Source organism: Sylvia atricapilla, chromosome 16 (assembly GCF_009819655.1).
Source record: "Sylvia atricapilla isolate bSylAtr1 chromosome 16, bSylAtr1.pri, whole genome shotgun sequence".
In the NCBI taxonomy this organism is placed as follows: Eukaryota; Metazoa; Chordata; class Aves; order Passeriformes; family Sylviidae; genus Sylvia; species Sylvia atricapilla.
In genome coordinates this window covers 9,355,766-9,602,824 of record NC_089155.1, presented here as the reverse complement: position 1 = coordinate 9,602,824, position 247,059 = coordinate 9,355,766, and the positions used below count along the sequence as shown (strand labels likewise).

Here is a 247,059-nt window from a genome sequence, read left to right as displayed (position 1 = left end):
TCCCAATCCTGTGCAGAGCTGCCAGGCTGCTGTTGGAGCACTGCACATCCCAGGAGCAACGCCAGCCTAAAGGCTGGGGAGGGCATCACAGCAAAGCCTCAACAGCACCCAAAGGAAATGACTCCCAAACAAAGATCAGACACAAAATACCAGCTAGGAACCAGAGCTGTGGGATGCCTCTTCTCACAGCCTCCTCCACTCCTGCTGACAGAAATAAACCTGCTCAGCTGTCACTTTGGAGCTGGAGATGGGCCATGGGGAGGCAGGACGTGTGGGGGTGGATGAGGGGGAAGGATTTTTTTTCTCTCTGTGAAAACATCCAGTTTCACCACTGACAAGTCTGACAGGTGGAAACCAATTAAAAAAAAAATCCTATTCACCAGTGCCTGGCTTCTTTGGAGAAGTTCCTCAGTTTTGCCCACTCCTCTGTAGTAAGTGCTGGGTGCTGACACAGGGCAAGCCTTGTACCTCTGGGGACACTGCCCTGCTGCTGAAACAGGGGCTGGGCTGAGGGCTTTGACAGATGAGGGGTAATGTGGTCACAGTCCCACATTTGCACATTTTTGTGGGCTCACACGTGAACCACCCTGTTTGGAACAACGCTGAAGAAATGTTGACTGCAGCCTTTTGCTCCCATTTTCCCATGAGATACTGACAAAGTATCTCAACAATTTCATTTTGATGCTTGGCAAAGCAAGGACAAGGATTAGCCTATCCTCAACATTCCACTTTCTATCACACACTCAAAAGGATCTAAATTAAAGTATCTATAAGGCAGGTCCTGCCAATTCATCATCACTCAGGCTTGACTCAAGTGCAGAAAATTGGTTCTTCCTCTCCTAGGGTCAAGTCTGAATTTAAACACAAACATTCCTGGGAATCTGCATCAGAGGTGCTAAACACCTCATAGAAGAAGCGGGATGGCAAAACAATGTTATCATTCAGCTACATTTTCAAAATTCCCATGCAAAATAAATGTGCATTAGATGACTGCTGCAGCATCTCTGAATCACAGGCACTTCAATGTTTTAAAATTCCCTCATGAGCTTTGCTCTGCCAGCTACTAAACAAGTTTCCCCCTGTACCCTGAAGAAAGTAAGTGTGGAGAGCTGCCAACACTTTGTAGGGTAAAGCTTTTCCCGAGAAAAGCTTTTCCAGAAAATCAACTTGCTTTTTGTCACTTCAGAAAAGCCCCAGGAGATCTGAACCCTGCAGGCCCAGACAGAAGCAGTCTGGGTTTAATGTTCCAAGAACAGATCAGACACCAAGAGTATCAGCTTCTCCTCAGCTCTGGAGGTTTGGGAAACATCACCATGGGCTCCCTGGTTGTGCTGCATTTCCAAGCCAGGCTGTGCAGTGAAACCCAACAACCATCCACCCCTTTCCCAGGGATTCTCCTCACAAACTGGGTAAAACTTCACAATGAACATCTGGGCAACCTCAGCAAACATGGTCAAGTGGCCACAGCAGTGCAAAGGCTTTGGGTTTTTCAGTAATTATCATGATGGGCTTTAATGCCAAGGAGAAATCAAGCCACTGTTTTAATTTCTCCTGACTTTAGGACAGGTAGGACAACAGTGTTTTGTGACAGCAGCAACAACACTGTGAGTGGCTCTTTCTTAAATTAGAGTATTAAAATTTAAAGTATTAAATTAGCTGTGGAGATCCTGCTAAGAGCAACCACTGGCTAAGAGCAAGCAGCCCCTGGCTTTGCCTGGCTGACAGCAGAGATGTCACCTCAGTGCTGCAGTCTCAGCTCAAGCAGGGGAGCCTCTGTCTCTCCCTCCAATGCTCTCATCACAAGCTCTTTTTTCTGTAGTGTTTGTTCACCTCTCAGGATGCTGCCCACTCATGTGAATTCATTACGGATCTCACGCTTTGGAGCCTTTTAAAACGTTTTCATTTCACGAGTGCCACTTCTCTTCAAGGAGCCACTGTGGCCTGGTGAGCAAAGTCAACATCCACCACCAGCCAGAGCTGCACGGTTGCATAACCCAGCTCACTGCAGCGCAAGGATCATTAACACAGCCTGCCTTCACCACCAGTCGTTACATGAGGGCATTTGGGACTGCTTTCAAATCACACAGCAAGGCCCCATAACCCCAGCTAACCCATGCCTGCCCTAAAAAAAGTATCTGTGGGGTGATGAGTGACAGAAGGTCTGATTTGCCAATGTCTCCTACCCTGCACTCATGAATTTTCATCCCGACGCCTTCCTCACAGGACTTCCCGAGAGCCGGGCTGATTTTATTGGATGTGACAGGAGATAACAGCGCCTTGTAATAATTGCGCTTTTTTCCATCGTGAAAACCATAGAATGCAGCAACCTCCAGCCTGCTGATGAGCAAAGGGACACCTGCCTAAGCCACAGGCTGTGGTGTGGGCAGGAGAGCTCTGCCTGCCCTCATTCCATCCCACAGAAAGAGGATGACCCAGGAGGTTGGAGCTGACGTCCAAAGCAGCTCATGACTCACTTAGTCTCCTCATGAGCAGCCAAGAAGAAATTAGAATGGGAGCAGGAACACACTGGAGTGCACCTCCCTTCTGAGGGACATCCTGCTAAGAGAGGGAATTAACAAAATGGTTTGCCCTACCTTGCTATTCTAATTTATTCCTACAGACAGGCAGTTAAGAACTGGGTAATTCCAACATGGGAATCCTCTTCCATGGGCAAGAAAAAACCCCTTGCCTTCATTTGTGAGATTCAAAGGAATTGATGGCTGAAAAGTTTTCCAAAACCAAAGAGAAGACTTCTGCCTACGTCTGTCTCTCTCACATGGGCATCACCATATGTGTTAAAAGGACAGGAGGTGCAGCAGGTTGGACCTGGAAGTCTTGAGAGCACAGGAAAGGGACCCACACGTGTTTGAGGATTTGTTGTCCCATGTGCTGGTCGGGCTCTTGGCTGCACAGTGGCTCCCAGCAGTGGCTGTGATTCAGGCTGCAAACACAGGAAAAAAAAATGGCTGCACATTTTCCAGCAGAAATTCAGGAAGTTTGGTGAAGATTAGAGCCAGAGAAGGAAGCAAAATTGCTCCAACTTCTGCTTTTTGCATAAAACCACCAGTATAGAAATATCAGTGTCCTAAATGAATGCTCACATATTTCATTTCTTCCTTTCAGCCTCATTGTTCTCCAGTGACTTTCAGTTTGCTCCACTTGTAATATTTTTTCTCCAGCAATAATTAAATGTATGCTCTTTTCACGAGCCCTCAATTTCCTGCACATGCTAAGTAACGCTCTTGGAAACTGATACAGGGAGTGTGTTTCTGTCACTTGAAAGCAAGAATTAATTAAGGTGCCTACAGCCATCCCTCAGGTGGAGTCCTTGGCTGAGCACAGCCAAAATGAGACGGTGGAAGGATTACATCTGGAAAAGGGAACGTGGATATCACTCTGGAAAAGGGAACAGGGATATCACTCCTAACCTCCAGCACCCAAAAATTCCAAAAAATCATGCAGCTCTTCTATGCACACAAACTGGAACATGCTCCACAGGTAGAGGCATAGACATGAATTTTGTGAGATCGTGGGAAGAATTACTCAAAAAAAAACCCCAAAACCCATGGATTCTTGCAAAGGCACATGGCAGATTGTTCCTTCTGATTTGTTGCCCAACCCAGAGTTTTGCTCCCTTTGCTTTTCCACTTTCCCATTCTTTGCTTGACATGGTAGAATTTCACCTTGATCTCAGGAAGGGCTGATGAGCTGTGATGCTTTTCCCTCACAGCAGCTCTCTGCACCAGCCTGACAGCAATAAGGCAGAGCACAAGAGATGTAAAAAGTTTCTGACTTTAGGAAGATTTCAGACTCGCAGCTGATTCTCAGTGCACTGATCCAGCAAAACATTTTATGATGCTGCATGTGAAGGACATTGTGTGAAATTATTGTACTACATTTAATTAGCTCTCTGTCTCCTTTTCAGGTCTGCTACACATATATTTCCTTTCTTCCTGTTCAATTAGTCTGCACTGCTCTCTTTCAACTTGTGTTTTCATTTAGCAGTGTAGCTGACTCTGTAGCTGGTTGTTTACTTAGGAAAGTGAACTGAGGCAATTTGTACAGAAAAAAAAAAAAGGCCCTTCTGTCTTACAGTATGCATTTCTAGTGGCAGTCACAGACACAGACTCCTTCTCCTTCACTCTGTAAAGCCCAAATAGCTGAAATTCCCCCTGACTGCACTGTGTAAAGCAGGGCTGCAGCCCAGTTCAGATCTGTGCCATTCCTACCTCCTTGGCAGCATTCTAAAATCTGGAGGAGCCAAACTCCACAGCCTTCTATCAAAATTGTACATCTGTTCACCTTTGGATAGAGAATATGTTCTGGTTCATTTGCAACTCAATACCATATGCAGCAGGGCTGTGTTAATCCAACTGTTTGGACACTGTATCCTGGTTTGGATTAGCAGAAATTCCTATTCCTGTCTTGGAATGATAATATTCTCAATACTTGTTTTTTAGTGGTGTTTTTCACTAAACAGGAAGACACCTTGGCAGAAGCAGAAGCAGACACAAATAAAAGCATTAGCAGAAACATAGCACATCCACAAAGTGATGCAGAAACTGTTGGCAGCAGAAAACTCAGAGGAGCCATAATCCAAAGAGAATCACTGAGGAGGAGTTGGGAGGAGCAGGAAGGTGGCTGGTGAGATTACGTGTACTATGCAATAAAGGACAATCACAAACTAATTAATACTAGTTAGCAAAGCATATCCCAGTGGCTTTTCTTATAACCCTTGAGGCAGCCCAACCTGCAACCATCACCACTGGATGATGGTGACGTTGGAAATAGTAATATATCGTCTCAAAAAGTGATGCCAAGGAAATCTATGCAGATTTGGTTTTCCTCCACAGTGAAGCAGAGATCTGGTCCTCTCGAAGCTCTCAGTCATTGAAAAAATAATGTGATGGACTTTGCTTATTCCACCCTTCTCTGAGTGTTGCTAGGATTTCCTTGAGATGTAGATTCAACAACCAAAGCAGCACTCAGAGTGCTCAGAGGTAAAGCCAGGCTTCCAAAGTTGGAATTTGTACACAAAGGAACAAATATTTATAGTTACTTTTGCCAGAATCTTTGCACAAACCCTGAGTGTATTTGTTGGTGAGGAAGAGAAGTCAGTCAAGGCAGCAGTACATGAAATTGCATTAATGCTCTCTCTCCTTTGCCAACAAGAATTAAAGCTTGGGGCCAAAGGTCTATCCTTCACCTGATTTTATTATCTGGGCTGGATTTAATTGTGAGCATCCATTATCAGCTCTGTTCACTCTCTTCATCAGGCTCCAGACACAGCCACACACAGTCACACACAAAAGCTTTACCCTGCTATTTCAGCTGTCTCCAAAGCACTGAAGCACCAGTTTTCAGGGCAGCATCAGTGGATCCTGGGATGCCAGAGGGCAGCTTCCATGAAGGTGGACAAAATCATCCAGCCAGTTAAAAACATTAGAGTCGGATAAATCAATGTTGATTTGGCTGGAAAGGAGAATGTGTCCTACCATCAAGGGATTAGAAAAACTCGAGGAAAGGATCTGTGACTGAAAACCCAGTCTGGGGAAATGATCACCTTTTCAGTTTACCCAGTTTTTTCTATAAGTCTATTTTTTTCATTCCTTATTTATCACTCAGCTCCATTATGTACATCCTTCCCCATCCCTGGCAGTGTCCAAGGCCAGGTTGGATGTGGCTTGGAGCAACTTGGGATAGTGGAAGGTGTCCCTGCCCATGGCAGATGAATTTTTAGGTCCCTTCCAACCCAAATCATTCTCTGATTCTCTGAGTAGTCCTGCTGCCTACACAATTGTTTTGGGGTTTTCCCTCTCTGTTCCCTCACAACCCACCTTCTGAAGTTCCCATCACAGGCTGGGGACAAATGATGGTGAAAATGCGGTTCTGTAACATGAAATTTCATAATGAGCCCCTCCTCACACACCCTTCCAAACACACAAATTCAGAAGTGGCAGCCTCAAAACAGCAGCACTGCCACAAGCTTGTACTGAAAACTGAGGCCAAAGACTCAAAGAGTCTTTATTTATTATTTCCAGCAACTGTTAGTAAGCACAGCCTAAACTCCACATCCAGACTGTAGGGAAAGCATTTGGAATACATAAATACCCCTGGTCAGTGGCACTGCCTGTGGTACAAATGTGCCTGTAAGAGACCAGCTTGTAAATCTGGGCCAGAGCCAGCTGAATTCAAAGGATGATTTCCTATCATCTCTGATAGGCTTTGGGATCAGGCCCAGCTTGCCTTAAATCAGGCATCTGGCACTTAAATAAACTAAAAGGTTTCTTAGTTTGTGGTTTTCAGTCAGGCTAGCAGCAATATGTTGTGCAAAGAGAAAGCTCTCATGTAATACTCCTCCCTGGCTATAGCTTTGTCCTAAGATGACAAATTGTTTCCAAATAGATTCACATGATATAATTCTATTATGGATGCTCTGTGCACGTTTCATGACAGGTCTTTCTACTTCTATAAATCCCTTCCGGGAGCATATTTTCTATTAAGTATATTGATTTATATGTGTCAGAAGCCATATGCTTAAAAGAAAAGGACAAACTAAGTTCACTTCTTTTTTTTTTTTTTTTTTTTTTTTTAAGAAAAACGAGGCAGAGAAAAACAGAGAATAACTGTAATATGTGAGGCTAGTTATCTGCTGAAAGAAGAGATAAAACATGTTCCAAAACAAGATCAGGTAGATGGGGACAGATCAACCCAGCATGAAATTAGCCCTTGTTTTTTCTATAGAAATGTCCTGTCAGAGATTTGTCTGTTCAGTTGAAATCTGGTTTCTGCTCAACCCTGAGAGATGTGATCAAGTATTTGCATGACCTGATGGGCACAGATGGAGTTTTCATCTTGGCCATGCAAGAGAAAGTTGTCAGCTGTGCCACGACATCCGTGGTCTTGGCTGATTTGATAATCAGAGACTCCTTAGTGTTGCAGGATCTTGTCAAACCCTCCTGACACTGCTCTTCCATCATGCTCTGACAGCCTCTGGAGTTGGTTATTGCAGTTCTTCCAAATGCTGGACCTTCAAACATCCCTCAGCTGCTCCTGTTTCATGAGGAACAAAAGGGGACAGTGTGGTAGAGGAATTACCAAACCCTTTACTGCCACAGGATTCCCAGCTTGGTTTGTGCATCACTGACCTGCACTTTCCCTTTCTCATGCCTAGAAATAAATGTATGCATGAAACCCCTGGCACTCAATACCTAGAGGATCTGGTTTTGGCCAAGAATTTTCTGCAAGGAATCCCATTTGTTAAATTCTCTCAATCCTAATTAGAAAAGGCAGAAAATCCCTAACATTTATTGTTTTTCATGTATATCTTTGGCTTTCACGGCCTCTTCATTCCCAATGGCCCAAATAGTTTTTGTCATGTCTTGCTGATAATCTGACTGTGATAAAACCTCTCTTAGTGTTATTAATCTCTCATGTGGAACCACGTGAGCTTGCCAAAGCCTGTGTCGAGAGCCTTTGAAATCAATTCTCCCACTGCAGATGGTTGGACTCGATGACCTTAGAGGTATTTTCCAACCTTAATGATTCTAAGACCTGTCTTATAGATGAGGCTTTAAATATGAGAGCAAATGTCAAGATTACATTCATCTGCACAGGGACTTACTGCAAATTACAATTATTTACCTTAGCTCTGTGATTGCCAACTCCTATTATATCAAAGGCACCCGTAGCTACTTCAGCTTTTATTATATTGATTATACAACATGGACACGGGGCAAAAATTGATTTCTGAGCACAGTGAAAAGCTCTTCCTTCAGGTCAGCGATACCCCTGAGAAGATGCAGCCTGGCCCAGGCTGTGTTAGGGCAATGGGCTGCCCTTTGCAGTATCTGTCCTCTCCCAGACTTGTCTCCCCATGCTCCTGCCTCTCCCAGATTTGCAGTGACATCCCCAGCAGGAGCTGCTGAAGCCTTGAGCTCTCTGCCAATCATTTGTTGCTTCTGATGAGCATTGGATGCACTGGGCAATCCCAGGGGAGGGTGGAGGGCAGAGAAGCAATTAGCAGTCCACCCACTGCAGGGATGGAACCATTTGCTCCCAGCAGCTGTGGGGACAGCTGGAAGGAGGGTTTTCTTGGATTAGGATGCCTCTTACTGCTCTCTTTTGGAAGAAGGGCTGGAGAAAAAAGATGAATTGGGATATAGCTGCGGTTTCAATGTTTTTCAGTCTCTCCAGCCTCTCTTTTCAACAATGGCAGGATGTAAGATATTCAGCAAGGGCAGAAATGTGGGAAATTATATTAACAAGAGAAAAGCTCGAGCCATTCCTTCTTTGGAAGAAATGAAATTTCTCTGAGTTGTCATATCTTTTCTTGGCATCTTTCTTTGTCTGATCTTTTGACTAATGGCCAGCTCTCCTTCTCCTTCCCTGCTCCTGGGGAAGATGTTTTATTCCAGCAGCGGGCAATTTTCTGGGGTTTGGATTGGTTCTGCTCAGTGCAGAACTGGAGTCTGCCTCTGAGGTTGAAGCTGTACTGGTGCCCTTGAGAGAAGAGACTGAATGCATTCAAGCCATGGACGTGTGATATTTCTGTCCTGTCACATCCCATTAATGAGAAAAGTTGGCAAAATGTTGCTGTTATGGTAGAAGTTCTTTCTGCCAAGTTTTACTTAGTTTACTGTAGCACCTCTAGGCAACAGCGAAGCCAAGGTCTCTCTGGGTGTGGTGTTGCTCTAACTTGGATGCCCCTTGCCTACATTTGGTTTCCACTGGACAAAATCCAGAGATTTGGGAGCATCAGATCAAAAGTTTCATTTTGGGCTCATCACTGTGACAGGCGGGTGAGTTTACTCCTTTCATGCGTTGAAGATAAGCAATTTTTTTTTCTTAAGTATCAGCATAACTTTTATTGAGTCTTCACAAGCAAGATTCTATTGTTTAGTCAGAATCATTGTTGCCAGAAAATGAATGGTTGCGAGGGCTGCTGGGACTGGAACTTCCCCTGGATTTGAATTGAATGATAAATCTAAATTAACTCTGCTATAGAGATGAAGGGAAGGCAGCAGCTGTCATAAATCTGTGTCTTTGTGGAAAGAAAAGTGGAAAGAAAAGCTTCCTGCTGATGCGCAGGTGGTAACTCTGGGTCTCAGTGCATGGTTTGCCAAAGGGAGTTACACCAAGGTCTAATGAATCAAACAGCTGTAACTGCATTGGGAGAGACTAAAACCCCTCTATTACAATTCAAAAACAACCAGCCAAGTTATTTCTACCTTGCTGTTTTCTCTGGCTCAGAGTATGGCCTTATTCTTAGGAGAAATAGCAGGATCAAAGATGAGTGTGTATAACTCTTGGAGCATGACTGGAACAATTTCCAACACTTTGTGCATCACTTTGTATTGCTTTATCTCTCAGCAGACCCAGGGCAGATGTGGGAATTCCCCCTAGATGTGTATAATGATGCCATAGCAGTAATGACTTGCAGTGACCTGCAAGACAGGGAGCAGAAAATTGCCAGAACCTGGAAATATATTCCAGTGAGCACACCAGGGAGTCCAAGGTCATGCAAAATCTGTCCCAACCAGAGATAAGACTGTGCACTGCTGAGCAACACAGACTCTACAGTTCTAAATTCACACGTGAGGATAGAAGATAGAAGTAAAGGCAAACTACTTAGATTTTCCATATAGAGTTGTCTCTCCACCTAAACTTTATCCCTAGAGAAAAGGGGATTAGGGGATTGCAAGAGTCTTGACAGAGCTGGGATCTAGATGAGGCATGTCACGTGTCAGTGGTTTTTACCACAACTACAACATAGGAAGTTCATCGTCCTCTCTTGCCTGCAAAGTGAGTTTGTCATTTCCTCTGCTTACAAGGGGGAAAAAAAAAGACAGAAAGATGGAAATGCTGTTCTGCTCTTGTAGCCCATCTCCTAAAACATCACATCAGATGTGATAGCTATGAGTGAAAGTGGGTCATTCATCTACAGCAAGAGACTTTAATTACACTTCTTAGCAGGATCCAGGAAGGCGCTGTGTTCACACCTCTAATTTAATCTTTTTTGGGTGGTTGCATACAGCCACAGGACCCTCCTTTCCCCCTATCCTCTGCTGGCATCCTCTGCTCCCTCTGACCCCATCAGCCCTTTTCCATAGGGAAGGTGTAAGGAGAACAGCTCATGGAGCTGAGTGCCAGGGGACTGGATTGGTGGGATTTTTGAGATGCCCTTCTGACAGCCTTTCCCTGCTCTCTGCTCTCCTCAGAGACCATGAAGGGAGGCCAGGGTGGCACTGAAACCAGCAACCACCACTGCCTTGTGCATTGGGGTGGGAGATTTTGGTGTAGGATGAGAGCTTTCAAGCCAGTCCTCTGCAAAATTTGGCAAGATGATGCCTCGTGCTCTGAAGCACTGAGCTGTGCCACGGTGCCTCCTCCATCATGTTGGATTAGATTAAGCCCAGCAGCAGGATGGTGCATTACACAGCATCCTGGGGTATTAACCTGAATTTGTACTCAGCCTATGTGCATCAGATGATAATGGCTCCCTGTCAGCAGAGCTTGTTGGGAAAAGGAAGACTATTAATACAGACATAATGAAAACAGAGAGAGTGGGAATAATTACATTTCCTAGTTCTTGTTAGAGGCCTAGTGTGGCTCAGGGAGTGGTGTGCACAGCCTAAACACGGTGAGAAAGGAAGAAAGGAACAATTAAGAGAATTCAGAGGTGGGAGGGGGAAGAAATATTGCCACAGAAATTAAGACCAGACAAACAACTCTTCTTCTCTTTCTTCTTCTTTCCTGAAACTATATGCCACCCAATAACTACTGTCTTGGTTTAGATAGACAGGTATCTGCCAGGGAAGATTGGAACTTCCTTTGGAATGTAAGCCCCCCTCCTCCCCTTTTCCAAATTATTATAAATTCGCAATTAAAAGGCTGTCAGGCAAAGATTTTGGGAATAGGTAAATCAGTCCTTTACTAGGGATATTAAAAATACAAATGTTGTAGTACAGATGAATAAGCAAGCAAACAAACAAGTAAGAAATCCTAGAACTCTGAAAGAGTCAGAAATACAGCCTGACTCTCTGCTGGTCAGGGTGTTGGAAACAGTCCAAGAGTTAAGCCCTCCTGGAGTGGCAGATGTGGTCCTGTTGGAAAGCAGCGATGATCCTGTGGATCTGAGGGTCCAGCGATGGGTCCAGTCTTCCTTTGGGAGTCCCGTGGGAACACTGGATGTCTGGGGACACTTTTCACTCCTTGTTATCTAAGTGAAGATGGTTTGGTTCCTCCTCCCTGGGTAGAGCATCTCACAATGGGATGATGTAATGTGTCATGTGATTTGTGAGCTTTAACGGCCCATTAACAGGAGATATCCCCATGGGAGAAGTGGAAGAATGAACAGAGATAAACAACACTGCCCCATCTGATAAGCAGCACTGCACCACCCGGTTTTTAACAGCTGGCTTCTTATCAGAGAAGGCAGTTACCCCCTCCCTAACAGATAAAGAAAAAACCTCCCCAACTGGGTTTCGGCCACCTCTTTGTTTGAGTTAAGTACTCTAAAGTATTCAACACTTGGTCTCCTTGGTAACTTAGGGGGAAAAAATTCTTTAGAGTGAAAAAGGGACAAACCTAACCCCCAACAACTCCTCATGGGGATGTCTTTGGAAACAGGCTAATTTAGAATTTCAGTCCCTGATAACAGACAAGCATTTGTTGGGTTTATAGGAAGAACAAGGTGTTTCTTGGGAAAGGTCGAAAGTTCCAGGCACCTTATTTCTGTCTTCCAGGCTTCTCATCAGAGGAATCAAACTTGATTTAGCACTGATTACTGTCCATGAGTCACCTGTAATTTAGCCATCACTGATTTAGAGAGCCACCAGGCATAAGTGGACATGGAGCAGAAGCCGATGTGCAACAGGTTTTTCTATCAAAGAAAATAACTTATAATACAGAAAACAGGGCACAGTTGATTTAAAAATGATCACACTCTTGGAGAAGTAGTGAAAAACTCATCAGACTACCTTCTGCAGATTTATTTTTAGCAGGCATATATTATATATTCAGAAGTCTCTGGAGGAATAGATTGCATAGAACAGGTTTTTAGGATGCCACGTGACAAGTCAGTCTTGTAGTTAAGATATTAGACTGATAGTGAGAAGAATATGCTTTAGTTCCTGCTCTGCAAGACCTGTAACATCATGTTTATTCTTCTGATGCCTCCAAAATAAATAAAATAAGAAAAATCTTAGTATTGTTGCCCAGCCAGAGGGTACTACGGTGATAAATACATTTGTGCCTCTAAGGTACCCAAGCAGTGCCATGGCTGCAGCCTTATTAGAACCAAGACAGATGTTTCATGCCCACCACTCACCTCTGGGTCACCAAGTCAATCCAGACCCTCTAAATGGAAGTGACAGTCACAGGATAAATTGCAGGGCTCTGGGAGAAATGGATCTGTCATGCACTTCTGATCCTGTCACCTGCCCTCTGCCCACAAATCCATTTATTCCACCCTTCTTCACCTTTGCAAGCTCCAGTCTGCCAGCATTTGACAGCTGAATCCTGGCTTTGATGAGAAATCTTTAGGAATTCTTTGGAATATCTGCAAGATGAGCATTATTCTAATTCACCAGCTCTCAGGTATCGGGGCACAGGGTGGGAAGTGTCTCCCACTTTCTGTTTAAATTATTGCTTTGCATTTGTTGATTCCTCATCCCTGAAAGTGTTCAAAACCAGATTGGATGGGGCTTGGAGCAACCTGGTTTAGAGCAAAGTACCCCTGCCCATGGCAGGAGGAGGATGGAATGAGGTGAAATCTGAAGTCCTTCTCAACCCAACCCAGTCTGTGATTCTGTGATTTAAAGAATAGTCAAACAAAACCCCTGCAGTCACCAGCAACCAATTTCATTTCCCATGTCAAGCAATAAGTTACCACATATTACCAATAAATAGAGGAAGAATGTAATAATTCTAGAGAGAAATGTTGTTCCAAAGGAGCTCAAGTGGACTCGAATGGAATAATACAGCAGAAAAAAAAAACCCAAACAAACCATGTGTCTACACTCATCACCAGCTACTTGTAGCAAGCACAGCATCAGCCATCCTACCCCAAGGCAATCCTGTCAAGATCAATGACATCTTTAATTAATCCAGCCAAGGCAAAAACAAAGGAAAGAAATCTCCACGTTCAATATTTTCCTTGTATTTGTACACGTCAGAGGGATGAACTCTGGGGAAGGCAGTGTAATTAAAGCATTTTGGTTAAACCCAGACATCCATCAGCACTGCCTGCACTTGCCTTGCACGTTGGATGGGAAACAGTTGTCTGCACCACAGAGGGTCTTTTAAAGGCCTGATTAGTCACAGAGGTTTTATCGACCCTTTAGTAGGGGCTGACCATCAAATTTGTGGTGTCACACACTTCTTGTGAGGGTATTTGCTTGTGTTCATTCAGCACCTGCCCTCTTCTACAGTCTCTCTGGAGAAACCTAAGAAAACATATTAATCTCTCAGTCTCTAGAGCCCAGCTTTTATTACAATTTTTCTCCTTTTCTTTGCACGTGGAATGTTTGGGAGTGAGGCAGCCCAAGGCCACAATTTAATTTGGGTGAATCACACACCTCAGCCTGAGACAGAGAGCTGAGAACCCAGAGTACTGGCAACACCAGCAGCCCAGAGACAGCCCTGCAGATCATAGCATGGTCTGAGGTGGACCAGATTGTTATTAGACATGATCTCAGCATGGGTAATGTTTTAGAAACTAGAAGTTTATTAGGCTCAATATTGACATTCCAATCTCCAGCAGTTGACAGAACAAGCACAGACTCATCTTCTGGCTGACTGGGCAACCCTCTGCTCCTCTCACATTCACAGACTCAGCTGAAGCACATTTGCAGTTTTCTTGGCAGATAAGTCAAGGATTTTCGCCATCTGAGCTACCTCAGGCCAAATTACTTCACTGCCTCGTCCATGCACAGCACCTTGGTGCCAGGGGGCACACAGGGTAAAACAGGACATCTCAGAGCCAGGGCACCCTGTGACACTGCCACAAGGGAGGTGTGGCTCTAGCCCTGTCCAGCTGTGGCACTGAAAACATGCAGATGATGTATTTGTATGTGTGTTGGAATCCACCCCAAACAACCTCCTCAGAAACCAGAGCACTACACTGAAGCTGGTGGGGTTTGAGGAAACGCTGCCCACTGTGTACACTTGAAAGACAAAGGTAAGAGCAGTAGAAAGCATTTTCTCAACAGATTCACCCTCCCCAAATGCCTTTCCTGTTACTCAGGGGAGTTTTTTATACTATATTTGGAGTTGTTGATGATTTTCTGCGTGACCATGAAGGCTGGGGATGGACTCAGTGCTCCTGTACCATGGAGTCCAGGAATGGTGCCATCAAGATCTTTCAGACAGCTCAGATGGTTAAAGGTAACACATCAGTTCCCTGGAGTACACAGAACTTCTGAGTCTGAGGGGCTGAAGGAGCTTCTCTCCTTTTAAACATGATCATGTCTTGCCACAAGTAGTGCCCTGTGCTTGTTACAAAGCAGTTTAACAAACTGTACCGCAAAAAACCTCTTGCTTCTCACCTTGTTTTCATATTGCACCGGGTCACTGGATGAAGCAGGGCTCTCTCAGACTCCCTGGGTTTCTGTGATTCCTCAAGAGCAGGCAGAAAAGCAGATTTCCCTGGAGGGAGCACAGGCAGGAGGTCCAGACAAGGATTTTCTCATCAAGGGAGCTGCCTGCTGTGCTTCTGCAATATTCACTGAAAAATTGTGTATATTCCTCATAAATTCATGCCAAGGAAGATCCAAGGCAGACATCAACCACTTCTCATCCTAATGGAAAAAAAAAAAAAAAAAACAAAAAAAACTCTAAAAAGCTGCGAATACTGGCTGATCACACAAGTGAGAAGGGCAGCAATTCAATTAGCCAAACCATTAATTATTAACATAGTATTTGTTTCTTCACTTTCCTGAGGAAACACATAAAACTCTAACATAAAAGTCAAAATGGATGATAAAAGCAATCTCTAGGCGTGCATTTATCAACACTCACTTTCAAGTTTGCATAGAGCTGCCACCTGTAAGGAAAAAAAAAGCCCTGTTTGAATCTCATTTCAATCAAACCCACGCCATGAGCAGAGGGATCCCCATCCTGCTGAATGTGGGTGTCTGGCAGCCACTTCAGCTGGTTCCGCTTCCCAAACACCTGCTGGTGATTCCAGCAGCTTCATCTGCAGGATTTTTTGCCTGACTGCTTGACTGGGTTTTGACAACTTGTCATCCCTGTGAGGTGGGGACGGTCCAACTTGCCTCCCCCATCTGTCAGAGACTCCAAGGCTTGGCTGTCCATTCCTCTGCTTCTCACGGCACAAATTTGTGTAGTTTGGTCAATTTGCACCTTTCCTGCATTCCCTGTGTAAGTCCCACTGTGACAGACCCTGCACATCTCCTGCTGAGAGGCAGCACCTGATGGAAACAGGCTGAAGGCAGAGGGTAGAATGACTCTTCCTGAAGAGTTACTGCAGTAATTTTGTGACTAGACAAGGTGGGGAAACAGGTTCTGCAGTCTCACTTGAGTTTCACAGAACCACAGAATGGTTTGGGTTGGAAGGGACCATAAAGCTCGTCCAGTGCCACCCCCTGCCATGGGCAGGGACACCTTCCACTATCCCAGGCTGCTCCAAGCCCTGTCCAACCCGGCCTTGGACACTTCTAGAGATGAGGAAGTGTCCAACACCTTCTCTCTTCCAGTTTAAAGCCATTCTCCCTTGTCCCATCACTATTTTATAGTTTAAGACTTAAGGCTGACCCATTTTTTCAATCTCATCTCAGAGTCTTCCTTGAAACCAATTTTCTGAGCTGTGGCTGTGATGGGATAACTTGAAAATTACCCCTTTGTTATCAGCATCACCATTTTGATCCCATTCTGTTACCTCTGCCCAGGTGGGACAACATTCAGCCCTGCACTTCATCTCACTTAAACTCCATGGAACGAGCAAGTCACTCATCAAGCTGAGAGCAGCCAGAATCTGGCCTTTAGAAGGGGCAGGAATGCAAAGGGGAGAGCAGAGGGTCTCCAGGGAGTTTAAAGTGTCTGTCAAACACACCCCAAAGCTCCAGTTAAGTGGGCTGTGGAAAGTTTAATCGGGAGGCATTACCCCAGACTGAATTCATTTGTTGGTGTGTAATGTTAATGAACCTCGGCTGCTCTGGCTGAAAACAGAGCCTGAGTGTGCATTATTTGGAGTGCATGCATTAGCCAACACTAGTGCCTTAATTAGTTTTTCAGAGACTGTGCCTGAACTGAAAGCTTATGGAATAATAAGTGATAATGGCCTCTTATTTCATTTGCTGCTCTTTCCTAATTTATGGGACATTAAAAGAATGGTAAAGAGAAATAACTTCTTTCCATCAGAATTATCCATGTTGTGGGCAACTATAAAGCATGTATGTATTTCACCAATTACCTGAAGCTCTCAGATGCAGAGAAGTTCAGCTTTGATGGAATTCCCTTTTCAAGGGACAATCTGCCTGCTGAAAACCAGACATTTTTCATAAAGCCTTTGGAATCTGCTGGCTTCCTGTAATCCACTTGCTGATGCTCCAGCTCTCTTTAAAGAGCAGATCTGCATGCAAGCTACATGCCAGGACAAAGGAAACAGTGCAATTCCAAGAAGTGAAAGCCATCAAAGCTTTCTGGCAATGCATTGAAGTTCATGAAAAGACACGGACCTGGAGAAACAGGGCAGGATTTCATGAGGAAATGGGGCTGATTGATGGGAACACAAAACAGGCCAGCATGGTAGACAAAGCCAATGTCAGATTCCCTGGAGAGAAGGAGAACAGCTCTTGAAAAACAGGGTGGTTTTTTTCTTAACAAAGGTCTTTGCATTTTGTTAAAGCAGATTATGGAGCAGTGCTCACGAAAGCAGAGACAAGGATCTACCTGGAACAGGAGACCCAAACTCTCACCCCGGGCCAATCTCCTGACAGAGGACTCAAAGCCTCACTTCTTCCCTGTCTCTGAATGGGGAACCTCATTATATCCTTTTTATCCCCATGTCAGGGAGAGATTCCCTGATCCTGATCCCAGGGCAGTAGTGGCCATTTCTATTTGCACAAACCTCTCTTCAGAACCTTGAGGACCTTCTCATGCTGGAAATGTGTGGAATCCAGGCCCATTCCCTGTGGTATGTCACACCTGGTCTGTTCTCATCATTTCCTTCATTCTCAAATACAACCTCTTTTACCTGCACTCCCTTTGCTGTCACTTCTTTGTTATTAATGAAACAAACAGGGCAATTTTGACTTTTCTTTGCAAAAAAAAGGTAGATTTCTGTGTTCCACATAATTGTGTGTCAATTTAATTGTGCAAAGCTTGATTTTGCCTCTGAGGGAACCATTTGCACACACAGACTCCGTCTCTCAGGTATTTTCCTTTGCCTTATTGCCTAGAATGAAATGTAAACACTCCAGTTCCCTGCATGGTTCTGCATTTCATTGTGTCTCATTTCCATACTTTGAGTTTCCTAGCAAGTCACACTCCACGATTTATTGCAAAAAGAAAAATAAGAAACCAATCTGTCAGCTCTGTTATTGAAAACTTGACATAGCAGAATGTCTAGAGAATTGCCCCTAATCAAACAATTAGTGGAATTGCAGTGTATTTAATGATTGGTAAACTTAACATATACTCTAAGCACAGAGCAGTCAAAACCCATTCAGAAATTATTTTCCTTTGGAAAGCTGCTTTCTTGTGTCAGGATAATATTTGCCACGTTTGAACTTCTCACCCTGGATTAGTCGAGTCTTTAATATAGACAAGGATTACTGTATTATTTGAAAACTTTTATATTCAAATGCTGATGCCATGGTGATACAAGCAGTGTTTCTTCAAAGTCTGGGTTATAAATTAAACACTCAGGGAGATTAAAATCATCTAAGGCTGTTCTGAAGATCACAAAAGGGCAGTGAGGGTGACATAGAGGTTTTTTCATTTCAAGAAGAAATTTAATTGTACAGAACTTTAACACCAATCTCTGACAAAAGCTTTAGACAAACTGGTTTTTTTTCTGCTCCTTTAAAGGTTCCAAAGAACCAGCTTTTTCCACCAAGATTGTTTCTGACCAACCTTGGCCCACACCCCTGTCACACACTTCTTTAAAGGAGAGAGGGGATGTACAGTACTGGACTCAAGAGGAAAAGCCATCTGCAGCTGTAGCTGTCAGCAGGATGCAGAGCATCTTGAAAAGTCCTGGCTATCAAGAGCTCAAGGATGAATCACAGGCACCTGGAACTGCAGAGAGGGAGAGTGAAGCTATCACATCTAGGGATGAAGAGCCCTGCTGCAGGCTTACAGCCTTGCTCTCATGGTTAGGAAAGAAGCCTTTTAATCAGCGTAAGGGAGGTGTCCTTATCACTCCAGAGAGCAGCTCCTGAGTCTTCCACTCCTAATTCATGACTTTAATAGAGGAGGGGAGAAGAAGGTTGGAGGCAGGAGATTTAATGAAAACTCCTTCTGAAACTCGAGTGATTCGTAGATAATACTTTATTGAGTTTTTTTTCCGCTTCAAGCCATCAAGTAAATGCCAGTGAGAAGGATCAGATATAAGGACTGAGAGGCACAGATTTAGAGTTTATTCATACTCAGCTACAGAACCTCCTGTCTGCACTTTTTCATCTTCTTTTGCCACACAGTGGGGAATTACTGGCAGAGGAGAAGTGGAATTGCCCAAAGCTCTCCCTGAGGGAGAAGAGGGTGGGCGATCTCTGCCATCTCTGACATATGATGCATACTTGGCTCTGGCTTTATGGCCCAGAGGAACAAAACTCAGCACCCAAAAGTTGAGGTCAGACACTGTAATAGAGTAAATAAAATCCTGTTCTCTTCAGATTAATCCTGGGTACCCTCCTAGTCATGTATCAGTCAGACAAAAATAAGTCAACAGCAAGGTAAATGGGTGATATTTCATGTCTGTGATGCAACTGGTAGTAAAACAAGAGGATTTTATTCCATTCTAGCTTTAAGATCAACAGGGTTGCAATGTGATACTATGACTATGAAGAAGTCCTTGGTCAGAGCTTTTGTATTATTTCATGTAATAACATGGTGGTGCCCAAAGGACATGAAGCATTTCATCCTCAGGATCCTGTCTCTTAGTCCCTTCAGCAACATTTCTTCCTCAGAAAACAAATTCCATTTGCTAAAAGCTGACTGTTGTTCCTTTTTGGTGTGCAGTGCTGAGAAGGAAGGAAACATCTGGAAATTTCATTTAACAAACTTAAGAAGTAAGGCTGGATTTTGGGGCTGCATGCTCTCACTGGAACATCTCCAACTCCTTACTCAAAGCTCTTTTGGTCTCCTCAGGGGAAGCATTATAGCAGTACTGATGTCCTGATGGATTAGACAATTTCTTAATAATTAATGACAATTTCCCTGTGCAGCTTGGTCAGCATCCCACCAAACAGCACAAAACAAATGAGGCAACAACAAAATAGTTAACCAGGAGGGAAAACAGGGCAAGAGCTCTGAGTCTTCTTTCATTTTGCCATGCACCTTTCAAACCCTAGTGAGGGCAGAGTGAAAACCAGGACAGGTGCTCCCAGTTCCCAGAGCTGGGTCACACTGGCCTCTCAGCCCCTTGCACCTTTTGCTCTGTGACCTAGAGCAGGAGGTTTGGCCAATACCTCCTGGCACTCAGTGGATGGGGGATTTACAGTGGGGAGAGCTGACTTGTTTACCTCTTAAAAAATTTCTCAAATTCTCCTGTATCACAGGTGCCTAAGTCGTCATCTCATGAATAAATACAATCACTGATTAGAAATATATAATAATTTCTGTGTAGTGTTTTGGCAAAACCCAGTGCCACCAACTTTCTGAAAGCATTGGGAAGTTTGGAGGAAGGGAAGGGAAGGGAAGGGAAGGGAAGGGAAGGGAAGGGAAGGGAAGGGAAGGGAAGGGAAGGGAAGGGAAGGGAAGGGAAGGGAAGGGAAGGGAAGGGAAGGGAAGGGAAGGGAAGGGAAGGGAAGGGAAGGGAAGGGAAGGGAAGGGAAGGGAAGGGAAGGGAAGGGAAGGGAAGGGAAGGGAAGGGAAGGGAAGGGAAGGGAAGGGAAGGGAAGGGAAGGGAAGGGAAGGGAAGGGAAGGGAAGGGAAGGGAAGGGAAGGGAAGGGAAGGAGCTGCTGCTTTTCCACTGTGGGCAGGTAACATTTGTGCTTGTAAACACTTTTGAATTGGCTTTAAAACACTCCAGCACCATGACCACTGCAGAACCCAGGGGAGGCTGTGAAAACCCTATGAAAATTTGGGACACATTGCAGCTGTCAAGTAAATTGGGGCAATGCCTCCAATTACTCCTGATTTAGCTGGTTAAAAGGTAATCTGGGTAGGACTCTGTGACCTGACAATTTTCAGGGTCAAAATATAATTAGGCATAATTAGGAAAAGACACCATCTGGTAGGAATGATCTAAAGACAGGTATCAGTTAAACCCCTTCTGAGTTAGAAGAGTGCAGTTTGTGTCAGTCAGAGCTCAAATCCCCCCTGGCTCTTTGCTCTGTGCCTTGTGTTCAGCTCTGCACTGCGCTGAGATTTCATACTCCACCCAGCACTCACCTTCTGAGTCTTGCCAGTTCTCCTGTAGCAAACTAAACTCACGGGTTCTGGAGGCTGTCCTTAGCATGTTCCTGTTGTGGAGACCAATCCTGGTTCCCAGGTGCCATCTCAGGACAGCACTGAACTAAACAGCATTGCCCCAACCTCTGCAATTTGCTTTTTCAGCTTCCCATGCACTGTCTGGGGGGAGTTGCCAGTGCTGCTCTTGAGTGACTTGGCTGTGATTGATGGCTCCTGGGCTCTGCTCTCTGAAGCAGAGGAGATTTGGGGGCTTAATGAAGGGCTTAATTCATATCATTCAACAGCCTCCCCCTTGGCTGACCCAGGAGTGATGGGAGAGGTTGTTGGTATCTCCTTGCCCAGCCATCCCAAACCTGACAAATGCCAGTCCTGGGCTGTGGGTTAATGGCTGGAGGGACATTCCAGGTTGGAGAGTCCTGTGGCAGATCCTGGAGAAGCAGGGAGAAAAGGAAGGTTGGAACAAGATGAACTTCAAATTCTCTTCCAACTCAAACCATTCTGGGATTCCATGAAGACCATTAACAAGGCCAGCCCCTTGCCAAGCCACCCTCTGCCAAGAGGAGTGTCAGACACCAGCTCCTTCAGGAACTCTTCCCATGAAATGAAATTAAATTAAATGAAAAACTGATCATTTGGAACACAGAGTTTGTTCACACAAGAATTCCTGTGGAAAATGAGTTAAAAGCTGAAAGATTTGACATATCTCTGACCCAGTGAGTGTCAGCCTTTCTTTGTATTTTTTAGGAGACCTAAGGCTCTCCAGTCCAGCAGGGCAGCTGGGGCTCACTGTGACACCTGGCTTTATCCACCCTTTTTCCTTCACTAGTTACACACAATAAGCCCTTGGGACAGAATCTGTTTCTGTAAGACACATCTACAAATGACTAATACAAAAGGATTCTTATGAGATTTGCCTTATGGGATTTTCTGGCTAGTAGTAATATGGCCATACAAAGAAGAAATACACCGGGACATTGAACAAAGATCTATGTGACAGGAGAAGGCAAAAGATCGTTCTGAGTGTAGCTGGGGCAAAACAGATTTAGTACTTATGACTTTTTTTTGGTTTTTTTTCTAAAGTTAATAAACACTTTCTTTGCTACTCCTCTTTAAAAAACAAAGTCACTTAAGATTTTCAAAAAGTTTCTCTCTTGGTGATTGTTTGAGAGTTGGCTGTTGTTGCCTCAGGTTAGCAGTGATCAGAATAGAACATTCTGCAAACGAGCTCAAGAAACTTTCCCCAGGACATCTCAATCCATCCTCTGGACCAGTGTTTTCAGCTTCCCTGTCTGTGGCTCTGCAGTAACAAGATTTATGTGGTTTTCCCTTGGCTGGGACAGGGGAGCCTCCTCTGCTCATCCATCACTGCTTTTCTCTGAGTACCAGCAGCAGCAGCACTGGGTATCCTGTGCTGTAGGAAATAATGCACTTTCTAGTCCTTCATGGTGTTAATTCACCAGATAAACTCGATGAAATCCCATAAGGACTGAAGTATAGTCAGCAGCAGCCCAGAGAAAGAGCTGTGCTATGGAAAAGGGCATTTCCTGTGTGAATCCATGGCTGCACTCCGTAGATAAGATAAATATTGCTTATTTAGCTGCCTCCGGTAATGAAGATCTTCTTTTCTGCAGGCCAATATTAGTAAGCATTAACACATCACTGCAGCAACTCTGGTTGATTGGGCTTTTTGTTCCCTTGTTGTTTTTTTTTTTTTTCTGGTTTGGCTTGTTTGTTTGGGGGTGTTGTGGGGTTTTGGTTGTTCTTTGTGGGCTTGCTTGTTTGGGCTCTTTCTTGCTGTTGTTTGTAGCTTTTTGTTTGCTTGTGGTGCTTTTTGGGGGTTTTTGATTGTTTGGTTTTTTGGTTTTGGGTTTTTTGGGGTTTTTTTTGGGGTTTTTTTTGATTCATTTGTTTCAGTGGGGTTGCTTTTTTTTTGACGTCTGTAGTTGGCTGAGTTTGTTTCTTGGTCTGAGGTTTTATTTCCAGAAAGACCCAACAGAGTGAGCAGGTGGAAGAAGAAGCCAATATTGAATGGAGATTAGGACAAAGGGAAGGATAAAGGAAAATCCATCCTGAGGAGGACATTCCTGCTCCTGTTTTCATTGATAACAATTTTGGGCACAAACACAACAGATTTTCTAACTACCCCTGTTGGTGTTCAGTTTGCAGGAACTGGATTGTAATATGAGTTAGCCTAATCCCAGGAAAAGCAAGATAAATGTGTAAAAATGTATCTAAAAAGCTAATGAGATATTTACAGCATTAATTCATGGAGAAACTGAACTGCTCTGTGTTCAGATGATTTCACACACACCCCTGGCAGCCACGTGTGCTGTTGGAACAGCCACAGATGTCTTTTTTAGGCTTTTGGAGGAATCCCTTGTGTTCTGTAACAGTTACACCTTAGGTGAACTTCTGAAATCTCTGACAGAACCACAGGAGCTCGTTCTCTGTTCATTTTCTTTCTGGTAGAATTACTCACAGTTTGCACTGATACACGAGAATAAATAAACCAGGCTGTGCTGCACTAACCTTCTCCAAAAGGTTCATTAAGGTAATTGTGCCTTGATTCCAGTCTCACCTCCTGGGCCAGCAGAGCTGGTTTGTACACCCAAAGCCAATACTGAGAAAAGTCCTGTGGAAAAGCAGAGTGTAAGTGAACAGCAGCACGGCAGCATTTCCAGGACCCCCACACTTCCCTCTGCTCCCCATGGATCTGCAGGAACTGTAATGTATGCAAAGCACTCAGTAGGACCCATATTTCCTCTGAAAATGTTTCTCACAGGAAGCCAAATTACATTTCTTCATTCAACCACACCAGTTAAATTGGCATTTGCAGAATGAGTATTAATTTCTTCACTGTTTTCTGCTCCTCAAAGAGAGATTTCTTGTGGTTTGGGCCATTTCCACCACATGTGCAGATTTCCCACCCAGACTTGTGGCTGCTTGTGCACTGAGGTCAGTGCATATCTAATGGAGAAACAGCATTTACAGCACACATATCAAACATCCACATTTAAATATTACTCTGAAATTCCAGATCAGTGTGCCAGCAATTTTACTGTAAATAAACGAAGGTGACCTATTTTAGTGCATCAGCTCCTCCCTGGTATAGAAGGTTCTTCCAAGATTCCATTTTTGCTCTGGATTAGAGTTTAATCCTCACTAAACACGTGTGACTATGGATCTGCTGAAGAGATTTCAGTAGCTCTCACATTGATCCAAATATGAAAATTTGGATTGTACTGACTTTGCCCAATGTGCCACAGTGGATTTGTGACAGAGATGAAATAAAGTCCATGAGTTCTGATGTACTCCCTGCTGTTCTCCTCCTTACACAACACTTTGTTACATAAAACTTTTTCTGGGGGAAAAAAAAATAAAAAAAGGAGAGGGAATGGAAAAAATAGCATCTTTTTGGTTGTAAGCCAGTTTTCTGTATCAACATGGCAGTAGCGTGTGAAGTGAAGCAAGATTTCCTTATAGCACCATGTGACAAAGCTAATCAAAATAAACATCCAAAAAATAAAGAAATTAAGGGTGAGGTAGCAGACTGTGGGGAGAGCAGATGGTTATTTAAAATAACAGCAAATTTTCCATGCTGACTGCAACTATAGCTCTTGTCACAAAACATTGTTGTTAATGGCGAAAGAGAAGGCAGGAACATCATCAGATGATTTTGTGGGGCTGGGGAAAGCAAAAGGATGAAAAATATATGGGGAAGAGGGAATTTTCAGCTCTCTCTAGAAAATCTGCTCCAAATATCAGTGGCAGTAGAGCAGAGATAGCATCAATACAGCAGGTGGAAGAAAGATCACATTGATCAAATTTATCACACACAATAAGAGGTCTCTCACAAGCCCAAGGATCAGACACTGCGCTAAAGGAGAATTTTTTGTCTTCTCAAGAATGTAAAGCCACAAAATTCATAGTTTACAGTAGTCATAAGTACAGAAAAGAGGATCCAGACCCTGAGAAAGGAGTAGGAAAACCAGGATTGGCCTCAGACCATTGCTGAAGTCATGGTGCAGGACCAGCCACTCTCTCCCAGCCTCAGGAACAAATCCACAACTTGGGTTCCAAGTCATGGCTTTGGCCAGTCCTGACGTTTCACAGGTTCTTCCCCCTTTTAAGTGCAGTGTATGCACCAGGATGTGCTTTTTTTACAAATTCAGATTTAAATGTTCTGCTGGAATCTCTGGTGGAAGCAGAGAGATGCCGCTTCCAAGACGGAGAGGACGCTGCCATCCGAGTGCCTCAGCTTCCATGGAGAGGGGCCCTGGGAGCCTCTGCCTGCAGCGCTGCTCTGCCCACTTTGTACTGTGAATCCCCCTCTAAGGCTGAATAAAAGAAGCAAGGATCAGAAATTGCAGACAAATTGCTGCCTCTCCACAGTGGAAGTTTCCAGAAGTGAGTTGTCAGCACGTTGGACAATGGGGAGCAGCCGGCTCCGCTCGGCGCTATTGAAGTGTTTTCAGCACTCCAGACACTCCAGCATCTTGGCACAGTGAGCCATAAATGCACAAGCAGCATCTTTTCTGTCTCCTGCAGAGAAGGGGAAGCAGAGGGACACAATCTAAAGCCCCAGAAGCTGGGATGACGGTGACACAGAGGATGCAGCTGCAGCTTTTGGGATTCCATGGATTTCACAGCACACGCCACGGGCAGTTGTGTTGGTTGTGGTGGTACCACCCTGAGCTGCCTCTGGCAATGCCCTTGAATCTGGGAGACCCATCTTCCTTTACCAGTTGCATTTTTCTATCCTTTCAGCTTGTTCTGCCTGTCTAATATAAATGTTTATGTTTTCTATGACTGTGAGACAGCTTTTCTAGGAGCTATTTCACTCTTTCAGAAAAAAAAAAATTTGGTTTCTGAGTTTTGCACAGAATGGCAGCTTCAGATCTGTTGCATCAGCTTCTTCTCAGGCAGACACACCTCAGTTCTTGTTTTACACAACTTTCTACTTAAAAATATGTTCAGCAGCTCTCTAAGCAACAGAAAGGACAAAGGCAAATGCTTGTCTGCCTAGGAAAACAGAAATGTTCGTCTCTCCATCCTGACGAACTACTGCAGCTGAATAGCAAGGGAAATTAAAGCACTTTTCTAATTCTCTTCCACCTAAGGGATCATCCTTACAAAAATTGGCTGTGTGGATGCTCACAGTATTTAAAATCATGGTCTGCTCAAAGGTGTTTTCTGAAGAGCAAGAAAAGTTTTGCTGAGAGTTCAACTCCTGGTGACTGGACTTCAGTGAAGATTCTTCTGCAGCATTATCCAGATTAATTGCAACTCTCATGTTCCCCAGATTCACAATCTTTGCACTGGCTTTCCACACCCTTTTATTTAAACTCTGATATTATGCAACCATTTTATATCACCCCTCATCAGCACAGTATCTGAACACTTCCCACATACAAACTGGGAGAGAATATAAACTTCAGTTAATTCTTTGCCTTTCTTGCACTTTGGGGGTAAAACCTCAGCTTTCATTGGCAGCTTTATTTTTCATTGTAGACTTTATAGTTTCTTCTTAATGTCCTATTGCTTGGTACAAAGGGATTTAGTGAACAGAAATCTTGTTTTCTAAAGAAAATTCCAGGGTTATGGTACAATGGCGGGGAAAAGGCTCTGGTAATCCAGAGGAGAAGCCCAGAGCCTCAGTTTGTGGGGTAGCTGAGCATGGTTAGAAGGACACAGGACAAAAAGTAATGAGGAAAGCTTTAGGACAGGTGACAGAGTCCTGACTCCAAAAAGAATTCAAGGAAAGAATTCAAGCCCTGTCCCCTGTGTCAGGGGCAGATGTGGTGAATCATCCTTGCTGTTGGGGGAGCAGAGCTGCAGCTACACATGGATGTTTCCTAATACCCAGTTTCCTGCAAAAACATTGGACTAGAGCTTTTCAGTCTGTTTAATCCTGCTTTGTAAATGTATCCTACCCCAGTGGCTGAAGGAAAACAAAGTTTATCACTTTCCTCATTGCTAAGGGCCTTGAAATTCAGCACAGCAGCTCCATCCCAGATTCAATTTGTCAGAATACTTTAGAGCCTCTCAGACTTAAACAAACGGGCACCTGGTGAGTTTCTCTATTACATTCCCAAAACTTCTTGCACTTAGCAGCGTTTTTCAATAAGTTCCTTTGCAAATTAATTGTCAGTGTGATTAGATTCTTATTCAGGTGCTGCACACAACAATTGGAATGTCCACGTGAATATGGAATGAAACACAAGATTAAACTCGCTGGAAAAGCAGAAGGAGATCAGTGACTGGCAGTTTTTTGCTTTTCTTTCCTTGGTTTGTTTTTTTCTTTTGAAATTAAAGTTCTTGCCAAGTTTTTACAACCCCCAAAATCACATGTCTACGCCTCTAATAAACAGCTGCTAAATGCTTCTCTGAACAGTCTGTTCTCCTCCTGCAGAAACCAGGCAGGAGCCCACCTCCAGCTGGACTTGGCCACTTCTTATCTTGCTGTGCCCCTCAGAGAAACACAAAAGCATCCAGACAAAGAATTCTGACAAACTTAGTCACAGACTTGCATTTAAGGATGTGTGGGATTAACTTTGTAGGAAAAATTATACGTTGGGAGTCAGATGTCTGGGGTGGCATGGTGAGAAGAAAAACCAGAAAATTTGTTTTCACGAGAGTGGGGAAGCACAGGATGTACCAGAAATGTTGACAGCAGTACCTCTCTTGCAGTTTCAAGGCATAACCCTGCACATATCACAGGGATGTTGGACAAATTCACCACTGCTACTTAAACTGAAAAAGAAAAAAAAGAAAAAAGAGTCACAAAAGCACCATTACTGCTGCTAAACCTCGAACAAAATTGCTTCTTTTCTGATAAAGGTGCAGTTCTGCTTTATGTGAAGTTTAAGAAAGATCTGTACAGAGACTAAGATTCCCTTTTGAAACTGTTATCTCTCTAGACCCGACACTTTAAATAAATTGTTTGCCACTTAAAACAGTTTTATTGCAAACAGTTCCAGCTCTGTGTTATCTCTGCACCAGAATTTTTCCCAGAGGCAGATTTAAAGCACAAAGATTAGCATCAGACCTTTTCTAATGCTAAGAGAAGTTTGACTCTGGATTAACAGCCCGTGGTACCCAGAGTGGGGAGTGGGAACCTGTGAAAAGATCGGAGAACTAAAACCTTCAGGCCAGAAATTGTTACTGCTCTGCCCTGCAATAATATCGCTGGAGGGACACCAGTGTCATCAGCTGGGCTCCACAAGATGCTTGACCACTCGTAAAACCATTCTGCCTCAGGAAGCCAGAGCTGTGTTAATTACTTGTAAAGTTACATTGGATTTGAAAGGAAGGAGCTGTCAGAGTGCACCAAGGAGCCGAATAATTATCCTACATTCATCTCTGGTTGCCCCCTCCCCTGAGATGACCTGAATCTGTAAGTCCTGTGAGCTCTGGAGTCTATGGAACCACTGCACCAAGCCCTGAGGATTACAGAGAGTTTTCATTCTGAGGCTGAATGCAAAGGCACAAAAAACTAATGATGATTCTGAAGAACATTCAGGTTTCCGGTTGCTAACACTAAAAAGACTTATAAAGCAGGAAAAATACAGCTGCGTCCAGCCAATAACATCCATTTGAGATCTCATGCTTGATCCCACTTATCTTAATTATAACCTTTCATTAACTAGATAAAGAGAAAAACATTTTTAATACACTATCTCTGGGCAGAAGACTGAATTGAACAGAAAATTGAGAAAAAAATTTAGACTCACAATGCAGGTAAAACGAAAAGTCTATGCTCAGCTGTTCTCTTGTTGTAACAGGTCACAAAGTTTTACAATTCCATTATCTTCCATGATTGGTCATTTTTTACAATGTAATTGGCAATTGTTGTTTCAAACTGAAAATTAAAATGCAGGGTTTGATGACAAAAGAAGTTTCTTTTATTAAGACATATTAAATAATTAGGAGTAGCTACAGTGATTGAACTCAGCAGATTCAGCCCAGTGAAATAAAACTCCATCATGTTTAAATTGTTTAAAGTCCTGTTTGCTCATAACTGAAGAGTAAAGGGAGCAGCACAAATGGGGTATTCACTGTTCCAGTAAGTTTGTGATCTTCATTTTCTATAAATATGTTTGTCAAAGTGCTTCCTATTATGAACCTGATTATTCCCTATATTAGGAACAGGAGCCTCACACAGCCGTTGTCAAAATTCATTTCAGAAATTGGTCTGGAAGACAAGTATAAAGGCATTTAATCAACAATCCTGTCTAATAAAACTGATTAGAAGAGCACAATTTTGCATGAGCCCACCTTGATCATAGTGAGAGAAAATAGCAAATGCTCTGAAATTGAATAAATTAGCAACAATCCCATGAGGGCACAGAGATAAGGTAATATACAGATATGAACTGCAGCAATAAAAGGTAAAGTGGGAAAGGAGACAAGATTATTTTTCTTAACAACTCCACTAAGTTGATCCAAGAAGAATAACTAAAAGAATTCAGAGTGAATGCAGCTTATTGTGGTCTTGGATTCCTCTTCCAGAACAGACTATGGATATAGTAAAAAATTTATTAGTTCTCCCTAATTTTATCCCTTGAAGATTAATTACACTTCTGCATATGTGTACACAAACAGCTACACACCTGATCCATGAGGTCGTTTTCTAAGGGTGGAAATATTCCCATTTAATCCCACCTTTGTAACGGAATATATTGAGAAACCAACCAGACTTAGTTGCAATGGAGAAAAACAAAATTAAACTAAATGGATGTAATAGCCAGACTCCTTAAAATAACTTTAGTTACTGCCACACACAAAATGGGAAGAAAGTGCTAAACATAAAATGGGGAGAAAGTGCCCCTTTCCTTGCTGTGCCCAGGGATGAAAGCCACCATGGATTATCCCAGCTGGATACTCAGAAAGGCAATGACAACAAAATGTTGTCCTGAGCAGAACTAGAGCTTCTGAAATGAGAATATAACAAAATTCAGCTCTGAGGATGAGCATTTGGCACCTGTACAAGGACAGCAGTCACAAGGCCCAGGGCTAACTCTACATCTGGGTTTCTATTGCTTTCATGGATGAAAATCTTTAGCATAAAAACCTAAAAAAACAACAAAAAAGGAACATTAAAATGATGAGACCATTTAAAGGGCATTATTTAACAGAGGCAGTGAATGGCCCAGCACAAAAAAAAAAAAGCAACAAACATTATTTTTTCCACCTCTTGTTTTAGGTCTTTTTCCACTTCGGTTACTGAGCATTTGGTCTTCAGATTAAGAAGTAAAAGGGAGAAGAGCAGGCCCAGAAGGTATCAGGGTAAAAAGACATCGTGAGACAGGCCATTATAGAAGGGAATTTTTGAGAAACTCAGCTTTGTCAAAGTAGATTTGGTGGAAGGTTTTTCCACTCAACAGAGCTGGAGCATTTCGCCCCCTGACCAAGGTCAGGTGGTTCCTGCAAAGTCACAGAACCCTTCCTTTAAAAGCATCAAACAAAACATTGGTAGATGCAAGTTCTAAACTTACCCCAGCTGTAAATATTTTCTAGTGGAGACTTAGTCGCTCAAATGAAAGTTTGTAGTGATTATATTTAACTTCACCAAAAGTAGAGAGCACTTCAGGTAATAGCTTCCAGGGAGGGGAAGTGAAACACTGAGGATAAAGCCATCCTTTAAACCTTGCATATTTTTATTATCATTGCAGGAGCAATTCAGAATTCTGGTGTGCAATGTTAATAGGACAGATTATAGTTCACCTGAGCCCCAAATTTCCTACTGCTAAGGCAAAAGAGATTTTTACTTATTGTTTTCTTAAAGTCTATTGAACTCTATTATAGGACAAGAGGTACCTGGATTCCAAGCAAACTTTCATCTGCTTCTAATGAGGGATTAAAAAAGAAAAGCTTTTGAAAGTCAGATATATGTGAATAACTCCTGTTGCAGATCTGCAAGTGAACCTTGAGCCTAATTTAGTCTCTCTGAAGATAGTGCAAAAAAAGAAATTTTTATTTTTAAAGTTTTGGTATCTCAGAGCAGCCAAGAAATCTTGAAAAAGAGCTGCGTTCTGAAAGATTTGGAGTTAGGTCTGAGGCATAGTAAGTTTGGCAAATATAAATTAGACATTGAATTTTCCTTCACATATATTCAGTCCCTAAAATACAAAGTGCACGGACACATGAGAGTTAACAAAATAAAGCCCCCAATGAAGATTGTAGCTAACAAATGTCCTGATTTTGTGTGAATAAAGGGTCAGCTTTCCTCTGCCCCATCCAGCCAGAACAAGACTCCTTGGCAAATGGAAAAAATTATTAGTGAATGAAGATATTAAAAAAAAAAAAAAAAAAAAAGAGGATTTTTGTCCCCGTTATTTTCTTTTGACCATGCAGCAGCATCTCCAGTGTGCTAAAGAACAGGCATGAAAAGGCTGGGGAATCACAGAGCTCTGATATTGCTTGGTTATCCTTAAATTATCTCTGCAAGAGCAAATGCTGCTTCTCTACCCCCATTCCTAAGGGCTGATCAGAAGGTCTTGGGAAGGCAGGAGAAAGACCCCCACAGACACTGGCACCTCCTGTATCAGCATTTCCTTTTCTCTGGAGGATGTAAAAGTGTGAGTAATTCAGATCTCATCAGAGATGGTTTTAAGAATGGGAGAACAGTGAGAGATACTTGGTTTCTCCTGCAGGGACTGGAGGATGAGTCAGGAGCACCAGGACGTGGAGGTGGGAGGCAAAGCCCTGTGAGCATGATCAGCCTCAACCTCACCTCCCTGCTCCAGTCTGTGAAGACAGAGCTTGTGAGTTTTTAAAAGCCTGACCCCCAACACACACGATAAAATCAAACAGGTATTTTCTTTCTACACGCCTCACATAGATAAATGGTGAAATTATCTATTATGAAAGAAATTGGGGTTTTCCTACCTTTCAGAAAATGCCTTACATTTAATACTTTACTTCTGGTACTGTCTCAAAGAGCATAAAACCAGCATGAACGGCTGAGGCAATTGAGAAATCCTGAATAGGAGAAGCTCTGTCTCTTTGCAAAAAGCTTCCAGCCACAACTTGCTGGGAAAAGCTGCTCTCAGGCTCTGTCCCTAACATGATTATGCAAAGCAGATGATAGTAATAGTGTTGCCTTGCTATCACTTACGTTTGTTCTATTCAATTTTATGTAATTTTCATTGAATTCAGGTCCATCAGGTCTACAGGAGTCATGTGAAAATGCGATCCTCATTCAAATCAATTGATGCAGTTGAAGAAATGGAAAGTGTTAAGACTTACATCCATTATGCCAAGGGGGGAAAATTATCCCCAAAGTTCAAAGAGATAAAATCTATTTAAATGTGCAAGTTTTCAGTTACTTCCACTCCAGAAAAAGAAAAAAGAGGTCTGTGAACCACAGCTGTCCTCAGAACACTTGAACATATGTGCTCAGGTGGGATTTATGATGTATCTGTAACATTGCTGACAGACCTGACCCAGCAAAGGCTGCATTCCCGTTGGAATCCCAAACTGGAGTTTGCAGTGAATGCTCCAGACTTCAAATATCAACTTTGGGGTGGAGGCTGCTGAGCAAAATAAACAAGGGATAAAGCAGGATCACTAATTTAAAGGCAGACCTTGATCCTAGCAGAGCACATTGGCCAAGTCAGCCTGTGTAAATCCATATAAATTCCTGCAGCTCCAGAGTGTAAAGAGGTGCTGCTCTGAGTAGGAACCAGTGCAGAAAGTGCTAATTAGAATTCTGGCTGCAGTAGAGAACTACTGATCCAGTGGGCAGGTTTATGCAATTAAGTCTCTCATGAAGAGATCATACATAATTTGCTAAACTTCTTAAGTAATCCCTCATTGGCATCATTGGCTTTTACATCAAATTACAGCACCTCACTACGGTTTATAAAATCCCTGAATTTTGCCACACAAGCTGCAATGCACTGAAATAAAGTTTCTGCTTGCTGAATCAGAAACCAGGAAGTAGCCAAGTGTATCAATCCATAACAAAAACAATTGCACATTCTACCTTGGTGATATTGTTAGCTGTATCTGTGCCTTTTTACAGGAACAGATTGATATATATATATATATTTAATTTTTTAGCATATTTTTATATAGCGATGTCAGTCATGACAGTGTTGTCTACAGCCTTTCTTTAAACCTGTTTATTTACTTGAGGGGTTTTTTATTTTTTTTTTCTGCTCCTGAGCCACCCTAGGCAGGCACATGGTAAAAACTGACATTTTTTTGGCTATGAAGATGCAAACACTTCAGATCTAACCCAAATACTTTAAATTACTGATACAGTTATTTTGGCTTTTTTATTTGTCTGTGTTTTTTTAGAAGGAATAACTGGCTTTGCAATATGTGCTGTAAATTACAGGGAAAAAAAAAAAAAGTAATAGTCCCAGGCCTGAAAAATAATAACTGATTTTCCCTGTCTCCTTTCCTCCCTGTCTCCTCTTATCTCCTAAACAACCAAACAAATAGAAAACAGAATACATCCTATAGGGAATTCTACCTTCACCGACATCAATGGATTTTTCCCTTTTTTATTCACACTTAGGGATAAAACCACTTTCTTTTTCAGTCAGTCTGGTTAAGTGTTATTAAAGATAGTGGTGGAGTCATTGAAAATGGAGAAGGACAAAACTCAGAGATTTTAGGCAACACCAGGAAAAGTTGCTCCTGATCCAGGGCTGGTTAAAGCATTTTAAAAACCATTTGCCTGGTTAAAGGCAAAGTGACCCAGGTTAAGAACATCTCCTACCAATGGAACCACTGCAAATACACTGATGATTTCTGAGAATCCAATTTCTTTTCAAGGTGATGGATAGTGAGGAATCTGGTTCAGCAGATAAAGCTCCAACATGAGATGTATTGGTTTATTAAGCACTCCCTACTGTCAGTAATTATACACTTTGCACCTCGAGGAAAGTCAGAATTACACACCTCTGTTTTGCTCCTGTAAATCAAATGAAAATTTAGAATCAAACCAGAAGTGTTTATAAAACAAAACAGGAGATGGGACAGGACTTATTTCCATGACCATTGAGTAAAAAGATCCAGTTAGTAGAACCCTGTGGACTTTTATTTCAGAGACATACTGACCCTCAAGACTTATTTCTACAAATTCAGACATTTCTTGACAAGTCACCTGGCTTGGGCTGGCTGGTTCTACTGATTTATCATCATTGTAAGCCAAATTTTAAGCAGACTTGTTCCTTCCACAGCTTTCTGTGCTGTTTTCTGTGCCAGCAGCATTGCCTGCCTGGCTGTGGCTGCAGTTTGTCCCTTTTGCCCCTGCTTTGGATCCATCCCAGGAAAAAACTTCAGGCATCACTCACATATCGTAGCCTAAGGGATGATGCTGCTGAAAGGTGCTGGTGAATACACTTAACAAAAACAAAATGCCAAAAATAAAGGGGCCCTAAGAGGACCTCCCAGACCCCTGAGTATCTCTGTATGTGTTTAAAAGAGCACATGTGCTTCATGAAAATCTGCTGCCACCCTCCGCCGCAGCGAACGCTGAGTGTGGCTCAGCTGGGCAGGGTTAGTGCTTCCCTGCTTCCCTTCTGAAAATCCTCTCTGCTCCTGCTGGGTCTTGGTTATTGTATGAACTAGTAGATGTGGTTTGAAAAATATACTTGTTATTTTACAAACTAGTAGCTGTAGTTTGAAAAATATTTTATTTTAAATGTTATTGTACAACTAGTAGCTGTAGTTTGAAAAATATTTTATTTTAAATGTCCCCGAGAAGAAAAGGATGAGCTGAGCAAACCTAATCACAATGCTGAAAATGTCAAGGAAAGGAGTTCCTTCTGGATCTGTCCTGACCAGCTGGACTAACAGGACTTTAGTTTGGCTGATACTTCGGCAGTATCAGTAAAAATCATCTTCAGTAAAAGATGCTCTGATGTTGGCTTGGGCTAGCCAAGGATTCAGGAATTGACCCTTGTGCTCACCTTGAGCTTGCTCATTATAAATCTACTGGTTCATCTTTATGCCTCTCTCTAAGCCTGGGGTATGATGGATTTATTAAACTGAAAAATCACTAAGATGATTTTTCCTTCTCCAATCCCCTCTGCGCTGGGATATTTTAAAACACAACAGCAGCAGCAACAAACGCCTCTGTGCATGCTCAGAGATAATTATTTGCACTGTTTCCATCTCCTTTTCCAAGGTTTGCCATCTGATGCCCACCTAATATGAAGCCTCACTCCGCTGGGAGAAGGAGCACAACTGATCACAAGGGAAAAATTCAGTTTGAGAACATATGTCTGAGCAGAGCAGATCCCCTGTCTGACAGCTGCTGCCCTCAGCCTTTCTGCTTCACCCTTATTTTGATTTAAATTCCCTATTTTGCACCTGTAAGAAGCCATGCTGGGCAGGTCTTTAATACTTGATTATATTAAACAATGTCCTTGTTTAACATAATCAAATATACCTTTAAGCAAAAGAAAAAGGTAATTAACTGGAAGAGGAAGAGGCAATGCTGCTCTAAAGGACTTTGTGATAAGACTCTAACAACAAAAAGCTTTATCTTTGTGGTTCTTCCTCCTTGACAGGTTTAACAGGGAGAAAACCATCTGTGTATCAAACTATCTTCACTGATTTATTAAAACATATGCAAAATAAACAAGCTACAAGTTTTGGACAATTCCCTGGGAAGCTCTGTTAAAGCAAAATTTCCCACAGATTTCACACTGAAAAAAACCTTTTGATTGCATTTTGAAATCGGTTGGATTTTGAAAGTACAGCTAAAGCTTACAAACCACATTAGAACACTTCTCTTCAGGAGGTCCTCGTAGGTCACAAAGGATATTTTATTCAAAAATACTGAAATGTGCCAAGACACTCAGATTACTTATTTTGTAGGAGGATTTATGGATCTGAGAGCAATTTCGTGGAGGAAGAGGCTCCAGAAAAATGTCCTTCTGCGTGTACTTCTTACCTGTGCAAGAAAAATCCTGTTAGATTCTATCTTTAAGAAGTTCTAAACTCCCCACGCAAAGGTTAGAAGACTGGGTTTAATGCAAAAGTAGACAGATGATACTCTTTTACAAATGTTCATGAGGCACACCAAAAATTACAGGATTTGGAATGAAATTTTTTTCTTTGTTAAGGGCACTAGCACATGGTGTTCTAAAATAATGACAGAAATAGTTGTAGCCATATTGCTTATCCCAGAAATCCAACGCTTCTAGGGAGAATGCCAAATGCCAGATTTCTCAGTTGTTGCAAAGTCTTAGGCAATTTCTGGTCATCTTCTGGGGGGGAAACACTGATCCAGCCAAGGGCTCAGCACCCTTAGGTGACACAACAACCAGGTTTTAAGGCTGAAACCAGCCTAAAGAGTAGGAAGAAAAAGAAAGGAATAAAATCATGCACATCTTACACAGCCGGTATCTGCTTAAACCTAAAAGTACGATTTAAAGTTGAATAAGAGAAGTGTAAATTTTTCTGAAAAATCTGTTTGGTGACTGAAAAAAACCCAACAAAACAGTCAAATTTAATGAGGGAAAAATTAAACTCTGGTCAAGATCCAGGTGGAGGCTGTACATGGCATTATTATAGGCTCCCATATGTTTCCTAGAGGCATTGAACGTGACAAGGGAATTTAGACATGGGGAAATGTAATTATTTGTGATTGAAACAAAACAGCAGCCACTTTATGCACATACTGCTCCTATTGCATTAATATCATTCTACTGAATTGAATTGTTTTCAGATGCCATTGCGTTTTCAGAGGTAGACATAGGTTTTTTCATATTCAGTTTCACATGTAACTTTTTTTAGCCATCAGAACTTAGTGACATAAAAATTGCTGTCTGAGTTGACACAGATATTCCCTCTTGATATCTTTAAGTAGGAGCATTAATGTGACAGAGATGAGAGTGCTGAAACTCAGTGTCTCACACAGGCTTAAAAAATAAGTTATTCCTGCAAAACTTTGAAAACTGTTCTACAGGGGAAAACAATTATACTCTGAAATTTATTTGCTTTTCTTGCTCCCCTCATTTTTCCATGCCTTAGAAACACGTATGAAAACAGGGATTTAGTTGTTCAGCAACTCATCTCCTCCTGCTGTGCAGCCATCACAGGAAATCATAACCCTTTCTCTCAGTAGCAGCTGAAAGCTAGGCAGCAGCAGAGATCAAATAAATACTGAGAGATTAAACAGGGCTGAGATTTAGGGCTGGCCTTAACTGCAAAAACATGAGGGCTTGTGTTTGAGATTGGCACAGTCCTGTTGAAAGGTAATTTTGGCTCAAAACGAGGAGATCAGTGTGAAGCCTGAGCTAGTGTGAAGGCAGGTCCAGCAGAGCCAGGACACAAGTACAGAGTGCTGACAGCAGGCAGAAGGAACATTTCTGAGATTCCTGTAGTCTTGATGCAAAAGAAGTCGTACCAGCAAGATCTCTTGTCTCTCTGGAGCTCTCACAGAAAGCTGTTCCTGGAGAACTTCAACAGCTTGTGAGCCAGACTGGAGCCACAGAATCCTTTCCATTCCAAGAGGCCAGACTGAACCACGCTGGAGAACAGGATTTGTACCCAGGCATCCACATCTAGGATTCACACTACCAAACTTCCTAAGGCTTCACACGGGAGGTTTGGGGTTGAACTCATTTCAAATGTTTATTTAATGCTGGATTAACCTCTTTGGGGTATTGATTACATCAAACCCAAAATGATGATACAAGTCAGCTCTTTGGGTATGAACAGGTATGGAAAGTTCAATTTCAGAAAATTGCATCTTTCCCTTCCTGCTTTTTTATTATTTGGGTAATTTTCATTAAAATAATGTCTCCGCTTGTGTTTGCCCCCACTGCTTTATTATTCACTCAGAACACTCATTCCTTGCATATGATGTGATTGTTATTTGCTGTTGAAATACTTTTAATGTCAAAAAATTGATTAAATCTTCAAGCGAGGAGTGAGCAATTGGAAAACCCTATCACCTAAGCAACAGCAGTCCTATCTCATGCCTGTGTGTCTAATTATACCTAACGAGGCAAAACCTCCTTATCTCTGAGGGAATGATACATTCTCTCTCTTCCCAAACGATTTTAACTTTTTTTAGGTCTTAAATGATGGGCAAAGCTCGTAAGTTCTGCATTTTGTAACCAAGCCAGGCACAGTTATTTGTTAATCACCAATGCCAGGTTGGTATTTGATATAAAACAATCTTGTTGTGGCAAGGAGAAGTGGTCAGGGGGGTTGCAGTGCTTGGAACATCCTTCCACTGTGGCAGCTCTTTGGCCAGACGAGGCCACGATGGCAAATGCTGAACTGGCCAAGACTTCACAGACCAACAGGGTAAGTCCTGGGGTGGCCGAGGCTTCCCAGGCAGCAGTGATTTATTAAAAAATAAGGATATCGATCTAATACCGATATCCAACTACGAGGGACAAAGACTCTCTAACAGTTCGAAGTTACAAAGTGTATGTTTATTATGACGCCAGGCAGTGTGCAGGATAGCTCCCAAATAACACCACAATTCACAGATGATCACAGGGTCTTTTTATCTACAGGAGTATTGAACACCCAAAACACAAATGCCTATTCGTAACTCTGGTACATCCCATTCCCCACTTTGTTTGGTAATCAGCCAAAAAGCAATTAAGCATGTGTAGTTTGTTCTTTGAAATGGGTCGGTGGTTCTTCTTATGGAGCAGGGTCTCAAAGTTATGAAGTGAGATGGGCCTTCCTCACTTTGACTTTTTAACCTTTTAGTGTTGTGTGACAACTAGATCCAGTTTTCCCAAAACTATCTGATTTATGATTATATTGTATTCTTGGAGTCTATTGATTAGTCAGAAAACACAAACATAAGTTGACAGGCCTCCTGGTTTATCAGTTCTTTAAATACAGCTTCTGCTAACAAAGGGAAGTTTATCTATCTTACCTCAGCAATATCTACTTTAACTAAAGTCCTTCATTCTTTCAAAACTAATGTCTCAGCAGAGCCTGCCCTCAGCCTGGCTGTGACCTCCCTGGTGCCCACACCGCAGCCCCAGGGAGCTCAAAATGCAGGGCAGAGCCTGCGGAGCCCATTGGGATGGCAGCGTCCTGCTGCCACCACGAGTGGCCCCAGAGCCCCAGGAACATCACCGTGCCCCGTAAGGCCCTCCCCAGAGCCCCAGAACCATCACCGTGCTCCGTAAGGCCCTCCCCAGAGCCCCAGAACCACGACCGTGCCCCATAAGGCCCTCCCCACAACCATCACCGTGCCCCGTAAGGCCCTCCCCACAGCCCCACAACCATCACCGTGCCCCGTAAGGCCCTCCCCACAGCCCCAGAACCATCCCCGTGCCCCCTAAGGCCCTCCCCACAGCCCCAGAATCATCCCCGTGCCCCATAAGGCCCTCCCCACAGCCCCACAACCAGGACTATGCCCCATAAGGCCCTCCCCACAGCCCCAGAACCATCGCCGTGCCCCTCCTCAGAGCCTCAAAAGACACTCCAGAGGCCGGCCATGTCCCCGGAGCTGTTCCCAGAAGGCCACGAGGCTGTTCCCGGGCAGAGCCGGGGCCTCGCCCCGCGCTCGGGGCCGGCTGCCGCCGCTCCGCTGCCGCCTGTGGCGCTGCCGGCGCGGGGAAGCCGCCGTGTCCGGAGGGACGCCCGGAGCCGGCGGGGCCCCGCCGAGGCTCCCCCGCCCCAGGCCCGGCCCCGGCGCGGCAGTGCCCGGCTCCCGGCCGGCAGGAGCCGCTGCGGGCGCGGCGCGGCGGGGATGAGCGAGGCGGAGGGCGGCTCGGCCGCCGCCGTGGAGAAGCCGCCGCTGCCCGCGGCCGGGCCCGGGGCGGCCGCGGCGGTCGCCGCCGCTGTTGCAGCCGCGGCGGCGGCGGCCGGGCCGGAGGCGGGCGCGCCGGCGGAGGAGGCGGCGGTGGTGTGGAGCCCGGAGGTGGAGGTGTGCCTGTTCCACGCCATGCTGGGCCACAAGCCCGTAGGTGAGCGCGGGCCGCGGCCTCCGGGAGCGGGGCCGGGAGCGGGGCCGGGCGGGGGCTCCCGGGAGGCTCCGGGCCCGCTCTGCAGCCGGCCGGGGCCGCGGGGCTGCGGCGGGGCCTGTGGCAGGGACAGAGGCAGCGCCGGGCCCGGCCGGGCCGCTGAGCCGCCGTGTGAGCGCCTGCCACAGCATCACAGAGCGGGTCACGCTGCAGGGAACCCGTCTGCTTAGGCATTAGGGTCATCCCGGAGCGCAGGGCTGTGTCCAGGCCGTTCCGGAATATCTCCAAGGGAGGGAGACTCCACCGCCTCTCTGGGCAGTGCGTTCCAGTGCTCGCACTAAAGAAGTTTTTCCACGTATTCAGGTGGAGCTTCCTGTGCATCACTTTGTGCCCGTTGCTTTGTGTCCTATTGCTCTGCACCACCGAGCAGAGCCTGGATCCGTCCTCTTGGCACCCCTCGTTAGATATACATAAATGCTGACACCTTAGACATCTCTTTTGGAGACTGAACGGGCCCAGCTCCCTCCGCCGTTCGCTGTCAGAAATGCTCCAGTTCCTTCATCTCCGCTGCCCTCCGTGGACCTGCAGCAGGAGCTCTGTGTCCCTTTTGTACTCCAGGAGCCCAGAATTGGACACAGCACTCTGCACTTTCCTCGGGATGTTTCTCACAGAGCCCCTCTAAAAGCTCTGTGTGTCAGAATTACCCACTGGGGCACCCTCAGTTCCCTAGGGAATAGCACCTACAGTGCAGGGTGAAAGAACAGCCTGCCCAGCTGTCCTCCCTGTAATGTATGTGTCTCTCCTTGTAACAACATGGCTTTTTTTAATTCATAAGTGAATAAATAAATTTCTTTATATCTCTAAATATCGTAAATAAAATTGCACTGGCTTCTTCCCCCAGGTGTGAATCGCCATTTCCACATGATTTGCATCCGGGATAAGTTCAGCCAGAATATCGGACGGCAGATCTCATCCAAAGTGATCTGGGACCATCTGAGCACCATGTATGATATGCAGGCTCTTGTGAGTATAAAGGGTTGGTGCTGCCACATGGTTTCATGGAGTTCAGAAGTTTTGACAGGCAAAATCACTGGGCCTGTTGTACCTTTCATGGTACTTACAATTATGTGTCATTCCAGTGAGTTGGTGGGGTTTCCCCTGAATAAAAATAAATTAAATAGGAAACAATAAAACCTGCAGTGGCTTGTGAGGGTTTTGGGGTCGGTTTGTTTTTTTGATACCATGTTCTGACTTTTTTTATTAAGGTGGCTTAAATGCTGATCCAGAAAATGTTTAGATACATACATAAGAGTCAAATGAGAAAGTTATCCATGTGTTTACATAAGAATTTGCTATGTTTGGGTTCTAAAAATGATCTCAAATAATCATGAGTTGTGATCTCAGATATCCTGACCTCAGTAATCAGTTTGATCTCAGAAGCCTCCTGATTCTCTAACATCTGAAGTGCCATGTTAAAAATTATTTAGCTCTTAATTGCATGTAAAATAGAACTTGAGATTGCATGTCAAAATTCAAATTAAAGTCTTTACCAGTCACTCACAGAGATCCTTCTTTTCTTTCTAAGCATGAATCTGAGATTCTTCCATTCCCTAATATAGAGAAGAATTTTGCTCTTCCTGACGAAATGATTCAAGAAGTGAGAGAAGGTGAGATGTGATTGCAGTCTCTGATTCTTGGTTGCTTTAATCTCATCTCAGAATCTTTAACAAAACTCCCCTCAAAAAAGCTTCTATTGTCAAATCTAATAAAAATGTGCAGGAGTTTGACAGAAATCTCAGTTTGAGCAGCGAGAGCTGGATTTTGAAATTTAGCTGATGTGTGTTATCCGAAGTAGGAACCAGGAAGTTCAAGCACCTGCCAAAGGACCTACTTGGGATATTTTAAACTTCAGTGGAATGCTTCTCAATAACTTGGTACACTCAACTTTACATTAAAATTCAGTGTAAAATCCTAATACAGATATTATGTACACTGCAATATGTTTTGCCTGTTTAGCATTTCACTTTCTCATGTTAATAATAATTTCTTGACACCGAATTACTGCTGAATGTTGCATGGAATATTTGCAAACATACAGATATGCAGAGGCTACTAATCTGGAAAAAATCCACGTGGTTCTTTAAAACCATCTAACCATTGCTAACAATCCTTTCTGTAGGAAAAGTAATGATGGAAGAAGAAGTGAAAGAGGAAATTTTAAAAGAAGAGATGGAAACGCATGCAGGTCCTGAAGAAGGTAATTTTGTAACTCTCTACTGTGTAATACGAGATTAAAACCCAACTGTAATTGAGAAATTAATGTTAAAATGTAAATGCCAATGCAGTGTACTTTGGGATTTGTACTCAGACTTAGCCTGTGCTCGTGCTAAGAACTTGACTAATTTGAGAGTGCACAGAGTAAGCAGCTGCTTATTGAAAAGATTTCATCTTTCCTCCTAACTCATCTGTACAAAGTTGTATAGCTTTGGAGATTTTTTGCTTTAATATGTACTTGACAAACCCCTGGGAGTTTGAAGGATCTCTGGAAGAAAGCTGAGTCTGATTTTTTTGAACTTAAATGCTCTGTGTTGGGAACTTTGTAGTCATGGGGGAAATAAAACAAACAGAGACTGTAAAATTGCGTGCTGAAATGGGAAGGTGGGCAGAGTGCTTATTTTATTTTATTCTCATTATCTTGCTGCTTTTAAATAAAAGGCTTGTTTTCTTAACACTTTGCTGTAGAACAAGTCAATGTGAACAGTAGAGATCCTGCTATTTATCTTAACAGACCAAGCCAATGCTAAGTATATAATTTCATCATATTTATATCACTGAGTAAGTGGTGTTTAAAGACTGTAATAAAAGATCTAAAATGTATTTTAAAATATATTAAAATTTTGGGTGTTCAGTTTTAACATTATCTATGGTACCAAATGTAATGACTGCTGCTGATTATAAATTCCATAGATTGGTCCTCTGTTTCTGTAAGTGTTCATTTTAATTATTTTAATATTAAGTGCTGTTTGATTCCACTTAATGAGTTTGATTTTTAGCCTGTCAAAATATATGCCTGTCTTTAAAGCAAATAATAAAAGCAAGATGTGCCTTTCTCAGAGATTTTTCCTTTAGAACTGAAAGTAAGACTTAAATGATGGACAAGTATGCTTGAGAGTCGATTGTTTTGAGAAGTTTTATGGAATATAAAGAAGTTTGATATCACTCTTGTTTGCCTATGTGTATGACTCTGATCTGGAATCATTACTTTGGTCCTATTTCAGTTTTTGCACCCTCTGGAAGTTTAGCAAAAACAGCTGAAAAGCCAAGCAGCAAAGAGAAAGAGAAAACTTCATCAGATCCTGGATCCAAAGAAGGGTCTGATAAGAGGAAGCGCAACAGAGTCACCGAGAAGGTTCTAAATGCCAACAGCAACCCCTCGAGTCCCAGCGCCGCCAAACGACGCAGGACGTAGAGCTGAGGAGCCCTGCCAGACTCTGGGATGGGAGGAGGGAGCAGGAAAAAAACAAGGAGCAGCACAGTGGCTCCACACATAAACTTTTGGAGGAAGTAAAAGACACCTGAGCCAGTATTTGAGGAAGCTGCGCATTGGCTTCGTCTCTCCCGGGGTGTTTCCTGGGCAGCTGGCCCAGGAGGAGCTGCCACCTTCCCGGGGAGCCTGGGGACAAAGCTGGCACTGGGGAGGGTGGGGGTGACAGTGCCAGGGCTGCATTTCAACCCAGCAACACACTCTGTGTCAGCACAGCTCGGGGGAAGGAGTGCCCCATGGGGCACGGGGCCTTGCACCATCGAGAGCAGAGGTGATTTCTGTACACGTGGGATTGCTTTTTCTGCCTTTGCTGTCTGTACTGCAGACCATTGGTGGGTAATGTTTGGCCATTTCCCTTCCATTTGTATCAAATGTCTCAATTTGTTGGTTCAGTAAAACTAAAATTCTTTTGAATGCAGATAACCACTGCATTTGAAGTGTTCTGTTGCTCTCTTTGCTGGAGGAAACCTCATTTCACTCTTTTTGATGGAACGTTTTTCAGCCATAAGTACAGTGAAAATTGTAATGGCCCTAGCCCAAATAATTAATAAGTGTCCTAAATAAAGTACCTGGTGATGAGACATGGTTTTTTAAGGGATCAGCTGAGCTGTGCATAAATGTGGAGGTGTTGCTTCATCCATTTGTAATACGGTAGTGTATGACAGTGGGGTTTGTACTTAATTATTTTTTTAAAGCAGTTTTAGTAGATGTGAATGAAACTGGTTTTCCAAAATGTTCGTTTCGTTCTACAACTGAAGAATCTTGCTGATATTGTAATGCTTATCTTTTATATGCCAGAACATTGAGATTTGATGAAGTTACTATTTTTGTGTTGTCAAAAGATGGATCGCAGTCTACAAACACCTGCTAAATGAAGCAGGTGAATGAAGCAGGATAAAATGGTACTGAATTTGTTTCACTATATTAACTATCAGTTAATAAAAAGAAGAATTACATCTTGATCTCTCAGTATTGCCTTCAAGGTGAGGCACTAGGAGTCTTCATTTTTTTGTTTCATTCTAGGTACATAGCCAAGTTCTTGTCTGCCTAATTTGCTTCTCTTGTTTTATACAAAGAATAAATTAGACTTGTTTTTATTTTACTAAATAGCAGTTGTTGTGTGACTTGATTAAAATCTGGCCCAACTTATTTTGAAAGTAATTTAGCATTAAAATGCTGGTTACTTTGTCATGATCTACATAGATTTTGGCCATAAAGTGCAGATTTTGTAACTCTCAAGTCTGATAGTGCTGTGGACAAATCCCTCTATCCATCGGATTCTAATAAAAAATTTTTGCTCTAGCAATGAAATATTTATATTAAAGCAGAAATATGTTGACAATAGTGTGTACGGGTGCAACCACTGAGCACCAACCACTTGGCGATTTCACGGTCATCCAGCAACGCACATTTTTTAGGAATTGTTTGGATGCGTAATTGGGTATCTACAAATGTAAACGCTTTAACTTCCCCTGGCGCAGCCGTTCGCTGCCCCCTTTGGCTTTCAGAGTGTTGGCTCTGGGAATGTTCTTCTGTTATCCCTTGTGCTGTATGAGGCCGGGAATTCTGTTATTTTATCCCGTTTGCTGTCGGAGGCCGGGAATTCTGTCCCGTTACCCCGATTGCTGTCGGAGGCCGGGAATTCTGTCCCGTTACCCCGGTTGCTGTCGGAGGCCGGGAATTCTGTCCCGTTATCCCGGTTGCTGTCGGAGGCCGGGAATTCTGTCCCGTTATCCCGGTTGCTGTCGGACCCCTCGGGCGCGGTGCGGGCGGGCGCACGGCCCGCGCGGGCGGCGGCCAATGGGACGCGGCGGCGCAGGAAGGGGGCGGGGCGTGCACGCGCTTCCGTCCCTCGGTCCCCCCCACACGTGCCCGGGCTTTGTGCGCTCGGGCGGGCGGTCCCGCCGCCACATCCCGGTCCCTTTCGCTTTCCCTTTCTCTTCGCCCTCCCATGGCGGCCTGGTTCGCCCTCAGGGCGGAGGAGGACGAGGCGGAGGACGAGGCGAACCTCTGGAAGTACGACTCCACCTGGGAGGGGGAGGAGGAGGACGACGAGGAGGAGGAGGAGGATGGCGGCGGAGGCGAGGCGGAGGCAGCGGCGGCGGAGGAGCCGGAGGATGCGGGGGAGCAGCCGGGGCAGGGCCAAACGCGGGGCTGCCGGCACGGCCAGGTGCGTGTGGGGCCACGGCCACAGAGCGGAGCCTGCGGGGCGGGCCGGTGTCAGGGGAGCCCTTCCAGCCCTTCCTGCCGGGGCCCGGCAGCCGGAGCCCCTTTCCTTTCCCTCCCCGGCCATTCCCGGCCGTTCCCCCGTGCGGAGCCGCTGCCGGGCAGCGAACGCCGAGCTCCGTGCCGGCCCGGGCACCGCGGCCTCGGGCCATCATCGGCACGGAATGTGTGCTCGTCCTGAGGAAACAAATCCCCCTGGAGGAGAGGGGCTTACAGCGGTGCTCTCTGTCACTTGGTGACTCCTCAACATCCACTACATTGCCATGAGCTGGGGTTTAATTTGTTTTCCCCCACCATTCCCCATGATGTGGGTACTTTATCCCACAAATACAGGTTCTGTGCTGTGTGTGGCACCTGCCTGTTCACCACCGCTCTTGGCTATGGATTTGACATTATGGCAGTGATGTTCTTTTAAGTTTTTGGGTGGTATCCTCAGCTTTGTATGATGGCCTTCCCTTTCATGCCATCAGTAAAAATCCATTACATAACATCTGCTCAGTTTTAAAAATGAGCTGCAACTCTTTTTTTCTCGTAGACATGTTTTATTTCTTAGGGAGTGTGTGTAGAGTAACTTTAAAAACCAAAAAAAATGGTGTGTTTTAAAAACTAGAGGTACGTGTGCAGTTTTGAGCAAGGTGCTGCAAAAAACGAGCACTTGTTTCTGGTGCCTTAAAATAATGTTTATTTGATAAAGGAAATTTGTTAGTCTTACCTGAGGTTTCTGTTTATAGCATCAGCGTTTTTCAGGTTGACATTGGGTGTCAGTAATTTCTTCTCCAGAACTGCTGTGGTTAATACACCTTTTTGCTTTTCAGTACTTCCTCTGTCAGGTGAAACACTCCAGTCCTTTAACTCCTCCTCTTTCGGGGAAAGGGAAACCACTCCTTCCCTTCGAGTTTCATTTCAGCCCCTTGTCCTTTAGAGTATAAATAGGCAGGTAATGAATAGACTTTTAAAATAGCTTAATATTAAGCTTTCTTTTTTTTGCTTAACAAGCGTTCAAGTATGGAAATAACCACTTTTGAGAGAAAAATAAATTCTCTGTGCACATAGATCTGGGAAAGGCCAAAGGTCCTTAGGGTGGAATAGCTGTAATTGTGCAGGGAAGAGGCAGAGATTTCCTTACAAGTTTGTTGCACTGTTTGAGTGCGCCCTATCAGCTTTTCTTTTGTACATGGCTGGAGTTCACAAGTTCTAATAACTCCAGAGAATCCTCATTATTCTGTCTGAATGTGTTTGTTCTTCAGGTTCTTTTTTATTTCCTTAGAGCAACTCTGGATGGTGACAACTGTAAAAGCAGGACTGTTTTTTCACTCCAGTGAGTGGACTTTTCCAGCTTTGCCTTACAAAGGAGGATGTTGTTGTCCCTGAGAGTTACAGCCCCTGGAATATTATTCTACATTTTTGAATAGGAGCTCTTCCTTCGGTGGTGAATGTGTAGTCACCTCTGTCTGGCAGTGCCCCAAAAATTGTGAGGGCACTGAGAGTGAATGCACAAAGAAGCAGCAGTGAATCTTCTGCTAGCCATTTATGCCTTTGCAGCCTGTCAAAGGCATAAATCAATTTCCCAAACTTGTTCCTACTTTTCCTTATTTTACACTAATTCTCATTCTTTTCCCCTCAGCCTAGATGGTATTCTTTCTGCCTGAAGCAGCTAATGTCTTTCTTTGATACTGAGGTTAGATTTTTTTTTTATTGTTATTTTCATTGCACCCTTTCAAAACAAACTTAAAATTCTGCTTCTATCTTTGCATTTCGCTTGTGTCTCTGTGGGTGTTCATGGCCTGAAGTTCCTGCAGGTGTGTCTTTCCAGCTGTTTTGCATTTCAGTGCCTTCAGCTTCTACCAGCAAGCTCTGAAAACTTTGGAGGTTGTGTTCCTTTTAAGAAGTTCCCTCTGAGGCTGCTGTAACACCTGGAGCTCATGATCAGCTGTTTTAATAACAAACCCCATGGTCCTGCCTTCTCCTAAATCTCCATCAACAAAAGGTTTCCACCACTCTTCTGGACTCTTATCTTCCTTGTTTCTGTGCCATGTTCACAATCCACATCCCTTTTGGTTGCAGCAGCTCTCCAGCTGATTTCTCAGCCAGATCCTCCTTCTGTCACCTTCTCCTGGCTGTGTTCTCTGCTTCCTTTGCTCTTCCTACAGCAGTGCACGTTCTGCCTGGTGTGATGCAGGTTTGGAGTGTGAAACCCACTTAGTTTTGCTGTGAGACAAAAAAGGTGTTTGATTTCTACAGGGAAGTTTCAGCCTTGCTGTTTGGTTTGTGTTTCTTACCTGGAAAGAAAGGCCTTAAGTTGGAAGTTTGTAGAGACCCAGGAACAACACCTGCTTGGAGGAGCAAAGCTGAGTTTTGCTTTCTTTGCTTCTCCATCTTGTTCTCTGGGTTAATGTGCACCAGATTTTTTTTCTGTGGATCTGGCTTCCTTCTGAAAAGTCTTTTACAGTCCCTTACACTGTGGCATTGCATCTGTCTCTGTATCTGCACTGATTCCTCAGCAAACCAGTTCTCTTTCTAAGTTGGACCCAGTCTGCTGTTCTCCTGTCCCACCTGACTGTGTTCAGGGATGTTACTGTAGAACCTTAAATGTCAAGGATTTCTGGGGTTATTTGGTAATTGGAAACAAAATTGTTATTAGTCCCACATAAGTGTCATCAGAGCAGCTGAATGGGTGACTTCATGACAGCAAGGTGTTACAAATGTAAAGCAATTCCCGCCTTAATAATTAATGAATTAGTGATCAGTGTTTGTTAGAAAGTGGTTTTATTTTTCTCTGTGCGTGTGATGTTAAGAAATACCAAATGAGATTATGAAGTAACTTGGGGGAGTTTTTGCTGCTTCTTTCTTCTAAATTTCTTTTAATGCTTGTTTTGCAAGACTCTGCACATCTTACCCCCATTTCCCAACTTCCCTGTTCTCTCTGTGGCCTGGCATTGAACCCTCTGGCTGTGCTGTGCTTTGAGTGCCCTTTATTCATGAGCAGTCTTGTTCCTTTTGGTGGTTCTCAATTCACAGAACACTGTAAAATGCTGTCATGGTTTGGGATAAGATGGTTTGGCACTCAGCAAGATTAAACCTGTCTGTGTTGCCTGTGAAGTGTAACAAAATCCCTTATCATTGAGGTAATCAAATGTAGAAATGAATATGTATATATTTCAATTAAAATGCACTTTAAACTAAGTCATAGTTGCAACTTTTATTTCCATGAACTTCAGAGGAGAAAATGAAGCTGTTCTTTGTGAATTCTGTCTAAATGTGACACTTGGAATGAATTTAGCACATCTGTGATGAGAACCTGGTGCCTGTTCATGTGGCACCACAGGTTTTTCTCTGTAGCAATTTGAATTATGCATAAAATACAGTGAATTCAGCTGTAACTAGGTAAATCTGTCACTTGGCAACTAATAGGCATCCTATGAGTCACTGCTGTGGGTATTCTCATTTTGTATCTATTTTTTATTTTCTTAGTGAAGTTTGGTTTTAGAATGTTTCAGCTAAATGCTTTTTCTTTTCAGGATCAAAGCTCAAATTCCTCACTGCTGTCTTGGAGGGGTTTTCAGGTAGGCTTGACAGAATTTTTTTTTTTTTTTTACATGGAAAGATGGCTAATAATGAAGATTATGATTGGAAGAGAAGTCCAGTAAAATAAATATCTAATGTGACCATGTGGCATTGTTGCTGTCCACTGTTTAAATCAGCAAGGCTGATCTTGAGCATAAAGCAAAGATGAAGAAAAACTGTATTTCAGCTAGGTCTACAGGGAATGAGAATCTTGAATTCAAGGGATATTTCTGCATCCTAAATTTGACAATTTGAAAGTCTAGCCTCTGTCTTCATTACAGTTTATAGCAACTCAGAGGCATGTCTTGTTTTCAGACCTTTGAGTTAAGGAAAAACAATGACATTTTCATATTTGGGATCTCCAGATTCTTCTAGTCTTTTCCACTGGCAAACCCAAGTGGGATAAAGATTCACATAAAACTTAAAAACCTTGATTAATAAGATGAGAAGGAAAAAGAAGCATTTTGGTTACAGGAGATGGTGTTGCCTTCTCTTGGTTCAAATTTGTCTTCAGGAATGCAGAGAAATAACTTCAGCTCCAGACTGGTTGGTTTTGGGAGTGCAGAGTGTAGGGCACACGCAGGGGAACTTGTGGGAGGTGCTGAATTCAGTCAGGGCATTATTTTATTTTATTTCATTTTGGAGAAGGTGATTTTATTGTGAATCTCTGCTCTGTCTCTTCTCTCCAGTGCAGCGGGAGGCGCAACTGGACTGCGGCGAGAGACCTGCAGAGATACAGAAACCATTACCCAGTACGTGCTCCTGGGGCTGCTCCTCACCACTCCTGCCTTCAGGAACACTGCCTGCATTTGGGAGCACCCTTCTGCCTTTGCATTTACAGGCTCAGCACCTTCCAGGGATTCATTTGTGAGGGGGAAGGGATGATGTGTGTGTGGGTGCATCAGAAACAAGCTGCTCCTTCCAAAGCACGTTTTGAGGATTTAGCTTGAAATGTGTAGGGAATATGAAGGAAAGCAAGGAGAAGTGTTGGAGTGATTACTGCCTTATAAAAGGTTGCTGCTTGTTCATTTCTTGTTCTCATCTCCAGGATTTGAAAGAACCAGAGAATGAGGAGGAAGAAGAGATGTGGAACTTGAGCTTTTATAAAAATGAGATTGCTTTTGTGCCCCATGGTGAGTAGCTTGTGTGTTGGCTGTTTGATGCCATCTACTGCAGGTGGTTGATGAAAGAGTCATTTCCTCCATGTGAGACAATAAAAAACTAAACCAAGCAACCAACCAAAACCACCACCCAAACCAAACAAAAACCCACCAACAATGTCAATTTTAAAATGTTCTTGCTGTATTTTCCTTAATAATCTGGTGGTAGAAAACTAAGGTATTCTTCTGGCTGGTTGTCTTGTTGAAGAAGCTAATGCCTGCATGCAAATATCTGGGTCTGGGTAGTGACTTGTGTGGAGTGACTGATGGGCTAAATTTAATTTTTATTTAGTATCACTTCTTGCCTGATCTTTTCCTTTTCCTTGCAGGTGTGTTTATTGAAACTCTGCTTTCATCTTGGGGAGACAAGTATGAAACTCTGGAAGAAAACCATTCCTACATACAGTGGTAAATTATCTACATGAACACAATGCTTCTCTAGCTGTGCCTCTTTTAAGTGTCAGGTGGATCTGTGTTCCTGATTTCAGCTTCACACAAGGCCCAGAATTACTTTAGTTAATTGAGTTGCATCCCTCAGGAAGAAAAGCACTGGAAGTCCTTTAAACACACATTTCCAGTGCAACTGTGGCAATAGATCTTAGTCATTTGTGGTCTTGGAGCACAGAGTTAAGGCAAGGAGAGAGATGTACATCAGCAAAGGTTTTTTTGTTATTGGTGCAGACAATGCTTTTTTATGGGAGGGATTTACTAGAAAACTACTTCTGTGTCTATAAGAATGGGAGCTCTCCAAAAGATGCCTGTGATACCACAAATTTTGGAATCTTTTTTGGTTTTAGAAAGTTGAGTACCCTGGGCTGGATGTCATCTTTGCTTATCTGACCTGAAAATTTATTTCCCTTCAGGCTGTTCCCTTTACGTGAACATGGGATGAACTGGCGTGCCAGGCCTCTCACCTGTCAAGAAATCCAGGTATTTATTTTAAGCTTTTGTCTTTTTTTCATTTAAGATCTGAAGGGTGTTAGGATTTGCCCTGAATACCTTACATTTGAAGTCTAGAGGTTTTTTTCCCCACTGTTTCCTTGGGTTTTTAGTGTGCACAGAACCCACAATGAGGCATTTACCTGTCTTCTGTCACCAAATGAAATGTTTAGTGATACAATCAACCCTTGTTTATAATTCAGGTTCCACATAATTTGGTAATTAGGGGGTTGCACCTTTTAATAATTGCTGTGTCTTGTTATCAGGCCTTTAGGAAGTCCAAGGAAGTCATGGACAGGTTTATCCGTGCTTACAAGCTCATGCTGGGATTTTATGGGATCAACCTGGTCAACGAAGAAACTGGAGATCTTGAGAGGGCAGAGAACTGGCGTGAACGATTTGAAAACTTGAACAGGTGAGTGTGTTGATGCTGCTGAGCATTGACTGCAGCCAGGCACTTCTTTGAAGGGGGAGAAAAAAGCCAAAGCCTAGAAAATCCTCAGCCATTGAGGAACGGAGACTTTTGTTGATAAATGCTACCTAGTGAAAGTATTTTTAACTTTTATTCTGTTAAGCTACAAAATAGAAGACTTTCCATGTGGTTCCCTGATTGTTTATGAAGCACCCTCAATGTGTGTAAAAGCCCTTGTTTGAAAAGTGCTCTGCAAATGGTCTCTTGTTATATTAATGCAGGTTTTGTGGAGTAAGTAACAACCCTTCCTGGTGATATTAACCTCTTGAAAGGAGTGGGCATAATCACAAAAGAAAAGGCAATTCGAAGTCTGTCAGCTATAAAAAAGGAAAAACCAGCTGTGTCTAGCTTAAGTGCTGAGGTTTTGCCTGCATCCTTTCATGCCTGTATTCTCAACACTGCAGGCTTACCCTGTAGGCTCTCTGTCAGGGGCAGGACTTGTGTGTCTGCCCCAGCATGGTGGCTCTTACCTACTTGTGGCTGATTCAGAAAGCCAAAACCTTTCTAAGCAGCTGAGATGATGAATCCCATCAGCCCAGAGAGGGTTAGGAAGGAGCTGCTGAAGGCAAACAGCAGCAATGGGTGCTTTAAAAGCAAGCCCACCTGTGCTCCCATTTGCATTGTCAGGTAGTCTTTAATGGCTCACAGTCAGTAAATGCTAAAACATTTTGCAGATACCCCAGAGGTTCACAGTGACTTGTAAGACTTTCCCTTGACAGCTTTGTTTATGTCTTTCCTTCAGGTTCAGCCACAACAATTTGAGGATTACTCGCATCCTGAAGTGCCTGGGGGAGATGGGATATGAAGACTATCAAGTGCACTTGGTGAAGTTTTTCCTCACAGAAACTCTTGTTGAGGAGACATTACCAAATGTCAAGAGAAGTGCCTTGGATTACTTCCTGTTCACTGTCAGAAGCAAAGAGAAGAGGAGAGGACTCGTCCACTACGCTTGGCAACACTTCAAACCTCAGAGCAGCTTCGTGTGGGGGCCCCGTGACAAACTCCAGAAGTACAGACCCCGCTCTGCCAAGGCACAGCTGCACCAAAGGCCTGAGGACAAACTGGACACTCTGTGTGGTGACTGTGTGGGAAAGGATCAGAACCAATCTCCAGAGGTGGAACAGAAAGCTGGAGATGCTGCAGAGTTGCAGCCTGAACAGAGCAGCAGCCGGTTGCAGGGTGATGAACATGGAAAGGAAAAGATAAGCCAATGTGTTTTGAAGGTAGGAGATGATGAAGAGGAGAAAGAAGCTTCATTTGCCCAGCTAGAGGAAAAGGATTTAAAAAGTGAAGCTGAAGAAGTGCAAGGTACAGCAGAGAATGACTGCACGAAGGAGAGCAAGAAGAGAAAACTGAATGCAAATTTGGCAGATGCTAAAGGGGATGGATCGTTGAAAAACTCTGCTGATATTGAAAATATTTCCCATAATCTGGGAGAGTGTGCAATTGATGCAGAGGTCCCCTCCTCAGACCCAGTCTCCCAGGCAGAGGAGAATCAGGAAGCACTGAAGGAAGATGAGTCAAGCACCAAAGAGCCAGTGGCACCAGAGGCCACAGATGCAGCTGTGAAACGCAGGAAAGTTGATAAAAGAACATTGAGAAGCAAACCAGTCAACTTGGCCATAAACCTGAGCATGGGGCCCTCAGCCTCTGCTGCCAAGGCAAATCCTGCTGCTGCTAATGGTGAGGCTGGAAAAGAAAATGCCAGTGAGAAAAATGCAGCTGTGGAAGTGCCAAGCGAGAAGGGAAATGGTGGTGGTGATGCAGGTGATGGGGCTGTGGGACCCCCAGCTGCTTCCAGGCTCCCCAGGACTGACTGCACTGCTCCAGTCAAGGATGGCTGGAAGTCCAATGGAGATGGAGATTCAGCACAGGGTGATCAGCATCACTGCAACAGCAAACTCCTGGGGGGTAAAAGTGAACTAGGTGGGGTAGGACAGCAGGAAAAGGCAGGTGAAAAAGGGCAGACAGAAGACACAGACAAGAATGAAGCTCCAGACAGTCATGAGCAGAACATGACACCCTCTTGTCCTGAAGAAAAGAGTGGTGAGGTTCCACCAGAAGATGGTGAAGGCTCTGAGAATGGTGGAGAGCAGGGAGCAGCAGAGTGAGAACAGCAAGCCTGAGCAAGTGGAGAAGGCATTGCCCTGTCTGCTGGGAGCCAGCTTTGGTGGCTTGGAGAACTGAATAAACTTCCTTTGGGATGATCCAGCTGGCCCCTATCTCACTTTCACTTTTCCATGGTTTTTTAATCATCTCTAGTAAACTCCCTGAGATCCTGCTCTTGGTTACCCTGAAGAGGAAAACTTCATTTACTGATCTTCATGGACAGGCCATGTCCTGTTCTTGGGTTTTATCTGATGTTCAGGGCTGTCTTGGAGCTACGGGGATTTTTGCACTTTGCTTTGATTCTGGTTATGTCCTTACTGAAAGAGAAGAGGAAATCTGATCTGTCTCCTTGTTTGAATTACTTAACTATTTATTAAAGACACGGTTTTTAATATAAGACAGCATGACCTAATTTGCCAGGCCTTTCTACTACTGTGTAACTTCTGTTTATTATTGTGAAAGGCTGTACCTTACCAGGAGATTTTCCTGGCAAAATGCTGTTTCTCTAAAAGAGATGAGTATATGGGTTTCACATGATGTCAATGTAGATGCCTCTCCTCCTGTAAGGAAAGTAGGTTTGGCTTTAGACTGGGATAAAAACTAACCAAAATGTGTCTCTGGCCAGTATGAACCTTTTTGTAGAAATTCTGTTCTCTGAGGTGCAAAGTGCTGAGTAATTATTTCTCTTTATCCCCACAGATGTTGCTTTGTAGTTCTTGCTGGAGTTAAGACTACAAATTGCCTACTAGTTTCTAAGAGAAAAAGCTCCAGGTTTTGCATAAAACTGTTTAGAACTGCTCTTCCCCAGGTTTTCCCACCACTTTGAGACCCTTTATAGTCTTCCACGGATTTTTGTGTCCATGACTGTTTCAGAGGCCCTCATCTCTCAGTTGCCAAAACAGCACAAATATTTCCCAGTGCGTTTTTTTCAGCCTTTGCTGATAATTTGCAGTGGCCTGTGGGGAGCTTTTCCCTGCAGGCCCATGGCGTGAGGTTTGATGTGTCAGATCATTCCCATTCCCTACTTAGGGCAGGGTTGCCTTGCCTTTAATGTCAGACAGCCAGGGCATGTTCCAGTGCAGCATGTCTGGAAACCACTGGGCTTTGTGGGGCAGTTAATTGAAACGTTAATTGGTGAGGCTATGCTTGTCTGGTTCGTTTATTTCCAGCCCTCGAGAATTTACTTTCAGACCTTGCCAGCTCTTTGCCTGCCTCAGTGTTCCTGACCTCCCTCTCAGCTGTTCTGCCACACCATATTCCACCAAGTCTGAAGGAGCATTAAAACAGTTTAGCACCTTCACTCCTAAAAATTTACAGCAGAGGATCTGTTTCATGAAGCAGAGGAAATTGTTTCCAGCAGCCTGAAGGTCTGGACTTGTTGTTTACTCAGGTTGTTTGCTCGGTTTTGAGGTTTTTGGTGCTGTTTGATTTGTGTAGGAGATGGCCAGAGAGCAGATGCAGCAGCTTGTGCAATGTCAATGTTTTTCCTTTCTGCTACAGCTCTTAAGAAGCTTTATCTTTCAAGGATTTTGAGGGGTGATTTGCCTTCCCAGACTGCAGGTTCTGATCCAGCATGCCACATATGTGTGTGGGAATCAAAGTCTGCAAGCTTAACATCTGATGTTCATGGTCCCACACGTGCTGAAAAAAGGCTTTAATGTTTTAAAAATACTTCTTTATTCTTAAAAACAGATGGAGTTAAATAGCCAATAAGAATACACTTAACTACAGATATAAATACTTGAAGATGTTGAGTGAGAATTCTTTCCTAACAGATTCCTAAGAATTGTTAATTGTGGCTTTTGTACAGATTTATAGTAATTTTCTTATTTAATGAAGTTTTCATTGTGAATATGTGCTCAGTTGGGGCATAGATCCTATACTTGTTATGGTGAGGTTTGGTTTTGTGTTTTAATGGGATTTCACTGTGAGCCCCAGCCTGGAGTGAGTGCTCAAACCAACCCCTTCCCTCTCCTACCAGGTTTAGTTTTGGCTGTAGGTGTGTGTGGTGAGTTCACAAGGTGTTTCCCAGCACTCAGAGCTGTATCACAGAGTCTGTTATCTTAATTCCCCTATTAAAGCATGACTTTAAGGCATATCAGTTTCCACTTACATTTTTTCATCTTTGAGGGTAGGATATGACCACGTATTTATCCACCCCCTGGAGATCAACAAGTGGGTGCTCTGCTGAGCTCCCCATGGCACACACCTGCTGCTGCTTCCCCGTGGAGGTGATGCCCAGTCTTCCTCCACCTCTAGAATGTGCCCAGTGAATGTTTTTGGGGAAAAGACACTCCCCAAGCTGCTTGTTTAATGATGTGCTTGGAAATCCTAGAATCACAGAATGGTTTGGGTTGGAAGGGACCTCAGAGTTTATCTTGGCCCAACCTCCCTGCCAGGGCCAGGGACACCTTCCACTGGACCAGGCTGCTCAAAGTCCCATCCAGCCTGGCTCTGAACACTTCCAGGGATGGGGTGTCTGGATGTTTCTGAATGTTTTGTGTTGCTTTTGCAGCTCTTCTCCCACAGGTGTTGTGGTGCTCTCTGCAGAGCAAAGCAGGACTCTTGTTTTGAGCATCCCCTGGGGCTCCAGGCAGGAGGGCAGTGCCCAGCCTGGCTTTGGGAGCTTCAGTTCAGGGTTTTTTTCCTTCAGAACACAAGAGCAGGGGTGTCATTGCGGTAACAATTCCTGTAAGTCACTGTGTCCCCTCAGCTGTGCTGCCAGTGGGTGTGGGATGGGAGGGTTACTGGGAATCCTTTTGGTCTGTGGGATGGGTTTGGAGGTGAACACTCCCAGGGCTTTTCCCGTGCTGCTCATGGGCAAGCTCTACCTGCTGCAGCCCTCCAAGCCCTGGCTTTCTCTGAACAAAGTGTGGCTGAGGGATTTGGGTCTGCTTTGCCTTCCCTCCTGCCATCAGTTGGCTGCAGTGTGCAGGAAGAGGTACAAGCTGTGCAAAGCTGCTCTCCCTCTTTGGGGTGTCTAATAAAGAATTCCAGTTACTCTGAAGGCATCAGAAGATTTAAAGACACACATTTCCTTTGTGTCCCCAACTGCCTGTTCCACAGAATCTTGTGGGAACTTGGTAAATCTGAATCTTTTATCCTTCTGCCAAAGCTCTAGGAATGCTGGCTGCTGGGGAGCTGGACAGACAGACACTGCTCCTACCAGCCTCCTGGAGTAGATACCAAGCTAAAATCAGGTATTTCAGTTTCTAAGCTTTGATTTTCCACTTGTCCTCTTGTGTTCCTAATCAGATGAGCTGTGTCATTTCAGCCCTGAGGAATCTGGCCACTGTTCCTCTCCACTTCCAAGCCCTGCTTTGGATGGAATTGTCTTTAATCGATTAAGGGAATCGTGAAGCTCATTACAGGAGACGCATCTTCATGAATCCATTGCCATTTGGGATCACCAGGCAGGGAACTGTCCTCTTCCTTCCTCTCAGTATTTCAAATATTTCTTTGTGGCTTTTTGAGAATGTTCTTCCTTTTTCCTTCTTGTATCTATCTGTGGTTGCCTGTTTTCTGACCAGCATTGTTACTTCTCCAGGAATCGGTGCTTTTCAAATCGCCCTAAAAAATACCCCAAACCAGGTGTGAACAACCTCCAGAGCTAACAAAGCCCCTCACCAAGCAGTAAGTGCATTTCTCTGTAATGATTGTGCACTGTTACAGGTTTCTTAATGTCCCTGCTGGAGTTAGGTGGCCTCAGGCACTGAAAAACTCACCCTGTGTTGCTTTTTACCTGTCCAGCACCAGGGTGGTGATGGGCTTTGGGAAATATCCTGGGAGGGACTTAAGGAACAGCTTTGTAGTTGCAGCTGGAGTATCCCAATTTCATTCCTATGTCCCATCTCCCAGTCCAGCCCTTCCATCGGCTCCTGGAGCAGAGGCTGAGGCTGCCCAGCAGGGCATGAATGAAAGCTGCTCTGCCTGCCTGCTGCTCCCCCTCCTTCTCCCACCTCCTCTCCTCCAAGCTCGGCCCCTCTCGCCTGGCTCCAGCTGGAGCCACAGGTTTATCTGGAGGCGAGGACTCTCTCCTCTGTAAGCTGAGACCCGGGAGGAGGAGGAGGGATCTGCTGGACCCCGGAGGAGAAAGGGTTTGGCCGCTCCGGAGGAAAGGGAGAGAGGCAGAGCCTGGGCACCATGGCTGCATTCTCTGCTCTTGGGCTCCTCTCCTTGTGTCAGCTCTTGGCCACAGCATCGGCTCAGGTGAGAAACCTCATTTCTCTCTCATGCTCAGGGAAAAACCTGTAAGGGTAAAAAAGTGTGCTCCATGTGTCTAGTACCTGCGGGGTGAAACATGGCAATGGGCAGTTTCTTATTTTTCTAAAGTTTATTACAAATGTGTGTCTGGGTTTGTACCTGTGTGGGTAGGTGTAAAAACTGCTTTATGTTTCTGCAGAAGTGTTTTCCCGTTCAGGACTGCAATTATGAGAGGGAAAGCCTTGGAAAGGGAAGATCTGTTGATGCAAGAGAAACAGTTTTCTTTTACAATGGAATAACAGATTTCCAGTGAAACTGATCCGATCTTATCTGATCTGGTTCTTTATCTGAATCAGCATTTCTTACTCGTTCCCTCAATCAGTTTTCAAATTTTACACTTACGGCATGTTTAACCCTTGCTCACTTGAGACATGAAGCTGAATTAAACTTCCCTGTCTGATATTAATATTACTGTCTGGGGAAGTGACTCCTCAGTGAGTTTTTCATTGTTAGTGAGGAATTTTTTCAGCCTGGCTTGGGAATTCAGAACTCTGCTGTGAGCAGAGCTGCTTCTACAATGAAACCTTTGTTCCCTGAAGCTACAGTAAGTTGCTCTCTGGAGCCCTCTCCATACAGAAGTCATCTATTGGACCTTTCTTTCCTTCCCCCTACCTCAGACCTTTCCAAAATCCTAGATTTTCAAGTGGCATCTTGCTCAGAGAGGAGACTTTCCCCTTCTCCTCCTGTCTTGGAGTCTGCTGGCTTTGCCGTTACCACATCAGACTGGGGCTATAAATTAATTATTTCTACCAAGCACTTGGCACCTTTTCCACGGGCTTTGCATTTCCTCCTCTGCCCAACCCAAAATGTGCCTGTAGTCAGAACAATTTCCTGTGCAATGAAACCCCTTGGCTGCCCAGTGACCAGTTTGCATTCCCAGTATAAGCTACCAGTAAAAGGAGCTGGGGATGTGCTCAGTCTGAAGGGTTTTCCAAAGAGCCTTGCACTGCTCTGGAGCAACTCTGAGCCCAGCCAGGCTGCCAGGGGGTGCAGATTTAGGGTTAAGCTGTAGGACTTGGCCATTGATTTCTGATCTAGCCCATGTGTCCCTTCTGATGGAAAAATAAGCTCTTGTCTCTCCCTTTCCCCCAGTCCCTGCCGAGAATTGGACCACAAGGCCCTCCTGGACCACCAGGACCCCCTGGACCATCTGGCAAGGACGGCATTGATGTGAGTGACACAGGGCAGGGGTGGGGCAGGGGCAGAGCCAACGGGGTAGAGAAGCTGCTCTTGTTCTCCAGATCCTCAGCCTCTGGACATCCTTCGGGGGGATGGACCTGGAAAATCACTGTCCTCACCAGAGAGCTCCTTCTGCAGGAGTCTGAGCAGGCAGGGCAGGTGCTGAGCAGGTTCTTTGCAGGATCAATCCCCTGTCCCCAGGGAGAGCTCAGGGGTTTGTGACCCTGCTTGCAGAGTAGAATATTTCACTTTTGGTGCAAGGTTGAGTGCAGGGGTGTGATGTGTGTGGGGTCAGTGCACGTTCAGCAGTTCAAAGAGAGGATTTATGTGATGCTTCAAAGCATCTACATTTCTAGAGAGGTTACAGGGGACTCAAATATGGAGCACTGCTTTTGTCTTACTAGTTTTATTTCAATATTGTCATCATGATAATCCCTCACTTTGGCACGTGGTGTGTCAGGATCTGGCTCTTGTGTTGCCAGACATGAGTTTGTAATGGCCCAAAAGGCAAATGAAATGAAGAGCCTTCGTTTCAGCAGGCAGCTCCTTACACCTCCTGCAGAGGGAGAAGGCTACATAACCCAGGATTTAATGGAGGAGAAAAATCTTGTTCTGTTACTTTTAATTTATGTTTCCATAGAAATTAAAAATATTGCTTCCATGCATCTGTTGGATAAGGACTGAATTGTGCCCTGTAATTGGCAGTGGATAAAATGAGCATCTGATGGACCTTCAGCAAGATCACATCAAATGCAAAATTCTGGGTTCCTGCTTCGATTTCCAGTTTGAGCAGCCCTTGTCTCTCTGAGCTGCTTATGGAATAGTGCAGGGGTTTTTAAGGCTCGTCTGAAGTACATTTATTGGAACTGGGCCCTTAAACAAGCTTGAAAAAATCTATTCATTCCATGCAGGTAATTTTCTTTTGGATAAGGAGGTTAAAAAAAAAAATAAATGTCTGAGTTCCCTGGTAGGTGGTGAACAAGGAGGGTTTGTGCCTGCAGTGGGGAGCTTTCCCTGCGGCTCCCTGAGCCAGGCTGGGCTGAAGAGAGAACCTCATTGATTTCCAGCTGCTCCCTCCCAGTGTCCTTTTGGCTGAAGGAGTTTTGTATCCCTGGGAATCTCCCTCTGGTTTTGTAGGGTGGGTTGTTCAGAGCTGGCGCCTCGGCAGCTTCCACTGGTGTCACAAAAAGCTCCAGGGGACACCTCAGAAGAGGGCAAAGGACACTGGTTCCCATTTGCAGCAGGACATGGCTGTGGCCAGCACGCTTTGGGGAAGGCTGGCTGTGATTCTCTGTGGAAGCCAAAAGAAGAGTTTGGGAAGGATGAAGCCCTCTTGACTTCAAGTTTCAACTTCTGCAGAGAGGAAACGGGAAAGAAACCTTGTAGTTGTTCAGTTCCTGCTTTCTACAGGATACTTAAATCTGGAACAGCACTGGCATCGCTTCTGGATGCTCTTGGAAACAGGAGCCTGGGGATGTGTCAGTCATGTGGACCTACACCCCTTTATCCACAACTAAAAGTTTTGGAAGGCTCCCTGTGGGACAGGATCAACAAAATAACATCTAATTAATGTGAAGAACTTAATCCTTACAAATCAAATGGCTGTGTAAAGTGTTTAAGGTGCAAAGTCCTGCAGTCCCAGCCTCGGTCTGGAGTTTTGGCTACACAGAAATAGTCTTTTATTTGAGCAGACTTGAAGCCCATCCCTCCCATGGATAGAGGATGTCAGTGCCCTGTTCAGGTGAGGTGGTCTGGCTGTCCAGGGCCAGGCTCCAGGATGGTTCCTGCTCTTCAGCAGGACATTGAGTCCTTCCAGGAATTGCACACGAGGAGATGCTGTGGCTGGTGTTGAGCAGGGTCACACAGCTTTCCTGCTCATGAGCTGCCTTTTTATGTCAGTGCACTCCAAAAAATGATGGCATATAAAATTCAGCACTGTTCTACATTTTTCTAGTGCTGCATGGGGAGTGTCATGTGGATCCTGAGTGGCAGTGTCAATTATGCCACTGCAGAATGAAACCATTATTTTATTTTTCTTTTGGTGCTGAGACTTCTTTTCTTTTTTTAATTCCAATTGAAAAATTTTCTGCACTGTATTCCTGAACTCTGTAAGCCACTCCAGCCAGGTCATTGTGACAGGTGACTTTGGGTGAAAGTGGTGTGGAAGTGTTGCTGGATGTCTTTGAGCTGGGTGAGTGCTGCTGAGGTGTTCAGCAGTCTCTTACCATCAGCTGTGAGCAGTGAGAGGTGCAGAGCATGCAGCTGAATTATTCAGGATATCTGCTTGGATGAACTCCATCAGCACAATTTCTTGAAGGCCCTGCTTTTATCCCTGCCTTTCAGGGGGAGCTGCAGCATTAAGTCCCTCTGAAATATTTTATAATTAAAGCCTTTAACAAGCTCCTTGTTTCATACTCAGTAACAAGCAAAATCTCTCCCAAGACTAGAAACAGCATGTTTTGATGGAAAGAATTAGTGACAAGTTGCTGTGAATTATTTCTGGGGATGTAATTCCCTAAATTGCTAATAAGCAATTGTCACTTTTCAAAAATCAAGCTTTTTTTTTTTTTCCCCCCCCTGCTGCTTTCTGTCTCCTGACTTGACTTGCTAAGAGTAAACTTCCTTCCCTCTCACACAGCACCAGGAGAGCATTTCCTTTTGCTGACAGCCCTTGCCTCTAATTCCCAGTGCTGTGGCTTTGGGGGTACAAGCACTGATTGGGCTTTTGGTTCTCTGGAGTTCTGGTGCTCCTGCAGAGTCCTGCAGGGCTCCACCACAACAGGACCAAGGTTTAGGATGGTGCCCAGCAGCTTTTGCTGGTGCTGTCACCTCCCTGTGCAGATTCCCAGCATAGAGGCAAGGAAAAATGCAAGGGGCTGGCACTCCCAGGTGTAGGAGGAGGCAGCAAACCACCCCTGCTGCCATTTCCAGCTGCCTTTTCATTCCAAAAGAGCTGCTCCTTTCATTTCCTTGGCAGAGAACCTTCCCCAGCCATGACAGTGATAACTATTTATGGAAAAGCTGTGGGCAAAGGGTACTGAAGGAGTTGCTTCAGCAAGTCAGAGCATAAAGATGCCTCTGTTCAGGGACCCTCTGGTCACTCAGTGGTGCAGGACATAAATCCTGAGCAGAGATTTGCCCACAGCCTTCCCAGTAAATATAGAAAGGTGCTGTAAATTCCACAGCTCTGCAAACGCCTCCTGGCTCCTCATCACCAGGCCTGTGGTGGGATGGTGTCATTTCCAGCCCTGCTGTTAATATCCATCCTTCTTCCACAGAGATTTGCTTCTTCCAGGGTCCCAACTTGTCCCTTCCCCTTTGCTCAACCACAATACCTCTCCCAATATTCAGTGCACTTATCCTAAAGCCAGGAGGGCAGGATACCCTCTGGACTGGGACACAAAGTGGGTTTTTTCAAGGGGAAGAGTTGAAAATGAGGCTCCCATCAAGCTCCTGCTGTTCACAGATGTTTACTTCTTTTGGGACCTAACAAAATACAAATTATGTAAAATACAAATTATTATCTGGAGTCTACACACACACACTTATGAATGGCTTTACAACTGGCTGAGCTGGAAGAAGTGATTAAAGACTTATGAAATATTGACTCACAAACACCTTCAATTCTGTTCTTTAAAGTTTGGGGTTTTTAATTAGAATAGAAAAAAAAATAGAGTGCTTTTGAAATATTGTATGAAAATTGTGTTTAACCCAGATTGTGCAATTGGATTAGGTGGAAATCAGTTGGGGGCTGTGCTTGTTTGCTTTTTCTGTCCAAGTTTAGTCATATGAAGAAAATCATTGTAGACAGTTTGTTCATTCTTCACTTTGTGGTAATCCCCAGCTCCTGGCAGTACCACAGCTTCATACAGTGCCTTGGAAAGCTGGAGTTTATCCCTGTATCCCTCTGTTCCACCAAAAGGATGTTTGGAAGCCATGACATCTATCCAGCTTCCCCTCTGCCCCACTTGCAGCCAATCCCAAGTGCAAATAAATTCTATAAAATTTAAAATTACATTTAAACATTTATTATAAAATATAAAAACCATATCTGGAAGAAGTTGAAAGTTCTGGGGGCACTGTTCAGGAGCATTGGTTCTCTCTGGGAGGCTGGGGATGTGGATTTCCCCAAATCTGCTACTGTAGGTGTTGGAAAAGGCTATCCAGGCTCATCCTGCCAAGGAGGGATTAGAGCATCAGCTCATGAGACTGAGGGAGGTAAATCTTGGAGTGGCCACGAGGAGAGGTTTGAGTGCAGCTGGAAATTGAACAAAGAGAAGTTCAGCACTAACACTTTTTTCTCTTTCCTCCAGGGAGAGCCAGGCCCTCCTGGTTTGCCAGGCCCACCAGTAAGTATTTCTTGGCATTGACTTTTCCATCCTTTTGAGAGGGCACAGGGCACGAGCTGCACTTACAGCCTCACTTTCCTCTTCATCTGCCACAGAATTCCCAGGAGTGAGGGATGCTCAGCACCAGCCCAGGGGACAAACACATTCTCCTGCTTCATTGCTGTCAGTGAAATAGAATGAAAGTGAAATTAATGAATGAAATAAGTGAGATGAAGCTTGTGCATCACCTGGGCAATGACAGGTGACCTGGCACCAAGCCTCATCAGTTATTTTTGGCACTGCTCTGAGTCTGCTTCAGCCCCTCAGTCTGCCAAGGGGTGCTCAGAACTGTACCAGGTGGCAGAGCCCTTGGCTTTGGCCATTTACTTCCTACCTCCTGCTAAGAACAGCTTGTGAGCAGGTGGGAATGAGCCAAAGCACTGAAATTTAGGATTTGGAAATGGATTCACACAAGATTCACCTTTCTTCATGAGATTCTCCCATGTTGCATGGTGTAAGGTTAACACATCAACAAATGAGCTTCCATCCTTGCATCCTTGCCACGTTGCTCTTGTTATTTTGTTATAATAATGGACTGCTTACCTCATGTAGGGGCCAAAAGGTGCACCAGGGAAGCCTGGAGCTGCAGGTGAAGCTGGATTGCCTGGCCTTCCTGGAGTGGATGTGAGTATTTTGTCATCTTCTCTTAAGCCTTTTAAGTCTTCCACATGGGCAGGAGTGTTTTCCTGATGTGTCTCATCACTCTTCTCTGTGCCTGCTGGAGAAGGAATGTGAGTCCTGGACCTGTATCTGTGGCTTGCATGTCAGGGAAAATTGAAGGAAAAGCAACTCTAGGCTGAATTAAGGAATATGAGAACAATTTTGAGCTGTGTTGCTGACAGGATGGCACTCTCTTGATCTTTTGGGGTTTTTTTACAGGGTTTAACAGGAACTGATGGCCCACCTGGCCCAAATGGGCCTCCAGGAGACCGTGTGAGTACCTCATTAGATCCTAAATCCCTTTCAATGGTCTTTGTCACTGATTGTGGGGATGATTGTCACATTCTGCTGTAAATTGGTGATATTCAAGTGTTGCTTCTGCTGCAAACCCTTGCAGAATACTTGAATCCTTGAAATGCATCCCTGGGTGGCTTTTCATTAGGCAGGGCATGAAATCCACCTTTCTTTCACATGGCTCTGAACCTGCTTGGGTTGCCTCTGTGGTGGCTGTACTGGGGATATTTCAAGTATCCAAAAAAGTTTCTTGAAGCAATTGATAGACTCAGCTGTGAAGTTTATAAAAGTAAAGTTGTTTTGGCCTTTATTTGCAGTCTGAGTTGGCAGATCCGTGTTATTTATAATTAATACTACTGAGTATTAATTGTTTGAACTTTTGCCTTTTATTATTTCTGGAACTGTCCATATGGTTGCCTTATTAGTTGCCATAGTGTTCCCCCGCCAGCCTAGCAAGAAATAAGGGTTTTTTTCTGCTTCCTGCATATCCCAGCTCTGCTGAGGGGCACCACAGGGACAAAGAAACAACTGCCAGAGATGATACAGATGTCCTTCACATCATCCACAGTTATCTCCCACTCTTAGGCCTCCCTGTGACATTAAGAAATAATCATTAATGAGCCACTCAGCACAGATTGTGATCTAGCATGGCTGTTATCCTGTCTCCCAGATGGGAATGCAAGGCTTGTTTCCACAGCTGGCTTGCTGGCCTCTTGGACTCAGGGCTGCAGAGATGGGCTGGATTTTTGTAACCTGTTCAGTAAATCCCAATAATACACTCGCTGCCCCAAGGACTTACTCAAATCTAAGAAATCTGTGAGTTATTCAAGGGGATCAGTGGTACAGCTGTGTGTTTGTGCTGTGCTCTTCTTCTTTTCCCACGTGACACCAAAGTTTGTGTGGCCATTGGGGAGGCTGAGTGGCAGGACCCAAACACAGTTCACCACTCCAGACATCCTGGTCACAGCTCCAAGCCTCTGTCCATCACCACCACCCCAAACCCCACTCCTTTTTTGTCCCTTGTGCCCATTTTCCTCCCCAGAGATCCAGGCCTGCAAAATCCTGCCTACTCTCAGACATTCTGTGGCAAGGGTCCAGCAGCATCTGGGAACAGATCTGTGATTTTTACTGCAGGAAAGCTCAGTGGAAGGCTGTGAGCACTTCTGTGCCCTGTTTTGGGCTGGGTGGCAGTTCTTGCCCGTGCCCAGGTTAGCACACAGCTCCTGCCTTCAGGGTAATTGAGCAGATAATTTCTGGGCACCAGAACTTCCTCTGTGGCTGCTGGGCAGGAGCCCCCAGGCAGAGCTGCCCTGGCTGCAGGCTCGGGTTTGCTGGGCTTGCCCTTTTCCTGTAACTCAGGCTGGCAGCACGGGGCAGACCTGGGACCCCTCGTCGTTTATGGGAGCTTTTCAAGGTCAGTGGTCCATCTGGGAAATTGTTTTAATTGGTCTCATAAAAACCTGGGAAAAGGGAAGATCTCTAAAAGCTTTAGCACTCTAAATGGGCAGCACTGTTAGCCTGACTTGCTTTTTTTCCCCCTTTTAGGACATATTTCAGTCTTGCAGGACTCACTGAAATAAGCTGTTTACTTATTGCTGTGGCTTGGAATTCATGCTTAACACTCTGATTTCTCCTAAATAAGTTTCATTTTTTTGAACTGGAGTGTCTGAGAGCAAAGCTGTGTAGCACAGGGAAGTGGGCTCATGGAAGGCAGTTTTCAGTAATATTTTATTGCCTAACATTTCCAAAAGGATTTTTTTTTATCTTAGACATCTCTTGCTGCTCTCAGCATCCGTTAACTTTTCTCCTGCTTCTGCTTAAAAGCTGATTAGATCAAGTCTACTTGTTTTTTCAGTTTTAAAGCCCCTTTATTTTTAGCTGGGGTTGAACTCCATTCCAGATACTGGTGTCCTTCATTGGAAAGTTCTCAAAGGCCATTCTGAAGTTTGTTGCTTTCCAATGAAAGCAATAAGGAAAACATAATTATTCATGTCTATTTATGAATGTTGTAATTATCAAGTATTTTCTACGCTCCATAGTTGTCTATTCACAGAGTAAATTACTACAAAGTGAAAAATTGTGGTGATAATGTTTTCTAATCAGAAGAGAAAGAACATTGTTACCAGGAGAATGAGTCGAGTCAGACAATGTTATTAAAATTAAGATGTAAATTAGAGTCTCTCCTTTGCCTTAATGCAGTAGCATCAGCTCATTCAGGGACTTCACAATCCCTTACCTTACCAGCAATGTTCATTGCTGCATTCTGCACCTTACACCCTCCAGGGTATCAAAATTAGGGAGTGTTAGGGGCCAATGTTTGGCATTTTGGGTGCTCCACCAACTTCCTGTTGGACCAAGCAGAAAGGGGCAATGGAGCTGCTTTCAGAATTAGGATACAAGTCAGGAGGTGCCAGGAATTCAACATTTTCCTTTCAGGTGGAGATCCCAGCTTGTGCCTTTCAGCCATCAGCAGTTGTAGGGACTTTTAGCCTGAAGATAAAAGTGACTGGAGGCAGAGCAGAGTAACCTGCAGCAGGAGAAATGAGTGAGCTGACATCCAGAGCATGGCTGATTTTTGTTGATTGCAGTCCTCTGCTCACAAGACCACTCTTAACAAGGCCTTGGGTCCTCTGTGTCTTTCTCAAGCTTAACAAGGGAAAGCATTTCTAACCTCCTTTGGCCCACAGAACATGAGGAGAGGGCAGGTATCATCCTTGGGGTCACTGTGGGAGCTGTGTGTGCTGGGATATTCTCCAGGTCTGCCCATCCACATTGTTCTCCTTGTCCCAGGGGCTGACACCGTTTAATTCCAGCTCAGGACATCACCCTTGAGATGTTTCTGTGCAGCACTTTGGGGATGTTTGCAGCATAGGGGGAGAGGCCATGGAAGCTTTGTCCCTGTGCAAGGACATGTCCCCTGGAAGGTGTCCCTGTCCATGGCAGAGGGGTGGATTGAGATGGTCTTTCAGGTCCCTTCCAACCCAACCCATGCTGGAATTCTCTTTCAGGATTATCACCCATAAATTAATTTTCCAGCCTGCTGGCAGCTTTGCAATGCAGCAAAGGGGTGAAGGAGATCTCTCTGTGTTCTTATCTTCAGTCAAGCAGGAACTTCACAGCTTCAAGAGTGACTTAGTTCTAGTCTGAGCCAGGAGCTCACCAAGCTCCAGTCAAGCCTGAGAGTAGGAATGCAAACAGGGAAAAGGAGACACGGGGGATTTGCCAATGAAGCAAATGAAGAAGCACAAACTGCCAAATCTCTGGCTTTGCTTGAAAGGAAAATGGATGAATTAATAAAATTCACTAGAACAAATCCAAATTTTGTTAATAGTTTTAGAAAACTTAGTCATTGGATCTGTAATATGAATGTATTATGAATGAGAATATTTTAAGTAGATAGAATTCAAGTTATGAACGTTTAGATATTCATGGAGGGTATTTAGATATTCATCTAAGGCCAGCAGGGACTTTCAGAATAATTATCCATAAGTTTTTGTCCTTGTTTGTGAATATAAGGACAAAATTCAGGGTGAATTCAGCTGAGCATCTCCAGTTGTTTCTGCAAGACACTCCTGGAGTTTCCAAGCAAAGATTGCTATCAAGGAGAGCAGGCCTTGGTGAGTCCCCATATGGAGGTTTCTCTTTTATCTCTGCTAATTCTGATCCTGTTTATTCCCATAGGGTGCCCTGGGACCTGCTGGGCCACCTGGACCAGCTGTAAGTACCTCCCAGAACAGCACATGTGATGGAAGTGTGGAATATTAAAACCATCACCAAGAGAGGATGGGAAGCTTTGTATCCCAAACAAAAGGATCAAAGCCTGAATGAGTGATTATATTGTTTGAAATGTTTAAATATGTATGTGTGACCTGTTCTGGTAACACAGACCTGTTTTTTTTTTTTCCCCTGAGGTGCTCTAAAAGCAAATCAGCTTGGGGCACAGACTGACATATCAAATGCTACCACAATTATTAGACATTATCTAATGTCTAATCAAAAGTAAAAGGAGAAATAGATAAACTGGAGTGTTGTCTTCCTCTCCATGTCCCACTCTTGTGTCACTACACATCTCTTTTCTTACAGACATCTCACAGGTAATGGAGAGGGAAAGGGAATACAAATTATTAGAAGCAACCAAAGGATTCATCAAGACTCTGCTCTGATTGCAAATTATAATCATTGGGGATGAGGGAGTGATAAGGAAACTTAGAACAAACAAACAAAAAAAAAAATTAGCACCATTTCCAAGGCTTTCTTTTCTTCCTGTATTTTGAGTCTCTGAGTGATCTTTTACTGTTTCAAATGTTGTTTCCAGGGCAAAGGACTACCAGGACCTCCAGTAAGTAACAAGAACTTTTTTTTTCCAAAAAAAGTTGTAAATTAAGGTTCTGATTTTATGGAATACTCTGAGTGTGGCAAACCCACCCCAGGCCTCAGGTCCTTCTACTGTTCCAGGCAGAGGGATGTGGAGTCCTGCAGATCATTGACCTTGTGGGCTTTTTATCCTTGTCCCTACCCTGGGGAAGCTCTGGAGTAAATCCAAGGCACAGCAGCCTTGTAAACAGTGGAAGTGACAATTCTGGGGCAGCTTTTGTTGGGTGGGTCCCTGGGAGCTGCCCTGAGGGATGCAGACTGGCAGTGAATTCCAGGGGAATGTGGAGTGAAAAATGTGCCTTGGGGAGCTGGTCTGGTGCAGGATGGAGCTCCTCAGGGGTTTGGGCAAATGGGGCCAGCCCAGATGTTGGCTGCCCCTGGGCTTTGGGGTGTCAGGGTCATCAGAGATGTAAAAGTTCTTCTCTCTGTTCAACAGGGGCCTCCAGGACCCAGTGGGCTCCCAGGAGGACAGGGATTTCGGGGCCCTTCTGTGAGTTTCTCCTGCTATTTAATCCTCAGTTACTGAGTGTGTCACAGCCACAGAAGAACGAGTTTAATTTTTGTCTCTTACTTCTCTCTGAAGTGATATTTTAGTAGCCATTCCTTTGCATTTACATTAAAAGGGAATTCTTATTATTTTTCTCTCCTTTCAGGGACCTTTTGGTCTGCCAGGATTCCCAGGGCCTCCTGGACCACCTGGGCCTCCAGTAAGTTGAGACTTGAAAATAAATGTGAGAAAATTCCTGGAGGGAGTCTGGAATTTTCTTCTTGCTGCACTTCTTTATTTGCTGCCACTGCCATGAGCATTCAGCAGGGCATAAACACCGTGCCCTGAGGAGAACAGGGACTTTTCCCTGGCTGCTCTTGGATATTTTAATGATCTCCTGTTTGTTATTTGTGCTCTGTGTGAGGAGAGGCCCCAGGAACCCCACCTTTATGGCACAGAGGGCATGGGGTGGGCTTGTTGTTCTCTCAAGGGAGGGTTTTGTGCTTGCTTGGATCAGGATCTGTTCTTTTAAGGCCAGCAAGGGGGGTTTGAAATCCCTACTGTGGATTTGCTGTGGCCTCTGTGGAGTGTTGAATAGTGGGATGGGGAGGTCTTTCCCAAGGCCAGGAGGAAGCCAGGCACAGCTGCTCTGCCTTCATCTCCCCAGGCCCAGCTGGGCATCTCCAGGGGATGGTCACAGCCCTGATGTGTCTGGTTTTGAGGACTGCACCTCATGACACTCCAGGCGCAGGGGCAGCACTTTAGACTGGGGATGAGTTTGTGCCTCATGCTGATCCAGCTGAGCTGTGTCTACAAAAATTGTCCTAGAAATTTTGTTTCCTCCTGGTGTTTGTCTTGTGTTTAAAAGTCACCATTCTCTGAATTGCAGGGTCTTCCAGGAGCCCTTCCTGATGGTGGGGACCTTCAGGTAGGTTTTCCTTTATGTAGCATGAAAATATGCTTTGGGTTGATCCCTGATGTGACTTTTGGCTGGCACAGCTGGGGGCCACTTAACACTCACTGTTCAGACCTGCAGGTGTGGGTTTAAACCTCCTTATCAGGATGTACAAGAGTGGGGTGTGTGTCTCCTGGACTGAAATGTTTTTCCAAGGAGGCAGATGTGCTCTGGCACAGGTTTCCCACTGAAGCTGTGGCTGCCCCATCCCTGGAAGTGTCCGAGGACAGGTTGGATGGAGCTTGGAGCACCCTGGGACAGTGGAAGGTGTCACTGCCCATGGCAGGGGTGGAATGAGATGATCTTTAAGGTCCCTTCCAACCCAAACCAGTCTTTGATTTTGTCCTTGCTTTTTGCTTCCCAAAATGCACATTTTGAATGCGTTCTTCACATGTTAAACAACTTCAGCATTTGGCAAAAGCTTTTCATGCTTCCAGGCCTGCTTTGCAGCAGGAAAGGCAGTGTGTGCAGCGCTGTTTATTTCCAGGGATGGAGGCACTGGGTTCCTATGGACATATGCTTTGTTTAGGTTTCCTTCCTTAGGAGAAAGCTTTGATCCCTTTCTTTCAGGGGAACGAAAGGAGTGTTAAGTCCGTGAAGGATGGAAGTGACATTTGCAGATTTCACAGCTGTTGTTGTGACAGCTTCTCTGGTTTTCTAATTGGCGTGCCCCAAAAAAAGCTCCGAGTCAGTTTTGGCTGCCTTATGGCACATCACATGGGAGTTAATAGAAAATTATGCTATTTCTGCATGTTTAATTTAAGTTACCCTGTGGAATATCCTAGAAAATTAAAATTTTGGGGGCTACAGAGGTGTTGCCTGAAGTTGTATTAAAAGAAAAAAAACATCCCAACTAAACAAATTAAGAGCTATTTGTAAAGTTTCAAGAGAATGGCCTTTTCCTCATTAAATTTCCATGGATGTTCTGATCTGTTCCCAGTCAAGCTGGAGTTCCCAGCAGGGGCTCTCCCACCTCTGGACGTCTGCAGATATCAGCTTCTAGGTATTGATTTTTTATTGGTGCCCCTCAATTGACTCTGATGCCTGTCCTTGTTTCACTTAAGAAGTTGGCTAAAGGAAATCAATAGTGGTCAGTTAATGCAGAGGATTAAATACGGTCCTAATGATTTAAACAAACTGATCCAAGTTCATTGAGAAATGGGTTCTTCAGCATTTTGGACTGTGGACGCTGTCAGCCTTCAGAAAGTCCCACAGTCTGTGTTCAAAGTGGAACAGGCCATTCACAAACCATTATTTTGTGGGTTACCAGCACCTCTAGGACCCCATTCCATAGAGAAATGTTGGTCATTCCATGATGCTCTGATTCCATTTGGATTTAGTGAATTTAGAGCCAAAACCCACATGACTTTTTCACCTAATGGATGAAGCCAGCCTCCCTGGATGTGCTGTGTGCCTGTTGAACCAAAGTGTTTCTGTTCCTTGCAGTGCCCAGCTCTGTGCCCACCGGGTCCCCCAGGCCCCCCAGGAATGCCAGGCTTCAAGGTAAGGAACCATCACCTGCAACACCAGGATTTGTCTCCCAAAATAAACACCTCTGTTAAAAATAAACCCTGGCATTAAATTGTATATACAGTTTCTATATATAGGCTTCACACCTCCCAAACCTGCCATGTATCTGCATTTATTCCTACTGATGAAATTAACCCTTGGCACAGATTAAAAAGGCCCTGCACGCCCAGTGGGGCAGGGCTGATGGACAGGAACAAACAGGGGCAGAAATTCAGGGCTGTCTCATGAACCAGGTGCTGCCTTTCCAGGCCTGAGAGCTGGAAAAACCTCACCAGTTCTTAAACTAACTTACATAATTAATGTAATACAATTCGATTGTTGTTTTTTATAGCCAGTGTAGCACCAGGCAGATTTCTCTTTAGTTGCTGGGCTCTGGTATGTAAATTCAAGGTTTCAACCCTCAGGAGTTGAACATCTCCTCCTGTGTCCCCTCTATGGGTCACATGAAGCCTTTGCAGTTATGGATTCCAGCAGTGAGACAAAGTAAAAAGTGACTCAAGTTCTTTTAGCAGGATTTGGAAGTTGGCAGTGAGTGGGAGAATTCCTGGGAAATGCTCTCAGCTCCTCCTGAAGTGACCTTTCCCAGGTCTCTTTGGTCTCTGCACTGAGTCATAAATGTCATCACAAATACAAAATGTTTAGGGCATAACTGCTTAAAATTCATAGCTCATGGAATGGAAAACCATGTGAAACTCTCCAATTATGATGCAAATGGTGCACAGGACCTTTGTTGTGGTGAGGAATAACATCTGCCATGGCTGAAATTAGCTTGGGTCTCTCCCACAATCACAGGAAAAGAGCCAAGACACAAATTGAATCAGAGCATATATAAAAGCTTTCGGTGGGACATGGATTTCTTTGCAAGCTTGATGATGAAGACATTAAAAACGACTTGAAAAGGGATGTTAAAAATGCAGAATGAGGCTCTCAGGAGTGACTCATCCCCATTTTTAGGGGTGATGGAAACTGAATTCTGGTCCCTGATCTGTATTTGAGAGCTGCATCCAGACCATGAGCTTAGTCCAGTGCAAGTCACTCTGGAAAACGAAATCTGTGTATTTCCTGGAAATACATCAATTCTGACACTGGTACCTGGATAACCTCCCCCAGGAGGGCTCTCCATTCACAGCACACCTACAGACTGTTTTCCCTGGGACTCATTGGGGATGTGGGGGTTTATGTTCCACAGCTGTCTCACCAAATTTAATTTTAAAATGAGACTCTACTGGGACATGAATAATTCTAACTCTTATTTCTAGGGACACACTGGTCACAAAGGGGAGCCTGGTGAAGTAGGAAAACAAGGAGAGAAGGTAAACTTCAACTTAAAAGTAACAGGGGAGGAATTTTCTCTTTAAAAACACTTTTAAAAAGAAATAAGTGATTTTTTTCAAGGATACAGGGAGGAATGAGGCTGTTGGCTGAACAAGGAGCAGGTACTTTGGCTGAAGTGCATTGGGTTCTACTGCCCTCCCAGTAGGACCAAGAAAATTCATCTTTCCAAGGATCATCATGTAAAGATCAGCTTGAGTTGACAGCTGTCCTTTCCCATGCAGGGATGTCAGCTCAGGAAAAGCCCTACATCAACCACTTGGATAAATTCCTGACTGATCTGGATGTTCTTGCACGTAGAAGAAATTGTCTATAACGTAGTGAAGAGAAATGTGGGAGGGAGAGAGGGAGCTCAAGGAGAAATCAGACAGGGATGTTCCTGGCTGTGTGTTTGCAGGCTCCTGCTGTCCCTCCTGCTCTCTGATTGATTTTTCTCTCCCAGGGTAACCCTGGCCCTCCTGGCCCCCCAGGAGCTCCTGGAGGTGTCGGTCTGCAGGTAACCCCAGCTCTTCCCTTCCCGCCCTTCCCATGGCCTGTGCCCTGTGGGGCTCAGTGGAGCCATCAGTCACCTCAGCTACACAAACTGTGATTGAGCTTGAGCTGATTTGTTTCCTTAATTAGGGCCCAAGAGGACTAAGAGGCCTCCCTGGTCCAATGGGTCCAGCTGGCGACAGAGTAAGAAAAACTTCTGATTTTTTGTTTTCCTCTCCACCAGCAGTTTGTCTTTTGAGAGGTGCCAGAGGCACTTGTCCTTACTGAATTCCACTGGGAAACTTGTAAAGGCACAAAGTGTGGGCTGTTCCCTGCAGCCCCTCCATCAGAGCAAGCTCCCCAAGGCAGGAGAATCCACACACCCAAGGGACTGGCAGGGTCAGAGTGCAAGGCTGACAATGTTATAAAATCTTCCAAAAAAAAAAAGAGAAAAACTTTTCATGAACATTTCACTTTCTGTTCTGCCTCTTTACAGTAAAAGCCAAAAAATCACCGATGGGCAGAGATTTTCAGGACACAAAAAGGCTCCTCAGTGAGAGCAGGGTTAATCTCCAGCTCATTGAGGCTTTGGACTCTTGTCACAGTCCCTTGACCAGCAGCCCAGAGGCTGAATGGTTTTGAATTGGATGAAGTCATGCATTTATTTAGGAGTAAGAGCATTATCAAGATAGCAAAGGCCATGAATGATATCAGTGGATCAGAGGTACAAAGGTGGGGAGATCCACAGTAAAAACCCCCTGTTCAGAGTGGGATTTTTTCAATGTCTGTCCTGCAAACCAGCAGGGGATACAGGGTGTCTTTCCAGGGCTTTTGTGTTTTCTCAGGCTGTGGTACAAGGTGGGGATTCTGTTACTTCACCCTCTGCCAAGCCCAGCATCACAATGCTGTCTGTTCTCTGCAGGGTGACATTGGATTCAGAGGCCCACCTGGAATCCCAGGACCTCCAGGGAAAGCTGTATGTATCCCAGTCTCTCTGTGGCCTTGCCTGCCACAGCCTGGTTTATTCCTCCTCCCTGAGCTCTGCTGCCAGTGAGCAGGAGGCTGTGCTGACCACCTCCATCAGATTATTCCCTTTGCAATTTCCCTCCACTTAGAGCAACGTTATTTTACCTGACCCGGGCTTCATGGTGTCTCTTCTCCCTTTGCCTCACACCAGGATAAGTTCACCACATTTCCATTTCTCTCTGTGCTTCACTGCCCTTCCTTGAGCACCAGCAGCTGTGGGCAAGCACTGGAGAAGGGAATATCCATTGCTTTTGGAGGGAGAATCAGCCCTGTTGTGCGCTTACATCCCTTGAGCCTGGTCTGTTCACAGGTGCCCACGGCTCTCAAAGAATTTTGCTCCAAGCAGAAATGGCTGTGTATTGAGGTTGTATTGAGGATGCAATCCCAGCTTCTGCAGAGCTCCTTTCTGCAGCACCATCCTCTGGGGACCCCTCCCAAGCCTTGCAATTATAGAAGAAACTCACCCAGACTGAAATAAAATGAGGTGCTTTCTCACCAAACCTTTCATTACACCCAGCAGGATCCAGACAGTAAATATGAAAGCTTTTCTCCCACTCTGTTTCTGCTTAAAGAAATTGCTTCATTAAATGAAGGGGAAGATAGTCTCTGCCCTGAGGGATTGTTGGCAAAATCCCTGCTGCAGAAAAGGTGTCAGGAATTAGAGTGTAACTGGGAAAGTGCAGCCAGGCTCTGGGGGAACTTGTGTGTGACACACCTCTGCTGACACCAGCAAACAGCACAAAACCTTCCTCATTTCACCCTTGGAGCAGCCTGTGTGATTGAGATGCTTAATGGCTTTTCCTCCTCTGTCACAGGGAGACCAAGGCAGCAAAGGACCTCAGGGATTCCGGGGGCCCAAAGGTGACACTGTAAGTGCAATCAAACACCCTCTGCTCCAGTCAGGGATGTGACAGCCCAGAGACTGTTCCCTGGGTTTATTATGGTTTGTGCCCCCTTCATTTGCTTGAAAGAGATGGAAGCATCATCTCAAAAATGAGATGTTCAACTCTTACTAAAGATGCCTGAGCAATAAGGTGTCCAAATGCTGCTACAGCCTGGAGCACAGGGAGCAGATCCCTTAAAATGATCAAGAATATTCCCAGATATGGTATCCAGCACTGGGCTGGTTTCCTGGTGTGTCTCCATACTTATGTGGACAGAGGGGACCCAGCTGAAATGGAATAAAATGTCCCTGAAGAATCTGAGTTTTGCCTTTGTTGACTGTTCTTCAGGTTTACAATGGTTAACACAGGATTTTTTGTTATTTTCTAGGGTAAACCTGGACCAAAGGGAAACCCAGGGGCTCGTGGACTCATAGGAGAACCTGTAAGTCAACTGAGAAGGATGCAGGTCCTGCTGTTTGTCTTGCTTGCAGATGAGATAAAACACAACAGGAAAAAACCTGCTTCTTGCCATCTTTGCTGTCAGGCTTCTGCTCCGTGGGTCTCTGGTAAACCCGGCTGGACTAAGCCATGGTTGTACAGCTCTTAATGAAAATCTCCCAGTACAACTGGAGCTGCACTTGTTGCCAAAAGCTTCTTTGATGGGGATGTATTTTGCAAACCACAGAGCCTCCTCCTGAGCTCAAGGTGTTCTGTCCATGATTGCAGGGGATGCCTGGCAAGGATGGGCGGGATGGAGCTCCTGGACTCGATGGTGAGAAGGTTTGTAAAGTCCTACTTAAACACTGCAGGGAAGGTTCCTGAGACTGGGCTGGGAGTGCTGCAAAGCTACTGATGCTCCTCAAGAAGCTTGGCTGGAAAACTTCTTCTAAAAAGTTTTCTAATGTTGTCACTAGTGAAAGAGAGGGAGATTCTCCTGTTGGTTAATCCCAAGGGAATTCCCTAAAGGAGGACGGTGCACATATGCTGTAAGCTCAGCTGTGTCCCTGGATTTAGTGGCTCCTGCTGGCTGGCTCCAGGCCTTCAGAGATGCCTTCTCAGAGCTGTTGGCAGAGTTGATTTTAACAGCCTGGAGACAAAGGGCTGTCAGGTGCTGGTTGCCTGGTTCTTGAGCAGTGCTCCTGCAGGAAGACTGAACATGTGCTGCCAGGGAAGGCTGGGAAACACCTGGGAGCTCCTGTCCAGTGGAGCTCACTCCTCCAGACACAGCAGCTCTTGGGAGGGAGGAAAGTACAAATGCCTGTTTGGGAATGTGTCCCCTACCTGTGCCAGGCCATTTCCCAGTGCTGGAGGATCCCTCCTGACCTGTCCCTATCCACAGGGTGACGCAGCTCCCATGGGTGCTCCTGGAGAGAAGGGGCCAAATGGACTTCCCGTGAGTATGGAGCAGGACCTGCCACCTCTGGGGCTTCCAGCAGCTCAGGGGGCCTGCAGAGATCCTTCCTGGGACAGGGGAGGGTCATCCTGGGGGTTGTTGCACAAGGAGCTCTAGTTAAAGCAAGAGGAAATGCACTTTTCCCACCATGCAGACAGGGAAGGAGTGTGCCAGACAGGACTGGAGAACTCCTGGAGCAGCACCACACAGTAATTCCCTGGCTGTTGGCTTCCCTGACTCTTTAAAATCTAAACTTGACAGGGATTTTCTCTTTCACATCCCACTGATCCCTTATGGAGGGAGGTAAGATCTGGGGTATAATATCCTGAGCTCTGTCCCTGCCTTACTCCAGTGCTTATTGGCAAAATGTTTCATGTCTCCAGACTTCCAACTATTTAAAAGAGACAAAGTATTCCTTTCTTCCTGCATTTACAGAATATTTTGAACACCCCTGGAGAGAGGTTTTTGTTGTGAAAAATGTTGCTGCTGGTGGTCTATTTGTATATTCCTGCTCTTTGCTCCCATGACAAGGATTAGTGTTCATGGAGCTGCAAGGGCAGCAAGAGAGACATTGAAGTCATAATTTTCACAGTGGAACCTGCATAAGTTTAAACCCTCCATTGCTTCAAGCAAAGGTCACGCCTTATGTGTCAAATCAGACCAGAATAACAAATTTAATAACTTCACTTCTTCTGACATTGCTTTAATATCATTTTTTTAGGGTCTGCCTGGAAGAGCAGGTATTAAAGGCTCAAAGGGTGAACCAGTAAGTGAATCTCTCTGATGATGGGGTCTGGTGGGAAAACTGGTCACAGCAAGACTTTTTAGCTTTGGGGGCTTGGGAGGACTCACCCCAAAGTGATGGTTTCTGTATTTCAGCCAGGGCTGTGGAGCAGGAATTGGGTAAAATAACCGGGCTGGCACCTGGCTCAGTGAAGAGACAGCAGATACACAGGAGAGTCATTAGTGGCTTAGTAAACCTCATCCTTTTGTCAGAGTCCCAGGAGGAGGCTTGATCTTTGTGTATCAAAAAGCTGAGTACCAGCAGGAGCAGAATGATCTCTTCTTGCCTTCTGCAGATTTTCCCTCACCTCAGGAGAAAAACTTCCATGGAGCTTTAGATTGACACCTACCTGTGAGATTAAAGAAAACCTCAGGCAGACCAAAGCAGTCCAGCACAAAGCTGTTCTGAGAGGTGTCTTTTTATTTCTCCCTGTCCCTGTCCTTTATGAATTTTTCCCTCTGCATCATTATTGCTGCTAATCCTCAGGGAGGAGAGCACACTGCAGGAAGGTGTTGCAGGAGTGAATGTGATGGGATGTCCTGGCATCCCTGTCTCACACAGGACATGGGGACACTGCCCTGGGGCTGGCAGCTCCTCCTGGTCACTGGTGCCAGGAGAGTGTGTGCAGGTCACCCCTGGTGCTGTGAGTTTTGCCTTCAAACTGTGAAAGTTTTATTTTATTTTATTTTAATATTTTATATTTATTTATTATTTTATGTTATGTTTTTTATTTTATATTTATTTATTATGGGGTTTTTATTTTTTATTTCTATTTTTTTTAATTTATTTTTATTTTATTTTATTTTCCTGATCCACATTTTAACTCCTTCCTCCTTTTGTTGCTTCAGGCATGACAGAAATGACTCCCTGAAGTGATGCTCTAAATGAGTGTTTGCTTTGTGCTCTGCAGGGCAGCCCTGGAGAGATGGGAGAGGCAGGTCCCTCTGGAGAGCCAGGCATCCCTGTAAGTGTCCCACATTTCCTTAGCATGGAAACTCACTCCTGGTGAGTTTTAAACCCAACTGGGGAGCTGGAGCTCACCTGCTGCTTCCTTGCATAAACAAAGCCTCCAGTGATGCAGCACCTGCAATCCCATGGCACTGAGCACTGCAGGATTCCTCACTGCTGTGGAGCTCCCCAGGGAGCACTGAGCTGGCTGGGCAAAACCCACCAGCTGTGGGCTGGCACTTGGGGCAGGAGTTTGGGAATGGACAGCCTGGGATCCAGGAATGTGTCCCAGTGGGGTGGGAAGGGTGAATTGGTGGCTCCTAAATATCACAGCTGACTTTGGTGTCCCTGCCAGGGCGATGTTGGCATTCCTGGTGAGAGAGGTCTGCCAGGACCCAGAGGAGCAACTGTAAGTACAGAGCTGTAAACCAGAGAGGTGCCAAACCAGGGGCTGTGTGGGGGGGTCACTCTCTGGCTGCAGTAAAAGGCCACTTTCTCTCTCTCAGTGGTGCCTCTGGGGAGCTTTGGCAGCAGAGAAATTCCTGCCCCGAGCTGGGTCAGATCCTGTTCTCACTGACAGCTCTGTGCAAATGCCAAGGGAGCTCTCCCATTTTGCTTGGAGAGCAAACTGCAGCTGTCCAGGAGGTTTGTGGAGCTGCCACAGTCTGGCAGGAGAGGCTGGACAGTCAGCAGGCCCCTCATTACACAGGAATGAGAAGGTTCTGCCCGTGCTGAAGTGAGGCATTGGTGATGCAGAACTCCTGAGAAGCTGTTGCAGTGTTTGCCAGCAGCACATAACACCTGAAAACCTCCCCAGTGCTGAATCCCTTTCCTTGGAGCAGTGGAGAGGGATCCAACAAAACTGGGAATAACTGCACAGTTCCCTGCTGTGTCCCTGCTCAATAGCAGAGATGATAACAAATCTTATCAGGAGGGTAAAACCCTGATTTTGATCCCACTACTAAAAATGCTTGGGTACCTTTTGCATCTTGTCACTCCCCAGCTAGTGCTGCTGTTGGGGCTGGATCTGATCTTCTGGTGGCTTTGTTGGTTTTTTTTTTTTCTTTTTCTTTTCTTTTTTTCCCACCCCCATCTTAAGCTCATTTTGAAATCCAGGAGCCTACAGCAAGTCTAATATGATTTCTGGTACGTGCCACTTGGAAGAAATTGAACTGCGTGATTTATTGTTTGTGAGCAGCTGCTGCTTAAACTTCCAAGGAGAGGGAAATCAGCTTTAGAAATAAACTATATTAATAATGTTTGCTTTTATGTCTGCAATTTTTCATCAAAGTGGCTGGCCTCACAAAAGGTACCAGATTATTACAGCCAAAAAGCAAAAGCAGTTGAACTAATTGTGTTGGAGCAGAGTTTTGACAGGGGTGCAGTTGCAGCTGAACCCATGGTTATGTCTAACCTGGGCTTCTCATTTCTGATTTGTTTTATTAGAATCATTATTTATCAGTTAAGACTGGCCTGTTCCAAGAGAGGTGCAGGTTTTTACAGTGTTAAGGCTGTTTGGCTCAAAACAATTTGGGATTTTTTTTTTAGCCCAGAGTACCAAGGGTTTCTCAGAACCTATCAGGTCCCTCCAGCTCCCACCAGCAGCTCAGCAGAGTCATTTTTGATACAATTTAACTCACCTTTCCTAAAGCTTTGTATTTATAACTTTCGAAGTTCTTTACTGAATTACAAGCAGAAAACAAAGTGGAAACCAGTGACCACAAAAATACCTGAGCAGTTGTTCAGCTTTTTGAGGATGCTGCTGCTTTATGTCAGTGGCCAGTCTGAGGTTTATTTGTGTCACTGAATGCTCCTCCCAGCAGGGATGGCAATGAAAGGAGCCAAAGCTGCAGCCCTGCCTCGTGACAGAAGCTTGCTGAAGGCATCTATTTCAAGAAGACAGTTTACAAAATGAGATTTAAATGCCTAAATTACTTAGGGTTGGGTTGTTTTTTTTTCATCCAAGATCTTTATTGAATATGTGATTTTTCTCAGGAGAAAGCAATAGAGACTCCTAATGGTAATGTTCCTCCTCTGTCTGGTGAGCTCTTAAAAGCCTCTGCTCTGACAGCATAAACTGCTGCCTTTTTGTACATTGCTGGAACCAAGGATGTCCAAGCAAATGGATGCAATTGCCATTTATCATTTCCAAGGGCCTGCAGCACATGTTTGGCAGTAGTTCCTTGCAATCAATTAAAAGCCCGATATTGGGATAGCAGATCCCTCTAATGGATGTTTGTCTGTGCTCTCTCATGCTGCCACTTTTTGCTGCCCCTGATCTCTACTACTCGTGAGTGTGGTATGTTCTCAAGCATTGATTATCCAAATAAGCCTTTCTGTTAATAACAGTGTAATTAACAAAGCTCAGCAAACACCAAACACCAAGGGGCAAAGTGCTGCAGCACAGAACTGCACACTCTGCCAGTTTAATGACACCACTGCCTTGCCTGGCCCTAGGTTTCCTCCTCACCAAAGCTGATCTCTCTCTTTGCAGGGACCACTGGGTCTCCAAGGCCCCACAGGAGCCCGTGGTGTCCGAGGTTTCCAGGTCAGTGTGATCAGAGGGGGGATGATGGGTGTTGGGGCAGGTCAGTGTCACTGCAAAGCTCTGGCCACACAGCTGGGTGATGGCAGTGAGGGAAAGGAAGAAATGTCTTTCCATCTGCCAGCGCCAGTGTGACACCTTCACTGCCACGGCAGGAAGAGCACGAGGCCAGAGAAGCTGCCTGCAGGAGCAATTCTTGACTGAATTTAAGGGCCCTTCCAACTCAAATTGTTTTATGATTTTTTGAGGTTTCGTAAAGAAACCTCAATTTCTCCTTGGTCTGATCCACCCTCTGTCTGTATTTCTCCAGTGAGCTCCTCCTCCCTTTTGCTGCACTGGGGTCTCCAATATTTCTCCCTCCCTTCTCCAGGGCTGTGGGACCTCCTCTGTCCACTCTCCACTGGCACTGGCTGAGAGGAGCATCACTTGGTGGGATCCCAGATACTGAAGGTTTATTAATTTTAAGAGGTTTTATTAATGAAAGACCCAAGCCAAAGGTTGGAGCACCTTGGCATGTGCCTGACCTTGGCTGTGGACCAGGAGAGAAGCTGGAATGAGCTGTACCAACCCCACCAGTGGTGCCCAGGTCCTGGGGGAAAAGGGAGAGAGACCATCCAAAAATAACCTTTCTGAACATGTTATGGAGACTGGTGAACTTCCAGGGTGCTGAAGGGTGCAGGGTTCCTGGCTTTGTAAGCTGTAGCTTGGATTTTGTTTTTCCCTAACAGGGGCCCAAAGGAGCCAGTGGTGAGCCTGGCCTTCCTGGCCCGACTGGGATCCGTGGAGAGACAGGAGACAGGGTAAGGACAAGGCACCTGTGGCTAATTCCTGTTTGGGATGGGATTTTAAAGCAGCATGGGGGCCCAAACCTGGTGTTGCTGATGTGTGTTGGGTGTCCCAGGCCATCCCCTGAGGCTGCCCAAGTCACACTCGTGCATCCTTCCCCTCTGTTCCTGGTTTCTGTTTCACTTCAGAAATTCCCACTCTTTTCAGACAGGGGGGATTGTTTAAAAGCAACTTCCAGGCCCTATCCTAGCCAGAGTAGGGAGTGTTTGGGATTTTTGTCTGTTCTTCACACTGATTCCACCAAAGCCGAACTCCCCAGGAGCACAAGAGAGCTGATCCATGGATTTTTGTTACTCAGATACTTGATTAGACTCTCTGTTTTTGTTTTTTTTTTTTTAATTACAGTTTTATCAGTGACTTTTCCTTCTGAACAGCAAAACACCTGGGCTTCCCACCTCACAATAAATGTGACTTTTTATTTAAATGAGTCCATCCTCATTAGAGAAAAGCCATCAGGGCAAAGTGAACAGCATTTGTTGGGAGCTTGCAGGAGAACAGGAGCCATGTGTTCACCAGCTCCCTCCTCCCCAGCTTTAAGGTGAAAGGTTTTTTTTTAAAAAAAAGCTTTAAGTTGCTTTCTGTGTAAGCAACTGCAGCAGCACCACAAGGGTTCCACAATGGCCCTTCTGTGCTGGCTCCAGGCAGGTTTAAAAAAGCCTTTTGGAGTGGCTGTGAGCTGGAAGTGTGAAACAGGAGTGTTATTGTGGAGCTGTGGGGCTCTTGACTGCATCCAGGGCTCTGCTGTGGTGAAAAATGTACATTCAGAGGGGAAGAGGCCCCTGCATGAAGAGCCCAGGGAGCTGCTCCAAGCAGAGGGAGGGAAAACGTTGTGCTTAAAGCAATAAAAAATAATCTAGGTTTTATTTCTGGCTCTGAAGTTCAGCGTAGTTACTCTGAGATGTGATTGTTGGTTGCCCAGAATGAGAGGAAACGGCCTCAAGCTGCACCAGGGGAGGTTTAGATTAGATATTAGGATTTTTTTTTTTTCTCAGAAAGGGTTGTAAAGCATTGGAACAGGCTGCCCATGGAAGTGATGGAATCACCATCCCTGCAAGTGCTCAGACAAGGTGTGGATGTGGCCCTCGAGGACATGGTTTAGTGGTGACCATGGTGGTGGTGCTGGGTTGACCCCAAACCCTCAGGTTGTGTTTTTATGGCCCAAACAAACAGCCTGTGCTGTGGGGACACACAAAGAGCCCAGAGATCTGCCCTGGGCTGGCTTTACTGCTGGTCCTGATGTGGATAAAGAGAACTGCACACACAGCATCGGTGCAATTATTTCATCCCAGCTGCAGCCAACTCATCAAACTCTCCTGAAATCAACTGAGACTTCGCTGTGAAAAAAGAAAAATCTCCTCATGCCCGAGCTAACTGAGTACTCACAGGCTTTTTCACAGTCCTTGGGCTGACTGTGGTCAGGAATATTAACCAGCATTTCAGTAAATGTGTTTGCTGGCATGAAAAATACGAGTGGTTGAGTGCATTTGACTGTAAGATACAAAATAGCATTGAGATAAAATACATCAGCCATCTTCTGGAGCGGGATATGGGGAGGGGAAAGGTTTGGCTGTTGTTGCTGAGGCAGCAGCAGGCAAATATTTTTCCTAAGGATTTTTATTATGATCAAATTCCTGAGGATTCTGGATGCCAGCAGCCACCTGGGGCATTGCCTCCCTCCCTACTGGAGCACTAAATGCTTGGCCAAAACCATCAGCTTGGTTTAACTGGTCAGATGAAACATGTGAAGATGTGGGGCTGGCAGTCCTGAGCTCCTTGTTCCTGCTGCTAGGAATTACCACTGCAGGGAATTCGAGTTTTGAATGCAAATCCTCTGGGCTAAGCTTGTCTTTAAGGGAATGTTCCTTGCAGGGTTTGGTCTTTGGTAACTGAACTGTGGTTTATTGCCATAAACTTTCCTGGAGCCTTGAAACCCTGTGAAGTCAGAGATATAAAATTTAGATGAAAATGTTCAGAAAGGAATATATTGCTTTTGCCATCAGCAAACATAAAACGAGTGTTATAAACAGTTTTAGCCACTCTTTCATTTCTACATTCCATTGTCTGGTTTTCTGAGTTATTTTTATTAATAGAAATCCCCCCTCTTTTTAACTTAGTGCTTGAATTGAGCAAAATGAAAGGTCCTTGTTGTGTGTGTTTGTCCTCCTCCAAGATTCTGTTCTGCTGAGCCATCTCTAGATCTAGTTAATAAAAAAAAGATCAGTTTGCAGATGCCAGATTGATGAGTGTGCTGTAGAAATCCTGCTTGAAGGGTAAAATGGCTGAATTTCACGTGTAGATTTTGCAGTAGAGAAAAAAATCTGAGGTTCTCCTGAGCTCCTTGTTTGCTCTGCTCTATGGAGCAGAAAAATCATAAACAGGGCTGAAAATGTCTCATGTCCTCTCTGTGAATGTCAGGTAGATAAAGATGGAAGGATTTTCCAAATTGCCAGGATTATTCCTGGGGTGATAATCAGTTCATCATCTAAATGTATTTTACTCCCATGGCCATGTTGTTCCATGAATCTTTAAATCAGGAGCACCTAATTCTAAATCCTGGGAAAACTGGCAGCCTAATAAGGTCTTGAAAAAAACATCTTGGCTTTTTGCCCTTGTGGCATAAAAATATTCTTGTCTGTTTTATACCAGGAGTAAATCCAAGCTCCTCCTGACATCACAGGCTGAGAAAGTGTCCCACAACACAAACCAGGGACTGTGGAGAGTGTCACAGAGCTAGCAGGGGTGCTTAAATCCCCTCCTCTTTCTAGGAAGTGTCAATGAGATTTGTACCCTCTTGCTTGGCAGCTGGGAGTCTGATTCTGAGTGAGTGTCTGACCACACCAGGAATTCACAGGGAAGGAACTGTTTGAGCTCATTTGCCTTCCTTCTCTTACTTATTTTCAGGGTCCTGTTGGTGCTCCTGGTCCCAAGGGGAACCAGGTAAGTGATAACTTTGATGCCATTGTCAGCAGAGGCATTTAACCCAAACCTCAGGCACAGCCTTTGACAGCACAGATTTCTCTTCCACCAATGAAAATATTCTGCAGCAGAAACCAAAACCCTCTTTGGTGCCATTTTCCCTGCACTGGCACAGATGTTCTCTGTCCTAATGGAGACTCATGACAATGCTGTGATAGAAACACCAGGCCCTCGCTGTGTGTTTTGTGGCCACGGGGATCTGTACAGGGGCTCCTCACATCAAATTCCTCCCGAGTTAAGTTTAGAAATGCAGCTTTTCCTCAACTTCATGTGCCTGATGAAGGATATTTCACCCTAACCTCCAGGCTTGGCACACTGATGAACTAGTTTAATCTTATACTTTTTGCTGCTCAACTTCCACGCTTGGTTTAATCTCAGCACTGAGCTTTTGGGCCAGTTTTCATCAAATATATGGCTTTCATTAATGCATGACTGTGTCCTGGCAGAGAGTGAGGCTTTCCTAGCAAGTCTTGGTTTGGTTTACCAGTACCAATGTGGTCTCTGTTTTGCTGCTGAGGGGAAAGACCAACCTGATGATCTCTGTTTGCCTTGGGATAACTTCCTCTGGAAAGCTGTGGAGTCACCACAACAATGCTCATTATCTGCTCTGGTAACAGAGCTCTGTGCTGAGCCAGCTGTGCCTTGGGCAGGGCAGGGATGGCAGGAGTTTGTGTCACCCCAGCCACCCTCAGATTGCTCAGGCTGCTGTTGGCTGGAGGTGAGCAGCAAAGGGATGTTCCCTGGCCTGGCTGGGACAGTGGATGTCGCCAGAGCTTCAGCATTGCTGTCCCCAGGAGTGGAGAGGGATGTTCCTCACCAAGAGATCACTGCAGTTTGAGGGTGGGATGAAGCTGTTCTGCTCAGGAGGCCATGAGAACAGGGATACTCAACATTTGCCTGTGGCTGCAAACCCACATTTTCTGTGAGACAGAGCAGGGGGAGCTGAAATTTATGTTCCCTGCTTGAGGAATGCCAGTGCCAGCCTGTGGATGTCTCTCATGGCCAACCCATCGTGGTTCTCACCTGTGAGAATTCAGCCTTTCACCCAGCTCCCAGCTGGTTGCAAAGGGCCCCCAGTCCTCTTGGCAGCTGCCTTGTGCCCTCATCAGCAGGGGAACAGCCGCTGTGGAGCTCAGCTTTGGGAAGAGAGGACTTCCTCCTGCTGGGGCAGCTGTGGCTGCTGAGAGTCCCCATCTCCCTGGGGTTATCCAGCCTCAGGGTGATCCTTGCTGGCAGCAATGCTAACTCTGGTCTCTTTCTCAGGGCTTTGCTGGAGCAGATGGCCTCCCAGGTGACAAAGGAGAGCTGGTAGGTGTCCTTAAATTCAGTAGAGCTGACTTCTCATAGAACAGATGGGTCCAGAAAGCCATGGACCACTATGGCCATTCAGGATAAATCACCCAAGATCTCCAACCCTGCTGTGAAATAAGGCAACCCAAGCCTTACACATCACAGCAGCTTGGGAGATTGGGCTTCAGATATGCATTTTCTAATGAATCATTCTTTCCTATTTCCCTTTTCTTTCTGACAGGGTCCCTTTGGACCCCCTGGCCAAAAGGGAGAGGTGAGTGTCACACACTGGGGGCTCATGCCCCAAAGGATTTAGGAGTAAGTATGACCATTGCATCTTTATAACTAGAATAATCTCTGCTCTGGTGTCATTCCCTGGAATCAGGCTTTCCTCACAATCATACAATAAAATTTGTGAGAAAAATGAGGGGTTGTGGCATTTAAACTACTGAAATCCATTTAGACTCTTCTTATCATGACCTATATTTGCAAAAACACCTCTAGGATGTAAGAAATGTATCTGATTATCCAGATGAGTTCAGGACACCTGAAAAAGGTCTTAACTAACCCCAGGAGAAAAGAATGGACCGTGCCTTCCATTTTAAGTGGTTTTGGTCTTTTTTTATTCTTCACTGCAGCCAGGAAAAAGAGGAGAACTTGGTCCAAAAGGTGTCCAAGGACCTAATGGGACAGCTGGAGCACCAGGGATCCCAGGACACCCAGGACCCATGGGGCACCAGGGGGAGAGGGGTGTCCCTGGCATCACAGGAAAACCTGGACCCCCTGTAAGTATCTGCTGCTTCTGCAGCACGGTCAGGGAGCCTGTGAAATGAATAAATGGATCATGGGGTTTGGATCTATCCAGAAAATAAGGCCTTGCGTTTCAGCAAGGCAAAAATAAGGCCAAATAAATCCTAGATTAAATATCTGACCTAAGATTAATCTCTGCCATTTTGTAGAGCAGAGTTCTGAAGGGAAGCTGTCAGCTTTTGAAGAGGGGAAAGAACCCCCTGCTCTCCATGCAGGATCCAGGATGCTGCTTCCTGAGCGCCTGGAAATGTGTTTTGTGTCCTGCAGCTTCTGCCAGGGCTGGGTATTGATAAGGAGGTTTCTACAAGGATAAATTCTTCTCTTCACTGCAGGGCAAAGAGGCCAGTGAACAACATATCAGAGAACTCTGTGGGGAATTGATAAATGGTGAGTAATACTGAGAGAAAACTCACTTTAATTACCAGCTGAGTAGATCCTGAACATAAAATGGCTTGTGACATTTGTTAATTTTCTGTCTTCATATGAAAAAAAGTACATTGACCTTTAGTGTAAGGAAATTATTCAGGAGGTCACCTTGTTGGGGATATCATCTGGTGTTCTAAAATTAGTATTTTTAAATGATTCATTGTGGCAAAGGTCAAAATGCACTGAAAGCAGCTTTGGCCCTTCTTTGTGTGTTGTGTGAGACCTCCTGCCCTAACCTGTGTCCTTCTGAACTTCACTCTCCTCAGTGCCCCTCTTTTCCTTGGAGCAGGTCCTCAGGGAGTGTCCTTTCTCCAAAGTGACTGTTTTGCTTTTGGAGGTCACATTCCCTGCTTGGGATGAGGTTAAACTCTGAAAGTCTGCTTCAGGAAGCTTGTTTTAATTATTTAAGTGTCGTTTGTTAGAATACTTGACATTCTTTAAAGAGATTTTAGAAAGGGGAATAAATCAACCCTGCAGATTTATGATTGAAATCTCCATCTGAGGAGATGTAAAAAAAACAAAACAAAACAAAAAAAACCAACAACAACAACAAAAAAAAACACCAAAAAGCTACAGGTAAGCTGAAAGGACAGATTCAACGTTTCCTTGTGGCAAGAAGTTCTGCCCAAAGGAAGAGTGGAAATGTTGGAGACGCAGTGTTGAATTGTGTTTTTCAGAGCAAATTGCACAGCTGGCTGCCAACCTGAGGAAGCCCTTGGCTCCTGGGATGACAGGACGGCCTGGCCCAGCCGGGCCCCCGGGTCCCCCTGGCACCACGGGAAGTGTTGGGCACCCTGGTCCTCGTGGTCCCCCTGGCTACAGAGGGCCAACAGGAGAGCTCGGTGATCCCGGACCCAGAGGCAAGTTAAGACTTCTTCTTAAGTAAGACTTCTTGCTTCTCTTTTATTCCCGCTGAATAAATGGTGAATTTGCTCAGGATTCAGCACTGGGGAGAAGAGATCAGAACTCCTTGGTGGAGTGCTGCATCTTGAGGGGGGCCATGAGAGCAGAGATCTTGCAGCACCCAGAGGAGTTGTAGCTTCTCTTGTTCTCTCCCCTCCCTGTTGGTGGCTCCAGCTGCAGAGCTCAGCTCACTGTGGAAATTGTGTTTGTGATTCAAGGTGAGGCTGGTGAGAAGGGAGATAAAGGACCTGTTGGCCAAGGGATCGATGGGCCTGATGGTGACCAAGGGCTGCAGGGTAAGTGTGGGGACAGGATTTAATGCTCATCACTGAAGGGACAGCTCTGCACGGTGATGGCAATACATGATCATCACTAATTTAAAGGTGTGGGACAACCCTGAGGCTCTCCAGATCAAGGGAAAGGATGGTGCCTGCTTCCTGATGATTCCTTTATTAAAAGATTCAAGCTTAATTGATGCAAATTAATTAATATCTCTTAGAAACTTGGAAGAATATTCTTTATTTTGCTCACCTGTTAAAGCAGCTTTTCTAATTGGGATTACACCTGTACAATGAATAAACTGCAGGCACCAAAAGCAGGCTCTCCATTCTATGAATTTCATAAAGCAAAAATATTTACAACCATGTTATCTTAAATTCTTCCACAAAAGAATTATACCATAAAATTTTAAAATCTCTATACCCTGTTGTCTCAGAATCTTCCATAAAATAATTGCATTAATCCATGTCAATAAACTGTGAGCTCACACAACCAAAACATCCTTTGACCAAATTAGGGATAAAAAAAAAATCCAAAGCACATCCTCCAGATTCAGGGTAAATTTATTGAAAACACCTTGTACTCAACAGGCCATAACAAGTGCGATGTACAGACACTCAAAGTATATTAAGATCTCTAAAAGCAACACATATATACAGATATTAAAAAAGAAGAGATGGAAACATTTCATGTATCTTTTCCCCCTCTCTTGTTTAGGACCACCTGGTGTGCCTGGAATTACTAAAAACGGCCGTGATGGTGCTCAGGGTGAACCCGGGCTGCCAGGGGATCCTGGGACTCCTGGGACTGTTGGGGCTCAGGGAACTCCAGGAATATGTGACACGTCGGCTTGCATGGGAGCTGTTGCAGCATCAACTTCCAAAAAATCATAAACCAACAGTACAAGAAGTGAAGAAGTGACTGAATATTTAAATAAACAGTGCATTGTAAAAAAACAGAATCCTTCTAGTGCTAAAAGGACAGATGCTCCTTCTGTCCTATTAAGTGGAGACTTTGACACAGTTCTATGAAAAAGAAAGCATCAGATGAAAACTTTTAATTAAAAGATGCTTTATGACTATCTTTTCCTCCCCCCAATTATTTTCCAGAATTTTTACTGCTAAACAACCTCACCTTTCCTTCCTCCCTTTGCTCAAGAGACCTGCAAGAGGAAGCATTGCTCCTTTTTACCATCACCCCCCATGTACTAAAGATCACGACTTTCTGCTAAGAAAGTTTGAGCCTTGTCCAATGAATTCCTTGGTGCTGCTCCCACTGACTTCAGTCCTGCAGGTTTGTGCACTCAGACACGTTGTTAAGGCACTCAGGCACCGAGCTGCCTCTTCCATCAGTGGAAATCAGGCATTTCTGTTTCCTGCATTTTAACATCTGAACCTTCTGGCCTAAGGAATGACCATTGCTTAAGTCTGTGCTGCCAGTTAGAAATTTTCAGATTGCACCTCAAATATTTGCCAAGACTAGTAAACAGTAAACCTCTTGCAAGCAAATTCTGCAACAGGAGTAATGTAAATATTTTAATTTCCAGGGAAGAATTTCTGTATATTTCCATATGATAACGAAGGAAATGAAGTAACAGAATTTTCGTGACCTCTACTTCAGCTATTTGCACAGTAATTGTGATGGAACCCCACCTAAGAAAGGATGCTTTTTAAAGTCCAGCCAAAACCACCTGTATGAACTGTTGTAAAAATAAAAGGAGATTTTTTTTAACCTTTTCTTTGTGATGTTGTAAGTGTCATTATACAAATCAAATTAACTTGGCTAAACTCCCTTTTCCAGAACTGGTTTTACTAGGATCGTTTGGACATAAACTGCTGCACAATTGTTCTTATCAGTGATTTAAACCAGTGATAATTTTGGTAGAACTTTTTATACTTTAAAACTTGCTAGCATCATCTATTTAAAAAAAATTAATAAAACTACACTCAGCTCAGACACAGTTCTATTTCTGTCCTACATGCCAAAGCCTATGAACAAAGCATCATATTTCTCTTTAAATATAAAAATAGTTTGTGCATTTAAATATCTACTGTTTAAAATATGCCACTTTTGGTCTAAAGTAACAGCACAAGAACCTGTTGGACAGTTGTATGGCAGATATTAAAAATAGTACTGAATTTAAAAATTCCAACACCATTGCAGTACTCTTTGGAGCTAATTATGTTAAATATGTACACAAATGCAAAATTCATAATACACACAGTTTAGAAACTATGCACTTGTCCAAGTAACCAATACAATATTTACATTTGGAATGGGAAAATGGGCATTATATGGTAACTTAAGTTTCTTTTTACACTGGAAGACTGAGTTTGCATCTAGGCATTAAAATGACAGGCAGATAGATGTTCTACAACCCTTCCAATCTGTACTGCAATGTCTTTTAAAAAGAAAGTAAAAGCAAACAATTAAATAGACCCCAAAGCAGGATGACAAATGGATTTTGTATAACTAAAGGGTTAAAATAGTCATGACATTTTCTTGTAGCTTCTGGTCCCAAAGCCCCTTGAACTGATTTCCATTGCTGGTAGTTAACTTCCATTTCCATTTGCAATAAAGAATGTTTCCTTTAAATTTCTATTTATATATATATTTACAAGTTACACTTTCAAATTCCTATTCAGCATGTAAATGCAAAGAATAAAGCACAGTTTGGACTACTGTCACACAATTCAGGGTGGGCAGCTCAGGCTATTTGGTCTCCATAGCTGTGCGGTTTTCCTGTGCTGGACACATGACACATGAGTCTGGCCTTCCAATTTTTAATCTCCTGCCTGTTTTACCACAGAACACAGTCTCAAATTCCTAAAAAAAAAAAAAAATCAAAATACAAAAGATGAACGTTATATTTCATGCAGATGTCTACTTGAGATGGATGCTTTTGTTTCATTAGTGCCATCATTAGGAAGGAAGAAGGGCCATACCCATATTCAGACCAGCAGGTTTTCCAATACACACCCTCCTAAAATTCTTGGCAGAGCCAGAATTACTCTGGAGCTGCAACTACTGCTGAGGAGAATGGGAGCTGCTTTTAAGGCATGTAACCCTTTAACTCTGCCCACCCATTCAATACAGTGTGGGCATGTAGCTGTGATCCCTCCCTGAATTAACTAGAAACCTGTGAAAGAGGGAGAAAATAGAGAAAATGCAGGATGGAGGAATGATTGAAGATAATGTTAATTTTATATTGTTGTCCAAATAGGATCATGCAATCAGGAATTGGGTAACTAAAAAAATTAATTTTAAAATCTGATTTGGAAACACTGACTGAAGACAGCCTGTCAGTTCTCACTAGTGAACTCAAACAGCTGAAAGAAACAAAATATAAAGTTCAAGGATATGGTGGGTCCTTCACAAACAGCATCAAGCAGAAGCTTTGCACCTCAGTTACACGTTATGACAGCTTTAAAACATTTCCCATTTTTACCAAGACCAAAAATGAAACGAGATTTCAAACCTGCTTCAGGGAGTCGCCGTGCCTTTCCTGAATGTACTTGAGGAATGCAGTTGTCCACTGTAAAGTTGTCGCCTTGTCAGTGTCAATTGTGCAGAAGGGAACGAGGAGATTGAGCTCGTCACAACAAACCCGGATCCTGCGCCTGCAGGCAAACACCCAAAACCATCAGCCACGAGCCAGAGGGAAGGGAAAAATACACAAAACAGGAGGACCACTCACATGTGCTACCAGCCATGGACTTTGGGGACTGCTTTGTGTTTGCTACAAGCTTTGTGTATTAGTTTTGTTACACACAAGTCACCTTATCTTCACAGAATGGGTGAAATCTTTTGAAATCTTTTTGTTTGTTTACAGAGTAAAAACACAAAGACAACAACAACGAAAGAGATTTTTTTTCCCTCTAACAAACACCAAACCCTCACCCCTCCTGCACTGCTTGTTCTTGGAGCTAACACAAAATACATCAAGTTTACATTTCCTCTGGATAATCAGAGAATTGCAGTACCACTCTTTTAGGCTTCGAGAGGTGTTTCATGGGCCCTGCTCCCAGAATTACCTCCTGTCTCTCTCCAGGCGGTTGTGCCTTTCCCTTCTCTGGGCGCTTCCATCCTGGGAACCACTTTGTACCTGCACACTGGAGCTGGGCTGTGCTGACTGCCAGGGGCCCTGGGCAGCTGCAGTGCTCTGGGTGTTGTCCCGGGCGTTCCGAATCTCACCGAGAGGTTTGCGATCCATGTTCGGATCCAACAGATTTATTCGGCTGCAACTTCTGTTTATGGCTTGCTTGCATAAGGTGTCTTGTTGGAAAAATAAAAGATGGAAAGAATTACCTGTTTATTACTGTGCCACTGAACTGAAAATAGTGATCATGGAAAGGTTTTTTGGGTGCTTTATTTATGCAGAATAATCTTTGAAGCTTTACTGCCAGCCTACATTGATTCTTACAGCAAGACCTGCAGAAGACCTAAGGCACTGCTTGCTATTTCAAAATCCACCCAGCTTCTGTTTTCTCAGAGATGCCACTGAGATTTTGCCTGCCTGTGGTGAGCACTTGAGGCAGCCCTTAAAATGTTCTGCAGTTTGATACTGACTGGGTCTGCTGGATCAGCTTTGGGGTCAAAATGTACCCCTCTGCCACGGGGTTTGGTGGTGTTTGGTCAAAGGCTGCACTCAATGATCTTGGAGGTCTTTCCCAACCTTCATGGTTCTATGATTCCAAAGAAACCAGCTGCTGACCCAAGGCCCAGATTTTCAAAGGTACTTTGTAACCTCAAGTCTCCTCATTTCATGAGATGCTTAAACTCATAGGTGTTGAACCTCCTTGGAAAAATCTAGCCCCATGCTGCCTATTGAGCATCTCTGCCATAAAACCTCACCTCCCACATTCATTAAAATCATATTAATTCCAGAAAAGACACATATTCAGAAAAAAAAAATTAGATTTGAAGACCAAGAGAAAACTAAGTGAAAAGAAGATAAATGGTTTACCTCCAACTTTAATCCAAACTTCCTCAGGCAAAGCTTTATTTATAGCACCTACTGTCTGTTTTGTGGATTCAACTTCCTGATAGAGAAAAGGGAATGTCTTGGGTATCCCAAGGTCTTGATGTTTGGCAGCTTCCAAAATAGTGCAAGATGTTCCACAGGTCTGTGAAAACAAAAAGGAAATACTTACAGGACTATATACATTAAACCAAAATAGACTTGATATCTTTCTGCTAGCTTTTAAAATTACTTCTTCAGGCAGAATAAATCCCAAATACACACAACCATGGCGTTTTGACAGAGTGATGAATTTTAGGGACATCTCTGACATTTCTCAGTGCCATGCTGTCACTTTTGCTTCAGAGGTTACTGCAAGTTGTGGAGGGGTAAATATCTTTATCACCAAAATGAATTGGAAAGAAAGGAACTATAGAAAATGGTCTCCTTCTTGTCTTGCACAGATGAAACTAATGATAAACTGATAAATTCCAGAAAAAAAGAAATCGGGTGGCCCACCTCATGACTGGGACACACAGAATTACAAATGCCACAAAAGTGACTTGACTGCCCTAAAGATTATTAAATAAATTGCATTACAGATCATCCCTATTCAAACCCAGCCACGGTCTACCACAAACCTTCAGAATTCTACCACACCCAGGGAGTAAATACTATCAGCACTGGAACTTGGCAGAGGAGTTACCTGTGCTTGGGAAGGATTAGCACTTCCAGCAGCAGAACATGCATTCATGGTAAAGAACGGGTAAGTAAATGGTAAGGAATGTGTGGCAGGTGCAGCCTTATTTTTCCCTAGTGCAGCACACCTGTTCCCTTGCTGGTGAAGAGGAACACCCACCACTTCTGAGGGCTGGCGGATCAATGTCACTAAACTTCAAACAAAAACAAACACAGAAAACATACCAGGCTGACTGCTTGGAAATGAGTGCAGAAATAAAGTACAGCTACAAATATTCTAGAAACTATCACCAAGAAACCACTTCCGTTTATTGTAAACAGAAATCACAGTTATTGCCCACTTCAGAGGCCAAATAAAAGAAAAGAAAAATCGGTCAAGGAGGTATTTTATTCTGCGCAGTAACAAGGTGCTTCACACCTCAATAAAACATTTTGTCAGCACATTAAGATAGGTACAGGGTTAGGTTGCAAAACAATATTTTTGATCAAAGCTTTCCCCATAGTCAGGACTCCACATTATAAACCAAATCTATTATTATTATTATTATTATTATTATTATTATTATAAAAAATTCTGCTTTGCTTTTAGTAAGCTGCGCATTAAAACTAGGTAATGCTCTCTCGCCTTTATTTACAGTACATGTTATCAAGAATAAAATTGTAAAGTAATTAATTTTGGAACTCCATGCTGTACCATTTATGCAATAAACAGAGGGGCCTAAGCTGAGCTCCCTGGAGTCGCAGCCACGTTTGATGGCACAGTTTAACAAAGCCCAACCCATCCTTCTCATACATTAAAACAAGCACTATTCTTAGGCTTCACTTAGCAAATCACTTTTGAACTACACGATACATAGTTTAACAACATAAACTAAAAGTAATTGCAACACACTTGTTAAGAGTTACTCCAGATTCTTGGGGTTCTTGACATCTGGGGTTTTCTGTCGGGCTGCTGTTGAATCTGTCTTCCAACCGAGCTCTGACTGCAGGTTTAGATCTAACCTCTGGTGCCAGTGCCGAATTTTCAACAAATATGTTTTCCTTATTCTCCCCCAAGAAATTTTCACCCTGTTTAGCTTTTGCTACACTGCATCCCGAGACTTCTACAGAGCTACTACTGCTGGGCGCTTTCTCTCTTTGGCTCCCCGGGAGGTTGGACTCGCTAAGTAACATCATCCTGAGCTCCTGCAAGTCAGCATAGCCCAGGTGCGGGTTAGAACTCGGCCAGTAGCTGTCACAAGGCAAGCCTGACTGACAGGTAACTGGGCAGACCGACTGGTTCCCAGAGCTGCTGGATGAGCCCCCGTCCTGACTGGTGCTGGGGGAGGGCTGCTGCAGAGGCGGCTCTGCAGAGGGGCCAGGCGAGGAGAAAGCGCTGAGCCTGGCTTCCACTTCACCTTCGCTACTCTGCGCCTCCGTGTGTGAGCAAAGTATGTGCTGCAGCTGGGTGTACTCAATGTCCATCATCTCCACCAGGCTGGCCTCGGGGGTGGCGAAGCCAAGGTTTTGCTCACCAAAGGAACTGTCACTTGAGCCTCCAGGTCCGACAGCAACGGGAGCGGGGTCAGGAACACTAGCTGGGCTCTGAGGAATGGTCTGAGGCTCCTCGGGGGCTGATCCTGACATGGCTACAGCAAACCTAATCAGTTACCACTGTCCCTTTCAACAGAAAACCATAAAACCTTCAACAATTGTCAGTACTATCCATTAAAAAAACAAACAAACAAAAACAACCCAAAGGCAGGAAAAAAAAAAATATTGCACTTAACACTGATTGGCGAGGTAAGAGAGCGGGGACCAAGCTGCCGCTGGCGGGGTACCTGACACCCTGACCATGTCTCCCCCCCGGGTGAGACCCGCCCTCCCCCTCCAGCACAGCTGCTCACGACAAACGGCCTTCACCTGTCCCCGCCCCGGCCTCGGCGGGGAGCCTGCGGGCACTCTGCGGCCTGGCAGCCCCTGAGCCAGCGGCCGGACGGCGGCGGGGCAGGCGGGGCGGGCGGGAGCGGGGCCCCGCGGCCGGGGGCAGCCGTGGGGAGCGGGGCGGGCCGGGCCGGGCCGGGCGGGGGCGGGAGGGGACGCGCGGGCCCTCAGCCCGGCCGAGCGCTGCCCGAGCGCGCCGCGCGCCGCCGCCAACGGCTGCGCGTAACCGCCGCCCGCGCGTGGGGCCGCGCGCCCCGCCCCGCCCCCTGAGGCCGGCCCCGCCCCAGCCACGCCCCCTCAGCGCTAACATTGACTCGGAGCCCGGGCAGGCCACGCCCCCTCAGCGCTAACATTGACTCGGAGCCCGGGCAGGCCCCGCCCCCTCAGCGCTAACATTGACTCGGAGCCCGGGCAGGCCACGCCCCTCAGCGCTAACATTGACTCGGAGCCCGGGCAGGCCACGCCCCTCAGCGCTGAAATCGACTCGGAGGCCGTGTAGGCCCCGCCCTCGCCCCGCCCCTCAGCGCTGAAGTTGACGCGGGGCCCGCGCCGCTCGCACACGGCGGTAAACGGGGCCGCCGGTGCTGTGAGGCGACGAGAGAAAAGAACGTGTGACTGCAATGTGTGTTTACAGATGTATTGCAGGTTCTGGAAGCACAGTTCACTGTTTTTAGTTGATTTGAGGTGTTATGCCAGGTTTTAATTAATTTAAACCTCTTGGCTGCTTAGTCTATAAACTGTTAGTTGGCTCTGTCGCTAACGGAAAGCTCCCAGAGAACAGCGGCCAGGGCTCAGCCGCGCTGAGGGGACTGCCCCCACTGCACCAACAGCATCGAAAGCGGCACGGGGCAGGCAAACCAGGGCCGCTTGTGCGGGAAGGAAAAGGCAACAAAACCGGCTGGATTAACGGGAAAAGTCAGCTGGAATGACGGGGATCGCTTGTCATTCCCCACGAGGGGCCCTGGGGCCGCCTCAGCCCCGCGCCCCGCGGGGACAGCCCGACCGGGGCAGCGATGGGCCCCGGCCGGATAACAGAAGGGAAAACTGAAGGGAAAAGGGTCCCAAGGCAGGCAGTGTGCACTGACATGTCCATGAAATGCAGCCACAGTCCGACAGTCTCACTCGTGACTTTGCTCCAGACAAAACCCCAGAAATTTTAAAAGCAGTTTTGTGCACACTGAACTCAACACACAGTTTCCGACTTCTTTAACCCTCCTCCACAATCCCCTTTACAATGCTCAAGTTGGAATAGTACAGCCTTTTATAGGCATAGTAATATTTCTGCTTATATTGTTCTAGACTTTACAGGGGTTTTTACAGAAAAAAAATTATCAAAATATTCTTTGGAATGTTAACTTAGTACAAATATAGACAAAAGCTCAAAATAGTGAATTCTTTCATGTTAATCCAAAGTTTGGACAAAGCCAGAGAACTGTTTTTCTCTTTCTTGCAATGCAGGATAATCATTTATTACCATTTTTAGTCTCTGTAAATTGAGTTAAATTGTTACATTGGTTTCAGCCTGGCTTTTACCTCCTGCTGCTGTGGAGAATACGGGAACCCTGCTGCAAATTCCAACTCCAGCTGATTGTTAACTACATAAAGCTGGGCTTTAACACAATCACTGGGGCCTGTGCTGTCGATTTTTTTGCCACTTGATCTCTGGGAGGATGGATTTAGCGATCCTAAAGCATAAACAGATTTCCCCAAACTACTAAAGGAGAATTTCCTAGAAGATGAAAAGCCACGCATCTATTTCATAAAAATGTAAAGCCAAGAAATTCATAAATGGTGTAACCTGAATTAATGCTTTTTCTTTACTTCAGATTTTTTTTAATGTAAAAATCTTCTAATTCCAAGCACTCTGATTCAAATGTAGAAAAACCCCTTCAAAATAAATTAGGAGATGCCTTAGAACTGAGAAAAGAACCATTAGCAGAGATTTTTGCTGTTCTTTAGAGGACCCACATTCAAACATTGGCCGGCTGTGACATCCTGCAAAACGTCTGTCATTAAACTGTGAGGAAACAAAACCATGTGCCATCAGTCTCTCATGGTTTGTTGAGAAAAAGTAAAATGTAAAAAAATAATACACACATACACATTTAAGAAATGGACAACAGCTCTCTGTAGGTGTTTATTCTACTTACAGTAACAAAAACCTGTGAAGTCCCATATTTTAATGTACAGTGATATATTTTGCCATATAAAATACAATTTACAGAAATTTCTATCAAGTAAACCTAAACAAAGACACATTTTGCATACTTTTATGTATGTCTTTAAATTAGAAACATCTCATTAAGAAAAAAAATCTTACACCGTATTTGATGTTCGCATTTAATACGATTTCTTTGCATGTTACCGTTTCCCCTCAGGTTCAGGACACAGACGATCATTTCAGCCAGCAAATCCTGGATGTACAAGGACCTCAAGGATGTACCAGTGTGACTGTGGTGACACACACCCTACCTGTCATATAGTCCTCAAGATGCAAAACGTTTACAGGAATCTGATTTTAAATTTCCAAATCTATTTTAGCAAAATACCAAAATATTTACCCAGCGGTTAATGTACACATTCAAATAAACTAGTGGGGGTTTATTTCACACTTTAGAATTATATGCTTGAGGACTACATGGGAAGTAGCAATGTGATGTATTTCACCATGGAAAATGTCCCTCTTCAATCACAACATGATGTACCACCATAATTTAAACTTTAATGCAGCTGTATCTTTTTCAGTGGAGAGTTTTATATACACTGCCAGCCTAAGTAGGGCTTAACAAAAGAACAGTATCATTTATTTTTCAAGAACCCTTTTAGAATGAAAGAGCACTTCTATAATGAAAAGTTCAATCAAATTGGGACATTTCCTAAATCTGTGGAAAAATTCTGCAAAACCTAAACAAAACCAAAAAATGTTCCACTAAATCAGTTCAACTGAAGTAACAGATTTAGTGGCCTATTTAACCAAATTCTCTTCCTTCCTTTGGTTTACCACTTTTTGAAATAAATGTCTGATGCTTTTTTAAGTTTCGCTGGTTATAAAGGTGCTATTCTTATATTATCTTTAATGACAGGTTTGTAAACATGGGATATTTAAAACCTCATGAAAAATAACTATGTATGACATGTTTCTTTGCTGTACACTTAACAGATGGATTCCAGACCCAAAATGTATATATAAAAGGACTATAGTGCACTTTAAGCTTATAATATTCCATTTTCAAATCCTCCATCAGTCACAAGTAATTATTAACACTGTTCTTTTGCAGCTTTTTCCTAAACACATGACCCTTCCATTGTAAAAGAAACATGACACCAACATTTTTAGTGTGTGCTGTATGAACAATTTTGACACCAAAATATCACATAAATGAGATGTAAAGGTATGGCTCCTCAGGTCTGGATTAAATTCTCCTATAAAATTACAATTCAAGTTACTGAAAAACATAACTTTATAATCTCAAAAAGCAATATGCTCTTCTTAGACTTTTTCCATTTCTGTACTGTAAATGGAAACTTTAAGATAAAGATGCAAGTAGAAAAAACAAAATTTCAGTACAGGTAACATAGTGAATCTTTATAAGAAAAACATTATGCACAAAATGCAGCAAGTGAAAGTCCAATATCTTCTTGCTTTTCACCTATCTGATTATTTTCATTCACAGTTGTTCAAAAATTGCTAATTTGTCAGTACACCGGGTAAGGCTAGTTTTACAACAGAATTTTTTAAAAGGTGAGAATATGTACAGTATTTACAGATGTGCAGTCCTTGCTGTGTTGCAAAAGTGTATTATTTGTGGGAAGTATCAGTCACAGTTCTATGACTGATTGTTGGAAGATGAAGCTTCAGTTTCTACTGGTTTCTGAGTTTCCTTCGGTGTTTCTGGCTTTGTCTCTTTACCAGTTTCCTTACTCTTACTCCTATCTTTGCGATCTTTCCCTCTGTCCCTGTCACGATCTCGATCTCTGTCTCGATCCCTTTCTTTTTCCCGGCTTCGATCCCGGTCCCTGTCTTTCTCTCTGTCACGATCCCTGTCTCTGCTTCTCGATCGCTCTCTATCACGTCTTCTGTAAGAGTCCCTCTCTCTGTTTCTTGTCCTATCTCGGTCTCTGCTTCTTTCCCAGTCCTTACCCCGCTCCGAATCCTTGTCTCTATCTTTGTTTTGGCTCCTATCTCTATTTTTATCCCATTCCTTGTCTCTGTGTCTCTCCCAGTCCCTGTCTCTGTTCCAGTTTCTACCACGGTCTCTTTCCCAAGGTCTGCCATGTTCTCGATCCCTTCGTCTTTCCTCAAAGCCTCGACCTTGGCGATTATCTGCTTGTTGAGGCTCTGGCTGATCCAAACCCTTATCTTTATTTCCTCCCTCATATCTCTCTCTCTGTCTCCCTTCAAATCCCTGGCCTCTATAGTCAGGATTTTTGCCTTCTCGGAAGTCAGATGTGGGCCACTGTCCTTCAGAGTCATGTCCTTGTCCAGACATATTGGAAAAAGATGGAGGTGGTCCACCTTCCTCCCACATATCTTTTCTGTGAGTTGGTGGATGGCTTGGAAGGTCCAGGAGTGGTCTTGGCGGCGGTTTCATACCTTGTGGTGACTGACCCTGGTAATGAAATCTAGGAGGCTCATCTTCTTCCGGAAACATTGGAGGTGTGCCTCCTCTTGGTCCTCCAAACTGATGTGGTCCTGGACCTCTCTGGTTGGAAAATCGGGGTGGTGGGCTCCCTCTCCGTTCTTCATATGGCTGTGGCAAAAGTCCCCTTGGACCAGGCATGTGATTTGGAGCTGGACCTCTCTGCCCTTCAAATTGATTTGGGTGAGGCCCTCTTGGTCCCCCAAAATGACCTGGGGCTGGACCTCTTGGCCCTCCAAACTGAGGGCCTCCTCTCTGCCCTTTAAATTGACCTGGTGGAGGTCGTCTTTGACCTCCAAAAGGAAAAGCTGAAGGTCCTCTGTTTCCCATAAACTGAGGGGAATCTGGTCCTTCGAACTGTCCTGGAGGCCCCATCATTTCATCATATTGGGAATCTGGGAATTCCATTTGTTCCATGTGAGGTTCCCTATGATCTTCAAAATGAGATGGTGACATTCCTCTTGGACCACCATGATAAGAAGGGGCAGGGCCCCTATTATCACCAAAAAGAGGTGGTCCATGCTGTGCAGAAAATAAGGAAGGAATGGGACCCTTTTGACCTCCAAATCTTCCAGACTGAGGCCCTCTTTGCCCATCATTATTTGGAAAACCATGCTCTTCAGAGAACTGTGGAGCTGGCCCTCTAAAATTAGGTCCATGAGGTGCTCCAGGTGCATTGAGCATCATTGGAGGTCCCCCTTTCTGCCCAGACATAGGAAACCCTCGGTTTTCCTCAAAGTGCTGTGGGGGAGGTCCACCTTCACCCTGAATTGGTGCGGATTCAGTTTGTTCCACAAACTGATGAGAGTGAGGATTTCTTTGTTCATCATATTGCACTGATGAAAGACCCATCTCTGGTTCAAAGTGTCCAGCTGCCTTTTCCTGCTGAGGAAACATTGTATTTGAAAAGGAATCCCTTCCCATTGCTTCCTTTGACTCATTTGACCATGACAGTTGATGCATATCTTGCAAAGACGGGCTGTCATTTGATGTAGACAAATTAGGCTGAAAAGATGTACTTGGAGGTGTTGGAAGCAGTACTTTACGTATAGGTTTGGAAGCAGCAGGATCTCCAGAAGTTGCTTGACTCAAGTTTTCCAAAGTAACTTGAATTGTGTGTTCAAATTTGCTGTTAGATGTCTCTTTCTGGGGCACCGTAGATGTCTGCTCACTTGAAACCCAATTATCAGCAGTAAAACCAGGCTGAGTAGTGGAAATTAAAGCATTATCTTCCTTACCAAGTGAAGTCTGCAAAGCATTTGGAAAACTTGCTGGAGCAACTTCTCTTGTGGATATCTCATTCTGTACTATCTGTGGCTTTACTCGAGAATCAGCACTGTCATTCTCTGTTGCCATCCTTCGAGCCTGTCGAGGATCTCTGTTCTGCCTTGGGTCACAGCCCTGGTTTAAAACTTGTGCTTGCTGATTTAAAGAAGGTAAATCTACTTTTTGAGTAGCTTGCTGGTCCTGATGGAATAATTCAGGCTTAATTAGGGAAGCTTTTGCTGGTGGAGGTGACATTAAAGCATCAGACACTGAGAAGTGAGCCATTGAAACACCAACAGCTGCTCTTTGTTGTCTGAGGGCTTCTTCTTGTTCCTCAAGCTGCCTTTTCTGTTCTTCTATTTGTTTGTTTAGTTCTTCCAACATTTTTTGCTGTTCTACCAAGGAAGAGGAAGCAGATAAATCAGACACAAATGAAGCAGGTGTTTCTGAAGAACTGCTTTTACTGTCTGTATACATTTTGTTGGGTAAATCATCAACAGCAACTTTTGCTTCTTCCAAGATGGTTTCATCCTCTGGATCATAGGCCTCATCCTCTAGTTCTGCTGTAGTAGATGGCTTTTCCACATTGTACCGTTTGTCACTTTCACCAGTCTGCATTTCAAAGGCTTTCTCTGGACCATATTCTTCCTCGGGATCATAAGGTCTGTCATCCTCCTCCTCTTCTATGGCTTTGTCCTTGGACATCTGCCCAAACTGCTGCACAATGGGGTCTAACAGAGGAACTGCTGACATCCCGCTATCTGCTGCAGCTTGGCTTTCCTGACTGGAAGACTGAACAGTTCCAGAATCCTTGGCAAGAGGCTCAAAAGTTTTCTTTTTCCCAAAGAGGGTCTGCAGGATGTGCTCAAGGGGTGTGGCAGATTTGGAGGACGCTGAGTGCGTGGCAGTGCTGCTTGCAGGAGCGGCTGTTGAAATTGGTGGTGTCACAGTAGTTGTGGGGCCACTTTTAATGGACGACAGTATTTTTAATACTGAAGGTGTCACTGCTGAGGTGTCTGGAATGGGAAGTGGGGGTGGAGGTGGAGGTGGAGGTGGTGGAGGAGATCCAGGTGGTGTTGTACTCACAGTGGAGTCTCCTGAATAAAGTGTGTATTTTGGTGTTTTCTTCTCTTGTGAAGCTGGAGGCCCTTTAGAGAACAGCGATGGTTCGGCTTCCTCATGTGCTTGAATTCTGCTTCGCTTCTCCTCCACTTTTTCTGTCTCAGTGGCAGGACGTTTCCCTTTCTGACAAATAACTAACCCAAGGATTAAGTTTGGCCGAGATGACTCAAGACCTGAAAGAGAACACAAAGACTGTATATGTAAAAATCTGATTTATAATGATGCTTTCGGTAAAAAACTATTATTTAACAAAGTGGCAGGTACAAAAGTCATAAAGGTAACACTTTTCTAAATTCCACAGACCTATTAGCAATTTTCATTAGTCTATAGGCATATGCATTTGTATTTTTTACTTTTTATGTATATTTATATGTAAGTTTAAAAGTTTAAATTTCTTCCTCAATATTTTTAATAAAAGATTACAGCACCAGGCATCTTTGTAAAAGTCTTTCTGCAAAAGTTCAAACCGAAGCAAGCTGTTATTTTTGTATCTTTACGTTGTTTCTACTGTTCAACTACCCCCACCTCTCCTCCTGAAAAATCAAATATTTACATTCAGTTTGCAAATATGCACTGAGACACTGAAAAGTGGGAAAACCTGGGCTAAACATTGCCATGTGTCATATAATCTGTGCTAAAAGTCCACATTGACACCGATCTATAAATATTTTGTCTGTCTCCAAGTTAAACAAACACCAATAATGGCAAAAAACAAACACATCAAACAGTGTTTGGAAACAGTGTTAAAGCTAGTAATTACTGCCAGTTTGTTGTGGTTTTTTTCCAGCCAGACATTATTTTAAGAGGCGAGAGAAGCAGGGAAACTTCGGATGTCCTAAACAAGCCCAGGAGAGGTGTTTGGCTGGGCCAGCACCTGGTGAGGGGGCGAGATGCTTGGAGGGACACAGGGTGGGTATCAGGCCTTGATAGGTCAGTAAAAAACACAGACTAGGAGCAGAACTGCTCCTTTGTGAAGAGCTTCAGACTTGAAGGTGAAGTATATCCAGAAATGATAAGAAAGTTTCAGATAAAGAGGAAAAATGCAAAGGTCTGTAGGCCTGTCTCCTGCTACTGTATTTTTGCTTCTTACATGCACAGTTCCACTGGCAGATAAACATGCCCAGAATGAAGGGCAGAGACTAAACCCTCTAACATACAGTAGAGGTAAATGTAGAAGATCTTTTAACTTCTGGAATAAATGTACTTTAAAAGTCCCTCCTTTAAGGGCCACTGCCCTTCCCTATATGTGCCATTAGTTATGATTTCCATTCAGTAAGGGAGCAGTAGCATAGAAGCATAAAATAGCCTGTGAAATAAAAGATAATATTGCAAAATAAAAGATAATATTCATTGTGGATAAATAGTAATGTAAAAGATCTGACCTACTATGTTGACCCTTCTATTCAAGATCCCATAAGTAGTAGATTTTTCATATATGTTCCTTGTTCTTATTAAACCAACTCCTCAATAAGCAACAATTTTAAATATCTAATTGTTAGCACCAAAAACCTTTTGATACCAACACAGCCCCCAAGCCCCACAGCAGCAGATACATCCCATTAGCAAACCACATCCCATACATTAATCTGGTGAAACAACTCAGAAGTTTTACTGGGACTCCTAAATTTACCATCTAGAGAGGAAAACACATCAGCTGTTTTCCTAAATTTATGTTAATGAATAACAACTCCCCAGTTGGTGGGTGTTGACCAGTGAGTGCAGAGCATCTCACAAACAGGAGTTCACACAGAAACTGCCAGTAGGCATTTGCTATTCTGCTGTTTTAAAATGTTTTGGTTACCAAATTTCATGCAGACTTGTGATTTATGCAATTAGTCGCAATGAATTTCAAACACTGAATAACTGTAATAAACAGGTGTCAAAAATTCACCAGACAGAATATCTAATAAACAGCAATTACTGAGAAATCAAGTTTGAATCCCTGTAAGAAACAGAGATCAAGTCACTAATTAAAACAGGGTGAAAATTTAATACACTTTCAAGGCAAAAAATTCCAGCAGCAAGTTAATAGCATTAGTTATAAATTATTGTGTTTAGAATTTAGTCATCATAGCATAAATCCATGAAAATGTTATATTTTGATACTAAAATTTTACACCAATATTAGAGCTTTTACCTAAGCTGACTTCTAGACTCAGTTCAGAGAGATCAAGTACTACATGATTCTTTCAATGAACACACATGGCCAGAGCAGCTTTCAAAGGCCACAGCCCTGTTCTATCTCAATATCCATAAATAGGTTAAGTGCCTAATTTTAGGAACAACAACATGTTGGCTGCAGTCTGCCACTACTGCTCAATGACTGCCTTTCACAAACACACGTTTTGAAAGTGCTGCAAGCTGTGCTGGCAGTTAGTAGTTTTCAGTGCTAAATTATTTATAACAGTTATTATCCTATTATGCATTTGAAATCTCCAGTCTGGTTTTATTGAGTTACTTCCTGTAACTAAAGCCATTAAAACAGGATATACTAAATACCACTATTGAATTAATACTTGTTTTCCTTAGCTTTAAGTATTTTTTTCATTAGATCAAGTTTACCATGTTTATGTGTATACGGGCTCCATATTTCCCTGTCAGCAGCAGCTGGTAAAAGCTGACCTGCACTGTTCCTGCACTGTTCAAGACACATCTGCCCATCCCTGAGAGACCCATGGGATTAGACTAAGCACACCTGTGGTGAATTTTAAACTGCAGAGACCAACACAATATTTTATCTGTATCTTATCAATGCCATTTAAATATTTGTCCTGATTATTCATGAGAGCAATTGTCAATTGTCATCAGATTTGTGCCCCCTTCATTAAGGGTTACAGAGCACTTTCAGCACTGTGACACTGCTCCACGTTCAGGTTCCTTTGCTGAGTGGAACTGACTGGCACAGAAACTTGGGTTTGTAATGCCACCTTCCTCTACTGCTGCTGCTGCTTTTCCTAATGCAATCTGCTCAGCTGAACACATCAAACTCCATTCACAGTTCAGGTAAAATTTTGGTGCATTTGCTTTTCAAAGAGCATTCCAAACAGCATGAGGAGATTTCATGCCTTGTTCTTTTATAAAAATTCAGAGTCCCTATCAAGAACTACCAAAAGATCTATCAGCATTTGTAGAACCTTTGCTGATATATGTCTGTTTTATTAGAATTCGGCTATGTAAGATAGTTGCTACATTCCCATCACCACTAAATCCCTCAATAAATCACTTTCTATTAGTAATTAAGTCTGACTACAGTACTTTTTACAGCTGGAAGTGGTGTGTATGTGAAACAGAGAAATGAATTCACATACCGTAAACCACTGCAAAAGGACAGTGCAGAAGAGCCCATGACACATAAAATCTGGTAATAAATATCTGAATGAATTAAATATAAATCAGGATAATCCTCCATTTTCCTTTGTTTTTAAGCTGCCCACGTCAAAGTTTTCTGCAGATCTTCTAGGTACTAGCGCAGTCCTCAGTTGTGTTCCAAATTCAATCCATCAGAAAACAGGAGAAATTCCTAATCCATACGTGCCTGATGGAAGTGGTTGATACAGCTGGAATATCTTCTAACTAGGATTTCTGGAGTGGCAGGGCTTGATTGTCCTCTCCCTCCTCCCCCCTCAGCTCATATTTATCTAAATATGGTAGACCATCTAAAGGCAACGCTTTTCCAGGCCTTGCTAGACTCTACTGGAAGGCACACGATTAAATTTAAGGAGACAATGACCACGTTCCACAAAATATTTTTATTGATCGTGAAATTAAGAAAACACAGTAAATTCCATCAGATGTCATTAAAAAGGTGTGGATTACATGCTGTGGTTTTCAGACACACACAAAACAAGAGGAACAGCTTACCTGATTCTTTTCACCCGTTTCTAAAACACAACACAACTTAGCACGGCTGTTATAAAGGCTGCCACTGGAGTTTCCAGCAAGTGTTAACTGATGGCAGAACGTTTAGTGAATCTTCCAGGGAAACTGCCCTTGGAACCCTGTTTCTGCTAACCTTTAATCTACTTGGCCTATAACCATTTATGTCAATTTGAAAACCTGACTTACAAAATTTGCCTCCATGAACACCTGCAGATGAGATCTGAACTTGTTCTGAGCAACTCCTTCCAGTTTTGAAATACTTTTGCACTTGAAACTCAGCAAAACCAGTCTGACACTAAAGATATCTCTTACTAATAATAAAGTTTGGCTTCATTTGCCAACCTTCAATCCAAGGAAAAGAGTTTCATTTGAAATGAAACCCATAATGGAGAAGTAAAAGAAGTGTAAAACAGAAAGCTTGTATTTCCACAGGAATGCAAGAGGCAACAATTAGGTAAACTGAGTTATTTATCAGACCAGCAGACATTTACAGCAGATTCAATGGCCAATCCCATCCTTGTGCTACTGCTAAAAAAGGATGGTATTACTTTACTTCTGCCTGGGAAAGCCAGTCCACAAGTTAAGATTCTTTGCCTACATCCCTGTGCCAAGGTGTTCTGTATTTGGTGTTTTCACTTCTTGGCTACGAAATGAGATTACGGTTTTGCTTAGCTTTCAAAAATTCATGAAATTACAGACTGTGAAGTGCTGAGATCCAACAATTCTAGTTATACAGTAATTCAGACAGTAATAATCCTGCCTTTTTAGCTATTGCCTAAAAACAGTCACCTAGCCTGTTCACTGTTCGAGGACAGATAAAAGAGATTTGAAGTGTACGAGAAAAATCTTGTCTGGGGATGCAGAGCAAGTGCCCTTGGCCACCTCATGGAGGAAGGGACAGCACTTAACTCATGATGTTCCATTTGTTGAAAACCTGTCCCAGCCACTGCTGCTCCTGCATTAAAGCTCTGAGAATGCTTTATTGAGTTTTGTGCTACATATGTATCTGAGGGGTAGAGCTCAGTCAGCCTCCCAGAAAGGTGAGCTCCTTGTTGGTTGTCCCATACCTACCGTGCAGTGCCAGCCACGGCCACGACAACGGAGTTCTGCCTTCACTGCAGCCTGCAGCTCTTCAGCTTCTCAACCTGGGGTTTGCTATAAAACCTACATCCTTCTTTGGAAACTAAGCATATGCATCTCCTCTTGCTTAGATGAAGATGACTCCAAATTTTGTAGAAGGGTGTTCCACAGCTGAATTCATTCTCAGCTCTTCTGTTACCACGTCCAACATGGGGCAAACTCACCAAACACTATTACAGGTAATTCTATCTAGAGATAGAAGATGCTAACCCTAAGGAATGTGTCCCTTTCTCCCTAAAGGACTGATTTTCTGAAATCAGTGATTTGACTAGTTTGATCCAAGTAGAACAAAACATTTCAAACACCACACTGCATGTACAGATTAATTCAGCATGGACAGTGACAATGCAGTGGAAGCACCAGAAATGTTACCTTTGTCTTCACTCTGACTTCTTGACTCCTGTGTGGGATAAGTTTCCTGCTTGAGTTAAGCGATGGTGAATGGCTTGCAAAGGTCTAGGGTTTGTGAATTTAGGAGCTGCTGATAATAGGGTGGGAGTTTTTTGTGGTTTTGTTTGGTCTTTTTTAATATAGTGGCTGTTCCACATGCTTGATTTTACATGTAAACTCCTTCTCCTAAGACATATGAGCGTCTTGCTGGAAAGATTAAAGCCTGGATGATTTTATCTTAGTGGAGTTTGATTTCCAGTTTTTCCCTAATTAAGTACTTTAAAATTTGTTTTATATAAAAAAATTTAACTAATGATTACATTAAATATTCAACAACTTGTCTCAGATTGCTTTTGTCTTGTGATTTTTCCTAGCATTGAACCTCCCCTGTTTTGTGCTTACCTGGTCCCTCAAAGGGCAAGAGTTTGGAAGGAATTGGGTCCTTAGAACTCAGGGGGATCAGGTAGAGATCCTTGACATGTCTGTTGTTATTAGCTACAACACCAAAACGACCACGACTGCTAAAATAGGAGTAGAGAGAGATATAGGCAACTTCTTCTTCTTCCGTTGCAGGATGGAAACGAATCAAACACAATTCCTGGAATACAAAAGCAAAGTGGAAAAATTCAACCTGCAACATACCAGCAAATGAAATGGTAAAGGGCAAATTCCAGAGGTAAAAATAAACTGCACATTTATCACTCCAACTATGCCTTCAGAGCAACACTCTAGATTTAAGAGACTAATGCGGTTCAATTTGCAATGTTAAAATAGAATTAAGTTTCTCATTTTCAGAAACACAATTTACTTGTGTATCTGACATCAAACTGAACAGCTTGAGGCTCCAACAACAAAGAAATGTTGTTGAAAACAAAGGAAAATCCTTAGTTTCATGTTTTCCTCTGCAACGTCTATCATTTTTTCACCTTGGAAGTGGTTTTAATACAAAAGTATATTAAATACATGAAATGATAAGTTCCTTTTCTTTAAAATTTGAATTTCAATCTTCAATATTTCAGTTACTAAATAGTATGAAGATTTAATTACTGTGCAGGAAAGAGAGATTGAGATTTACAGCTCAATAAACATATTACTAAAATAAATCAAAAATTTCAAATAAGTGGTTTAGGTAGTTTTCCATGTGTGATCTATGTCAGTATTTGCTGTTTACTACTCTGTATTATAAAAACTCGTCATTTTACATTGCTCTCTATTTCTCCTGGGTTTTGCAAAGGATTTTAAGTGAATACCTTAGAAAGCGAAGATTTGAGTTTGCCAACATAATCCCAGACTGTCTTCGGTGAGATCCTCCCACCAATATGAATTGTGTCAGGTAAATCCTAAACAAGAAGTATTACATGGTAGTGTGAGAAAAAACAAAAACAAAAACCCAAAAAAGGCAGTGCAGGTTGCCCCATCCCAGCAGCCCAGAGGATAGTTAAATTTTAGTAGATTTTGTATATGTTTTTAAATTCAGTCAGGCTATTCCTAAATTTGGAGGTGTTTAATTATGGCATGTGACCCAAAGGCCAACAGGATACATGGAACAGATACACACCCCAAACATGGACAGCAGCAACACATCAAATAGTTCTGTATGCCCATTACTGGCATTTCTAGGGAAAATTTAATATACATATATGTTGGCTTTTATAGGAAAACTGCTATCTGACATACAGCTTTTCTCCGCATTTGCAGTGACCCCAAGTCACTTGAATTCTGGTGAATTTCCTGTCAGGGAGACACTGAAACTCACTTCAGCAAAAGCAACACTCAGAAGAACAAGCAATCCTACTAAGCCCTAAATCATACACTTGTGTTTGAAAATTCCTAAGTCACCAAAAATGCCCTTGAGAGAAAAAAAGAGAAAGAAAAACCCTACTTTGGTCTCATTATTTGAATGTACACCCTTCTCAGGACAGTATCATCCAACTGGTTTTACTTGAAAATTGGAAAATTTTGTTCCACTGTTCATGAAAAGTATCATCCTTGTTACTAAGAGATCACATGAGTGACCCATCTATTTTGAGAACAGAACAAGGCAAACACTTTAAAACACTGGCTTCTAAACAAGGAAGCTGATGCAAAGCCGTTATTCCATGTTAGATCCTAACATATGTATAAACATGTTGAAAGACATTAGCATTCTTCACAGATTTGTGAGGAATTTTTAAAAGGCTGAGGTTTTTTTCTGGAGCTACTTTTCCTATTACTACAAAGATGTCATTCACTACAGCTACACTTCTAATAGAACTCTATAAACACACAGTGCCCTCAGCAGGTCCCTTTCTGGCACCAGGAACTGCAGCACAGACCCATTCCAAACACACACACACACACCTCACTAAGATAATCAAAGCACCCGGAGACTGGATACGCTTTAGTGACAAATTTGGCCACACTTTGCATGTTAATAAATCCTTTCCAAATGGTGTTGAGACGAGAGAGAAAGAGGGAAGTGTCGCTGTCCTGAGGTGAGCGAGGCTCTGAAGCACTGCAAAACAAATCCAAACAGAAAGGTTACAGAATGCCAATGAGGAAGAGCCCTTTATTTTAAATCTTCTGCCCGCCTCTTATTGACCTGATACTTTCTTCTGAATAAGTAACAAAATTTTTACTAGATGCTTTTTTAACGTTTTCTATTAACTTAGTATTAGTTAAAAAAGCAAGGAGTAACAGAAAATAAACTTGTAGCCGCAGACATGCAAAGAGATGCCAAAAGGTATGACTTTTATAGAACCAATTATAGGCTTCTCACTAATTAAATAAACAATATCCTTCTGAAAGATTCTGAAATAAAAAAAACTTGCTATAAATAAAACTATTTTAACTGCAATTGCAAAAGGATATACTCAGCAATATGTATTTTTACTACTGTGTATACCCAGAATGTGAAAGAAATCCACTTCCTTTCAAGCTGACCAATTGGTTAATTTTAATTTGTATTTAGATGCAACAGTATTTTAATACAGGATGAAAATCTGGATATGCCTCTAAGCAATCTCTCCCATGCACTGTCTTTCTAGATATTAATGCATATTCAGACTTCTAAGTCTGCATGACACCTTCAAGTTTTATTTCTCTGCTGGAACACTGTAGAACCTTTGTTGTCAACACACAATGATGGTCCGAAACTTTACCAAGCTAGAGAAAGCACGTGAGGAGAGATGACATTTTAAAAATGCGGATGAGGCTCCCTGAACTTTAAACCTCAACAAGCCTTTTGGTTGAGGGAAAGGGAACAGGATATAGGACACACGGGAATCTGAAGAGAGCCACAGGAGGGATGTGGCAGCTGCTGAGGATACGCACTTGGTGTTGGGTGACTGATGAACTGCCAGGTATCTGGGATCTGGAGATGAAGAGGGTTTGGTTAATATTGATTTGGGGACAGCCATAACTGGTTTGGAAGTTTCCTGTTTGGTTTCCCCCGTGGAGACTTTGTCAGCTGCAGGCCCAGGACGCAGGGCTGGTGTCACGGTCCCAGAGGTGCTGCTCATGGCTGTCCTGGGGTCTCTGCCAGAAACTGTTACAGTTGTGACAACAGGGCCAGCACAGGAGGCAGGGAGAGCAGAGACCTCTTCAGATACAGCAGAGTCTGTGCTGTTCTGGCTCTGGCTTGTAGGAATAAAAGTTCTTTCTGTGGCTGGCTGGGAAACTGTTTCTGCTGCCGGTTCAACATCGATCTCCATTGCATCATCGGCCACAGGCTCTTTGTCAGGCTCTGCTGCTGGGGCTGCAGCAGGGCTTTCATACTTGGCCTGTACTTCTGGCTTTGATTTCGACTCCACCTTCTTAGCAGAAGCCCCTGACTTCATCTTCTTAGCTGGTATTTCATCTTCTGATGCCGAAATCTGACCTATAGATTTATATCAAGCATTTTTGATTAGTATTTAACAGTAGTTTGGAGAAACTGCTTCTAAAAACCACAAATAATTAAACAACACTCTTAAGTAACAGTTCTTTTACTTTGCCCAAGGTCAGCATTGTCAATAAATACCTGTACAGATTTTACAGTTCAGGTCAAAAAGATGGGCTCGATGCTGACTTGTTGTATCCTTCAACATGCTGCTAAAAACGTCTAGAGAAGGAGCACTGTTCAAATTGGGGGCAGTTCGAGTTGACTCCTGCTGTTCCTAGAAGTGAATAAACACAAAGAATATTACAGTTGATCAATAACAAAATACTTTGAAAACTTTAAATTCAGTTCTTTAAAAGAATACATAGAAGTTCTTGCTTAAAGAATATCATGTTAGATGGAGTTATCACATGATACACATCCTTATTTCAAGCCACAGTGCTTTTAAGTAGAGCTCATGTTCAGAAAGAAAAGATTTTTCTCCGAATTGAAATCAAGGGCTGAAAATTATACACCATTTTTGAAGAGCCTGCAAACACCTATCACTGGCTGCTGCAGTCCTTCACACTTGAGGAATGCTCATAATACACCCAGTGGGCAATGGTATCCACACAGTTGAGTGAAACCACCTGTATTTCTGATGACAAATTTGAAGCCCTAACTGCCATTTCTCCTCCTCCACATCCTCATGCTGAAGGAACAGCCCAGTACTCACATCAGAGTCAGATACTGGTGGAGAATCCTCCATATTGACAGCAGGCACATGTTCCCGTTTTACAGCTGTTTTCTTGATCTCGTGAGATTTGCTTCTTGACTCCATCTGAAAGAAACAAAAGTGTTGGTAAAATATATTTATTTTACTCAGTACTTTGCTATTGTTTGGTATGTGGTAGGGAGAAAATGTATTGAAACTGAGTGTTATTAGTATTTCATTAGGAAGAAAATGGCGCATTAATGCATAATGGATTGTAAAGGTTGGCAAACTTGCTCTTAATTTGTACTTAAGGACAGGGAAAAAATATATTACTTACTGCCTTAGCTGGTTTCTCTTTCCACACAGACAGTTCTTTAGATAGAAGTTCTTCTGGCTTCATTCTCACCAGTTTTGACAGGGAGATTTCCTCACGAAGGACACGATGGAAAAGTCCCTGAAAACAGAGGAGATTTTTGCCATGCTGCAGGGAACCTCTCAGGTAACTGACATCATCAGTGCTGGGCAGGCAAAACCTGCTCCAGTTCCTTAATTCTCTATTAAAAATATCACCTTTACTTATAAGCAAACTTGGAAAGGTGCAGCAACCAGAAATCAGGGATGAAATAAACCCCAATTACAAATATATCACACCAAATGCTCAAACTGTATAAATACCAATCACCAACAAAAGTAGGCTTTGAACTCCTACTTAGATAAAAACACTGTTAAAAATGCTTGAATGACTTTATAATAACATTTTATAATTTAATTCATAAGTCTCCATTTTGAAACTCCTAATGTTGAGCATAGAGTCTGATATACCATTCAAGCCCAAAAGCATATTTCTATACAAGTTCACTGTTTAAAGAAATTGCAAACCTGGTTTTTGGGGTCCTTGAGATTGAACATGATGCTACGGTATTTGCTCTTGTATCTGTTGTCTGTCACTTGGAACAAATTAAACATCTCCTTCTCAATGTTGAGTGCCACTTTCCCTACTTCACTCTCTGTCATGACCAGGTCATCACTGTCATTGACTCTGTTGCAAACAAGAACAGGAATGTGTGATTAGGTCAGGGATGAATGGTGATCAGGTACAGTCACAAAAAATAAATTTTTCAGAGGTGACCTTGGCTGCTCTTCACCCAGGAAGAGCTCAAGACTCCTTTAAATGGAACCTCAAAGCCAAAATCTATCTCAGGACCTTGAACTCTGGCAAACTAATTACTGCCTACAGATGGCCATGGATGACATGGCTTTGGGAGACCAAGTCAGGCTTTACTCCTGCTCGTGGCACTGCCACCAGGACCTTCTTTGCCAGGAGTGACACAGGGAGCCCAAGTGCTTGAGTTTCAGTCCTTGATTCCCCACTGTGACCAGGATTTCCTTTTCAGAGACAATACCAGAGGACAATGCTCTATGGCAAGTCTATATGGTTGGCAATATCTTTAATAATTATTGTGGGAAAACCTGCATTTTGTGTGCGTGTTATTTTTTTCCTGTCCTAAGTGATAGTTGCCTGTTAACAAGAACTTCTTGTTGTTGATTTTCATGTTGGGACAGGAGGGAATCTCTCCTTCAGTGAGACCTTTCATTGTGGTGTTTCCTGTACTATGTTCCCTACAACTTTACATCTCCAATGCTGCCATCTCTAGACTTTAAAACTCAGAGCACCTACATTATAAAAGCTTCTATGCTGTGATTTAATCCTTCAACTGTAACTGTCTCAACATAAATGGAATAGCAGGGTTTCTTTATATAAAGCCTTTATCACATGCACGTTTATTTTCTATCAGGAATTTTTATTTCAAATATAAACCTGAGATGCTGACTGCACTTGCAATTATTTGTTGCATAAATTCAATCCCTCAAAATTCCTTATCAAGACAAACTAGACTCCGCATGCTACTTCTAGATGTAGCTTCCTATATAAAGTGTTTTTAATTCCCACCTCTTCCACAAAATTTCTTTCAGGGATCGCCGAATATTCTGGCGAATCTGAGAGTTGGGCTGTGACTGGGCAGGAGTGGCTGAGGCTTTTGCTTGACTACTTCCAGCTGCAGCTGACATGGAAGACAGTGAAGGCTTCTTGAGTCCTCCACTCAGACTGGAAGACGGAGGTGCTTTCTTGGAAACTGATGAGCCATGAGAGAGAGGTGATTGTTTGGAAGGAACACTGCCTGATGAAGGCCAAGGTTTCTTGGGAATGACACCTTTGAAACTTCCAGCAGGTTTCAGTGGTGGTTTAGTCAGTGATGTGTTGGAGTAGGATGGGGACTTCTTTGAAGGCAGATTTTTGGGGAGAGAAGAGGACTGTTTCTCTGGGATAGATACCACAGCCTTCTTCGGTGCTGATGTAGACTCTGCTCGATCTTCGTTCTTTTTCTCTTCCCTTTGAGCTGTTAAAGAGGAAAATACAGCATTAAAGGCTTAACTTTATAACTTCGTATTCATGAACACCAAATACCAATCTATAAAGAAAACTCTATGAAATACCATCTCCAGTGAATAACTACCAGGCAAGCAGTTTAAGCTATTCTCACTTGCCTTGTTAAAAGTGATTTTTAAAATCATGCCATGGTTGACTTGTTTGTTTGTTGAAAATTTTGTGCATAAGAAAAATTGGGGGGAAAAAGGCACCACCTTCAAAGATTCGTGAGTGGGATTTCATGGTTAAGCTTCAAAATCAACCCAAATTCTTACACATACAAAAAATAAAAATAATGCAATACAATCCACACTCTACATTTAAACAGGAAAAAGTCTCATAGCACTTAACAGAACTAATTGATTACAGAGGTTGACCTGACAACAAAGTCCATGAATTTGAAATTCTACTAGTATTACCCTAAGCTGTGTATTACTGAAGTTTAATAAACCTATTCAGTTCCCAGATAAAGTCTAGATTTAAATAATATTTAAACATTAACACTGCTGCTCAGGTTATAGCCATCTAATTCTCACCATTCTCAAACTATTCCATTCAAAATATTCAGTTTTCCATTTAAAATTCTAATCTTACAATAATTGACACACATCATATACAAGACAATTTACAAAGTCTAAGTAAAAGCTCCAGTTTTCACACCTGTAAAAGATATACTTGCACAAGATTTTCAAAGCAAATATGTTTTTAAAATGCATTTCATCTGTACCACCTTCTGGCACTGACAGGAACAGTTCAAACCAGCAAAAAAAGCCAAACCCCAACCACACACATGCCCCTCCAACATCCTTTACCTCAAAGTTACAGTGGGGAAACACCAGCATGTGGATCCTGAGAGCTCTAATGAGGATGGGTTCTGAGGGAAACTACCAAAAAACAACTCCTAAAACAGAGTTATTTCAAACCTTGTTGAAGGTTTGTAGATATATCAGCCCATATGCCTCAGGTGCAATGACCAGGACACCTCCTAGGAAACATCCAGGAGTTCCAGTAACTCTACCAAGGACCAGCTGGTCCCTCTTCACTTTCTAGGTCTGCTGTGATACGAGCAGAAACCACTGGAAAAGGCCTAAACTGTCCTGAGATGGACTTGATAAGGACCAAGCCCTCCTGAGGCAGTCTGGTTCAGAACACCCCACACATCGACATAAATTCCCAGTGTAATCATCCCTCAAACTGCGGAAGATTTGGAATTCTTAAGGGACAAATGATACTCCTTTATTTCGTAAAGGAATAGCCTTGCAAGTTTCTGTATGCCAAGTGGAGGCCAGCACTTCCCTGGAAGCAGCATGCACGTCCAGAAATGCCCCTCCCCACCCTCTCCCTGGAACTGGCCCTCAGTGCTGGCAGCTTCCATGGCCCTGGAGGGAGATGAGCCAAGAAACAGCACGGGGATTGACCTTTTGTAAGGTGAAGTACAAGGGTGTATGCCCAACTTCTGCTGGAACACAAGAAGCCAGAAGTTCGAAAAATTCTGTGTCTTTGTCCCCAGTTTTCTCCCTAAAAGTATTTTACAGCTAAAGATTTTTTCTGAGCCAGATTTAACTACTTGAAGTGTAAAACAAAACTCGCTATCAAAGTCCATTAAATCATTTCACAGGCTGGGACGATTGTGCTATAAATATAATGCAATTACCCTCACACTACTCCCAGAGTTTTCCCAGGACTGGCCTTGACTCTGGCCTGACTGAGAGACACTTTCTGTGTGACCCACACTGTCTCTGCCTATGTCTCCTCTAACGCTACTCCAGTTGTCAAGAGGACTCTGGCAATTCCAGGAGGGAGGAAGGGCATGAGGAACTACTTCTGATATGGTTGACTTGGTCAAGCAGGATCCCCAGAACCCGAAAGGTAACCAGCCAACCTATTTCGAGGTCAGTCTTGAACACAGAGATGGCAAATATCCAAAACATGTGCACTGATAACACTGCAGGAATTACTCCCACTCTCTTTCTCCTGGTTTATTTGATCTTCTGCACAGGACAGTACCTTTTCAGGCAGATAGAACAGCAGCACACTCTGGGACCTGCCACTGCAAGGCAGGACAGAACAGCTTGGCTTGCGAAGTGGTGACAGCAAAATTCAATCCCCAGTACCAAGACATTTAGTTCTTTGTGGTTACAGCAGAAGTATGACTGTAAATTTATTCTTAATCCTCTAACCTCTATCTATTTGATGATTAGTTCAAAGTAGTTAACAAAGCCAGAACCAAAAATAGCAGAACCAAGGTATTTTAGGTCTGTCAAATGTTGTGTATATGTAAGAAATATACTGACACCAAGCACCTTTCTGTTGTATCACAGTAAGAACATAGATTTGTAAATTAAAAAATGTTATTAGTACACAGATTGACATTCCTGGGGTGAAGGTCAGCAGTCTGTAAGGTCCAAGGACACACAGAAGCAACCTTTCACCTGCCAGCTGACACCATGACTATTTTAAAGGTGTGTAATTTTATGTTTCTTTGGCCAATGGAAAACACACAAACAGCTCCCAAGTATCACACACACCTGACAGTTTCAAGCTACAATGCTATTTCATACCAATTTCAAGTGTCTCCCAAGCAAGACTTGTTGATCAGACATGGATGGTACAGATTCTCTATGTGCTAACTCAGCCATAAGTGACTCTTTCAGTACTCCAGAACTACCAAGGTCCTGTTCAAACTGACACTGTTCAATCAAGCATGTGCAGGTTTTGATAAAGAATCCAGAATATTTAGATCCTCTGTATAAACAAATAACCCGTGATGGCTGTACATGAAGCTGATCTAAAAAAGCCTCTCTTATCCTCTTTTGACAATGAGAAATCAGAACTTTTGCCCAATCAGGTTTTGGGTTTCAGTGTCAATGTGCTGCCCCATAATTCACCTGAAGCAAATTGCTGTACACTACACGAGTCTTAGATCCAATGCCCAGGAGCACTCAGTGGAGGGTAGGGAAGGAGCAGTGCTCTCTTCAGGTAGCAGCTCACTCTCCTGTTCATCTGTCCACAACATGAGCACACCCCAAAGCTGACAGCACCTCCTGACAGGTACAGGAACGTGGCAGGTGTACGTTTGGAACCACTAACAGCAATATGTACTCTTTCCTGAGAGCAGTATGCCAACATATACAGTTTTACTTCTGAACAAACACCAAAGCTACTCAGCAAATAGATGAGACAGATCATGGACCAGGTATTCCCTCAGCCCGTGATGTCCAAGTGCTTGGCCATGCAGTCTATAAAGCAGCATAACAAAAAGGCAGAGCCAATGCTACTGCACACACTGGCCACTGTTTTATACCAGAGTGGGTTCAGTCCTTTACATCAGTAGCTTCGGTGGACCTGTAATAAATGCCCTAAACCAAAGTTAAAATAAAAGGATGAGAAAAGCACTGAACATCAGCCTATCCCACTTGAGAGATTAACACGGAGTTCCACCACCAGCAGTTTAGAATAAAGCATAGGGTGGTTCTCCTATGCAGCACTTTTAACACCCAGGTGAACCTGCCTGGCTTGATGGCAGGAACACAATTTAAAATAACAGTAATTCCTAATTGCCCCATTCTGTCCCATGGGCCACTTGTTAGGACATGAACAGGATCCTTACTGACTGCAGTGAGGCATGGGCTAAAGAGACCGAGGTGCAGCTGCAGTTAATGAGCCAACCCATTCCCAGGGCAAAACCCCACAAACCCTCTGGCAGAAAACCATTCATTCCTCGCGGGCTTAACAGCCAGCAGCACTAGGTGCTCACTACAGACAGAACTAGAATGTCTCCCACCAGGTGTTAAAAGACACAGAATCCCTCCCCTGAGGAAAGTCCCCGTGCAGTTACACTTGACATTACAACGTGCAGCCATCAATGAGGCTTCTGCACGCAGAGCAGGAAAAACTGCCACAGCATCTGCTGGGACAGACAAGCCCGACGGTTCCAGGTACTTGTCACCCTCTCAACACGGTGTCTCAGCACTGCCAGGCCGTTGTGGAGGCCCAATTAAAACAGCATTTCCATAGTGTAGGGCTGTTAACTTTACAGGAAGGATTTGCAGGCTGTACTTGTATCCCAGTCCCTCACCAACACCCAGAGGTTGATTTTACATCACCAGCATGTACATTATCCAAAACAAATTTTGTTTCTTCTTCAGTCTTCAAAGAATATTTCTGTATAGCATTTAAGTCTATTCTGGTTCTTTCCCCTTCTCCACTCCATCCGATTCTTCTTTGGAGTAATAGCTTTTAAAAGCCACTTCAAAAACTAATCCCCATTTCTATATAAATTATCTCATTTCTGATGAGCTGTTTTGCTGAAACTATTACCTGCTTTTTACAATTTTTAAATACCAGAATAAATGTGCTATTCCTTTTCTCTGTAGTTTTAAAATTATTCAAATCACAGCTCTTCGAAAGAAATTTAATTTCTGGCTCTAATTGATGTCAAAAGTTTTAAATGCTGTGGAGATAAACCACAGGCTGTTATACCTGAAGAGCCCATTTCCCAATGACTCCAGTAAAGCCCTTTTTAAAGTGGTTTTCTAAATTAGAAGAAGCATCACAGCTCCTCTCAGAGGACATTAAAACACTTGTGTGCAATACATCTTGCAGCCATATACAGTACTGTAATTTTCTATACAGAATTAAGATTTTGGCATAAAGCTGTTCATACACCGGCACTATTGTCTCCGGTGTCTAATAACATCATAACATTTCCCCCGTGTTCCCTTCTATCTACACTTCTCCACTTTCTTTCCCCAGGGTGAAATTCCTCCAGGCAGTGTGAGAGGAGCCAACAGCTGTGCGGTGTCCAGCTTGCACAGAACTTTCTGCAGTGGGAGTGCAGGCCCAAAGGAGCAGGATGTCAGGAACCCAGCACTTGAGGGGAGACACTACCCAGCACAGAGGCAGCCCAAGCCTGTCTGGGTTTTACTGCTCCTTTCCGGACTTCTCTCTCACTACAATAGAGAGCTTTAGGCAAAAAACCAAAACCCCGTCACTTACAGTCTTATGCACGGTATATGAACTTCTGTGGCACCAACAGCAAGAGAGCTGGTAATTAACATTTTCCTTTAACAATAAATCTGTAAAATCCCACAAAATTAATAATGCAACCTAAGCTGAAAACAGCCACTTTTGTGTGAACAGCCACCTGTTCAAAACTGGATCACTTTTACTACTCTTCAAAGCAGATTTTTATGCCTTTAGAGGGAAGAAAATCCAGAGTGCTGCAGCACTGCAGTTGTGATAAACCCAATACCTGTTAAAAAGTATTTACAGAGCCAGTGTGTAAAGGCTGGGCAGAGCTGAGCAATTCCATAGTGTAACAAGAGCTGAGCTCTAGAGGCACCAGCACTGACAGGAACACAGGTGTGCACAGCCCAGCAGAGCCAGCCACCTGTGCAGGACCTGCCCTGCCAGCGTGCTGGGTGTCACACAGGACTCAGGCAGTGACCTCGCAGTCGCGCTCAGTCCCGTGGCTCCTCGGGCTCAGCCGCAGGTGGCTCGGTGGCCGTCCCTGCGCCGTCGTCCCAGCACGCCGCAGCTTCTCCGCTTCCAGCAGGGCAAGGTGAGGGCAGCCTGCTCTGGCACACAGGGCAGCATGGGCTTCTGGCCTCCGAGGGAAACACCTCACCCCTCTTTGCCAGTAGCTGAGGATTTAACGACTTCATTTCCCCTCTGGAAAATTGTTGAAGCAGAAGACAGGTAGGATTTCCCGACCTCAGAACTGGCGTGGTTCAGCAGTTTCCCACTGACACTCAGCCCGTGTCCCAAGAGGAGCTGTCTGACACAGCTGTGCCATGATCCCCTCCTGTGTGACTTGTGACAATAACCTGAACAGAGCAGAATTTAACTAACCCCTGCCCCAACGCAGTGGCCACTACCAAATCTAACCCGCAAGTTCTTCCGAGGTGAAACCTTTTGGAACTGAAAAAGCTGAGTAACAGACAGGGGTGAGCAGGTGCTTTAGCTGTCAGTCCTAAAGCACTCCACAACGGGAAGCTACTTACCAGTTCTGAGCCAGCTGTGCCCAGTGCCGTGCTGGGGCCGCCTGACATCTGTGCCTCGGGCACTGCTCAGCGCCGCCGGGTGCCCCGAAGCCCCCTCTGGTGGCACCGAGCACCGGTGCCCGCGGCTGTGCAGATGCAGAGCTCTGGGACCGCTGCAGCTCCGAGCCTGTTGGACTGCTCCTTCCTCACACCTGCTTCTGCAGCGCTTTTTGTCATTTCCCTCAAAGCTAGCTCAGTGCTACCTCCAATTCAGATGTGTTGAGCTGCTCTTAAATCGGTTTCAATGTTAGTTTATACTGTTACCTGCCCCATCTCCTTCCACTTCCAAGACCAAATCAAACTTTATTGAATACTAGTGTCTGCAATGTGCTGCCTGCCCCACTGCTGCTCTTTGGAAGCCTCCATCAGTCCTGATCAGCACTGCAGTTAAGCTGCCTGTGTGCCAAGCCTCTGCATTCAGGCATACAAAGTAAACCTGTCTATAAATCCAGGAGACTCAGTGACAAGGGCCTCTTTCCTGCAGTGATTTGTGTTCAAGCCAACCTGTAGCTCTGTGCTGATGCACATCTGTAGCTTTGACACACAAACTTTATTTTAATCTAAATGATACTGTAGTGATCTATCTGATCTACATTAGAAAACTGCATCTTTACTTCTACCCCCCTCCTGAGGGAGAGGCACTATCTCATGCACAAAAACAAACAAAAAAAAAGGCTTCTTATTTTCCAGACTGTTCATGGATTGGCATCACCACTCCTTGCAGGGACAGGCCATCTTCGGGTTCCAAGTTCAGCACAGATCAGACACAGTGAATCAGCAGCAAACTTAAGTGCAAGTGATCACCTCAAAAAAAAATCCCTTTTATTTGGGGACTAGCAAAGAACTTTTTCACTGGCTTTGGCTTTGCGGTCAAGTGAGCAAGTTCAAACAACTGAAGTAAAATTAGTAAAAGAAAGCAAAACAGCAAGAGGGTGGTCAGTGTTTTTAATCAAACTTTCATCTCTTTCCGTGTTGATGAGATAAACCACCCTCGTAAGCACAGTGGCTCTGGAAGCTGTATCAGGTTTCTGCCCCCCAACCCTTCCCCCTGAGCAATGGTTCTCACACTGAATCCAAGCACCCTGATGGCAGGAGTGCTGGCCTGCTGTCTCCAAGTGCCTCAGGCCTGCTGGGTGTTTGAGGCACATTCCAGGAGCAGGGACCAGCCTTCCTAACTTAAGAGATGGCAAAAATCTTCACGTGGCTGCCCAGCCACAGGGCACGTGTGACATACCTTGCAGAGAAGGGGAGCTCCAGCAGTTCACAGGCAGAGATGAAAATGGCTCCCCAAGGATCCCACTGCTCCTTTTAAATGGCTGGGGATGTTGGCTTCAGCACCACTATGGTCTGCCTCCCTCCACAGGCAGGGCTCAGGTCTTGTGCAAGCCCCAGGCCAGCACAGCCCCTGGCAGTCTCACGACAGAAGTTCAGCACTGGAGCTGCCAGGTTATACTCCTGTACAACCCTTCCAAAGCCAGGTGTCCAAGGTGAATTTCTCAGTTGTTCTGGCAGACTCATCTTGAGTATGCTGATCATTTCATTACTGGTCTATCAGCAGCTTTCCTGAAAACTATTCTAGTTCAAATATTTAGGCCAGACCTACATGCACGGCAGCCAGGTGTCCCAGAAAGTGGCCAGTACCAGAACCTGTAATTCCTTTCATTTCCCTGGTACTACTTGATACTTACTGCCTCTAGGATGGGCCTACATTGCAGAATACAGCATTAAGCAAGATACCTTGGCTTTCTAGCAGTCAATTCATATGCCAGCAGTAGCTCAGTTCTAACAGTACAGAACCTGGCACAGCCTAGTTTTTCCTGTGGGAAAGAACTCACACCCAAAGGCCTCTAGTTTACCTACAACCAGTCTTTGTAGGGAAATACACCTATGGCTTAAGATTAAGTAAAATATATTGAAAGTTAGGCTAAACCAATAGCAGTATATCTACATCCACTGCACTCAACAGTCACAACTTCAGCTGGTACAATACTGCCTGAAAAGCAGCATTAAATGGACACCAGCCTGTGGGTAGACAAGACCTTATCTTTTACTCTTTATATCAGAACTTACAGCTCCCTACACCACTATAACTTCCTGAGCCATAAATCCAGTCTTTAGTGCACTCTGTATTCCCCCTGCTCTCTGCAGAGCAGTTTGTTTTCTTTCTTTCCTCTCTTCATGCTGTTATTACATCAAGAAAAAAAAAATCAAGACATAAAGAAATGCACACATAAATTATGCATGCTATAATCCTGCCATTTTGATACACGCAGCAGTTTCTGCTGGTGGGGCATCCCACTATCCCTGTGTTCCATTCTCAAAGTCTCCTCATTTTGTTAGAGGTGTACAGGAACAAACAGCCCAAGATCTGTAACTACACAAGCACATCCATTCCCTTCGTGAATTGCTCTTGAGTGTGGAAAAGTTCAGCTGTAGAAGAGATGAAAAAAGCTGAAAAGGAACAGCAAAGAAATTCGTATCACCAGAGCCAAGGCTCCCACTTCCAGGAGATGGCAGCGTTGTCTCTTTGTAATTCCCTACTGGGAAGCAGGAGCAGGACCAAAACACTGATATTTTCTCTGAAGGAAACACCCTCCCTTCCAAACCCCACTCATTAAGAATTTCAGTGAAATACTGGTATCATAATACTGAATAAGATATGACCATAATTTGCTATACATTCACACTGTATGGGTCTGCAGTTAATGTAAACACAAGTTTAGTGATTTGGTGTGACAAGTGCTTTCTACTCTGAAGTTACCCCACAAGAACAATAATTTCATGGTTCCTTTTGAGCTTTTATCTAATAAACCCTCCTCACTCTCCTGTATGCTTAGTTGCTCTTTTCAGTAAAAGCAGGCAAGATTTTAAAGCCGTTTGAACGCCTGAATTGAGTAAATCATTGCTTCATGTATTTAAATCAAATAAATCAGGAGAACTTCAAAGCTTTGAAGCACTAATGAGTACTTAGCACACTTATAGGACTGGGTAGTTTAAAACCGGGGATACTGCAAATGCTAACCCTCTTCCCCTCCCTTGGGATTCACTTCCTATTTTAAAACTGCATTTGCTGCTGACTTCTGCTTGACAATAGCAAAAATATAGAATAAGTCTCTTTCAAGTGTTGCTGTTGTAACATGGATCTCTGAACAATGTCCATAAATTTCAACAATCCACATACTTAGATGAATTTGGAAGCCAGGATGACTTCTGAAATGCAATATAAAAGCTGAGCACTGCATATTAAGTTAATACCCATTTTCCTAACAAAAGTAAAAGCAAGTCTTCTGAAAGGGAACGTGACTAATTTCCTTTTATAGGTGCACTTCAAATGCTGTCTGAAACTTTAGAAGTACGTGTACTTAATATTCATTTATCAAATCAAGGTATTTCCCACTCTAGTTTTAAAATAAATCTCAAGGATTATCTTCACTGGACACAGAGAGATGGAAGACTGTCATTTTTCAGGCACCAGATGCTGGTGTACAAAGTCACTTCCAAGTACGGCCCGAACTCATATCCCCAAAAGACAAAGCAGAAGTTATGAAGTGAAGAAACATGAAATAATGGGGTAACAGAAGGAAAAAATATCACTGTTCTGTGTGACTGCACAGTAGCAGCACAAAATACCCCTTTTTTTAACAAACGCAGAACAGGTTGGGAGAGGGCCCTGATGGTAGGCTTAGATACAAACACATTATATACTCCTACCACGCAGTACATCTTTAAAAGTGACTTGATTTTCTTGGTACTACTTAACAAAACAACTATCTCATGTAATAACAACAAAATCTTGTAACTCACAAGTACAGAGTAAATATATAAAATAAATCTACATTTGAATTGATAAATTGTCTGATGTAGAGAATATCAGAATGATTCTGTTAAGCAGGCTAGGTTCTCTTAATTCCTAAAAGGCCTCCTGTGCTGAAGCTGGAAACATGTATTTGGAGAACATGGCTGGAAAGTTCTGGAAGAACACAGGCAGCATTCTGAAATACTGCATTTGGAAGTCCTTTGCCTCTTCTGGACTACAAGTCCTTCATAATCAGTGTTCAGAAATGCACACTTCTAAACTGGGAGTTGCTTAGTTTTAAGATTTGCATCTAAACCAGATTATGTTTGGTCCAAAAAACATGTTTTCCTTCACAGACTAGCTCAGACTTAGAGACTTCTCACTCTTAGGTATCTGAAGTGAAGTCAGACGACTCATGAATTTCCCTAATGCTGCAACTTTCAGGTTTTAAACAGCATATAAGGATTTCTTCAATAAAATCTGGTAGAGTATTTTTGCAGATGGTGCATTGGCAGCTTCTCAGGAAGACTGCAGCTCAGACCTATCCACTGAAAAGCAGGATGCATTTTTTTCACAAATACACAAAAAATTTATCTAGGCATTCAGGAAATGGCAGGGTTCCCACATATCAGTGCAACTTACCTTAAAAAACCCATCTGAAGTTCTTCCTTGCATTTGATATGGGAGTTCTTCATCACACGAACTAGGTTGTTATCTCTTTGTGGCTAAATTCTGCTCTTTACAATATTTTGGAATCAATTCCACTATCTGGAAGCCAGTTTTCTACAGAAAGTGGTTAAATTTGTAAAACCTACAGTGTGGTAAAATCTTAAGAGCAAACTCCCTAAAAAAAAAATCCTCTAACTTTCTGCCTCAAAACTGATATTCCTGTCTCCTGGGAAAAAAACGACTCCGACAGGAGTAAGGCTATTTTAAGGGAAATGGTACTATGGACACCTCTCTCACAGTCAGAAAAATCTGACATAAAATAAGCTCTTATAGTTTCGTTTATGCCTTTCCAATAATTTTAGTTATGTTTAAAACACTACCGTTCCTGACAAAAAAGCTGAAATTTCTTTAAAGAATATTAATAGAAGGTAATTAAGTGAGTTTACTGTACAAAAGGTAAAGGGCCTAATATGAAGCAAACATAGAAAAAAATTACAACCATTTAACTTGATGTGGGCAAAGACCATTAAAATATATCCAGTATGTGCTATGTTCATCAACAGCAATTTAGGGCAGCTGGTGTTCCTTCCCTCAGTGTTTAAAAATTCTAACTAGAAAATCTCAAATATTATTTATAAAATTATCAATTACTTTATATATAAGTGTTCAATAATTAGGTTTACTCATCAATATGAAATGCAAACTGGCTGAAGTGTGGTTACAAAAGCTGTGAGAAGTGAATTTCTGAAATCATTACTCTTCAAAGGAGTAAACAAGAGGTCGCATGGTTCGTAACTGAAACGTCATCTTTCATCTCAAGTTGCATAACTGCATTATAGAATTACTTAGATGGAGTCAATCAAAAATGTCATAAGCAGAAAGACTTGTCCAGGCTTCAAAGCAGTATTTACTTACCTTTACATGAGTTACAAGGATGCTACTCAAAACCTGCAAAAATAGGCAAGGCAGTATCTCTGCCCAACATCCAGTTGAAATGTGCTCTTGTGTGTGTGGATAATGTGTGGAGTATGAACAGAGAAAGGGGGAAAAAAAGAAAATAAAGATAAAAGAGTTCTGCTTCCCCACCCCCCCCCCACCCCAACATAAAAATAAAGGATGGTCCTTAAGCTATTTCATGTAAGGAAGAAAAGCAGCAGGAATATACTTGACAGCTAAAAGCCGTTTGCAGAGGTGTCAAGTATCATTGGATACCACGTTGAAGATTTCACTCTCGGCACCAGGCACTGAAAATGCAAGACCTGAGAGACAGGTGCCAAATCTAAATTACAAAAATACAATTGAAATTAGTACAGGCAATTGGTGATTCACAGTGCACACTTGCACACCCTTTTTGTAAAGCTTATCACAAATGTATCAATACTTACCTTCTAGATTAGAAACAGACACTGTCTTTATGGGAAAGATTTCAAGCTTAACCATGTAGTTTTCATCCAGAAATCAGCTGGGTAGATCAAAAGACTCTTAATCACACAACTGTCATATGATACAAATGAAACCCCTAAAAGTGTCTCTCATTTGTGTGTATCTGTGTGTGAATCTTTGAAGGTGAAGAAAAGTAGCTTGGTGCCATAGTAAGAAAAAACCCTTGAATCCTAAACTCCCTAGTTTCGCAGAGCCAAGAATGGATGGGCATTCAAAGAAAATATGATTATTCAGGAATATCCCTAAGCCATACATACATTTGAACAACAGTGCAGGTGAAATGGCAGCAGTCCTTTCAGGCTTTACAGCATTGTAATTATGATCGCTGGCCCAGGACGGTGTGACAGGTTCTGGCGCTGGCTCTCGAGCAGGAGCTTGGCTGTTTGCCTCAGTCTTGGCTGTGCTCACAACAGTCTTCTTCACATTCACCTCTCTTTTCTCAGGGAACTGTCTCTTTTGGTTTGAAACTGGTTTGATGCTCACCTGGATCATTAAAAGTAGCTTGATTACTAATAATCGTCAAACACATTGCATTTTACAAACAAGCGGAGAGTTACACACATGTACACCAGCTTCTTCTATAGTAACCTCCTTATTTTTATAGTTTACCATTTGAAATTATTTAATTACTGCAAAACCCAGTAATATGGAGTTTAGTTTAAGGCAAAATTAATTTGACTTAACGTAAAATTAAAAAAGAAATAATTACTTAAAATACAACTTTAATGAAAGTCACCACCTAGACGACTCTTGCAAGGAACTATCTCCATCTAGAGGTTATTATTAAGACTGTTTAAAAACTACAGGAAAGCATTTTGTTGTCCTTACCACAGAAAAAGTCAAGAGAATAACAACAAAAAAAAAAGTAACAGAAATCTCTTCAATGCAAGACTTGGCAGTTTTGAGTGAAAAAGGAGAGCACAGAAATAATGCACAGTGCTCCAGAGGAACTGCTCTGGAACATGAACACAAGCTTACCTGCTGCTGAGGTTTTGGTATGCCAGGCTTTTCAGATTTTGGTTTGATCTTGTCTTTAGGTTTTGGTTTTGCATCTTTGCCAGAACTCAAGATCTTCATGGTGGCTGCAGCGTGTTTGAGGATGCAGTCACTGCTGCAGTACACAGAGTCGGGCTGGGCCACGTTGAAACAGCCGGGGCCGATGCACTTGGAAGCACCAGGAGCTTCAATTACCTTCAAATACAGAGAGAAATGGAGTGAGATCAGGCTTCAAAGAGGAAACAGCAGGAACAGCCTCTGTAACGTGGAGAAATGCTTACACATGTGCAGATGGCAGCTCTGACCTGCACAACTGCCAGCCTGAGAACAACTCTTCATGATACAACAGAAACAACCCCCACAAGGGTAGGAATTTCACTTCTTTAATGCACTTTTTTTTCAAGATGGGCTGCATTTTCAAGTGGTTGGTCTGCTAGCCCTGAGATAAAGGAGGCTGGTTTCCTAAATTTTCAAATCCCTTAAGTATGCAAATGCTCTTTACGCTACATTCTGTGAGATCCTCTACATTGTGTGAGAAATGTCTTTATTAATGCCCACCTGAGTTCTCAACAGCAAGGGCTCTAAACCATCCCCATCAGCTGCTGTCCTCAGCCATGCACATGTGTAAGAGGAGGCACTCAGATATTCAGCTGTACAGGTTATTCTTGCTCTAGAGGTTTTACCCGTTTTAATTTTAGAAGTCTCCAACTTACATAAAAACACATTCTTATATACAACTTTCACATAGCCTCCTACTCCTTACTCATTTATAGGTTTGCCTCTGCAATTTGAATTTTCCTCTAATTAAAAATCACTCTCCATTTTTATCAAGGTGTTACATATGAAGCACTTCCTCTTCCAATGTTATGATTCAGAAAACAGCACATTCCTTGAAAACAGAGTGCATTAAGCTGAAGTCTAGAAATACTTGAAAGCTCTTCAGGCTCCAACATATCACCTCTGGGTATTATGCTTTTAGTCTCTCTTCTGAATTACTCCTAAAAATGATACAAACCACTCACAACTACTGTAGTTCTAAACAACCTCTTGCCATTTTTAATAACCAAAAGTAAGTTTTTCAGGAATATTTCCAGTTAAATAAATATTTGCATAGTGCAACTGAATTCTCTGTAATCAGAAGTCAGTACACAGCTTTATCTGCAGCAGCCTGATAAAACCTGGATTTGGGAATTTTCTCATCATCTACACACTTCACTGAGAAGTAAAGATAAAGAGCACTTGGTGATACTCAGTAGCAGAGCCAACACCAATAGCACTGGACTCTCAAAAAATTTTCTGTGTACAAAGAAGTACAAATGCATTTGAAAATATTTTTGAGAATACTGTTTTCCACACATTTATCTTAAAATAGTAACTATTGACATATTCAGCTCAAACTCTTCTATCTATACATTAATTCCACTGTGTTGCCATGGACAGCTCTGAAATGTAAAGGGAAATGTCCAGGACACTGGCACTACTGCAGTACCTTGGGCAGAACAAAGTCAACTGTAGCACTTGGTTTTTTTAAATACATGAACATTAAGCTGAAGCAGTTTCTATTCCATTCCAATTGGGCACAGAACTTTATATTACAAAACTTAAACTTCTTTCAGATTTTTATATAGTCCAAAAATATACATTTTAGATTTACAAATGCAGTATAAAGAAATTCTTTATTTCCTGATAACCTAAAGCAGCATCAGGACAAAAATCCATATTTCAAAGGCTAACTGGAAGTTGGAATTAACTCCAACAGAGACTTGTCAATGTTAAAGGAAGTTTCACTACCATTGAAAATGTCCAAAATGTTTGCGATTATTTCAAAGACCATATAAACCAGTCCAGAATGATAATATTTTTATTAAAAGAATGCCTCACTGTTTGACTTCCAAAACATTATTTAGAAAGGGCAGAATAGCACAAACTATTTCCTACACCTATATAAAACTTTTAAATCCCTCACTTGAAACTAAGTTTTAATTCCTGTACTGACACAGCAATGGATAAGCTTCTGCTAACCAGCAGTGTTCAGTGCTGTTCAGTTTATGTGCAGCTTTAGAATCAAGTCAGATTTATAGCCATACAAATAATTGTCTCCATGTACTCAGTAAAATATAAAAAATAAGAAAATGAAAATACTTACAGGTTGAAATATCTTCAGTTTTTTCTTTCCACTTGGATTTGCAGCTTTTTCAATCCTACCCTTGATTCCTTGGTCCTCAACTGATTTTTGTTCAATTGTTCCTATGCTTGTGAATTCTGTGCCATCCGCATTTCCTTGCTCCACTTTAGCTTCCTGCTGGTCTAGTTCTGAAACAGGCTCATCCTGTCCCTGGAGAATGGTGCAGTTTGGACAGATATAGTCCTCACCATTCCTCTCCAACAATCGCCCTCGAGCCTCAGAAATACCCACGCAGTCACCATGAAACCATTCCTCACATCTATCACAACAAATCATAAACCTGAAAAAACAAACAAACAAAAAACCCACCAAGGAACAATAAAACACTGTGAAATGAAAAGACAAGTAACCTTCAATGAATATTTAAAAAAAACACAACTTAAGCACCCCAATAAAACACCAGTGCACAGTTCTACCTCACTGGTTATTTCTGTATTTCTTTATCCTCTTTTAAGTATTTGTTATAAACTCACTGCCAAAATGCAACAAACTTAAAAGCTCAATCAAAAAGAAAGCACTATCAACTGGCCTAATTTTTCATCACAGAAAAAATCCAAGTCTTTACACTGTCAGCAGCTGAGCCCTTTGCCTACCTGTTGTTATGAGGCTGACGACAAATACAGTACAGGGCATTTGGGTCGTAGATCTCCGACTCGGGTTTGCTTTTGGGCTGCTCTTCAGGTTCCTCATCTGAGGCCCCCTTTGCACCAAGGGCAGGTTTTTCTTCCTTCTGAGCCTCAAGATCTTCAGTGTCGTCCTCAGACACAACCACCTGACTGGCGATCTCAGTGCTGTCTGCAGTCTCAGGCTCCTGTTTGACAGGCAGCTCCGACTCATCCTGTTTTTCAGCTTTGACTTCACCTGTTTTGGCAGGATCTTGTTCTGAATTCCTTTTCCTCAGGTGGTTCTGCACATCCCTCAACACCACCTGAGGTTTCTGCTCAACACGTTTCTTTCTTAGCCGATTCTGCAGTTCCTTTAGTGTTAACCCATCACTGTCACTATCAGAAGTAGCATCTTCTTCTTCCTCGTCCTCCTCCTCTTCTTCTTCTTCCTCTTTTGCGGGTCTGCTTTTAGGGCTTTTCTGCTCTTTACAACTCCTGGTGCAAATCCTCCGAGTGACAGGTTTTGTATCTGGAGTGCTCTCCACACTGTCTTCAGAAGCAGTTTCAGCATCCGTGGCCGGCCCTGAGGCCGCTTCACTGGAGTCCTCCAGGGTGGTGGGAACACTCCTCCTCCCCCGGCGCCTCACCGTGGTCAGGAACTCCTCCACCCTCTCCGTGCGCTTCGGCTGCCGCCCGCTCCTCCTCAGGTTGATGCCTTGCTGCTGCTGCTGAGGCTGCTGCTCACCAGAGTCCACATCAGCATCTCCTGCACCCTCTCTCTTGGCAATCGTGGTCCTCCGAAACCCCCAGGTTTTCCTGAACTCTTTACTTGTTGGCTTGACAGACTTTTGTTCCTCCTCATTGCTTTGCTCATCCAACACTGATGCTAAAAACAAGGCAAGAGTTAAAAAGTGCTAGTGATGGATGATGTGCTTTCTTAAAACCTTTTTTCAACATGTTACTTTCTTTGTGACATCTACGCATCTCTACTTCATATGATGAGCCTCAAAACAGATAAAATATTTTCTTGTGAATGTAACACAACAGTAGCAATTAAATACATCACTGATCACTGTGACAACATAATCCAGCTGCTCGTGTTACAAACTCTTGAGTTATTTAAAATAATTTCCACACATACGTACATGAAGAACAAATAAGCAGAGTTTCAATTGCAAAAGGAAGAACTCTTACCAGGAGAACTGTTTTCCATGTTGTCAGTATTAGGTTCAGACTCTAATGGCACTGTGTTTCCAGCTTGTTCCATAGCAAAGACAACACTGTCCTCACTCTGAAATGCTGAAGAGAAACAAAATGTCCAAAACTCTCATTCGAAAACATATATAACCCAAGTAATTAGTAAACACTCTGATCTTGGTATTAACTGTAACAAGCACTCGAATTTCAAGCCACAAATGTTCCTTCACAGTATTAAGTTAAACATGTGGGTTTGGATACTGTACTGACATTTTATTGAGCAGCCTTAGGATTTCTGGTATTTTCTGCTGTTTCTCAAAAAAAAATAACCAAACAGAAATTCCTTCATGGTATAAATGTAAATCCCTGGGCTTTCTCTGGGGAAAAACTCTAGAGCAATTGCATTCACTCCTGTGTGGAATGAAACGTAAGAAAGGCTGGTCCTTAACATGATTACAAAAATATTTTCAGCCTACATGATCTGAAAGAACGGCTGAATCGGGTTTGGGTTTTTTTTTTGGTCAAGAACCTCCAACTGTCACAGACTCAGCCACAAAAAAATCCAAAATCTATGCTGACAACCAGACCTCTGTTTTCTCAAAAGTGTTTTCCAGCTAACTAGAAGACTCTGTTATTTGAGAAGACAGAAGCAAATGACAGAAATGAATGTAGCATCTGTATTTTGATAAACTCAGGAATAACCAGGTCTGAAGTATTAAGTTAATAAGTTTCCAATGAGCTGCACGCCCTGGAACTGCTCCAAAGGGCACAGACACTGCTCTGCAGCCAGTGCAGTGACACTCCTCTCAGGGAACTGACGGTGCAGCAGTAACTGCACCCAAAAGAACAGGCTAAACAGAAAGTTAGTTGAAAACAAAGAACACACCCCAATTCTCCCCAAGGATGTTTCTGGATATGTGTATCCCTGGCTGAGGAATTGCAAAGGTAAGCCAAAAGGGAACATGAGCAGAATTCCTAAGTAACACCACTGAAGAATGAGATGTTTTTAATTGCTGCAAGTTTTCAAAGACATCCTTCAGCAAGCTTTTCCCAGTTTTCCAGTGCTCCCTGGGAATAAATGCCTCCTTATTTCATCTACTGCCTCACTTCCATTACTGTTCTGTCTTAACACAATCCCTCCTCTGCAAATCTTCTGCTTTCAGTGTTACATTTAACACTGCTGGAACAGAAATGTTAAGGGGCAATGCTATGGAAACATAAAAATCTACGCAGATATGTTGAAAAAATTAGCACTTCTGTTATAACTGTGAATACTATAAATGTCACTGGAGAAGCAGCAGACGTCAGAACATCAAACAGTAATTGATTACTTTTAACATTACAGACAGAATAAAAAGTGAAATTGAAGCCTGCAGTAGACAGGTGAAAAGCTCAAGTTGTCTCAATCCAATATGGAATTCCTTTAAAAAAACACTAATGATAAACTTTTAACTCTTTTTTTAACAGCACTAAAATTATACTTGTAGCAAAAAGGTCACAATATAATTAAGGGAGCAAGTCAAAACAATTAGAAGTTTCATCTTTGTTTACTTTGTAACATGAAGAAACGTTCACATCTACAAGCAAAGTCTACCCAAATTCTGAGATAGAAATTTCAGCTAAAACATAAATAATTAAGACAGCTCTCCCATGTCCTCTGTACCTGACACAGCATCAGAGGCTCGAAGGGTTTCTGTTTGAAGAGCTGAGCCAGAGGAGGGCAGCACAGGATCAGAGTCATTCAGCATCCTCCAGCCAGCACATGCTGAATTTCCTGACTCACAAGTGCCACGCTGAATCTCTGAGTTGTCAGCAGGTTCAAATGCTATGAATCCTCTTTTTCCTGCTGGCTCCTGGAAAAAAAATAAAAAGGACAAAATAAGGCATTGATATATTTATTAACTTATCTTACTGTTGTTTACCTGAATTTGGAATTGTTTTGCTTCTATTACATTATAAAGCAAATTCCGTTAGTTTTGCATTTTCAGAAAAACACTGGAACTGGAAAAAAAAGGTCAAAATTAAGCAAAACCACCTCCCCAGTTACCAACACCCGAGACCATTGAAAGAAATACAGAAGACAATTGCAGTCTCATTAATTCACTTAGATTCAATTAAGATGTCCAGAATTTAGTCCATGTGCAGTGTTTAAAAGCATTCTGAGAGTGGTATTTACTAAGTGCAGACTGTCAACGAAAACACAGAAATGCTTTAACTCCATTAGCATGGCTCAGCTTACAATGGGGCAGATTTACTGATTTAGACAAAATTGCAATCCAGGAGACACTGCAGCTTTGAGCATCTGAGTTTGATCATCTGTAGGCAATGCCTGCATTAACCCAACGTAGTTATCAAACAAGAACACCGGAAAAGAATTTGGGAGGTAAAGGAGGACCAGCTGGACTGGGCAAACTGGACTATTACATAAATTAGTGAAGACAGAAGAACAAAACTGAACATGACCCTGTGTGTCAGCATCCTGCAATTAAAGATGCAGGGGAGCTGCCACAGCAGGTGTAGGATGTAACTAAAACAATCATTCTCTGAAAGGAATAAAAATTTGTTATTAATACTTTATACAAACTTTAATAGGTTAGATAATCCCTCAGACACACCAATACATAGTCTAACACTGATTTTTAAGCAATACCTTTTTTGTTTTTTAAAAATCTCTGAAGCCCCAACTCCTATAGCATCTGTGTTCTTCAAAAACCACTTTTTACTCCCTAAGCAATCATCATCTCCAGGCGCTCTCCAATGTCACCATCCCAAAAGATAAGGAATGGGGAAAAGACAAAACCCTCCCCAAACGCAATTTTCATCAGTGGATCACTTTACTTCATGAATTCTGAATCTCATGTTTTGCATGGCTGTGGCAGAGCTGAATTAGTAAAAACAATACTAATTGTTTAAACAATTAGTATTGTTTTTACTAATTGGAGTGCAGAGCTAGACTCACATCAGTATTTCTTCTTCCCCCTCCGCCTTTTCTTTGCCTCAGCCAACCACTATCACTCCAACAGGAGGAAAAACTAAACAGCAAAAAAGAACAGAACACACTAATCATAAAGACCCTGGTGCTGCATCTCATGGCACTGAATACCTGCTCTAATAGATAATTTGCTCCACTGTCTGAATCAGGGATTATATTCTGGCAGTCTGCCACTGAGCGTAAAGTGCCTCCTTCCACTGTGTAATTCTGTAAGAACCTTTCAATCTCCCTGTTCAGAATCTGCAACCGATCACACATTATGCAATTTTTAATTGTATGCCTAAAGGCAGAGGAAAGTCAGCTCATCACTTCTTGTTTAACAGTACTGAACTACAAAACACACTAAGCCTTTAGCACACAGAAAGTCCCTCCTGTTGAGGTACTGACCCTGGAGAAGGGCTGCGGTCACAGTGCTGCACCTGGCCCTGTGTGCAACCTGCTCTTCAAATTACCTTTGAGTCACCAAGTATCACCACAACACTCCAAACCCAGCACCAGCATCATCTCTTAGGAGACACAGCTGGTTGAACACAAAATGCATTTTCCAGAGTCACTAACAGCCCACCCAGTGGCTCAGCTGCACAGGGCACAGGCTGCAGCTCTGACTGAACAGAGAATAGCATTAACACCTCTAATACCTGAAAACAAAGATTCTATGCCAGAACCATTCTTCTTTTTGCTCTAATAGATATTTGTAATTGTTATTACCTAATTGCTATTACCTATTTTATCTCCATTACCTACAGGAAAAAAAAAATTACGGAACTCCAATTTAAAAATAATTCCAAATTTGCGAGGTATAAATATACAGTGCACATAAAACACTAAAGTTACAGACCCATTATGTTTGCTGTAAAATGCTGGTTGTTTCTTCTTATTATTTAGTATCTCCACTTTTTCCTTTCCCATGTGGTTCAAAATATTTTTCATGAAAAACAGAGGAAGCTTCAAACTTATTTTACATGAACCTGCATCTTAATAGAGGCTAAACCTAATTGCCTAAAAAGAAGCTGAAAAATCAAGTATTATCAAAACACAAAAGAATGAAGCCTTAACTCACAATTATACTTTGTACTTCTAAGCAAATGTTCTACAAACTGCCTGCAAAAATATTTACTACAACATATGGCAACGTTGGAATCTTCAAACACCCCTTTCTCTTCCAGATTCAGTGGGACTTTTTGTTCATTTTGTTCTGTTTGTTCTCAAGTTCAGTGTTCAATTGCAGCTGAGATACTGACAGAAATGTCAACAGAAGCAGCAAACTGGCAATCTTGTTTTAAACGAGCTGAACATCCATGATAACTTTACTTATTTCTCCTAACACAATATATTAATCACATTTCTGAAATTGGAAGCTCCAGCTGGAAACTGAAAATTATTGTATTTCCCCTAGGAGACAATTCCCACCAGCACCACCCTGTCTTTCTATCTATGTCAGGTAACTATATATAATATTCTGAAGAATATTAGAAAGGATATTTTGTTCCTCTGAAAAAAATGAGGCAAGAACCTCTATAAATGATGGAATAAAAAGGCAAACTAATATATATTCAAAAGGCCGGGTTCCTGCTGAGGTTTACAGCTTCTCTGAGAAGCAGTCCCCAGTGGGAAAATGTCTAAGGTTTTTAGACCAACTATAAATTAATTTAGAAATACAAATCAGGAGTTGCTGCAGTAGTATGAGCATTCCAATGAAACAGAACAGACACTTAACTGGAAGTGGAACATAAAGCTGATGCACGGTATCTCATGAAAAAGATCCAATCAAATCAGCATTTATTTAGCCTCTTCCTCTCCCTTTAGTTCTCACATAAAATGTTTCAGTTTTTCCAAAACAAGTTAGGCACTTAATTTCATTCTGGACTTTAATTCCAGAAGCAAAGGAAGCACAGAGGTATTGTACCCTAGAAAAATCACGCAACTGTCACAAGCTTTTAATTTCAATTTGGTCAACAATTCCCAAGTTGTAACAAACCCGAAATCCCAGGGCTGCCATACTGCGAGAGCAGAGAGCCCAGGACTCACTCACATCCTGGATGTGAGCCCTGTGGATCCTCCAGCTACTGCAAACCCTTGGGTTTTCAATAAAGAGCCTGAAGACATTCCAGAGCAGACTCAGCAGACAATTTAAACGGAGACTGGAAAAAGAGCTGCAAATTTCAAATTCTGCTACTGCAATACCTCATGACACACATTAAAAATCTTATCTCCAACACACCTTCGCTAATCAAACAAGAAACCCACTTGTAATCTCCTTTTCACATTCAAACAACCTCACTGGAAGCACACTCTTATCTACTGCCTTCCATTGTGAGCCAGCATCCAGAAATCACCGGTGAGAAAGGAGAGATTATCTCTGCCAGTAACACAGAGCTGAGATATTCATGGCAGGGTGGGCTGTGGAGACACCTGGATCTTCTGGTGGTGACTTCATCAAGCCCTTTTCAGTATGCCCAACATAACACCTTTATCTAAGCTTCTCAAGAACACCAACATTTGCCCACTTTTTTGTGTCTGAATTTTCAGATAAAGGACGATTCCGTAAATTACGACTAATATTCATGCAGATCGGGATTTCCACTTTTATTTTTTCACGTTTCTCTGAAGAAGAAATAAAAGCTCAGTGGGTCCTCTGACTGCATCAAGGTTTTGTTTTAACCCGAGCAGGTTGTTTTAATGGCGTCAAGAAGTCCCTGCTTTAGGTAACTGGGAATACTTCACTCTAAAGGAAGCCTAATAATAAAAACTTTAACATGAAATAAACCCATCCCCAAAAAAAGTAATTTCGTTTCTTCTTTATCTGAGGACTTGAGTACAAAAAAGTCTGTCAGTATTCAGGATAAACTCTTAAGGCTTAGCTTAATGGGAATTTTATTCAGTGTTTGAGGACTATATATGAAAGACCAGCGATCTTTATTCCTTCATTCTCACATCTAGATAGCAAAATATGCTGCATCTTATTCCCTGATCTTGGATGTCAGCACTCCTCAACACTCAGCCATTTCGGTGTAATCCCCACCAAAGCTAGTGCCTCATTAGGGATTACACCAGCCCTTGCACTTAGGTCCAAATGATTAACGCCTGACACCCAGTCATTCTCTTATCTGCTGCTGGCACTGAACTCTACAGGAATGTCTGTGATTCTGAAAGATCACACATGTACTCGCCCCTACACAAACACCCAAGGAAGGAAGATTCCCTCTTCTTTAACACTGGTGATAGTCAACTTTAAATCTTTTAGATTTTTAAAGTCTTTATACTGAAACTCCAGTTATTGTTTTAGATACATTAGGGAAATGCAATGGGCATACCCCAAGGACAGGATGGAAGCCAGGATAAGGTTATGAATGTGAGGGCTGGTGAGAAGACAGACCTGTTGCATGTGCAAAGAAATTCAAAGCATGATTTTACACCAGGTAGGTTTTCAAAGCAGGTATCACTCGTAAGTGACTAATTTCATGCCCACGTCATAATACAAATCCAGTTTGCCTCAGTATATAAGATATAAGCTTCAGTTAGAATTACTTGTACCTGGGTTTTAGATATTTTTCTTTGAGTTTCTTCAGAATTAGCTTGATATTTAAAGTACTTGGCTGAAACAATGATATCCCAGTCAGGTTTCTTAAATACCAAAGAAACTGCAGAATGTTACAAACAGGATAGAAAACATCCTTTCCAGAATTATCTAACAGTGATTTCCATCCAAGTTTACAACATCTTCTCATTTTATTCCCTGTAGAAGAGTTACTGGGCTTGGCCTGTGATAGCCTCCTTAAAGTGTTAAAAATTCCTGATCAGCAAATATAATCACATGAGGAAAAACAAAATAGTATCAGAACTCCTACAAGTATTTCATCTCTGATGCAAATAAATGCTGGCATGGCTTAGTTGATGCACTCCTACTCAGAAGATTGATCCCATTGAAAATTATCCCGCATTCCTTTTTGGAGAAGATGACAGCTGGGAAACCTGCACTTTCTGCTAAGAAGCAGCAAAATTAATCCCTTGCATCAACAAGCACTACTAAAGCAGCCCTACGGATGCCAGTAGGGCATCACTACTTTGTACAGAACAAGCAGTTCCAGTGAGAGCAGGGACAAAAGTGCAGCTCAGTGACCCCCAAGAACAGCAGGAACAGGTTCTGTCTGGCTCTGGAGATGTTCCCTCCACCTGCTCAACCATGAAAGATGCAAGGACAGATACTCTACTGGCATGGAAAACAACAGAAAAATCAGATTCCACAGCAAAGCCAGTCTTTTATTTCCATGTAAAACATATCACTGCTTGCTAATTTAAATATATTATAAAAGAAGAGAAACTTCTTCCAAACAGTTGTGAAATGGACCTTTTGACAAAGAGAGGCAATGAAAGCTGAAGAACGAGATGTCACAGTCCTAAAACTTAAGTCTGGATATTGTGAGACAAGAAAACTGTGGTCCTAATTCTCCCCCTGCACTATAGTAACTATAGTAAGTTACTATATCACTGCTTGACTGCTATAGCCAAGCTGCAGCTCAAGGTCAAAAGCCCAGACATTCCTGGTAAATACAAAAATTTTATGCCAGAAGTTTACATTTGAAACAGCATGTTAAAAATCAAGTTTGCATAACGTCGTGGTATCTCAATGCTTATAGTTAGACTTAAAAGAATAAAACCAAAGAGAACTAACACTACAAAACCTGTAACACTTATCTCTAAGTGCTTTGCCAGCTATCATTAAACACACTAAATTAATTCCAAGATCACAAACAAAGCCACCACCTCCTTTACCCATAATACTAACAACTTAAAAGTGGAAGTTCATTTCTTCTTATTCTAGAGTCAATGTATGATTCCCATTTAAAAAAATTTAACAAGCTTCTACACTTGCAAGATGCAGACTGAGCAGTAACACAGCCATGCTCCTCAGGAACAACCCAGACTAATTTAAGAAACCTGCACTCTTCTAAAACACCACAGGAAGCAGTAACTATTCCAGGCCAGTAGGAACAGGTTTTTTTTACAGCCAAATTAAGACCAAATATCATCAAGATCTTTTTTAAGGTAGCTTTTAGAATCAGGACAGTTTTTCACTCTGTGATACACAGAGCAGAGTGTTCATCTGTCAGGGAAGGCACCAAAGACACTCATGGTCCAGTCTCACACCACACCTCAGTCCACTCAGACCTGCTGCTTCTCCATCCCTCATCACTGAGAGGTTCTATTCCTTATAAAGCCTCGTTTTTCAGTTCCTGCCAAAAGTCATGGAAAAGAACTGACTGGTCTGGGAGATCAGGCTGTGCCAAGACAGAAATGGTTGAACCAGAGGATGAAGATCTGCACCTTCTGAAGGTGGTGGAAAGAAAGGGTGTTTACGGTTCACACACCACAGGAGCACAAAGCTCCCCAAGGACACCTGAGCACCCAATGCATTGAGACGACCAGAGGGAGCAGGTGAGGAAAAAAATTAATCCAGAGGTTTCTACACATATGTTGGGACCCCCTTTTTCAATCTCGCTGATGTTTTCACAAGAAAGCCTTGAATGTACTGTAGGAGCCTGAGGTGTAATGATGTGGTGCCATGAATTATTCAGTAGGGCCCATTGCCACCACCTCTCTTTGCCCGGAACATTTCAGTGTAGCTTTGTGGCCTGCAGACTTTCCACCTTTTTACGTTTGGCACTGAAAAATTGTTTCAGATGTTCACGTATGAACGCTCATCCTGCCTTGATACAGGAGAGCCCATTAAGTGCACATTCACATGACAGCACATACCAACACACAATGCTGACACCCATCAACTAATGAGATTTAAAATGGAAACAAACATTAACTACCTTTTTGAAATTTTCAAAGACGCAGCAAAAAGATTTTCAAATATTGCAGTTTTTAATCTCCTCCTAGATTTGTCCTTCATTAAAAGTGAGACTTAATACACTTACAAATTTCACAAGATCAATACTTTCCAAAAGTATTTAACGTTTCCAAAAGAGTTTAACGTTTAGAGCAAACCAATTAAAGAGTTTAATTTTTAAAATACAAGGAAATGGATTAATTCCAAGAAGAAATAGCTTCTCTTAATAACAAGATACACACACTCGGTCTCTGTACTTGCAATAATAAAGACATTAACCTTTCCAAATTAAAATGTCTTTAGTCACACATTATAAACCCTCTCTGCTGTGTCTGAAACTAAAACACCAGCAGGTTTTCCATGGTTCCTGTCAGGCTGCTCACTTACCTTACATAAGCCTCACAGGACGGAAACCTGTGCTCACACAGGACAGCAGTCCTGCGTGTTTGCAGGGAATGTGGGACCTCCTGGAAGTGAGGAATTTAATGTGTGCACAGCGGCAGATTACCAGATTAGCAGCACACATGGACCAGGCCCAGCAGCAGTTAGAGAGCACAATGAGTGACTCCACAGTGCAACAGAACTGCACCAAGCAAAAACACAGAGCAGCTCCCTGGTTTATGCAAAGCAAAACACAAACACGCTGAAGTTTATTTTGATGTCTTTCAGCTTAAAACCCTCTTAGTTGAGATGGCAGCACACAGAACCCAGCAGTCAAGGGAAGAAGGGATGGACTGCTGGGTAGGTCATGCACAGGATGAGAAGAGCACCAGGCATTATAGGCATTTTATTCTGGGCAAGTAGCAGAAGAGCTTCTTTGAGGCAGATTGAAGTTTTTAGTTAAATTCAGCTAAATAGCTATTTCTCATAGAAATCCTCAAGGCACATTAGCAGCAGGCCCATCAGATATCTGGCAAACACAAAGATTTAATTTAGTAGCAGATCCTATCTGTACTACAGATGTTGCCTGTCACAATTGCACAAGTCAGGAACGTTAAGGGCTACCAGCCCTAATCAACAGAGCTGTGCTGGCACTAGTGCCTCATATTGGTGTAATGAGATCTGCAAAACTGTACTTTTAGCTGTCTGTGCTGTTTGCAGGGTGGGGCAGCTGAGCACCACCCCGTGCAGTGGGCTCCCACTGCGGCTGCACTCATGACCTTCATCTCAGGGGGGAAAAAACTTGGAAAGTTCAATCAAATTCCTTAGAAGAAGTTACATTGGCAAAGACATTCCAAGGGAGGTGTGTAGGCAGGAGAGGCTTTGCCAGCACAGCTCTGTGTCAGCAGCTGGGGACAGAACCGTGACAACAGCACTGACAAACTTCAGTAACCCCTAACACAAGGCACCTACACTGTGCACATCCTCCAAGCTGCAAACCCGTAACTGTGCTTGGGAAACAAAATTCATATTGACTGCAGTGCTTTCTGCATTTATGAAAGCATTCTAGAGGGAAGAAAAGCATTACATACATGTCATTTTTATTTTCTAGTCAGAACTCCATGGGCAGCCTAGGCAGATACTGACTTAGTAACAGACTGACATTTGGCATTTCACTACTCCTACAACATATTCTGAAGCTTTTACTCACATTCTTCTGAGTAAGATAATCCCACACTTGCCCTAACAATGAAAATTTAGCCCCCAAAAAACTGAGGGTTTGGGTTAGGTTTACTTCTGCTTTTAGGGTCTGAACAGCATGAGCAAAGATCAGGTCAAAACAGATTTTGCCCATTAAGGAAAGCCATGAGCAGAACCAAAACAGTGTAAAAGGCTCTGCTGATTTCTTTTTCCCTTTTACACAGATTAAGAAACAATAAATACAACTTTAGGTGGTCAAATGCTTAGATTAAAAGCTCAAGCATAACCATCTCTTTGCAAGAAACCTTCTAGAGGCGGCAGCAAAAGCCAATTTTAGTCAAGTCTCGGCTGAAAGTTTAGTCAACAGATGTATCAATTACAAACGCTGTCGGGGTATCACTCAATACACAGGATCTTCAGCACTCCTTTTCCATATCTTGAGCAAAAATATTTTGCAAACACATACTATTTATTTGCATAATGTTCCATTTCTGCTACTGAACTTGATCTTTTTAGCAACTGCCCAGGAAACATTACTTTGGGAAGGCAATTCACACCCTCTGGCATTCCTCCATTGGGACATCAGGGAAATTAGTTCTTTATCAGGGCCATTAAGAACATTCAGCTGTAAAGCCAACAGCTAAATCAGATAATCTTAAAGTTTAACTTTTCACAATCCCACAGCGTGTTTATTTTTAAATAATCTCTCATTTCTGACCCTAACAGTACTGTTGTTGAAAAAAACCAAAATCACATAGTCATACAATTTTCCCCCTTATTTCGTTTTGAAAAAATAATCTAAAATGTAACCTCTGAAACTAGCTATCATTTTTATTCTTATTTCATCCAAACAGCTTCATTAAATGAAGTAAACAGAAATGAACTTCTCCCAAATTTGGTGAAACACAGTAATTAAAGAACACTGATTATGTTATTAATGATACAGTAAACACAGCTGAATTTCCAGTTTTGATTAGATTTACTTGGAGAACATACATAATGCTCATTTACTACGTGTGTTTGAGCTGCCTAACTGGAAATTTAAACTTCTTAACCTCAGAATCTATCAGTGCCCTTGAGACCACCATCAATAAACATCAGTCGAATATCTGCTTATTTCAGAAGCTGCTTTAGATAAAAACTTCCCAGTACTGAATCCTCCAAGCATTGAGAGCTGAGACTGCACCGACAAATAGGAACCAGCTCTTGCATAAACTGGGGAAATCTGACTTATATTAAAATTATATAAAACTCATATTAAAATTATATAAAACATATATTAAAATCCTCTCCTTATATCTCCTACCACTGCTCTACTGCTTGTGGCACAAGTGACACAAAGCAGAAGGTTCACCAGAAAATAAAACTGGTGCAGAGACACCAGTTCTGTCAGCTAAAGCCACCCAATGTCACTCCTGCTCAGCCCAGGCCCTGCTCCTACTTCTGTCAGTTATGTTTTATAACTCTCAGCCCAACCCCTTTAATCCTTGCTCTTCCTCTTCCCACTAATAGCTTCAGCTTAAAGTTTCAGGCTGGACAGAATTAAAATCCCACAGCCATTAAGTTATAACTATGAAGACAATTACTATCTGAAAAAAGAAACAAATAATGTGATCAACGGCCAGTAAAATCTTAGCAGTGAAGGTGGATTAAGCAGAACAAACACTGGCTTTTGGGAGTCCACTAGATACTGAAAAAATATTTATTCAATTTTATCTAGATTTAACCTAGATTTTATTCTATTTGCACTGCTTTAAGGAGTTTCAGGGTTTTGGTGTTATTTGCTTTTTTAATTCAAAATCCATCATTTAATTATGCAAAAACACTCTCTGAAGCACTGTGTGAATAGACATTAGCTTATAATTTTATATTTCAACGGTTTCAAAAACTGCAGGTATTTTTGCACTGTACATACATTTGCAACACAGAAAAACCTTCATTTGCATACCAACAGAAAATATCCCTTTAAAGAAACAAAACCACAAAAACTTTGTAAAAAAAATTATTTAAACGCTGGTCTTGAAAACACCAATTATTAGATTTTCTAGTCACTGGAGTCAAGCAGTCTTAATGGAGGCCGAAGGCCAACATGAGCCTTTAGTCTTTCACCCCAGTGCATTAAAACACCTTTATGTGTGGCATGTTTCTGGACTTGTCAAGCAAAAAAAATTTAAGGCCTAACTGAACAGCTATTTTGAGCTTACTTCTATATTTATTCCTATAGAAAGTTCTAAATGTCAAGGAATGATAACAAGCAGCTGGCACACATAGAAGTGGAGCACAACCCAGAATAGCTGCTACAATTAACACAGTACATGGTACACTTGGACAGTAACTACACATCATTTTTCATTGACCAGCAATCACATCGCTTAACAGGTGGCAAATTTTGTTTGTAGAAGTAGCATCAAGACTGTTAAAGCTAAACTGATCCAAATTACCCCTTAAAAGAAAATTAAGAAAAATACACAAAAAAGCTGACCGTGGAAAAAGTTATCATAAAATAAGAAAAAAAAATAGTTTAGTATCACCTGTTGAAAAATTTAGTTAAACACGACTGTGATTACTAAATATTCAAAAGAGCTACTTCGGAAAAAAATCTGAACTCTATCATCCAGGGAAAAAACAACCAAACAAAAACCCCAGAGAATTTAGGAATCCTGTATTATATTCTTCTGAGTTAAATAAAAGGAATCAGCAGATCTTTTTCCTCCCTGAAGCTCCTGGAAGGAAAACCCATGGAAGCCCATGCAAGAAAAAGAGCACGTTACACTGTCTCAAATTACTGGAGATAAAAAACTGCGGGGCTAGCACAATACACATTCATTTTATAACACATTGCGAGATCGTAACGTTCTTTCCGAGCTGAAAACGACAAGCTAAGATAGTAAGCTTTTCATTACCATAACTAAAACATAAGCTGTTGCTTGGAGGTAAAAACTCTTTAACTGCATGAAACAAAATTTGGTCGCCACCAAATAATGGTTTTTGCAAGCCAAACGAACAGCTCCAGATTCCCACCACCTCCAAGAGACAGCATTTAAGTACATTAGGACCATTTAAGTACATCAGTGCCAGGGATAGGGCATTAGCAAGGAATGTATTTAATATTTTAAACCGGCCAACAATTCCTACTGTCTAAATATTCGGGTTTTTTCTCCCTACAACACAGTCAGCAGAACATGATGAAGTCCAACTGCTCGTGTTTAACTCACCAACAGGGAGATCCCCTCCTTTGCCCAGAGAAAACCAACATCTCTCCAAGGCAGGGAAGTTGAGTCCCCCCCGCCGGAGGCCCGGAACGCTTTCGGTTGGGTTCGGTTGGGTTCTGTGTCCCCAAGGACGCTGCCCCGGCGCAGCCACCCCCGGCGCGGGCCCGGGCCCGGTGGCTGCAGTCGGTGGCGCCGGTCACGAAGCAGCTCCCGGCGTCAGCTTGGCCATGACGGGCTCCGAGCGCACCCGGCCTGTCCTCGCCTCTCCTTCCCCCAAGATGGAGGAGCCGCCTGCAGCCCGCTCCGCCCGGGGAGCGGCCGTTCCGCTCCGGTGTGAGCCAGAGGCTTCCTCCGGGGCCCCCGCACGGAGCCGCCGCCGCCTTCTCCAGACCAGACCGGACCGGACCGGACCGAGCCAGTCCGTGCCCGCGCCCCGCTGCGCCCAGGGAACCCCCCCCCCCCGCTCCCGAGCCGCTCCGGCCGCCTGCCCGCCTCCATTTTATAGCGAGCCCAAAGGCGGCCAGGCCGCCTTTCCCGCGACCTCCCTGCCGCAGCGGCGGCCCCGCTCCCCCTCTCCCCTCGCCCCGGCGCTCCCCCAGCCGCCTCCCGCACTCACCGCGAGCAGGGAAGGGGGGCTCTCGCCGCGGCCGCCAAGGCTCTCAGCCGCGCCGCGCCGCCATTTCCTCCTCGCTCCGCGGCAGCGCTGGGCGGGGTCGCCCCGCCCCCGCCACCATCGACACCGAGATGGCGGCGGCGAGGCCAGAGCGCCGCCCTTGGCGCGCGGCTCCCGGAGGACCCGGCGGCTCTGGGCGGGAGAGCGGCGGCCCCGCCCCTCGGCGCCATGGCGGCCGCCGGTGGCACGGCTCCCTCAGCCCCGTGGCGGCCGCCCGTGGCACGGCTCCCTCAGCACCACGGCGGCCGCCCCTCGCAGCGCGGCTCCCTCAGCCCCATGGCGGCCGCCCGTGGCACGGCTCCCTCAGCGCCACGGCGGTTCCACCTCCCACAGCGCGGTGCCTGTGCCCGTTCTGCGCTCACTCCCCGCGGCCCTCGGGGCTCCCTCAGGCTCGTTGCCGTTTCTCCGCTCGCAACCCCGGGAACAGCAGCTTTGGCCATGATTTGTGAGGGTGGACGGAGGAACATGGCAGAGGAGCCAGGCTGCTGCTGCACAGCCACCTGCTCACAGCAGCTGTGCTCCCCACCTGTGCGCACTCCACAGGGACTTGGTTGGTTTTTCTGTTGTACTTGCACTGTTTGGCAATTGCTGCTGTAATGCCTTGCTCTGACTCTTAAGTTACTGAGTGCTGAGAGCGGAATGTTCTCTGAATCTGCCCATCCAACACATGGAGCCTCCACAGGAAACGTGCTCAATGGTTAAGCTACTCAAAAACCACTGCAGGATCCAAGCTGCTACAAATAGCTAGAGACAGTTAACTTGCATTTAGGTGTTGGATTCCTTCTGTCGCTTTTTTGGGACACTGGCACCCAGAAACATCCACACCTGACAGTCATTGAGGGATGCCAAGGGGTACAGAATACCCCCAGCAACCATCCAGAGACTCCTGAGCTGGGCACCTGAAGAGCCTTAAGACAGCAGGACGTGTGAGGTTTGGCTCTTTGCTTACCCTGATCCTGCACGTTTTTCCTCATGGGTTGATAACACAGGTTTCAGGAGGATTCCAGATAGATGCAGTGTTTACTGAGATTAAGGAATGAAAACATGAGGGGGGGAGGAAAACCCTACCTAGGAATAATTCTACAGAATTAAAGGATTCTGTCAAGTAATTTGATTACATCTTTTACGAGTCTATTCATGAGACTTCTGGTGGCAAAAGCTTGGGATAATGTTGGAAAACCTACTGTTAAGCATAGTCTGGCTTTCTCCAGCTGTAAAACTTGGCAGTTTTAATACTTCACCCAGGAACACCAAGAGGTAAAAAACCCCAAACAGATTCCTGTGAGAAAGTACAAAACACCACAATTACAGGCAAGCAGGAATTCAGATTTTGTTCTGCAGCTACAGAGCTTCAATAAATGAAATCACATGGAGGGGAAATACCTTAGGGTTTGGTAGATCAAGCTGCACTGTGATTTATGCTCTGGGAAAAGCTAATAACATGCTTTTCATGGATACATTTAGCATCTAGGAAGTGCTCAAACCCAGGAATTACACACCAACAGAGAGGGAACATGCAAAACAAGGAATTGCACAGCAGCAGTGAATGGGGGATGCCTGCCATAAGGAATCCTGCAGTGAAACACAGTGAAACTTTCCCCCTGTGTTATTGCACAGCTTTGCATCTTCCTAGAGTAAAAAATATGTATCATGTAATTACTCATGATACTGCTCATTTCCCCAAACAGGCAGAATTTTCATTGCACTCAGAGCATTAGTGGGGGAGAAAAAAGGCATGGATCAAGATTTCTGTCCCTGGCAGTGTTCCGGGCCAGGCTGGACTGGGCTTGGAGCAACCTTGTCCAGTGGAATGTGTCCCTGCCCTCTGTCAGTTTGAAGCTATTCTTCCTTTTGCTACCACTATGGCTCCTGATGAAATGCAGCTGGCCATGATATTCTGCATAGAATCAGGACTTAAGACTTGTTTTTTGTGTTACTCTTCCAACTCAGAATAGTCTACGGTTCTAATAAATTATTTATTACATTGTGGGCTTTCTCGGTTTCAACCTAAGCAGAATTGTAATGGAAGTGAGTTTTGGAGCCTGGGCTTTATTGCAGTTACAAAATCAAGAGTGAGAAGTGTGCAACTGTACCAACATTCCCCATCTGTGTGAGTGAAATGACATTTCTCTGAGGAGTATCATTTGCACCATTTCACACAGAAAAGTGTACATTTTAAGCCTGTTCTTCCCTTAAATGTACAAATCGAAGTTTTGTTGAAAAATGTGTAATATGTAAAATTTTCTGAAGGGAGGATTCTCTTTGAAGTTTTGGGGAAGTTAATAAAGCTTGGAAAGAAGGATGTACCAGCGATAAAGGACACAAAGAATGTAGAATTCATGGGCCACAAGGCCATCTGACAGAACTCCGAGATAAGGCAGACACTAAAAAAGCCAATTCAGCAATTGCTCTGAACTCAGCTCCAACTGGGTTAAAGGTAATTAGGTCAGGGGCAGATCGTGACCACTGATGGATGCAAAAAAAACCCCTGAGCCTGCGGACTAATCAACTTGTAGCCAATGAACACTAATTCATTTGCTAAAACGTATAAATAGTAAGAAATTTTGATAGTTGATGAACTGGCTCTTAGGATTTGCCACCCCAGCACCCGTTTCTACGCAGAACTGTAAATAAATCAAATACCTCGACTCACTGTGTGGATTGGCTTCTTGTTCACTGGGTGCAAGAACCTATTTTGGCAACACTGTGTTCCTGCTTTTTCTGCAGTGACCCACAAACCCCGGAGTGGGTTCATCAACGCCTCAGCAGCCACTGCGTGATTTGACAGAGAGCATCAACCCTCACAGCCCGGGCAGTTCCCAGCGCAGCCGATCGACACAAGTGGGAACTGCCGGGGTGCACAAGGATATCGGAGGCTGTGTGTGCCCTGCCCGTTTCCTTGGCAGATGGAGGGGCCGCAGCTCCCACGGCCGCTCCCTACAACCGCTGCTCGCACCGACCCGCTGTGTCCGAGCTCGAGGGGCCGCCGCCGCCTCACGCGGCCGTTCCTGCGCTCCTCGCGGCGAGCACGGCCCGGATCAGCCTCTGCCTCAGCTGCTGGCGGCGGGGCCGGCGCTCAGTGCCGTGAGCCGAGCGCGGAGCGCGCACGCAGGACAGGAGGAGGAGGAGGAGGAGGAGGAGGCGGGCGCGACCCTCAGCGCCCAGCAGCCGCCATGGCCGCCCCCGCCGCCTCCGCGCTGCCTCGGCTCTGCTCCGCCGTCGCGTGTTCTCGCCCGCTTCCCGCGCGCTGATTGGCCGCGAGCGCCGCTCTCGCGAGACCCGCGCGCCTGCGGCCCGGCGGAGGCGGCGGAGGCCCCGCGTTCGTGCGTCGGAGCGGCCCCGGGCGCGCGCGGTAAGATGGCGGCGGGGGGGCCGCGCCAGCCTCGGGGCACGGCGGGAGCGGGGCCTCACCCTGACCCGGAGCCACCGGCCCGGCCGGCTCTCGCCCGCCGCGGCTGCTGCGGAGGCGCCGGGCCTGTGGCGAGCGGGGCCCAGCGCTCCCGTGGCCCAGCGCCCCTGTGGCCCGCGCAGGGCCGGGCCGGGCCGGGCTGGGCTGGGCCGGTGCGGCGGGGGAAGCCGGGTCCGCAGCGAGCCGGGCCGCAGCATCGGCGCGGGGCGGCGGGAGCCCCGTTCCCCCAGCGCCCTTGCGGGCGGCGGAACGCGGGACGGGGAGCGATCGGGGCCCGGGCGGGTCGTGCTCCCGCTGTCGGAGTTGGCGGATGCGGGGCGGCTTCGGGCGCGGGTTACAGAAGGGAGAACCAGTTGGAAGCGGCTCGCTGTGAGGAGTCGTGCTGCCGCTCGTTGTCTGACAGGGATGGCGGTGCCTGTTGCTGTTGTTGCGGCAGCCTGTCCTCCCCTTTCGTTGCCCCCGTGGTCGTGACTTGGAGGTAGAAATCATTAAACGCGGCTTTGCGAAAATGCTTTGCCTGCCAATCCCAACAGAAATATTGTCTAGAAGAATAGTGGAGATAACGTTTTAGTAACGCTGACAGGAGAACTTTTGGGGACAGCAAAGCTGAGCTGTTGTAAAGCTTTGAGTTGTACACTGGGTAATATATCGTGGTCAGTTTTGTAGCTGTGCTATCTAGGGAGCTGTCCGAAGTTTTGGTGCAGACTTAAAGCAGATATTGTTTACATAGGCATTGCTGTAAGTGTTTGTCACAGTCTTTCTGGCTGGCTGTCAAACTCTCATTGGCTGGTTTCACACTGTGATGCTGCACGTCCTGTGTAAATTCTATGCAAGATTTATGTGGAGTGGATTTAAGAGTAAGTACAACAGGATGGTATTTGAATTTTTTATTCTGAGATTTCTGAAAGCAGCTTTAGAGCCTGGCAAGTAGATATGGAAGAGTGCAGGAATGAGGAGGAAAAAAATGCAAAACTCTGCTTTAAAGATAAAAGGGTCAGTTTTGGATTATTAATTTAAAAGAGCTCATAGAAAGCTCTAAAGATGGCAGTAACACAAGTCTTACACACATTAGACTTCTTTCTTCTTGAATCATGTTGAATGAGATGCTTTTCTTTTGTAGTTGGAGTCCAGGATGAGTTATGCAGAAAAACCTGATGAAATCACGAAAGATGAATGGATGGAAAAGCTTAATAACTTACATATCCAGAGAGCAGACATGAACCGCCTTATCATGAACTACCTTGTCACAGGTAAAAACGGGTGGTAATGCCTGGAGGCTCTTATTGTGTGTCACATACTTTATCAGTTTGGGGTAGGATATGGAACTGGATGGAGTGGAATTCAGGGCTGTGAGAATTTTGTGATTGCTGTTGGCTTCTCTTAGCAAAGCCCAACTGCTCTGGTGTTCTCTTAGCTGCAGACCGACAAAGAATCAAGAGACTGAGCGGTTCTCATGGAATACAGATGACATTTATGAGCCTGAACTCTTCTGCTAAATGATAGAGAAAACAAAGTGTTTTCTGCAATGCTGTAAACATGACCTGCTTCTCCATGGTGTCCTTTTTTGTGCCATTGAAACAGCTCAAGATAAGTTGCTGTTGTTAAATAACAGTCTGAAAGCTGCAAGAACAACTATCAGAAGCAAGTTTTTAACTGGGCAGAAAGATAAGCTCTGAAAGGGCACTATAGTCAAAATAATTTGAGACCACAATATTAACCCCTTCAGCACATGGCCTGGATTTATACTTGGAACAACCCGAAGCCCTCGGGAGTTGTTGCTGGTAATTAGGTGCATGCCATGCCAGGAAGCTGTGCTAGGGTGGAGGTGTTTGTATCCATCTACACCCCTGTTTACACCGAGTGTAGGTGAGGCCTCTGGGTTGAAGCAAGAGCCCCTAAGTGGGTGGTAAATGAGTTTTGTGTCTATGAATGCAAGACCTGGGATTTAAAAGAGCTGTTATAGCATTAAATACTACCCAAGAAAGCAAAATTATTTCTTCTTATCTGTTTTCTTACCAGAAAAGCTGCTTGATCTGTGTAAACAGATCTGGGGCTGGAGGGTGAAGCAAAACCACCCACTTGAAAAGCTGACTTTCACAATCTCATTTTGCAATAAGCACAGTGCTTTATTTAAGTATAAAACAGGCTTCCATGTTAAGAGGTATTGGACTGCAAGTTGCTTCCCTAGAGAGTGAGTGGACACGAGTTCAGAATGAATGAAGCTTTTACTCCTGGGTGCCTATTGGATAAATGACTTCTTATGTAGAGAAGAATTTTTCGCAATTTTGGGTTAATTTTTAAACCCCCAAATTGCACAAGCAACACTCAAATATTTTCACTTAAGCTGATAGGTTTTCTTCTAAAGTGTTTTATACAATACATTCTATGGGTAAAATGTTCCTATTTCAGAGGGCTTTAAAGAAGCAGCAGAGAAATTTCGGATGGAGTCTGGAATTGAACCCAGTGTGGATTTAGAGACTCTGGATGAAAGAATAAAAATCCGTGAGATGATCTTGAAAGGACAGATCCAGGAAGCCATTGCATTGATAAACAGCCTCCATCCAGAGCTCCTGGATACCAACAGATATCTCTACTTTCATTTGCAGGTGAGGACAGGTGGCAAACTTTTATCTTTGTCTTAGAGTTTGCTGAGAGAATGGGAAAAGTAGTGAAGAAATTAGGTTATGTTAGGAGATTTTTGACTGAACATGGGTGCAAGTGGGTGTTATTGGCATTTTTTGTAGCAATGGGAAACTTTGTTGCATGGTACAGGAGCCACCGTATACAGTTATTAACGTGAAAACTTGTGACAGCAGCAGTGGCCTGTGAGTTACCAGCTTCCAGTTGCTGTTGGTCTGAATTCCTTTAGTAACCCATCTTCTCAAACCCTAGTACTCAAAAGCACTAAGTTCCCTTCTTCAGTAGACTTTGCGGCCAAGTTGCTGCTCCTTGTCTCACACATTGAGAAGAACTGACCTCAAACTGTCAAATTACTGATTAATGTTTGTCTCAAATTGCAAACCAGTGCCTGAATCTTCCAGGCTTGAAATAGTGGGGATCTGTTAATTTGTGGGGCTAATATTGCCGTGTCTTTCGTGTGTGTAGCAACAGCACTTGATTGAACTGATTCGGCAGCGTGAGACAGAGGCAGCTCTGGAATTTGCTCAGACCCAATTAGCAGAACAAGGGGAGGAGAGCAGGGAATGCCTGACAGAAATGGAGCGCACGCTGGCTCTGCTTGCCTTTGATAATCCCGAAGAATCACCATTTGGAGACTTGCTGAACATGATGCAGCGACAGAAGGTAGTCCTTCCTCAAAGGAAACTGATGTCTTTTATATGTATGTTATGAAAATAAAATCTAAATATTTTTGAAATGCTTCGAAAGAAAACTTCATATAGTGATACACAAAAGAACAGAAGTGTTTCTTGAGCAAGGTTTAAAAAAAAATGGTGTTAATATATTCCAAATGTATTCAACTACTTGGCTCTCTTCCTTGCTTTCTCAGGCTTGTAATCTTTGGAGCTTTGTCCTGGCCATTTCTGAGGAATTAGCACACTAGGTGTGATCTTCCCAGTGTCTGTGTGACTTTAGCAGTGTTAATCACATGAAAACTGTCACTGAACTCCAGTTTTTTCTTTTCCAGGTGTGGAGTGAGGTTAATCAAGCTGTTCTAGACTATGAAAATCGTGAATCAACACCTAAGTTGGCAAAATTACTGAAACTACTACTGTGGGCTCAGAATGAGCTGGACCAGAAGAAAGTGAAATACCCCAAAATGACAGACCTCAGCAAGGGGACGATTGAAGAGCCCAAGTAAAATGTGTGCAGATGGACATCAAAAAATCTTAGTACTGCACAGTATACATTTATATCAGTCTGTGACTGAAATATTTTTACTACAGTACAGCACTCAATTCAGATTTTTCAATGAACATCTAATTTGAAGGGAGAAAAGTCCCTTTTAAATGCTGCAAAAACTGCATTGAAAGGCGCTGTATCTCTTTGGAAGTCTGACTTAGGCTATGCACTATAATACATTTTTAAAAAAAAACAATTAAACAGGACAGGAAAAATAGCATTTTTAAAAGTACAGAACTCAAGCTTTCTAATTGGCTGCTGATGCCTAGTTTAGTGGCCAGTGAGTTAATATGGAGCTATATTGGCAACTGTTCAGTTTAACTGTCTCCTGTTTGAAATGTGTATATAGAACAGTGAATATTTTCTACCTTTAAGTTATAGCCAGATATACATTCCCCTTAAAAGTAACTGGTCAAGTTTTCATCTATAAACTTTGCAGTAAGGTCAAACTTTTGCTTAGGAAATAGTGTACAAACTTGTAAATCATAATTTAAGGACTTTTGTTTTGGTTTGGTTTTTTTCTTCCTTGTTTCTGACTTCTTGGTGCTTTATATGGTGAGAGCTATGTTCATAATGGATCAGTGACCCATCTTTTCAGGAGGAGTATTGATGGAAATAGGTTTTTTCCTTAATATTCACAAATGACCAAAATGGCCCGAGGCATTTGAGGTTTTTTTTAACAGGGGCCTTTCCCCCCCCATGTTAAATTTGCAGCAATTCCAGGTGGCTGCTACAGCTTGGGAGGCCACTGCATGTTTATAAGCTGAAAGACTTGTGTTAGGAAATCAAGTGGTGGGGAGAGATGCTTTTTGAAGCCTCTGATGCATCAGCTTGTGTAGGATCTGCCTTCATGCTTGCTGAATAAGAATTGTAGTTTTAGACCTACTTGGGCTGTTTTTATGCCTTGAGCTAAGCAAAGCAGGGCTGTCTAAAAACAGAAATTTGCATTTTCTCACTTCTTCCACACCTTTCTGAAGAGATGCAGTTCATCCTCGTCTGTATTTGTTTACTGACTGTCTTCACTCCAGTTAGATTTATAGTTTTAATGTGAAGTCCAGACTTTCAAGTCAACAAATTGTGATCTTCTGGGTATGGGATATTCTGGTTGAGTGATTGCAGTGCTGCACACTGGTTTATACCCAGTGGTTGGAAGCATTAATTTTGCCAAATCTATCTAGATTTTTAGGTCTATAGATCAAGTTTTGCCAAGCACAGAGCAAGCTGATGAGTGAAACAGTTTAACATCATGAGACACTGGCAGTTGTCACACCAGTCCCATACTGTACATAACCTAGTCTTGTATGGTAGGTATTACCCTGTAGAATGAAACTTAGTTTTCACTTAATTTTACTGGAATACTTAAAGCATTAAACTGTATAAAGCTTTGCAGACACACCTGGCTAAGAGGAACTAACAAAACCTGTTACTGATTGCATTACTGTGAACACTGTTTACTTGTGTAGCTATTTTTGGGGGGAAGCCATTGTTTGTTCAGCAGCTGTGAGAGGTGCAGAGCGCCAGGGTTAAGCGAGATGATGATGGATGTGACAAAATCATTTGTTCCCATTTCTTACTGATCGTTCTGTTCTCCACTTTGAGGCATTTGTGGTAGTGAGGTCTTCAAGTTTATACATAACAAACAAGCTGTCAGTAGCCCCCCAGCTACAGCAGCAGTCTGGCTTTCCTTCACCCAGGCTGGTTGTTCTAACACCAGACTTTTAACAGTTGTAGATTTGGTTGTTTTGGGGTTTTTTTTTTAATTATTTTTTTTTTCTTTTCGAAGTCGGTTGATGTCTGAAAACCATGTATAACTTTTTAGTTTGTGAGAAACTGTATGGTTAATGTAACTTTGTTTAATAACAAACTGCAGAAACAAAACTGGAATAGCTCTAATTTCTTCATGTAGAACTGATCAGCTTTTCCTCTGTGTTCTAACACTTGTGTTGTTGAATCTCCTGTAAAGCTTCTCCCAGGTGAAGTGGAAAGTGGTGCGTTTTTTGTGGCATGATGAGCATTTTTCTCCATGAGAAATGCAGTATTACAGCCCTGGGTGAGAAGTTCACTGTCCTCCTAGAACGCTACCTTAATTCCATAGAGTATTTGGGCAATGATTGAGCATAGATTACTTGAATTTCCACTAGCTTGTTGGTTTTTTTCCATTAAAAAATAAACACGTTTTTTAAGGGGTTTAATATAAAATTAGTCTAGAACTATTTCACTTTGTTTTTATGAACATGCCACATTGATAAGCAGCTTTAATCTGTAAAGTTTTTGGTAACTGCAAGAAGATACTCGAAAGCTATGCATTTTAGAGAAAGCATAAAGGTAGTGATATTGGTACTTCTAAGGATCTTTATATTAGTGTATATAAAATAGTTTGCATATACAAATATAATATATAATCTGTTTGAAATATTCTTGAATTGTAGGGGCTGTGAAACATATTATAATTTATGGAAATATTGTACACAGTAAACAGATGTCTCAGTACACAAATGAATTTTTGTCATATGCATGAGAAGTGTCTTATTTGGTGACTACTAATGAATGGGCTTTTGTTAACCCATTTTTGTTAGATAACCACTTTAACAAATACTATTAAATGCCACTTTGATCAGTTTGCTTTAGTGTAAAAATACATATTTTGTTCCACGGAATTTAGAACAGTATGAAAATAACTTTTGTAAGAAGATTTATTCCAAACCCAACGTTGGCAGACAGATCTGGTCATTAGAGGTGGTGCACTCATCCTCCCCCAGCCTTGCCTTTGGTGAAAGCAAATAAGATTTTTTTCATTCATGCTATGGATGTGGAGAAGCTGGATTGTAAAATATCCTGTCTTATAGTTCTGCAGAAAGGCTGCATAGCAAGTGTGTTTTGATTAGGCTACAAATCTCCCTCCTCTTCCCAAAACCATCACCTCCCTGTAACTGTCTTTGCTGTTCCCGTGTTTTGTTTCTGCCTGTCAAATCTAAGCTGAGCTGTGGCTGCTTCTGTTGTACAAAGGGATTTTGGAAGGGTGGGGGTTCACAGACTTCCCTGAAGATGAAGTTGGGGTGGTACTTTGAGAAGTACTTTCTGAACTGTTGAGTTTTATATTGCTGGAAAAGCAGAGGCTGCTGCACAGAAACTTAACAGCAGAATTTTGAGTAAAGCATTTCCTCTCAAGACATTTGAAGAGGCAAACGTACACCTTTAAGCCAGGTCAAGTGCTTCTCTCTCTTCAAGATGATTTCACTGAAACACTTTCAGTTTCTTCCACCCACATTAAAAGAAAAGTTGAAAAGAATTCTGCCTCCTTTCCGCTCTTTGTAAATACAGGAAAAGCCACAACATTATTCCAGGGTGATTTTATTGTTTTTAATTTGTAAAATTTATGCTTTGTATGCTTGAGTATAAGCTTAAAGGCATTACTTAAAAAAATCCTTGACTAGCTGAGTGTTGTTCGACTTATTTCAAACCACCTTGTGTCCAAGTGGGTTACAAAGCTCATTAAATGGAGTTGGATCCCTGTGTGTTGTGTCTTCACGGGAAATGGGGCTGCTGCTGTCAGCCACGGCTGAGAGCATCCTTGAGAGCCAGAATAGAACAGGATATGGAGTCCTATTTGCCCTAAATCTGCCTTGAGGCTACAAGTTCTGACCTCTCTTTTCCCTCCAGAAGCGACATCATGTCAGGAATTGTTTGTGCTCTGCTGGCCTTAACGAAAAGGGACGAGAAGGGTTTGTAGCTTTTGTGTGAGATGGTGTCCCCAGCCCTGCTGAGCACAGACACAACACAAAACTCATGCACAGCCCCCTGAAAAGGATTTGCATTTCTCCATGGGGACCTCGAGGTGCTGCTACAAAGTATTTTTATTCCTTTCTGCTCCCCTCCTGCCTTCACCTCATGAAGTTAAGCACAAAGTTGGTCAAAGCGTCGGTGGGCTGCGTGTTGATGCTTTCAGGCACCTCAGACCAGAAAGCCCTGTGTGTTCTGTCACAGTCTTGGTGAGGGTTACAGCATGATTCCAACAATATCCTGCTACCTTATCTCACCTGGATGAATTGCTGCGTGGAAGTTGCTGTTCATTTCCAAGCAGACTCAATTTGCCAACTTCTCTGATAATTTGCTTTTTTTTCAGTGTATTGCTGCCTAGTAATTTTGCCAAGTTGGATTATTTTGCAGTATAAACCCACGTATGTTTTCTTTACTGTGTGGAGAAACTGCTCTGGGTTAGGGAGCTCTCAAGCTGCACTCACTCTCCTTCCAGGAAACAACAATTGTTCTTCATGGAATGTAGGAGCCTATTCCTCCTTTCACACCCTTTCAGGATTTGATCTTAATCTGTGCTTAACTTCATAAAATCTTCAAATAATTCAACCATTGTATGGATAAACTACAGGGATTGTAAATGTCAGGTCAAATATTAACCCAATAATCTTTTGACAGATTAAGCTGAACACAGGAAAAATGAGAGGAGGTTGTGTTCTAGTGTAAGATTATTTTCTTTAGTCAGCACCTGTCCTCTGAGCTGATTCCATTTGTCATTTAATCGGCTTGGTGGGAGGTTTGCTTATAAAAAATCAAACAGCAGTAAAAGGAACGATGTCTGTGTATTTACTCTTTAAACTTATTTATGTGAATGTGATGGATGTTGCACTCAAACACTTCCCACTCCAATTGCATTGGACAGTGAAAGTAACTTCTTATCTGAGTGGCAGATTAGTCAAGCTCCTAATTGAAGAGGTGACACTGAGCAAGACAAGGAGAGGAGCCAAAGAGTACAAAAATAACGAAAACTTGTGCTTGATTTCCAAATCGACTACTAACTCATTGAAAATATGATTCGTTGTTGCAGTGTCAATGTTGAAAGTGTTTGCACTCCTCTGGGGTGAGAGTGAACATGGGATCCCTCATACCTGGCTATGAGATCATACATTTTCTGGATCTGTGGTGACTCTACCATGCACAAGGCCTCCTCAGTTCTTTTCTGGGCTTATTCATGGATTTCACTTCTGTAGTTACATCAGAGCTCATCTCCTCTCCTGCTTCGAGTTAACTGAACTCCAAACATACACACAATTTTTAAAACCCAAAATACACTGAACAATGGTTTAAATATTTGGCTGCAATTTGCCATGACTTGGCTCCCTCTTCTGGAAAAGGGGACAGTAGCAGAGTGAATAAAAATACTTCAGTTTCATTTCCTGCCCGAAAAAAGGGAGGAGAGCCTACGACTAAATGCAGGCTAACGTGGTTATTACTCGTGGTTCCCTTCAGTCTCTACTTGCAGCAAAGCTCGTTGTGTTTCTCTATGCAGCAGGTCTGTGTGACTGTGCCTGACTATGCCATGGGCCTTTTGGGGAAGATCTCTTTTTTCTGAGAAAGAAATACCCAAGCAAAGGATAAAGTATGACTTGATGGTTTTTGCTTTTTCAGTAACCTCCTTCTCCCGGAGCTGCCTTTGGTGTGTAAGGAACCTTTTTGCTATTTCACTCTAAATGTTCAGCTCCATAGTAGTGTTATCCCTCTTAATTTATGCAGCAAACTGTCCACCAGAGACCTGCCAAGGGATTCACGTTGGGAGAAGGATATTTGAATTACCTAAATATTAGTCTGCTAAAGGCTTAATTCCACCAAGGATTTAGAGGTTTTTGGCTGTAGGAATAGCAGGTGTCTGCCCTACAACTGCGCATTTTGGTGCAGCCCAGCAGCTCTGGTACCTTTCCCAGGGGCCATGCACGACCTTGCTTAGACTGTGCGGGAGCTCCTCCATCCTTTGCTCAGCTGAAGTTTTGCCGTTCCTGCTTCCAGGCTGCAATCGGCCACAGCATCACCTGAACGATGTCTCAACAAGGCTCTTCCGCCTGCTCGTTCATGTTCTTTAAAGTGAGTCACGAGTTCCTTTTGTTGTGGACTGAGATAACCATCATTTAAGTTATTTATTTCCATAAAGGAGTTTGATTATCTCTTTCAGATACAGCAAGGCAGCACCTCTATCCAACAGACATAAATCAAGCTGTAACAACACTTATCCCTATTTATTTTTACCTTCGGAAGCGAATGTCATGCTCGCTTCTAATCCTTAAAAAGCAGAAGCACAGACTTTTCTGCCGGGAGAGCCGCGGGAGCAGGGAGCGATTCCCTACGCGGGTATGGGAGCGGGAGGACAGACCCTGCTCCGTCCCCTCTTTCCCCGGCTGAGGTGTCGGTAATTACCCGAGCGGAGCGAACGGAACCCCGCGGTCCGCCGGCGCCGGAGGGGGCGATCCGGCACCTGCCCCTCGGGAGCTCCGCGGGTTCGAGGCCGCCCGGAGCGGACACGGACCGGGACCGGCACCGGGCCGGGCGGGACTTCCCGGCACGGCGGGCGGGGGCGGCGGGAGGCGCTGACACGTGGCCGCGGCCCGGCGGGGGAGGGAGCCCGGCGGCCGCCGCGATGTGAGCCGGGGAGGAGGAAGGCGCTGCCCTCGCCCGCATGGCCGCGGGGGGCGGCGGCAGGAATGTGCCCCCGGGCAGCGGCCCCCGCGACGGCATGAGGCGGGATGGCGGCGCCGAGCCCTACTGGTCCAGGTAAGGCTGGACCCGCTCCCGGGAAAGCCGCTCCGCTGCTTGCGGTGCTCTGCGGGGACTCCCCGCATCTCCCCCGGCCGCTGCCCTCCCGGCCCCGGCAGCTCCGCATCCTCGGTGCCGCCGCCCGCAGCTCCTGGGGAAGGTGCGGCTCCGGGATGGAGCGGGTCGGGCGACCCGCTCCGCTCCAGAGAGGCGATTTCGGAGGTGCTTGGTGCTCCCCGTCGGGCCGGGACCCTCCTGTCCCTTCCCTGTCCCTTCCCTGTCCCCGCTGCTGCCCTGCGGGAGGGACACGGTCCCACCGCCCCGGGCGGTTCCCGCTGTTCCACTCCTCCGGACTCCGGCAGAGACGGTAGAAGGAGGGGGAAGATAGGGAATTACTGTTGAAAACAGTATGGAAAAAACCCCAACGATTGAGCTCATTTCTGGCCTGTAATCAGTGAATTAAACACAAAACCGCTATGAGGTTCTTATCGAAGTGTTCCAGTGGGGATGTTTGTACTGGCGATAGTCATTCATTAAGATAAAGTCTGGAATAGGAGCTGGGCAGCAGCTAGACAGCATGAGCTGCTCTTGGTGTAGAGTCATTAAAGTACTTAAAATACAGTTAAACTCCCAGTGACCACTTTTCACAGCAGGGGCAAAGGCAGGGTGATCCAATGTTTGGAGCAGACTGGGGCACCTGGGGCGGTGCTGCTCCTCTGCCACTCTGGGAAAGTCATCCAGCACCAAGACCTCGGGACCAGCCCCTTCTCCCAGCTCGGGTGGGGTGAGATGATGATTCCAAAGTACCCGTGGAGCAGCTGGAATTCATGATCCGAGGCTTTTCCAAACTGGGAGCCCCTGGACTCCCCGTGCTTTAGAAATGTGGCTCGGTTTCAGATGACTGACGTGCGGCTGCCTGTGGCCGAGCCTGGGGTTCCCCTCTAACCCTCGCCCTGAGGACACACTGCGGGGACCTCGTCCTGGCAGGAGAGCAGCGGGACAGGCGACACCCGTGCCGGTGAACAGGAACACGAGGCCGAGGGGAGGGATTGCCCATTCCAGCAGCTGGATAAGCCGCTGGATATGTTGGTGGATAGGTCCAGCCGCTGATAAGTTCTCATCCATTGCCCTCTGCGCTGGCAGCGGGCTGATAGCCGCCTTTAAACTGCCGCCACGAGGGAGGCTTTTCCTGCGTTCAGAGATTGGGAAATCTCATCAAACCCACGCTCATTTTAAGAATAAAGGGGTGGGTCTTAAAGAAGACCTTTGGCACAGAGGCTCTTAACGTTTGAAGGTTCTTCCTCCCTAAAGCACTTCAGAAAATTCCTTCTCTCTGTCTCCCCGTTGCTAACTTTTCCCTAAGTCTTTGCGAAGTGGGACTGGTGGCACCCCACAACAGATTTTTCATGAGGCAAAACTTTAGTTTATAGGTTTCTCCTCTAGGAAAAAAAATCCCAAAAGCTTTTGACCAGAACAAGCCCTCCTGTTTCTCAAATCTCTCGGAAAAATGCAAAACATAGATAACACTTTCCAAAACAAAAGGCATGAAGACAGCCTGTTGATCGAGAGAGACATTCTAAGTGATTCTGACCATGCTAAGTACTGCTGATAATGGAGAGAATCCTGTTAATGGGAAGGAGCAGCAGGAAAACCCCAAGGCACTCCAGATCATTATCTAGATTGCTGTAGTTCACAGAAGCCGAGATCATGTCCCCATTGTTTCGTGTAGACACACACGCGGTCACAGCCCTTTTCTGGGGAGGTTTTATGGCGGTTTTATGGCCTAAAGTAAACGGGGCAGGTGAAGGGTGAGTAAGGGGGAATGAGCCATCAGGTCATTCGAGCAGGTTTGTCAAGTTGTGTAAAGTACCTCCTTGGGTGAAATGAATTTGGTAGACAAATTGTGAACAGTGTATGCAAATAAATAACTTTCATAGTTTCCAAGCAGTGAGTTATTGCCATGGAGGCAAGGTGTTATCAAGTGAGAGAAGTGACATGGGTTCTCCTTTCATGCTCCAACAAAAGACATGCCAGGCAGCCTTCCCAGATCTGTCAGTGCAAGGAGGGATGCACAGCTATCTTGGCAGGTTTATTCTGTCTTTGTTCATGCTGCTTCTTCTTTTGTCCTCCCTTTTTTCATCTGGTTTTTCCTTCCTCTTCCACCCTACTTGCCTTGTGTTTTCTCCTGCCTGCCTTTCCGAAACTTTTCTGCAGGTTTCCAGTGGCTCCATTATCACACATCTCTTCCAAGAACAGCACTTGGGGATTCCTGTTTGGGGCTTGAAAAAGCCCTCGTGCTTATGTAGCACATCTGGACAGTTAGAGAGCATTTCTTAATGTTGATTCTAACATGCCAAAGCAGGACCACTCGGGCAGTGGATGTGTTTAAGCGTGTCTGGTTTAACTGAGGGAAGACCAAAGCAGTGAAAAGAGAAATCAGTTGCTGAAGGCTGCACACAAATCCATCAGCAGATGCAGCAGTGGACGTGGGGCTCACATTTTTGAAAGTGCCTCCAGGAGAGAAATGCAGCATGAAAAAGTCGCTGTGTCTTGGGAAGCAAATGACTCCTGAAGCCACTCTGCATCTCCCAGCCTCTGGCTACACCTGAAGACAAGAGGTGATTACAGCGGTTTCTTTAAACTCCAGAGATAAAAGGAGTCCTGTCCCGGCCACAGGCTGGTCTCCAGTCACCTGATCTTTGCCCAGAGACAACAGTCGGTTGTTTTTTTCTGTGCGCTCATCTTTTGGTTGAGTTTTTTTTAGTGGTTGGGATTTTTGTTTTACAAGTTCCTCACCCCGTGTTTTATAGTGACCTTGCTGAGAACTTTTTTCACGTGGAAAACGTAAGCAGGGCCCACATTTCATTCCTGGCTGATCCATGTATGTCCTCAGATCAGTGTGCAAAGCACGCCTCTGCTTTATTATTATGTTTTCTCACCACCTCCACCTGGACTCAACAACTACTTCCAGCTTATATGAGCTGCTGAAATCTAATTTCATCTTTGCTTTCGCCGAAAGCAAGAGATGAAGAGAGGGAATAAACCCAGAGCTCGTTTGCTGAACACCACTTTGTTGCCATCTGTGGCTCTGTGGAGGGAGCTTGAGCACAGGAGGCAGACAGGAAGCCAGCAGCTTTCCCAGGAAAAAAAGCCCTGTGTCCTCTGTGCTGCTCTTGTTGGCTGCTAGCTGGATTGGGAAAAAAAAATCCAACAACTCTCCTCTAAACCCCAAAGCTGCTTTTGACAGTGACAAATCACTAGCTTGGAGCTGGTCTACAGCATGACAAAATATGCTTGAGGAGGGGGGGAAATTACTCCAAGCCTCTCTCTTGGCAAGCATGTTAGATTTTGAAGGAGAAATTGTTGAGAAAAACAAAGAGTGAGAGGTGAAAGGACTGTCAAACAGGGCTAAAAATAACAGCCTGGGTATTATCTCCTGGCCCAGGAGTGTCTGCATGGCTGCTGTGTTGGTGCCACGTCAACCAGTCCTTCTTGTGGAGGTTACTGTAAATCAAAACTGTAGATGATCCCATGGGCCTGGGAGTGAGTGATGAGGAGGGAAGTGTTGACACACCCTGGTTGACAGGTGACCAAGCACAAGGGGACCACAGGCACCAGCTGCCCGTGCTGGGGACATTCCCCTGGGAGGTGGCCTCATGCTTGGCTGCTGGGTGTCCTGGCTTTGGAGCTGGTGGTGTGGCTGGGAGTTGGGAACCACTGTGTGGGCTCATCCCCATCCTGCCCTGGGCTTCTGGCAGGGTCTGGGGAGTGTCCACTGCTGGGGGCACTGGGGGTGACATGCTCTCCAGGCATCTCCCACAGAGCTGTTCCTAATCTCTTTTCAGAGAGGGGAACCGAGGTAGAGGTGCTCTCCCTGGGAGGTGGGCGTTGTGCTCTGCTGATGTGCCCATCCTGTGCAGATCAGGAGCTGCAGCTCCCAGTCCTTCTTCCAGTTACAGAAAACACCCACAGATATTGCAGATGGCTTCTGGCCAAGAGCTGTTGCTGGGACAGGCTGTTTGTAGTCTTGCTGTCTAACACAGCTCTCTTACCACCTGAAAATACCTGGGGGTGCAGACTCGTGCCTTGGAAGGGGCTGAACTGGGATGTAATTGACAGTCTGAACTCCAGAGAGTCCATCTCAACAGTGACCTGCAGTGTCTGCCAAAGCCCTGCAGACTGGGGGAAAGGAGGGAGGCAAGTCAAGAGAAATAAAAGTTGAATAAATATTTGCTCTGTGGCATCTACTGGAGAAATTCCTCCAGCAGGAAAACACACTGCAAATAAAGATACCCTGTGCTGCTGGCTCTGCTTCCACTGCCAGACAGCTCAGCTTGCTTTTGCCCCTTTGGGGATCTCAGGCATCCTTGAAAATCCATCCTAACCACTGTGCCCTGAGTGGGGGATCCATTTGGTTGGTGGCAGATGGGTCTCAGGGAAATCAGTGGATGCTTCCAAGCAAAGCCATTTCCACCCAGTGCCCAAGGCTGCATTTGGAGGAGGAGAACCGAGGGTCATCAGACAGGGCTGCTCAAAAAGCCACCCAGGAAGAGTCATTAGGGCTTGGGCTAATTATAGTCTGGGTGGTGGTTGGAGGTTTGTGAAATAGGAAGTGTTTCTAGCTGCATGGCTGCTTTGCTCAATGAAGAAGGTGTGCAGGAGGGGACACACCTGCAGAGCCTGTCTCTTGTGGGGAGAAGAGGATTGCAGATCAGGAGGGCACAGGCTGGGCACTGAGGAGCCACTGCCACCACACAGCACCAAATTACATCAGTTAGGTGGCTCCAGACAAGCTCCAGTGATTCCCTGCCAATGATGTGGAGGCCTGGCCCTTCTCACAGAAGAGTCTGTCACACGTGGCCAGGACTGGCCCAGCCATGCCTGGTGAGGGATGCTTGGTCTGGCATGTGAATCAGACGTGGTGGCACCAGTGACAGCAGTGGCTGTGATTTCCTGTGCTCTGATTTAGGCTGGTTATCTGCTTCACATTCTGTCTCCCTCACTCATCATGGGATTCATTAGATTTGAGCTGTTAATACTGGGGTAGTTTCACTTCTCCCGTGGCTGATGTCACCCACAAAAACTTCTGTTTGATTTGTCACTATTGCTTAGTTTTGAAAGGAGGGGTTTAATTCCTGTCTTTGTGCTAGTCCAGGTTCCTCCTGTGTAACCTCTGGTGTTGTTGTTTTGCACTGAGCAGAACGTTGAGTCATCTGCAGCCTCTGTGATAACTATAATTAGGAGAAAATGCATTTGCAAAGCTCTTTCCTGTGATGCAGGCACGTCATTGTCCTTGCAGGGAAATCATTCCTGCCGTGCTTCCAGGTGGGTGTGAGCAGCTACTGATTACATTTGACATTCATACTCTTTGGCTGGATTTTCCTAGCTGGATGTGCTGCTTGTGGAGGAAGTGGTAGTCTGAGGCCATGGTTATATTCTCCACTTGTTGTGAGCATAATCCCTACTGATGTAATTAAGCATTAAGGAAGAGAATATAGAATGGAGTAGTAGTCAAAGAGAACACTGAGAGTGTGTCATACACCCAGAGATTTATTTAGTGCTTTGGAGTAAAAGTCAAAAGAAAAAAAAAATATCCTTGGAGTTTAGTCAGAACATCAACTGGAGAGGAGGCTTTTCAAGAGAGAAACTGAGTAAAGACTCCTTGAGAAGCTCAGGTCTTTTTCTCTCCCTCTTACACCTTGCAGAGCCATACCGGGTTTAGGATAAAGGAAGAACTGTTGATCTGGCATTAAAATGCTGCTGTGTTTATCAGGATAACTGCAGGTTATTCTGAACACACCAGAATGACTGGAGAGACAGAGCTCAGCCCCACTCCGGTGAAAACTCATAAAGGTCTCCCTTTGCTCCAGAGGAGGAGTACAGTTTAGGAAACTATCTTGGTGGCCAAACAGTAGAAAATGCCTCCACACATCACTGGCTGCTGTGCTTTACTCTGTCACCTCGATTGTTGCAGGTTCAGTAGCTCAAATTTATCAGTGCTGTGCTGTTGGAAATAACAGAGATTAGGGACCCGGACTGGCAGCAGCCCATTTGGGCAGGGCAGGCAGGAGTTGTACCTGCAAACATCCCTGAGGGCTCTCTGGAAGGTTTTTCGTGGCTGGTTATCCCCACCTGTCCTCTGCCTTTGGTGGGGGATTTGTACCCAAAAACTCCTCCCCATTTCATCCTGCTGGGGTTTCATGAGCCGGACACGCAGTGTCCTGGAGCCTTGGATTTCCCTGTGCTTTTCTCTAGCAAGCTGGGGTCAGTGGAGCCTCTGTTCCTGAAACTGGCTGGGGCTGGTGATGAAAAACCTGCCCACCTTTGGTTTGGCAGCAAATGGAGATACGATTGAAGGTAACTTCCTCTCAGGGTAAGCCCATGAGGGGCTCTGAGAGCATTTCCCAGCTGGTTGAAATGACTGAGGCAGGTCAACCCCTGCTTACTTACTCATTCCTCCAGCAAAGTGAGCTTTGCCAATTGCTGTGTTACTTTGTGCACAGTAACAACGTTTCCAACCTTCCAAACACCGACTGAAACACTTCCAGCTCCTCCTGCCAGAGGTTAGCACGGAGCTGCTTATCTGCCTTGTCAGGAAACAGCAATAAATCCACCTCCAGCAGGTTCACCTGCCCGCAGAGTTCTGCTTTTCATTGTTCCTTCACCTCTCCCCCTCTGTGACAGCCCATTTGCACCTTTATAAATGGGTTTGTGCTGTGTGGGATTAACCCACATTTGTCATAATTCCAGTACAGAGAAATCAACTCTCTGTTTGATATAAAAGGTGACCCGGGTTGTTTCCCACATGGGTGTGTTTAGCAGGGTGGAAAGCCCAGAGGTTGTTGCCCTGGTACAGTGAATTCCTCTGGAGCAGAGAGAGTCTGTTAGCTCAGTGCTTTGTGCTCTGGGCATAGAAATAATCAAATACAAATAGTACCAATGGTGGGTGTCCTTACTCAGAAATAATCAAATACAAACAGTACCAATGGTGGGTGTCCTTACTCAGCTTTTAATTCTGTAATTCACTGGCAAAGGAGGGGACCCAGCGTGGCTTGGCAGAGGGAAGGCAGAGGGATTTACCTACATCTGGCCCTGATATTTGCAGCAAAATATGTTTGTTTGCTCCAGAAGGCATCACTGACTTGCTTCTCACTTACTTCCAGCCTATAGGACCTTTTTCTTGAGGCTGAAAATTCACACACCAGAAATATATGTTCTGTTAACATATTTTGGCTCTTATTATCTAAAATTTCAGCCTATGGACAGACTTTGGCTGCTGGGGTCAAACTGGTGCCTTGGGAAGGCTGACCTGGAACAGAGACTGGACAGAGCTGGAGAATAAAGTAGATATTTACTGAAAGGCTTCTAGGATACACCTTGGGCAGGACAGGGCCTGCCCAGGGCTACACCCAAAGTGGACTAAGAATGGTCACAAAATTGCTAACCAGTCAGGAGGCCTCACCCTTTTATAAGTTTTGGTCCATTTGCATATTGGGGTTTAATTGTCCAGTTACAGCTTCAGGTCATGAGGTCCCATCCTTCTTATTCTTCCCTTCAATCCACCCTTGTTTGTGCTTTTGGGCATGAAAGCTGTCCTTGGACTTCAGCAGGAAAAGGATTTGTTTTGTCTCCCTGTTCTGTGCAGGGCTGACTGACACTGAATGTGAGGCTCAGAACTACACCCCTGGGCAGCACAGAATCTGAAAAACATGAAAGCTCAAACTTAAGGCATCAAAATAGTGTTTGGGATGAAGCTGGCATTGTTCCTAAAAGCCAGCAGCTGGGATACGCTGTGTCAGAACCTCTCTTCATTTTATCCAGACACAATCAGCTTGTAAAACCACCCCAACCCCTGACTCCTCACTGTGCACAGACCCACTGTGCCCAGCACCCTCCTCTGCCCTTTCCCCACCTTCCTCTCCATCCCTGCAGGCCCGAGTCCCGTGTGTGGACAGTGATGCTGCTGCTGGGGACGTGTCTGCTGTACTGTGCCCGTGTCACCGTGCCCATCTGCGCCGTGGCGCTCAGCTCCGACTTCCACTGGGACAAGCAGCAGTTTGGTGTCGTGCTCAGCAGCTTCTTCTGGGGATACTGCTTGACACAGATCGTTGGAGGACACATCAGTGATCAGTACTGGAATTTATCCTCTCATGTTTTCTCCTTCTAATGACACTTAGCTGGGTTTTGACCCCCTCAGTTCCAGTCTGAGCAGTGGCAGTGGCAAGTTTCACGGCGATGGGGTGTGAAACTGTCCAAGGGAAAAGCTCTGGCTGAGAAGGGATGTGAGTAGTTTAGACTGTCCAAATAGAAGCTGTGGATGTCTCATCCCTAGAAGTGATTCTAGGATTCTGTGAATACAGCTTTTTTGATTTGATCTGCACAGATGATCTTTGTTTTCAGTTCAGCACTTCCAGTGTTCCTGCCCTATATTCTCTTGCAGTCTTTTCTCAATCAAATCCCCATACACAGTTTCCATCATGTTTAGAAAAACTGTCTCCATTGTGTCATATGAATTAAAAACCAAACAGTTTCCCCAGCTGGCTGTAAGGGAGGATCTGAATCATTACCTGCCTGAGTCCCTTTCCCCAGCCAATCTATTCTTAGTGAGAGAGCTTTGCTATGAAATCTTTTGTGAGGAGCACTTGCTGGAAGGGATGTATTATCCATGAAGTGCACTGTGCTATTTAATTAGGGCCCTTAAAAGTTTGCAAGAAAACACTCAGAGAAACCTGAATGGTAAAAGGCAGAGCCGATGATGTAAGAGAGCAAATGGAAAACACCATCACTGGTTAGGAAAAGCAGGATGGTGGCAGCAGTTGGGTTTCCCCTCCACTACCGTCAGAGATTTGAGTGGCTCGGTGAATGCTGCAGTTGTATGGGCAGTGCTGGCAGGAGGTGGGAAGGGAAAAGGTCAGAGCTGCTCCCCAAGGGCAAAGAGAAGAACAGGTTTGACTGAAAGGTTGCTCTTAAAAACAGGCTAAACTGGGAAGGGCACTTGAGTCTGGACTGGAGGACTTTGCCCTTTTGCCCTGCTATCTTTGATAATGGGTTTTCTGTTTTCCAGAATAGGAGGCGAGAAAGTTCTCCTCCTTTCAGCATCAGCCTGGGGGTTCCTCACAGTCCTCACCCCACTGCTCACCCGCATCACTTCAGCCCATCTGGTTTTTATGACCTCCTCCAGGTTCCTCATGGGGCTGCTGCAAGGTGAGACCCTTGTCCTGAGTGTGTCCATGTGTCTGTCTGTTCAGGGACTTCCTTGTACAGAGGCTCACGTGTAGGACATTGAGATGCAAGTCCCGTGATTTGCAGTGCATGAACCCTTCCTGTGAATGTCTGAGCATTTCTCTGCCTCAAAACTGCCTCCACATCCAGAACTTCCATGGGAAAAACCAGTGGCTTTTCTAGAGAAACTCACTGACAGGTCAATCCCCTGCAGCAATCTCTCTGCCAGGCAGGGGCTGCTGGCTTCGGAAATCATCTCTGATGGTGTTTGCTTTTCCACATTTTAAAACTCCTTCAAAACACTCAGAGAAAATTGGCCCTTGCCAAAACTTTTGGATAACTTGGAGTGATTTTCCTTCCCTTTTGCCAAGCTGCAGCACTGGGAAGTGCATTGGCACTGATGGATTTACAGTAGCAGTGGTGATGATGAAACGGGATTACAGAGAAGGCACAAACAAACCTGCGATGGATCCACTCAGTTTATTTTATATCCCTGTTTTGAATTCACCAAAGGCTTTGTTGCTTTTCTCAGTGTTTAACTCGCTCTGGATCTTTTAAATTTGCTTTTGTTTTGCCTTACTGCTCCCTGCCTTGCTCCTCTTTCCCTCAGGGGTGTACTTCCCATCCCTGGCCAGCCTGCTGTCGCAGCGGGTCCGGGAGAGCGAGCGAGCCTTCACCTACAGCACAGTGGGGACTGGATCACAGTTTGGGTGAGTTCAAAGGCCTCTGAGCAGTGAGTGACAGCCTCTGGACATCTATGTGATGAAATGCCATTAAATAGTTGGAGGCAATACTCACAGCCCAAAGTACATGTGGATTCATGGGTCCTCAAGGACTCCTGCTGCAGCTGAGGAAGCCTCAGGCAGTTGCTGTCCTGCCTGCCAAGGATTTATGTATTGTTTTTCTTTTCAAACCAGACTTTGAAGACTGTTTGCAGTATTTAATTACTATGGGAAACAGCCCAATTTAGTAGGAAGAGCAAGGGTCAGCCCAACACTGGTCACCTGTCCTCTCTGATAGAGCAGAATAGAACTTCTCCATCTCTGCTGATCCCCCTTAGAATTTCCTGTCTAAATGGAAAGGTTGCTTAAAAGCTGAATGGAAATATCACGGTATTGAATCACTTAGTTTTCCAGTGTTCTTATTTCTTTTGCTGCTTTCCCCATTCTCTGGGATACTGCACACCAGCAACCTCCTCTTCTTTCCTCAATGACCATTTTTCAGTGTAGGGCAGGTGAGGGTGAGCTCTTTGGGATTTCTCCTGCCAGTGAGGATCTGGGATGCCGTCCAGGGAACGGGACAGGTTGCAGAGCCATGGTGGGACTGGTGGCAACACCCACACATGCAGAGACTGAGAAATTCTTCCCTGTGAGGCTGGTGAGGCCCTGACACAGGGTGCCCAGAGAAGCTGTGACTGCCCCATCCCTGGAAGTGCCCAAGGCCAGGCTGGAGCAACCTAGGGCAGTGGAAGGTGTCCCTGCCCATGGCAGGGGGTGGAACAAGATGAGCTTTAAGGTCTCTTCCAATCCAAATAATTTTAGGATTCTGTCATTCAGTGACAGCAGCACTGACCCCAGGGAGAGTGTCCCATCAGTGTGCTCAGTCTGAGCTCTCAGCCAGGCCAGTAAAGGAGTGGTTTCTCTTGCAGAACGCTGCTGATTGGTGGTGCAGGATCTCTCCTCCTGGACTGGTACGGCTGGGAAAGTGTTTTCTACTTCTCTGGTTTGCTCACTTTGCTCTGGGTTTATTGCACCTGCAAATACCTCCTGAGTGAGAAAGGTGAGTCCAGCTGTGTCCCTGGGGCTGGCAGTGCTCTCAAGGATCTGGGAACTGATTCCTCTCCATTATTTTCTGCAAATCCTGTGTGTTTCTAAGATCATGCCTGGTTTTACACAAAGGCCTTTTGCTCAGATATGTTCCATAATGTACACCGTGTCTCACCCAAGATCCCCAACCCAAAAACGAGGATTTGAGCTCTTGCAAGGCTGATTTCCTGTTTCAAGTCCCATGATGGATTATATCATTGCTGAGAGCCTGATCTGGCTCCTCACTACTCTTTAAGCACCAGTGAAAACACAAAACAGAGCATGATCTTCAAAGTGGATTATGCTAAAGCAGGGCAAGATACTTACTCCAAACTAAGAGCATCTACACATAGAGCTTTTAAAAACCAGTTAATCCACAATATCTCTTCCCAAATAACTGCCTAGGAGTAATTCCACATATGGACAAACCATTACACCTGGCTACAGCATTATTAGGGTGAGTGTGGTATGTAGGGTCCCAGCTCACTGGGAGCTGGGTGTGTGCCTGGTGCTGCACAGAATCCAAACCTGGTCCCTGCCAAGGGACTTCTGTTTAATTATAAAAGAGATATAACACATGGCTGAAGGTGGCTGAGTGGGGAGGGCTGTGAAAAAATTTTGGTCAGTGTAGCAAAGTGTTTTCATGAGCGTTCAGTGCTGGTAGAGCCAAAAAAACAAGGGTTAGAAGGAGATTAAAAGTGGTTGTACAGCAGTGTCCCAGGGCTGCCTCCAGCTGCACAGGTAATTACTGACCACAGCTTTCCTTTGGATGTTTTTTTTTTCCCTGCAGAACTCACCATCCCCATAAACTATTTAACGAGAGGCCTCTCGATACCCAAGCAGACCAAACTTCCCTGGAAGCAGCTCTTTAGGAAGGCACCAATCTGGTAGGCAGCTGCATGCACTGGCCAGGCTGGGAGCATCCTCCATTTTCTCCTCTCTGGGCTTATTTCTTCTGCCTCTGTGGCTTTTGTCCACTTATTTATATATTTGAGAAGCAGAACCAGTTTTCTAATTCCTTCTGTATAGACAAAGAACTGAAAAGGTAAGCTTGGCAAAGGTGGTTTATGTTGTGTCCACAGGACTGTCAGGCTCCAATGTCACTGGCAAATCTTTGCTGTTCCCCCTGGATGAATCCTCTGCTCCTCTGGAGTGATATTTTTCACGGCTCTTGTTAGAAATGCTGATTGTAATGGGCTCCTAAGAAGCGCTGCTCAGGGGTGGCACGGGCTGTGTTCTCATTGCTGGCAAACATCCTTTTAATGGCCATTTTTCCTTTGGGATGCTGTCGTGGGTACTGGAGCTCATCCAAGCCTCTTCCCAGGGGCTGTTTTAAGGCGGGCAGGAGGAGGAGGATGGGGCTGCAGGGCAGCAAACCCACTCCTGCCTTGAATAACAATGGAGCTGATACCAAATCCCTAGAAAACCCTAAAGAACACCTCTAGGAGCAGGAGAGCTCTTGCAGGGCTGGAAGGGACCGGTGGGAAATGCAGAGGCATAATTAGCACTTCAATTAACCTCTCCTGGCCCCGGGACTCTGCGGTGGGGCAGCCAAGGAACCGGCTGCAAGGAGGAAGCTGAAAGGAGTGGTTATCTGTGACAAAAATCTCAGGAAGCCAAAAGTGTGACGGAAATCTCAGTGCCCAGTTTCCCGCCCAGCATGACCTGTCACTGCTGATTGTTTCCTCTCAGCTGTGTATTTTCAGGGCTGTCATCATCGCTCAGCTCTCCACGGCCAGCACGTTCTTCACTCTCCTCTCCTGGCTGCCAACTTTCTTTAAGGAAACTTTTCCCGACTCAAAGGTGGGTTGGCTCTGAAGCAGAGGCATTGCCTTTCAAAGGAGGCCAAGGGGGGTTGGAGAGGGAGGAAGATGATGGAGAGGGGTTTGGTGAGAGCAGGCTGGGAGGCAGGAGGAGGTGGGAGGTTTCCCTGTGGATCAGGAGCTGTGGCACCACTGCACATACTTTTGGAGATCTCTCCAGGTTGCAGAAGCTGGTTTCTAATCGCTTGTTTAGGGATGCTGAAGGGTGCAGGGAAGAGCACGTTGTATTGAGTTTTGGACTGCTTTTCTTCTGAGGGAGAGATAATTTTCAACTAGCTCAAAGCTCATGACATTATGCTGTTGCAAATAACCACCATTCACTCCTAGTTTTTTTACAGGGTTTTTAACTGGACTAGCATTGTACAGCCTGTGGAAATGATGATTGCCATTAATAACGTGCACTTCAAAAATACTACAAAAGCTTCTCCCTCCTCAGCACAAATGATACTCCCATTTTTCAGAAATCCAGGCAATACTCATCTGGGCTGAGAGCTGGTATATTCATCTTGTTCTCAGAAACTCAGACAGTCTTGTTCACAATGGCTCTGTTAGATTTTTACAATTTCCAGAGCTGCTTACAAATGCCTTTTCATATTACACATGTAAAGCTCTTTATGGCATACTTGATATTTATATTAAAATCATGTGTTAAACCAGCAAACATATTGTTGTGACAAGATCTGTGCACCTCGAGTAATGTGCTTGTGCAGCAGTAATTTACCATCTGTTAGGCATTATATCACGGTGCCCTTATGTAAGATGCTCTGTAGAGTGCTCCTGCAGCTGATAATCGCTTTGTGCAGTTTAAAACAGAGGCTGAGGCTGCTTCATTTTAAAGGATGGATGATAATCCCTGGTGTGGGGATCCCATGTCACCTGCTGGCCAAAATCCCCTGCTGCAGGTGAGCAGCACCTGAGTGAAGGTGATGGAGGTTTTGGCTCAGGGCTGTGGTATTGAATTCCTCAAAGAGCCAGGTAGAACTAGCTCTGGGAGAGTTCAATACCTCTGAGGGAGTCCAGCACCTCAGAGAAAAGGGCTTAAAGAATTTAGCGAGATGGCATGGTCTAGGATGTCTTGAAAAAGCAAAAAGATTTTAGTAAAAGAAGAAAATAATAAAAAAAAACCAAAGAACAAAGCTGAGCACAGTCTAGGGAGAGGTCCCACACACCTACTACAGCACCTTGAGAATGCACTGAGAAGCTTCGTGCCCTCCCTTAAGTATTGGAAGATTTAGGTGGGGTTTTTTTTGGCAAACAGCCAAATAGAGAATAGCTACTTTTTTGAGGAAGGGGGTAAATTGACTTATCAGTGTTTGTGTCTTGGCACTGAGCCCATTACTGTCAGGAGAGCAAAGAAACTTCCAGTGTTCTTTCCTTAAAAGGTTTTGGGGTGAGTCTTAAACCTTCCCCTATGGAAACATCTGCTGGGGTGTGGAAAGGCATTCCTACACTGTGGGGTGAGACAAGGCTGGGATTGTGCTGAGCAGCCCAGCTCTTGTCAACAGACGGCAGGAGCACCACCCCACAGAGCCCTAACATTATAAAAATCACCAATACCCGAATTTCAAAGGCATGGAAAGATACAGATGGACCCTGGTGTGATTTCCAGGAGCAGCTTTAACAGGATTATTGAAAAACAAGATTATTCAGCCCTCCCACTCATCCCTAGGCCAGACAGGAAGGGGAGATGCCTTCACAGGGTGGTGGGCTCTGAGCAAAGGGCACATGCTGGGGGCGATGGATGCATGGATGGATGAGGAGGTTCAACCAGCTGAGATGAAATCCAGCCCAGCCCACGCTGATTTCAGCTCCTGTGGGATCTGGGCACCAAAGTGCCCCTGAGCAGCTGTAATCCAGCTGACCACTAATGGTCTGTGATTACAGCTGCAGCTCACTTCATTGAAAATAGGCCGAAGGATGTTGCTGCCCATAATGTTACCTAATCCTGCCATTAGAAAATCCAGCTCTGCTCCCTCAGCCTCACACAGTAACGCTGCTAATGAGCCGGAAGCTGCTGGAAATTTTGCCAGCAGCTTTGCTGGGGACCCACAGGAAACCCACACTGAGCTTCCCAGAGCTCTGTGGCTCCCCACCACATCATCTTGCTGAGCAGTAAACTTTGCCATGTTTAATCCCTCTTTCCCAGAGTTTTCTGCCTCTCCCTTGGATGCAGTGTTGCTGGGGAAGAAGGAAAGACAACAAATTGACAAATGTTACAGCCCTGTGATGCTCCTGCTCCCTGATGGAGCTTGGAGTGGGGCATGGTGCAGCTGTGAGCTGACTCTGCAAAGGATGCAAAGGTGCTGCAGCAAGTCCTGAGTGCTTCATTTATTTCTCCTTTTGGCAGGTACCACAGACTGTCAAAATGTTTGCAAACAATCTCAGCTCTGACAACAAATCTCTCTTGATTTTCACTTCTTTTCAGGGTTGGGTGTTTAATGTAGTCCCCTGGCTGGTTGCAATTCCAACGAGCTTGTTCAGTGGATTTCTGTCTGACCATTTAATTAGTCAAGGTGAGAGCTCTTTATGGCTTTTCCTCAGCTCTTATGAGATGTGGGAAGAGGACCTGGGTGGCAGGACATGGGTTTGTTGGCTGGGACAACACCCAGCAAATAGACAATGTGAGCTTCTAATACAAAAGCAGAATAAATTCTGTGTCCAAATCCCACTGTGTTTGGGGCTCCCTTTGACATCATTCATAATATCCACCTGGAGATGAGATCTGGGCATCTGAAATCTACTTATGTTGTATTTTCCTGGCTGGACAACAAGGTGAGCTGTCCTTAACTCCAAGTGTCCCTTTTTTCTCCAGGGTACAGAACCATCACCATTCGTAAGTTCATGCAGGTAAGAGAGCTGAAGCTGTGGGAGGGACACCTGAGTTACCAGTTAAACTCTGATTATGTGGCACACTAGACTTTATATGGAGCTGGGTTGGGGGTTATAGATGGAAACAGGAAAGGTTTTTCTGGCTTTGCACATTAACTGGATGTGTGAAAGGAAATCCAGAGGAAAAACCCTGGCTGAGGAGCAGAGCCTGGATTAATGGTAGCATTGAGCACAGTGAGTGCTGTGAAGGGGTTTTCTTTCACAACCTGTCCCTGATCATTCCAAATGACCCCTTAGGTACTGAGGAAGTAGCAAGACAAGTATGAACAGAAATAGAAATGCTAGGTGAGAACACAGTGTGTCCTTTGATCTGCAGCATCACATTCCTCTGGACAGACCCCTGACACAGAAGAACATTGAGGGGAGGAAAAAAGGAGCACAGGGTGCACACAGACTCATGCCATTGGAAAAGGGAACAGTTTGTTCATGGCAGGAGTTGCTTTCTTCCTTACAGAAAACGTGCTGTGGTGTTTAATTTTCCCTTTTTTTCCAGGTCATTGGCTCTGGCGTCTCAAGCATTTTTGCTTTGTGCCTGGGCCAGACCTCCAGTTTCTGCAAAGCAATAGTGTTTGCTTCAGCCTCTGTTGGACTGCAGACCTTCAACCACAGGTGAGGAGTGCCATGGGGACAGTGGCCTCAGCTCCCCTGCACATTGGGCACTTTGGGGTCTCAGAGGAGGCTGCCTCTGTCCTGACTGTGAGAATGAGAACTGGCACTTGCCTGAGCGTTGTGTTTGGGAGCCTGTGAGGCTGGTGGAGTTTAGTGCCCTGTGGGTTGGAAGTAATCCAGCAAACCTCTAGCATAGAAGGGCTTGGAGAGAGATGGGGCAGGAGGGGAATTGCATTGTGGCCTCTCTGAACACTTTGAGTAGAATTGTTTTCCTTTTGATATTCACCTGCTTTGCTCTCAGCATCTCCCTTCTCCTGTCAGTGCCATTTCTGGTCCAGGACCTTTCCTTGTGTTTGACAAAGCCAACTGCGTAAATGATGGAAAAGCAGTCATGTTCCACTCAAACAGCCATTTATTTTCCCCCCTCTGTTTCTCCCCAGTGGCATTTCAGTAAACGTGCAGGACCTGGCCCCCTCGTGTGCTGGCTTGCTCTTTGGTAAGGATTCTGTGGGGTTTCTGTGCTGGAGAGGTGACATTCTTGGGGAGACATAGTCACCAGCATCAAGGTTTGAGCAGGAGCAGCTCTGTGCAGACCTTCTGCAATAAACCTCTCAGTGCTGGGGGCAGGTAACAGCACCAAGGTGCCTTTTTGATATGTGTGAGGTGCTCTGCTGCACCCAAGGGTGGGCTGGGGCTGGGTCAGAGGTCTCTGTCAGTTGTCCAGAGAAGCTGTGGCTGCCCCATCCCTGGAAATGTCCAAGTCAGGTTGGGTGGGGCTTGGAGCAGGGCTAGTGAAAGGTGTCCCTGCCCATGGCAGGAGGATGGAATGAGATGGACTCTAAGGTCCATCCCTGCTCAAACCAGTCAGTGATTCCATGATCAGAAAGGCATTTTGCCCAGCATGCAGACCGGGGGTTGGTGGGAGCTGTGGTGAAACCTCTCATGCCTGTGGGTTTTCACAATTTCTTTTCACACCTTTTCTTTCCAGGGGTTGCAAATACAGGTGGAGCCCTCCTAGGTAAAGTACTGCCCTGCAGCTCACCCTTTCCTGGGGAGCTCTCTCCCTGTGAGGGCAGGGTCCAGCCCAGAGCCTTTGCATGTGTCTCTCTTCTCTGCAGGTGTTGTCTGTGTGTACCTGGCTGGATACCTGATCGAGACCACTGGCTCCTGGATTTCTGTTTTCAACCTGGTGGCTGCTGTGAACAGCATTGGGCTCTGCACATTCCTCCTGTTTGGAGAGGCCCAGAGGGTGGACACAGACTCTGTGTATGTGGATCTTTAGAGATGAGCCCAGGAAACAGCCAAAGCACAGGAGACTGTCACATCTATGAGTCATTCTTGCACAAGTGCCAAAGAACATTTTACCATTTTTTAGGTGTTTTAACAGGAAGAAATATGCTGAAACCAAGTACATAATGGGTCTGGATGAAACCCATGGGAGAAGAGAAATTTAGGGTTCATTTTTTGTTTTTGCTCAGGGCTGTAGCTGGTGGCTTGCAGAGCCATCCAGCTCAACACCTCCAGTGAGGATATGGTCAGTGGGACCAGTTTGTCCCAGTCTGTGTCTCGTGGACAAATCTCCTTGTGGCCAAAGCAGCTGACCTGGCCTGTCTCCCAAGGCTGCTGTGGTTCCATGCCCTCTTGAGGGGAGCTGCTGCTCCATGTGGCAGTGAGGCTGCCATGCTCTGCTGTCCTGGGGCCACCTGGCTCTGGGGCTGCTTTGCCACCAGGTGTCCTGTGAGGTGTGACAGGAACATCTCGATGAGTACCTCTGTCCTTAACCCCCATGTGTGCCTTTGTCCTGCAGCAGGTCCCAGCCAGGTTTCCAGGGTTGTGGGGTGAATTCCAGGCTTCCCTTCAGGGGATGTGTGGCTGGATGTGTGCCCTGGGCTCAGGAGCTGTGTCAGTACTGCTGTCACAGAGCGGGGAGAGGGCTCCAAGCCAAGCCTGGCTTTGCTCAAGGTCTCCCTTCTCTCCCTGGTGGCTTCACCCCAGCCCTGAGCCCAGGTGGAGCAGCTCCACCACGAGAGCAGAGCTGAGCTGCCCCCGGGGTCAGGTTTAGCTGGGCTGACCTCACAGTGCAGCAGCAGCTGAGGAATCCCTCTGGAGCTGTTCAGTCAAATGCTGTGAATGTATGGGAAGAACAAGTCACACTCTGTGCTGTGGATCTACAACTCCCAAATGCTTTCTGCATGATTAAATATGTCCTCCACGTGCTCTCTAAGGGCTGAGGGAGACTTTCCAAAGAGCTTGGCATGGGCAGGTTTTGTTTCTATGTTAAGCATAAATCAAATTTCTGCATCAGCATCAATAGGGGTGTGGATCCCTGTGGTTCCCTGAGAGTCAGAGGGAAATACTTGGCTGTAGACACCTCTGAGCCTGAATGTCTTAAAGTTATTTATAAATATTTTAAATTTTAAGGACCAAATCCTATATTTTATGTACTTGAGGCCTGATTCTGCATGCTTGTTTTGAGTGGTACTCCCACCAAGTCCAACAGTATTTCTCGAAGGGGAGGATCTTACAGCCTCCAGTGTTTGGGTCTGTAGGATCAATTTTAAAGGTGAATTTCATATTTAAGCAATTCACTGTTTCTCCTCCAATCCCTTGATTGCAGCCTGAAAGGATCTCTTGGGTTTCTCCAGTGCTTACCAGAAAACTCAGGCTGAGGAGTAGGTTTCCCACGGACCTTGCCGTGCAGGAAAGCCATAGGTTCAGGTGAAAATAATATCCTATTCTCCTCCTCCTCACTTTTTTTTTGGGCCAAATTTCTTCTTGGAAGACCTGTTGGAGCCATGTAAGGTTTCTAAATAGCCTGGTTTGTAGTGAAGATGCTGACAGCCCTTTAATTGCAGAGACACTAATGAGCATCACTAAGCTGAGCTGAGCTACTTACTGGACAGAGTTAGAGATAAGGATGCAACTGCCTGATGTCTTCCCAAGAGAATAAAGAATCACTGAGGCCTGACTGGGGACAGGGATAAGAAAGTATTTTATTTTACTCCTTCTGTGCTCTTTTCTTCTCTAAAAGGCTGTTTGCTGCCATAGGTACCACTCTCTAGTGGGGTGCTGCAGAGCCAGGAGCCAGGAAGGGTACTGGGAACTCTTAAATCAGTGAGTAAATTGGGAAGAAAACCCTGTAACAACAAACACAAACACAGCCAGGCATGCCAATGAGGCCAGAGGCTGTTCAGCCATCTCTGTCAGCTCGTCCTTTGTCCAGTCTGAGCAGATTGCTTACATGGCCCTTTTTCTATAGTGATAGAAAAAACCCCTTTGGGTTTTGTAGGATTTTGGAATATCTTCCCTGGCCATTCAGTGCTGCAGGCCAGGAGCACAGGGAGCCAATTCTGGGTCTCTTTGCTGGTTGCACCATTTCTTGTGGAGGAGCTGATGAGTTTAAATCACTCACTGAGTTTGAATCAGGCTGTTTGGGCACCCCTCGGGTCTGCCAGCTGGGAAATTGAAACTGATCTTCAAAGGAAAGTGTTGGGCTGTGCCTTTTCTGTGAGTCCAGCTAACTTTCCAGTGAGCTGTCCGAGTTTTCTGTCTCTGTAACTGGCTGATAAGTTAAATATTTGACCTACACTTGAGGCTTGTGTTTCATTATCATCACACCTCTTCGGTGAAGTTTTGAAACCTTTTTGCATATCTGTACTGTTATTTGTTTAAGCCAAACCTTGTGGCCTGTGAGTTTTTGCTATGGAAGGATCTAAAAAAAAAAAAAATAAAGGCAGCGAATCATTTGCAAACTGTGATTTTTCCTTTGACTGCAGAGGTGTTAATTTGTGTGCTCAGTGAGGGACAGAGGAGCATATCTGATGTGATTAACTGTGCAGGGAGAGAATCTGGGCTGGCAGATTTTTCACAACATCCTCACGTGTACTTGTGCATCAGACTCGGAGCTCATCCAGCTCCATCTTCTCACTGATCCGGGAAAAATGAATGAAAAGCTCCTTCAGCAAAGGTGTGGACAGTAAAACATCAGCAGACATGGTCCAATGTCACTTGTTATGAGCAATGACACAAACATTGGCTGGGACAGGCAGATGTCTTGGCTGGGACACACGCCGCAGGCGGATCACCTTCCACGGAGATCGTGCTAAAACCAGAAATAAATAAAAATACATTTCCACCTTTATAGATCCTCGTTGATAGGTTCGAGCAGATGCCAACAGAGGGAGCTGTGAGATCTGGGATGTGGCAGATCTTTCCTGGCCGGGAGAGCTGAGCCCAGCCCTGACACAGCTGGCACAGGTACCGTGGTTGGTGCGGATGGTTCGGCTGGCACAGCTGGCACAGCTGGCAGAGCCTGGCCCTGCCCACCAGCAGCCCTGGCTGGTGGCTCTTGTGGCTGGAACTGCCTTAGGAGCCCTGGATTTGCTGTCCGAGGGCAATTTCACAGTTATTGTAGGGAGAGAAAGTTTTGGATACTTTTTGAAAGGAGAAATAACCATTAAACGAATTTTAACACCTCATCCGTAGGGTCGTGTTATCGAGAGAATATCTCTTAAGTACTGTAGACTCCTCTGATTTTCTCATAGATGTCTTCAGAAAAAAAGCCAAAGTAATACTTGGTGGCATGAAATTTATGCTGAGAATAATTTAGCAGAGTCCAAGTTATCTTCAACTTTCCCTGTATTTTTGCTCCCCTTAGAGAGCTATCAACCTCTGACACGCACATTTGAGCTTTTTTGACCTTTTAGGTCATTTAGGTGATTTAAAGCTTTTCAGCCCCAAGAAGCCACAGACCCACCTTAAAGCTTGTCTTGTCCTTCCCCAACTGTGCAGAGCCTGAGAGAAAAGAAGGGTTTGGGGTTTTTTTCTCTCTTTTTTTTTTTTTTCCCTTTCCTTCTTTTTAGTATTTTTTTTCTGCCACATTCCTTAAATTGTCAGTGTTTCAGATTGGATTTCAGCTTTCCAGCCTGCCCAGAGCAAGCAGGGACAGGCACAGTGCAAAAGGGCCTTAAAAGCTGATCAGTGACAGGTACCTTGTATTGCTGCTGGGGGGGTTGGTTTGTATTTAAATTGTTCGGGAGAAATTCCATGGCTGGCTGGAGATCCTTAGAAGGATCCTGTTTTATTGCAGTTTGCATAACACTAAATCAATAAACACATTCGAGCAGATGGAAAGCGGAACACAGGAGGAAAGAAGCACTACTTGGAGGAGAAAAGGGATAGAAAAGAGCACTCCTCGCTGATGGTTTTGCCTGGAAAACACAAGCAGATGCTCTCACAGCAGAGACCTGATCTAACATCCACCTGGCAGCTCCCCCAGGGCTGGGACATGCCCCAAAGACAGCAGCTCTCAAAGGGCACCCAGCCCTGTAACAGGCAAAATATCACCGTTTATTGCAGCCGTGACCTACTGCAAGGCAGGTAATGAGGAATTTTCCATTTCAAACTTTAATGCAATAATTAAGACGTCCATTAAGGTCTTTACAGTTTGGCTGCTTGTAATTAAAAATAGGGTGATGGGGGGGCAATGGAAGGGAGTTGCAGTCCAGAGCATCAAGCTCCCACCAGCAGCTTCAAGTGCTCTCCCCTTTCTTCTCTGTTTGGTTTCTCTCTTCAAAACCATTTTTCTGGTTTGGTTTGTAACTGTTACTAGAGCAGGAAAAAGTAATGAAGAAGAGTTTTAGTTCCCACAAGTACAACTTGGGTTTTAAAAAAGAGCTTTTGCCTTCTACCAACACCTCCAAAATACTGATCCTCCTGCAGTGCAGTTCCTGGGGGTGTCTCAGGGCAGTGCCAGGGGTTTTATGCTCCACTTGGTTTCCAGACTGGTGCAGTTCCTGCTTACACAGTTCCTGGTGCAGGATTAAGGGTGGGGTAGGTTTTAATCCAATAATGGAATGAGATGAAGCCCCCATATAAACCCACATCTTCCAAAGTGTCTCTTGCTCCTGGGAGGCCAAAGTCCCATTATCCAGTAATTGGATTTGGCCTTCTAAAGCAGGACTGTACTGTAAAATTTTGTTCCCAAATCACCAGATTTTTTGCAAAGGATTAAGAAAAAATAATGATTTGACTGAGGAAGTAGCTGCCAGAAAAGCTTTGGCTGATCCCTTGAATCCCTTCCCCAATTGCTTTCCCCTGCTCCCTACAGCTCCCAAAATGTGGGTGACTTGCTCTTGCATCTCCAAACACAATCCTGGGCACTGCCTTCTGCAACTTTGACATTCTCTATTCTCTAAAAAATTGTTTTTCATTTCAGCTCCAATGGAAAAAAAGATTGCAATCCCACTTCCCTAGAAGACAATGGAAATGTACACGTGTAGCAGTTACCAGGAGGATTTTACACAAAGAATTAGCAACCTACTCGTGCATGTCCTGCATTCTCATTAAAGGCAAACTGTTTGTGGGTGACAGGGGATTTTCCTGTGCAACCATCTAGGCTCATTGCAGCTGTTAAATTCTTTTCATGTCATGTTTTTTTGCCCCTCTCCTACCAAGTTTCAGACAAACCCACTCATTTACAGCTTCTCCCGTGTGTGAGCTACAGGTGGGGTGGATGTTTCATGCGTCTCATCCTTCAGGTGCTCAGAGCTGCTATGGACCCTGGCTGGGAACAGGAGCCTTTCTATATTTTGTTTTAATTTTGCCCCAAACACGCCCACAGACCTGATGACACAAATTTCCTGGTTTCAGTCACCTTTGTGTGGTTTTGCTGCTGAGCCAACCTACTCCTCAGAGCCTGCAGATCACCTCTGCCTCCTCCAGCATCCTCCCTCCAGCTCCTCCATTCCCCTGCCCCATTCCACAAAAACACTTGGCAGGTTTTGGGAAGCAGACAAGGCCCTCACGTGTCCCATCAAAGCTCATGGAAGGGAGGATGTGTCCTCTTATTGTGCATCCCTGACCCTGGTCAGTCACTGGTTATTTAGCAAAATAAACCCCTTGAACAAGAAGTATTATCAACAGGAGCATAATCAGATCTCAGAGAGGAGGTCTTCAGATGAGTAATTTACTGAGATCTCTTATTTCATTTTATTTCAGCCCATCTGGGTCACAATTGTGCTTTGGGAAGGGCTGGAGGCTGCAGTTCCCACTGCAGGAGCCACCTGGACCAGCGAGAGCTCAGCATAAACTCCCGTCCTTGCAATCTCATTTTGCAGGAGCCTCTAAGTAGGACACACACTGCAACAAAGTGGTGACCTGAGAAATGTTTGCACAGCCCTGGGCTGTCCTTTCAGGGGAGTCAGGGCTGGTGGAACACGGGCTGCTCTGCACCTGGGCACAGGGCTTGGATCCAGGACCACAACCAACCCTTTCAGAGTGGTGCCTGGAGTCAGCTGCAGGGACTACAACATTTAAATCTTGCTTTGGCACCCACCTTTTTCTGACAGGCTTAATGCAGAGCTAAAAACTAGAGCATGAGTAAGAAATCACGTATTTTGGCATTTCCCAGGGCTTCAGTGCAGTGTTTGCAGGTGAATCTTTACTCCTTACCTTTAAGAATGTGTCACTGCTCTCACCAAAGGCACGGTTTTCTCTCTTTTCCTTAAGTGCAGTACCAATTTTTTATCCTCTTCTGTTCATCCTCTCCCTCCTCCTCCTCCTTGGAGATTTCTGGATTAAAGAATAAAGCAGTGAATTGATTTCCTGAACGTGCATTAGAGAGGATTATTCCAGGAGATTCATCCGTGTTTGGTGGATTAATATTTCCAGGGAAGCAGCTCCCATCTCAGCCAATACTTTTCTCAACATTGCCCAAAATATTTTTTTTTCTTTTTCAGGCAAGAAGGAGCATTGAGAATAGCAGGAGACAGAGAGGAGTTCTTGGCATTGGTGTTTGAGCTTTGGTATCTTTTGAAACAACAGGATTTCTCTTGTAAATATATGAAAGGTAATTGGTGTGAATTTTGCCTTTTCTTTACCCTGCTAATAATAAAGAATGAAACCAGACACATGCCAGGCAGGCATAGAAGTCACTGCAGCACCAGGGAAACAGGGAGAAATCTCTGTGTAGCATCACTTGCCACCAGCAGCACCCTCTGAGAGAGGGCACAGCACCCAAACAAAACGGGGTTCTGTCCAATTAATGAATTTGGCCTCTGTGCTCTGCACAAACATATCAGATCAAGGGCCTGTTACATTATAAGAGTGATCTCTGAAGTCTTATAGCAATGCATATCTCTGAATTATGCTTCAGAAGTAACAACCAAAGCAGAGCCAAAGCTCCCTCCTGGTTTCTCTTGCACGTGGAAGAGACACTGTTTATAATTGAGCAGAAGAGGCAAAACCCCTTCCCAGGAGAGGTGGAGGCCAGTCAGCCCCAAACCCTAATTGAGACCTCTGAGACCAGCCTTTAGATGTCAGGCAGCTGGACAAACAATGGTGGCTGCTCAGAGGTGCTCGGGTGGATCAGCTGGGCTGCCCTTGCTGGTCTGCTGATGGTCAAAAGAGGAGAAGAATGGAATAAAAAAAGTCAGATGTTGTGAGGGAGAGTAAAGGAAAACAGTGATGGGAAGAGTCCTCATTTTCATGCTGCCCTCCAAGCCAAGGAAGCACGGGGTGTCATAGCCACACTCTTCTGACCCTGAAATTCTTGCATTCAAGAGCTGGTTTGATTTTTGCTTCCAGTCTCAGCCTAGGAGGACCAGAGCAGGAAACCATGAAGTGTCAAAGACAATCATCTGCATGTCTGTGAGCTGGGGGAGAGAAACAGGGCCACTGCCTGGCTCAGTACAACGGGAGGGAAAAACTGTGTGCACCTGCAGGGTTGGCATGGGAGGAAGGACAGAGCTCCACCTGCCTGAGGTGGACAACAGCACTCAGAGCAGGAGATGAGAACGGGGGATTTTAACTCCTGAAGAAGCAAAGATCTGGCCAGGAGGCTGGGACAGTGGTGTGGGTGGGAAAATCCCAGTGGAGAGTACATCTTACCCTCCTTGTCTCCCTGCTGTAGTCTGGCTCCCAGGGATGATGTTTGTCTACCCAGGAGCTCCAGGCACATTTGGACAGGAGACACCACCCCTGGTAGATAACCCAGAGAGAGCAAAGCAAGAATTTGAAACAAGCAGCAAACAGAACAAATGGATTTGCATTTTTTCAGAGCCACCAGGAATAATTTTTCCAGCTGCTGCTCAGCACTCAGCAGTGAGGACATTGCCCGGTTTGCCACTGCTCTATTTGGGACACTGAAATGCAGAAACATGATCTGACACAAAGAATAAGTGCAAACCACATGATTTATTTATTAGCCCCCTCACATGATGAGTGCTAGTTCGTGCCTCAGCAGTGCAGTGCCAACAGGCAATGCAAGGAGAGTTATCTTGCTCAGCTTCAGACAGAAACTTCAAGTTGGAGACACAGATTGAAACATCTTTTTGAGGTTCTTCATGTTTTCTTCCTTTTTTTCCTGCAGGAATCACAGCAATCTCCCTTCCCTGTCCCCATGGTAGAAGTCTCCTAGACCAAGTCATCGTCTTTTTTTCCTTTCTGCAACAAAAGCAGAATATGAGACTTCTCTGTACCCCTGCATACCTAAACAGGGACAGCTGGACATTATCTTCATTTTCTCCCAATTGCTTTCTGCAAATAATGTTATCTCTCTGAAAGATTCCTCCCCCTCCACATGATCTGCCTGAAAAAAACCAGCTCTTCAAACAAAACATTTGGGGTTCAATCTGGAAACAGTCCTCGGGAATTTCTCTTGGATTCATTTTCCGAGTGTTTTGAGTGGAAAACTTCAACCAGATGGCGCCCAAGAGAGCTCTGCTCCGCTCTGCAGTTTTCAGGTCTGATATAACTTAGCACCAACTGCAAATATAGCTTTTTTTTTTTTTTCCTCCAGGTTTCTCCTTGCAACAGCCCTGACCAGCAGCTCCCTTGGAGACACAGCTCTGTAATCAAACTGCACTCGGGGAGTGATTCCTTTACGCACAGTGAAACCCCTTTTTCCTCTGCTCCCAAAGATTTGTGCAGAGCTGGGGAGGCACCTGGGGCCTGTCCCCGCTGCCCACTGCAGTTTTGCTGTAGGGAAGGGAGAGGAAACAGGAGTGCAATGCAAAGCTCAGCCCTGGGAGAGGAAAGAGCTGCCTGTGAGCCCCAGTGCTCATCCAGGCTCGCTGTAAATCCTCTCCTGAGCAGCAGCATCACTTGCTTGATAAATGATGCTCCAGCCTGAAGTGTCGAGAGGAAAGAAAAAAAAAAAAAACAACAAAAAACCACTTTTTTTTCCCCTCCTACTTCTCTCTAGTTATTTTTGACAAGCTGGAAGAGCAGAGGGGGAGAGGGAAAGGCTGAGGCATGTTTGATATACACTTTTGACGGAGCTTTTACTTTATTATGTTTAATTGAAAAGTGTTAACGTCGTCCGACATGAATATTCAGCTGATGCCTTTTGGTGCTGTTCCAGGAGTTACGATCGCCTGTGATTCCACTACAGCTTCTCAGCACGGAGCCCTGTCAAAGCCAGAGTGACAGTGGGGAAGCTATTAATTGAAATAGCTTCATTAATTAGTAATTAACAGCAGGGTAATGACTATGTCACACATCGTATTTCAATGAATGCCCTTCATGTGTTATGGGGCTTTTAATTAAAGAATATGCATTTTAATTAAAGGCAAGTTTGGCCCTTTGGCCTCTGGAATACAAAAGATGTTTCTAACTTTCCAGGCTGGGAGGAGGAAAGGTTAGAGTGGGGAAAACCAAGTCGTTTCAAAGTTAAATCCCTGGCGCTGCTGTGCCCGTGGGTCCTGGCTCCAGGATGGGCCAGGAGAAGCTGCTGTGTTTGTAGGGTTAGTGAGGAAAGCTGGATCCAAAAAAACCCAGCCTGGCACCCCAGGTGTCACTGGAAGCTGCTCTGCACCGTGTCTGAGCCAGCAGCTGCATTTGTGTCCAGCTGTGGGGAAGTTCAGGGATGGGAGATTTTGGGACAGGACAGCACAGCTCCTGTCCTTCGTGGTGCTTCCTCAGGGAGAAAGATCCTGCCACTCCTGAGACGTGCACAGGAGTTGGAGAGGATCATCCCCATGAGCTGAATGGAATAAATTACCAGATTTTAGTCTTTACACATTCCACTGATTAGGATTTCCTCCCTGGGACTGGAGTGGGCACAGTGTTGGTTTCTGTTCTCTCTAAGCACAGCTCTCTCTGGAATGATCCCACACATATGGTGGGAAAGGCAATGGGGAGATTTGAAAGACGTGGACTATACAATGAGCATCAGGGGAAAGTTTAGGAAAACAAATCCAAAGTGCCTGAGAGCTATTTACAGTCCCAAGCAAAAAACCTTGAAACCTCACAAAACGATAAAACCTCAACCCAACCAGGCTCACCCAACAAAAGGGTTACTTTACACTCTGATCAAAAAATGCATTTATGTTTTTGAAACAAAAAAATCTTCAAACTGGCCCCCTTCAAAAATAAACTCTACTCCCCTGACATCCTGCTCTGAAAGACTGAAGAGAAGCTTCCCAAATGTGATGAGGATTAGATGAGCGAGACATTGCATTTCAAAGAGAAAATGGCACATCAAAGGCAGCTCCAGCCCATATTGAAGTCCCCACCCAGGAGGGCTCCTGCCTGGGGGGATCAGGCAAGGTGGAGGCAGTCACTGCTGCTGGGAGAGAGGCTGGGGAGGGCAAGAGACAGCCCCACGTCTTCATGAAGGCACCTGGCACCTGGATCAGGCCAACAGAGATTTTGGGAAGCACATTTACCTCTCCCAGTTAATGATGCTGGTTGTAAAGTCCCTGCTTTGTCCTGTGCTGCTGTCAGCAGTGTCACTGTGACTTGAACCTGTCCCAGAAATTAATTTAATAATGAACTGAGAGCATCTTCTGCCTCCCTACCTGGCCATTGGCAGAAGGTGTTGAGTGAGGGTATCCTTCACATTGCTGTTGCATTTTCAGTGTGCCTGGGGGTGGCCAATCCCTCCAGGAGCTGATCTCCCTGTCCCTCACACCATTTCCAACGAGCAGACCAAACCTTGTCTCAATTTATGGGCTGCAGAAGAAATTGTGATAAAACCGAGTCATAAAAGCCAGTAGTTTCACCAGGTGAAGATAATTTATGCTCCTCTTCACACTAAAATACATCCCTCTGCTTGCACTACAGCACTGAACTCCTCCAGCATCTCTTTAGTCTCATCAGAGAGGGATGCAGAGAGATCTGAGAGTTTCTGGGACCCACCAGCACTAATTGAGCCCACCCTGGGTCTTGGCATGGAGCAAACTCTTCCAGTGCCCCCGTGGATGTCATAGCTGGAAATGGGGACACACAGGGAGGCACCAAGCTGAGCCCTGGTGGCTGTGGAGCAAAACAAGGAGATGCAGAGGAAATACAGTTTGGAGCACAGTGGACTGGGGTGGTGAGATGCCATCTGCCAAATCCCTTCTGCTGCTCGAAGGAAATCCGTGGAGAAAACAAGAGGACGTCGAAATTCAGAGTTCGGCTTGGGAGGAGAGGGCTGGGGGGAGGGAGAATGTGTGAATCACTCAGGGTATCCAAGTATGGTAATTAATGTTAATAACATTAATAATTTAAATGGACAAGCTGTATTTTATATTATATTTCTTTGGCACTTTTACTGGTGTCACGCTGGGTTTGTCCTTGTGTCTTGGATCAGTAAGATCCCACTCAGTGTGAGGAAAAATGAGAGGGACTTCAGGGTGAGAGATTGTTACAAAAAACCATCCAATTTTCTTTTAATATTTCCCAAAGTTCCAGGTTTGAAATTCCTGTCTAGAGAGGAATGTAAATTGTACAGACAGAAATTATTTATTTCCTGTGCAACAGGAGGGATTTGGGGCAATTTTGGGAAGATGGCCCATGGTTCTGTTCTCCACTCTGTGTGTACATTTTGCTGTTACACTTGCTCAGACACTAAGAACAGCACGCTTTAGACATATTTTCACCTTTTAGGCTCTACATCCCCTGGATTTGGTCTTACAGCCTGTACTAAAGTTGTGAGCAAGCTTGAAGGGAAGGTGCCATCACATTTTGTGTTAAAAAGGCCTTTGGTTTTAGCAGGATTGCTGTTAAAGTGCTGCTGCTGTGCTCAGCTATGCATAAAATATGGAGAACGGGTTTGCCTCCTGAATATATCTGCTTGGAAAATCATATATGAACTTTTAGAAGGAAAATTACTCCTGTGTAAACAAACTGAAGCTCTTTGCAAATTCTGCCCATGGAAAAGTCATCAAAATCCAGTCAAACCCCTGTTCAGATGGACTGAAGGTGGAGGATAGGAGTCTGGCTGAGCTCTGTGAGAAATCTCGGCCACAACTTTCCCTTTTATTTGCAGACACAGCAAGAAAGCTCAGCCTGGATCTGACCCTCCCTGTGCAGAGCAGAGCTTGGTCTTAGTTTGTGGCAATTTGGGGCTGATGATCAGAGAACCACAGAAGGGTTTGCTTGGGAGGGACCTTAAAGATCATCCAGTGCTACCCCCTGCCATGGACAGGGACACTTCCACTATCCCAGGTGGCTTCAAGCCCCATCCAACCTGGTCTTGGACCCTTCCAGGGGTCCAGGGGCAGCCACAAGTTCTCTGGGTACTCTGTGCCAGGGCCTCCCCACCATCACAGAGAAGAATTTCCTCCCAATATCCCATTAACCCTGTTCTCTGTCAGTGTGAAGTTCTGGGAGCAATCTGGTCTAGTTGTGTGAGTTTCCCATTGTAAGAAAGACCTCCCCTATTTACAGGTTGAAGTGAAATCCAAACAGCCCCAAAATGAGCTGAAAGCCCCTGTACACCCCTGACCTTGCTCTGCTCTCCCTCTGCTGCCCCACAGCTCCAGGAGGGACTCAACCTGGCCCTTTCTTCTTTTTTTTTTTTTTTTTTTTTTTTTTTCATGCCTTGTTTGTTGTGTACCACAGGTTGCCTCATCACTTTCAAATCAAACATCTTCTTCCTTTCTGCTCCCAGAAATTAAAATGTGGCAAGGTCTTTTCTTTTTTTTTTTTTCTTTCTTTTTTTTTTTTTTGGCCTTTTTTTGTTTTTTTGAACAGCAAGATTAAAAGTCTTTTGAAGAATAATGTTTTCCTAAGTTTTAGCTGACATTCAATTTTAATGACTTTTTAAACAAAGTAACTATTAACTGAGCATCATTTTATAGTTTCCTGATGTCTGACAGGTGTTTTTGCCCATGTGGGAAACAGATGCTAATAACATTTTCCCTAATAGCTCATAAATAATAAGCATTTAGCATTTTCCTTTGTATACTGCTCTGTCAATAGACAATTTACTTTTCAGAAGCCACAACATTTTCCTGTCAATCAGTTTTAGCCTCGGGCACTTTTTGGTGATTAGAAACCCCTTAGAGAGCGAGAACTCCAAATTAGTTTTAAATAAAAAATAAGAATATTCATGCTGTTGAACATCTAAAGGTAAAAAAAAAAAAAAAAAAAAAAAAAAAAAAAAGAGAGAGAGAGAGAGAGAGAGATCTGGGTACATAAATATCACTGGTGGGGTATTAATTCTTCATAGAACTAGAGTGACCAACTGCTCTCAGGAGGAATGCAGCAAAGACAAACACATGACACAAAGAAAGTAATGTATGCTGGAGAAGAAGAACTTTTTATTAAATGAAAAAAAAGAAGTAATTTAGGGGTTTGCTAAAAAGCCATAGCTCTAGGAGAATGATATCACCTTCTCATTTGGAAAATAAGCAGCAAATCTATCACAGTGCTTGGTGCCTACCACGGTGTCTCACTCTTTTGATATGCCTTGGATCTCACCATGACATTTTGTCTCTTTCCAGAAGAGGGATGGGGTGAAGCCAAAATCTCTCCCTCTGAGGGAAGAGCAGATGCAGAACTGGGGAGCCCTCAGTGGTGGGCACGAAAGCCAGGAGGTGGCTGGAGGACCACAGGGACCCCATGGAGCAGGAGCAGCTCTCCAGACAATTGTCACCTGCTGGTTCATCCCTGCAGGGAAATCCTCATTTCCCACCATCACAACAAGGGCCAGAGAAGGGCACAGGTATCTTCTGTCAAACCTTTCAGGCCCTGCTATAACATCTGTGCAACTCCCAGGTAAAAACATTTTTAATAAACTCCATGTAAATCAGCCTTTTCCTCCTGTAAATCACAATAAACAGCACTTTGGAAAAAGTAGACATTTTCTTCTTTGGTAAAATGACAGCCTTGTGCTCCAGGATTCAAACTTATTTCTGGTGGTGCTGTGTTCAGATTTCACACTGGCTTTCCATCACCAGACTCGGTAACATCAGCATTTTGGGGGCTGTGGGACCTTTGGCAGAGTTCTGGCCACAGCTGGAGACAGGACACCAATATGGATGGAGTTTGGCTCCTACACAGTGTGGCTTTTTCTGCACAAATGAGGTGAAATTCACGGATTTCACTGTTCATTACCTTTCCGTCACGACACTGCATTGTAATCTGCAGCTCTTCCGCCAAATTCCTCCTCTCATTCACTTTCCCAGAGAAATGGACTGATGCAACCTTTGCCAGCCAGTACGAAAGCCAGATTTCTTTCTTTTTTGTTGTTGTTGTTGTGAAGAGAAAGTAGCCTCATTTATTCAAACATATTGACCTGAAACTGTGCACACTGACATACCTGCAGCTGCACTGAGCGCCGTTCAACCCAGGGGGTCTTAGTTAATCAAATGTAAACATGAATATTGCAGTGACATAAAATGCAGGTATCACAGAGATACAAGACAAAGGGTCAGACACTGCCTTGGTTCTTCTGGTTGATTTTTCTTCCTGAATGAAGGGAAAGGAAACTTTTGCCCTCCAATGAAGCAGTTCCTCAATACGCAAATGTGACAGCAGTGATGTGAGCCACGTGACTCTTCCTTCACGAGCAGCAGTGTCACACCAAACCCTTGTGAAATGACAGCTACAGAATGGTTAAATGACCTTCCTTGGATTTAGCATCAGCACTGAGGTGAGGAAGCCTGGGTTTCTCTAAGCAATTCAGGCTGCCTGGTTGCCCATGCAGAAGGCAAACATGCCTGGTGTTTCAATTGACATGTGGTGACTTTCTAATAATAGGGGTGTTAATTGAGAGCAGAATAGCTTGGGCAGGTGAGTTACAATTAGCTGAGGCTCCTGCTTTTAATAAACTCACCATGGCACATCTGTAGGCTGGGAATCACCTTTGTATATCTAATTTTTAAAGATAAAAGGTGGCTGTTCTAGAAGCAAAAGGGCTTCTGGCACCAGGCTGGGGTGTTGTGTTATCCCTCACCACTCCAAGAGGAGTTCCAGCAAACAGCCCTGGCACCACCAAGTGCCCGGGGCTGCTTTTGTTCAACACCTTCTGGTCCCTTCCCAGCTTGAAAAAGTCCTTCAAGAAGTGCTTGCTAGGAATAGTTGGGAGGAGAGCAAGGCTGATGGTTGGTACTGCTGGGATCACAACTCTTTTTCATGGTCTGGGTGCTGATGGAGCACCAAAACCTGTCAGAACTTTGTGGACTTGCTCTCCAGATGGTGTTGGGTGGGAATTGTCACTGCTGAGTGCTACGTGGGAAAGGGTGGAAAGAAACCTGAGGGACTCATGACACCTTTCTGACTGTTATTTTTCATTCATCTACTCCTTGGTAATCATCTCCCACCCATTCCCACCAGTTCCAAACCCTTTATCAGCTGCTCAGGTTCCCTCATGGGAATAGTTTAAGCCAATCTCTTTGGCCCACCTCAACTTCCAAAAGGAGGAAGAAGCTCTTAAAACTCACACACACCTTAGGAAAATTTTCCTTGTGCATCAAAGTGATGCACGGGAATCAGAATTATCCCAAGGAGCTATTTCAGTACATTAAACTCCAATTCTTTACACTCTGATTCTGGTCTTCTCCCTTCCCGTGTTTTTTTTTTTTGGCTTACTATACACTAAAAGGTAAGCTGCCCTGAAAGCTACCTTGATAATCTCTCCTCTCTGAGCAGTTGGGTTGAAACATATGCCATTAGACCTGATGTCCCCAGCTAAAACCCCTGTCACATCACTAAATATTTTAGCAAATAAAAAATTTTTTAAACACGCGGCCAGATGTCCACATTGACATAGTGCTTAAGGCGTTTGACTGATAAAAAGCCAGGCCCCTTGGTAAGTGGGGATTTAAAAACATGTCCTGAGGCAAGTGTGCGATATTAAAAACATCCTGGGCTCTTTTGTATGGAGATTTGCATACGTTGAGGTTTTAAAGAGAGTGTCCATCTGTCACTGAGCATTCTCCCAATACAACAAAGCATCGATAAATATTTTGAACCACAGTCACTTTTCAGCAGGCACCAGCAAGGAGGCAGAGTGGTTTCAGCTGGGATATCCATCGCTTTGTGCAATAAAAGGAGCTGCAGTTTCACTTGGAAGTGGTGTTTAATATTTATGAGGATGACAGCCCTGTACAATTACAGAACTACAACCTGGCCCTTGGGTGATTCCATAAAAAGTATCAGCCAGACAGAGAAAAAAAAAAAAACAACAAACCCTCAAGCTTTTGTTCTGGAAAGTCTGGATGCAGTGATGTACCATGGTCGTGCTTCAGCGTGAGTGGCACCCACTTGCAACACACATGGCAGCAGGCTGGCTCCAGGTCTGCTGGAGTGATGGGAAGAGTTCTGCCAGATTTAATGAGCTCTGGACCAACCTGGATGCAGCTGAATTGCCACCAGTGTGGAGGAAATTCATTGTTCTTGGTGTATGTGTTGAGAAGAATGGGTCAAAAATTCACCTGGCTTCAGTCCTGTTCAGACCCGTGGGATCAGAGCTGGGTTTGGCTCCTTGGATTTGAGACAATGTTGTCTTTTAAGGCTCGGTCTGGAATGTGAGGAAACAGAATGTCAGTGAGGAGGGGATCAGGATGTTCTCACTAGACTAGAAGGTCTATCATGTGGGAGGCATCTTAGAGAAGCAAGAAGAAAGCACACAGGCAGCACTTGGTGCCTTGAGGAGCTTCAGTCTCATCTCAGACAGGGCAGAGCGAGTGACCAGATCTCTGAATTCCACATTTTTATATAGTTTTGCTTTTCTGGATTTATATATTTTAAGAAGGTGCTATATTCTTCTTATTCTCCAACCATCTAGAAGATCTGAGGTGTTTACTTGAGATGAAACAAAGTCACAGCACAAAATACATTTGCAGCAGCTATTTTAGTCAACTAGATCATTTCAGTCCAAGCATGTGTGTGTCTCAACAGGTTGATTATGGCAGGATATTTCCAGCCTGCTCTCCTTATATTCTTTCCTCCCTTGAATCAGAATCTATTTCTGAGCCCATCCTGCCTGACCATTGACTTTCCTAAAGAACCACTCATAAAATAGATGATTTCTGTTCATTGGTTTCTGTGTCTCTCTTGCAAGGCTGGTTCTAAGTGGGCAGTGGCTATTGCAGTGTTGGTGGTGGGAGATGCCAGGTGTCACATGGCTCCATTTTGCAGGTGCAGCACCAAGGTCTTGCCCAGTGTGTGGCTGGGTGACTGCACATCCATCCTGACTGAGAAGGAGGAATCTCTGCTGGGGTTATCTCTGTAAGCTTTGTGTTAAAGCCGTTAAACACCTGAAGAAAGGAGAAGTTCAAGAATGCAAGATGCAGACAATAATAAAACCCCCTCTCTGATTCACTTGCAGAATACACATATTTATTGGAAAACACTGATTTCTCCCCCAGCAGACAATACATGCTTGCTGCTGCGTGAAGGCAGCAACACTTTGCTTTCAAACACAAGCTGCCAAAGGAGACTGACTTTTCTGTCTACAGCTGTAGGACAGCTTCTACCCATGCAGGGGACATTTGACAGGTCCTGGGACAAATACTCTGTGTCTCGATGGTTAAAGGGCTGCATCAGTTGTGTCAGTGGTTGTGGTGTTAAATGCATGATTGCTTGGGAGAGCAGGAGGATGTGACAGCAGGAAAATGACTCTTGACCAGATTAATTTCAGGCTGGAGACAGGGAATGACATGGATAAGCATATCAGCTGAAAACACCACAGTCCTAAGGTCAGAGTTTGGAGAAAGTGAATACTGACCTGCTTGATTAATCTCTGATTGAAGTTTAAACTCCCTGAGATGCAAAGTGGGAAGTCAATGTGAAATTACGGCTCCTGGGCTTTCTGTGTGCTGGTAGACACATGATCAGGTGGCTTCTCTTCAACCATGTACTCTAATCATTGCTTGTATTTTGGGCTCTAATTTATATTAAAAGGCCAGTTTTAATATAAAATATATAGATATAAGAGTGCAGCTGTCATTTAATATAAGGCCTTAGATTTTTTTTTTTGAGAACAAGGCTATGGCCAAGCACAGTGTTCATCCACCTCTGGGGTGTGGTACCTCACAGGGGCTGCCAACACTCAAATCTTAGGTTGTTGATCTTCCCTGGTGAAATCTGCCTACAAAGCATCTAAGGTTTTGGCTTTCAGGAGGGATATTTCCAGATCCCTCTCAAACCCCTCTGTTGAGCCAACTTCTGCTTCCAAGCAGGCAGAACTCCCTTCTAGCATTAAATTAATTAATTTCGGCATGTCTACCTTGATGACTGCTGGAAATGGGTGCAAAAATTCTTGAATTTCAGGTTTGCCATATCAAGAATGTGCATTGAGGGAGTGTTAATGCTGCCAGCATTGGTGAGAGCCAGGAGAACAAATGGTGAGTTTAAAGCCTTTGTGGACAGTCCCAGTCCTTTGGCAGAGGGGATGGATATTAAACCACTTTGTTGGGCCTTATTTGACTGCCAGAGCTGGCTTGGGCACTCCAACCCTGGAGTTCTTGCAGCTGAGGAAGGGCTGGAAAACTTGTAATACCTTGAGGTTTAGCTTTCATGTTTTTCAGATTCTGTGCTGCCCGGGGGTGCAGTTCTGAGCCTCACATTCAGTGCTAGTAAACTCTCTTCACAGAACAGGGAGACAAAACAAATCCTTTTCGTGCTAAAGGCCAAGGACAACTTTCACGCCCAAAAGCACAAACAAGGGTGGACTGAAGGGAGGAATAAGAAGGACGAGGCGTCACAACTTGAAGCTGTAATTGGACAATTAAACCCCAATATACAAGTGGACCAAAACTTATAAAAGTGTGAGACCTCGTGACCAGTCATCCATTTTGTGACCATTCTTACTCCACCTTGGGTGTAGCCCTGACCAGGCTCTTGTCCTGCCCAAGGTGTATCCTGGAGGCCTTTCAATAAATATCTGCTTTATTCTCTAACTCTGTCCCGTCTCTGTTTCAAGGTCAGCCTTCCCAAGGCATCACTTGCATTGATCATATCACAACAACCTGTTGTTGGCAGATCCTGGACCCAGCCTGGGGGTCACCACACTGTGCTCGTGTCAGCAGAGCCTCCCCTGGGTGAGGCAGCACAGCCAGGCCAGACTGCACTGGCTCTGACTCCTGCCAGAGGGGGATGGCACAGAAATTAAATGCCAAATCCTTTTCTTTTTCTATAGCCAATTAAAGTCAATTAGACCAGTGGGGTGAGCTGGGCACACTGGCACTGGGGTGAGGATAAAACTGTTCTGTGTGCCTTCCACAAGCAGAGCTGAATTACTCTGCTTTTCTCCCAGAAAGATTCAAGCTAAGGGAGGAGACACTACATCGCGAGGAGAAGCAATTTTTTTTTCAGAGAGAAAAAAAATCAGTCCTCACTAAATCCATATCCCATCTCCTCAAAGCTTGCTTACTGCCAGCTCCCTAATTTATGTAAACTGGTCGTCAGAGCTGAATTAAAACCTACAATTAGCAATCCAGGAGGGCACGGTGGTAATTCAGACAGATGTGCCACTTAAAAATATTTACATAAAGCTTGCAGGATAACCAGCACTCCCAGAGGGAGCCATCAGGAGAGGCTCTGGCATGTCCCCCAACACAGCTCCACTGCCCCAGGCTGCAGAGCCCCACCACGGCTTAGATTTGCCAAAGACTGCAACCACAGCTGCAGCTCCTGGCATCACAAAGTACAAAAATCTAAAGAAGTTATCAGGAGCCTGAATGTTGACTGATCTTTTTCTCAAGGAAGATGCTCTGAGGTTCACTTGAAGCTGCTCAGAAACCTCAAACCCATCATAACCAGCCAAGAAATCCTCATTCCTTGCTGCACCATGAGCTCATTGGAAAGGAGTTTCCCCACACATAATGAGAAAGACTTGCTGAGCTTAAATTCCACGAGGAAGTCCCTGACACAGAGAGAGCTCAGTGGTGGGAGCAGGAGGAATGGGATTTGATTTTTGGTGGCCATGCAAAGAGTTGGGAGCTGCTTCTTAATTCACTTCGCTGCTTTTAAGGGCCCTTACAATCCAGCAATTTTTTTCTTGGAGAATTTACAGATCAATTTGCACTTTTTAGAATCTGGGATTAAGAACCAGGAGGGAAAGCTTTCACTGTGCCCTGGATGAGGGCTTGGCTTCCACTTCTGTTTTAACCAGCTTGCACCAGAAATGAGATTTTATTAGAAACTATCAAGAGTTCAGGGAGAAATTTTTAATTTGCAAAGATCCATTGTTGTTAGAGTGCAAATCCAACCCTGTTATATACACAGCTGTCCTCCAGTGCAACTCAAACATGAAGCAAGTCCTTGTGGATGGATATTGGGTTCCTTTTGTGGACTTCTCCCTCTGGTGCACCTCTTTACCTCCCAAATGGAATGCAAGAGATGAACCATCTTTGGAAAGCAGCACTTTCTGTGTGTTCAGAAGGTTTTTAGAGGTTTATCTATTTAGAGGATTACAGCTGCAGGTAAAGGATGGCTTGAAAGGACTTGTGCAGGTGGTGTTGGGATGTCAGGAGGGGTCATGGGATTTCTCAGAGGGTTAGGAGCTGTGAACAAACACATCTGCCCAAGCATTTTTAGAGCTGGGAAAAACTCTGGTAGCAGTGAGTTATAAAATGGGGCCAGTTCACACAGATGGTGAAGGCAGCAGTGCTGGTTTAAATCCACAGAAAACCACTGACTAAATTGGCTCAGACACAGTCCTGGTAGAACCAGGAAAAACTGTTCACAGATGTCAATTTATGGAGATAAGCTTTTTTTTTTGTCCTGCACCACTGCCCTGGCTGCAGATAATCACCATTTTCCACCTTTCCAGTTGCATGAGTTCACATATAATGTAAAGAAATTTCAGGCTGGAGAATGCAAAGGAAGTTTTGTAGACATTTCTCTGATATTCTCTTGCTGCTCTCACCACACACAGTATTTTCTGCTCCCTTACTGGTAGCCAACACCTCCTTTGGCTTTGGCTCTGGCACTGACACGTATTTCAAAATGATTGCAAAATCAAGGAATTTTTCTCAAATATTTATGGGAATACACAGAATGTTCACAGCAACAGATGAAAGGCTGAGTACCAGATTCACTTGTTTATTAGCAAAATACAGAAAAACAAAAGGGAAAAGTGAATTCCATGTTTTTGTATTGTATCTATGGCTTGCTCAAAAATCTTCTGGATTTGAATATACTTCCATTTAAAAATGGATATAATTTTTATGTCCCAAGGTTGATTCATCTGCTGGCCTTGGTGGCTGGAATATTCCAGCAATGGGTTTGCTTTTTTTCAGCACAATAGAAGTTGAAAAAAAAAATACTGTAGATGAGTTTTAATATTGCAGCTTTTATGTGGAACATGAAAGCTCACTAGTTTAATACAAAGTCATTACTGCAGTTAAAACCATTAAGTTAATTAATATGGACATTTATTACTACCGATAAAAGCTAATATCAGGGGATTTATAGAAACAATATATCTGTATATTCTTCCTCCTAAAGTCTCCACGAAGACAGGACTTTCAGTGGGGCGGAATATTTTCTAATAGCACCTGTTCCTGGGGCTGCCACTGAAGGTAGGTCAAGGGGAACACTTGCAGCAGAGTCATTAAGATAACCCCGGCCCCGAGAGCACCAGGGCTCGCAAAATAAATCCTTCAACCTTGATAATTACTACACGTTGAAGGCAGCAGCAAGTCCCTTGGTCCTGCCAGGCTTTAAGTGGTAGAATAACCTGTTTCTTTTATCAGCAGCAACCCTCCCACTGCTCAGCGTGGGGACAGTGTCAGCTCCCGTCCTTATGCATTAAGGTAACCCTGTCCTCAGCTTTTTTAGAGAAAAAGTCAGCAAACCCTCTGCTTTTCACCCCTTTCACCTCCCCAGCTCTTCAGAGCTGAAAAACCTCAACTTGTCCCTGACTGCTCTTGGTCATTCCCTCCTCCGATGCCGGATAACAGTTGGGAGACGCCGCAATTTAATAAAGCTTTGGGAATGCAGACAACTGCAGAGTGTGATAGAGGGGCTGTATCAATCACCATAATGACAGACATTAGCAGGGTGCCAAGTGTTTTGGTCTCAACAGATCTGTCACCGGTTTGTACGCACAGGTCTGGGCACCGGCCGCTCTCGCTCGCTGCTGTCTGCAAAGCTGTCACTTGGAGAGGAGATTTATTGGGCTGGGACATGTGATTTATGTCAGACGGCTTCAGCTCTGCTAACTCGTGTGCCACAATAGTAGTTAACAAGCAATTAAAATCTTTGGTCTGTTGTAGCTGGGAGCTACATCACAGTTTTCCCCAGAAATCGGCGTTCAGCGTTATCCCCTCTTAAAAACCCTCGTTTTTGGAGGCTGGGAGAATTTGAGTGCCTTCACTGGCACAGATAGTTTCTTGATCTGCTTAAAATGGTCTGGATCAGTTCTTAGGGAGGATATTTTTAATTCTGGCTTTCTCTAGGTCCACTTGTTCCACAGTTGGGCTGTGGAAATCTCTTGCTGGTTACCTACCACTCTGTGTGTCTGCTCCTGTGGGCTGTAAGCACCAGCAAATAGAGCCAGATCATAGAATCATGGAATGGCTTAGGCTGGAAGTGAACCTCAGAGTTCAAATGGTTCCAGACATGGGCAGGAACATCTTCCACTAGACTGACCCAAACAAACAGCACTTGCTGTAATCCTCTCTGCCAGAGGAGCTCCTCCAGGGCGCCTTTCCTTGGCCTCTTCCCACTCCCCAGACTGCTGAGCTGGTGGCTCCTGGTGGTGCCCACACCCCCAAACTTCTGCTGCCCTTTCATCCTGAGACCAACCCAACAAAAACCTGGTGCAACGACACCTGGATAGAAAAAGCACAATTTATGGAGCAGGAATGGCTTTGTGCTGATCATCTGGGGCAGCATCTCCTCACTCTGCCACTCACTGCTGTCATCCCAACACCAGCAGCTGCTGGTGAGTGGCACCAACATTTTGGCCACCTCTGAACCCACCGTCAGGGTGGGAGGCCCAGGTCAAACTGGACTGAAATGCTCGGGCTGAAATGGATCCAGCCTCTCTGGTGAGTCCCTCTGCTGAGCTGCCTGCACCGAACTCCCCAAGTCAGACAGCGCTGTGATGCTAATTAGCCTCATTGCACACACAGAGCGCTCTGCCCTGAGTGATGCAGCCATAATTACTAATGACAGGCATGGGGGGTTTTTTTGTCCTACTGTTACAAGCACTGGTGGTAGGGAATACACACCTTGGCGGGTATTTTCATCCACTGGACACTGCAGTTCTTTCCCCCCCACCCCGTTCTGTTCTGAGGTCTTTGAGCCAGTATTTCAGAGACCAGATTTTTTTTTTTTTTCCCCATTACAAAATGGGTACATGAGGCCATGCCAGTTTTCTGTGTGGAGATGATGCACTCTCTAATACAGAGTAGATACTTAAATCCCCTTTTCCCTTATGTACAAACGTCAGTCCATATTGAGGACTTCGTGTTTCAGCACTTTTCAGCCTGTTAAAATCACAGAGAAATTTTACAGACAAGTGACTGCCCAGTGCAGCCATCAGGAAATGCTGCCTCTCACTTCTCAACCAATAACCACAGCTTTGGTACTTTTTCCAACACTTTGTCCTTCAGGGATGATGTTCCTATACAACAGGTGAACATCTAATACTTAAAATCCCCCAAAGCCCTCCCCTAAGGTTTTTTTCCTGTTTTGGCCACTCACAGTCTGTGTGGTGCTGCAGGAGGGCAAACCCCAGCGAGGACTTAACTCAGATTTTTGGCTCCAGCCCAGCTTTACTAGAATTCAGACAGACTTTCCTGGTACTTGCAGTTTTCTTGGCTGTTTTTCCCTCTCCCACCACCCCAGAGGATGGATTCCTCCTGCCCTAACAAGCCAGGAAAACCCCAGGGTATAAACTAATGAGGTGTTGGGAGGGGTTTGTGCCTTTTGGTACAAGATTGGTACAACAAATCGATTTCTTCTCTTTCAAAGTAATCACTGTTTTTCTCCTTCTCAAGGCAAAAACTATATCCACCCTTCTGACTAATCTTTATATCATGGGGCTGAATTGTCTGATCCTTTAGGTGGATCTAGGTGTGAAGTGCCAGGTAAATTTGAGATTACAGACAGGATCCCAACCCAGCCCTGAGCTGTGCAGCCTGTCTCACACATCAGCCTGGGAAGAGGGCATATTTCCTGAAATTAAAGAAAAAAAAAAAAAAAAGTATATCCAAGGAACTACACAAACCTCCTGAAGAAACTTCTGCTGAGCAAAGGTGATCCGTGCTGACATTGAGAATTGTTTGATTTACAATAACAGGGAGATAATATTTTGCTAAGCCTCCCTGTAATACAATGTGTGTCATTTTAAATTTCCCATTACACTGAGCAATCTAATAAGTAAATGCCCCAGCTGCAATAAACATGAATCATGCAGTGTGGAGAAGCTCTCAGCAGCCCTGGAACACATATCTTCTTCCTAATGGTCTTTGGAAGTCACCGATTAATTTGACTTTGAGCTGAGTGTTTCTGGAGCAGAGGAGCCTGGCTACTGCCAGGCAAGTGCCTGCAAGATGCCGGGTGAAACTCTGACGAGATTTAGTGACAAATCAGATTTGCAAATTAGGGCTGTGCTGCTCTGTAAAGGATACAGATCAAGCCCAGTGATTAGCAAGAACATGGTCAAATAGAATGGACTGCTGGGGTTTTACAGTTTGGTTTTTTTTTTCAGTGCTGGAAGACAAAAGCAGTTGTTTTACATCCTGCAGCAGTGAAAGCCACCTTCTGATAGCAAAAAGTTTGTGTCATTTGTCCCCTAATTTCTGCTGTTCATCTTTCGCTGGATTATGTGCACGTGAAGGTATTTTAGTTATCTCCTGCCTTCATGCCAATATATGTTAGAATTTGGGATGGAATTTAATATGAGTAATGTTAGGGGAAACAGGTCAGGGTTTCAGATTAACACCAATAACCATAATGAGAACAGATGCTTATATCCATCTGGAATGTAGATTTAATATGTTAAATTCATAGCTGAGTCCATGAAATGCAATCATCAGATGTTTACTGGTCCCAATTTAATGAGCGATTTTGGATTAAACAGGGGCCAAACAACAGGCCACCAATCTATATTAAATCTCTGCAAAATGAAAATTGCAAAGATTTACTTAGGGTCATTACACAAGAAAATTTAATCACAACCTCATCCATAATGTCACATCGTCATCAGACTGATAATTGAAATGCCATGTGAGGGATTATGAATAACCCTCTGTTTATGAAGATAGCTTTCTGATTATCTCTGTGTCCTGTGAGTAACATAAAACATGATTTGTATTAATGTACATGGGCCTTGCCTAAAAGAAACCCACTGGGGATCTGCAGAAAAAAGTCTGATTTTTTTTTTACCTTCACCCTTCCTGACAGGAGATGTTGTTAAATAACATTATTACCACAATTTTAAAGCTGCATGGTGAGGTGAAGCCTTGAATACAGACTCAGGCTGTGTTTATAGCATCAGAGGGAGACAGAGCTTGCAACAACACTGCAGCTGGGTAGGTGCTTATAAAGTATTCAGCACGTGATTTTAGTAAGCAAACATTGATTTGTCTAGAATCAATATTAATTTTTCAGACTGTATATTCTCTAGGGCAAGAAATGTATCTTCCAGTATTTACTAAACACTTAAGCACATTTGGGATGTTAATAAGAGCACACTTCTGATTTTGGCATGCTGCAAAATACTAAACTCTTGGATAACTGACAATTACATAATTGTGCGTTGTAATGGATTATACGGCAGACTACAAAGAGCCAAATTTCTGATGGCACTTTAGTTTCAAAATTTCATCTGAATATTTATGTATACAGTGTGTGCTGAAGGACTCCCTGCTCCAGCCCCGAAGGTGAATGTTCAGCTGAGATAGTCCAGGAATCACACAGGAGAGCAAAAAGCTCCTCTTGAGACGCAGTGCATGCACTGCTGACACACCTGGGATTTTATCACCCTTTGCTGCCAATTTTCCCTACCTACATGATCCAGCCATTAGCAGTGATGCCCTACGGATGCCTTAAGTTTTAACTTGCATGTTTTTCAGATTCTGTGCTGCCCAGGGGTGCAGTTCTGAGCCTCACATTCAGTGTTAGTCAGCTCTCCTCACAGAGCAGGGAGACAAAACAAATCCTTTTCCTGCTGAAGATGAAAGACAATGGTTACAAGTTTTCAGGCCCAAAAGCAGAAACAAGGGTGGGCTGAAAGGAGGAATAAGAAGGATGAGACCTCAAAATCAGAAGCTGTAATTGGATAATTAAACCCCAATATGCAAATGGACCAAAACTTTAAAAAATGCAAGACCTCATGACTGTTTGTCCATTTTGTGACCATTTTGAGTCCACCCTGGGTGTAGCCCTGGCCAAGCTCTTGTCCTGCCCAAGGTGTACCCTAAAGGCCTTTCAATAAATATCTACTTTATTCTCTAGCTCTATCCAGTCTCTGTTCCAGGTCAACCTTCCCAAGACATCACTACCCTGCCACTGATCTCCCCCACACTCCTCCCTGTGTGATGGGACAGTGACACCAGCCCACCAGGGTGCTGGGGATGTCCCAGACACTGTGAGCAGGACAGTAATTACCCAGCAGAGCAGTTGGGATTTCTCAATCTCTGCCCCACAGCTGAGCTCTCTATTTCAGTAACTAAACCAAGTTCCCTCCTGCCAAACCCAGGGTAGGAGAAGGGATGAACTGAGAAGCTCATCCCCAAAAATGTGGCTGCCTCCTCCTCCAGTTGCCTGAGCTCAGTCTGAACCTGCCCCACACCCTGGGGATGCAGCTCCATTTGCAGCAAGATCAGAAGGCAAACAGAAATGTGTCTTTTCTCTGTCCAGGGCTGCATCCTGCGTCACCTCATTGTCAGTGATACAAACCTGATCACATCCGATATGTTTTAATTGCCCTGCGTAGGAATTAATTAGCCCTCTTGGCCAGGGAACAATGAAGCACCGAGCTCAGGAAGTAGAAAAGCCAAACAGAATAAAATCCTGAGATTCCTCCCTGTCAGACAGAAGCCAAGAGTCCCTGACATGGGAATCTTACATCTAAACTTGATCGTGGTGCCCACTGTGGAGCATCCAGACAGTTGGGTCTTCCTGTCCCAAGCAAAAGTTTCAATCAATTCCCACATCACACTTATTCATCCCAATTTTCAACAGCTTTAGCCTCATCCATGCCCACATGGCTAAGGTTTCTAGTGGATCTCAACCCACGCTGAGCTTAACAGGCTCTGAAAAACTTCTGCAATACTTCTTAGCTGTGCCAGTCTGGGAATGGCATGCCCTGCTGTAAATAATATGTTTCCAAGAAAATCTGTGCTTCTTTCTGACTGCAGCAGGCATCAGGCAGCCAGAAGTGGAAGGAGGCAGATTTTTTGCTCTAATAGATAACAAATGCAATTAAATGCAGATAAACAGGTAAGGCATATCCCTCCATGGACTGAGGTAAGGAAAGATATTACTTTAAATTAAGTCCTTGTGATATTTCTGGCTGCCCAACCACTGAAAAAACAAGGAAAAAAGTCCCACGTGAGTGGAATTTTACTCAGGATGCCACATATCCAACCAAATGCACATTTAACAGGCTCAGCCAGTGTTCCATCCCCCAGGCAGCTTCTCTCCCACGGGCTGTCTCAGAGCATCGTGGCAGAGCTTTGCTCCACTGGCAGATGTCCCCCAGTGATATTTAAACCCCGAGGTTCTAATCCTGCAATTGCCCATTAGGGAGGCCATTATGCAGGTACCAACAGAGGCATCCCGGGGGGAGGATGGTGGCTTTGGTTGGTCCTCTCCTCTTTTCCAGCCCCAGGAGGTGTCACTGAGTGTCTGCAGGCAGAAGGTGCTGGAGCAGGTTCAGCTCTGCGGTGATGACAGGACGCCGTCAGCTCTCCTTTCATGGAACAGTTGGACTGAGTGTTGCCTTTCTATTAACGAGGGTAAGAAAATAATGAGTCGTTATTCATGGGTGCTGGCACGTGGACAGAGCTCTGAGGTGCTGGGGAAGGGCCCAGTGGCACCCCTGGCACAAGGACACAGAAATGCTCCGGAGCACGAGTGTCCCACAGCGATGGCAAGATCCTGGGATGGGGACAAAGCTCCTGGTGTGTAACACGGCTGACATGGCAGAATGCTTTCCTGAGTCCCACCCTGCAAAAGCCCTCATGTGAAGGTGACAGCAGCCACCAAATGGAGGTGTTAAAGGGAGCTGACGGATCTGATAAAGTCCAGCTGTCGCCTGCAGTCAGCGTCTCTTCTCCTTACCCTGCCTGGGCCTCTTCTCTTGGCTAATAGCCCTAATGATTAAGATTGAAAACAGTTTTTCCTTCTTTTGCTTTCAGCCTCAAAGGTTGATCTTTGGTTATTTTTCCCTTCTCTTCTTTAACAGTCTTATTTCTCAAAGAAGAGGCAATTGAAACCCAGGAAAAGTCAGTGGTTAGCTGCTGGACCTGTTTTTCACTAGGAAGATTGTAACAGACCTTTAGGATGCTTTTCTGTAACCCCCAGCTAAAGACTGCTCCAGACCCTGTGCTCAGGGCTTTCCTTTTTATCTCCCAACTCCTGTTTCAGAGATCACACTTGAAGCCTTTTTTTCCTTGCTGCAAAAAAGTTTTATAAACCAGATCGCGGGACCCCAACCCAAAGTCCCTGAGGTCACACTCAGGTCACATAATTTAAAATGAAACAGATTATTTTTGCTTTCTTTTCTGGCTGAAAATTCAGTGAGATGTCGAAGGGTGGTCTGCAAACTACTGTGAACTACTACAGTGGCCGAAATATAATTGAATTAATTGAGTGTCTTTTTTATTTTAATTGTTTCATAGAGTGATTTTCTCACAGCTTAACCTTAGCCAAGGGAAAGATGACTTTTTTCTTTCTGCAAAGAAAATCAACAAAGAGTTAAAGGATGCTGCAGAAGCATTGGCTGCCAGTTCAGGATACAAATACACTATCCACTAATCAGAGCTCAAAGTGGTGTTCCTTGGTGGGGAATAAGGATTGTTGTGCAGCCATTCTGAGTTGAGGTGAAAAGCTTCATTTGAGATCCCACCCTAGTACCCAATTTATGTATATATAGGCACTGATCGATCCATCACTATACCTCAGGATGCTGTTTTGTGCAGAGAAATAAAAATCTTCTAAATTAATTTCTACTCCTGTCTCAGGGGCGCTGTGGAAAATTACCCAATGGTGAAGAATGTCACTTACTAACATTATATTCTGCCCAAGCAAAATGGTTGATGAATTAATGTAAATAACCCACAGTATTTTGCTTTACGTCTCCACCACCAGTTAGAAATCTCATAAAGGGAATGCAGCAATGAGAAAACGCAGATCTGATCCCTTGATTGTTTTTTTCTTTCAATAGTGGCTATTTTGAAAGAAATCCTCTGCTTACTCACATGAACAACACAGAGAAAAGAGTTAAAAGTGGCACATTATCTTTCCAGTGACATATTTAGCCAGTTATTCAGGCTATAATGAAGCTGTGTAATGAAGTCAATGTCCTTGAAAGTTCTTCATCAATTTTTTTCTCATCTGTCAGCATATCCACTTGCCGACACAATATTAATTAAACACAACATTTCCTGGAGTGTTGAAGTGAAGTCCCATCACTGATAATGAACAGGTTTAGGAGAGTCACATCCCAACAAAATTACTTTTTAAACCAGCCTTATTAAGCAGAAAATTAGACCTAAATCACCCTACAACATCCTCATTAAAAGCCACTGATCCTTGGCTGCTTCTATGTTCTAACATCTTTAATTAGCAAACTGCTAGTCTATCTGCCATGATAAATGCTATTAATCTTACCTTTCATTTGCTTTCTCTTAACCTATCGTTTGCCCACTTCAGGGAGGCACAGGCCTCCACCAGGACTCGTTTCAGTGTGTTTAATGTCCTTGTAAGGATGAAAAATGGAGTAGTCACGGGTTAAATGCGATGACTCTCTCCGCCCTCGCTCCATCACTGAATTTCAGAATTTGTAGATGTCTCAGATGGCAAACTTGCTGCGTTTGAGGGAAAATTAAGAGCATTTTCCAGTGGATATGTATGGAATACTGTTGTCAAGCCTTGGTAGTAAATCACAGTGCAACTGCAGTTCAGTGCCCTCTCTGCTGCCCTGCTCTAACCATGGAAGAGTTATGGACATCAATTAAAAAAACCTTCTGGGTGTCTGTGAAGGCTCCACCCAGGGAAAAGAAAAGCTTTAAAAACACGATTGCATTTTAGAACTGTAACTACTAAATCTGCAACCTTTGAGGAGCCTTTACAAAGCGTGACAGCTCCACAGCCTCCTTAACATTTGTTCACAGAAGCTCCAGAATACATCAGGACAAATAACACACTGCATCAGGCCACTTTCACATGGCATTAGTCAGAGGGAAGTGCACAGTGCAGTGCCATACTATGCATTTCAGAAATGCATTGCTGTTTGCTGTGTTCTCAGGTGCAAAATGCCATCTTGGATGTGCACTGCTTTTTTCCCAGTTTATAGCTGCGGAATTGGGACTTTTCACTCGGTTCATTCTGGTTGATTTTTGCAGTGTGTCTGAGCATCATCTTCCTACAGCAAATAACATCAACCCTGTTCAGCTCACAGCTCCTGGGCAACAGAAAAATACAAATTTAACCTCCCTCAAATATCTTGTGATAAATTCAGTTTGCCTGGGGAAGCAGTCTCTTCTCCCAATTAATGAGTGATAGGACAAGAGAAAACGGCCTCAAGTTTTGCCAGGGGAGGTTTAGGTTGGGTATGAGGAAAAACTTCCTCACAGAAAGGGTTGTCAAGCCCTGGCAGGGGCTGCCCAGGGCGGTGGTGGAGTCACCACCCCTGGAGGGGTTTAAAAACGTGGTACTTGTGCACAGGGCTTAGTGGTGGGCTTGGCAGTGCTGGGTTAATGGTTGGATGATGGTCTTAGAGGACTTTTCCAACCTAAACTATTCTAGGAGTCTATGACTCAATAGATCTTTCTGCTGGGCCTCTGGGAGAGGCTCTGGCCTGGCTGCACACTCCAAGTCCCAGAGGCAAACACTGTCCACAACCTTCAACTTTCAGAGCTTAACTCTGAGATTTGTCAGCGTAATTCACTCCACGTGCTCCTATTCATTTATCTCTTTCATTGTTATCATCCCATATTATTTAGTGACCAGACTTGCCTCCCACAGATACAAATGCTTTTCCTTGGCAGCCTTAATGAAAACTGCTTTTAATTTCACATTGCCCTGGGTTATTCTGGCTGCTGATGGGCTGCTCCTTATTGGGGACAGATTATTCTAACTGCTAGGAAACCACAACCTTTTAAGCTTTCATTTCAAGTCCTAATTCTAGCACTAGGCTGTAAGGCAGGGGCTCCTCTCACTCTGTCCCTGCCCCTGAAAACCAGGCATCTATTCTGAGCTATCTGTGCAGCTTCTGCAGTCAATGCCAAGAGATAAGCATCCCCAGAAGGCGGCTTGTCCACCTATTCTACAGTGACATGAATTACCCTTGGGAAGCTGTTATCTATTATTCCTCAGGATGGAGACAGCCCAGGCTTAATTAGTTGTCTGACTTTTAGATGTTGAGTTAGGTACAATAATCTGACTCCCAGTGATTTTTTTTTCTCTCTTTTTTTTTTTTTTTTTTTTTTTTTTTTTTTTTTTTCATTCTGGAGCAGATGAGTCATGATTCATATGCAAGGATCGTACTTGTGAAGCTGTGCTTTTCTAATGAAACCCTTCTCTCACCCCCAATATGTTTCCATTATCTTGCCATCAGGAAATAATTTTTTTTCCTGCACACGAAGACACATGACATGCTCATTTACCCACACACGTGCGAAACCAGATTAACTACTCCATAAATTAGTTAAAAGATTTTCCCAGAGAAAATGAAGAGGAAAGACACGTAATTTCCACTTCTCAGCTCCTGAATGAATGAAGACACTATGTCTGCTCTGTACATGACTGTTTAGACGGACACTAGAAATCAAGATTTCTGAATGGTGATGACCAAGTTTACATGAAAAGAGCTTCTCCAATCCACCCCAAATTATTAATGGCTTTACCTCAAAATTAATGGCCACTGTGTTGGAGGTTTTTTCATATTTGGCTTAAACTTTACCACCCCTGTCTCCAAATTTGAGGTATGCTGCTCCTGAATTTTAACAGCAGGACCAGATTAAACCCCAGACTCGGGGTAAAGCCACATCTCAATGGAAACTGAGATCAGAATAAACTTCAGTTCTAACTCAAAGAGAGTGTTTCAGGCCAGCAGCTGGGATAATGTGAATGAATCATAGGTCAGTGCAGCAAACCAGCTGAAAGTCATTAGAGAGTCATCAGAATATTTGTGACGAAATAATTATCAGCCTTGGCCATGATGGGACTGGTTCTGGGGCATTCCTGCCTGAGCAGATACCCCTCACACCACTGCCTGGATGAGCCACTTTGTGCTGGCCAAGTCCCAACAAAACCCCAGCTCACAGCCCCTTAGAGCTTTCAGAGGTTTTTAGATTTCTATTGAAGTGAAAAATTGAGTGCTTCTCAGGACCTGATGGGAATGACACTCCAGTGCAAATGAGCAGAAACACACCTTTTTGTCTGGGCTGGATAATTTTTTTTCCATGCCTTGGCTTGGTCACCTGGGTTGTCTCCTTTTAGCTGGAGAACTCCTTCTGTCAGTTCCATAAATGCCATTGGTTAGATGAAAATTGTTCTTTTTTTCCAGACAACTAGACCCAGCCATTAAGAATGTTTCAGCAGCAGAACTCTCTGTGTGTTGAGGTGTTACACATGAAATCACAGCAAGGGCCAGGGAATAGAAAGCATCAGAATCTGCCCAAATAATGCTGATCACAAAAAGTGAGTTTCATGACGCTGACACTTGTCTCATTTGAGAATGAGACGATTCTCTGAAGCTGGGAGAGTGATATTGGTGCAAAAAGAAGTGCTAGAAATGGATTAACTCCATGGCACGAGGACCAAAATCTGGGTGTCAGGCTGGGAGGCGAATTACAGGTGTGCATCGGGGCTGGTTCAGAACCAGAGGCTAAGCAGGGACGTGACTACACGAATAAAAAATCCCTCTCAGAAGTGCCCGTTTTCCTTGCAAAAACAAAACCAAAGAGGTGCTCAGCCAGTGACAGCACCTCCTCCTCTGCTGTGTACCAGCCCTGCTTCCTTCTGGGGATACCAGCTTTGTGCAGGGCTCTCTCTGGGGCTGAGCCCGTGCCTCCACCCGCGACAGAGACACAGGGAAAGCAGCAAAGGGTGATGACACTTCACGTTACAGAGCGGTGCTTTCACAGAGCCGGGACCTGGCTGGAATCTTTGCAGGGCAGGAAGAGAAGGGCAGCGCACCGGAGCTCAGAGAGCCGCAAAGATGCTTTTGGCAGCCAGGGCAAGTTTCTGTAGCAAAGCATTTCGTAAACTCTGGCCCAGATTCTCCCCTCTGACTTGCCCGGGCTCAGCACAAGGCGAGGATTGGAGAACAAAGATGGCTTGAAGCCACCTTTCTGCTTCTCCACTCCGGAGCAGCTGGGGACTGGCTGGTCCCCGGGGTAGGTTCAAGTCGCCTCGGGCTACTGTAGCAGCAGGAGACTGCTAGAAAATAGCCAAGATGTAGCTACACCTCCTTTCCAATTGGCTGTCACTGCTCCAGAAGGAACCAGGAGGGTGACACCGCTGCCACAACACAGGGCTGATCTTCCCAAGGACCCCGAGCGTGAGGAGGGAGAGAGGGAAAATGTCAGCGCGGATGCTGCCGGGGAGGCAGAGCAATGTGTGGCTTATCCAGGGAAGCAGGAAGCTCAGATCATCTAAATTCAAATCTGGTGAGCCACTCACTCCAGTCACTGTGTGTCCACGGGCACATGCCTTGATCTTTTCTGTGCCTCAGGGCAAGGCAACTGGAGAAGGAAGTCGAAAGCAACAGAATTTCACTGAAATGATCCAATCCAAATTGGATTTAACTCTAAAAATCAAAACAAAGTCAATATCTACAGGCACGCACACTCAATGTGGTAAAAAATTAATTTATCGTGTATTTATATAGGAACAAGTCTGTCTGCAGGCTGGATCAGAAACCCACTGAGGCCAGAAGCATTTACAGGGGAGAGAATTTGCAAGGACGAGAACTTCAACAAGCAGTTGAAAACAAACAAAATGAAAAGCTCTTGCCTGACAGGGAATTTTGGGTTTGCTTTTGGTGAAATAAAATACAAGACCAACCCCAAGAACCCACACAGGAGAGAAACAGCAGAGAGAAGGTGCTCTTTGTGTGTTGCTTACCCCCCAAAAATGGTTTTTGTGGACTGCTACAAGTAAGCACCTGAAAGAGGAGTTTAGTCAGACAGGAATTTAGTCTCCTGTGTTGTGCAATCTCCGAGTACCAAGATTATTCTATACAGTGCCACATCCAATTGCAACAGGGACCGTTAGGAGTAATAGAGCTCCTGTAAGTAAAATGTTTTCTGTCCTCAAATCTTCCAGGAAACCGACTGAGGCACGAGAAGGAAAATGCCGAGGGGACAAAACTTGTTAGAAGTAAAATTGTATTTTCTTGGACACTGGAAAGGATGTAAAACTGAGCCAGAGGCCTCCAAGTCAGCAGCCATTTTAACATTTTGCCAGAGATTTTCATCTTTTTCCCCTACAGCCTCAGTTCTGCTGTAAACACTGAGTGCACCCACTATGGCTGTCAGCTGGGGAGTTTGCTTTACACTGAAGCTGCCAGGAGATAAAAAATACTTAAGGTAATGCAATTCTCAAATGGAAGGCGTAGGGATTTCTTCACGACATCTGTGTGAAGAGCGCAAGACGTGAGATTTACTTTCAGCAGATCAATAAAAACAGGATGGATGCATTTGGAACCCAGGGAAAGCAAAGGTATGCTGGTTCTCTGTCATTCTCACTGCAAAGCTGCTGGTGGCACAACGGGAAACCGACATCCCGTTCTGTCCCAAAACATCACTTCTTTTTATTAAGGATAAAAAAAAAAGGATGAAAAATATTATTCATGAGTTTGTTGGCTTGAACAGGCCAAAAGCAATTTTTCAGGAGACCAGTGGTTTTCATGCAATGGCACTTCCTGTGCTATAGCCAAAAGATGTTGTACGAAGTTTTATGAAAACATAATAAAACCATGCCGGTAAAGCAACCAAAAAATGACAGAAAAAAGATGCAGAAAGTAAATAAATTATAGGAACACTCATTCATGCATGCACATATGAAGACACTACACATATGAATCAACATATGCATTTTACACTGACAAACATGCCCACACACACCCAGCACAACCTAATTTTGAAAGTGTTTTCTTCAACAATTGAATGGGTGCCCTTTGCTTGGAGGCAAACACAAGCACAATAAATCCCTTACTGGTAGCACCGAGGAAGAAGCATTACTCCAGACTCTGGAAAAGTTCAGCACTGGTAAATTCTGATGAACACCATTACTGTGATTACTGCTGGGGCATGGATATGCCCGCCTCATTGTCATTTCTTATACTACATCAAGCAGAGGCTGGTGGGGACCTAGTGCTGCTGTCGCCCAACTGAATGTGACCTTTTTTGGGTGACCGCGCTGCAGTGGGGGTTTTTCCTCCTCCTCCTCCTCTGGGAAAGCGTGAATTAAAAAAAAAAAAAAAAAAAAAAAAAAAGAAGTGTAGACCAGAGGATGCAACGTAAGGTTGTTAATAAGCCCAGAAATTAAATAGATGAGCTTTTCACTTTTAAATGTCAGTGTTGTGGCTTCCTTGTCATCTGCGGGAAGAAAAGGGAAAGAGCTAAATATCCTGGGATGTGGGGAGTTTTAAAGTGCATAATGATGGCGATAAAAATCCATAATGTCAGTTGCCTTGTGGCAATCAACAACCATTTCACATTATGCTTGCATCTTAAGGTTTGCGGCCAAAAAACAGATTTGCCCGTGTCTCATTAAAATAACGAATGCAGTCCGAATGGATCTGCAATGATTCACTGTACGTCACACTAAATCACAACCCTCCTCGGAGCCAACTGACTATGGCCTCATTACTTTAGACAAAAGTGGGCTTGGAGGAAAAACTGGGGTGATGTTTTTTTGCTCAGCCATGTTTTTCCCTTTGAAATACTTAAGGCAAAAGAGCAGATAGGTTGTTTGTTTTTTTCTTTTCCCATTGGTAGCCAAGGAAGGTTGGGTTATATTCATAGTACAATTCCTTATCGATACACACAAACACATCAATGTTAGCGCGAGGGGAAGAGGAATTGAGCAAATACAAATGGCATGAACAGAGCAGATTTTAATGAACAGGAATCACAGATGAATTGGAAAACTTAAAGATTAAGATAAGCTGTTAAATAATTTAAATATAGCTATATTTGAGCTGCTTCACCAGGGCAAGGAATTTGAAAAGCAGCATGCTCCCCTCCTCTGTGTTGTAAGACCTTAAGTACTTGTGGTTTATCTTCTGCAAGTCTTTGTTCTGCAAATTTCACTGCCTTAAGCATAGCAGAAAAAATAAACCCCTTTATTTTCACCCTGAATTAACTTGATTTAATATCTCTATACATTAGTTTATTGTAATGCTAATACTTAGAATTAATCTATTTGGCTTTAAAGAAATATGAGCGTTATTATACTCAAAACTGCTCAGTGTTTCAGGAATAAACATTAACTCAAATTTTACTACTGTGAAGTGAAGCTAAGACTACTTAAAAAATTAAATGGATAATTTAAAACTTGTACGTATTCATAAATACCAATAGAAATAAGAATTTGGGGTAATGGCTAGAAGAATTATTGTGAATTTTGATTATGAAAAGATTATATAAAGTCCTTGGTGAAAATCCCACCTCAAAAATCTGAAAAAATGGCAAAGATCTCAAATATATTATTGGTTTTGATAATTGGTTCCATTTTCTCTTATTCTTCTTACATATATTTTATTGTAAAGAGAAAATGCTGCTCGATATTAAGCTATTTTCCCACAAAACCTGCATGTAAATGTATTTTTAATCTGATTACAAAATATGTTACATACCCATTTAGGTATCTTTTTTATTCAGGTAGGAGAAAAACCTTCTGAGAAACATTCATGGAATGACTGATTTAAATGTTATAAATCCCTGAAATTTTCATCTCCCTTTGAATGGAATGCCAAAGGGGATTAAAGACTAAAGACATATCACAAACAATTTTACATTATTAAAATTACTGTAATCAAGAGTCTTTTCTAGCCTTAATCAGGATTATTGAAAACAACTCCCCCCCAACTTTTCTACTGTGCAATACTAATCAAAATTCTATCAAATGACAGAGAACAATATAAAAGCAGTTTTGAAAATATTGATTGGCGTATTTTAGCATTCTTGAGAAGCATTTTCACTGATTCAGATCAAAGCAATGATTTCTCTGCTGATAACTCACATGGCAAGGAACAAGAGCAGGTAAAACAAATTTCGGGAATGCTGCAATGTCCAACCCCTTGTTTTCAGGAGTCCACCCAAGGAGCACGCTTGATGAACACAATGCTGTGGAAGTGAAACATGGAATGGCTGGTTTTGTTCTCCTAAATTGTAAACTAAATAATTCCAGCTGTGGCAAACTGGGCTGAAAACTTGCTGCCTTTGAGGACTCAGCCTGGCGGGACGTGTCGTGACTCTCGCTGCCGATGAGCAGGTTCAGGCTGAAAAGCCACAGAAGTTTTAAATTGAGAGGTTTATCCACCATGCCCTACACTGTACACATGCTACAAGGCTGATATAATAAAGGTATAAAGCTTGTACATGTTTTTCTGGGCATCTGAAGCCTCTTAGAAGGGGTTTGTTGGGTCAGAAACCACCACTGTGCCCCAGAGCGCCAAGCCCCGTCTTGCTGTCACCAACATCACCAATGCTGCCAATTTGCAAAACAGCACCAGGGTTGGGCCCTGTATTTATTTCACCCTGAAAAATGTCAAATGCTCTTATAAAATGGAAATGATAGAAATGCATATATAAAGAATGATACCAGAAAGTGATTAGAGAACAGCAATCACTTGCTGAAGTCTTGGAAACAAGCTCAGCGTGCAGCAATACTCAGGTACTGAGAGAAAATGCCACAAAAATCAGTGACGTGGATCAAAGGACAAGGAAAGCTTCATGATTCTCACACTTCTTTCCAGGAGCTCCAACTCATTTAACTTTTTTGCTGGTATCTGAGGTAGACAGCTGCCTTCTGGGCCCTCCATCTTCAAACCTGTTGCTTCCCTGTATTTGGTTAAAGAACATTTTACCTTGCGGGCTCAAGACCTCTGATGTTAAACCTGGGCTGTTGCAGTGCCAGCTGACAGCAGTTTCCAATCCCTGTTAGTGACATTATATATTGGTTAGTAAAACCTTCATTTTGTTTAGTGACAAGAATTATGCAAATTAAAACCCGCAACCGACAGTGAAGCAGCATTTCCTCTTTCTGATACTTCTTGCTGCTCAGTCTTGGAGTTCAAAGAAAAACTAAGTGAGGTTAGAAAACAATATATTATATTTAATTAAAAGTTGGCATTATGTTTTCTTCCAAGTATGAACTAATCAGGATAATAAGTACATTAAAACACATGATCTGTATTTCAGTTCCATCTGAACATACACAAGAAATCCTTCTTGGGAAAAAAAAATAAAAGAGCAGGCATCATAACAAGAACATTTGAGCAGGAAAAAAAAAAGACCTTCAATTTTTCTCAAGTCTTCCCCTCATATTCTCTGAAACACCAAATGGAAACAGACACTTAAAACCTTACATGGTACACAAAATATGCCAGAGAAGAGGAAAAACAAATGACAAGAACAGGACTTCATCCTCAGGATAACCACGCACATCTGCAAGGTTAGCACTGATGCTGCACATGCACAAATGCAATGGTCAGCTGCTTGTTCATCCCCTCCCAACAAAATAATCTTTGAGGAGTATTAGGCATTCACTTGGCAGCAATTTTAGCAGCAGCTCAGCACAGTGTAAACCACCTTGGAGCAGATGCCTGCCTGTCGTGGGGAATGCAAAGGGCTTGGAACGGGCTCCACCTCAGCGTCAGCTAAAATCCTGCAGGTCCAGAGTGGACACAACCAGCTCACAGGACTGAACTTCCAGATTAACTGAGAAGTTGGTCAACTTTGTTTGAGTTTAATATTGTTTGTTGCAGGAAAAGTTACGATTCATCTTCTATTTCCTTTTGAATTGAAACAGTTGTACTGTAAGGTTAATTGCCTTTAGTACTGCTCTGATAAATTCTGCACTTGTTTTTAATACCTGGCCTTTTAACAGCACTTAAATAGTCAAACTTGCTATTCTTCCTTTTAATTTTTTTAATGCAGGTTTTTCTTCCGTATTTGAAATACCTTACTTAGCCTCCTGAGATCATGTAATTCCAAGTGGGCTCTTGAAGACTCATCTGAATATTTCAAGGATTCTCAGAAGACAGAATTTTAGGATTCTAGGTAGGTATGACAGTATGAACAAACTTTTTTACTGATGTAAATGAAAAGAAGAGATTTAAAACAATCACTGTACGAATACTCATCATTCCAAAAATAGCTTGTCTCAGACTGTAAAGAGCTTTTAGGCTCTGAAATTAGTAAGATTTCTTTTTTGGGCCATAATTATTTGACAAAGAAGCAATTACAAATTCCATTATTTTTAGCCTTAAGTCTTTAACTAAACCAAACTCAGATTAAATATTGAGCTGTTAAATATTTTATTCTCCAACTATTTTAGTTTTGGTGAAAAATGAACAGTTAAGCTAATCTCCATTTACATATTCTTAATCTTCTCTAATTTCCACCAGAAGTAACATACATCTACTTAAAAATAATGATTCTCTGTTAAACTGCCCTTTTCTACCCCCCCCCCCCCAAATATTTCCTAGCAACAACTCAGTCTGCAAAATTTTAAGTGACCTTTGCTGATCTGCAGTTTCCAGTAATTTTTGCTTCAGTAGGGGTTTTGGTTGGTGTTCGCTTCATCAGACATGCTTTAAGAGCATTTTCAAAATTTTCTTTTATGGAAAAAGAGATAAACTGTTCTGTAAAACTACTTTTTTTTTTTCTTTCTTTTTTTTTTTTTTTTTTTTTTAATTACAGGATAGAAATGAAGATATAAAAATGGAAATGAGCAGGAACCAGTTTTAAACATATGTCTTTATGAATAAGGCTTAATCACACACTTCGTTTTCCAAACACAAAAAGTCTTTTGGAAATGTATTAATTAAAATTAAGTGCCATGGACAAGCGCTTCAGAGGGATGGCAGTCCTTTTCAAATTAGCATAACACTAGCGACAGGCATGGAAATTGGTTTAATAACCCTAAATAGTTACACCCCACTCCTAACACAAATGGCCACGGACAGCTCGAGCCCCTGAGGCTGCGACTGTACCAGTTTACGTGGTTGCTCTGACATTGGGAGGGTACTTCCAACCCAAACAGAAAGCACTGAATGCACCTCAATTATCATTATTATTATTATTATTATTATTATATAATGACTAGTGAAGCATACAAGGCACCAAAGCGTTTGAACAACATAAACCAGAAAACCAAAGTAAACCAACACAAGCCACACCGAAAGCTCAGCCAGCGAGAGACACACTTGGTAACTTGAACAAACACAGTCAGTTTTGGCAGGGGAGCCTTAGTTCAGTCACGATATTAAGTGGCCCAAACACCAGATGTAGATCTAGGGTCGGGCTGTTGGTAGAACAGAAAACCAAGCCAAAGGGATAAGCAGAGTCTTTAAGAGATTTCCTTCCCTGCCATGTTTGCCACGGGTGTGCTCGGAGCTAAGCTCGCTGCTACAATAACCCCAGCCAAACACCACTTTCAGGGCACAGCATTCCCCAGCAAATGTCAGGATACACAACCTAAACCCCTGCCTGCTTAACTCAGAGTCAGACATAAACAACGGGGGTTTTTTTGTGTGCTCATGATTCAGGAGGAACTGGAGAAAAAGTGCAAATCCCTGCTGATATGGAGCTGAATATCCACAAGCTTTTTCCAAGTGTTCTGATCATTCCCCTAAGTTCACACAGCTGCTCCTGCTGCATCCATTTCTGCTTTACCTGACTCCACCAGGGGTTTTCAGGGGCTGCCAGCTGGTTTTAGAGACATGTAGGACAGAGAAAGTGGTGATTAATGTCTTTTATTTATTATAAATACATATAAATATGTTAAGTCACCTTTTGCTTCGTTTATCATGATGAGCAACGACTTTGGAAAATCATCTGGAAAACTTAACTAAGCTGAGAAACAGGCAAACAGCAAGCATTAGCATACAATCACAGGTTCCTCTCAGTCCAAGAACGAGATAATTTTTTTTAAGAGAGAGAAAAAAAAAAATCCTTACTTTGAAGCATCAATTGTTTTAGCAAGAGTACTGGACTTCCCCCCTCCCGTGAGCTCTGACTAAATGATTTCCATTTGGATTTGTGGGTACAGTCCAACCCCAGCTGGCTACACAGAACCCCTTCCGCCCATGACTCTGAAACATTGCATAGTTTGCAGCTGGATTTTGCTTCCCCTCCCTCCTTTTAATCTATTTTTAACACAGGTCGATCATGCCAAAGCAAATTCACTGAGGTTTCCATCTCCAGATCTCTCTCTCTCTCTGTTTTTCTACTGTTCTGTTTCAAAACCGCTCAAAAACTTTGTAGCTCAGAGCAAGCGAAAAGCAACATTACGCTCACGGTCCACTGACAGGCTGGGAAGGAAATAACTCTACAGATGAAGTTGCATGTGAGGGGGGAACTAAATAAAGTAGAAAGTGGGTGTTTTGGAGGGTCCACGTGAACTGCCAAACATTTCCAAATGGGGAGGGGGGGAGGTATTTAAGAGAAGAACAAAAAAGAAAACCCAGACTTAACTGATGGAAGGAAGCCAGGGCTGATGGCAGTGGAAAGAAAAGTGCACAGGAAGAAAAAAAAAAAAATCAAACCAACCAACAAAAAAAGAAAAAAAAAAAAAAAAAAAAAAAAAAAAAAAAAAAAAAAAGGAAGAGCGCGAAGAAGGCAGAAGTCAAGGCTTGTCGTTACAGTGTTTGCAGAGGGCGGAGGCGGCTCCTGTGAAGGCAGTGCATTTCTCGGGGCAGCCGGGCACGGCCGCGCCGCCGAAGGGGTACACGGGCGACTGTCCGAAGGGGTTGAGGGTGGCGGGCAGCGGGGCGCTCAGCGCCTGGCCCTGGTTCAGGTAGGCCACCAGCCGCCGCATCTCCTCCAGGGCCTGCGCCTGCATGAGGATGTAGTTCTTGGCCAGGAGCAGCGTGGCGATTTTGGAGAGTTTCCGCACCGAGGGGCTGTGGGCGTAGGGGATGACGGAGCGCAGCCCGTCCAGCGCGTCGTTCAGGTCGTGCATCCGCCGCCGCTCCCGCGCGTTGATGCTGAGGCGCAGCGAGCGCTGCTCTTTGGGCTTCTTGCCCAGGGCTCCCCCCTTCAGCTTCGCCTCTCGCTCGAAGCCCGAGCCGCCCTTCACGCCCGCCTCGAAGCCGTCCTCCTCGTCGCCGCTCTGCTCTCCGCTGCTCTCCGCCGACTTGCCCATCGCCCCGCCGTGGAAGTCCGCCCCGCCGCTCCCCGCGTACGAGCCCCGCGGGCCCTCGGCGCCCCCGCGCACGGCCCCGTAGGCGAAAGCCGAGGCTCCGTAGCCCGGGGCCAGCGCCAGGTACGCCTCGCTGCCCAGCGACTTGAGCTCAGCCATGGCCGGGAATCCCGCTCGGCCGCCGCTGCCTGGGCGCTGAGGAGGAGGAGGAGGCGGCCCCGCCGCTCCGCTCCGCTCGGCGCTGCGCCCGGGCTGGGGGCGGGCAGTGAGCGCAGAACGGCCCCGCCGCACTTATATCGCCGACAGGGGCCGCGGGGACAGCCGCCGCCAATCGCAGGGCAGCGTCCTTCCCTTCCCTTCCCTTCCCTTCCCTTCCCTTCCCTTCCCTTCCCTTCCCTTCCCTTCCCTTCCCTTCCCTTCCCTTCCCTTCCCTTCCCTTCCCTTCCCTTCCCTTCCCTTCCCTTCCCTTCCCTTCCCTTCCCTTCCCTTCCCTTCCCTTCCCTTCCCTTCCCTTCCCTTCCCTTCCCTTCCCTTCCCTTCCCTTCCCTTCCCTTCCCACAGACAGGGGCAGACCTGGAGCAGCTCCTCTGTTTAACTGCCCCTGGATGCTGGAAGGAAGCACCAGGGCACACACAGTAGTTGAGATCCAGTTGTGGTGGTTCAGGTTGGGTTGGCAGAGGAGGCACCTGTTGTGCAGGGAGGTTTCCAAGGCACAGGCGCCATCTATTCCCGTTTTCTTCAGGGGCTCACAGTGCTCCTGCATTCCATGTGCCAGGAAAAGGTTAGATCCGTGGTGGCCCAGCCCTTCTCCTTCCCAGCTGTGGATACCAGCAGCAAAGCATGACACTGGGACAGGAAACAAACCACACCATGGCCTGCAGGGTGGGAGGAATCATCGCTGACTGGGGGTGTCTGATCCATGGAGGAACCTCAAGGAGACTCTAAGGCAACCACTGGCCAAGGTAGAGCTGCATGGAGAAGGACAATCAGGATGTTTAGCCCCATATTCTGCATCAAGATGAAAACAAGGGCCTAAACTTTAATTGTAACAGAAAGAGGTCCCAATTTCTTTCCTTTCTAGAGTTTGGAGACTGCTTCATAATACTGAGGTTTGTTTTACAGGTATCATAAGGGCATTCCAGGCTTTCTCCATAGACGTGTGCCTGATCCATTCCCTCCAACCTGGACATGTGCCTGGTTCAGGCCCCTCAGCCAATGCTTGGAAAGGATGGGATGAATCCTGAATCCTGTGCAGTGACACATAGATGTGAGCAGGTGGATATTGCCTGCAGGCAGATGCAACCTGTTGCTGCAGATGCACCTGGCAGATTATCTGCCGTAGTAAATAGCCTGGGTGTTACAGTGACAGGAGGCTTTTTCCAGAATGTGCTTTGTTTTTCTCAGACCCTCTCCGAAGTGTAGTTGGCTTGTCCTCTCCCCATCACCTCCCTGTGTGCCGTGTGCTAACGTGAAATGACGAGCTTGTCTCCCTTCCTTCTCCACATCAGAGCCAGGAGAGCTGGGATGAGCAGTGACACATTCACCTCAGCTGTGCTTGCAGAGCTGCTGCCTGAACGAGGCTGTTCCCCTGCTCTGTGGCTGCACATCTGGGAAGTTGTGTTTCTGCTTTTTGGAGGAGTGGAGCACTTAAAACTGTTCGAGCCAGGCATCAGAGTGTGCAGCAGGTTTGTCCATCATACTTTTCATTGATGTTCTCTTACCTCACCTCCAGTGTCTGAATATCTGTAATAGTGTTACAATATGGTCACATCTCCCTTTTTCTCCCCTTATCAGGCTTATCCAACCATGAAGACCAATTACTGATTTTAGTAACTTAATTGTTTTATGAGAATTGAACCACTTAGCTGCTCCAGGGACAGATCACTCTATATATTCATGATGACACTCTATATATCCACTGTGACTTTCAAATGCAGGTGAGTACAGCATGACTTTTTCTCATCTCTGGAGCCAGTCCCACACTCTGAGTCATGACAAACAAATGGAAGGAGGTACCAGAATATCATCACAGGCATAGGTAATTCCCATTAGAAAGATGTAGAGGAAATGTTAAAAGCAGGATTGTTCCCTGCTAGAAATTATCTACCTTTTTGGTAATAATATGTTAAGATCCTGCAATGAGAAGGACCAGTGGTGTTATAAACTTTCAGAATTCTGGTTGTAAGGACATGCTGCAAGTACTGCCAGCTTTCTAAAAATGTCATGTGCACCAAAGTGGGCTGAAAATTAGAAGCAAATAGTTCTCACACAGGCTCTCCTATGGTTTATTAAACAGATTAGTTCTTCAAGGGTTATTTCAACACTGAAGGGTAGCTTGGGAGGTGCATCAGCTACAGGAGAACAGAGAGGGAGGATTTGATGCTTTATATGTAATTCTAAAACACACAGTGGAGAGAAATCATTTGGAGCCTGTATGAATCTGAAATCCATTCAGGTTTAATGTGCTACCAAAAAGTGCTCATGGAAGAATATGCTTTGGACTTCTGCCTCAAATTATCGCTGTTAATCGGCATCTGAAAATACTCAACCTGGTTTCTCACTGAAAACTGAGAAACGGAATTTAGAATTTGACATGTTAGACTAGAGCAAAACAAAAAACAAAACAAAACAAAACAAACACCCCACAAAAAACCAAACTAAAGCAACAAACAAAACAAAACAAAACACAAACAAATAAACAAAAAGCAGAAAGGAGTGACTCATGTGGAAAACTACGGCAGAAAAAAAAAAAAAAACCAAAACTCTGCCTGCTCCTGCCGGGAGCGATGCGGATTTGTTGGGATGGTTATGGGGTCTGTCCCTGCCAGGACCAGTGAGGGTTTATCGGTATGGGGATGGGGTCTGTCCCTCTCGGGAGCTGTGAGGGTTTATCGGGATGAGGATGGGCTCTGTCCCTGCCGGGAGCGGTGAGGGTTTATCGGGATGGGGATGGGCTCTGTCCCTGCCAGGAGCTGTGAGGGTTTATCGGGATGGGGATGGGCTCTGTCCCTGCCAGGAGCTGTGAGGGTTTATCGGGATGGGGATGGGCTCTGTCCCTGCCAGGACCAGTGAGGGTTTATCGGAATGGGGATGGGCTCTGTCCCTGCCGGGAGCGGTGAGGGTTTATTGGGATGGGGATGGGCTCTGTCCCTGCCAGGAGCTGTGAGGGTTTATCGGGATGGGGATGGGCTCTGTCCCTGCCAGGAGCTGTGAGGGTTTATCAGGATGGGGATGGGCTCTGTCCGTGCCGGGAGCGATGGGTTTCTCGGGCCGGGGTCTGTCGCGTCCCCGGGGCCGGGCTGCGGTCCCGTGCTGACATCTAGCGACCAGCGGAGGGGAGCGGGCGCCCACCGCCGCCGGCACCCACCCGGCTCCTGGGCACCGAGCCAGAGGTGGGCAAAGCGCTACAAACTCCCAAGCGACCCCCGAGGGGCACAATCAGAGCCGTGAGCGCGTTCTCTGGTTGCAGTCCCACACCCGTGCTGTGGATACAGTTCAATACAGCCCTGCTCACCGCAGCGAGCCCGTCAGGGTACGGATCTCACATCCAGGCAAACGCAAGGAGGGTGGAAGGTGATGTTCAGGCACCAAAATGTGTGATGGGATCATTTTCTGCTGAGTACAAAAGGTGGTGGGATGAGGGGAGTTAGTCTGCTGGAAGGGCCCCGGAGCTGCTGGAAGTGGTGGGTGAATACTCCATCCCCTGTGTGTGACAGCAGGAAACCAGCAGGAACAGCTGTGTAGAAAAAGAACAGGCAGTGGCAATGCTGTGTTGGGTCTGGCTGTTTGGAAATGGTTGGTGCGTAAAGATAAAAGCTCAAGGTGGAGAAAGCAGGCAGAACTCACTCTGGCAGGTGTGTGCCAAAACCTCAGGTCTGGAATAGCCAGAGGTGCTGGAAGCACGACAGGAGTGCAACAGGAACGGGAGCTGCTGTGTTTGTTTCTGCTGACTCCTTGTTTATCACTTGTCTGTCACACAGCTGAGGCTTTCCTCCCAAAAATTCCCGAGGCGAGTCATTTTTATGTAGGGGAAGGAAGATCTTATGGCTAAGGCACAGGACCCTGGATATAAGACTCCTGCACTCAGGTCCTAACAAGGAGTTTGATTCTGCTTATAAAACCTTGCTTGAGAAATTAGGTGGGTGTGCAGAGCCTGTGCTTGTGATCCTCCTACAGTAATTGTGTACTCATGGTAATACAAAAGGCAGTGAAAACTTCTATTACTGCCTGATCCTGCAAAGACCACCACAATTCCTACAGCTTTAAAGAGCAGCATGAAGAGTTTCAGCACAACAAAATGGTCACTCTTGGATTGTTCTTCAGACAAAGTGATGACAAAGTCAGGCTTTCACCAGCAGTCGTCCATTCGAGCACCAAGGAGGGCATTTTATGAAGGAGAGTTCCAAAAGGGAAATCCTCATACAACTTTAAAGGTTGTTTTGAAGCAGTTTATTCAAACTTAGAGTTTGTTTAACAAGTACAAGCCTCTGGGATAGGTTTTGTTCTGCTTATGTCACTCAAGTCATACTTTTCCCCCTTCACTAGATGGCAGCAAGAAGATAGCTATAGGGATTTACAGGATTAGCATTATTATTTTTTTTAAAAATACAATAAACAGAGAGTTTTCAGTTGGTTTCTTGTTTGAATGGATTTCTTTAGCAGTCCCCTTAGACAGAAAGCTCTCAAGAACCAACCCAACCAGCAGCAAGCCGGCCAAGAGCAGCGGCAGAGGAGTGTGAAAGAAACATCTCTTTTCCAGGGAGGAGAGGAGAGACTCGGCGTAGCTGCGGGTTTTGGTGAGTGTTTCAGCGGGGAAGGAGCGATTACCCGGTCTGCAGTTCCCTCTGCTGGCAAAGTCTCCTCTTGCATGGGGCGGGCTCGGAGGAGGGTCGGCGGAGCGCAGGGCTCGGCAGCGGGGACAGGCACATCCCACCAGCCTCCCATGTGCCAGCCCTGCCCCCGAGGAGAACAAGGCGACATCATCCTCTCTTTCCCATCTGGTTCTGCTTCGATCTTGCAGATGGGATACAGGATTTAAGCTGGAGGTTCTTGCTGCTCCTAAGTTCCAGTCTCTTTCTCCCGTTCCTCCTACCCTGTCTCCTGAGGCTACCGGCCCTTTAGCTCTAGGACAAAGTTCTTTATGGCAGCTAGAAATGCACGGACGATCCTTAGCTCTGACTATACCCTCTAAAACCTGAACAGCCTTTATTATTACTTCTGCTGAGGGAAAGGATGTACAGATACTGAGCCCTGCACAGAGAGGGGTAAGCAGGTGTTTTCAGGGAAAACTTGAATTCTCTTATGCAGAACTTCATCCCAGAACTTGCAACTACTGGAGACAAGGCAGTGACAGGGACCCCAGCTACCCCCTTGGAGTCCAAGCAAAGGTGTTGCCTTCCTTCAATGAAATAAAACTGAGTGCCAGGGGGAAGCACAGGGGCTGCATCATCGCAGTGGTGCTCGGTTTGCTAAGAAGAGAGTGTTGATGGAAGCAGCAGGAGGCAGAAAGAAGGGCTGGGCTGGTTGTTCAGAGCTGAATTACTCTGTATAGTGATATATTACTCTGTATAGTGATGGGAGCTTGGCCAGACTGGCAGTCATGGGTTTTGGTGTCTGTGCTCAAGCCCATGTAACAAGCCCATGTTGTCATATTCTTAAACCTTAGAGGCACTAAGGAAGGTGAAGGGGATTCTCCTGCTCACTGACCTTCTGGCTTCTCCCACTGAGTGTGCTTGTTTGTCTCTTACACTTCTGCAGAACTGACCCGTAAGAAGAGGAGGTGATGCTTGAGGTGCTTGAGAGAGCTGGGTGTGACAGATGGCCCTGAAGGAAAAGTAAAAGGGAAAGAAGTTCCAGTGGGTCAGGGCTGGCAGGGGATGCAGGATGTGCCACGATCCAGGGAAATGGGGACAGGTTTCAATCAGGGTTTTTAAAGTGGGATTTTGGGTACAGGATGATGTCCAGGCTTCTGCCTCAAACAAAATTGCTTTGTTCTCTTTTCTGCTTTTCCAGAGGTTTGTGCTTCTCTGGGAGATTTCTGTTCCCTCCTGCAACGTGAATATCCCAACCTAACGAGTGAGGGAAAACTTGGCTGTTCTAATAAGACAAGGGAGCAGTTGAAAATGGATTAAGAAGGGATTGAATGTGTCTTGTGAGAGCTTGGCTATTGATTTCTAACCCTCCCATTCTGATGTTATTGCAGAAATGATTTTCTTCTGCACTGTGCAGATATTAAATATTAATAAATAGAAAATTTAGAAAAAGGGGAAGGGGGGGGGGAGAAAAGGACCAGATCCCAAGACATCTTGCTGCACAATTAAAAACCAATTGAAGGACTTCAAGAATGAAAAACTTTATTTCCTGAAGTTTTCTGGAGCTCAGAGTAGAAACATAAGGTGGTTTGATGAGATAATTTGTAATGTTTCTATTTAGTGTTTTTAGCAGAGGTGTGTGATTTTGAGCCATATCTCATTGCAGTAGGATGAGGATTAACACAGAACAAAAAGGGATGAAGATTTACTTAGATCCCATTCACCAGTGACCCATTTACTCACTGATGATGAAGTAAGGGGAACACACAGGTCTGCTCTGCCTTCACTGCCTCCTGCAGTCATGCTCAGTTCCATTAGGCTTCTATTTATTATTTAGCAGAGGAGATGGAAGACAAGGCACACCAAGGTGATTTTTATGTCCTAGACCTTTCATTTGCTCATGAAGAGTGCACAAACTGCTACTTCCCAGGAACTCTGTGGTTTCCAAGGGGAACCCACGTTCCCTGGGTGTCTGCAGGAGGAGGTGAATGGACGGGCAGGCTCTGCAGGCAGGTCAGGGCTCCCAGTGCACACAGGCTTTGCAAGGAAATCTGCTTCTCTCTTGGAGCTCCACTAGGAGACATTCTGCCCCAGCTTCCTCCTCATTCCATCAAACTGGGCACCAACTGAGGCAAAAAAAAAAAAAAAAAGTCACAACGAGAATCTCATGTCCAATTTCTTCCAAGATCAGTATTTTTTTTTTCTGTAGCAAGATATGGGATAATGGAAAATGCAAATTAAATTTGGAGGCATGGAATGTGGAAGACTGTTCCTTTTCAAGGGAGTTGTAACCATGAGAAGGGGAATTGTTAGGGTCTTACCCAGGTCATAAATGTGCTCTTCTAGCACTCTAAAACATTACTTATGTTGGTACATTGTCCAGCAAATTCAGAGCAAAATTAGAGAATGCAGACAGAAGGGGAAGGAAGAGGAAATAGCTCTATGGTCTCATGAGCACAACCAAAGGTAGGATTTTCAACAGTCAGTGCTGTTGCTGGCTGATTTCCGTCCTAATTCAATAGTTTTCAAGCTGCACAAGATGTTTGATCAGTGTTTTACATCCCAAAGAGATCCTTCTTTGACAGACTCATAGCTGGATATACCTTGTCTGCTCCTGTCTCTATTAATCTTTTTTAATGATCTCTCTTGAATTTCGTGGCTGTGGCTGGTTGTGGCTTTGCTGCTGCCAGTTCTCCATGGCCTTGATGCTCAGCTATTTCAAGTCAGCTCCTTGACTTTGGATCTTGTCCCCACATCACTCATTTCATGATGGTCCTGCAGCCTGTTCTTTGTTTGCTCAGCTCAGATGGAACTTTCAAGCCTGTGGAGAGAGACCCAGCACATGGCTGCCAGGGATACTGAGCTATTTCTCTGGATTTAAGGGAATTTGGTTGGTAAATTTGTGTCAAGCACATTGACAAATGGAAACCTGGCCCTGGGCTTCAGATTCTGCTGTAGGGCTGAGCAGATGGGGCTCCAGTCTTTAGTCTTTTCCCAGTTCACTGTGTGCCTGTGGTGGCCCAGGTCTGTGGATCAGTGGGAATCAAGAAGCTAAAAGCTTGTGAAATAAAATAAATTATAAATTGCTGGAGCTTCTGTAGCTTAAATAGTGGCTCCTATCAGCAGAGCTGGAGAACCTCACCATGCACACCCTCAGTCTGTCCTGAAAACAAACCACCCTAAACTGAGCAGTGGTCCAAGAATGCTGAGAGAGGCTGTTGTGAGGGATCAACTGATGGCTTCAAACCCTGGAAGCCTGGAAATCCTTACTTTCTGCCATTCCTCATGCTCTCAGCTGCTTTCTGTGCTTCAGTCCCTTGCCTCTCACAGAGCAGTGTTTGCAGTCCCAGGCCCAGAGAGGACCAGCCAGAAAAGATTGCAGAGCACTGATCTGGTGGGCAGTGCTCCATCCATCCCCTGCTGGCTCTCCAGCACAGTGCCAGGAGGAAGGGAGGCAATGTCCTTCCTGGGTGTCTAAAAAGAGCGTCTGCAGATTACCCAGCATGTCACACCCAGCTTTAGAAGCACCATAAGGCATCATTTGGCAGACACCAGGCAATATTTAGTGACTATGGGAGCTATATATAATGGAATTACGGAGGGTGTGAGAAAGCAGCACCTCCTCCCATCTGCCCCCTTAAGGGACGCAAATGCTTTGCTATAATACCGTTCCCCGAGAGCTGGAACTTTTGCAAATAAGGGACTTTATTAAGTTGTTAATAAGATTTCATTTTCTCACTAATGCTGTGGTGCTACATTATTAATTTAAAACTGTATTTAGCCTGACATGCTAAAGTGCTAGGCCTCATTATTAATGCATAAACCCATGCCTCTGTTGTTTAATTAAACACCATGATTATGAAGTTCTGATGTGGTTTAATGATAGCAGGCTGGAGTGGCAGTACATTCCTGTGCTCAGATCTCCCCCATTCCCCCTCCTGCTTCTTTCCCCTTTCATTTCCCTTCAAAAGCACAAATGCAGTTGTTGTTCTGCTGAATAAACACCACATGACAAATGGTGTTGATCTTTCCAAGGTGACAGAGAACTGCATTTCTATTTTCCTAGGCTTAGCTTATTATTGACCAGAGATTTCTCTCCTCCTTCTGTTAATGGCTCTGAAGGTAACTGTTTGTATTTCCCCAGAAGACAATATAATCCTTGCTCCCAGTAAAGTCAACAGCAGTTTCCAACTGACATCAATGGGGCAGAGTTTCACCCAAAGACAAGAAGAGACCTAGAAAAAAAAGCCCAGGTTTTTATATATCTGTTTATACTTGGTAATTCCTGAACACACTACAACTTTGTTATCTTGGAGATGGAGCTTGGTCCAGGGAAGAGGGTGTTGTACTGAATCACACAAGAATTAATGGACATAGACCAGGGTAATAAACACAGTGGAGATTTTTCCCCACCAGCATCCTTCTGAATTAAACCCAAGTGTTTTGGAGTCCTTGTTTCATGCAGCCCATAGCTGGTATCCTCACTGATGTCCTTTGCAGGACCAGGGTTGTCTGGGCATTTCTGATAGACTTTCTGCTATGCTTTCCTCTCCTTTCTCCCCTCAATATTTGGCTTCATCATCTTATTCCTCCCTGTTTCTCGTGGTGATTCTTTCTGAACAGCAGCTTACCCAATCTGGCTTGCAGAGCCTCTTACATTATTGACTAGGAGGAAAATTAAACATATTCTTATGTACTCTCCTGCTTAATAAGGATTTGCACAGATCAGCCCTCTGTGCCTTTGTTTCTCTCCACACCCCTTGCCTGTTTGTCTGTTCAAACAGGAAGTTCTTGGCTTAGAGCCTCCCATCTCCCAAACTTTGGGGTGTCCTCTCTCCTTTCAAGGCTGTAGGAGTTAGCTGTGTCCTTTGCTGCAACCAAAATTTTACCCCAAACGTTTTTTCAGCCAAAGAGGAGAGGGGACAAGGAAAAAGTTGCATGACAACACCAGGGGTGCAGGAGCACTCATCATTCTGGCCATTTCTAGCAGGGTAGGTGAAGTCCCTCTTTACTGCAAACCAGGTGAATTCACAGCTGACCACCAATGCTTTGCTCAGCAGAGACCAAATTTTCTTTTTAAGTCGCCATTTGAAACATATCTCAGATTCTTTTCCTTGCACCTCTCAAAGAAGAAAATTGTTCATTATAATCAACCGTCCTTCACTTTCCTGCCCTGAAAGGGAGTGCACAGATCTGTTCTCTCCATGTGCAAATACAACAGAAATGTTACCAAGCTTAACTTCCTTTAGTAGATTATTTTTTTAAAGTATGTGTTCGGCAAAGTAACCTTTCTCTAACAAAGAGATGACCTTTTTGCATTTATGTAGTGCTTGTTGCTAGGATTTAGATCTTTGCTGAAAGCTGTTATTTCTTTTGAGTACGGGAGAAAGTGCATTTTCACCTCCATTTGGGTAAACTGTCATTTTCTACTGTTCATTGCTTTTCTCACCATGGAATAATAATTCGAGGTGCAGTGGGCTTTTTGAGAGAATGCATTCCAGGAGTGTGGTGGGGCCTGGGAAGTCCTCCACGTTTTCTGGTAGGGGAGAAAAGGAAGAGGAGGGAGAAGGCTTCTGAAATATTTCAAGCTCCTCAGTGGTACAGTTGCTCAGCTTCTGCCATCAAATGATATTCAGCTTAGGAGGGTCATGCAGGTATTTTATAATCACACACAAAAAGCAGCCTGTGGGTAGCAGGGAAGCTGTACCTGTATGCACAATATGTTATTTTTTGGTGGTAGCACCAGCATCCATAGGAAGCCACTTTAGGCAGATTTAAGAGGTTTCTGTCCAACCGTGATGCTGATGAATAACAGAAATAATCTAATATTACTCTTTGTGTGGCTCTGTTCCTGGTGCCATTGCAAGTCATCCCATTAATATGGGATGCAGGAGGTACCAGGTGAGTGCACAGGCAGTGGGCTGTGACTGAGGGGAGGGGGAGTTACACACACCTGTGCAGATCCCTTATTGAGACACAGAAATGAGCCTCATCTCTCTTAAACCATTTCCTGTACTACTTTCTTTAGTGAGAGACTAAAAGAGACCACTAAGAGCAACCTGACTTGTGAGATCTCTTTTCTCTGCAAATCGAGCATGGAAAAATCCCTCAGTTCCTTGGAAACCAGTGAAGACCCTGCCTAGAGGGGAGAAAGACCCAAATACTTCCAGCATGTGCAGCTGCAGTTGTCTCCAAATAGAAACAGGCAAAGTCAAAATGTTCCCTAGGAACATTCACACTTTTCTTGGTCAAAACTGCTCTTCAAACAGATGACTTCAGAAGCTGGATGTGCTGTTTGCCAGCACATTCTCACAGAATTTCAGGAGGTGGAAGGCAGTATCATAAGCATTTAGGAATTGTGTGCAATAATTGAATTGAATTTATTGCTCTGTGGTTGAGTGCAGTGGGTGCTGTGGTGACCCAAAGCCCAGCCAGGCCAGCTGGGATGGCAGGAACAGTCCCTCTTACACCCTATTTCTTCTTCTCTGTCTCTCTTGAACGTAGAAAAGAGCAATTGCCAGTTTCTGTCTTATTGAAACAACTAAAATTAATCAGGTCCAAATCCATCCTGCCCAAGAGACCATGAATTCAGCAGGATCAGAAGCCCTTGGTTAAGCAGCCCCTGAAAGTCTATCAGAAGTTTATTAGTATGGTAATTTATCTGGGTAAGCACATAAAGATGCTAATTGAAATGCTTTTTTGGCATTATTATTTAAAGGCAGAAAGGTTGGAGATTTTCTAGGAAGAAAAGTAGAGTTGTCACTTATGTTTCATCATTTCTTAATGTTATAATTTCATTGATTTCTTCTGCTTCATTTTAAATGTTATTATTTTTTTTTTTAATTTTATTTTAAGCATGAAGAACAAAGACCTTGATACTCCAAAGATTTGGGGCTCGTGCCACGTCTGATTCTGGCCTTGATGCATGGAGATAGATTGAATTAATCAAACTTCTTCACACTGCTATTTAATCGGGTTTACAATTAGCTGAGGGCTGCAGGTCTCCCGGGCCTATCAGCTGTAATACAGCAGCTCTGCAGCCACACACTGGGAGTGCCTCACAGACCAGATTGTCATAATGTGGCATGAAATTAAAGCGTGATGTTACTTGACAACAGAATTTATCTCTCTCCCTCCCTCCCGCTTTTCTTCTCCTTAACAAAGTCCCTACCTAGAGACAGGCGTCCCTGTCGAGCTGCACCCACCTGCTCTAAGCTACACACAGCTGCCTTCAAAAGAGTTTCTGATATTATTAAACCAACCTGTGTTCCTCTGCAGCGATTTGGCTGTGAGGAGCCAACAGGCACAGAGCTCTTGTTTCAGTTCTCACTCTGACGCATTGATCTCCTCGCTCCCTCTCTCCTTTCTCCCCTCGCTGCTCTCCCCAGGTCTGTCTGCACCCAGGTCTGTCTGGGTGGTGTCCTGCCCCAGCCCACTGCCATTCGGACTGAGAAATACAAAGGGGACTGAGGAACAGGGTTTTTTTTTTTCATCCCTCACACCTCACCTTGATGTCTTAAGTTTTAACTTTCATGTTTTTCAGATTCTGTGCTGCCCAGGAGTGTAGTTCTGAGCCTCACATTCAGTGTCAGTCAGCTCTCCTCACAGAGTAGGGAGACAAAACAAATCCTTTTCCTGCTGAAGACCAAGGACACCTTTCAGGCCCAAAAGCACAAACAACATTGGGCTGAAGGGAGGAACAAGAAGGATGAGACCTCACAACCCGAAGCTGTAATTGGACAATTAAACCCCAATATGCAAATGGACCAAAACTTATCAAAGTGGGAGACCTCGTGACCAGTTGTCCATTTTTTGTGACCATTTTAATTCCTCCTTGGGTATAGCCCTGGGTCAGGCTCTTCTCCTGCCCAAGGGGTTCCATAAGGGCCTTTCAATAAATACCTACTTTATTCTCTAGCTCTGTCCAGTCTCTGTTCCAGGTCAGCCTTCCCAAGGCATCAATCTCTTAGGAAGCAACATGGATGCATGGTTAGGGAATGGGATTTATAATTCCTCCCCACACAAACAAGTCAAAATTTGGTGAACAACACTACTAACAACAACTAATGAACTGGCTGTTGATGATTTTGTGTCATTCAGCAAACCTGTCATAGGAAGAGCTGGAAAGAAGAACCTAATGAACCCAGGAGGAAGATGGAAAGAGGTGAGGATCAGGCTGAGTGGGTCATGGAGGACATTCTTCCCTCCTTGAACTGACCCGGGATCCAATCTAATTCAATGTACACCTCAGAAATCCATGGGCAGATGATGAAGTACCCGCCGCAGTTGAGAGGAAAGGTTGGGGAAATGTTCCTGCTGTTGAGGTTTGACTGTGGAATATTCTCCCCAGCTGCAGCCCTGGAAGGTGCTGGAATTACACTGGACATGGAGAATCCCACACCAGGACAGGAAGCCTGGCCAAGGGGTACAGGGGGATGCAGCTCTGGTCCTACTGAAGGGAATGAGTGAGGGAAAGGCAGAAACAAGGACTGGCCTTCGATGACTTTGATGACACAGTTTGGTTTCTGCTCCTGGGTTCTTGTGACTTCTCTGGGTCTGGGAGGTGACCAGACCCACCAGTGGTTTGTCCCTTCCGTTTGTAATGATGGATTCTGTCCATTGGGGCTGAGCATTTTCTACCTCTGCTATGAATTGAAAACCAAATCATATCCACAGAACAGCACCTGGAGAGAGGTGCCAGAGGAGAGATTCATATAAAACAGGCAGAATTAGAACTCCTACATTCACTTCGGCTGTATCTGCTGCTTGAAATGGCACAGATCTACAATTCTGAGCATTATCTGGACATAATTAATCAGAGTGATGATGTAACCTCCACTTAGTTATCAAACACGGGAAAAAAATGAATTTTGCTTATAAACACCCCCCTGCCTCCCCCCAAACTCTTTAAACCTCTGTCACCCGTTGCTCTCCAGTCTTTTTCCCTTCCTTCATGGTTCTGAGCATCTTTCAAGAAGGAAGTGATTATTCAGAAAATTGATTCAGCTCCCATTGAAGGTGATTACTTCCCCCATGCTGAACTCCACAAAAGCACAATCAGGTGCACAGCCAAGGTAGTTGGAAGCATTTGCATCTTACACAGGTTGGCCTGCAAACACCTGTAGTTTTCCTGGCTGATAGCAGCCATTGATGGGCATAGGGGGTAAGGAAGAAATCAAGGAACTTTAAAAAGCAAAATAAAAAAAAAGCATGTTTTTCTGATTGAGAAAAATCAAGCTTAATGAACTGAGGTGAAATTATTTCCTCAATTTACTTGGACATTTTAAATTAAAAGCAGAGTGTAACCTCTGTTTGCAAATTGCTGTAAACATTTCAATCACTCTCTAATTCATGGTAAAAGGGAAGGAAGGTTGGACTACGAAATACTAATCAAGGATCACTCCTGGGAAAGCAGGACTCTTTGTTTCCCGGTGCTTTTTTTGGGAACAGAGTTTCTAGGTCTGTCACTTTACAAAAATACATATAATACGTATGTATATATGTGTGTGTGTATATATATATATATATATATATACACACACATATAGATATAAAAATATGAATATTTATGAAGAGTTTGCTAGTGACAGACCAGGCTGGCCCTGCAGACCCAAAGGAATTAATGTAAATTCCAGTCAACCATGAAAACCCACTAGAATTGAAGTATATTTCAGCATGGTGGATAAAGCACATCAAAGAGCAGAATTTCTATAAGATAATTACACACAATGCAACTCTAATCACAGAAAGACTGTGGATATTGCTGATAAAGCGTAATAAATCTTTTATGACTATGCCTTGTTCTGCTGAATCAGCTTTCTATTTCTATTGTACTAAACTCCAGATTCTTGCTCTTATTTATATATTTACAATTTAAAAAACCCACATCAGCTAACAATTTACTGTAGATTCCATGAAAGGTTTGAGCTTATTTGGATTTTTGTTGTTGCACTTGTTGAAGTGCAGCGAGGTAAACAACAGCAGATACTCATTTCTTCTGTCTGGCAAATCTGCAGAAATAAATTTTCTTTAAGATGAGAACTCCCCTTTCTCCGGTATTTTAAGAAATTGGAATAATTTCAGTCTTGGCAGCTCGAAGAGCAGAAAATTCAGCCTCCTTCCTCCATACTCTGTAGCATATTCATGGAATGGCTGAGGTGCCAGAGGCTTCTGGGCATCTTCTAGTCCAGCCTCCCTTGGGCCATCTCAGGACCATGACCACACCCATTTGGAACTTCTGAGCAACTGGTTCCTGTTCTTCACCCCCACAGGAAAGTGTTTTTCCATGCATTTAAACAGAATTCCCAGCACTTCAGTTTGTGCCCACTGCCTCTCGTCCTCCCAGTGGGCACCTCTGAGAAGAGTGTGGCTGCCTCCAGCTTCCCTCAGCTGCTCTGCCCTTACTCAGAGGTGTAAACCTGGGGTCAGAGCCAGCCCTAGCAGCAGTGATCTGTGCCAGGGTTAGGGCCTGATGCTGGTAAAACCCCAATCCTACATCTGTAGGGCAGCTGGAAACACAGAGCCTGTGGTCCCCAGCTATTTCTTGCCTGTTCCTGGAGACCCCTCCTGTCTCACTGTGGATCTTGCTCGTTTTTCTTATCTGGGCACCAGCAGACATGTTTATAGAAGGGTCTTTACTGTTCTTTAATCAAGGAGCAAAAAGTTTGCCTTCTTCAGGGGAGTTTTGCCCTTCATTTATCTTTCTGGCATATGGGCAGCAGAAGGTCTCTGCTTCTGACAGAGTGAAAGAGTCTTACATATGGCTTAATTAAGGTAAATTATCAGCAAAGGGAAGAGTTTGCAGAGGGACAGCTGAATCACCACTCATGGGTTCAGTGAGTGTGTGCCCAGGATCTCAGTGCTGTGCCACATTTCACAGGGACACTCTGCTCCACCCCAGAGGACACACTGTGCTGAGAAAAGTCCGTGCCCTGGTGCCTCTCTGGGCTGGGAACCTTCCTGTGGATGACAGCATGGCAATTGTCTGGCTTCTCAGCACTTTGGAGCACCATGACCTCAGAGCCTTATTTATATTATCAGCATCACCCTGGGTGTCACCTAAAGGGAAGCGCCTCAACTCCCCGAGATGACACAAGAGAACATGTCAGGACAATGGAGGTTTGCAGAAAATGTTCTTCCTTCGCCTGGTTTGCATCACATCTTTGAAAGCGTATCCCTCCTGTGAGAGCCTGAAGAGAATAAACAAAGTTCTGGGGGAATGGTAGGCAGCGTTCAAACACTGTGCTGAACTTTAATGTTCTCTAAGTTGTAAGGAAATGACTACAAAAGCCTTGGAAGAGCAAAGGAAGAGAGTTAGCTCAAGGCAAGGTGATATTCCCTCATTAAAATCTATTTGTGCAAAGTTAAGACGTCAAAGAAATTTCACTTGTTCCAGGAGGGTATGAAAGCCCATGTTATTAGTGATCAGAAGGGACTTGAGAGTCCTATTTGCCAAAGAGGAGAGTGCAGGGAAAGAAATGAAAAGAAAAAAAAAATGCTCTTGAGCATTTAATGTTATCTGAGAAGAATAATGAATTCAACTGCCTTAAAACAACAACTCTTTGGATCATGGAAAGTAGTTCTAAGGAAAAAAAAGTCTTCTAAGTGTGGGCTGAGATTCAGTTTTTCAAGGCAAACTGCTGCACAGGGACACTGACAGTCCAGTCCCAAGGGCAGCCAACCTTGTGTCCCCTCACCCATTTTACAGAGGGTGAATGAGGCTGTAAAAGACTCGACTATTAATTCTTAGATTATCTGGATGTGTGCTTGTGTGGGTGCTGCAGAACCCCGGGATCACACACAGGGTTACAATGAGATATTGAGCATTAAACCTGACACCTTTTATATTTTTATATTTTAACTGCTCAGGGATGACATGTGGGGTTTTTTACAATACAAGAACCAAACTTTCCTCAGACAGAAGCTGTTTCATTGTTGATGGTTGTTTGAACCTTCAGATGCAGGGTTTTGGAAGAATCAGCATCTGCACCTGCATTCAGAGTTGTCTGAGCAGAGGCTGGAAAAGCTTGTCCAGAGAAGTTGTGGAGGTGTTCAAAGCCAGGTTGGACAGGACTTGGAGCAGCCTGGGACAGAGGAAGGTGTCCCTGCCCACGGCAGGGGCTGAATCAAGATGATGTTTAAGATTCCTTCCAGCCCAGGCCAATCTATAATTCTATGATTCTTTGTGACAAGGAGCAGTTTGACAAGGAACAATTCTTTTTTACCTTGTTACTCCATGGCTGGTAACTCCTGAGGATTTGTGCAGTGTTTACTGTGTGCTTCCCTTTCTCTTTCCCTGAGAAGCCACTGGAATCCTCCCATCTCTGCCCGGGCTGGGCTGTGGGCTTTGACAGCTCCTTTTATCACTGGCAGCCATGTGAGGAATGACCATATTAAAAGGTGAGGCTCTCTTTCTGTGCTGATAGTGGCCGAGGCCGTCCTCCCGTTTTGCATTAATGCAGAGTGGTGATGTGGCCACGGGCTGATTGCCTTTGCTAATGCTAATCACCGCGGGGCCAGGCGAGGTGAGCAAGTGAACTACATTTTATTCAGTTTGACAGAAGGAGGAGTCCAATGGAAATGATTTTTATCTCTGGTTGTGGCTGAGCTAAATTAATGCTACCTCTGGTGCTGAAAGGCTCAGCAGAGCAGATGTCTGTGCTTTATGTGTCTTTGGTTGGGGCACCAAACTGCACATCCCTTAACTTAGGGACAAAGCTGCTCCCCGTCCTCAGCTGCATGGGCTGAGCAGCCTGGGGGATGAAGATGTACCAAGTGAAGCCACAGTTTATTTTCCCTGCTTGAAACAAAGACAGGTCACCAGAGCTGAATTCCAGGTGCTGTCAGGTCCTTTCCCACGATGACGTGTATAGAGGGAAAACAGGGAGGGAAAATACTTAGCAACTCTTCAGCACAGCACTAATTAATTGCTGAGCACCAATGATGATTAGTACCCTGCCAGGAGTGTAGACCTCTGCCTGTATTAGTTTTATCTGAGGAGCTCTGCACTCGCAGACCAGGTAAGTGCAGCAGTGTGTTGTTAGGCTCTTCCCCAGTCACCCAAACCTTGCCTTCCCAGGACTCCTGGAAGCTTTCAAGGTTTAAATGGGGAGTAAGATGCTACAAGGGATAGACAGAGTTGCTGCTGTGCCCAGGTGAGAGTGTGTATCAGGTGTGACCAGGTGGGTAACAGAAGCCTGGTGAGCATCCCTGTCCCTCACCTCCCTTCTGGAGAGCTCTGGGCTCCCTGCCATGGGATCCAGGGTACTCTGTGCCCGAGGGCTCTCCAGAGGACTGGCAGGAGAATAATCAAAGCCTGCCATTACCCAGGCACCAGGAAACCTTTCAGAAAGCCTCACATCTTGCATTCTTTTTCTCAGAAAAGCATCTTGCATTTACTCCTTGGGAACAGAAACACTGGGCTAATGACAGCTAGGTGAAAGCAGAGCAGTCGCTGGGAAGAGAGAGGATGGAAGAGGCGCAGTGAAATCTGCCCAGCAAATGAGGGAGAGATGGGAAGAGAGCAAGCAGGGAAGCAAATGTGATAATTGGCAGAGCGTGGTGAGCAGTGCCACCCACACAGCGACAGGTGGGAGCTGAGGCAGGAGCCACTGCAAGCACATTTCCATGTCTTTATTCTCCATATCATGCTCCTCTTCTCACTGCAAGGTCTGATCAAGCCTGACTATTGTCACCCCTTTTTGCTGTAAAGACACCTATTAATGTTGACAGTTGAGGTGGCTGGGGGATGTGATATTAGTACTGACAAATGCTGGTAATTTGCAAGCAATGTTTTCCCTCCAGCACCAGTGGGAAATCACCTAACCTTTGCCAATAATTCCCAACATAACTCACCAAATCTCATCTTCCATCATTATGAGGAGCAGCATTTCTGAAAATTATCGGCTTCTGCTTGGATCTCTCCATGCTAGACTGTACAGAGGAGGTGATATTAATCAGTGTGTGAGGCCCGCTGTAGTATTAAGGATTCTCTTACAAGATCTTTTTGCCATATGCTCTCTGATATTAAGCATGCTTGATTATGCTTTCAGATAGTTTTTCCATCCTGTCATGTTGGCTTAAACTATTTTTTAGCTGTTGTTATCAGATCAATTTTTTTTTAAACCACGATTTACTTAACATGTCTGGGGAGAGCACTTGTGTGTGTTTATGCTTTAAACCAACACTGCTTAATCAATAGCTGGTGGACTGGTGTCAGTGTATCTGGCACAGATTTGAAGGTTGCAATGGGGACAGTGAGCTGAGCATCTGACCTGCCACACTGAGCATAAGTAACAGATTCTCAGAAGTGCTGAGTTTAGGGCAGCTTCTTCCGAGTATACACTGAGCTGTTGGCCAGTTAAGTCTTTGGCAAATCTTGCCCTAATTTTTCAATGGAGGATATACAAAGAAGCCACACTGAGAGAAAATACCCCGACACCTGTGCCGAGCCAAGGAGGCTCCCGAGTTCACACACAGCCCGAGCTTGTTTTACAGAAGCTGTAGCCAAACAATGCTGATAGCAACTGTCTTTAAAGTGAAATTAAAATGTAATGAGGGTGGGAGGCAGGGACGAGCTCGCATGGACCATCTGAGCTGTTGCAATTCTGGAATTCATCAGTGCTGCTGAAAGCGGCGAGCGGCTGTTGTGTTATTGATGCAGGCGGGGAGCAGGTTATTGCATTATTGACATGCAGGAGGTGGAGAGAGATTACCACGTTAGCAGTGGGACAAGGAGAGAGATTATCCAAATGCAATAAGTCATTGTTACAGCAAAGATATTTTTCCACACCTCCCTGCCCCCCCTTCCTTATCCCGTCCTTTCCACCTCCTGCCTGCATAATATGAAAGGTCAGGAATATCCAGACAGATGGTTGGGAGGGTTTATGGAGAGGGGATGCTTTCTTTGGTCATTTTTCTGAAATGGTGATTGTGCTCAGGAAAAAGGAGCAAGCATTTGGGTTTTCTGATTGGGATTAAGTCACCCAAATGCCACACTAGGCAAGAGAGAATGTGGGTGAGGAGATGGGCCCTTTTACTGACGTCTGTGCTGCTCTGTGTGACAGCTCTGAGAGGCACAGCTGCATCCTTGGCACTGGAATAACCAGGGGATAAATGCCACTGGATTCTGGCTTTTTATTTAATAGATAATTTAACTAATTTTTTTTTTTAGTGTTTAAAAAGGGTAGTAAACTTTTTGAAGAGGCAACACGTTGATCCTCAAAGGACTCTGATCCCTCATTGAGAGATTATTTATCTCTCAAGTTCACTTATTTGCTTGCAGATAACACCTGTCTTCTCTTATATTTCAGTACCCTGGATTTAGTTCTGTCTTCATCTGGAGTTGCCTGCTCCTAGGGCAGGCTTCTTAATACCAAACCCTAACTGAGTAAAATTCTTGCCCACTGCAGAGAAAGTGACTCAGTATGTAAAACATCCCCCCTGGAGAATGCATTGAGCTGTGTTCATGGGTCAGAGCTGCTGCTCAGAGAGGATCATGCCAAGATGTCCCATGGATTGCTGTGAGTTTTGGAGCTGGCTTGATGTGATCAGCTCATATCCTCTCAGATTTAATTGGGTTATGGGGTGACTTCTGATCCCTGATCCCCAGGGAAGGAGCCACAAAGATTGCGGCGTCTGCAGCAATCTCAGCTGTCCAGGGCCGCAGTCAGGGAGAGAAGAATGGCTGCTTAATCAGACACACAATCTAAAAATGTCACATTATTATTTATGAAGTGTTTAATAATCACACCACAATCATTGGACGCAGTGAGGTGGAAAAAGAAAATGTAATTTTTCAAATAATATATTCGAATTCTGTTATTTGGGGAGGAAAAAAAAACCCTAAGTAAATTATTTCTTTTAATTTGAAAAATACAGTTTGTGCTCGTCTTGCAACAATGCCTCATTTATGTGTGGATGAGAAGTCACAGGCAGCTGGGGCAGTCTGGAATTTAGCAGTTTGTATCAGCCTGATGTGCCCTTCTTCTGCCCACGTGCACCTTTCATATGCTGTTGTGAAACCCTGCAAACTTTGTTCAGCAACACACCTTGGCCCTGAGAAGCAGCACATTGGGGAGTCCAAACCTGGCTGTGCTGTGAATATAAACACAGATCTATAGGTTTTAGATAAAGCTATAGGACAATGGCATTTTCAGCTGGGATAAAGAACCAGCTCCACAGAAAACCACTTATTTATCTGTCCCAGGGGTGGCTGGAGAACAAAGTCCATGGGGAGAGAAGTGGGTCTGGAACCTGGATGGGTGCAGAGAGGATTTCTTCTGTGGGCATGGATTTCTGTGGTGCTGGAGAACGGGACTTGTCTCACAAGAAAGGCAAGCATACCCTTGTGCTTGTTGAGGGAGAAGAGGGAATGCAGAGTGTTTCTTTTCAGAAATTAATCTGAAAAAAATGAATTGGTGCCATTTGTAATTATTAGACAGGCATATCTGGTTTTGTCTGTATATTTCATCTGATATCTCTTTCACCTACAATCTTTCCCTTTTTTGAGCAGGGAAGTATTTTGTAGGAGAGTGCTAAGCTCAGAAATGTAAACCCTTATCCTCTCCTGCTATTTCACATCCTTCCTTCCAGACTGGCCTTGTCTTTACTGGTGCCTCACTGCATTTTCCTATTTTCAGATGTTTGGAGTAGGGTGCTCTGAGGAGCTGAGCTGTTCCATGTCCTGTTGCAGGAGAAGGGAGTTCAGAGCACGTTATTCCTCCAAGGCTGGCACCTTTTGCTGCCTTCTGGTTTGTGTGCCAGCACCATCAGCAGTCACACAGACAAGGGGATGGCAGAGCCCAGGAGCATTGTGCTGCTCAGGAATTGCTGCTCCCTCTGTTGGCTGCCTGGCACTGGAGCCTTGGAGGGAAAAAGAAAAGTTATTAGGTTATGTCAGGCAGAAACAATTTCTCTGCTTCTAATTGCTGGGTGACCAATTCTGCAGGTGACTATAAAAACAAATTCTTTGCCTCAAGAGGACCCCCCAACTGCTTCTGAATTTGGTGTGTTGTGGATAACCCTGGGAATTAGACCTTGGTTCATTGAAATGCTTCAATCTGAGCCCATGTCTCTGTGGGGGGAACAGTGAGGCTGAGTCAGGTCTGCGCAAAACTGAACAGCTTCAGGGCACCTCCAGCACATCCCTGGGGAAAAGAGCCTTCACAGTCTGCTGTGTCCCCAGATCTGTGAGTTGTGCCTTGGTCCTGGCTGTGGAGAGGGAGCAGGGTGCTCAGCCTGTGTGGTGATGCCACCAGCTCATCTCCACTGCCTGCACGGAGCCTTGCAGCAGGGATGGACCTGCCTGTGTCCTCCCTTTCAAAATCCAAAATTCCCTCCAACCAGCACCTCCCAGCCCATGGATGTGCAAAGAAGACAGCCCAGTCCCACACAGGCCTGTGCTCCATGCAGCTCCCATGGATCATATCATCTCTGCTGATTAATGCAGTGCAATCAACAGTTTAATATGTTACTACTAAATACGTTAATTATATTATTCCTTTCTGACACTGCAATCACTAGATTTTTATGCTTTGATGCTAAATCTAGTAAAATTTTAAATTGGAGTAATTAAATAATTAGCTGTAATATGTGGCAAGCCAACAAAACGATTGCTGGTTTATTATTTTTGTGGTGACAACGTTGCTTCTGTTTGTGTTCAGGCAGCCAGGCCTTGAGAGGAGTTTACAGTCAGAAATACCATCCTACTTCAGACCACAGATCTCTGCCAGAGTCACTTCTGACGGGGGGAAGTACTTTGTATTGTCTTGAGCTCCAACAATAGCTCTCCATGTTTTTATGACTTCTCTGTCTTTCAGATATTTCACCACCCTTCTCTCCTTAAGAATTATTTCTACCCTTTTCCAAAGCTCTCCTGTCCCTAATGGCTTTTCCTTCTCCATTTAACCTCACACTTCAGTGCACTTGTTTAGGCTTTTATCTTTGGTTCAGGGCTCTGTCTGCTTTCTTTTTTTAAAGATGTATATATATTAGGTGCCCAACACATCCCTGTGACAACCAGAAAAAGAAATATCCTCATTTCTGCCTGAGGAGCTCCTCCTGGGGAAAATGGGTTGGGAGAGGTTTCACAGCGCAGCACTGGCAACTTGAAATGTATAAAACTGGACAGCCCTGCAAGAGAAATAGATCTATCAGTGCTGTGTTATGATATGCTCAGAAATCAAATATCAGTTTAGATGAGCTGAAAGACTGGCAGCACAGGCTTGGGTTCTTCTCTTTCATTTGGCCTCTTTATCCCTTCTTCCAGTCCCTCTGGTTCTTCCTTTCACTCTCCTGCTTATTCCCGTGACCACGTGTTCTTTGGGCAGCAGACAAAGAGCTTGGGATGTCACTGGTTGCAGCAATTATAATTACACTATTTTCATAATACACAATAATTACAATAAATGACAGTAATCACAATAAATCTTTTGGAGATCACGGAGATTTTTAAGCTGATGACAGAGCAAGGTCCTTTTATTGAGATTGTGAGGTTTCAATGGAGCCTTTCTTTGCTTGTTTGGTAATTTTAATCACAGCCTGTGTTTCTGACAGGTTACCAGGAGGAAATCCTACTCTTGTCCATTATTTAGGACCCTTGAGGTGGGTAGGGTCCTCCTGGAGCACAGGCTTTGCTCCCTGTGCACAGATCCACCTGTTTCCAGCAGCTTCTTGCAGAACCCGAGAGCAGCAATGATGTGTTTTACAGCCCTGCAGAGTGTGAGGAGAAGTGACAAGATTTTCCCATAAATATGACTCTAATCACACAAATGTGCAAACCTCTTAGGAGGGATCCAGGTGAATTTCACACTCTGTGATAGGTTTTGGTTGTTGTTTCATTTTCTTGTCCTTTTTTTTTTCTAACTCCCCTAAATTTTTACACTGCTGCGATTTCTGAGCTGCACCACCTCACCTTTTTTTCTTGTAGACAGCTCCGGCAATGTCCCCAGAAACACAAAAAGGATCTAAATTAAATACTTCACAGCAATGCAGCACTTTACAGCCTTGAATTGCCTATCAGTCCTCACACTCTCTCTCATGGCCAGCAGCATAAAAATAGGCTGTCTCCACTAAAGTAAGTGGAAAACAAAGAAAAAGAGCCAGGTTATCTCTGGTTGCCCAGTAGCACCATCAGATTTCCTGGGTGTACATCAGGGGTTAATTTGGCTTGGAGAGATTCTGGTTTTATAAAAAATAAGCCTCCAATTTTCCTCTCATCCTATCTCTGCTTTTATTTGTTGCGTTCCAATCCAGTAAAGACACCCATACTCCTGTTAAACACAAAACTGCCAAACCTTTTGCTGTTGTTGTTGTTTGAACACTACATATATTCCTAATTTCAAGCATTTTGCATCACCTGTACCTGTCTGGCATCACTGCTCCCTGAGATGCTGCTTGCTGGGATATGAATTTTGTTAGCTTCCCTGGGGAAAATTCATTCTCTCACTTGTTTTAACTTCTTGTTTGAATCTTGAAAAGGAGCAGTAGGGAGTAACCTTGCAAAGGAAGGTGGATATTTAAGGGAAAAAAAAAAAAAGTAATTGTTGAGGAGGCTTTATATATATATATGTAAGAAGTACTATTTTTAAATAACGATAATTAGAAATTTAAGTGTAGAAACACTCAAATAGATTTTTAGCAAAATTAGTGGAAAGCCAAAAATAACACTGTAAGAATAATTAAGGCATTTTGCTCCTCACTCCTTAGGCATTTGGTGGGCTTGGCTCTTGTGCAGCAGGAGCTGGATATCAGTGCAGGGGGAGGGCTGTAACGTAACTTACACCAGGTGAAGTCTGATGAGATGTAACTTAAATAGGTGCCTTTTAGGGCATGTTACAATAGCTCTACCTTTCAGCCCATTGCAGCAGCCTGCTTGCAAAGCAGTGGGATTTATTGTCCATCACCTCCGGTGCTATTTATATGGGTAATTTAATTTAACACCAGCAGGAGACTCCAAGTAACTCTCCCCAGCATGGGAAGAACAATAACCTCGAGTGCATATTCACACAATATTTCTGACCTGCAGGGCTGGCCAGGTTGGGAGGGGATGTGCCTTTTTCTGTTTGGAGGAGAACTGAAGGCAGATATCCCCTGCTGTCTTTCTGTTTCATTTAAAGGGTATCCTAATTCTCCTTTCTCAGAGCTGTGTCTCCTCTTTCTGTTTCATTTAAAGGGTATCCTAATTCTCCTTACTTAGAGCTGTCTCTCCTCTTTCTGTTTCATTTAAAGGGTTTCCTAATTCTCCTTTCTCAGAGCTGTGTCTCCTCTTTCTGTTTCATTTAAAGGGTTTCCTAATTCTCCTTTCTCAGAGTTGTGTCTCCAGGGTTCATCCTATCCCTGCCATTTCTTCCTCCCAGCCCTTGTATTTGCTGTATTATATTAAATTGCACAAATCACGTCTGCCTTTGACCAAGCCTTGATCCTGGATTTGTTTTTTTTCTGGACAATACACAAATCCAGTTTCAACAACTGCCCCAGAAGCAGGGTCTGTGGCTCTTAGGGGACAGGGACATGGTGGGTAAGGGATGGGAAACTCAGAACTGCAGAACTGCATCCCTCTTCCCGTGCCAGGCTGTGTTTGGGGTGCTGGCCCCTCTTGTTTTGGCTGCCATGACATTAAACCTCAGTGGAAGTGCCAGTTCCACCAAGTTTCCATGCCACCCAGTGCAATATGGTGCCTGTCTGTGCCGAGAGAGCTTTTCTGGGCTTGTGGAAAGGTGCCACATGCTTCCCTGCCTGTGAACAGAAATAAGGGAGCACTAATTAGGTCTGTGGCGTTGGCAGGAGGATCCATGTGTCAGGAAAAGGAAGCAGTGGTGCTCTGCAGAAATCCAGCCATCTCTCCAGTGTATTCATCACTGTGTGTGAAACAGGAGGAAGAGTAATTCCTCATTTAAAGAACACAGCACGGGTTTGGGCGCCAGGCTCCAGTGAAAGATGCAACCTTCCGAACTGAGCCGTGCCTGAATACATCATTTAACTTTATCTCACAGTGCAGCTGCCTCTTGTGATTCCAAATGTCACCAAGTTTGGGGACATTTCTGAAAGGGAATGTGCTCAGTGTGTCTTCGGCCACCTTTATTGATGGAACCAGAGAGGGAACAACTGGAGACAAATGGTTCTGCTTGGCACATGGGAAATACTGATGCTGGCGTTTCATCCTGCAGATATTATTGGCTGGAGTGGAAGTTTTCCAAGCTGGGTACCAGTTTAATTTAGTGTATTCACATGTCTGGTGGCCTTGTCTGCAAATTTGGTGGCCCAGGTGAGCACAAGATGCTCTGACTTTTCCTGTTGGGGTTATTCACCTTTCATTTTCTTGCAGCACTAAACCCTCCTTTATTTTGGCTTCCTCCAAACAGGATGACAAGAGGAGCCAATTCCCTGCATCAGCTCCACTGCCCAGGCCTCAGCATGTCCAACCGCAGCATTTTGCATTGGCTGCATCACATGAAAACCTCCTGTTGCACCCTGCCAGATGCTGCTGCTCCTTACACTGCTGCTCCACAGTAGCCAAGTCCTGCCAAATCCTGGAGGCATTCCCACCCCTCACTCAGGGTGCTGATGGCTGA

The 247,059-nt window shown here is 44.4% G+C and overlaps 8 protein-coding genes across 13 annotated transcripts; 5 read left to right on the top strand and 3 right to left on the bottom strand.

The window, feature by feature from the left end:
• The first annotated feature begins 39,284 nt into the window (after positions 1 to 39,284).
• Positions 39,285 to 44,164, top strand: MRGBP (MRG domain binding protein). Its single transcript, XM_066330875.1, has 5 exons — positions 39,285 to 39,516; positions 40,415 to 40,536; positions 41,099 to 41,180; positions 41,693 to 41,770; positions 42,792 to 44,164. Exons 1-5 carry the CDS (start codon positions 39,300 to 39,302, stop codon positions 42,980 to 42,982), a joined length of 690 nt encoding a protein of 229 aa, XP_066186972.1. The 5' UTR covers positions 39,285 to 39,299; the 3' UTR covers positions 42,983 to 44,164.
• Positions 44,165 to 44,925: 761 nt separating this feature from the next.
• Positions 44,926 to 55,623, top strand: OGFR (opioid growth factor receptor). 2 transcript variants are annotated; one of them, XM_066330873.1, is made up of 9 exons: positions 44,926 to 45,227; positions 46,908 to 46,961; positions 48,802 to 48,846; positions 49,537 to 49,599; positions 49,896 to 49,980; positions 50,337 to 50,415; positions 50,871 to 50,937; positions 51,213 to 51,361; positions 52,161 to 55,623. In XM_066330873.1, exons 1-9 carry the CDS (start codon positions 45,009 to 45,011, stop codon positions 53,527 to 53,529), a joined length of 2,130 nt encoding a protein of 709 aa, XP_066186970.1. In that variant the 5' UTR covers positions 44,926 to 45,008; the 3' UTR covers positions 53,530 to 55,623. The 2 variants fall into 2 exon arrangements, with proteins under 2 accessions (XP_066186970.1, XP_066186971.1); XM_066330874.1 differs by lacking the exon at positions 46,908 to 46,961.
• A 675-nt stretch (positions 55,624 to 56,298) lies between these two features.
• COL9A3 (collagen type IX alpha 3 chain) lies at positions 56,299 to 90,299 on the top strand. The gene is given in 35 exon segments (XM_066331061.1): positions 56,299 to 56,397; positions 57,449 to 57,490; positions 57,493 to 57,609; positions 57,611 to 57,736; positions 58,883 to 58,960; positions 63,283 to 63,318; positions 63,910 to 63,981; positions 64,237 to 64,290; positions 67,993 to 68,028; positions 68,627 to 68,650; positions 69,122 to 69,175; positions 69,339 to 69,392; positions 70,062 to 70,100; positions 71,574 to 71,630; positions 72,917 to 72,970; positions 73,432 to 73,485; positions 73,611 to 73,664; positions 74,383 to 74,436; positions 75,302 to 75,355; positions 75,759 to 75,812; positions 76,097 to 76,150; positions 76,710 to 76,763; positions 77,485 to 77,529; positions 78,458 to 78,511; positions 78,851 to 78,904; positions 80,990 to 81,043; positions 81,769 to 81,840; positions 84,788 to 84,823; positions 86,126 to 86,170; positions 86,394 to 86,426; positions 86,791 to 86,937; positions 87,295 to 87,349; positions 88,066 to 88,248; positions 88,510 to 88,587; positions 89,288 to 90,299. Coding segments are annotated over 35 exon segments (2,352 nt in total). The 3' UTR covers positions 89,464 to 90,299.
• Positions 89,682 to 96,069, bottom strand: TCFL5 (transcription factor like 5). Its single transcript, XM_066330872.1, has 6 exons — positions 95,122 to 96,069; positions 94,237 to 94,423; positions 93,537 to 93,696; positions 92,605 to 92,845; positions 92,049 to 92,190; positions 89,682 to 91,396 (listed from the first exon to the last, which is right to left on the bottom strand). Exons 1-6 carry the CDS (start codon positions 95,853 to 95,855, stop codon positions 91,283 to 91,285), a joined length of 1,578 nt encoding a protein of 525 aa, XP_066186969.1. The 5' UTR covers positions 95,856 to 96,069; the 3' UTR covers positions 89,682 to 91,282.
• A 2,187-nt stretch (positions 96,070 to 98,256) lies between these two features.
• On the bottom strand, positions 98,257 to 146,862 carry DIDO1 (death inducer-obliterator 1). 4 transcript variants are annotated; one of them, XM_066330869.1, is made up of 18 exons: positions 146,743 to 146,862; positions 134,169 to 134,358; positions 132,503 to 132,607; positions 131,297 to 132,194; positions 130,665 to 130,983; positions 128,501 to 128,713; positions 127,780 to 128,005; positions 115,094 to 115,541; positions 114,022 to 114,181; positions 113,480 to 113,596; positions 113,164 to 113,268; positions 112,590 to 112,725; positions 111,902 to 112,448; positions 110,930 to 111,083; positions 109,840 to 109,929; positions 108,992 to 109,187; positions 103,145 to 103,353; positions 102,838 to 103,022 (listed from the first exon to the last, which is right to left on the bottom strand). In XM_066330869.1, the coding sequence occupies exons 2-18, from the start codon at positions 134,251 to 134,253 to the stop codon at positions 102,924 to 102,926; spliced, it is 4,107 nt and encodes a 1,368-aa protein (XP_066186966.1). In that variant the 5' UTR covers positions 134,254 to 134,358; positions 146,743 to 146,862; the 3' UTR covers positions 102,838 to 102,923. The 4 variants fall into 4 exon arrangements, with proteins under 4 accessions (XP_066186964.1, XP_066186965.1, XP_066186966.1 ...); XM_066330867.1 differs by having other exon boundaries at positions 98,257 to 103,353; XM_066330868.1 differs by lacking the exon at positions 146,743 to 146,862 and adding an exon at positions 146,130 to 146,246 and having other exon boundaries at positions 98,257 to 103,353.
• A 3,133-nt stretch (positions 146,863 to 149,995) lies between these two features.
• On the top strand, positions 149,996 to 157,582 carry GID8 (GID complex subunit 8 homolog). Of its 2 annotated transcripts, none has more exons than XM_066330865.1 (5): positions 149,996 to 150,151; positions 151,329 to 151,458; positions 152,618 to 152,814; positions 153,314 to 153,511; positions 153,855 to 157,582. In XM_066330865.1, exons 2-5 carry the CDS (start codon positions 151,341 to 151,343, stop codon positions 154,026 to 154,028), a joined length of 687 nt encoding a protein of 228 aa, XP_066186962.1. In that variant the 5' UTR covers positions 149,996 to 150,151; positions 151,329 to 151,340; the 3' UTR covers positions 154,029 to 157,582. The 2 variants fall into 2 exon arrangements, with proteins under 2 accessions (XP_066186962.1, XP_066186963.1); XM_066330866.1 differs by lacking the exon at positions 149,996 to 150,151 and adding an exon at positions 150,468 to 150,686.
• Positions 157,583 to 160,465: 2,883 nt separating this feature from the next.
• SLC17A9 (solute carrier family 17 member 9) lies at positions 160,466 to 180,686 on the top strand. Its single transcript, XM_066330864.1, has 13 exons — positions 160,466 to 160,624; positions 168,539 to 168,736; positions 169,671 to 169,810; positions 170,439 to 170,538; positions 171,477 to 171,607; positions 172,424 to 172,520; positions 173,340 to 173,436; positions 175,882 to 175,969; positions 176,269 to 176,303; positions 176,839 to 176,954; positions 177,395 to 177,450; positions 177,943 to 177,972; positions 178,073 to 180,686. Exons 1-13 carry the CDS (start codon positions 160,530 to 160,532, stop codon positions 178,234 to 178,236), a joined length of 1,347 nt encoding a protein of 448 aa, XP_066186961.1. The 5' UTR covers positions 160,466 to 160,529; the 3' UTR covers positions 178,237 to 180,686.
• Positions 180,687 to 218,602: 37,916 nt separating this feature from the next.
• BHLHE23 (basic helix-loop-helix family member e23) lies at positions 218,603 to 220,835 on the bottom strand. Its single transcript, XM_066330863.1, has one exon. It carries the CDS (start codon positions 220,833 to 220,835, stop codon positions 220,161 to 220,163), a length of 675 nt encoding a protein of 224 aa, XP_066186960.1. The 3' UTR covers positions 218,603 to 220,160.
• Between the last annotated feature and the right edge of the window lie 26,224 nt (positions 220,836 to 247,059).

What these genes read in the sequence shown, in the direction of transcription:
- MRGBP (XM_066330875.1), top strand. Translation starts at nt 39,300, where the DNA reads ATGAGCGAGGCGGAGGGCGGCTCGGCCGCCGCCGTGGAGAAGCCGCCG. An exon ending in GCTGGGCCACAAGCCCGTAG is followed by an intron (nt 39,517 to 40,414) that starts GTGAGCGCGGGC and finishes TTCTTCCCCCAG; the next exon opens with GTGTGAATCGCCATTTCCAC. An exon ending in GATTCAAGAAGTGAGAGAAG is followed by an intron (nt 41,181 to 41,692) that starts GTGAGATGTGAT and finishes TCCTTTCTGTAG; the next exon opens with GAAAAGTAATGATGGAAGAA.
- OGFR (XM_066330873.1), top strand. Translation starts at nt 45,009, where the DNA reads ATGGCGGCCTGGTTCGCCCTCAGGGCGGAGGAGGACGAGGCGGAGGAC. An exon ending in GATTGCTTTTGTGCCCCATG is followed by an intron (nt 49,981 to 50,336) that starts GTGAGTAGCTTG and finishes TTTTCCTTGCAG; the next exon opens with GTGTGTTTATTGAAACTCTG. An exon ending in CGATTTGAAAACTTGAACAG is followed by an intron (nt 51,362 to 52,160) that starts GTGAGTGTGTTG and finishes TCTTTCCTTCAG; the next exon opens with GTTCAGCCACAACAATTTGA.
- TCFL5 (XM_066330872.1), bottom strand. Translation starts at nt 95,855, where the DNA reads ATGTCAGGATCAGCCCCCGAGGAGCCTCAGACCATTCCTCAGAGCCCA. An exon ending in CTAATCCTTCCCAAGCACAG is followed by an intron (nt 93,697 to 94,236) that starts GTAACTCCTCTG and finishes TTGTTTTCACAG; the next exon opens with ACCTGTGGAACATCTTGCAC. An exon ending in ACGGCGACTCCCTGAAGCAG is followed by an intron (nt 91,397 to 92,048) that starts GTTTGAAATCTC and finishes TTTTTTTTTTAG; the next exon opens with GAATTTGAGACTGTGTTCTG.
- DIDO1 (XM_066330867.1), bottom strand. Translation starts at nt 134,253, where the DNA reads ATGCTGAATGACTCTGATCCTGTGCTGCCCTCCTCTGGCTCAGCTCTT. An exon ending in CGTCAGCCTCATAACAACAG is followed by an intron (nt 130,984 to 131,296) that starts GTAGGCAAAGGG and finishes TTGTTTTTTCAG; the next exon opens with GTTTATGATTTGTTGTGATA. An exon ending in AACTGAAGATATTTCAACCT is followed by an intron (nt 128,714 to 130,664) that starts GTAAGTATTTTC and finishes CTGTATTTGAAG; the next exon opens with GTAATTGAAGCTCCTGGTGC.
- GID8 (XM_066330865.1), top strand. Translation starts at nt 151,341, where the DNA reads ATGAGTTATGCAGAAAAACCTGATGAAATCACGAAAGATGAATGGATG. An exon ending in ATCTCTACTTTCATTTGCAG is followed by an intron (nt 152,815 to 153,313) that starts GTGAGGACAGGT and finishes TCGTGTGTGTAG; the next exon opens with CAACAGCACTTGATTGAACT. An exon ending in ACATGATGCAGCGACAGAAG is followed by an intron (nt 153,512 to 153,854) that starts GTAGTCCTTCCT and finishes TTTCTTTTCCAG; the next exon opens with GTGTGGAGTGAGGTTAATCA.
- SLC17A9 (XM_066330864.1), top strand. Translation starts at nt 160,530, where the DNA reads ATGGCCGCGGGGGGCGGCGGCAGGAATGTGCCCCCGGGCAGCGGCCCC. An exon ending in GCCGAGCCCTACTGGTCCAG is followed by an intron (nt 160,625 to 168,538) that starts GTAAGGCTGGAC and finishes CCATCCCTGCAG; the next exon opens with GCCCGAGTCCCGTGTGTGGA. An exon ending in CCTCATGGGGCTGCTGCAAG is followed by an intron (nt 169,811 to 170,438) that starts GTGAGACCCTTG and finishes TCTTTCCCTCAG; the next exon opens with GGGTGTACTTCCCATCCCTG.
- BHLHE23 (XM_066330863.1), bottom strand. Translation starts at nt 220,835, where the DNA reads ATGGCTGAGCTCAAGTCGCTGGGCAGCGAGGCGTACCTGGCGCTGGCC.